This window comes from Schistocerca cancellata, chromosome 2 (assembly GCF_023864275.1).
Source record: "Schistocerca cancellata isolate TAMUIC-IGC-003103 chromosome 2, iqSchCanc2.1, whole genome shotgun sequence".
Classification (NCBI taxonomy): Eukaryota; Metazoa; Arthropoda; class Insecta; order Orthoptera; family Acrididae; genus Schistocerca; species Schistocerca cancellata.
In genome coordinates this window covers 840349585-840634662 of record NC_064627.1, presented here as the reverse complement: position 1 = coordinate 840634662, position 285078 = coordinate 840349585, and the positions used below count along the sequence as shown (strand labels likewise).

General features: G+C 41.4%; 1 protein-coding gene across 4 annotated transcripts; it reads left to right on the top strand.

The window, feature by feature from the left end:
- Window positions 1-42125: 42125 nt before the first annotated feature.
- On the top strand, window positions 42126-204209 carry LOC126162755 (sodium-independent sulfate anion transporter-like). 4 transcript variants are annotated; one of them, XM_049919436.1, is made up of 12 exons: window positions 42126-42254; window positions 142315-142535; window positions 149343-149538; window positions 154198-154418; window positions 159706-159856; window positions 170089-170253; window positions 170438-170599; window positions 175016-175156; window positions 181146-181291; window positions 186737-186910; window positions 193786-193939; window positions 201530-204209. In XM_049919436.1, the coding sequence occupies exons 2-12, from the start codon at window positions 142356-142358 to the stop codon at window positions 201715-201717; spliced, it is 1878 nt and encodes a 625-aa protein (XP_049775393.1). In that variant the 5' UTR covers window positions 42126-42254; window positions 142315-142355; the 3' UTR covers window positions 201718-204209. The 4 variants fall into 4 exon arrangements, with proteins under 4 accessions (XP_049775393.1, XP_049775392.1, XP_049775394.1 ...); XM_049919435.1 differs by lacking the exon at window positions 42126-42254 and adding an exon at window positions 127888-128144; XM_049919437.1 differs by lacking the exon at window positions 42126-42254 and adding an exon at window positions 132813-132881.
- Window positions 204210-285078: the final 80869 nt, after the last annotated feature.

Here is a 285078-nt window from a genome sequence, read left to right as displayed (position 1 = left end):
TCAGAGACGGAGCACATATTCGGTCTGAATCATATCGGTATTTACGGTCTACGTTAAGCGATTAAGGGAAACTACAGAAACTATAAATCTGAATTACTGAACGAGAATCTGATCCGCTTCCGTCCAGAATGCGAATCTATTGCTCATAAGTATTGTATTTCATATGAGGAAGCAGAAGATACAAATGTGAAGAACCTGGAAGGCCTAAAAGAGAAACATTATGATGAGACACACATTACACGCGAAAGGTAGCTATGGCCAGTGCCTACTATCTATTATTGCGCGTAATGTTGGCGTGACCCTGGTGTACGGGGGAATATAAAACGCAAAGAAATAAAAAATAAAATAGCCTAAACATGAGGTGTACTGTTACTGACGCAGTGTGGCGATTGACAGTCTGCTGAATCGAAGGTATTACCAGAAATAATGCGACGCGTTCTTCGTACCGGTACTCCTCTCATAATGGAGATTAGATATCGTATAGACGTGGGGCATGTTGGACATTTTAACAACCCCAATTATCGAGAATGGGACGGTGAAATCGTTAAGACCGCAAACAATTCGGCAAACATATGCGTAATGCGGACCTGAGACTGTACCGAGAACCAAAATACAAGGACGATCCAAAATACACATGTCTTCATCAGAAACTGCTGTTCATTTTACTTATAAAACATGCTACATGCCACATCAGAAAACCCTTTGCTTTACCTACGCATTACTCGCCGAAAATAATGGGCTGCGAATTATCTCCAACGGAAAGGGATAACGCTTTGGTCCACCTGTGAATCTTAAGGAAGCAGCTATTCGGACTGGCACTGATGGACAGAGTTCTTGGATGTATTTCTGAGGGACATCGTACCAAATTCAGTCCAACTATCGCGTTAGATCGCCAAAATCCTGAGTTTGTCGGAAGGCCCTGTCCATAATACCCCAAACGTTCTCAGTTGGGGAGAGACGTGGTGATCTTTGTGGCCAAGGTACGGTTTGCCAAGCATGAACACAAGGAGTAGAAATTCTCACTGAGTGCGGGCAGGCATTATTTTGCTGAAATTAAGCCCATGATGGCTTGCCATGAAGGGGAAAACGGGGATTAGAATATTGTCAAAAAAATGTTCAAATTTGTGATAAATCTTATGAGACTTAAAGACTTAACTGCTAAGGTCATCAGTCCCTAAGCTTACACACTACTTAACCTAATTTTCCTAAGGACAAACACAGACACCCATGCCCGAGGGAGGACTCGAACCTCCGCCGGGACCAGCCGCCCAGTCATGGACTGCAGCGCCTTAGACTGCTTTTTTTTTGTAATCTCATTTTGTTCGTTATAGTTCGTTGTAATTGTTCGTGGCAGACGTCCCCTGACGCCCATTGAAGTTCATTAATGACCCAGTCACTCAGTTTTTTTTTTTTTTTTTTTTTTATTACAGAGGGCAGCTAACCCTCTGACCGAACACGCTGAGCTACCGTGCCGGCGGACCGCTCGGCTAATCCCACGCGGCAGAATATGGTTGACGTACCGCTATACTGTAAGGGTGCCGTGGATAGCAACCAAAAGGGTGCTTCTATGAAAAAAAGTGGCACCCCTGATGATCACTGCTGTTTCTCTGGCCATATGCCGAGCGGCAACCAGGTTGGTATTTCACCACGGTCCAGGGCGTCTCCAGACACCTATTCGCTGGTCATCGGGGCTCAGTGCGAAGCGGGACTCACCACTGCAGACCATTTTACTCCTGTCGACGGGATTTCAGGCCGCTAACGTGTCTGGAGAAGTCCCAGACAGTGGTGGGTTACCATCCTGACTGTCTCCCACCATACGACCCGACAACCAGGAGTGATGATCGGGGATGTCATTTCTTTTCATAGCAGGACCACTTTGGTTGTGGCTAGTACATCTTTTTTTGTCTTAGGGTGCACGTAAGTTACTGAAGAATTTTTGTTACATCAAGTTATTCATGATGATTACACTCGAAAACTTTGACTTGTTTTTTATTTCCTTTATTGTAAGTACACTACTGGTCATTAAAATTGCTACACCAAGAAGAAATGCAGATGATAAACGGGTATTCATTGGACAATTATACTAGAACTGACATGTGATTACATTTTCACTCAATTTGGGTGCATAGATCCTGAGAAATCAGTACCCAGAACAACCACCTCTGGCCGTAACAACGGCCTTGATACGCCTGGGCATTGAGTCAAACAGAGCTTGGATGACGTGTACAGGTACAGCTGCCCATGCAGCTTCAACACGATACCACAGTTCATCAAGATTAGTGACTCGCGTACTGTGACGAAAAAATGACGTTTTGCCAGTCGTGCACCCAGGTTCGTCGTTGAGTACACCATCGCAGGCACTCCTGTCTGTGATGCAGCGTCAAGGGTAACCGCAGCCATGGTCTCCGAGCTGATTGTCCATGCTGCTGCAAACGTCGTCGAACTGTTCGTGCAGATGGTTGTTGTCTTGCAAACGTCCCCGTCTGTCGACTCAGGGATCGAGACGTGGCTGCACGATCCGCTACAGCCATGCGGATAAGATGCCTGTCATCTCGACTGCTAGTGATACGAGGCCGTTGGGATCCAGCACGGCGTTCCGAACTACCCTTGTGAACCCACCGATTCCACATTCTGCTAACAGTGATTGGATCTCGAACAACGCGAGCAGCAATGTGGCGATACGATAAACCGCAATCGCGATAGGCTAGAATACGACCTTTATCAAAGTGGGAAACATGATGGTACGCATTTCTCCTCCTTACACGAGGCATCACAACAACGTTTCATCAGGTAACGCCGGTCAACTGCTGTTTGTGCATGAGAAATCGGTTGGAAACTTTCCTCATGTCAGCACGTTGTAGGTGTCGCCACCGGCGTCAACCTTGTGTGAATGCTCTGAAAAGCTAATCATTTGCATATCGCAGCATCTTCTTCCTGCCTGTTAAATTTCGCGTCTGTAGCACGTCATCTTCGTAGTGTAGCAGTTTTAATGGCCAGTAGTGTAGCTCTTAGATTATCATTCCCTATACGTGTACACTTTGTTTTTATCGGCCAGACATGACTCCATATTTCTACCAGAAAGTTAGCAAATAATAACTTGTTACTTTACAGCGTCTACATTCTCATCACGTAAAGTACACATGACCGAATTTCACAACGTCCGGCTCCTGGCCTTAAAGTTATCACTTATTTCCGTTTATCTTCCGCGCTGGAGATTGTGTAGCAGCCATTATTACCTTGAGGGCTCGCTATTGACCTGACTGTTTTCTTCGACTGCAACCTTCACCTGATTTTGATCTACACGTATCTGTATCATCGTTGTTTTCCTTGCTCAGTACGAATGTAGTTAAAGCTAAATAAACAAAATGGGGTTTTTTGGGAACTCTGTTACTGACACACATCCGTCGTATGCTTTCCAAATTACCCACACTGAGCGAGGTGTCGTAGAGCTTTAATAAATTGAAATCGCTTTCGAAAGGAGTGTAGCTCAAACCGTACGATCGTTTAAAACTATGTTTCTTGTGCTGTCCTCAGATCTACGAAGTCAACGACTAACTGGTTCCTTTGAACAAACCAGACCGTATTTCCTTCGACATTCGTGTCAAAACCATGGTTGTGTTACTTCTCTAAAGACAGTCTCTTCAGCAGATCAATAAACCCGAAACCCTCGCAATGCGGTATCAAAGGGGGAGGGGACTTGGGGTATTTTAAGTCCATCTTTTGAAATTATTTTATCATATATCATATAAAGAAACTGATTCACCTGCCTAATATCGTGTAGATCCCCCGCGAGCACGTTGAAGTGCCGCAACACGACGTGGCGTGGATTCGACTAATGCCTGAAGTAGTGCTGGAGCGAACTGTCATGAATCCTTCAGGGCGGTCCATAAATCCGTAAGAGTACGAGGGAGTGGAGATCTCTTCTGAACAGCGTGTTTCAAGACATCCCAGATATGCTCAATATTGTTCGCGTCTGGGGAGTTTGGTGGTCAGCGAAGTGTTTAAACTCAGCAGAGTGTTCCTGGAGTCACTCTGTAGCAGTTCTGGACTTGTGGGGTGTCGCATTGTCCTGCTGGAATTGCCCAAGTCTGTCGGTATGCACAATGGACATGAATGGATGCAGGTGATCAAACAAGTCGCTTACGTAACGTCACCTGTCAGAGTCGTATCTAGACGTATCAGGGGTCCCATATCACTCCAACTGCACATGCCCCACACCATTACAGAGCCTCCATCAGCTTGACAGTCCCCTGCTGACAAGCATGGTTCATAGATTCGTGAGTTTTTTTCCATGCCCGTACACGTCCATCCGCTCGATACAATTTGAAACGAGACTCGTCCGACCAGGCAACATATTTCCAGTCATCAACAGTCGAATGTCGGTGTTGACGGGCCCAGGCGAGGAGTAAAGTTTGTTGCCCGAGAGGTACTAGGAGCTTCAGTCCTGAACCGCGCTGCTGCTACGATCGCAGGTTCGAATCCTGCTTCGGGCATGGATGTGTGTGATATCCTTAAGTTAGTTAGATTTAAGTAGTTCTAAGTCTAGGGGACTGATGACCTCAGATGTTAAGTCCCATAGTGCTTACAGCCATTTTAGAAAAAGCTTTAAATGTTGCCCGATCATTCTCTTGAGTTTGGCTGGGCTCTAATACCGTCTATTTATTGACTATGTAGTGTGGCATTTCATACTGGGTGAAACGACAGCATGAAGAAACTGGGTCAGATTCAGTTTAGATGTAGTGCTTAAGAGCTATGAGTTCTACCCCTACGGACTCCTCTTAAGTGATGCCCATGAAATGCCCTTACGTGTCGGAAGGCAGCTGCTGGCTGACAGATTTTTGCTCAATAGTATGTCCGTTTCAGATCATCCTTTGCGCTCCACATTGGAGACTCTGACTTCATTTACCGGAATTTTCTTCATAGCTTCTCCCCTGCCCCCACCCCCTTCCCCACCGCCCATCACTGGTCACATGGGATTACCTGTGAACAAAATTCCACAGCACGAGTTCGTTCCCTGTATACATGCGCAATAACTCAGTTCTCTACCATGAAGTGCCCCGACTAGTAGCAAATTTACCCAGAGCCTTTTATGATAAAATCTCAACACTACTTTCTCGTTCACCGCGGAACTAATATTTGTTGCCACCCCCTCCCCTCCCCTCCCCTTCCATAGTACATACCCTGGGTACTTTCTTGAGCAAGCTTGACTACTAGCTTTTTCAATGACTTTCACATATTACACAATTTTTATTTTGAGTGGTAAAATTTTGTTTTCACGTTTACAGCACTGTCTTTATTACTTTTAATATCGATTGTCACTCCGATTACCTGATCAATCATTGTTTGTGTGTTTCGAGATCTAAGCTGCTAGGGAGCGGGTCACAAAGGAGGGACGTATCACCATTGCGAAAAAACATTACAGAACCAACGACTACTATACAGAGACTGTTCATAAACTTCGCGGGATCTTCGAACGTAATAATGCTCCCACAGCATTAACGGTGCTGCGGTTGATAAGGAAATTCGACGAAACCGGGTCAATTGCACCATAAAATCGCCCGGAGCGAAACATTGTTCTGGTGTAGCATAGTGTGGCTGCGAGCCCTCACAAGCCACTTCAACGTCGTCCTCAACAATTCTGAATTTCGACAGCCTCTTTACAAAGAATTTTGTAACAGGATCTTCATTAGTACCCATACAAGATTTGGTTGACGCAATATCTTAAACTCACAGATCATTTGAAACGGATAAATTTAGCCGAGTCGATTCTCACAAAACAAGAAGAGGACAACGATTTTGCAGAAAGGCCTAATCTTCAATGACGAGGCGCATTTTCATCTGTGTGGTTTCGTTAACAGACATAATTGCCGTATTTGGGGTCAAGAAAACTCTAGGGTGGTAAAGAGAGCAAGAAAACCCTAGGTGGGTCAAAGAAAGCCACATGCATCCACTGCGAATCAGTGTGGTGTGACCAGTGGGTTGGTGGTGTGATCGACCCCTTCTTTTGTGAAGATTTCAACGATAATGCAGTAACAGTTAACGGTGAGTTTTATCGTGAAATGGTCAGAAACAGCTTCTGGCTTGCTCTGGATGAAGTGGATACAGCCAACATGTGGTTCAGCAGGACGAGGCTACGTGTCACACATCCCGCGAGACGGTAACCCAACTGCACGAAAAATTTCCCGTCTGTGATCTCACTTCGGAGCGACTTAGAATAGCTTCTTATATCTTATGATCTTACTCCATGTGACTTCATTTTATACCGTCAGGTGAAGTCCAAAGTCTACAAGAATAAACCACAAACAGTTCTCCAACTTAAGGAAGAAATGGGAATGTGTGTGGGTGAAAATAAAAGAATTTTTTATTTCGACGCACTTTTGACTTAATTATTGCATTTTTAAAAACTGTGTAATATATGAAAAAACGGTCAAAATGGTCATCGGATGCTTTTATTGACCACTTGGGTCAGGATCTGTAGTTGTAGAGCGCTTCAGACATAACTTGCAGAATATCATTAGAATTTTTCCTGATCATGCAGTTGTAATAGGGGTGACTTCAACTTGCCAGGTAGAGATTGTGAGTGTTATGCCATCAAAACTGGTCCCAGAGACAGGAATTCGTGTGACTGTTCTGGATGTCTTGTCCGAAAATGACCTCGAGCAGATAGTTGGAGAACCAACTCGTGAGAGTAACGTCTTAGACCTCCTGGCTATAAACAGACCTGAACTTATCGAATCAATTAACGTAGAGGAAGGTATCAGTGATCACAAGGCTGTGACAGCATCTATGACAACGGGTCCTACAAGGAATGTTAAGAAAACTAGGAAGATATATTTGTTCAGCATTGGTGACAAGATGCAAATTTCAGAATATCTCAGCAGTCAGCATCAAATATTCGGTGATGACGACGAAGATGTGGAGAACAAATGGCAAATATTCGAAGGCATCGTTCAATATGCCCTAGACAAGTATGTTCCGAGTAAGGTTTTAAGGGTTGGGAAAGATCCACTATGGTTTAATAGCCGTGTCAGAAAAGCGCTACGTAAACAAAGAGGACTTGATCTCAGATTCAAGAGAAGTAAAAACTTAGCTGACAAACAAAAGCTGAACGAAGCGAAAATGAGCGTAAGGAGAGCAATGAGAGAAGCGTTCAATGATTCGGAAAGTAAGACGTTGTCACTCGATCTGAGTAAAAACAAAGAGATATTTTGATCGTATGTAAAATCAGTAAGTGGGACAAAATTATCTATTCATTCTCTCAGCGGCCACACGGGTTGTTTCACCACGGAAGATAGCAACACTGTCCCTCCTTTCAATCATCGTACGAACGTCGAAATGACAGATACTGAGATAACCGATTGCGGAATCGAAAAGCAGCTATAATCACTTAGTAGTAGAAAGGCGTCCGGACCAGGTGAGATACCTATCAAGATTCTATAAAGATTATACGAAAGAACTTGCTCCAGTTCTAGCAGTAATTTATCGTAGATCGCTCGAGAAACGAAAGGTACTTAACGACTGGAAAAAAAGCGCAGTTCATTCCCGTTCTTAAGAAAGGCCGCAAGACAGAGCCACACAATTATAGATCTATATCGTTGACCCCAATCTGTTGTAGGATTATGGAACATGTTTTATGCTCAAAAATTGTGTCGTTTTTGGAGAATGAACATCTCCTCTATAAAAATCAACCTGGATTTCGCAAACAGAGATCCTGGGAAACTCAGCTCGCTCTGTTTCTCCATGAGATCCATAGCGCAGTGGACAACGGGGCTCCGGTTGATGCCGTGTTCCTTATTTCAGAAAGGCATTTGACACAGTCCCGCATTGCCGTTTAATGAAAAAAACACGATCTTACGGAGTATCGGAGCAGACTTGCGATTGGATTCAAGACTTTCTTGCAGATAGAACTCATCACGCCACTCTTAACGGAACAAAATCGACAGATGTAAAGGTAATACCCGGAGTACCACAGGGAAGTGTGATAGGACCGTTGATGTTTACAATATATGTAAATGATCCAGTAGAAAGCATCGGATGCTCTTTAAGGCTATTCGCAGATAATGCAGTTGTCTATAACACAGTAGAAACGCCAGAAGATAGTAAGAATTTACAGAATGATTTGCAGAGAATTGATGAATGTTTCAGGCTCTGGCAATTGACCCTGAACGTAAATAAATGTAACATACTGCGCATAGGCCTACACAGGAAAAGAAATCCACTACTGTACAGCTACACTATTGATGACAAACAGCTGGAGACGTCTGCAGTAAAATATCTAGACGTAACTATCCAGAGCGACCTTAAGTGGAATGACCACATAATACAGATAGTGAGAAAAGCAGATACCAGACTCAGATTCATCGGAAGAATGTTAAGGAAATGTAACTCATCCACGAAAGAAGTGGCTTCTAAGGCGCTTGTTCGCCCGATTCTTGAGTACTGTTCACCTATCTGGGATCCTTATCAAATAGGACTGATGAAGGATATAGAGAAGATACAATGAAGAGCATCGCGTTTCGTCACGGGATCGTTTAGCTGGAGAGAGAGCGTTACGGAGATGCTAAACAAACTCCATTGGCAGACGTTACAAGAGAGGCGTTGTGCATCACAGAGAGATTTACTAGAGAAATTTTGGGACAGCACTTTTCAGTAAAAGTCGGACAACGTATTACTTGCCCCCACATACATCTCGCGCATTGACCACGAGGAGAAAATTCGAGAAACTAGAACCAATACAGAGGCTCACCAATACTCATTCTCCCCACGCACTATTTGCGAGTGGAACAGGGATGGAGGAATCAGGTAGTGGTACCGAAAGTACCCTCCGCCACACACCATTGGGTGGCTTCGGGAGTATGGTGAAGGTGATGTAGATGTAGATTCTATATGGCCCTTTTCCTTATTATCAAAACTGTGTTCGTATTGTGTGTCTTTGGTCTCCATAAAAGAATTCTTTAACTACAAATCGGGTGCATGGACGAATAGCATGTGACAAAGGAGCGCTAGTCGTCACTCACCGATACAGTACTATTCTGAGAGCATAACATACTGATGATGTTCTGTTTACAAGTATCTTTGCGTATTGATACCATTTCAGTTGACAATATTCATTCCTAGAAGTTTCGTTTTCGTTGAGCAGTCTGTAGAGGTATGGCAGAGTATTATACCTTGGTACACTCTTCAGCCTTCCGCCTCTAGCCAGACATGTAAAAGAAGTTTAACATGTTTTCTTATTCCAGAACAGCCCAATGACGTTTTGTGAGCTCCTCTCGGATACACAGACTTGTGTGAGGCCTTGCGTTGTTAAGAAGTTGGTTTGCATTTTTGTGGCGACAAACACACTGAAGTCGTTTCTTCAGTTTGCTGAGAGTAGCACACTACATTTCAATATTGATCGCTACACCAAGAGAAAGAACATCAAGCAGTATAACCCTTCATAAACCATGGGTAACAGAAGAAATATTTCAATTGATCGATGAAAGGAAGAAGTACAAAAATGTTCCGGGAAACTCAGGAATAGAGAAATACAAGTCGCTGAGGAATAAAATAAATAGGAAGTGCAGGGAAGTTAAGACGAAATGGCTGCAGGAAAAATGTGAAGACATCGAAAAAGAAATGATTGTCGGAAGGACAGACTCAGCATACAGGAAAGTCAAAACAACCTTCGGTGACACTAAAACCAAGGGTGATAACATTACGAGTGAACGGGAGTTCCACTGTTAAATGCAGAAGAGAGAGCGGATAGGTGGAAAGAATACATTGAAAGCCTCTATGAGGGGAAAGATTTGTATGATGTGATAGAAGAAGAGGCGATTTTGAAGAGATAGGGGATCCAGTATTAGAATCAGAATTTAAGAGAGCTTTGAGGACGTAAGATCAAATAAGGCAGAAGGTACAGATAATATTCCATAGAATTTTTAAAATCATTGGGGGGAGTGGCAACAAAACGGCTATTCACGTTGGTGTGTAGAATGTATGAGTCTGGCGACATACCATCTGACTTTCGGAAAAGCATCATCCACACAATTCTGAAGACGGAAAGAGCTGACAAGTGCGAGAATTATCGCACAATCAGCTTGACAGCTTATGTATTCAAGTTGCTTACAAGAATAATATACAGAAGAATGGAAAAGAAAACTGAAGATGCGCTACATGGCGATCAGTTTGGCTTTAGTAAAGATAAAGACACGAGAGAGGCAATTCTGACGTTGCGGTTAATAATGGAAGCAAGACTAAAGAAAAATCAAGACACGTTCATAGGATTTTGTCGACCTGGAAAAAGTGTTGGACAATGTAAAATAGTGCAAGATATTCGAAATTATGAGAAAAGTAGGGGGTAAGCTGTAGGGAGAGACGGGTCATATACAATATGTACAACAGCCAAGAGGGAATAATAAGTGCGGGCGATCAAGAACGAAGTGCTCGTATTGAAAAGGGTGTAAGACAACGATGTAGCCTTTCGCCCCTACTGTTCAATCTATACATCGAAGAAACAATGATCAAAATAAAAGAATGGTTCAGGAGTGGAATTAAAATTCAAGGTGAAAGGATATCGATGATACGATTCGCTGATGACCTTGCTATCCTGAGTGGAAATAGACCGAGCGAGGTGGCGCAGTGGTTAGCACACTGGACTCGCATTCGGGAGGACGACGCTTCAATCCCGTCTCCGGCCATCCTGATTTAGGTTTTCCGTGATTTCCCTAAATCGCTTCAGGCAAATGCCGGGATGGTTCCTTTGAAAGGGCATGGCCGCTTTCCTTCCCCATCCTTCCCTCACCCGAGCTTGCGCTCCGTCTCTAATGACCTTGTTGTCGACGGGACGTTAAACACTAATCTCCTCCTCCTCCTCCTCCCTCCTGAGTGGAAATGAAGAAGAATTCCATTATTTGCTGAACGGAATGAACAGTCTAATGAGTACAGAGTACGCATTGAGAGTAAATCGAAGAAAGACGAAGGTAATGAGATGTAGCAGAAATGAGAACAGCGAGATACTTAACATCAGAATTGATGGTCACGAAGTAAGGAATTCTGCTACCTAGGCAGTAAAATAACCAATGACGGACGGAGCAACGACGTCAAAAGCAGACTAGCAGTGGCAAAAAGGGCATTCCTAGCCAAGAGAAGTCTACTAATATCAAATATCGGCCTTAATTTGAGGAAGAAATTCCTGAGAATGTACGTCTAGAGTACAGCATTGTATGGTAGTGAAACATGGACTGTGGGAAAACCGGAACAGAAGAGAATCGAAGCATTCGAGATGTGGTGCTAGAGACGTGTGTTGAAAATTAGGTGGACTGATAAGGTAAGGAATGAGGAGGTTGTGAGCAGAGTCGGAGAGGAAAGGAATAGATGGAAAACACTGATAAGGACAAGGTGATAGGAAATCTGTTAAGACATGAGAGAATGACTTCCATGGTACTGGAGGGAGCTGTAGAGGGCAAAGACTGTAGAGGAAGACAGATTGGAATACATCCAACAAATAATTGAGGACGTAGGTTGTAAGTGCTACTCTGAGGTGAAAAGGTTAGCACAGGAGATAACTTCGTGGCGGGCCGCATCAAACCAGTCAGAAGAGTGATAACCACCCCCCCCCCCCAAAAAAATAAAAATTACCGTCTGAAGGCTTTGAACTTCTTCAGAGGAGGAGAGGCGGTGCGGCGCCACTCCTTGGATAGCTGATTTGTTTCCACTTCGAAGTGATGAACTCACGTTTCTTCGCCTGTGAGATGTCCGACAAAAAATTGTCATGATCAGCCTCGTAAGAGGCAAGCAAATCCGTACAGATGTTCCATCGTTGCTCTTTAAGGTCTTCTGGCAGGCGGCGAGGAACCTAGCGCAACTGAGTACCCCAAATGGTGGACGAGTGTGTCAGCACTACCAACAGAAGTCCAGTCGAGCATCGAAGTGTCACGCGGGAACTCTGACAGGTTCTAGCGACCTTGCGATGATGACAGATGCCTTGCCCAACGACTCACCGTGCTTTTGTTCACTGCCAGGTCTCCGTAGACATTCTGCAAGAGCCTATGAATATTTGCAACACAGTGTTTTTTTCCGGCAAAAGAAACTCAATGACAGGTCCCTGCTTGTAACGCATCTCCGTTACAGACACCATTTTGAAGGCTACGTGTAACGCCCCCACCTATCATAACTTTATGAAACTATAGGCACTGAAGTGGGATTATTTCATAATGTCTCTCAACAAATTCCGCATTTTTTCAACAGAAATTGACCAAGAAAACGTTTGTTGCATTACTCATTGAAAGCCCTTCGTATATTATACAGCATTTAGAAGCGTAGAATGTGAAGATTTGAAAATGCTATGCAAAACCCCATCTCATGTCTAACAACAACATAAACTGTAGAAAATTACAGAAATTCCTTACGGCGGTCTCTGGAGCGCATTCCTCACGTGATTTTAAAATCAGTTGCAAGACTGAAGTACCAACTAAAAAATATCACGTATTCCTCGATACACTGTCCTCTAGGTACAACACTCCCCCTTATTACTTACATTTAATTTAGCAATGTCAGTTTTCACTTTTCAAACTGAAATTAATGGCATTTTTTTGTTCAGTGTAAATTTATTGCGTATCAAACACTGTAAGCGTTCTAAAGAGTTACATTTGCTTTCTGTGCAAGGAATTTTGCTTTTTACTGGTGATTACAATGTTGCTTCTTAGTTTTCTTTTTATCCCTAAATATCATTGGATGTGCGCAAGATGTTCCTCACTAATCTTGTGATCAGATACAGTCTGCTTCTTTCTCTTTGTTAGAAGTATTATCTTACATTTTTCCACGTTCAACGAGAGTCCCATTCACAATACGAAGTGTAAATGTTGTCCAAGTTGTAACGCAGTGACTTTGCCAAGCACATAACGCACATGGTGAGACCACACTATCTGTTCAGACCAGTCCTCACCACAAAGGAAGTGGAACTAATGAAAATGATCCTTCAATTCTGATCACGGATTCGAGCTCCCAATAAAATTCCGAGTAAGCTGATACGGTTCTCAAACCGTTAGCTTAATTAACTGACAAGTCGTCAATCTTAATTAGTAATTAATACTACTAAACTAATTTTTCCAGGTCTGCAGACACTGCCGAGGTATTATCTATGTAGAGGATCATCGGTGGAGGGCGTACGATAATTTTGGCATTCCCTGTTTATTTAATGCAGAAAACGCCCATGACGGCGAGATCTACTGAGTCTGCCAGAAAAATGTATATACTCTTCGTCAGGCTCTATCGAGATATCGATATTGTCATTCGATTTGAGTTACGTGTGTGTTGTAGTATGGTCTTTGGCTCAACAGGCGTTAGTACTTTCATCTCGGTATTGAGCAAACAAGGTGGCTGGAGCACACTTCACATTCGAGCAACGAAAATGTATTGTGAAGTGGTTTTTCAAGTTTGATAATGCCGTTGAAGTGCAACGTCAGAGGAGGCGGGAGTTTGAGACAGAGCCGCCAACCCGCCTAACAATTAAACGCATCATTGACAAGTTTGAATTGCTGCAAAGTGGGAAGTTTACATTCCACGATTACTGCAAGTAATTAATGACGACGATCCTGATCTCCGAATGCAATTTTGCGAATGGGACCCTCTTTCTTTGCTACTACTGTCACTGGAGAAGTGTACTTGGAAATGCTACGCACATCAGTTTTGCCTGGTATACGTGCGCTTTATGGAGCTGATGAGGAGGTCTACCAACAGGACGGGGCGCCACCACACTACCACCTAGCCGTACGAGCTTTCCTGGATAATTTTCCAGGGCATTGGACTGGAGGAAGAGGGCCCATTGAGTTCCCTCCAAGGTCGCCAGATCTAACACCTATTGACTTTTACTTGTGGGGGAACTGAAAGATAATGTCTATCGACGTAAGTCACGGACGCCAGGAGATTACAGCGACATGTGCAGCAGCGATCTCCACTGTAACATTGACTGATGTAGTTGCGGCTACCGATCGTCGTTCTGTCATGTGTATAGCCGCCTACGGTGAATATTTTGAACATTTAAAGTAACCACGTGCTAAACTGAAGGTTGTACAACATGTGTGATCAATTATTAAATATAAAATAAAGGCATAAGTAATACTTTTCTTTCCTTAAAGTGTGGACATATTTTTCTGGCGTACTCGGTAGATTGTTTACTGCCCGTTATTTTGAATCGTCGCTGAAGCCACGCTGTGGAGGAAATACACGAAGTTTCCCATGTTCTGGGAATGAGCGACTGTTCGGACCACCCAATTTCAAGCAGAAACATAGCCGCTATAGTCGGCCAAAACAGCAGGAACGGTTGCACTTCCAACCTCTGTTACGTTGGATACAAGGATCTTTTTGTACACCATGGAGATGCACTGCAATTCGCCGACAGTCTTAAAATGGCCCAGGGAAATCTCTCCCTTTAGTGGCAGTTTCTGAAGGTGCCAACATGCGAGGTTTCTCGTGCAACAGTTACCGCCATTTAGTGGCAAGTGTTGTCTTCCATTACCTTGGGAGCAGCCTTGAGTTAGCCATTCGCTAGGTGCTCGATGTATTTAGAATTATGAAGCACCCCGTTATTAGGTTCAAATAGCTCTAAGAACTATGGGACTTAACATCTGAGGTCATCAGTCCCCTAAACTTAGAACTACTTAAACCTAACTAACCTAAGGACATCACACACATCCATGCCCGCAGCAGGATTTGAACCTTCGACCGCAGCAGCAGCGCGGTTCCGGACAGAAGCGCCTAGAACCGCTCGGTCACAAGGGCCGGCGCCGTTATTAGGACGGTAGCGTCTGTGCTGTCGTTACGTTTGCAACGCCAATACTGGCGCTGAGTGTCCACATATAGCATGGTAAGCTCTACTGTTCGATACCTGTTAACTGTAATCGCATTTTGACCCATGTCTAGCTTCTTATGTTATAATGATTCATGTTATTTCATTTTGTGCTCTCTCTAGGGACTCGTCTTTATTGTGAAGACGTTCTTGTTTAGTGAGCTTCTGTTCTTTTTACTTGCCCTACGGCAAGTCCATTGCTTACCCAGTGGCTGCTTTATTGTGAGTGATAGTTTAGTAAAATTGTGAAAGGGCTTCCTCTGATTTACGTAACCATTTATAAACAGATGCATTGCCAGACTTTAAATACTTTCATTGGTCTGTAGCTTCCGTGCGATCCCTTCTTATTGATCAGTTCATTACCAGGCGACGAAACATATGTTGTAGGAAACGAAGTCCGACGCCTGGGACAGAATATCAGCAGATGAATGATCTGCTAGGGAACAAGATAGCTGGTCCATCTACGAAGGCCATTTCTTTCATTTTTCGATAACATGTATTAATGCAGACACATACGAGGCGAGGCGACAGAGATCCCACCCGCAAATACAGCTATTCACCCAGCAACATACGGTAAAAAGTCTTTCTGCAGTTCCTTATGATCGTCCAACGACGATACTTTCATCCACATTCCTTCGTCATCAGCGAAAACTCTTAGTGTTTTTGACCACATCTGATGAATCGAAGGCGTATACTGAGAACGTTAGAAGTCGTACTACCTTTTCTTGGGCACACACGATGTCACTTTTCCTTATGTATAATATTCGTCGTCAAGTACAAGTTATTGAGTTCTTTTCCTCACTCCATACAAATACTGTAAAGTGGTATCTTGATTAATAGTCGACGATTTGGTACAGTGTAGTGTATCAAAAGCGTTGGACGGATTTCTCAAAGAACCTATTAATTCTACAGCTTTGAAGGAAAAAAACAACCCTCCCGCTTCATTCGTAAATGTTCATTGCAAGACACTGGCAAAACCAAGCACGACACTTCAAAAACCAACCACTGTTTCGTTCAAACCTGAAATTATGAGGTGTGGTCTCTCAGACCGAGCGAAAATTTTCGAACTCGCTCTCCAAGGTCAGTTGTGGCGGAACGCTTACGTACTCCCCCTGCTCTCCTGGAATAGCCAACCCTGCAACATTTTGCTGTCGGTTGCGTTATCGCCTTTTTTGTTTGCTGTTCAAAAATGGTCCAAATGGCTCTGAGCACTATGGGACTTAACATCCATGCCCGAGGCAGGATTCGAACCTGCGACCGTAGTAGTCGCGCGGTTCCGGACTGAGCGCCTGAACCGCTAGACCACCGCGGCCGTGTTTGCTGTTGACACGAGTTATCGACAAGTATTAGGGTCTTCAAGACCGTACCTCGTGAACTACGTGCGTTTTCTGCTTTACGGTACCATATGGTACAAAATAAGTTCGCAGGGACTTTCCCGAGTTTGATGAAATTGTTAGTCGATGGACGGAGGAAGGTGTCTGTGATACAGATCAAGAAATAGACGAAAAATTCGACAATTTTACAATAGCGAGTGATCACAGTTCTGTTGTCGAACAAGAGCATCACTCAGAGGGGAAAAAAATGGTTCAAATGGCTCTGAGCACTATGGGACTTAACATCTGTGGTCATCAGTTCCCTAGAACTTAGAACTACTTAAACCTAACTAACCTAAGGACATCACACACATCCATGCCCGAGGCAGGATTCGAACCTGCGACCGTAGCAGTCGCGCGGTTCCAGACTGAGCGCCTTAACCGCGAGACCACCGCGGCCGGCCTCAGAGGAAAAACTTCAGGACAATCGTGATGGGGATCTGTCTGTTTCTTCAACAAAATACTTAAAGTATTACCTACAATCAAATGTGTTCTGAGTGGTGATAAGAAAAATCCAGATTCCAGCAACGAATGTCAGTTTTGCAGACTCTCTTTGCGTACCTATCGAATTGAATTTTTATGCGTAAATTTAAAACCTGGAGATTAGTTTTATGTGTAAATTTACTTCTTACAGAGATAGCACAATTTTTCAGAATGTAAAATTCAGTTCTCTAACAGTCGATTTATGTATACTATTTAAAAAAGCACACAAAAGCATGTGATTTTGTGTGACAGACAGTAAAATACTACGGGCTTTATTTAATACAATAAAGCAAACAAGAAGCATTTAAACAACATTATAAAAATAAATATTATATAGCATAAATTAAAAATTCCCAATGATTTGTGCCTTAAATCTCAGTTTAAACATGGGGTCCCAGAGACTGTGTCTCGTTCGTATACGTTACAGAAAAGTCATCTCTTGAGTTTAGTGTTAAAATGAAAAAAAGAGTCGGCCCTTATGATCTAGCGGTGAAACGCGTGCTTCGGAGCAGAGGGAAGATGGGATCGAATCCCGGTTGGACCATGGAAGTTTCAATCTGCGTTTGATATAGTCTTCACCTCTCAAAGACGTGAGGATATATTTGGAACACAACCTATGAGCAGCTTAGAGACAGAAGTGATGACACTTTCTGGAGGACCTGACCATCATTGTGCAGGACAATGCTCAAACACGTACAGTGCAAGCTGTTACTGATTTGTTTGACTGATAGGGCTGCTAAGTGCTTATACCACCTACTGCACTCCCCTGACTTAAGCCCTCGTGAGTTCAATTCGATTTCTAAACTGAAGGAAACACTTCACAGCATTCGATTCAGAACTGCTACAAAATTCGCCAGGCAATAGACCGCGCCGCTCGAACTGTCAACACAACTGGCACTCCTAAGAGTATCCTACGACTTCTACATCGCTGGCAACGGGTTAAACACAATGCTGGTGACTACTTTGAAGGCCAGTCAAACTTTGAAACACGTATCTATTTTGTTCGAGCAGTAAATAAATAGTTGACAATATTAAAGTTCCAACCCTCGTATTAATCACAGTAGAATGATACATGAAGTCTAGCAAGTGACGAAGGCTTTTGGATTTTCAAGATTTGTGTAGTGTGCACGACAGAATAGGATCTTGTATTACTATGCAGGGAACAAACAGTAGGTGGAGAAAAAAAATAAAAAGAAAAGAAAAACCCCGATGACAGGCAGTTTCTATGCGAGTTGCCCATAACGAAACGCACCACATTTTTTTTTCACGCGGAAAACAATTCTACGAATGCGAAACGTTACGTATGTATTATTTGAAGTTTCCTGAGAGAGCGCGCCAAGTTTCCATCACTTCCGATAGATAGTGTAGCTGTAGAACAGTTTCCAAATGGCGTCTGTAGGTGATGTATGTTACAAGCAACGTACCGTCACTGAATTTCTCACTGCAGGGAAAGAAACTGTGTGGAATATTCACAAACGCTTGTGCAAAGTCTATGGAGCATCTGCTGGCGACAGAAGTACAGTTAGTCGCTGGACACGGAGGGTGAGGTCATCAGAAGGCAGTTCGGAGGAGCTAATCTAGCCCTCTCAGACTTTCACTTGCTTGGGCCATTAAAGGATGCCATGCGTGGAAGACATTTTGAGGACGATGAATAGGTAAAAAATGTCGTGTGACTAAGGCTTCCCGTCGGGTAGACCGATTTGACGCCACTTCGTCGACTTGCGCGTCGATGGGAGATTAAATGATGATTAGGACAACAGCACTCCCAGTCCCTGATCGTAGAAAATCTCCGGCCCAGCCGGGAATCGAATCCGGGTCCTTAGGATTGACATTCCGTCTTGCTGACCATGCAGCTACCGGGGGCGGACGATGAGGAGGTGATTCACGCAATGAAGCACGAGCTCCGCCACCACAAGGATTGGCACCGAGAGGGCATACACGCCCTTGTTTCGCGCTCGAGGAAAGCCTTAGAACGGGATGGAGATGACGTGGAAAACTAGTGTGCGTAGATAAAACATCAGTCTTTCGTGTGTGCAGTTTTCATTCTGTGCAATAAAAAATTGTTGAAGAAAAAAAATGTGCATTACTTTCTGGGCAACCCTCGTATATCCTGCTGATACGGCCGTGGCTGCCCAAGGGAGCACCTTCGAGGAAGTGGAGGAGAAATACTGAGGGATTAGTGTCGCCGAAACCACTTGGAATCAAACTCAGAAAAGAGTCGAGTCTGCAGTTTCCAAGTGAGGAATAAGGTAGCCAAAAGAAAATTCCATTTGAGTTGGAAAAGGCAAGAGCTAGAGCATTGCTACACTCCCAGATACTTAGGCGTGAAGCTGGACAGAACTCTGTCAATTAAACAGCACTGTTTGCATCAGTGCTAGGAAAAATGTCAATCGTAAACTGGGTTCCTGACACAGAAGTGCTTCGAACAAAAGCCATTGCACTCAGTTTGTCGGCCGCTGAATATGCCGCTCCTGTGTGGAAGAATTCGGTCCACGTGAAACACACTGATGTGGCCGTAAACGAGCCACACTGCATCGTATCAGGATGTTTGAGATCCACGCCGACAGAAAAGATGCGCCCTCTCATACGGATAGCTCGCCGCAGTATGCAGCGGTAAGTAGCTGCAGAGGTGGAGAGGAAGAAACAGATGGCAGATAATCGTCGTCCTCCACACGGCCAACAACCACCCAGGCGGCTTCGCTCAAGAAAGAGCTTCCTTTGGACGTCAGAGCCAATCTATGTCAGCGTTGAAGAGAGCAGCCTTCAGTTGTGAAAGGAGGCAGCACTAAATCCCGTCCTGGAGAACTTGCGGCAGGCAGCAACAAAAGTTCTCAACAGGTTAAGGATTAGGGTCTCAAACTGTAAGTATAACTTTGCCCGATGGGGCTACCTCGCTGGGGACGCGCTATAGACTGTGGGAATGTCCAAACGGGAGAACCACCTACTGACGTGCCCAAATCTTAGCACAACCTCTAGATTTACAGCTAATGATAAGGCAGTCTGTGTTAATGGGTACTCGGCAAAACATATTTAAGCTTCAGAGTTTATTACAGTTGACTTATACTAGATTTTTAATCGATGGTGTTCCGGACATGGAAATAAATAAACACACTGCCAACTGGAGCGCAGATACCGTTATCTGTTTTTTTTTCTGTTTTTGGGTGCCAGTCGTTTAAGAAGGCCAAAGGTGAAGGGATAACTGTCATATTCAGTAAAAGACACTAAATGTTACTTCATTATAGGAAACACCAAGGAAGAGAGACGAGTGACATATATGCGATATGCCCGTTTTCCGGAGTTGCATAGTGGTTGATTGAGGAGTTATCTAAAAGTTCGAAATACTGTGACAGTACCCAATAATACGGCAGTCATTATCAGGCAAGTCATTATCCTGCCCATATACTGTAATTATCTCCAACGTTCACCAAGTTTATACAACAAGTTAGCATTTCATGGGAAATTTAAAAAAATCAGCAATGAACGCTGAGAAACGTATCTACCAGTTTCAAGCCCATTATATTCGTTAAGAGACATTCACCTAGGGCATATGATATCAGGAGGAATACTATCTGCAAAGAGCCTTATCTCTCAGTTCTCAAAAACTCTCTTTTTTTTAATGAGCGAGGTGGCGCAGCAGTTATCGCACTGATCTCTCACTCGGGAATACTGGCCTTGAAATCCCCAAGTTAAACCGAGAAGTGTCCCCACAGCAGCTTTTGTAAAGGTACTGCATTGAAGGAGAGAAACACCATCACTGAGCATTTCAGCGTACCCATGAAGTACGTCCTTGAATTTGTTGTTTATGGATGTAATATTAATAACTTTCCATCGTGTACAAGAAAGATTACGGTTTATAGTCTTGTCGACTGCGACGTCATTAAAGACAGAGCGCCGCGCAGAGGAGCCGCGTTGTTTGAGGCGCTATGTCACGGATTGTGTCGTTCCTCCCGCCGGAGCTTCGAAGCTTCCCTCGGGCATGGGTGTGTGTGTGTGTTGTTCTTAGCACAAGTTAGTTTAAGTAGCGTGTAAGTCTAGGGAACGATGACCTCAGCAGTTTGGTCCCTTATGAATTCACACACATTTGAACAAAGACAGAGCACGGACTCAGATAGCACTAGGTTAGCGGAGGAGATAGGCCGTGTCCTTTTCTAAGTAACCGTTGCGGCATTTGCCTTAATCAATTTACGGAAAGGACAAAACCTAAATGTGGATAGCTGGACTGGGATTTGAACCGCCTTCCTCGTGAATGTGAGACCAATACCTTACCACCATGCCCTTGTGGGTGCACAAGGTATATACTGAAATTACCACTAAACCGCGAAGAAGAAATATAGTACATTAATCAAACAAGAGAAAAAGTTACCTTTAAAAATGGATGTAGCACAATAGACCAACGGTACTTAAAAGCAGGAAATGAAACTACAGAGCGGAAAAATGAGACTGATGGTTCAAATGGCTCTGAGCACTATGGGACTCAACTGCTGTGGTCGTAAGTCCCCTAAAACTTAGAACTACTTAAACCTAACTAACCTAAGGACAGCACACAACACCCAGCCATCACGAGGCAGAGAAAATCCCTGATCCCGCCGGGAATCGAACCCGGGAACCCTGGCGTGGGAAGCGAGAACGCTACCGCACGACCACGAGATGCGGGCAATGACACTGAATTACCCCTTTCGCCGGAAATAGTAGTTGGTCTTTTATTGCTCTGGAACATGTAATTTATTTATTGGTGTAAACTATCCAACAGTGATAACTTTATTTATTTAATGCGCCACAAGTATTGGACGCACAAGCCCTTCATCAGCGGCATGCTACGTATTGGATTCTTAGCACATGCCAAGGACGTTTCCCGATAACATCGGTATAATTATCTAATTATATGACACTTTTGATCAGCATATTAAGTGGGATATTGTGTGATTGTCAATAGTGTTGTGCTTTACATCCAACTTACACAATATTACACAGAATGTGTTTCGTCATCTCCAGCCGGTGTTCACAAAAAAAAAAGTGATAGCAGCAGAGTAAAAAGTAAACTGGAGTGCCTTTGTCCAACTGAACTAAAACGACACTCCGTCCGAACAGGCCTCAGAAAGCCCATCGATACCGTCCGATCGCCATGAGCCGTATGGCGTCCCCATATGCATTTGTCACGAAGATTTTTATATTTTTTACGAATTAATGAACTGAGTGACATTAATAAAAGAAACTCTGTATAATGTAATAACGAGTGAAAAAGAAAATCAATGATGGAATATAAGATTGTTAATTCTACGATATGTTACTTTGACGAAAACTAGTGACAATAGAGACTTGACATAATGTGCTGCGAAACAGTATATTTATATCTGTGACTGCGATGGGTCTGTCTCCTTGACTTTCTATCTATGACGCCCTTTCTCTGTCTCTGTCATTGTTATAAGATCGCTCTACGTCTTCCAAGTCCGTACGACTGTATAACATGTTATTCATTGTGAAATCGATTTTTAACTTAAACTGTTATTTAATGCTTTCATTTTGTGGTTGTTATCGCCCTGTGTCAAATAACGAAGCGTTTACAGCAATTCTAGCACGCTGGGCAGTCGGGACTACGTAGCATCGTAGGAACTACAAGATAGCCGACATCACGTGGAAAATTTGAATTTTAATACTTTTGTTTACAGATGCGCAACTACCTCGCAGCTAGTATAACATTTCCATTTCTCAGAAGACTGCGGACCTGGAGGAGATTTTATTTATATCGAACGAGTAAGTGTACAATAAATGATTGACATTTCAGGTGTACAATAAATGATTGATGTTTCAGTTGGCCTGGCTACGAACCAACAAAGACGTAATTTCAAGTCATGTTATAAACAAAAGGAGTGTGACTATGCTCTGTTAAACTATTATAGTGGGAAATATTTATAATTATAGTCATTTACAGTGACATAATTTATTTAGTGATGCTAAAATAGATACTTTACGTAAGCGTAGTTACGAACGCTTACAGTCACGAGATTTTTTTTTTCTTAGCCATTGCTTGTAACATCAATTACGATACGCAATCGCAGTAATTAGAAGCAACGCTCAATTCTTTATTATTAAAGTAAATGCGCTTAACAATTTTCCTGTAATTGTAAAGCTTAATAACCCCTTGACCGGAAGATAGTAGTTGGTCATTTATCGTTCTCGAACATATTTATTTATTGACGTAAACTGTTAAATAGTGATTATTTATTAAGGCTCTAGTATTGGGCGCACATGCCCATCATCAGCACCATGCTGCATACTGCTTTCTTAGCACATGACAAGGACATTTGCCAATAACATTGGTATAATTATCTAATTATACGACAGTTTCGTTCAGCATATTAATTTGGATATTAGGTGATTGTCAATGGCGCTGTGCTTTACATCCAACTTACACAATATTACACAGACTGTGTTTCTTTAACTCCAGTCGTTGGTCACAAAAAATTTGTGATCATCGACTGCATTTAAAGAAACAAAAATAAATAGTAGCAAAGTAAAAAATGAACTGGAGTGTCTTTGTCCAACTGAACTGAAACTACACTCCGTCCGAACAGGTCTCGGACGAGCCAACGGTACCATCCGACCGCCGTGTCATCCTCAGACGTTAGACGTCACTGGATGCGGATATAGAGGAGCATGTAGTAAGCACACCGCTCTCCCCGCCGTTGTCAGTTTCCGTGACCGGACCGTCAGTTACCAGTCAAGTAGCTCCTCAATTGACCTCACGAGGCTGGGTGGACCCTGCTTCCCAACAGTGCTCGACAGACCCGGACACTCACCCATTCAGTTACTAGCCAAGCCTGGCAGTGCTTAACTTGGGTGATCTGACAGGAACCTGTGATACCAGTGCGGCACGGCCGTTGGTGTCCAACTAAGCAGAGTGCTCAAAATCAAGCTTCCAATGTATCTGGAAAAAGAAGTTGATGCACATTATGTATGACTAGTTTTGAGTCATGAAAGTGTAGCATGTAGGGAAAAGAGGCGTAAACCAGTCAGAGCGGGAGCAGTGACAGTTGTCTGGTGTTTGCCCCTGAACAGTGCTGCTCCTGCCGTCAAATAGTCAGACTAGTTCTAATGTACACTATCAAAGTTTGTAAGTAGGCTGTTTAGGTTTTTATGTTGGCAACACCACGTAGAGCTCTGTATGAAAATCACTAACTGTGTTGTATGCAGTATGTGGCTGGTTGGACTCATTGTTGGAATATTCACTTGTGTAATGTTGGGCAGTTGGATGTGAATAGCACGTAGCGTTGGGCAGTTGGAGGTGAGCCGCCAGCAGTGGTGGATGAGGAAAGAGAGATGCCAGAGGTTTGAGAGGTTACTATAAGCGGACGATCTGGACGTCTGTCCGCCAGAAAAAGGAAGTTTGTAAAGATGGATGTCATGAATTAATAGATATATATATATACGATGACTTTTGAACATTATTAAGGTAAATACATTGTTTGTTCTCTATCAAAATCTTTCATTTGCTAACTATGCCTATCAGTAGTTAGTGCCTTCAGTAGTTAGAATCTTTTATTTAGCTGGCAGTATAGGCGCTCGCTGTATTGCAGTAGTTCGAGTAACGAAGATTTTTGTGAGGTAAGTAATTCATGAAAGGTATAGGTTATTGTTAGTCATGGCCATTCTTTTGTAGGGATTATTGAAAGTCAGATTGCATTGCGCCAAAAAATATTTTGTGTCAGTTTAATGATGATCGGAATAAGTAAAGAGATAACTGTCTGAGTACGTTCAGTTTTACTCAACTGTCTTTGTATCAAATAACGTAGAAGTTTACTAGCACAGTTATTCATAATTTTTCTAAGGGGACGTTTCAAGTTGTCAGCGAGTTTGACAGAACAAGTTTGCTCCGTCATTTTTTAGTAAAAACTTTTTGTGATTTTCAGTCGTCTGGCTTAAGGTAAGTTCAAATGGCTCTGAGCACTATGGGACTTAACATCTCAGATCATCAGTCCCCTATAACTCAAAATTACTTAAACCTAACTAACCTAATGACATCACACACATCCATGCCCGAGGCAGGATTCGAACCTGCGACCGTAGCGGTCGCGCGGTTCCAGACTGAAGCGCCTAGAACCACTCGGCCACCAACGGCCGGCGCTTAAGGTAAGTCATTTATATTATTCTTGTTATCTCACTTTTTATACACAGAATAATACTTTTATACCATATCAAGGTTTAAACAACGTCTTTTGATCTAGTTCCTTTAATTTCCGTCTTCACTGTGAACCAAATCTCTACAGCAGGCGTGCTCTTTCATGTTAGAGGAGCAGGCGCGGACATTTAAGCTTATGCTTAACAATAGTTCTAATACATGTGGATCCTAATTTGTTACAATGGAGTAATTTACTTGCAAATTAATTATCTTCAGCTTTGAGTTAACATCATTACATTTTTCGCAGAGAATTGTTGTTTGAGAATGACTTTTGCAGATAAAAATCATTACAAGAGCTGCATTTTATTGTCGTGGAGCTGTATTTTGTCCTACCATAAATTCCACATCTACCTTTTTTCTTCATTTGTTGCTCTTGTATACGCATCACTTGAACTTTGCAACGGCACAGATACATTCTAACATCAGGTGGTAAACTTGGTATCACAGATCTTTCGATAAGATGTGTTTCCAGGAGTTGAAAAGAAAGGTTCTTTAGAAAAATTCGACGCTGATGTTCCTCGTTCTTTTCATTTGCTTGAAATAATACCTATACATTGATACCAGCCCGTTCAACAATGCTTACTATACAGCCGTTGTCCATCACTTTGTCATTCGTGTTACTGAATATTTATTGCACATTTCGTCAACAGAATCAACCCCAGCCTTGGTTTTGTTATAACCCAGTATAATGTGAGGTTTCTTAGTGGTCTCTTCTACTTTTCATTCGTTGTGCATTGTGGAAATAAGTACAGCAGATTTGTTACGTTTAGGTCCACATGATACCATAGTAACGTCTTTTGGTATCCAGAAACTGCCAACCCGTTTTTTCTTTTCTTGTTGGCAGAAACTCAGGTGGTATTTCTTTTTTATACTTTCTTAGGGTTCCTATGCAAGCAATTTTGTTTTGCAGCAGAGGGGAAGAGAGAGAACCAATGGATAGCTAGTATGCCAGTTATCTGATGTCGCATATCTATTTATGACTTTTATCGGCTCTGGTAGTCTACACTAAATAGCAAATGGCATTTTAGAAAGACAAAACCATCCTCCTGGCTGTTTGTCACAATGCGCTTTTAGCAAACCAGTGTAGATTGGCAGCATCGCGCGGAGCAAATATTAGAACGTCACATTTAGCTAGTTTGCTGAGAATGTACTGCATAAAGCTGCAGAGACCTTAGAATGCTTCTAATTCTCGTCAGTTTATGGCAGTCATTCCTGTTCCGTCATTTGAACAAAGTTCCAATACATTGTTGTGGATTCCACCTTTGAGGTCAGTCAAACAAAGAATGCCTAATACTGCACAAACTACATTATGATCTGTAAACTAAGCGTTCCTGTCTCTAGACTAATTTTCTTCTTGCCTCTTTCCATGAATGTATACATTTGTAATAAGCACAACTTCATCTATCATATCAACACTGGTGATTTTATGGAACGATTCAACTTGCTCTACAATACCTTGTGTTACCATTTTAGGGCCTGGGAAGATATTGACGATATTTTTTGCTGGTACAAGTGAAGTCTTTTTATCTACATCAGTTTTCAACCATTTTGTTTGTTTGTCCCTACCACTGAATATATCGCCTTCATAATCAAAGGTAATCTCTCATCACATGAATTTCTGAGTCACTATCATGATCACTCGGTAATATTACTTCATCCTCTACATCAGAAAGCAAATCATCATTGTCTCCTCGGTCGTCGTCTTCCGTAAGCACCTCTAAAAGAGTCCGCTCTAATTCCTCCTTTTTAGGTCCTACAATCAGAAACACGAATTATTATTAGCAGGCAATGAAGTATAATAATGGATGTCTCTGAAATATATCGCTTTTTAGCACACCGATTCGTGTAAACTTACAACAATTTGAAATAGAACTTGCAAGGACAGGAGCCTGGTGTATACAGGACTCTGCTGCTGCAGTTCCAGGAAAAACTAATCGTTGCCCAGTACCTGTCGAGGCAGGGTGATAGCTCTTCTGAAACCTGGAAAGGAAGCAAATCATCCCAAGAATTTCAGACCAGTTAGCCTTTTGAGTCACCTTTATAAACTGTTCGAACGTATGATTCTGAATAGAATCCTACCAGTAATAGACCCTCTTCTCATATCCGAACAAGCAGGATTTCGACCAAACAGAAGCTGCACAGGGCAACGTTTGAACCTCACTCAGTTTGTAGAGGATGGTTTTGAAACCGTAACTGGCGTGGTCTTCGTGGATCTCACAGCAGCGTATGATACTGTCAATCATCGGTTACTCCATGCAAAACTATACAATATGATCAACAACGCCCACCTCGTTAGACTACTCAGTACCCTCCTCCAAAACCGCAGGTTTTTTGTTAAATTTCAAGGACAACGCAGTCGCTGGAAAGCGCAGAAAAATGGTGTATCTCAGGGAAGCGTCTTGACTCCACTTCTCTTCCACATCTATACCAACGACCAGCCATTGACCCCAGGTACAAGGAGATTCTTATATGCAGATGACCTAGCCCTTGCTACGCAGAGATCATGCTTTGAAAGAGTGGAAAGAAACCTGACAACAGCACTCAGAACACTGTCAAGCTACTACAATCGGAACCAACTCAGACCAAACCCTTCGAAGACACAAGTGTGTGCCTTTCATTTAAGGAACAAGGAAGCTAATCGTGAGCTACATATTCCATGGTCAGGTATCCAACTCCAGCATCATCACGCACCTAAATACTTGGGAGCCACTCTCGATAGAACTCTGACATTCAAAACTCACTGCAAGAACACCAAAATGAAAATCTCCGCTCGAAACAACCTAATTCGCAAACTAGCGGGGACACAGTGGGGATCACATCCACAAACTATTCGCTGTTCTACAATGGCACTGTGCTTTTCTACTGCTGAATATGCTTCTCCAGTCTGGTACAAGTCATCTCATGCCAAACAAGTAGACATTGCTCTCAGCGAAACCTGCAGGTTGATCACAGGCTGCTTAAGACCTACCCCAACAGATAAGCTCTACTGCCTGGCTGGAATAGCGCCACCATGGATACGCAGAACAGTGGCTGCCAACAAGGAGAGACTGTAAGTGGAACAGGACAGCGCCCATCCACTGCATGGACATAATCCACCACAGCAACGGCTGAGATCGCGAAAGAGCTTCCTGAGAACATCCGAGAAGCTCACCATTTCACCAGAGAAGGTAAGGCTGGAGTTATGGAAGAAGTCGACGCCTCACCTGCAGACGCCAGAAGCTGAAGAACTACCACCTGGACACAACGAGAGCTGGCTGGTGTGGAAATCTTTAAACAGACTACGATCAGGAGTTGGACGATCCAGAGACAACCTGAAGAGATGAGGCTTCATAACAGAAGATACGTCCTGTGATTGTGGACAAGAACAAACCACAAGCCACATGCTCCAGTGCCTTTTGTGCCCTACATGCTGCACGAAGATTGATCTCCTGCAAGCCACTCCAAGCGTCTTGGAGGTCGCAAAGTACTGGGCACATGTAATATAAATACCATTTGTCTATACACACACACACACACACACACACATATATATATATATATATATATATATATATATATATATATATATGTGTGTGTGTGTGTGTGTGTGTGTGTGTGTGTGTGTGTGTGTGTGTGTGTGTGTGTGTGTGTGTGTGTACATATTTGTTGATGTGTATGGCTACTGTAAATTTGTGTGTTTCTGATTCGAGAATAAAACCTGTCGAGGCTGCGCCGCCTGCTCTGGCCTAGCCGGCACGGTAGCTCAGCGTCTTCGGTCAGAGGGTTAGCTACCCTCTGTAACAAAAAAAAAACTAAGTGAACAGATCAACGGAGAACCTAAATGCCCCGAACAAATTCAACGAACAATATAGAACAAAATGAGATAAAAGAATAGCGGTTCTAGGTGCTTCAGTCCGGAACTGCACTGCTGCTACGGTCGTAGGTTTGAATCCTGCCTCGGCATGGATGTGTGTGATGTCCTTAGGTTAGTTGGGTTTAAGTATTTCTGAGTCTAGGGGACTGATGACCTCAGATGTTAAGTCCCATAGTGTTTAGAGCCATCTGAACTATTTTTGTAGAGGCTTCAACAACTAAACGTAAGCTAAACAATGACTACGAAGGTTTCAACAATTATATGGTTAAAAGCCTTCGCATTTTTTCCGGTAGAGGACAAAAGATGAGTCTGGTGTAAAAAATACACCAGCGCTTCCGATCTAGCATTGCCGTAATGGTGTCCGACTGGGAAAAGGGGTCAGATTACTCGACGGGAAAGGTGGCCAAGGTGTATTCGCCACTAAGAGTTAGTTACTTCCGTATATAGTATTACAGATCTGATTAACTTCTAAATCTTTTATATACAAAGCTATCTTCCGTAATTCCATCTCTCTGTGAAGATACTGAATTAATTGATTTATATTACCCTATGATACGGACTATAAAATGATACGGACTTCAAGACGCTCTTTAATGTTAAAAGTAACTTTTTAAAAAATTATGTTTTTACCATTTTTATTATTAGTCTGCAAAGCCAGCCTAAAAAGAAAAATTCTTGGTTTATAAAACAGAACTGACCTTTACAATCCCCGCAAATCGTCGTCTGAACTTTCTTCTTCGTTTTCTTCTTCTTCTTCCTCTTCGTCGTCATCGTTGTCCTCTTCATATATAAAATAGTCTTCACTGCCATCAAGAGCGCACTTCATGAAAGATTTGACAATAATGTCTTCCTTCACTCTAGATCACGACTGTTTTACCCACTGATACACTTGTTTGATTGTAGGTTTTTTTTTTAAAAAAAAAGCTCCCTTCGGCGTGAATTCATGTTGCAGTTCATACAACATCCGTTTGTTCCATTCCTCTCTCATATACGCTTTAAATCGTTTAAGACATCAAGAATTTGCAGTTGTGAAGCGAGTCCTCCCGCAGTAACAGCAAGTACTGTAATTTCCTGTCTCAGTTTTTCTTTCACATAATTTTTCAAATGACTACTAAACTGATGTAACATAACAACAGAACTCTTCTTCAGTAAAATACCTTTCCTTCTCTCCCACACTCTGTTAATCCGTAATTTCATACCGCCCACTTCCATCCAACTATTGTCATGTACATGAACAACGACACCTGGTGGTATTTCAAAATGTTTTGGCAATCATTTTGGGCTTGAAAATTGTCATTGAGTTAAGTTTAGTACCGTCAGTATAAGATGAAAGGACAATAGTGTAGTTCATTTTTTCATGTCCACTTGTTTTTGTAGCTACATTTTTAGTACCTTTCATGGCAACAGTTCTGTTACTCGTCATATCAAATGTAAGAGGAGTTTCGTCCATGTTCGCTATTTGGCTTAGTTCCACACCGGTTTCCTTTCGTTGTTGAATAATACAGCATTGGAAATATAATATTTTCTGTTCATCCTCTTAGGGCATTTTTTGAGATATTTTAGTTTTAGTTCGCATGTTAAGTCCATGACGCTTCAAATTATATAATCTTGTAGCACCCACCAACTCCACCCTTAAGGTCTGTTAAATTCCACTTTAGCGCTAACTTACGATCGCCGGCCGTTGTGGCCGAGCGGTTCTAGGCGTTTCAGTCTGCCACCGCGCGACCGCTACGATCGCAGGTTCGAATCCTGCCGCGGGCATGGATGTGTGTGATGTCCTTCGGTTAGTTAAGTTTATGTAGTTATAAGTTCTAGGGGACTGTTGACCTCAGATGTTAAGTCCCATAGTGCTCAGAGCCATTTGTACCATTTTTTTAAACTTACGATCGTGTATTTGAATCATTTTTGTATTAATTCCAGTGCCAATTTGCAAACATCTTGTTTGGGTCGTTTTGCATTCAGTTCTCTACTTGCACATTAAATCTTCCTCATTTTTTTCAGTTCTTCTTTACTATCCGGCCAATCGCGAATGGTTTTCTCTGTTGGTGGAGGGCCGAAACGCCACTCAGTTGCTGTGTTTCCATGTTCTTCTGCATATGTTATTTATTGCCCGCATGCATGGATACCTTTTACTTTTTTCTTTTAAGAAACTAGCTACTAACAAAAATATTGTACTGTTACCGATAGCAAAAATCACTTTCAATTCACGTTCACTGGCACCCTAGACTGCAATGACGCGTCATAGGCTAGACGTGTTCTTGGTTTGTTAGGGCAGGGCGGGAGGAAGGCAGTTTTAGCAAGCTTGTGAATACCCGCAACTCATGTTCGCCACATCGGTGTACTGCTGCTGCCAGTGTTGCCAGATCGAGATGGGTTTCTCGCGGCACCGAATATAAGGCAATTTTAAGACGCTGTAATTTTAAATCAAACTCTGGATGTTTTCATATTAATTTCGAGTATAAGACGCACATAAATTTTGGAGTCAATTTTTCGAAGGAAAAAAGTGCGTCTTTTAGTCCGTAAAATACGGTACCTAAAACCGTCTCTGTTCTGTTACAGTCGGCTTAATACAAAAATCCGATCGAAACGGTCTGCACCAGCCGCTTAGTTGATTCAGGTACCTACAGGGTGTGCGATAAGTCCCTGTACCACTGTAACCCCTGTTTACTGTAGTTCCACGTTATTATGCAGGTTGACAGCTATATTACTTCACATGTGTTGTTGGAATTGGTTGTTACAGTTAGCGTTTACATCTTGCCGCAGTTGAGTTTTAATATGTATCCATGGCAGATGTGAGCGGCCTTGTTGCACTACTGAGGAGAACGTAGTGACAAGTGTGTAGGTACAAAGAACGTGAACACAAAGGGCAGACAATGAGACAGATTAGCCGGCCGAAGTGGCCGTGCGGTTAAAGGCGCTGCAGTCTGGAACCGCAAGACCGCTACGGTCGCAGGTTTGAATCCTGCCTCGGGCATGGATGTTTGTGATGTCTTTAGGTTAGTTAGGTTTAACTAGTTCTAAGTTCTAGGGGACTAATGACCTCAGCAGTTGAGTCCCATAGTGCGCAGAGCCATTTGAACCATTTTTTGAGACAGATTACGGGAGCATTCCAGGAAAGATTGAATAAGGCTCCATCGCAAAAATTGGGAAAGACGTGCTTTTGCTTTCGGCAATGTTAAAGACAGGCCGCAGAGTGTAAGGAAGAAGACACGAGGAGAAAGATGTGCCGGAATCTCTGCTTCGATTGAACAATCTCCTATAAAGTCTACACATAAACGTGCTTCGTAACTCTTATACTGAGGACAACAGTGCGAGATCACATGAAAAAAGACCTTAAGGTCAGACTTTTCAGACCGACATTCGTAAACGAGTTATCGGATACAGACCGGAATGAAAGCGTTTTAGCATGCCGTGCTTTGTTAACTCAAGTTTCCAAATGCAGTGAACCGTGCCAAGGTTGTGTATTCAAATGAATATGCCATTTATCGCAGCTCACGTGCTAGAAATATTATCATTTGGGCCAAAGAGAATCCTCATTACACAATCGGGTTAGACAGAAACGCTCTTCATGTAATGGTGTGGGCAGAGATGTCATCGCAACATCTGGTTGGACCGAGTTTTTTGAAGGGTCTGTGAATGGTAGTAATTATTCGCACATTTACAAACATGGTTAATACCTCAGTTTGAAGAACTGGGTCTCATAGAACGCATATGCTAGCAGAAAGGAGCGCCTCCTCACTAACCTCTTGCAGTGTGCGAGTTCGCAAATGAACACTTTCCAGGACTTGATATGGCCACCAAGAAGTCCTGACCGCACCACACCTAACGACTCGTTATGGGGAGTCATGGCGTATGTATCTGCACGTCGTTGTGCTACAAAGAACTGCGCAATGCTGTTGAGGATGCATTTCGCACTATAACACCCGACATACTCAAAAATATGTCAATAAGAATACGGGGGCGGACAGAAATGTGGTTCCAGCATAATGGGTAACATATCGATATGTTGGACACTTAATATGTAAGTAAGTATTTGTGCTCAGACAAATCAAATAAATCAGCATTTGATACTAGGGGTACGGGGCTTCTTGCCCACCTTGTAGGCGCCAAGAAAATATGTCCGAAAGTCAGAACATCTAAAATGGAATGCTGTTGCGATGGCACTAGCCACATTACCACCATACTCCATGTGATCAAAAATATTCGGACACCCCTGAAAACATACGCTTATCATATTAGGTGCATTGTGGTGCCACCTACTGCCAGGTACTGTATATCAGCGACCTCAGTAGTCATTAGACATCGTGAGAGAGCAGAATGGGGCGCTCCGCGGAACTCACGGACTTCCAGCGTGGTCAGGTGATTGGGTGTCACTTGTGTCATACGTCTGTATGCGAGATTTCCACACTCCTAAACACCACTAGGTCCACATCTTCGACGTGATAGTGAAGTGGAAACGTGAAGGGACACGTGCAGCACAAAAGTGTACAGGCCGGCCTCGTCTGTCGACTGACCGAGACCGACGAAAGTTGAAGAGGGTCGTAATGTGTAATAGGCAGACATCTATCCAGACTATCACACAGGAATTTCAAACTGCATCAGGATCCACTGAAAGTAGTATGACAGGTAGGCGGGAGGTGAGAAAACATGGATTTCATGATCGAGCGGTTACTCATAAGCCACACATCACGCCGGTAAATGCCAAACGACGCCTCGCTTGGTGTAAGGAGCGTAGACATTGGACGATTGAACAGTGGAAAAACGTTGAGTGGAGCGACGATTCACGGTACACAATGTGGCGATCCGATGGCAGGATGTGAGTACGGCGAATGCCCGTGAACGTCATCTGCCAGCGTGTGTAGTGGCAACAGTAAAATTCGGAGGCGGTGGTGTTATGGTGTGGTCGTGTTTTTCATGGAAGGGGCTTGCACCCCTTGTTTTGCGTGGCACTATCACAACACAGGCCTACACTGATGTTTCCAGCACCTTTTTGCTTCCCACTGTTGAAGAGCAACTCGGGTATGGCGATTGCATCTTTCAACACGATCGAGCAGCTGTTCATAATGCACAGCCTGTGGTGGAGTGGTTACACGACAATAATATCCCTGTAGTGGACTGGTCTGCACAGAGTCCTGACCTGAATCCTATAGCGCACCTTTGGGATGTTTTGGAACGCCGACTTCGTGCCAGGCCTCACCGACCGACATCGATACCTCTCCTCAGTGCAGCACTCCGTGAAGAATGGGATGCCATTCCCCAAGAAACCTTCCAGCACATGATTGAATGTATGCCTGCGAGAGTGGAAGCTGTCATCAAGGCTAAAGGTGGGCCAACACCATTCCAGCATTACCGATGGAGGGCGCCACGAACTTTTAAGTCATTTTCAGCCAGGTGTCCGGATACTTTTGATCACATAGTGTTGGTATGTAAAAGTGGCCACAATGTAAGCCTTCAAAAAGATGCATGTAGTTGTTATATATTATTTTCTTATTAACTTAAATATTTAGTGTGATACTTTGTAACGTGTAGATTAAAAATGTGTGAGCGGCAAGGTTTTATGAATAACCATGGTGTGTTGGTAATTCAATTTCCCTTGGAGTGGCGACTTTACCCGACCTACCCACTACTTTTAATGCGGAAATCAGTGAAAAAGTGAGGGTTTCTCAGCGAACAACATGAACAAGCACATTGGGAATTTCTCGGCCAGAAAAGGAAACAAATTCATTTGGAGGCAGACTGGGATGGTAAACGTAAATATGGCCACAATGAAGGTGAACTGGAGGACAGCTGTGCGCACTCTCACACGGTCTCTGCCAGCTGAGTGAAGTGGAGTGGGGTAGGGGGAGGGGGGGGGGGGTGCCTGTAGTGTCAAAATTAACATCCAAATGACCGTTTGGGTTAGCAAGATGGGTCTGTGCTACAGGATGCTTATATTCCAGTCGATCAGAAGATGAGGATTTGCGACGCAAGAGGCGCAGAACCGTGGTTTAGCGTCACAGGAGGAGAAAATTTCGATTTATAAAAAATGGCTCTCAGCACTGTGGGACTTAACTTCTGAGGTCATCAGTCCCCTAGAACTCAGAACTACTTAAACCTAACTAACCTATGGACATCACACACATCCATGCCCGAGGCAGGATTCGAACCTGCGACCGTAGCGGTAGCGCGTTTCCAACTGTAGCGCCTAGAACCGCTCGGCCACCCCGGCCGGTCCGATTTATATTGCGCACAAATTATGTTTCTATCATTTTAGCTTCAAGGTAGCTGCTTCGACAGTAGGTAGTCTCTACGGTCAAAGGATAGCTGTGATATCTACGTGCTCTTTGTTTTTGTGTAATGGACGTTTTTTTAGCGCTATTGTTGATCATGGATCTTCACTTTCCGTACTCATCTTACTGGGTAAGGTACGTGATTTTCAAAATATTGCTTTTGGCAAACGGTCACTATTCCAATTAGTACTAGGGACGGAAAGTTGGCTGAAACCAGATGTAAACAGTAATGAAATTCTAAACTCAAATAGGAATGTATACCGCAGAGACAGGCTGGACAGTGAAGGGGGAGGCGTGTTTATAGCGATAAAAAGTGCAATAGTATCGAAGGAAATTGACGGAGATCCGAAATGTGAAATAATTTGGGTGAAGGTCACGATTAAAGCAGGCTAAAATAATGGTAATTGGATGTCTCTAGAGGCCCCCTGGCTCGGCAGCTGTTGTGGCAGAACACGTGAAGGAAAATTTGGGAAATATTTCGAGTAGATTTCCCGACCATGTTATAAATTTGGATGGAGATTTTAATTTACCAGATATAGACTTGGAGACTCAAACGTTTATAACGGGTGGCAGGGACAAAGAATCCAGTGAAATTTTTTTAAGTGCACTATCTGAAAACTACCTTGAGCAGGTAAACAGAGAACCGACTCGTGGCGATAACATATTAGACCTTCTGGCGACAAACACACCCGAACTATTTGAAACAGTTAACGCAGAACAGTGAATCAGCGATCATAAAGCGGTTACAGCATCGGTGATTTCAGCTGTAAATAGAAATATTAAAAAAGGTAGGAAGATTTTTCTGTTTAGCAAAAGTGACAAAAAGCATATTTCAGAGTACTTGACGGCTCAACACAAAAGTTTTATCTCAAGCACAGGTAGTGTTGAGGATCAGCGGACAAAGTTCAAAACCATCGTACAATATGTATTAGATGAGTATGTGCCAAGCAAGATCGTAAGAGATGGAAAAGAGCCACCGTGGTACAACATCCGAGTTGGAAAACTGCTACGGAAGCAAAGGGAACTTCACAGCAAACATAAACATAGCCAAAGCCTTGCAGACAAACAAAAATTACGCGAAGCGAAATGTAGTGTGAAGAGGGCTATGCGAGAGGCGTTTAACGAATTCGAAAGTAAAGTTCTATGTACTGACTCGGCAGGAAATCCTAAGAAATTTTGGTCTCATGTTAAAGCGGTAGGTGGGTCAAAACAAAATGTCCAAACACTCTGTGACCAAAATGGTACTGAAACAGAGGATGACAGACTAAAGGCCGAAATACTAAATGTCTTTTTCCAAAGCTGTTTCACAGAGGAAGACTGCGCTGTAGTTCCACTCTAGATTGTCGCACAGATGACAAAATGGTAGATATCGAAATAGATGACAGAGGGATAGAAAAACAATTAAAATAGCTCAAAAGAGGAAAGGCCGCTGGACCTGATGGGATACCAGTTCGATTTTACACAGAAACGCGAAGGAACTCGTCCCCCTTCTTGCAGCAGTGTACCGTAGGTCTCTACAAGAGCGCAGCTTTCCAAAAAATTGGAAAAGGGCACAGATCATCCCCATTTTCAAGAAGGGACGTCGAACAGGTGTGCAGAACTATAGACTTATATCTCTAACGTCGATCAGTTGTAGAATTTTTGAACACGTATTATGTTCGAGTGTAATGACTTTTCTGGAGACTAGAAATCTACTCTGTAGGAATCAGCATGGGATTCTAAAAAGACGATCGTGTGAAACCCAGCTCGCACTATTCGTCCACGAGACTCAGAGGACCATAGACACGGGTTCCCTGGTAGATGCCGTGTTTCTTGACTTCCGCAAGGCGTTTTATATATTTCCCCACAGTCGTTTAATGAACAAAGTAAGAGCATATGGACTATCAGACCATTTGTGTGATTGGATTGAAGACTTCCTAGATAAAAGAACGCAGCATGTCATTCTCAATGGAGAGAAGTCTTCCGAAGTAAGAGTGATTTCAGGTGTGTCGCAGGGGAGTGTCGTAGGACCGTTGCTGTTCACTATATATATAAATGACCTTGTGGATAACATCGGAAGTTCACTGAGGCTTTTTGCGGATGATGCTGTAGTGTATCGAGAGGTTGTAACAATGGAAAATTGTACTGAAATGCAGGAGGATCTGCAACGAATTGACGCATGGTGCAGGGAATGTCAATTGAATCTCAATGTAGACAAGTATAATGTGCTGCGAATACATAGAAAGAAAGATACTTTACCATTTAGCTACAATATAGCAGGTCAGCAACTGGAAGTGGGCATTAGGAGTGATTTAGAATGGAATGACCATACAAAATTAATCGTCAGTAAAGCAGATACCAGACTGATATTCATTGGAAGAATCCTAAGGAAATGCAGTCCGAAAACAAAGGAAGTAGGTTACAGTACACTTGTTCGCGCACTGTTTGAATACTGCTCACCGGTGTGCGATCCGTACCAATAGAGTTGACATAAGAGATAGAGAAGATGCAACGGAGAGCAGCGCGCTTCGTTGCAGCATCATTTAGTAATCGCGAAAGCGTTGCGGAGATGATAGATAAACTTCAGTGGAAGACTCTGCAAGAGAGACGCTCAGTAGCTCGGTACAGGCTTTTGTTGAAGTTTCAAGAACATACCTTCACCGAGGAGTCAAGCAGTATATTGCTCCCTCCCACGTATATCTCGCGAGGAGACCATGAGGATAAAATCAGAGAGATAAGAACGCACACAGAGGCATACCAATAATCTTTCTTTCCACGAACAATACGAGACTGGAATAGAAGGGAGAACCGATAGAGGTACTCAAGGTACCCTCCACCACACACCGTCAGGTGGCTTGCGGAGTATGGATGTAGATGTAGATATTTAGTTTAATTTTGTAAGTGAAGACTTTTTCATGCGTTAGCTCAGCAATGATTTTTGATCGTTCTTTGTTTCACTTTTGTTTAAGATAATTTCACATCATGCCAAAGGAATGTGTACTTACGGATAAACGCCAAGAAAAATATCCGAGCTTTTCGTCTTGGAAGAGTTCAATGGGAATCAGAATGTATTGTTTATTGCCAAGGGACCCATGTATCTATAGAAAATCATGGCGCCAGCGACCTGGAAGTGCACACGAAAACAGCAAAACATATGAAGTATGTTAGTGATGCAAGTTCGTCAGGTAAAGCGATTAATTTTTTTTTATAAAACCCCGTTCTGAACTGGACACAAAAGTAAGTGCTGCTGAAGGAACACTTGCTTACCATTCTGTGTTTCACAACAGCAGTTATAATCTATGGACTGTTGAGAGAAGTTTTCCATGACTCGTCCACATCATCAAAAATCTCGTGTAGATGTACTAAAACTGAAGCAATAGTGAATTCAGTCCTAGCACATCATTCAGTAGAATGCATCGTGATAGATCTGGAGTGCATTCCTTTTGCTGGTGTCTCGACAGATGCTAGCAACTATGGGAATATTAAAATGATCCCCATTATAGTTCATTACTTTGATCACAGGAATGGAGCACTGCAAATTTACCTTCTTAACATAGAAAGTGGACCAAATGAAACTGCTGAATCTATTTCAGCATTCATCACTGATGCGCTTAACAAGTTTCAAACTATGGCGCTTGGTGCTGACAATTCCAACACAATGTTCGGTGGTGTTAAAAGATGTGATGGAAATAACGTATTTGCTAACCTAAAGAGGACACTTAACAAGGTACTGGTTAGAGTGGGATCCTCAGCTCATGTCCTTAGTAACTGCATTCAGCACGGAACTGTCCTCCTTGAAATTAATTTACGGAGATTAATAATGGAAATATATTAGCGTTATTCAATGTATATTGTCTGTGCTGAGTCTCTAAAGAAATTTTCTGATTATGTCGAAACAGAGCACCAACAATTTCTCAGCCATAGCAAGACTCGATGGCTGTCACTATTTCCGGCTGTTCAGTTCTTCCAGAGATGTTTCCCGCCATGAAATCCTTCTTTCTGTCACAAAATAAGCCTCCAACAGTTGTTAAGAATTCTGTATGGATCCTATCAATGAGTTATCTATGGCATATCTTTAGTTGACATTTTTCGTAATTATACTGGTAACTTCGAAAAGGAAGAAAGCTCCCTCAGATTTCATGAATATACTGGTCCCTTCTTGGTGCTCTTCAAAACAGAAAAAAATGACAATTTTATATGAGCGTGAAAGAAAGATTATTTCAACGGACAATGATGGTCATGCTTCGAAAGTGAGGGATTTTAAGTGCCATGTTGTTATCCTTTATGAAGGATGTTTGGAGTACCTGAATATGTGGTTGGAACCATTTTGTGAATGTTCTTATTTTAAGTGGCTTGATTTTTCAGATATATTGTGGATTTCCGTGGAAGGATCAATCAAATTTTTGTTGAATAAAAATATTAAAACTGACAATGCAATATGCTTTCATCAGTTTTCAAGCTTAAACAAATTCCTAGTCGCATATAATGGAGAATCAGAACCATACCGTAAGAAATGGTGCAAGTATGTTGAGTCATGAAGCAGCGAGGAAACGTTTAAACAGCTTAACGAGCTGATTGAAACTGCACAGTTCTTCTTCACGTTGCCAGTCCATAATGCTTGTGTTGAGAGGTTGTTCTCCTTGACACAGGCACAGTGGGCAAATGAGAGGAACACAGTCACTATTGACACTGTGAAAGGGATTTCAGTGGTGAAATTTACATTTAGAAATTTGGATTGCAACAATTTGTTTAAATATTTGTGTCAAGGAAAGGAACTTTTAAAAAAGATTCATTCAGATGAAAAATATATGAGTTCAACAGTGTTGAAGGTGCGTAAGATGTGTGTAATATTTTTAGTTTTTGTTTCTTGTCTAATAAATTCAAGAAATAGAAAGTGTCCTCTTTTTTCATCCTAAAATATGGAAAATTTCCTCTTTTTGGCATTCTGAAATCTGGCAACCCTAGATGTGGAGGACAACAATTTAAGATTCACATTCTACGAGCACAGTTTGACGGGGTAGTGCAGAATTAGACACGTACGTTGTTGCGATTCATAGCTGGTAAGGCCCACATGCAGAAGTAAACAAACATCAGAATAACCTTCGACAGTATGTAGGTGAGTCCGACGTTGCACTCACCAGTGCAATAATTCCAGTCCCAACGATAATAATAATGGCGTGTGACGAGGACCTCACGTCGGACATATCGCTCGATATGGTATATGATGGAAATCACCAAAAGGCGATTCGTTATCAAAAACTTTAACAAAACATAGAAGCACAATAGCGTTGAACACCTCCAAGTAACGAGCAGACACAAACAAAAAGAGAGCAAAGTCAAAGATCGTAACATCAAGGATGAACGATAGTGTTCTAGTGGTCTATGGACGCCACATACTTTTTGCTTTAAATTACTTCTTTCACCTCCTGGAATACTGATAATTTGTTCCCAGTTAAAGTCAGGATGCTACACACGTAATTGTTCTGAGACTTCCGCTCCGGCTTCCATTTCTCCTGTTCTCTCATCCTCCAGTGTTTGAAAATACGTCATGCACTCTGCATCCATCTTAAATCCTACCAAGTTGCCGCGTATTTTCAATTGAGTTCAGATTGTATAGTGCTGACATGCTGTTGTAAACATACATAGCATTGCTAATCTTTATTGATAAAAAGTATCGTCCACGTTTCTAACCAGTTGCATCAGCAAGATGTTTTAGATTATAATTCCCTTCCTTAGATCTAATTATATAATAGATTTGGTTAACCCATGAAGTTTGCTTCACACGTTGAACAAAGTGGCACACTCGAATTCAGGGGGAACATGGGTACAAATCGCTGCCATGCACATTTAATATGTTTCTGAAATGGTTCAAACGGCTCTGAGCACTATGGACCTAACATCTGAGGTCATCAGCCCCCTAGAAGTGGGACTACTTAAACCTAACTAAACTAAAGACATCACACACATTCGTACCCGAGGCAGGATTCGAACCTGCGACTGTAGCAGCAGCGCGTGTCCGGACTGAAGCGGCTATAACCACTCGGTCACAACGGCCGGCAATATGTTTCTGAAGTTGCCTGAAAAAACTAAAGGTCAATGCCCCTACGCCTGCATTCAAAAGAACACGGTGCATCTCCTTTCCCTTGCCTGCCCTACTGTAACTTATGCGCTCTCTCTTATGATCCGCATGTTTGTCATAAGCATGGTCACTTCAAATCATCGACAGTTCATGGCTTCGTTCTCCAAGTTCCAAGTTTAATTACCTACTAGAAGTGAACTGGACGGTCTGCTGTAGAACTCTCGATTATTTTATTCTCCTAGATCCCGGCGATGCGAGATCGAGAAAAAAAAGAGATTCCTGTTAGGAAAATGTGCTACAGGATGTACAGCTCACGTACTTGCCTTACAAAAGAAGAAATCATCGTGAAGACCTTCGTCAGAATTTCTGAAATGTATATAATTGTATTGTTAAGCCTTCAGTATGTAGGTTACGGTATTTTTTTGGTGAAATTTCCCATTAATAAACTGAAGTAGTAACATTTTAGGTTCATTAGGAACTACGGTGTCCTTGTGGGGCTCTGCTTTAAATTACTTGGATAGAAGAAGCCGAAATTATCATTCCAGAAACCCAAAACATATGTGTCATGGGTTTATTCGCAATTTATGACGGTAGTTACGAGGAAGAAAAGGGAAAAAGAGGTCACCAGTCACAAGTCTTGCTCTACAGAAGCTTTTATGGCAATTTCATGTGTATATTATAGTAGTAACCTGTTCTCCAATGTAACGTTGATGGATATTATAGACAGACTGTTATGAAACAACAATACGCCTATGCAAAGAAAATTGGTATTAAAATTCACTAAGACCATTTAATTAGCTTTATCGGATACATCATTAACCTTCGAATAACCAAAAAATAACACAGTCTCGTTTTTCCCGATTTTGGAAACTCAGATTATACATTTGTGCAACTAAAATGTAGACGAGGTGCCCAACTGTAGCCAAGGTAATCAGCCGTGTGGTAAATTCGTCACTGAACGACCGGTACTACGAAGCGCATATCGAAGAGCGCGCGCGCCTTTTAGTTCACGTAACTGCCGCCAGATGATGTTAACGTACATATCGATATCATGCTGCTGGTCAGCCATTATCTTTGGTTTGTTGTCGTCTGCAGCTCACTGACAAGTTGCATCTGCGGATCGTATATGAGGATGTGTTTACGCGGACATAAGTTCAGTGTTGTGAGTGTTGTCGGCGACAACGTGAGGTGGAAGTGTTTGAAGTGGAAGTAACTGTGGTAAGTAACATGTGTACTTCAGAGGACGTGTGTTCGTGAGTACAGTATCCACCAAAAATTGTTTTTTTCAAGTACGTATATCCGCGTATTGTGATGCACTGCTGCTCTGGTAAGAGCCCATCGTTTATATTTCAGTTGCTATTTGTATCTGACAGCTGCCTCTTCACAGGAATAATGAATTAAGCTTTATAGAAAGTCACATACAATGTACAGGTCCCAAAAAGTTTAGTGCCAACGAAGCAGTATGTGTATTTGAAACTTAATATTTATGACCTCGCAGCGACGACGAAAACACTGCACATAAAGACTCACATCAATGTCCACAACTTCTATAAAGCTTTTCAGTAATTCGAGTATCTATGTGTTATGCACTGATGTTGTGGGAATGCTTTACACTTCGTTTGTTCGATTGATTTCTCATGCTTAAGTGTGTATACAAAGTTTGTGTAAATCATTTAAAGTCAGTTCCAGTTGTAGCTACCATACGATAGCAGCGTTATTACGAAAATGCGTAACTCCACTAACTGTAGTGTTAGTTGAATGCGTAGTATATTTGCTGTGGCTTATTCTGTATTTTCTCATAAAGCATCCATTTGGCATAGGATGCAGCCAAAATTTTTTTTTATAGAAAAGCTGTATGTAATCACAGACACCTTAAACAAACGATATAAGGTTCAGAGCCGTAAGGATCACTAGAAATGTTATTAATACTGTGAAAAATCAAAAAGGATTTATTAAAACGTAACCCTTAAATTGTAGGCGAAGGTGCCATTTATTACATCATTCAGTAGGAAACTTTTACCGCATTTCTCCCATTTTTACAACGTTATGGAACAGCCCTCTTCGAATATCAACATTTCAGTTGTATTGATACCAAAATTTTTCATTCATTTGGGAGTTAAACTTATGTACGTGTTACTTACAAATTAGGAGTGCACGCATAAAATAATGGTGTGGTACTCTTTCACAAAAACGAGTGCAGTTATTCCGTATCGTTTCACTCCAGCAGGATAAATAAGAATCGATTTCGTACATTCTGCCAAAGTTGCTTCGCCAGAATTTTTCATTACTTATTCGTATTTCATTATTTATATGTGTTCCAGGGCACCGTTCCTAAGGTATGCCATATGTATTTCGGTTATGTGATTGAGAAGATAGTTAGGGATCACGAGTGAGGTCACAAAAACCGGAAATGAAGCTGCTCTTTGGATCACGTAATTCATCCGACCTTCAAGACAGCACGCAGAGTTATCGCACAAGGAAGAGATACCAGGCAGCGCACGATCCGTCCGAAGTTTTGACGCCGGTGTGTAACGGGCGTTGCATCATGTATCCGTGGATTCAGAGTTAATGTTGAAAATATTCTTGCAGAGAATCAACAATGCAGGACTTCGATTAACTCATCCACCCGCGCACCTTTATTGGTGCACAAAACAAAATGTTCAAGCTGTACAGGGCAGAATGAGACCGTACACCAGTTTAGGCACAAGTCGTTTGGAACGACCTGAGTAAGTTTTGCGGGGCACGCCTCCCTTAACAATAAAGAGCAACGCAATTTCACCAAAATCCTGCGGGAGGAAATGGAATTACGCCTATGACAGGGCATATGAGGGGGAAAACTAGCCCGAGCTGAAACCCAGTCAGAATATTCTTTGTAGGCCCATGATCCTCTGCAGTCCACGCAAAATTTCAAAATGTATTTTTTTATTACTAAAATATCGACTGTTAACGACTTGCTCTTAAAATTTCATTACCCGGACGGTGTCGTGCTATGTGCCTTTCTTCGACTACACACCGTAAGTATCGTTATATTATCGTTAATGACAGCCATTGAGATATATACTACAAACAACCTATGCATACAGTTCGTTTTTAATACGATGCATGTACTACCACGCACTTACGTACGACTGTTTGTTGCATATATCTAAAATGATGCTATTGCCGGTGAAGATGGACAGGTCTTCCGACAACGGTTCAGCATAATAAAGGAGTAAGAACAATTCATATGCAGATGATGTCTACTGTTAGGTCACAAAAATGGAATTCATAAGCCAAGATAGTAACAGTAGGATATGAGTCTCGTTCCTTCTGCGTGCGAGTACACTGACAAACAATTAGCTGTGCTCAGAACTTCTGACGCAGAAAGCAGGAAGTCGAAAAATGTACTGGAGACGAAACATTTTGTTAGGCTCTAGTTTACCTGACGAGAGTGAGTACTTCCTTCCATTGTCGCTTGCAACTTCTTTGCCTGAACGGATTTCACCCTTTGTGTGTCAATGTCCAGTTTGTTAACAGTCGCACAATCCCTTGCAGGTGTTTAAGGTTCCAAGTTGCATTTTAAACAGAAAATTGCATTTCTTACGCTGTCTTGTTCTAGAATGGACATTTTACTGTGCGTACAAAAGGGAAGTTCTCGTCCCTAAATGAATGTAATATGAATTTTTCTCGACATATTCATAATCAAACATCATTCGTAACGTGTTTGTGTTATTCTTAAATAGGCCTAAATGCATTGTAAGGAATTACCGTATGTTCATCGTCAGATCGTGAGGAATTGCTATTATGAGGATATTTCTGTCATTATTTTTGAATATTATTATGTAGTGTATTTGTAACGCTGTAGAGAAGTCTTTCTCGTGTCACATTTGAGTCATGGTTACTTGCACTTAGTGAGTGAGGATTTCTGTTCCCGATGATGATGGCTTATGATCGAAACTGGTAGCAAAATAATGATTCATCTCGGTAAAAGTCAGTGTTTTCAAGATGACTTCTTTTAAATATTTAACAGCTGTGGAGCACCGCCTATCGAAAACGTATTTGAGTAACATTACCCTAGCCGTATTCAGGAATGGTCGGGCTCAAATCCCTCTCCGATCTTCAAAAGCACTTCAGTGTCCCATCCGTAGAGTGATTTCGCTACTGTCTGAAAGCTATACTCTTAATTTTCACTTCCTTAGTCCCCTTCCCGTAACCATCTGCCCTGTATAACACCCCTGTTCTAATCTAGAAGAACCGGATTTGTGTATCTTAGGGCTGCCATGCCAATCGAAGTTAGTTCAGAGACTGTCAAGATAATTTCTTGAACAAGACCACGGCCGATCCTTTCTCGATTTTCCCCGAAGTACGGAACAACGTGAGTGAATGAATAACTCAATGGGCTAGTATTATGGAGGAGCGGGATTCAATGCCTAATTTTCTGCTCCCTGGTTTCCCAATCCTCCGACTGTGTGCTCCGACTCTAACGACAACTTCTTCGACGGACATTAAGTCATGCTCTTGTTTTCCTTTCTTTTCCGCTGTCTGACGTTTGAAGTGGTTAGAAAAAAGAAACAGAAAGCTGTAGCATGTCGGAATTCTTTTTCGAATATCAGAGAGTTGTATGTACATGTCCGGATCGATAGTCGCCAGCGGATTAAAATTCTGTTGAACTGACAGTCAAAGACAGCTCTTGGTTGTTTCTGTATCAGTATCGTCCCAGACTTCTTTTTTAATGGTCTGATACGGACGCTAAGACTATCAGTACTATCTCCATAGTCTTCATTGGTTATAACAGTAGTTATTAGCGTACCATTTGTAATTATTTTTACAGTGCTAGAAATTGGTTTCATGCGCTCTGGAATATTTTGTTTGTGGCTACTAGGGGATGCACGGTCCTTAGCGCGAATGTAGTAAGCAACTGGCGATAACTTTAGCAGTTCATTGCTTATCTGGGCCCCTAGTACGTTCCAAGTAATTTACTTAAGCTGGCCTCGAAAACAGTTCTCTCTTCTGTCCCGCTCGACGGTAGACACTTTCGCGGCCTTCGATGTAGAAAGCGAGGGCCTTAGCTTCACTCGAAGGAAATAATCGATGGTCACACAGTGGAAACTCGTTACCTGCAGCGGAAGTCCATTTCCAAATACTGAAAAGTGACTATTTTGATAATGACCGAGGGAAGTAGCGCAGTAGTTCTTTGTTATCCGATTAACGAATGGGTTCCGAAGACGCTCCACTGACCTGCTCGTATAGCTTAAAATGCAATGCGCTAGCTGGCGAGACAGATATGTGACCCAGACCCGGAACGAATCCGTGCGACGGATTGACGACCATTGGTCTAGTACGCCGGTCAGCTTGGATGTGATTTTTAGGCATCTTTCCACGCTAGCTTACGCGAATGCTGGGTTGATCCTCGGTCTACGTTTCAGAAAATACGATACATAACCAGTTAAGATACGATAAGTGTGCAAAACTTGAGGACGAAAGTAGCTTCCGCATGATGTTTCACTCCAAGTAACATACTTCGATGAAGGTTGGAGCTTACACAGAAAGAACTGCAACAATATAATACAGAAGGTGACCGAAAGAAATATGCAATGAGGCAAACAGAAATGACACGTTTATTCAAAGACAACATTAACACTAAAGTCGTCGCGATTTGTGATGGTCACCTGCGCATTACGAAATGTGGGGCATTGTTCTTATTCGAGTGCAAGATCACCACGAGTGACAATGCATGCCCTGAAACCTACTGGCCACGACGTAGATAAGGAGTTCTTGTGGTGGCCGGCCGGGGTGGCCGAGCGGTTGTAGGCGCGTCAGTCTGGAACCGCGCGACCGCTACGGTCGCAGGTTCGAATCCTGCCTCGGGCATGGATGTGTGTTGTTTCCTTAGGTTAGCTAGGTTTAAGTAGTTCTAAGTCTAGGGGACTGATGACCTCAGATGTTGAGTCCCATAGTGCTCAGAGCCATTTTTTGAAGTTCTTGTGGTAGTGCATTCCATTTGATCACCAGCTCGGTTGACAACTACTGAATGGTCGTTGGTACATGTGGTCGTTCTGTAATACGTCTCCCCAACGCGTTCCCCGCGTGCTCGATGGGATTTAAGTCGGGGGATCGGACAGGCCATTCCTTTCACCGAATATCCTCTCATTCCAAGAGCTCCTACACCTGCACAGTTCGATGCGGTCACGCATTGTCATCCATAAAATTGGAGTCAGGGCCGAATGCACCACCGAAAAAGACGTTTATGGGGAAGAGTACAGTATCACAATAACTTTAAATTGGAGGTCTATACGACTACGCGTTGGTGTGTAGAATATATGAGTCTGGCGATATACCATCTGACTTTCGGAAAAGCATCATCCACACAATTCCGAAGACGGCAAGAGCTGACAAGTGCGAGAATTATCGCACAATCAGCTTAACAGCTCATGTATCGAAGCTGCTTACAAGAATAATATACAGAAGAATGGAAAAGAAAATTGAGAATGCGCTAGGTGACGATCAGTTTGGATTTAGGAAAAGTAAAGGGACGAGAGAGGCAATTCTGACGTTACGGCTAATAATGGAAGCAAGGCTAAAGAAAAATCAAGACACTTTGATAGGATTTGTCGACCTGGAAAAAGCGTTCGACAATATAAAATGGTGCAAGCTGTTCGAGATTCTGAAAAAAGTAGGGGTAAGCTATAGGGAGAGACGGGTCATATACAATATGTACAACAACCAAGAGGGAATATTAAGAGTGGACGATCAAGAACGAAGTGCTCGTATTAAGAAGGGTGTAAGACAAGGCTGTAGCCTTTCGCCCCTACTCTTCAATCTGTACATCGAGGAAGCAATGATGGAAATAAAAGAAAGGTTCAGGAGTGGAATTAAAATGCAAGGTGATAGGATATCAATGATACGATTCGCTGATGACATTGCTATCCTGAGTGAAAATGAAGAAGAATTAAATGATCTGCTGGACGGAATGAACAGTCTAATGAGTACACAGTATGGTTTGAGAGTAAATCGGAGAAAGACGAAGGTAATGAGAAGTAGTAGAAATGAGAACAGCGAGAAACTTAACATCAGGATTGATGGTCACGAAGTCAATGAAGTTAAGGAATTCTGCTACCTAGGCAGTAAAATAACCAATGACGGACGGAGCAAGGAGGACATCAAAAGCAGACTCGCTATGGCAAAAAAGGCATTTCTGGCCAAGAGAAGTCTACTAATGTCAAATACCGGCCTTAATTTGAGGAAGAAATTTCTGAGGATGTACGTCTGGAGTACAGCATTGTATGGTAGTGAAACATGGACTGTGGGAAAACCGGAACAGAAGAGAATCGAAGCATTTGAGATGTGGTGCTATAGACGAATGTTGAAAATTAGGTGGACTGATAAGGTAAGGAATGAGGAGGTTCTACGCAGAATCGGAGAGGAAAGGAATATGTGGAAAACACTGATAAGGAGAAGGGACAGGATGATAGGCCATCTGCTAAGACATGAGGGAATGACTTCCATGGTACTAGAGGGAGCTGTAGAGGGCAAAAGCTGTAGAGGAAGACAGATATTGGAATACGTCAAGCAAATAATTGAGGACGTAGGTTGCAAGTGCTACTCTGTGATGAAGAGGTTAACACAGGAAAGGAATTCGTGGCGGGCCGCATCAAACCAGTCAGTAGACTGATGACCCACAAAAAAAAAAAAGACTACGCAACATTATGCCTCTCCACACCAAGAGACCTGAACCTCCAAAAGGACTATATTCGACAGTGTTCTTAGGTGCATTACGCGTTCCCAATTTTCGTCCAGCATTCTCGAACATGATCATTTTGGTGGTCCTGGTGTTATGGTGTGGGGAGGCACAATGTTTCATGGGCATACAGACCTACAAATCTTTGAACACAGCACACCCACGCATTATTTCCCAATGCGCAGCTCTTTATGGGGGCATTCGGCCCTGACTTCAGATTTATGGATGACAATGCGCGACCGCATCGAACTGCGTATTGGAGGAGCTCTTTGAACGAGAGGATATTCGGCGACTGGAAGCTCGTTCACCCGATGTAAATCCCATCGAGTACGTCTGTGATGCTCTGGGGAGATGTATTGCACTATTTCCACATACCAACCAACCATCTAGAAATTGTCAACTGCGCTGCAGGAGGACTGGAACGCCCTACCGCAAGAACTCCTTACCAACCTTGTGGCTAGCATACGAGCACGTTGTGGAGTAGACACCCTACTAAGAACCATGTTCTGCCTTATGTAATGTCTGTGGGACCATCATAATTCCTGGTGACTTCAGTGTAATTATTATCCTTGAATAAAAGTTTTATTCTGTCCGTCTCGTTGCATATTTTTTTCAGCTGCATTCTGTATTACACTGTAGTAGTACTTTATAAGCATGGTCGAAGTTTCATCGAGCTATGTTACTTGGCAGTGACACATCATGCGATAATGGAGGAGAAAGGCGATCACGTACCTTTCTTTCCAAAGTAAACCACAAAGATTCAACAGTATTGATATCTGATGACTGTGGTGGCCAGAGAAGATGCAACAGTTCGTTCTGGTGCTGTGTAAACTGAGGCTGTATCGTCTTGGAGCACGGAATCACCAATGGTGAACAAACTCTGTACCGTAGGATGCTTCTGATCAGCCAGAATGGTCACATACCCTTGGCAATAATGCGATCTTACAGAGTAACCATGGGGCTGAAGGAATGTCACGATACAGCTACCGAAATTATCATCGTACCCCCACCATATTTCACTGTTAGGACTTAAACTTGGGCAGAAACTGGAATCAGTGGGCAACAAGACTCAACCTACACATGACGTTGTTCCATGCCCCAAAGTCCAGGTTTTATAGCTTTGCTACCACGTTTTCTATTACGGGCGCTTGAAGCATTCATGGAGAAGAAGTAAAAACTTTGAGGTTCGCCGATGACATTGTAATTCTGTCAGAGACAGCAAAGGACTTGGAAGAGCAGTTGAACGGAATGGACAGTGTCTTGAAAAGAGGATATAAGATGAACATCAACAAAAGCAAAACGAGGATAATGGAATGTAGTCAAATTAAGTCGGGTGATGCTGAGGGAATTAGATTAGGAAATGAGACACTTAAAGTAGTAAAGGAGTTTTGCTATTTAGGGAGTAAAATAACCGATGATGGTCGAAGTAGAGAGGATATAAAATGTAGACTGGCAATGGCAAGGAAAGCGTTTCTCAAGAAGAGAAATTTGTTAACATCGAATATAGATTTAGGTGTCAGGAAGTCGTTTCTGAAAGTATTTGTATGGAGTGTAGCCATGTATGGAAGTGAGACATGGACGAAACTAGTTTGGACAAGAAGAGAATAGAAGCTTTCGAAATATGGTGCTACAGAAGAATGCTGAAGATAAGGTGGGTAGATCACGTAACTAATGAGGAGGTATTGAATAGGATTGGGGAGAAGAGAAGTTTGTGGCACAACTTGACTAGAAGAAGGGATCGGTTGGTAGGACATGTTCTGAAGCATCGAGGGATCACAAATTTAGCATTGGAGGGCAGCGTGGAGGGTAAAAATCGCAGAGGGAGACCAAGAGATCAATACACTAAGCAGATTCAGAAGGATGTAGGTTGCAGTAGTTGCTGGGAGATGAAGAAGCTTGCACAGGATAGAGTAGCATGGAGAGCTGCATCAAACCAGTCTCAGGACTGAAGACCACAACAACGAAGCACTGTTGAGTGGTTTTGGGATTCCAGCTCGCCCTGCAGTTAGCAGCCTTTGGAGCTCTCTTGTTGTTTTGCTGCTGACAGGGTTCGCGAACGTGACATTGTCTTACAATAACTTGTCACAGCCCTCTTCAATGATTGTCTGTGACTATCAATCAGCACACGTTTTCGTCCGCGTTGTAACTTAGCGGACGATGTTTCTATGCTTTCCCTGTATGCGATGTCTCTTGAAACACAAGCCTCTTCGGCTCCCTTGATTACGGAATCACCCACCACACGAGCACCAAAACTTTGCGTACTGTAGTGTCCACTTCGATCTGACGTAATGCACTCACAATTCAGAATATTGCACCACGACTGCAAGATACGACCACCAGTGACACTCGCAACGTATTGAGCACATTGCTCAGATGCCATTCGTGGTCAAATACAACAGCGCAAACTGCAGGCTTGGGGCATCTGTATTAATGGTCAAGCATGCATTTCTCACGGTTTCCCCATATTTTTATTCATTCCCTATATATCATTACGGTGAAATCAGAAAAAAAATCGGTTGGTGTTGAGACACTGGGTGTTACATCTATCCATAATCTGTGCGCGTGATAGGGAAGGCAATTGTTGCTATCGTGCTGTACGAATATTCAAATGCTACACTCCACACGATAAATTGTGGCCTACTAGTGAGCCTTTAATAATGACACAGTCAAAGCGATCTTGCCCGTCTTCAGCGTGACACGGCTTTGGAAGCTCTTGTTCCCACCCATGCTGCTACTAACATTGTTATTAATAGTATAGAGCGTTCTAGCAGCAATGCAACGCCGTCTTTGTCCCTTCGCTGCTTTGCGGCAATTCTGTATTATTGTGTTATTATTAGCTCTTCATCTTAGCGTACGCAACTACGCATCATTCTTTTCCGTGGCTCAGAATGTTGATGATCCTGGATCTTTTAGTAGGAAAAAATGGCCATGCGATTGACAAGGCACGTGGCATTCTTAAATGGAAGCCCTTGAGCTAAGTCAGGGTCACTAGTTCTGATCTGTTACGTCATGGCAGTGTAAGAAGCACAATCTCTGCATATCTGTTCAGCCACTTGACTACGTTAAATTGTTATCTGTCGCACAATCTGAATGAAAGGTCAGTGTAGTGTGTTCTTGGCTTCGACAGGTAACGGCAAGTCGTCGACAAAAAGAAGAGAATTTCTCTGAGGAAGCTTGGACTTGTTACACGTAACTGAAGACATTCCAGACTCGATTCTAATTACGCAAGGGATTTAAATACTCTAATAAGGAGACTGCACCTATTCCTCATCACCGACTTCGTGCATATGTGTTGTATACGGGGGCTTGGCCTGAAATTAAAGTGGCAGAAGTCGGAGCTCCTGATCGCCAAGCGTTTGCGAAAAAAAAGGCATTTTCGACGCAGGTCCGACGAGACATGAGTCATTTATTGTAGCACAGTGTCCAGGTAGCACTTGGCGCGGCGAAAGGAGTATAGAACGGTAATCCGAGTGCCGTGGGGTCAAATCCCAACTTGGAAACTTATGTTCTCTTATTTCTTTTACTTTCAGTTTTTACGTTTCTAATACTGCAAACGATTTTCTTCTAGATGCGGCGGTGACTTATTTATTGCCAGCAGGTGGGATCCAATAAACTATGTACCATATGTGCCAAGTTTAGGCAGCTGCTCATATTGTATGTAATATCTCTGTTTTAAGATGTTCAGAACAAGCTGCGAGAGCGACGCTAAACTGCTACACAAAGAAGATGCACGGACACTGTATATTTTGCATATTTAATTTGTTCTCCAAGGGAACATTGCTGGCAGCTTCAGATCTTTGAGTTGATTTGGTCCACATAACAGCAAATTTTAAAACACACATCAAAACAAGTTTTGCAACACCTCGTTTCCGTGAGTTTCGGAACCTGTACAGAAAATTGGAATAGAGACTAGACTTAGAACTACTTAAACCGAACTAACCTAAGGACATCACTCACATCCATGCCCGAGGCAGGATTCGAACCTGCGACTGTAGCAGCAGCGCGGTTCCGTACTGAAGCGCCTAGAACCGCTCGGCCACAACGGCCGGCAAAGACCCTTCACTCCAGCCCACGCCACAAATGTTCTGAGGGATATACGGATCCTTGACCAGCCTGTCTGGTCCCCAAATTTGTCACTCATAGAGTAAAAAATGGTTCAAATGGCTCTGAGCACTATGGGACTTAGCATCTGAGGTCATCAGTCCCCTAGAACTCAGAACTACTTAAACCTAACTAACCTAAGGACATCACACACATCCATGCCCGAGGCAGGACTCGAACCTGCGACTGTAGCGGTCACGCGGTTCCAGACTGAAGCGCCTAGAACCGTTCGGCCACCTCGGCCGGCCTCATACAGTATGTTCGGGATACAGTGGGTAGGTGCGTACTTTCACACCTGCCTCCATCCAGTTTTCATCAACTGTGACGTTAAACGTAGTCTACTCACGTTAACGTGACCACTACCTATGTTCAGGCTGCAATGACCAGTAAAAGACAGCAGGTGGCAGCACTAACAGTGGAAGGTAAGAAAGCATGTCAGAGGGACGTGCGAACCAGTGCCGTCGGTGTCATAGGGAGGAAACAGAGCGGTTTATCTGACGTCCAAAAGTGCTTGATCATTGGGTATAGGTAAAAGGGTGGATGCATTTCCGAAATGGCTAAATTTGTAAACTGGCGCCGAGGCTACTGTGGAGCATCACGGGCTTTAAATGACACGGGTTAACGATGACTGCGGAGATGTGTTCGGGGAACAACACGGATGAGTCTAGGCCCTACCAGCTGACTCTTCAACAACAAATGTTGCTGCAGCTGGGCCTCCGCAGCAGACCCCTGGTTCGCGCACTCATGTTGGGTACAGTTTATCGGCTACGAAGACTGGAGTTTGCTCATTAATACCGCAGCTGGATGCCCACTGAATGACTGCAGCTGGCCTTTTCAGATGAATCAAGTTTTATGCTCCACGGGACACATGGTCGTTGCTGTGTACCGCCCTGCAACGGTTGCTGAAAGAGTCAGGTCGAAGGAGGGAGCGTATGGTGTGGGAATGTTTATGTGACATTCCCTGGGTTATCTCGTCATTCAGAAAGGCAGAATGGATCAATATAATCATGCGTCCATCCTTGTGGGTTCTGTGCGACCCTCGGTACAATGACATCTACCAGCAAGACAATGAAATGTGTCACATGGCTCGCAGTGAACACGTGTGGTTCTGATAGCACCAGGATGAATTTATCGTACTCCCATAGCTACCAGCTCCCCGGTTTTGAAGCCAATCGAGAATCAGTGGGATCACTTATATCGGCCAGTACGTGGCGGGGATCCTCAGCCGAGAAACCTAGTGAAGTTGGCCACGACACTGGAGTCGGCGTAGCTCCACATTCTAATCGTTACCTTTCAGAAGTTCATTGACTCTCTTCCTTCACGTCTCGCAGTCGTCTGCTCTGCAAGAGGTGGTTATTCAGTCTTTCCACAAGTGGTCATATTAATGTGCCTGGACAGTGTATGCTTCAGGTAAGACATCAAATTCCTCGAGATGACATTCAGAAGCTGTCATTTCCATGCCACACAGCAGTGTGTTCCTGCCTGTGGGGAGTCTGCATCTGCGTACATACTACGAAAGTCAGCGTATGGTGCATGGCGAAGGATACCTTGTACCACTACTAATGATTTTCGTACTTGTTCCACTCGCAAATGAAGCGACGGGAAAAACGACGTTCTGAATGCCTCAGTACGTGTCCTATTTTTATTATCTCGATTTCGTGGTCCGTACACGAAATGTACGTTGTCGACAGTATAATCGTTCTGCAGTCATCTGCAAATACTGGTTCCCTAACTTTTCTCAATAATGTTCCGCGAAGAGAACGTCATCTTTCATCCAGTGACTCCAAATTTGGGTCCACCAAACATCTCCGTAATACTTGTGTGTTGATCTGTAACAAATATGGTAGTACACCTCTGAATTGCTCTGATCTCTGATATCTGACCACGTGGGATCGCAAACTCTCGAGCAGTACTTAGGCAGGGCTGCACTAGTGTTCTATAAACTGTCTCCTTTATAGATGAGTTGCACTTTCCAAAGTCACAGTTTGTAGGCTACTAATGTTGATGATGAACATGACTTTTGAATAAAATGAAAGTTCAGTCATTTAATACCTTTTGTGTGGTCAACATCCGCTCTAAGGTTGATAAATGTCGGACTGGTGCTTCTTGGTACAACTTCATTCGCGTAGCGTTAGAGTCACATTGACGTGGACCGGTAAGCATCGGTAAGACGGTCGATGCTCCGCTTTGTGAGTCTTCCAGCGTTGCCTCGTAAGATCTTGTAGAGATATTCATGAAATTATTTACATTTATCTAACGGCCTAACGGTCCATAATGGTTGTGTCGTCGTCGGAACATTGTTCCTTCTTAATGCTGAGTTTTCATCCTTTCTGAGAAGTTTACTTATCTCAGGTCTAAGATATTTCTACGTTTCAAGGAGACAAGAAAATATTTTTTTTAAAGTAATGTATCATTAGTCCCTTTAAAAGTATCGGTATGTCGACGTATTTAGTCAGCTCTGTAAGATCTTTACACGACGCCACAACCTTTTATTGTTCGTGTCAACATCAGATTAACCATAGAGAGGCAGAACCATCATGTGTAATAGCGCTCTGTTTCATTTTCCATCATTTGTCATGACAGATTGTCTCAAATTCCGGCAGTTATTTATGTAACTGTTGCATCTACGCTCTGTACCAACGAGATAACGTTTTCATCTATGTGGGGCGGTTAATAAATATCGGTCGGTAAATGAACGATAGATGATAGTGCTCGCTTTAATGGGGACCGAAATAATAAATAGCGTGCGAAGAAGCTGCAACCATTTGACATGTAGTGTTGCTGAAGGAGGTTAAAAATTACGTGACGTTTAAAGTATGGAATGAACGGACACTAGGAAGAACGGTCTGGTAAAGTTTTCCGCGAAAATGATAAATACAAGAAGAGGCAGATCAGTGGGAAGTGTGATGTCCAGGAATATTTAACTAGACATTAGCAGGAGCAGTAGAAGACAAAATATTGTAGGACAGACGAAAGTAAGAAAATTACAGACTGGTTAACCGAGGGCGTTTGGTGTAGTAAGTAACTTACGTAGCGGTGAGTATACTTGTATGAGGTAGACAGAGATGTGAGACTCCACAAATCAGTTGAACAACCGAAAAGACAAATGTTCCGTGTTCAGAGATGAATAATGTCTAAATTATGGAAACTAAACCTGTAGCGCGTGACGGCTTATGGTGCGCCGCAGACCGACCTTGGCAACATCGAATCTTATCATTCTACGCGAACTTCAGTCGTCAAGGTTTCGTTGCCACCTCTCTTCGAGAGTGTACGTAAGCATACGATCGCTGTCAAGATATCTGCCGCGCAGTCAATGCTGCTTCATGTACAGCCAGCATGCATGAAACTGAGGTTCCCACTTCCGTAAAAAGTTTTATTTTCCATGGCAGTGACAGTTAATATTTGGATATACACAGCGAAAAAGAAGACATTACGTTGTTTTCGTAATACATTCTGCAATTACAAGGCTCCTGGAAGCCGTCTTTTTCGGAATATATTTCGTCCGACTCGCAATAGTCGAACGAGAATTTATCGGCCGGCAAACTTTGCTCTGAAGAATTTTTTCAAAAAGAATATACGTATTAAAAATATTATGTTCTCAAAACTATAAATCGCTGCGCTACGGCGTGGTTGTTGGAGGAAGGAATACATTGTCTAGTTTGTATTCATTGCCGCTCGATGTTCGTTGTCTTCTGTTTGCTTGTTTATCATCACATGCTGCAAGATTGCTACTCCGCAGCAGAAGTCATTTCGTCTTCTCGATTTTGCGGAGTGTAATTCCGTGCTTACGCTAGAAAGATGTTTCAGGTTGAGGTACCAAACTGATCCTCCGAATGGATGGAACATTCACAGATGGTATCCACGGTTTGTAGCCACAGGATGTGTATCTAAAGGAAAGAGTCCTCGCCGCCTTCGTGTATTCGATGAAAATGCTGCAGGAATACAAACCGCTTCCCAACGTAGTCCTAGAAAAATCAACCCGTCGTGCCAGTCGGGAGCTACAACTGCCTACAACAACGTTTTGGCGTGCATTGAGATGTCGAACGGTTATGAAGCGGTACAAGTTGGCAGCTCTACTGGCTCTATGTAGAGAGGTAAAATGCAAACGTGTAGCACAAACAAAGTTAACTCCTGCGTACAATAAAACAACCCGTCCTAACTTCAACTGTCTAAAGTACTTAAAACTTGAAGGCAATCTTTAAATTATTACACAACGGCTACAGCTAAATGAGCCACCAACTTTAAAGTATTGCTCAGAAAATATTGTTCCAACGGCTCAGGAAATTTGCAGGCCAGAAACAAAGTAGCACTGACTAATATAATGTAACTTAATTAATATACTATAACTTAATCGTAATAACACTCGACCATCACCCAGGTCAGAGCTACATAGCAACCTTTGGTAAATGGCAACACTTCCCTGCGTGCAAGGCAACGGATCACATATTACTTGGTGTTACACATTATTCTAAATACAGGTTAGAGTGCAGTGCGCTCTCAGTGAACACCACGTGGCAGATTGGAAACCCGGCTGATACAGACTGGTAGGCTTCCAATACGAAGCGCTTGAAAGAACTCAGTAAAGGCAGATACTCACCATTGTAAAACAGACCCAGTCCGTTCGAAGTAAGCTGGTCGAATACCTTAGCAGGAGCCACGGCGTGACAGGAGTGCAAGTTTGAATACACGGCGGCCCAGCTGCCGTGCTGTTCTCGCAGCGACTCCTACCAAGGCACACCACTGTAGAGGTAAATTCGCCCGCTCTTCCCGTGGCTAGCGTACGCTGCCGAAGAATTGACACCTGTTGACAGGAGACTGAGCCCTGTTGCTTACTGTCGAGTGTCAACTGCACTGCATACTGTACTGCCCTCTCCTGCATTAGGCCAAACCCGGAAGGACAGCTGACAGCTCTTGCCGAAAACAGTGCGCTCTCCCTGCTTGCATACCCATACTACCACCGCTCTAAGGACGGTATTACATTATCATATTTTTTTGTCAAAGTTTATATGTCAACTGTTTATGTCAAAGAAATTTGATAGTGTAATAGAGAACTTTGTCAAATCTCGCCTTTCGTCAAATAAATATGATCAAATCTAGAGCCTCGCAGTAGATTTGATCATAAAAGCCGTTCGTCTTCTGTTCACTGCAATGTGAAATGTAACCGTTTGGATCACTGGCTTCGCTACAGCTATTTGACGTCTGTAGTGTGTTTTCAAACAGGGTTGCAAAGTTGGGTTTCTGTGTTCCTTCGACTCTTTGTTATAATGACCTTGCTTCGACGGGTGGGGGTCGGGGGGGGGGGGGAGTGAGTAAGGGGCAGACTCCATGTTATTAATCGTATGTTGATGTGCAGGTGGGATATGCTGCGGGCGATTTCAAATCCCCGATTATAGCAACAGCTACCCCTTCTATATCTGAAAACGTCTAGGCAGCTTTTCAGCAAGCCGGAATATATGACGACACACTCAAAAATATATATTTTTTTCTTAGCTCTCCATTCTAGTTTGTCAATTTTTGAACTCTGGACTCCACAGGGTAAAAGTGCTTAATCTGTTTCGCATTTTTTAGTAATTTTGTAGTTGTTGGAACACTAATTCAGTTAATTAAATTATTCAAAAATAAAAATAGAGTTTAATGCCCACATAGAGCACTAAACATTTATTTATATTCGGATATTCCTCCTTCATTGCTTTATAAATAATTTCATGCGTTTCTGGAATTATTTTGGTTAATGTGCTTTGTGGTATTGGAGTGCTGTATAGTAAGCTAGAGTACCTCTCTCGTGTAGCAATAATATGTCATGGTGAACCTGTCTTCTGCTCATATAGCATTACTTTATTGACCAAATACTGAAATGCTTTCTTCCATTCGTAAGTAATTTGTGTTAAACGTGACGCCTTCCGCTTGCAGCTCTCGTAACAAATTTTGTTGAATACTTTTATTGTCTCGACGGAAAACGCCGGCTTCGCCGTAGTAGTTTCCTTTTTTTCCGTCGCTTCTCTTCCAAATGCACACACAATGCAATTGTGGTACAAGCGACTGCAGCATAAATAAGTTGTTGTCCGCCATCTTGAACTTTGACGAAAAATATGATAACTTAATACCCCTTTCTAGCGCCACTTCAGTGATCTTCGTCAAAGAAATTTGACGAATATTTGATCATATTTCTTTGTCAAAGAAATATTATAATACCGGCCTAAGAGGCTGTCGCCGGAGAGCTTTAGCCGCGCATGCGCGCCTCTGTGTCTGCGCTTCTTCCGCCTGCTCCCCTGGTGGCAAGACAACCGCCGAACATGCCAACGATCAAGCAAAGATCACTTACTCGCCACAAGGGTGATCGGTAATCGTCCACCTGGTTCATAAATGTTGCCGCAAGCTACGCTCAAGTTACCTGTGAAAACCCCATGAAAATTCGTCTAGTAGTTTTCGAGATTAATGTATTCAAACAGACACGACGGTTTTATTGCTTCATTATTAGTATACAATAGGTACACCTGATGATTAAAATGGTTGTATAGGAACATCATAATACCAAGTCAAGTTAAGTGACAACAAATACGTTATTAAGGATAAAAAGTGGACAGAGTGTTGTCCTGAAGTCATATTCCAATCCATCAATCTTCTGATTGTGTTGATGCGGTTCGCGAGGACTACTGTGCCGAACTCTTAGTGCCAGAGCAACGGTTACAGTTAAACTTACTCGATTATTTGATGGATTTTCCGCCCGAGATCTTAGCACATCTCCCATCAGCCTAGCCCTTCTCGTCAATGTTTCACACATCTTCTTTTCTTCACCGAATCTTTGGAGAACCTCCTCATTCCTTATCATTCCACCGGATTTGCAGTACCTTTCTGTAACACAATGTCTCAAACACTTTCGTTCTCTATCCCGGTTCTCACACCATCCACGATACACTTCCATACAACTCTGTGCTCAAAATGTATATACATTCTCCCTGAAATTGAGGCCTATGTCTGATATTGGTAGACCTATTTTAACGACATATACTCTCCTTGCTTGTGCTAGTCTGCATCTTATATCATCCTTGCTTTGTCAGTCAGATGAAGGTAACAGAATTCCTTCACTTCAGCTACTAAGAATCCGTACCATCTCTTATAATAAATGGAACAAATATTAACTTCTCTCCCTCAGCAAAGAGTTTGGGAGTAATAATAGATGAAAATCTAAATTGGACAGAGCACGTAACTGCAGTGTGCAAAAAAGCATCAGCATCCCTTCATGTCCTACAAAAATATAAAAAACTCTTCCCTTTCGATCTGAAAAAGAAATTAGTACAAACGCTTATATTTCCAATCATTGATTACAGCGATATTATCCTACAAGGCCTCTCTCAGGAAAACTCGCGACGTCTGGAGCTGGTCATGAACGCCTGTGTCCGATATATCTGTGACTTTCGACTTTTTGATCACATTTCACCAGCATATGCAAAATTGTCCTGGCTGCGTGCAGACAAACGCAGAGATTTCCATACTCTCTGTTTCATCTACTGCCTTATAAATGTACACTGTCCCTCATATCTCTCCTCGTCCTTAACGCTTATGTCTGAACAACATGACAGAAACACACGTTCCCGTCATAATAAAATCCTCTCTGTTCCACTGCATCGCTCAGTCGCCTTCTCCAAGTCCTTTACAGTAGCGGGAACCCGACTCTGGAATAACCTCCCTCGGTATGTTAGAGAACTTACAAACATGTCCAGCTTCAAAAAACAGTTAATGACGTATCTACTTAAGCAACAGTAATGCTTTCCTTTGTACACAAATGCACTTCATCTCATTACTTCCCTCTTTCCCCCTCCTTAAGTCTCCCTCCCCAAAAACTCACTATACTAGTAAACATCTACCTTACACACCAAGATATTAATGTACATCTGCACAAATCTTCATTACTATTGCCAATTTTTCTCATGTTTATCATTATTATTTAACTTTTTTTACTGTTACTATTATTAGTTTTATCATAATTTGTATGTATAGCACCTGTCGTAAAAATACTGCCAGTACTTACTTTATTAGGTCTTAGTCATTATTCTTTATTCGTATTGTGACTAGAGTAATCTAATTTTCTTATTTAAAGTATTGTCATCATGTAACTCTGATGTGTGAAATGCTGCATGTGTGAAACACTGGTCCGATGTAAGAGAGGGCCTGATGGCCCTAATCTGAACAGGTTAAATAAATAAATAAATAAATAAATAAGTGGTCTCCGATTTCCGGTTTTATCGGCATTAGTTTAGCCATAGAAGTATGCAATAGCTTTCTGTTATTACTGGTTCTCTTGAATCCCTTAAAACAGGACCGGCTAAGAATAAAGCTCGTGAGCCATACCCTGGCACGAATGCCATAGCGCTCCACCTAGCGGCACACCTTCCTCAGGGCCACAGCACGCTGCCTGAGCACGAGGAATTGGAACCTGCGAAAACGCCGCATTTAAATGGCAATGCTGCATCAGTTCATACGACTTTGTTTTATATTTTACATTTCTCAACAACACAGATCACAAAACAAACTGTCAGTATTATTTAGTTATTTTTGGTGCGTTGAAGACATACAAATTATATTGTCTGATCCAAATTGTCTGCATAAGGATAGATGCAGACAATTTCACAGTTTTTCCCATTCAGGTTGCCACGTGATTGTCTTATTTAATTGCAAAATAGAAAAAACGTCTTTTACACACATACATACATCGAAATAGAGTAGTATTTTTCAAATCTCATTATGGGGCGTTACCTGAGGAAAACAATGTAGACGTCACGGACAGTTTTTGCGTAAAAGGGTTTGTCCGTAAAACTGGAACTACACTATAGATCAGTCAGTTGCATCTGCACATATACAAGTACGCTTTCAGCTGAAACGGTAAAATAGGCTCGAAAACAGCTCGATTAGAGATGTAAAATTGGCGGTGTCCACAAAACGTTTAGAAAATTATCCTTATAGTTCTGTTAAGTCCACAATGTATTCGTCAAAAATCGCGTTTTCCTTAACGTCAGTGAGCTAAGGATACTAGACTGTGTTTGTCAGAATTTGTCCCTTCTACAATGCGATTTTGTTTTTTAAATGCAGCCGAATCGAATCAGAAATAACTGGTTCACGCTTTGCATTGCCTTGCTGTGGGCAGCGTGCAGCCAAGCACACGTAAAATGCGAGATCTGCAACCCATTCCAGGTGTTCTAAATTTCGTTCCTGCGCTCCTTTCTTCAGCATAAATTCAACAACAGCAGGTTTCAAATCGAGAAATCGTTCTAGGTACGCCTCAACGTACTTGCTAATAATATATTATATAATGTCTTCATACTCTTCGGTCAGTTCCATCGAAACCTGTTGCAACTGCCGGCCGCGGTGGTCTCGCGGTTCTAGGCGTGCAGTCCGGAACCGCGCGACTGCTACGGTCGCAGGTTCGAATCCTGCTCGGGCATGGATGTGTGTGATGTCCTTAGGTTAGTTAGGTTTAAGTAGTTCTAAGTTCTAGGGGACTGATGACCACAGCTGTTAAGTCCCATAGTGCTCAGAGCCATTTGAACCTGTTGCAACTATCAGTAGAATAGTGCGTGCTACTTCCTAAATTTTACCACCAATTTCTCCACGTGCTCCATGACTGCTGTATAGAACCATGAATTCTGTCTTTCGATTGTTGTAATGTTTTGCTGTTTCATTTTCAACTAAATCTAAATTCTTTCTGCATGGTATTGTAATGTCGTTCGATGGCAAATTTGCACTACCCGTCGATTATGTGACTACGTAATAGATATTGAGAATTCTCATCCCCTCTGTTTTGTGAATCCCATTCAGTTTTAAATGCTTGTGATTCTAGATCGCTAGATTGCCTCTTCTTGTGGAAACAGCCACTGGACCTGTGCACGGTCTTCGTACCACGAACAAATACTGAATGAATGGTAAACAACGCTGACACAAAATTCTGCCATCCTGAATAGACTTGTGCTGACCGAAAAATGCCACACCGCAGTACTAAACGACATGTGCACTGTTCTGGGTGCTTTCCGATAAGGACCAAGTTAAGCCGAGACTCGTCCTGCACGTTCGGCCGGCGTACGGTTCAAATGGCTCTGACCACTATGGGACTTAACATCTGAGGTCATCAGTCCCCTAGAACTTAGAACTACTTAAACCTAACTAACCTAAGGACATCACACACATCCATGCCCGAGGCAGGATTCGAACCTGCGACTGTAGCAGCAGCGCGGTTCCGGACTGAAGCGCCTAGAACCGCTCGGCCACAACGGCCGGCGCCGGTGTACGGTTTGGCCTTATAAAGTTAATAACAAGAAAAATATTCAACTACAGCTTCATTAAAGCTTTTGGTATTGCCTTATGCTGGAAACAGCGTGTCTAAGTTTATAGAATCTATATGCATCCGGAGTGAAGTCTGGCTGTTACTACTCTCCTTGCGTGTCACGCTGAACATGTTGCATACTTGACTTCAGTAGTTTTCAGTATTTCATCGTCACTGATATTTGAAAAAACTACACCGACAATTTGTCAGTCTAATTAGTAGTAGGCTAAGATTGCTATCGATTGGCTGGTTCGATTTCGCTGTGAATACTGACAATAAGCGCATTCTTTTAAGTCCTTAAGTGTAGTTGCCATATATTAGCCATCTTAGTGGTGAGTTGTTCCGCGAAGACGCAAAGCAACAGTGATAGAAGGAGACTTGCACTGTGTTGTTGTGATTGACTAGTATTAATCATTGTAATATCTATTAAATTTCTGCAGCCACCATTGAAAAGTATGAACAATTTGTCCCATTTTTTCATGTTAAGAATATAAAGTTACTTGCCGTGCATGGAATCTGGGTGGTGGTAAGTGATGCCGTGCAAGTTGCCTTGAATGAGCAACTTCCGGCTGTTGTCTTATCTTTGGCCTAAATAGACCACTGTGGACTAAATTTAAGTATTGGTTTTCATTATATTTTTCCTAATATTTTGAGTTTTGATAATCAGTAAAATCTATTTTTTCGATTTTTTTTTTACCTTCGAAGGCAACATTGCTACTTTTAGCGTCTTTGGTTTCGAATCATGTTATACAGTTTCAGATGCCAACAAAAACACTTAAAAATTGAAAAAAGTACAAAGTTTGTTGACATTTACTTAGACCTGTATAGTAACAGCTGTTACACAATATGCAACACATAGGAACTGTCTGTCCCAATGAAGTGAACTAGTCGTCTTCATTGGGCCGATGACTTATGTTTTTATTTTTCAAATATTTCATTAATAGTAAATATTATAACTTCTTTGTCTACTACATTGAAAAGCAAAAGATAATGTTCTAGTTACACTGGAAATCAAAGCAACTTTCCCCTAGCAGGCAATGAACTATATATCATTTAAATGATGACTTTATTATGTACCTCATTCACTTAACAGCTTGTGCGAAATTTTGGTTTCAGCGATGTGTGTTCTGGAAAATAGGTTTCGTTGATAAATTCTGTCATCGCTGCGTTCTCTCTCTCTCATCTGAACGCCATTTGTATTTATTCGAGAACTCTTTGCTTATAATGACGGATAAAACTTAAGCTCGCGCCACGTTTGAGGTTCGGGTAGAAATTAGTTTTCAGAATGCGTGAAATTTGCAGCCCAACACCATACCCGTCTAATCTGTGGGGTTCACTTGTTCACTGATTCGCAGCTGACCGTGAAAAACCCACCTGAAGGAGGAGGCAGGCGGCCACTGTAACAGAGCAACTGGTTGATAAGTTTTGAATGCCATTCATGATAAAAACTATACTTCCGTGAAGTGAAAGGAATTTATATCAAAAACGGGAACCGCTACGATGAAAATACAAAAAATGGTTCAAATGGTTCTGAGCACTATGGGACTTAACTTCTGAGGTCGTCAGTCCCCTAGAACTTAGAACTACTTAAACCTAACTAACCTAAGGATATCACACACATCCATGCTCGAGACAGGATTCGAACCTGCGACTGTAGCGTTCGCGCGGTTCCAAACTGTAGCGTCTAGAACCGCTCGGCCACCCCGGCCGGCGATGAAAATACAATTACGTAGAGAAGTAGTTACTGTATGTACACCCATATACAATAAAAGTGTCACCACTACTATTATTTTAACACTGCATTGAGTGAACCGCATGTTCAGCGATCCACTTAGTAAAATTTACTGCACGTACAGAGAACTGCGACGTTTTAATTTTAGTGTAGCACCTAAACACATCCGGCTAGTATCGGAAATACGAGGTGCATTCAAGTTCTAAGGCCTCAGATTTATTTATTTTTTTTTTTTTTTTTTGGCCTGGAAAGAAATAGAAACATGAGCATTGTTTTAAAATGAGGCCGCGTTCATTGTCAATACGTCCCAGAGATGGCAGCACCGTACGGCAGATGGAATTGTACCGCCAGCGGCGAGAATGAGAATTGTTTTAAATACTTAAAATGGCGACGTTTTCCTTACTTGAACAGCGTGCAATCATTCGTTTTCTGAATTTGCGTGGTGTGAAAACAATTGAAATTCATCGACAGTTGAAGGAGACATGTGGTGATGGAGTTATGGATGTGTCGAAAGTGCATTCGTGGGTGCGACAGTTTAAGGCCGGGGCCACACGAGCGGAATAGCTGCGGAACGTCAGACGCGCGGTAAATGACCGCACCGCTATGGCGCATGGGGCAGATGCAGCAGTTCACACGGGGCGGAACGTCTGCGGCTGCGGAATTTTGCCGCTTGCCAGCCGCATCGCCCATAGCGAGACGGAAAACCGCTGCGGCAAACGCAGCGCTATGGGCCATGAGAATCAATTGGGCATTTCACACGGGCGGTGCGACAGGTGTGCGGAGAAGGGCCAGCTGACAGCAGTCAGTGTTGAGAGCGGAGTAGAGTGGCCATTTGCAGCAGGCAGTTGCGTGCTCCGTTCCGTGTGACTACAAAGTGACTCCCACGATGTGCCCACTAGACATTGAGAAAATAGATATGGAGATTCTGAAAATGGAAATGGAAAAAAGGCCTTGTATTTGGGATGTAAGGGCCGAGGAATACAAAGACAGACATAAGAAGGATGCAGCATGGCATGAAATCTGCTGTGCATTATTCGATGATTTCGCAGATCATTCAAGCACAGAGAAAAAATCCGTTGGTAAGTTTTTCGTCCACCTTTAGAATAATGGATTTGGAATCCATTGGGAATATTCTTCCACTCCTCCTCTGTCGGCCGAGGCAGACACTTGTCACACAGGCAGCCCCAAATCGCACAGCACACTTTCCTCACTATGTCACTGGCTGTTGACTTGCCTATTCTGTATGTATAGTGCAGATCAACTAAGTGACAACCAGTAGCCAAATACCTAAAACCAAAGATATAAATGTATAAAAATTACGCTCAATATTTAGTCATTATTTAATTATGTTAAAGATTTTAAAGTTACGTTAAATAAGTAAGGAAAGTGAAGAAATCTGGTTCAGAAGCAGTAAGAATATTAAAATACGTGTACGCTGACCAGCTGGGGTTCTTGTCACCTTCATTTAAAGTTAATTGATGTTTCTTATCCTCAAAAGACAGATTTACATGTAACATTTCATTAATAAAGAAAAGAGAATTAAACTTGTTCGTTCGTTTATTGACCTAATAATTATCTTTTTTTTTTAAATTGAAATGAAAGTGTTGTTAAAACTAGTGATAGACATTACTGGGTTTCTTTAATTTTAGCTGAGATAATTTTTGGCTGAGACAGGATACTTACACATTAGAATTCACTTACCTTAAAGTTATAGCAAGCATTTCCATTGAAGGTATAGCGAGTCTCATGTTCGTGTCTTGCTTCTGTAAAGCGTTTCTAAGCGTGTGATGTAATTCATCGAAGCTTGAGAAAGACATTCGGAAATAGTTACAAAATTTCATTTCATCCTCTCGTAGATCGTTAAATATAACGTGAAACGCTCCTTGCAACAACCGACTGCTCACCACTGGATGCACCCAGTACTTTCGGTGTATTTTTCTCTTTTTCAGTATTTTTAACCCTACGTATGCCACTACTGCACAGTGCCGAGCATCCATCGCGACTACCAGATTAAACAAAAAAAAAAAAAATAGAAGGAGAGAACAATTCAGTCTATTTGCTTGGCCTCCTCGCGGCTACGAAGCGAACTATCATCATTCTAAGAACATTTCGCGCTGTACTAGAATGAAAAGTGTATTTTTTTCTCGTCTATATTGTCATTTAATCGCAAGGTAAACAGTTACCAGGTCGACTTTACTTACTTTCTTAAAATTGTGTTGATAATAGTTATTTAATGTTTCGTGAATGAAACAGTGTAGACAAGAAAAAATGACACCTAAAGCAAATCATAGACGACATGCGGAAAATAAACGCGGCACAACTCTGCATTGTGAGCGAGAATACCCTCGAGCGTGGCGCGCCGTAGGCAGCTGCGGTCAAGCGCCAATATACAGGGTGATTCAAAAAGAATACCACAACTTTAAAAATGTGTATTTAATGAAAGAAACATAATATAACCTTCTGTTATACATCATTACAAAGAGTATTTAAAAAGGTTTTTTTTCACTCAAAAACAAGTTCAGAGATGTTCAATATGGCCCCCGCCAGACACTCGAGCAATATCAACCCGATACTCCAACTCGTTCCACACTCTCTGTAGTATATCAGGCGTAACAGTTTGGATAGCTGCTGTTATTTCTCGTTTCAAATCATCAATGGTGGCTGGGAGAGGTGGCCGAAACACCATATCCTTAACATACCCCCATAAGAAAAAATCGCAGGGGGTAAGATCAGGGCTTCTTGGAGGCCAGTGATGAAGTGCTCTGTCACGGGCTGCCTGGCGGCCGATCCATCGCCTCGGGTAGTTGACGTTCGGGTGCTTGAACCAATTTCAGACGATAAGGTTTCATAACTAACCTTTTTCCTAGGACTCTCCATACAGTTGATTGTGGAATTTGCAGCTCTCTGCTAGCTCTGCGAGTCGATTTCCCTGGGCTGCGAACAAATGCTTGCTGGATGCGTGCTACATTTTCATCACTCGTTCTCGGCCGTCCAGAACTTTTCCCTTTGCACAAACACCCATTCTCTGTAAACAGTTTATACCAACGTTTAATACACCACCTATCAGGAGGTTTAACACCATACTTCGTTCGAAATGCACGCTGAACAACTGTCGTCGATTCTCTTCTGCCGTACTCAATAACACAAAAAGCTTTCTGTTGAGCGGTCGCCATCTTAGCATCAACTGACGCTGACGCCTAGTCAACAGCGCCTCAAGCGAACAAATGTACAACTAAATGAAACTTTATAGTTCCCTTAATTCGCCGACAGATAGTGCTTATCTCTGCCTTTTGTCGTTGCAGAGTTTTAAATTCCTAAAGTTGTGGTATTCTTTTTGAATCACCCTGTATATCACTCGATTACTCGAGACTGGAAAGAGATATGGCTCTCCTTCCAATGTTAAAAACAATTTCGATATCTTAGCTACAATTCGTACGCAGCATTATACGACCTCAAATGCACCAAACGCAAAGTAGCCAGCGACGACATTTTTTACTGCAAACTTTTCAAAATACGCGCTGTATTTTACTTAATTATGATGTATCACGATAACCATGGGCAGCAGCGAAAAGAAAACCAGTTCGTTATCAAGCTGTGATATCAGGCTATAACACGCGTAAAAATAAATTTTTTTCGTCGAATAGTTTCCTCACAATCGAATGAGAGAGATTGCGTAGCGCAGAACACAGACGAATTCCAAAACAGTGGTTTTTAATTTTTTACACGAAAAGTATAAGTTGTAATGAGAAACTAACTACATGGACGGATGTAGCTTTCCTTCGTTTACATGAAACAATTTTTTTCGAGACAAAATAGATGACTAGATATTTGGCTCTCCGCACGAACATTCCGCAGCTAGCCGCATGGGTACAGGACTCTGCGTCTAGCCGCAGGCCGTCGACCGTTGCGGAAACAATCCGCTCGTGTGGCCCCGGCCTAATGAAGGCAGAACATCGTGTGACAACAAACCGAAACAACCTCGGGCTCGCACAAGCCGGTCTGACGACATGATCGAGAAAATGGAGAGAATTGTTTTGGGGGATCGCCGAATGACTGTTGAACAGATCGCCTCCAGAGTTGGCATTTCTGTGGGTTCTGTGCACACAATCCTGCATGACGACCTGAAAATGCGAAGTGTCATCCAGGTGGGTGCCACGAATGCTGACGGACGACCACATGGCTGCCCGTGTGGCATGTTGCCAAGCGATGTTGACGCGCAACGACAGCACGAATGGGACTTTCTTTTCGTCGGTTGTGACACCGCCACCAAAAAAATTTCGGGTAACCGCCAGTGCTGAAAAAATGATGGTGTCCATGTTCTGGGACAGCGAGGGTGTAATCCTTACCCATTGCGTTCCAAAGGGCACTACGGTAACAGGTGCATCCTACGAAAATGTTTTGAAGAACAAATTCCTTCCTGCACTGCAACAAAAACGTCCGGGAAGGGCTGCGCGTGTGCTGTTTCACCAAGACAACGCACCCACACATCGAGCTAACGTTACGCAACAGTTTCTTCGTGATAACAACTTTGAAGTGATTCCTCATGCTCCCTACTCACCTGGCCTGGCTCCTAGTGACTTTTGGCTTTTTCCAACAATGAAAGACACTCTCTGTGGCCGTGCATTCACTAGCCGTGCTGTTATTGCCTCAGCGATTTTCCAGTGGTCAAAACAGACTCCTAAAGAAGCCTTCGCCGCTGCCATGGAATCATGGCGTCAGCGTTGTGAAAAATGTGTACGTCTGCAGGGCGATTACGTCGATAAGTAACGCCAGTTTCATCGATTTCGGGTGAGTAGTTAATTAGAAAATGAATCGGAGGCCTTAGAACTTGAATGCACCTCGTATGTCGAGGATTAGGAAGGATTTAAGTAAAAAGGGATTTAAAAAAGGTAAAACATTACATTGTTTGACGAGAGCGACAGTGCGTATAATGGAGGAACTTGAATTTACATGAAAACGTTTCCAGTCCACGAATTCTTAGTGTCATATCGAAGGTTATAATTCGACAGTGAATTATTAAAATGGTCTGTAGTGAGGGGCGTGACACATAGGCGTAGTGATTACAAAGAAGTGGGAGATTATCAGCGAAATTCACGTCAAGGCGGCTCTGTCATTCTGTATGCAGTCAAAGGAGATTTTCTGCCTTCCCAGATGTGAACAACATAGCGCTAGCGGTCATCGTAAATATCACACATCTTGCCTAAACATTGTACACATAGTTTGTGGTGCCAAAAACTGATTTTCACATTTTGAAGGCAATACAAATGAATCTAAGTCATTTGATTTTTGTAGGAGGAAGGCGAATTGCTCTTTCTTAAGTCACTTTTAATTATATATTGGTAAATTTGTGGCCGAACGAAAAGGTTACTTTCTTGTAATATGGGTCTACAACATCTATAATTTTTTTTAATGAAGCCATGTTTGCTTTTAGCTGTTACTGTTTTTATATAACTGTTGCAGTTCAAAAGAAAACTCTACTGCACCTATCGATATCTTAAAACTGCTAGACACATTTTCATATCTGTGGCAGTAAAACCTTGTTAGAGGATTGTCAGTAGATAATGCTTCGACAGTTGTTAGGTAGAACTTGCTTGATAGTGTGAAATGCTTCAGCCTGATGTGACGCAACGTGTACAGTTCCTACTTTCCCGAGGTAGAAAACGTGTCAGTTACTGTATCGTCAGGTAGCCACTGAGGCATGCAACACTACTGCCTGGTAACCGACCTGGGATGACTTGGAGAAGGGGTTGTCTCATTTGGACGGGCCACAGCCCACCTATCTCGCTTTCTGTGTCGATATCTGAAAAACTCTGATGGACCTACGTCGTCCAGGAACTGCTGAACCACTCGTTGGTATTAGCCCGCTCTGCGCAGTCATTTATTTTTTTTCTCTAATCTTGCTCAACTTTTTGTGTCATGGGAAGCTGGTCATTCGCTAGATTTGAGTGCAGATAGATTTTAATTTTTTTATTTTGTATAGACACATTTTCTGCCGGTAATCGAGAACTGCTTTGATTCGTTAAAAATGTTCTCGCTGTGAATCAGATTTTCTTTGTCGTTCTTCACCTTTTGTTTCATTCCTCTGTGTTGCGCAAATACTGTACGTTTAGGTACTGAACACTGAAAATCACTGATTCACTAAATATTACTGATATTTATTAGCTTCTCGTGGTTGGGGTTCGCAATCACGTAGAATTTGTAAAAGGGCATCACATTCGCCATTGACTGCAGAAATTATTTATTTCACAATTGCAATTTCGCCCTTACGGATTTTTAAGAATGACATGGGTTGAAACAAAATCTTTTGCAGTACCAGTTGACAATGGCCGTAAGCGAAAGTGATGCCCTTTAAAAAATTCCTGAGTTTCTTGCTTGATATTTACTTTTGAGTTTTCGCTTATTATTAACGTAATCGATCCGAGCTTCGACTTACATATATTGAGGGCGAAAACTTCTTTAACATTCAAGAACATTTTTGCTCACAAGCCCCTCTCCCGCCCTCGTATACTTTAGCCCGTTTCAGTTTTCACTGCAATTCGTGGTATATCCTGTATACAAATTTTGCACTCAGCTTGTCACCCTACGCGACCGGTCGGGCCTTAAATCTTCCTTGACAACATAGCCTCAGGAATTTCCAGTTCAAGAACAGTGGAGGCTATTCAGGAACATTCGAGGTCGTTCTATAGCGTCACATTTCCGATTACAGGGCATTGCAAAATGTTTAGAATGTTTGAAAGACTTCTTAGAATTTCTAGAAGACATTCCCGAAACTAGAACCGGTGGAAATGTTTTGTAACACCTAAAGAGAATCAGATGATGTCGATGTGTTCTGGATCGCGAAATGCATTATTTAACTGCTACAAAAGTGAAATTCAGTGATAATTGTGTATTTCTTTCTCTAAAATAATGGGTAATGTGCCCATATTTCGGGTAGGTGCCTAATTTCGAATAGCTGAATATAATCATGTGCTTGGTGTTGCAATCTGTAGCTGCTCCGACAACCTACTAGCGGAGGTCATTTTGATACTCCATTGAGAGTTTGGCGGTGGTGCTATCAACGTTTCGTTCTCAACAGCTGTTTTTGCATTGTGGCGAAGATGAACACTTATTACGGAGTTCAGTTGGAAGTGATTCCTCAAGCCAGATAAGACGTACTTTCCAAATACCGGTATTTCATGTGACATTGTGTTGTCCACCGTTAACGTAAAGGTTAGGTTGCATCGAAATAGTAGTAAGGGGTGGTCCCTAATACAGTGTAGTAATACACTGCTCTATTTCGGGTATCCGAAAATTGGCCTTGCGGAATATGGATGTAGGTGTAGAAACAGATGTCCTGAATTTTATTCCAGATGGCTCCTATCCAGTGTTGGACAAACAAAGACGTTGGGCCATTCATGGGTAGGGCATATTGTGCAGCCGCAACATCTGGAGTGGCTGAAAATGGTTTCAAAATTTGGCCACGTGCGAGGAGGACTCGCGCAATGAGGTTTCCGTACGAACTTAATTATGTATATAGATAGTTCATCCATTCCGGGAATCGAGAATTTCGGCCATTGTTGCCTGTTGTGGACATCGATACTGGCAAAATATCGGCCCGAGGGATTCCAAGATTTTCGAGAGCGTTTTAATTTCGATAATGTAAATGGGACATAAAGACATGCAGTAGGCACACGACCACTATTATAATGATCAGTAGTTCACCATTCAGACTGATTGGGTCGCAATGGTAAAAGTCAAGCATCAGGCAAGGAATGACTTCATTGCTCATATGACACGTTTCGGAATTCAGATATAGGGCGCCTTGCCTCGGTCCGTGCGGTTCCCCCCGTCGGAGGTTCGAGTCCTCCCTCGGGCATGGGTGTGTGTGTTGTCCATAGGGTAAGTTAGATTAAGTAGTGTGTAGGCTTAGGGACCGATGACCGCAGCAGTTTGGTCCCATAAGACCTTACCACAAATTTCCAATTCATGCATCATTAGATATCCAGGAGCTATTACTGCACGTAGATATGGCGCTTGCAGTTGTATGTGAAACGCGACATCTACGCACAGTAATCGCTCCTGGATATCGGATGATGGATTTAATCCGAAACGCGCCATATGAACAGTAAAGTCATTTCTTGGCTGATGTTTGACTTCACCATTGCGACCCACTCAGCCTGAATGCAGAACTACTGATGGTGAAACCTTGCTTCTTGCCAAATTTCATGATTCTATGTTAAGGGGAAGTGCCCTATAGCTTTTGACGAGTGAGTTTGCGAGTATTAAATTTTTTACATAAATCGCCGTATTTTTGGACTGCATTGACTTGGAAACTTCAATGCTTTACGCCACGAAGAAACCATAGACCTCAGTATATGACGAAAATTTCAACTTGATACGTCTAACCGCTCCTGAGAAAAAGGGTTTTTAACTGTCGGACAGGCCGACAGACGGACGGGCGGACAAGAAAGCGAACCTATAAGGATTCTGCTTTTACCGACTGAGGCATAAAAAACCATAAAAATGTGGGACCTGACCTTGTGATCCCATGGTTTTCTCCCATATGGATTTTCCTCCTCAGCAATCTGCAGCAAATGCTGATAGAGCGTCAGAAGCAACGGCAGGGCTATTGTCGACCACAGTTAACGGAATGGGAGAAACACTCGTTTCTGCTTTCGAATAAGCTTGCCTCCTCTATTTCCACCATCAAGCCCAACACAAAGAGCAGATAGAGCAGCATTATTGACGTCATCTACTTTCAAAAAGGATTTTGGAGCAGTTTCTTGCTAAAGAGGGCAAGAAAGCAAGTACCAAAACTACAGGAAATACACCATCTTCAACAAAACCTACTCCAGGAGCTTCATTCGATGCATCTGATAGACGTTCAACATCTTAGGCTACCAAAAGGAAGCTGTACGTGAGAAAGAGCCAGAGAGCCACGAAGCAGCAGGCTCATGGTGACGAAGACTCCGATTCAAGCGTAGATGAAACCGTATTGGAAGACTCATCATCTGAATATGAACAGGGCGGGAGTGAATAGACTGCGACCAAGTGTGGTCATCTGATACCTCTAAAGAGGCCTGGTTTAAGTGCACCGGTTGCTTTCACTGGTGTCATTGGCTTTGTGCAGGTGTCGACGATGATACTTGGACAGATTTTAAATGTGACCTCTGTATCAAAAAGCACAACAATTGACCTTTTTTCTTCTTGTGACAGAAGCGTCTGCGTAGTAACCGACAATTATGGAGTAATCTTTTTTCTTTAAATAAACATTTGCTGCGAATAAGGGCTATTCTACAAATTCATTAAATTACCAGTTCAAGTTGTAAATTTTTACTTTGCAACTTGGACTGATTTTTCGTTAAATTTTGGTGTTTATTTACAACCCGTAATTAGGAAACCCGAAATTAGAAACCATATTTCCCAGAGGTCAAAATTATACGTTTTAATTCTTTGTGCTGCTATTACAGAATGAGAAAATATTCGGAAGATTTTTGCGAGCTTAGTATATAAATATTCCCAAGTAATAGTATAGCACATTTACCGTAGTTTAAAGACTGCAGGCTTAGTGGTAATCTTCAATTTAAAAACGGCACCCGATAGTAGGGCACTTTTCCCTATTTGAAAAAGGTACTTCAAAAAGAACTCTGTTTGCCGTTGTTTTGCTTGCCTTTCAAATTCTGGCAGTTTTCCTTCCGAATGTAAGAGTTATTTCTTTAACAGCGTGCTTAAATTAATCTATGAAACTGACAGCGCTGTCTGATGATACTAGGAGTTAACTTTACACACTAGCAACGGTTGATCATATTGGATTCAACTCATAGAAATTTCAAAAATGTATAAAGTAAAGGACGTAACAGGTAAATTTGACAGCACATTGTGTAGAGAACACTGGAGAAGTATTTCAGTATTTAAAGCCCAGCAGAGCAGCTCGTTAGCCTAGTTTCAAATGAATAACGTATAAGGAAGTTTCATAACAGAGCGCTGTGCGCTGCAAAATGGAATATTCCTTTTCGAACCAATAACATGGGCCATGGTTAAGGCTGTTCTTTCTACGTCATATTCTTTTTACCAGAGCAAGATATCCAAGAGTTCCTCTGTCAGGAAAATGGAAGAGTTGTACTGGCGAACTGAATCTTTCAGGCTCTTTGAGTGGTATGCCTGGATAGCCAAGTGTTTGAAAGTATTTTTCGCGAATGGATAGCTAAATGTTTGAAAGTATTTTTCGCGAAAGCTAAGTGCCTATCTTCATTTCCCAAGCCTCCACATTTGTATTTGCCAAAGTTTTAATTCCATCTGGAAACCGTTCGATAGGCATCCTACAACTATAATTGTACACCATGAACCAGGTTAGCTGTTTAGTAGACAGAAATCTATATGCAGTAAAAGCCGTTACTACTTGTGAGTTTTTGAATTGTTCTTTTTTTAATATGGGAACAGCAGGAGAGGACGTAGCGCTGTGATAAGCAGAAATGAGACTGCGGAGGATTTCAGAAAACTGTTCTGGAGAACCCAAACTAATCATATATACACATCTGAAAACATTTACGACTACAAACTGTCGGCGACCCTGATGGTACTTCTTACATTAGGAGCAATATATTTTTTACAGGTATCAGTCTGCAAAGTAAATCGTCTCATAAATAGAAAATAGTTTAATTCGTAAAGAAACCTGTTAAAAATTGCAAACATCGTTTTAGATCAGTTTATAATTTAATGCACCGTAGTTATCCGAAAAAATCGAAAGTTTTCTTATAACACTCCCAAAAAGTTTCTGCAAAATTGTGAGACAGGATTTTACTATAAAAGTGTGTGTCAAAAAATAATCACATATTTTTTTTTATTTAATTGGCTAGTTGTTCTCAACGCTAAACACTTACAGAGCGCCAGCAAGATATCTAACGATAGTAATTTTGAACCGCTTTTCTTGGCCGGTTAGTACTTACAGTTTCATCCAGTAGCAATGAATGGTATTGGGCTATAAAGGTGGCCCATTCTCTTTCAAACATGAAATATCGGCAATTATATACTTACTACCGGTGCACATGGCCTATCAAATGTCGCACATTTCGAAACAATGCCCGTGCTGACGTAAATGTGGACCAAATGAAACGAATCACTTTTGCATGCTTGCTGTGCGTCACAGCCAAGTTTGTTTGCACCGTGTCACAGACAGCAGGCGTCTAGCTGACTGACTGTTTCCCTAAAAATCACGTCTTCTAACATAGCCCCCTGTCTGCCCCTAGACTTGCACATAAAGCATAAGCCCCTGTTATTATTAATTTCGAATTTAAAAATTTTACCACGTTAATTTTTAGTGAATTTAATCGTTTGAGTATATTCTTATAAATACCAGCCCGCTATACTGCTCTTTAAACGGCTGTTATTTTATAAATCACTCACGGTCAGTGGATTTCGGCGTACTGCCATCATGAGGTGCTCTGTAAATACGTGTACGTAAGTAAGTGATGGTCTTAATATAAAGATCTGCAGTTATGATCAGAAAAGTTATAATGCATTCGTTTGATGTTTTTACCTTACATGTAATATCGTTGGTGCCAAGTCGTGTATTTTTGTAGAATTATTAGTTTCTTCTTAGATGTACCAGGAGACGCCTATCTGGCTTTAGTCGGTTTTGATTTATGCCCTTTTTCAATTGACAGCTTGGATGATGGTGGATCAGCGATATAACATGTTTACATAGTTACCATTATAAATAGGTGATGTCTGGAAGTTCGGTTGTTTTTTATTATTTTTGTAGTTTTGGTCCTAATTATGATTTTGTCTGGAATTTGTTGCAGTTTTATTTGAGCTCATATCGGCTCATCGTGTGTGATATCTAAAATAAAAACTATTTTGCACTGCGAGTCCCAAAGAAAAGTTTGACTGTTTGTTACAATATAGTTAAAGAATTTTCGATAACTGTAAAAATGCATAGAAAATTAAGTAAGTAAAGCCGTTCTTTATCATTTGATTTTGACATTCATTTATTGTCTTGAAATTTTAGGAGCTTTTTTTTTTTTTTTTTTTTTTGAAATGTTACTTGAACAGTGTAGCCAGATTCATATAAAGTACGCATGGTGCAATGACATTATTTTTTAAAGTAAGCCTTTCAGTGTAATTTTCTGTTTTCGAAAGCGAATGCATACCCGAAACCTTTACAAGATGAGTCTGCGGGAAGCAAGAGGAAATGAAAAAACACATTGGAGTACCATTAGTACCGCCGACGATTCTCCTTCTGCCGATCAGAAATGGGAAACGAAGTGTTATTAACGATTGTGATATTCGAATACTCGACATTCATCATATACAACACCTTGTAAATAGAGAACTTTCCGGTTTTCGGATTTCTCGTCGACAGGACAAGCTAGATTATTTTCTGGTTCTACCATAACTGGAACATTCCTAGCTAGACATTAAGGTATTCGTAATATTTGCGTCGATAAACAAGACTTCTTTAAACTGAGAAACATACAGAATTCTCAAAATGAGATTTTCACTCTGTAGCGGAGTGTGCGCTGATATGAAACTTCCTGGTAGATTAAAATTGTGTGCTGGTCCGAGACTCGAACTCGGGACACAGTTTTAATCTGCTAGAAAGTTTCATACTGAATTCTCTCCTATACAAAAACCCCGTATTCCAAAAGAGCATACTCACTCGTTCTGGTCTTCTATACAATGCCTGACAAGAAGAAAAGCTCCTGGAAGGAGAGGAGGAAACGACATTAAACTTCATGGCTTGACAGGGCATGCGACGTTATGTGAGTTATTACAAAATAGAGTCCAATTTACAAAGCACATGGTATTATGAGCTCACTTATCAATATACGATGCACCCCTCTGGCCCGGATGCTGGCACTGATTCGGTTAGGAAAGCTGTCCTTTCCTGAGGCAAGCCGGCCCAGAGCTGCTGTAACTGGTACTTGATATTACGGATGATGATGATGATGTTTGGTTTGTGGGGCACTCAACGGCGCGGTCATCAGCGCCGATACGAAGTCTCAATTTTTTCACATTTTAATTTTTTTCACGGTCCAATCTAGATACTGTCACTAATGATGAGAATGATGATGAAATGGAGGACAACACAAACACTCAGTCCCCTGGCAGAGAAAATCCCCAACCCGGCCGGGAATCGAACCCAGTACCCCGTGATGCAGAGGTAGCAACGCTAGCCACTAGACCACGAGCTGCGGACGATATTCCGGATACTGGAACTGGGACGTAGTTAACGTTCCAGCTAATCTCACACGTATTCTATCGGGGACATATCTGGCGATCTTACTGGTCGCGGGAGTACCTTAACAGGACACAGACAGTACATGGAGACATGTGCCGCGCGTGTATCCGCACTGTCCTGTGGAAAAATCACACCACGATACTGTCGCATGAGATGTAACACATGGGGACGCACGACATCCTTGGCGTACCGTTGTGCCGTCAGTTTCCCCCTATCACTACCAGCCGTGGCATGATGTCATACCCGATGGCTCCACGCAACATGCCGGCATAAGTAACATCGCTGTGCTTCTCCAAAATATGGGTGTTCCTTCTAGGTCGCCGCCATACTCGCTCACGATGTAGTACAGAGTAGTACAGAACCGCGCTTCATCGCTGAACACACTGCGACGCCATCAGGAGTTCGTGCCTCCTGGTTACGGTATCACTCCAAACTTAGCAGCAACGGCAGTCTAACCGTGGGACAGTAATTCCGTTGTCCGGCTGCTGCTAGCCTCCGACCAACGGGATGGGATGACACAGATTGTCGCAGGGAGTCCCATTACTTGTTCCTGTATCGGCAGGCGCAGATGTGAAGGTGTGACGATGTGCGTGGTGCACAATACGGCGATCTTCCCTTGCTGTGGTCAGATGTGTTCGATCCGAACCTTGACGACGAGTATACTTGCCCTCCTTACCCTTGCAGTCCAACATCGGGTCACTGTCACTTCGAATGGCCACACGATTCGACCTACTGGCTAAAGGGAGACAGACCAAGGGACCCGTTTAAAACTCTGTCACATGTTGATAACGGTCTCCCGTACCAGCATGAGGCATCTCCGTGTCATTCACAGTGATAACTCGATATCTGACACTCTTCACGCCTCTTGTATACCATTCCAGGTCGGCAACAACGCTAAACACCCGTCATAAATAATGTCAACGCTTATCATTTACATACTCAACGAAGGTGTGTGCGTGTACAAAGCTATACTGACATCCGACAACGTCATTTGGGTGCTATGCTTCTTTTTGTCCTGCATTTATTTTTCGAACTTGTAGGTGGCAAAAGAGGTGGGATTGGGAGATGCGGACTCACAAATGTCATGTAAGCAGAGAATATGAGAGATATTTGGGAGCAGGAGAGAGGGTTTTCTCATTATGCCCGTTCCGTTGCATTGCCATAAGCAGTACAGAAATAAAGTCTCTGTGAATGCTGTAATTAGTCTTGTCATTGCGATCGCTACGAGGATATGCATCAGGAAGCGTTGTGTGAGATCTGTAGCTGTTTCATCTCAGTAACTCAAAGAGGTCAGGCAGATGTGAGGCATCACATTTGTTCGAAGAATCTCACAAATAGATTCGCGGTAGCATCGACATCAAAGCCTATTTCCACATTCATGATAAAAGAAGATACCCAGGAAGAACTGCTCGTAGCTGTTGCAGAAATAACAACAAATCGTTCAAATGACTCTTAGCACTATGGGACTTAACATCTGAGGTCATCAGTCCCCTAGAACTTAGAACTATTTAAACCTAACTCACCTAAGGACATCACACACATCCACGCCCGACGCAGGATTCGAACCTGCGACCGTAGCAGCAGCGCGGTTCCGGACTGAAGCGCCTAGAACCGCTTTGTTCGTTATACACTCCTGGAAATTGAAATAAGAACACCGTGAATTCATTGTCCCAGGGAGGGGAAACTTTATTGACATATTCCTGGGGTCAGATACATCACATGATCACACTGACAGAACCACAGGCACATAGACACAGGCAACAGAGCATGCACAATGTCGGCACTAGTACAGTGTATATCCACCTTTCGCAGCAATGCAGGCTGCTATTCTCCCATGGAGACGATCGTAGAGATGCTGGATGTAGTCCTGTGGAACGGCTTGCCATGCCATTTCCACCTGGCGCCTCAGTTGGACCAGCGTTCGTGCTGGACGTGCAGACCGCGTGAGACGACGCTTCATCCAGTCCCAAACATGCTCAATGGGGGACAGATCCGGAGATCTTGCTGGCCAGGGTAGTTGACTTACACCTTCTAGAGCACGTTGGGTGGCACGGGATACATGCGGACGTGCATTGTCCTGTTGGAACAGCAAGTTCCCTTGCCGGTCTAGGAATGGTAGAACAATGGGTTCGATGACGGTTTGGATGTACCGTGCACTATTCAGTGTCCCCTCGACGATCACCAGTGGTGTACGGCCAGTGTAGGAGATCGCTCCCCACACCATGATGCCGGGTGTTGGCCCTGTGTGCCTCGGTCGCATGCAGTCCTGATTGTGGCGCTCACCTGCACGGCGCCAAACACGCATACGACCATCATTGGCACCAAGGCAGAAGCGACTCTCATCGCTGAAGACGACACGTCTCCATTCGTCCCTCCATTCACGCCTGTCGCGACACCACTGGAGGCGGACTGCACGATGTTGGGGCGTGAGCGGAAGACGGCTTAACGGTGTGCGGGACCGTAGCCCAGCTTCATGGAGACGGTTGCGAATGGTCCTCGCCGATACCCCAGGAGCAACAGTGTCCCTAATTTGCTGGGAAGTGGCGGTGCGGTCCCCTACGGCACTGCGTAGGATCCTACAGTCTTGGCGTGCATCCGTGCGTCGCTGCGGTCCGGTCCCAGGTCGACGGGCACGTACACCTTCCGCCGACCACTGGCGACAACATCGATGTACTGTGGAGACCTCACGCCCCACGTGTTGAGCAATTCGGCGGTACGTCCACCCGGCCTCCCGCATGCCCACTATACGCCCTCGCTCAAAGTCCGTCAACTGCACATACGGTTCACGTCCACGCTGTCGCGGCATGCTACCAGTGTTAAAGACTGCGATGGAGCTCCGTATGCCACGGCAAACTGGCTGACACTGACGGCGGCGGTGCACAAATGCTGCGCAGCTAGCGCCATTCGACGGCCAACACCGCGGTTCCTGGTGTGTCCGCTGTGCCGTGCGTGTGATCATTGCTTGTACAGCCCTCTCGCAGTGTCCGGAGCAAGTATGGTGGGTCTGACACACCGGTGTCAATGTGTTCTTTTTTCCATTTCCAGGAGTGTAGTTCGTTGCAATTGTTCGTGTCGGACGTCCCCTGACGCCCATTGAAGTTCGTTATTGATCCATTCACTCAGTTTTTTTTTATTACAGAGGGCAGCTAACCCTCTGACCGAACACGCTGAGCTACCGTGCCGGCTGAACCGCTCGGCCACAACGGCCGGCAAATAACAACAGCTTATAAAGTTAAGCATCATCAGTCCTTCAGTTCTCTTTATTGTACCGTAAAACTGAGTGCCACAGTGTATCCTAACTCCGAAGTCGCTGTAAGCTACAGCGATCGTTAAACATATTCTCGCACCACACTCTATCTCCGAATGCATAAAACAATTGCAAGAAGTTTCATTTTACGGCATAGGCGCCGATGCACCGAACCACAAGGCTGAAAAGATGTTCCGTACATCTACATTTCTACTCTGCAAGCCACTCTACGGTGTGTGGCGGAGGGCACTTTACGTGCCACTGTCATTATCTCCCTTTCCTGTTCCAGTCGCGTATGGTTCGCGGGAAGAACGACTGTCTGAAAGCCTCTGTGCGCGCTCTAATCTCTCTAATTTTACATTCGTGATCTCCTCGAGAGGTATAAGTAGGGGGAAGCAATATATTCGATACCTCATCCAGAAACGCACCCTCTCGAAACCTGGACAGCAAACTACACCGCGATGCAGAGCGCCTCTCTTGCAGAGTCTGCCACTTGAGTTTGCTAAACATCTCCGTAACGCTATCACGGTTACCAAATAACCCTATGACGAAACGCGCCGCTCTTCTTTGGATCTTCTCTATCTCTTCTGTCAATCCGACCTGGTACGGATCCCACACTGATGAGCAACACTCAAGTATAGGTCGAACGAGTGTTTTGTAAGCCACTTCCTTTGTTGATGGACTACATTTTCTAAGGACTCTCCCAATGAATCTCAACCTGGCACCCGCCTTACCAACAATTAATTTTATATGATCATTTCCACTTCAAATCATTCCGTATGCATACTCCCAGATATTTTACAGAAGTAACTGCTACCAGTGTTTGTTCCGCTATCATATAATCATACAATAAAGGATCCTTCTTTCTATGTATTCGCAATACATTACATTTGTCTATGTTAAGGGTCAGTTGCCACTCCCTGCACCAAGTGCCTATCCGCTGCAGATCTTCCTGCATTTCGCTGCAATTTTCTAATGCTGCAACTTCTCTGTATACTACAGCATCATCCGCGAAAAGCCGAACGGAACTTCCGAACTATATTTGTGAAAAACAATGGTTCCATAACACTCCACTGTGGCACGCCAGAGGTTACTTTAATGTCTATAGACGTCTCTCTATTGAGAACAACATGATGTGTTCTGTTTACTAAAAACTCTTCAATCCAGCCACACAGCTGGTCTGATATTCCGTAGGCTTTTACTTTGTTTATCGGCGACAGTGCGGAACTGTATCGAACGCCTTCGGAAGTCAAGGAAAATGGCATCTACCTGGGAGTCTCTATCTAATATTTTCTGGGTCTCATGAACAAATAAAGCGAGTTAGGTCTCACACGATCGCTGTTTCCGGAATCCATGTTGATTCCTACAGAGTAGATTCTGGGTTTCCAGAAAGGACATGATACGCGAACAAAAAACATTTTCTAAAATTCTACAACAGATCGATGTCAGAGATATAGACCTTTAGTTGTTCAATACTTTACTGAAACTGACGGAATCCAACATAAGTTGTTGAATTTTGGTTCGCTGAGTAACGAAACATCGGAGACAATTGCAAAGTTTTGTGTAGATGTTTTCAGACAACAGCAAATTCCATTAAACAATTAATCGCTTTCTGTGGAGACAATACCAGCACCAGCTTCGGAGGGCTTCATCGACGCGGCCGGCAAAATGTTTTTCACCAAAGTAGCATTTCTTTTAATAAATGTCAAGTATTTGATTGGATGACGCTATCTGAAACACCAGATTGGGTGATGATTGAAGACACTATTATATACTGACTAAAATGTTGTGAAAATTTCAGGCAATAATAGTTTCAGAAGTACGTGAAGAGCTTTTTAGAAACCAAGCGTTACTTCGAAGAATGGAAGTCTAAACACTCCGTGGAAGTAAGGTGGATTTATTTTCTTAAGGGAACAGAAAATCCTGAACGAAAATGCCAACTGCTAAAATTATACATATATGTTTTCCATGCACATAACGCCACTGTGGAAAGAGTATTTTCGCTGATGTCGGCGCAGTGGATTGATGAAATAAATCGTCTGCTACCGCGGACTGTGGAATCAATCTTACAGTGGAGTTTAACTACAAGCTGACTTAACGTGACATTTTCTAAATACATAAAAGGATAAAAAGACTTGCTGAAAAAAGTGAAATCTTCCGAAAAAATATGATGTACCAACTACTTCTTCTGCAACAAGTTCCATGTAATTGTGTTCTAAATCAAAAATAATTACATTAAATAAACTTTTTACTTCATTTCTACACAACCATCTCAGAGTGTCCCGACAAGGTGCCAGCTAGCTGTGGCAGCCCTTGGTGTATGGGAAGGTGCCGTCGTTGACTGACAGTAGGAGCATACAGGCTGACTGAGACAAAATTTTTAGTCTGTGTGATGAGTGGCAGCTTGCCCTAAACGTAGAAAAATGTAAGCTAATGTAAATAAGTAGGAAAAACAATTCCGTAGTATTCGAATGTGGTGCTTGACACAGTCACGTCGATTAAGCATCTAGGCGCATCGTTGCAAAGCGATATGAAAGGAAACTAACACTAAGGTCAGCTGCAGGGAATGCGAAAGGTCAGCTTCCGTTTATTGGGAGAATTCTACGAAAGTGTAACTCATTTATAAAGGCGAGTGCTTACATAAGTTATTCGTACTTTCCTGAGTATTGCTCGAATGTTTTCGATCCTCAAGAAGTCTAATGGTGTAGTGTAGTGAAGCCCCTCCGCAACGAAAGTGGCATGGCGCGATGTAAAAGGTGGTTTTGGCGGTCGGACTGGGCGGCTCCTTGGTGGGAACGATACGTAGTAAGTGGCCAGCCTTAGCACGGTGCACTTCGACGGTGCCAAGAGAGGCAATTGGAAGGTGCTTTGCAAGGGATTTTTGTCTCGGATGTGACTCTGGCTATTGTTTGGTATTCTCGGCAAAAAGGAATGGCTCTAATATATTGAAAATTCGACGCCAAGAAGAGATTTTATAGAGCATTCGAACGTCAAGAACCGTGAGTACAGTTAGCCGCCATGTCGCTTGGCACCATAAACTTCGCCACGGCTTCATTAACTTCGTACATCCAGATATGTATAAGGGCATGGAGCAGTTAATTTGTGTGAGTGATTTTAATAATAATCCAAATGCTATAAATCTGTGTTCGGAACAATATATTCTATCCTGATCACGAACCTATACAGGGTACTCTCCTAAGTGTTACTAAAACCGAGTATCCTGTTTTAAGTGAACTATTTTTGCTTTCAAGTGTTACAAAGTGGTTTCTTTTTGTCAAATGTGAAAGAAGTAGCAGTGAAGCAGTGAAGTCAGATAGGATTTTGCTTAAGTACTCTCAGTTTATTGCAAAGCATAGTTTTGCAAGAATACAGTGCCAGATTGTGTAAATGTTATTTTCTAAAATACCTTTAGCACACTGGACTCGCATTCGGGAGGACGACGGTTCAATCCCGCGTCCGGCCATCCTGATTTAGGTTTTCCGTGATTACCCTAAATCACTCCAGGCAAATGCCGGGATGGTTCCTTTGAAAGGGCACGGCCGACTTCCTTCCCCGTCCTTCCCCAATCCGATGAGACCGATGACCTCGCTGTTTGGTCTCTTCCCTCAAACAATCCAATCCTAAAATACCTGCTTCACAGCTGATAGAAAAGGCAAATACGTTTTTTAGTTAATTGAGCTCAGTGTTGAATATTTTGTCGTGAAAAGTAAAATATAAACTATTCCAAGTGAAGTTAAGGATTAGCTTTGTTTGAATTAGTCTTTTCTGCTGAAATAATCATAGATTTTGACTAGTGACACTATACTGGTTTATGGGTCCCCATCATATTCTTCACATATTAGAAAGATAATTGGACTAATATTGCTGCTAAGGAAATCTGATATATATATATATATATATATATATATATATATATATAGGAATATAAACAGTATAATGATGATATTATTTATCTTTATTTTTGTTTTATATGTCAGTTTATATAGAAGCTTCTCATGTCGAAATTCAGTTCCGCACTTCATGGGGTAATATTTCAGTACTGGTTTAAGTAATGATCTTGAGCGTAGCTGTGATTAGTATGAGCTTGGTGCAAATTTGCTTTCTATGACTACTGGGCATTATTGGTAACTGCTGCTACACACAGCTCAGAGTGCCCTGTGTCAGTTTGTATCCTGTGTGCTATTCAGAGGGAAATATCAATGAAAGTAACTTCAACAACCAATACTCAATTTTCTTAAAGATGTATTTCCAAATTAATGTGCCCAATTGGGCTGGCGACCGTTCATTTTTTTCATTAAGATATGAATTTTACCACTTTCATTAACTCCGAAGGTTGAAGTCTGTTTAGTTTTTCCGTTAATTTCACCATATTCAAAATTATAGTCCGCTACCTTTATCCATTAGACACAAGCGCGGTCAAAATTTCAAAATCCTCTCAGAGGGTAACAGTAGCTTGTTTCATGGCAAGTTAGCGTTATACGTGACTTTTCCCAGGACAGGAATAGCAGGTTGGGTTGTTAGGGAAGAGTGACTTGTAACGAGAGGCTAGTGTTATACCCTTTTTTTTTAAAAAAAAATCACAATCCTCTTCAGTGACTGTCCGTCACGACCACTCAACAGGCTTTCGTCAGCGTTGTGCCTTAGCGGACAATATTACACCGCTTCCACTGCATGTGATATAAATCTTCGATACGGTGGCTCTCGTAACACGAAACACTAGGCTACCTTGTTTACGGAAGCACTGCCCACGTTCGAATTTACTTATTAGCGACATAATGCACTCACAGCTACACAGAACACTGTTCTGACCATAACTGACACTTGCATGGTGCTGAGGCCATTGTATAGGTGCCGTTCGAAGTCAGATACAACAGCGCCACCTGCAGGCTTGACTAGCACCTGCATTTATGTTCCAACACAGTGCTCCCACATTTTTGTCCACTCCCTGTATCTCAATTCACTGTTTTCTTTTCGTAGGAAGGTCGGTCGTTACTGCACTGTGCGTTTTTAGTGTCCCAGTCCTTGATCAGTTCAAATTCATCGACACTTTCAGTAGGCAGGATCCAGCAAACCAATGACCACTTCCGGCTCAGAGTTGGACTAGGAAAGACAGTGTCTTCTTTCCAGTTATTCACAGTGATGTGCCATTGAACCTCACCTATTATGAAGACAGTCGCTTGGCAGCGTGGTTAGCTACGTCGTAAAGAGTGGTGGAGAGCCACGGAACTGACTGAAAAGACAGTCAACAAGTCTGTAACTGGTCCCGGGAGCTGGCGCAAGGTGAGCTGGAACCAGTTCAGACACTAAGCTTGCAGCTACATCCCACTGCCTAGCTGCCAGAGACCGGTGTCATTCCGAGGACATACTCCGGAAATTCTGAAAACCTTTCTTAAGCCTTCATATGCGGCTCTGTGTCTACGGGTGTAGGACACGCGCCTCCCTAGATCAGGGATGGGACCCAGTCCTCCCGTTCAAGTCAGGTGGTCACATACGTACTTCTAACCGAAGCTGTAAAACGTTCTTCGCATTTTTCGTAAGTAACAAGGAAAAAGGCCGTGATTATCTTACTTGTCGAGGTCGAAGGAACGTGAGTCTCTGATGCTTAAATGTGAATTAATGATTTTTGTACCTGTTTGCTCAGCGTTACCCAGGGTGCATCAGTTGGAGGCGAACTGACTCTCACGCCAAAGCCGTTTCAATTTTACATTTTTTTTGTATTTTGGAATATATTTAAAAAAATTTCTCCCATTAGCCTACTATGTATGGCCATCTTTAAAAATGACTTTTTCATTTTAGTTTGTACTTGCAGGTTTTATTTTATCGGAAACTAATTTCACATATTGCATAATTGTAATTTTTCCAGATTTTAAGGTCGCCACTTGCTGCTTCGCGAATTTTAAAGTCTGACAAGACATTTCCTTTTTCTTCATTTCTGAGTAATGGTTGCAAACTTAGTATCGTAGTGAATACTGCCTCATAAAAGCTATATACACGTTGTGTGTCTCTCCTATGGGCCACCGGGCGCATTTTCTCTGGTGTTTAAACAGATATTTGCAAGTTCAGTTTTGGAATTTGTAGCTGGAGTCAGCCCCAACAAATGCAGCGCCCAGTTTCGACGGACAGCGTCAGTTTGTTTCCCGTTACAAAGAAAATTATTCTTAAATCGGAATTTTATGTGCCCATTCAACAGAACGGTCCCAAAGTAGTATAGTGAGATATTTGTTTTATCGTAAAGTATTAATAGGGACAGTAAAACATGGAGAATAAACAGTACTCTAGCAACGATTGAGCAGCTCTGCTGCGAGGCGTTAGCAATCAGACGATGCTGTCGCTGACGGATTACTGGTATAGCCGGTCGATGTGGCCGAGCGGTTCTAGGCGCTTCAGCCTGGAACCGCGCTGCTGCTCCGGTCGCAGGTTTGAATCCTGCCTTGGGCATGGATGTGTGTGATGTCCTTAGGTTAGTTAGGTTTAAGTAGTTCTAAGTCTAAGGAACTGATGACCTCGGATGTTAAGTCCCATAGCGCTCAGAGCCATTTGAAACATTTGAATACTGGTTATTCTTCGTGTTTTACTGTTCCTATTAATGCCTGTCGATAAAACGAATATTGCACTACATTAAATTGGGACCTATCAGTCAAACGGTTCCCGATTTAAAAATTAGTTTGTTTGTAATGGAACAAACCGACGCTTCCGTCGACACTGGGCGTCGTTTGTAAAATGTGATGAGTAGTAATTGTTTGGGCTGACTCCAGGTACACATTATAAAAACTAAATTGCTAATATCTGCAGAAATACCAGAGGAAATGTGCCTAAAGACCCATAGGAAAACATTGGTGATGCTGTCTATTGCAACTTAGTTATGCCCTCATGGATGGTGGAAGAATTGCGTTTTCGTCTATGTAGTCATGAAACGTTTGTAGTTTTACAGACACAGGAATCGCTAAGCCCTCAAGAAAACAGTCACCAACCATATCAGAATCCAGAAAACAAAGAATGGTGTATATTCTATAACATGGTCACAGAATAATGACTAAAAGGTATGATAGGGTATAAGTAAGGAATCATCGTAAAAGACTGACAGTACTTATATGTCATTTATAAAATAATAAATATGCCAAAAGGGCATTAGTCACAAAGATATTTAAGATAAAGAAAACTGTGATGGCGAGCCACTATCTTAAATATCTTTGTGACTAATGCCCTTTTGGCATATTTATTATTTTATAAATGACATATAAGTACTGTCAGTCTTTTACGATGATTCCGTACTTATACCCTATCATACGTTTTTAGTCATTATTCTGTGACCATGTTATAGAATATAGACCATTCTTTGTTTTAAATTCTGAAGAAGACACTCCTAGCAGTGTTGAAACCAGGTTAGTATGTTAAAAATAGTGGCCGAGGGCTGTTTCTCTTTCGATTGTAACTATTCACGGTCTCTGAACGCGCAGACATGTACAAAACTTTGTAAGACAGAAACATGGTGATTTCATTTCTGGATTAGTAGTCCTGTGCAAGTCTGTACGTTCGTATCTTTCGTCATCAGCTCTGCGCTGGAGGAAATTTACATCTTTCTAGTCTTACTTCTAGTCCAGACTCGATACAGCTTTCACAATGCTTTCTTTAAAGTCTGAAAACATTGTTGATGGAGATAATTTCAGATCTGGATTATCATATTTGTCAACAACTGTTGAAAAAACGCGAGCCTCTCCTGGGCTCGTGACCATATCGTTTGGACCCTAGGTGAGGAAAACCATGGCCTGGTCAGATGAGGCACAATTTCAGTTGGTAAGAGTGTGGACCAGACTCCACGAAGCCATGGACCGTAGTTATTAACAAGGCACTGTGGAAGTTAGTGGTTGCTTCCTAATGGTGTGGAGTGTGTTTACATGGAGCGGACTGGGTCCTGGGGTCGGGCTGAACGATCATTGGAAACGATTAAATTCGGCTACTTGAAGACCATTTGCAGCCATTGATGGACTTCATGTTCCCAAATAACAATGTCATGTCACCGGGCCACAATTGTTCACGACTGGTTTGAAGAACGTTGTGAACAGTTCGAGTGAATGAAACTTCCTGGCAGATTAAAACTGTGTGCCCGACCGAGACTCGAACTCGGGACCTTTGCCTTTCGCGGGCAAGTGCTCTACCATCTGAGCTACCGAAGCACGACTCACGCCCGGTACTCACAGCTTTACTTCTGCCAGTATCTCGTCTCCTACCTTCCAAAATCTCAATCTGGAGTTCGGGTGAATGATTTAACCACCCAGACGCGAAATGAATCCCATCGAAAATTTATGGGAAATAATCGATAGGTCAGCTGATGGACGATATCCTGCACCGGCAGTTATGGACGGCTATAGACGCCGCTTGGCTCAGTATTTCTGGTGCGGTCTTCCACGAAGCGTTGAGTCCATGCCACGTCGAGTTGCTACACTACGCTGGGCAAAAGGAGGTCCGACACGATATTAGGAGGTATCCCGTGACTTTTGTCACCTCAGTGTACGTGTGTAGTCTAATAGACGGCAACATCTGGGCCAAATCATATGAGGTTTTATGCGACTGACGGCATCGTGCTGAGTGAAGCGCTAGTTGCGATTTACCTTTCTTCTTTTGTACTCGAGCGAAGTGGTGAGACACTGTAATCATATTCAGGAGGGCGCCGGTTCAAATCCCAGTCTATCCATTCAGATTTAACTTTTCCTGATTTTCGTAAATCGTTGAAGAGCGAATACCGGATGGTTTCTTTGAAAGGACGCGGCTCATTTCTTCCACAACCTTCCACAATGGAGCTTATGTTCTGTCTCTAATGACCTCATCGACGGGATGCTAATTCTTAATATTCCTTCCTTGTCAGTAACACCCGGTCGCTGTAATGCTGTTTATCTTCGGATCCACGAATGCTAATTACTTGCCACACAGCTTACTTAGTCTCTAATGGCCTCTTAATCGACTCTGTGATACCATTAAAGGGAGTGGGAATGCCAGCGCAAAAAGGAAACAATCGTAAGTCTTGCGATGCGAAACATTGTGGGACAGTGGCCAAGCAAGAAAGGCACACTTCAGCCCGCAAGACAGAAAAGCAAGAGATAACGGTGCTTTCGAAATTACTTACACGAACGCAGATTGTGAAACTAAATTTTATCTGTCATATTTTGTAATATCTTGCAGCTGCTGCTCGACAAGTAAAGACAATGCTATATTTTTTACCTGTTTCGGAACTTCTTGCTAACTATAGAATCTAATTTTTGTATCTGTTTAGATTTCCGTGTAACAAATGCCCAGCTACTGATGGCAGCCAGTTAACAAAGAATGTTTTATTATTAAAAGAATAAAGAGATTAACTGGCACCTGTAGTCTTTCCATTAATTACAAAAACTTCTCGAAACTGTTTAACCGCAAGGAAACTGCTTTTTTTCAGTCAAAACAATGAAGTCTGACAGTATACACCTGACAGATTCTGTCTCTAAGGAATAACGTCCATCATGAAAACATTCTTTAAATGCCACGCCAAGCCTTGCGAAAGAGAAAAGTGACAGGGTGCCTCCTTTTTCAGTTTCGTTGAATACTTGATGTTCTTTCCTGGATTAGATTTGGCGTTGGTACTTTCTGAGGGGAGTTATCTGCTCATTGTGACGTTATGACCCAGAAGTTGCATCAGTTTTTATGATAACGAATACAAAACATCAAATGAATTTTTGAATCTACCTTTGAAGATGCAAACGAGCCCCCTATGAATACAATTTTGTAAGTTTCCAAATCGCCAACTTCTCTGGATATACTTAAGTTTTTGACATCGTCCTGTTTGTCAAGTGTTGCGAGCCTAAACCTTCTTTTGATAGCTTAGATTATATTACCGTTGCGCAGCTATTGAATGACTAAAAATGCTTTATGTAATGTTTGTAATTTTTTCACTTGCAGCTCCAGTAAAAACAAATGACGAAAACACCTTGCTGTTGGCAAGAAATCTGCTAGGAGAAGGAGATTTTCAGATAGTTTTACTATTGGTGTTTGCAATAGATATGACCAACTGTCAGAGTCTAGTGGAGAGGAATCTCTAGTAGCTGTAGATGTAGGAAGTATGCAGCAGGCTTCAGCAGTTACGGTGGCTAGGACAGTTGCAAAGTCTAAGAGAAAGAAGAAGGTTCTGCTGTTAGGTAGTTCTCATGGTAGAGGTGTAGGCCAGCAGTTGCAGGAAGTGTTGGCGAGTGAGTACCAGGTCACCAGCATTGTGAAGCCTAATGCAGGATTGGCTCAGGTGACTGTTAACATAGGGGGGTTATGTAGGGATTTTACTAAAGAGGATCAGGTAGTGATTGTGGGTGGGGCTGGTAATAGTATTGACAGGGATGGGGAGTATGACATAGATGGTGACCTGGAAAAGATAGCCACTCAGACTGGCAACACGAATGTGCATTTCGTGGAACTGTTTCAGCGTCACGATCGGCCTCATCTTAATACAGCCGTCAGGCGTAATAACATGAGACTTGCGGGTGCGCTGGTGACAGAAGGCGTGAGTCACATTTCAGTGGTGTCGGTGGAGTCTATCAGCAGGACGGGTTTCACTACACATGGCCTGCACCTCAACAGGTGTGGAAAGGTGAGGTTTGCAAAGCTTATAGGGGACAGCATAGGTGGGGGTGGTGGGAAAATTCCGGTAGTTGTGGGTGTTAGAGCTGTACCTTTTTTAGATTGAGGTCAGCTGATAGGTATTTCTGCTTAAGGGAACTCTCTCTAACAAAGAAACCACTTTCGACAAAGCTTAGGTATCCGATTAATGAGGGAATTAGTATATTTCATCAAAATATACAAGGTATTAGAGATAAAGTTAGTGAACTGCTTATAGATGTTGGCTCTGAAATTATTGGTATATCTGAACACTTCTTAAATTAGGAGATAATTCAGAGGCTTCCTTTGCCAGGATACAGGTTGGCTGGCAGCTTTTCTAGGAGTTCTTTGCGGTGTGGGGGAGTAGCCATGTATGTGAAAAACGGTATCCCATTTGAGTCAATTGATGTTTCAAAGTACTGCACTGAAAAGGTGTTTGAATGTTGTACAGGTGTGGTTAAATTTAGTGGAGCTAAACTTCTTACTGTTGTTATTTATAGATCCCCAGACTCCGATTTCACAACATTTTTGCTAAAGCTAGAGGAGGTTCTTGGTTCACTTTATAGGAAATACAAAAAGTTAGTTATATGTGGTGACTTCAGTATTAATTGTATAAGTGATTATGCAAGGAAGAGGATGCTGGTAGACCTCCTTAATTCATATACATCTTATGCAAACCGTATTCTTTCCAACGAGAGTGCAAGGGAACAGTAGAACAACCATAGACAATATTTTTGTTCATTCCTCATTACTAAAAGGGCATTCTGTTAGCAAAAAGGTGAATGGCCTTTCAGATCATGATGCACAAATTTTAACTCTAAAAGATTTTTGTGCTGCAACACATGTTAAATATAGTTATCAACTTGTTAGGAAAGCTGATCCAGTTGCTGTAGAGACCTTTGTAAACCTTATCAGGGAATAAGAGTGGCAATATGTTTATAGTGCTGATACAGTAGACGATAAATATAATGCTTTCCTCAAAATTTTTCTCGTGTTCTTTGAAAGTTGCTTTTCGTTAGAACGTTCAAAACAGGGTACTAGCACAAACAGGCAGCCTGGGTGGCTGACTAAAGGGATAAGAATATCTTGTAGAACAAAGTGGCAATTATATCAAAACGTTAGAAACAGTCACAATCTAAATGCAGCAGCCCATTACAAACAGTATTGTAAGGTGCTTAAAAAAGTTATTAGAAAGGCAAAAAGTATGTGGTATGCAGCTAGAATAGCTAAGTCTCAGGATAAAATTAAAACCATATGGTCAGTCGTAAAGGAAGTGGCTGGTCTGCAGAGACAGGTCGAGGATATAGAATCAGTGCGTAGTGGGAATGTCCGTGTTACTGATAAGTTGCATATATGTACAGTATTTAATAATTGCTTTCTGAATATAGCAGGTGAACTAAATAGAAACCTAGTCCCAACAGGGAATCATATAGCGCTCGTAGAAAAAAGTGTTCAGAGACTGTTACCTGAAATGCTCCTCCATGATACTGACAAGAGGGAGATTGAGTTAATAATTAAATCACTAAAGACCAAGAACTCTCATGGATATGACGGGGTATCTAGCAGAATACTGAAGTATTGTTCTATGTATGTTAGCCCAGTTCTTAGCCATATCTGTAACTTTTCCTTTAGGAGTGGTCGGTTTCCTGACCGATTAAAGTACTCGGTAGTGAAGCCACTTTATAAAAAGGGAGACAGGGATAATGTTGACAATTATAGACCTATTTCTATGCCATCGGTGTTTGCTAAAGTTCTCGAGAGGGTTGTGTATACGAGGTTACTGGAGCATTTAAATTCACATAATTTGCTGTCAAATGTACAGTTTGGTTTTAGAAATGGCTTAACAACTGAAAATGCTATATTCTCTTTTCTCTGTGAGGTTTTGGACGGATTAAATAAAAGGTTGCGAACGTTAGGTGTTTTCTTTGATCTAACGAAGGCTTTTGACTGTGATGACCACAAAATATTACTGCAGAAGTTGGACCATTATGGAGTAAGGGGAGTAGCTTACAATTGGTTCGCCTCTTACTTTAAGAACAGAAAGCAGAAGGTAATTCTCCGCAATATTGAGAGTGGTAGTGATGTTCAGTTCCAATGGGGCACTGTTAAGTGGGGCGTTCCCCAAGGGTCGGTGCTGGGGCCACAGCTGTTTCTTATTTATATAAATGATATGCCTTCTAGTATTACAGGTGATTCAAAAATATTTATGTTTGCTGATGACACCAGCTTGGTAGTGAAGGATCTTGTGTGTAATATTGAAACATTTTCAAATAATGTAGTTCATGAAATAAGTTCGTGGCTTGTGGAAAATAATTTGATGCTAAATCACAGTAAGACTCAGTTTTTAGTTTCTAACTCACAGTTCAACAAGAACTGATATTTTGATCAGACAGAATGGGCATATTATAAGCAAGATGGAACAGTTCAAGTTCGTACGCGTTCGGATAGATAGTAAGCTGTTGTGGAAAGCTCATGTTCAGGATCTTGTTCAGAAACTAAATGCTGCTTTATTTACCATTAGAACAGTATCATAAATAAGTGACATTTCAACACGAGAAGTAGTCTACTTAGCATATTTTCATACGCTTATGTCATATGGTATTATTTTTTGGGGTAATTCTTCTGATTCAAAAAGGGTACTTTTGGCTCAAAAACGGGCTGTTCGAGCTATGTGTGGTGTATGTTCGAGAACCTCTTGTCGACCCCTATTCAATAGTCTGGGAATTTTGACATTGCCCTCACAGTATATATTTTCTTTAATGTCGTTTGTTGTTAGCAATATTAGCTTATTCCCAAGAGTTAGCAGCTTTCACTCAGTTAATACTAGGCAGAAATCAAATCTGCATGTGGAATGCACTTCCTTGACTCTTGTGCAGAAAGGAGTGCAATATTCTGCTGCATCCATTTTCAATAAGCTACCACAAGAACTCAAAAATCTTAGCAGTAGCCCAAACACTTTTAAGTCTAAACTGAAAAGTTTCCTCATGGCTCACTCTTTCTATTCTGTCGAGGAGCTCCTGGAAGAGCTAAAAAATTAAGCAAATTCTAGTGTTACATTGTTGATTTTCTTTATTTAAACTTACGACTTGTCGCCTGAATATGTTTCTTATATTTAATTTTATCTGTTTCTACAATCGTGTTATTATTTCATGTTTTGACTCGTTCCATGACCATGGAGACTTCTCCATAATGTGGTCCCACGGAACAATAAATAAATAAATAAATAAAAAACCATCAATGGTTCGAATACCAAAAGATTGGCATCAGTTTGTCATGTTAAAATGGTTGCAGACGAAAATACTGTCTCAGTACGAGTGGTAAAGTTTCTATCAATCTCCCCATAATGCCGTCAGCTATACACTCCTCAGTTTCAGCCTCCTCGGAAATGGTGGCCTGGAACATACACTGAAGAGCCAAAGAAACTGGTACACCTGCCTAATATCGTGTAGGACCCCCGCGAGTACGCGAAAGTGCCGCAACATGGACTAGATATTGTCTGAAGTAGTGCTGGAGGAAACTGACACCATGAATCCTGCAGGTCTGTCCATAAACCCGTAAGAGTACGAGGGGGTGGCGATCTCTTCTGAACAGCAGGTTGGAAGGCATCCCATATATGCTCAATAATGTTCATGTCTGAGCAGTGTGCTGACCAGCGGAAGTGTTTAAACTGGGAAGAATGTTCCACGAGCCGCACCGACCATAACACCACGTGCAAACTCACTTAAATTTTGCCGGCCGTGGTGGCCAAGCGGTTAAAGGCGCTACAGTCTGGAACCGCGCGACCGCGCGACCGCTACGGTCGCAGGTTCGAATCCTGCCTCGGGCATGGATGTGTGTGATGTCCTTTGGTTAGGTTTAAGTAGTTCTAAGTTCTAGGGGACTGATGACCTTAGAAGTTAAGTCCCATAGTGCTCAGAGCCATTTGAACCATTTGAACTTAAATTTTGATAAACTGCCATGGTAACAGTAGTAACCGATCAACAACAGCACCAAACCCTTGTCTTATTTATGCATTGCCGACCGCAGCGTCGTATTTTGCCTGTGTTTTAATACGCATGCGCATACCAGTTTCTTTGGCGGTTCAGTGCAATTCTTTTGGTGTTTAATGATCACATGTGTTTTATTCAGTTCGTATTATAAGTAAATTAAGCCGAAGGCCAGTTTTTTACCTGATTCACCGCATGCTAATAGAAATAAGTCCTTCGGAGAGCAGGTTTTATATGCATGCAAATCACGTTTAAAATAGGTTTATTTAACAAGGTTGACATGGGGACAGAACAGCTAAAAACGTTTAAAAACAAACCACACTATAAAGCTGCCAAGATAAAAATTGCGTAAAATGTTTTCATTATGCGTGTAAAACGAAAGCATTTGATTTGATGAGTTAGAATCAGGAATCAGACTTTATCAAACGAATGTGTTTTGAATGTTGTTGGTGAACTCCTATCCTGTCGTTTATCTGAAATTAGTTGTTTGAATCCAGATGTTTTGACCTTCTGCTTCGACTGAGATAGCTCAGTTAATACCGAATGGTGGTTCTTTTTTTTTAAGTAAGAAAACGTATAGCAGTGCTTTTCTTCAGGGTTGGTAGGATTAACTTGTCGAAGCTGTCAATGACGCAGTCGATCATGTTGACTGCTAATAAGAAATGGTTCTAGTCTTGAATGAATGTTAATAATGTTATGCATAATTTCTAAATCTGAAACGGAAAACGAGAACTTGAGTCATGCGATGACTTTGGTATAAGTAACATAAGTCAAATAATATAAGTTAAATGATGGGTATAAAAAAAAGGACGTATAACTTCAAGCAGTTTTTTGCTATGGTCGAAAGTGTCCTTAAATTAGAACCAACTTTTAATACGCGAAAATTCAGGTAAAAAGAAAGAAAGCGCGTTCAGTCGGGAGCCATATGCTGTATTTCGTAGTGTGTTTACTGTCGCTAGTCGGTTGATAAACAGAATGGGGAATTCAGCAGAGTTACATCGCAGTGGATGGTTTCTTTTAGTTCTGTGATGGTAACAGAGGTACTCATGTGCAAAATTGACCCCCCCCCCCTTTTCTCTTATTTTAGTTTATATACTTAGAAGGGTAGAGCGCGTAACTATAGCCATTTTTAGCCATACAATTTTAAGAAAAAAACAGTGTAAATTATCTGAGCGACGTCTGTTTTGTAGATTCTTGATATGAACGTTCTTCTGCCGTCAACAACACAAACACGAAACTGTAACACACACGCATTCACGTCACCTGAACGAGACGGTTACTGTTAAAGAAACCTGACACGCAAGCCATCCAGGTGGCGTCAACTTCAAAAGCTTAAACAGTGAACTCAGTCACACGAGTAAATAAAGAATATTGTAATGAGAAACGACGCCCAGATAGTACTTCACACTGCACACTTATTCGTCGCACCTTAAATGTAGTTCACTGTTTAATGGTCGATGACTTTTCGTCACCAGAGGCTTACTTAATTTGTGAGAAAATTTCAGTAGGCTGAATTTTTGCACATGCAACAACTGAACAACGATAGGTTTAAAATACCAAGGAGTTTCATTGCAGCCTAAACTCCACTATAGGTGAATGTTTCACTGCGGAAACAACGCACTTTTATTCTGCACAGTAGCGTCTGTGTTGACGTGAGCACGCGTCGCTGTGTCAGTTAGGCTGTTAATCACACAACAGTTAAATCTCTGACATGCGTTCGTTAGTTTCTCGACTGCGTTGGTGGGTAGTTATGGAACTAGAGTACAGCGCGGCTCATAAAAGCACGTGTGGCCTGTAGTCTCTAACTTTACGACTACTGCAGCGGGCTTCTGTTCGTTATACCGTATTTTGTAATTGCAGTTTTGTCCTCATTCATTGGCCCTTTGGAAGTACATGGGTACTTTCTGCCTGGTTTTGTGAGTTATCATTTTGCCTGGTATACATAAATTTTGAGAAAACCTAATGCCTCTATATTGACAAATCTGCGTTAACAATGCTTGATAAAAATGACGTAGACTCAACCTATGTTAGTATACTGAAGATTATATACATCAGTCTTAGACATTCCGTTAGACTTCGTCAGGATAGTAGAACATTCACAATTAGAGGAGGAGGCAGAGAAGGAGACTCTATGTCAGCAAAACTATGCTCAGTAGTTTTCAAATCCAACTTGTGACAAATTCATTTTAGCCATCACCCATCCCAGACCATGAGTGTTCTTAAAACCCTTGTGCACAGGGCACATACGGTTCGGATGCAGACACTTTGCCTAATGAACTTGCACATTTGAGGACGGTGTTCAGAGGCAATGGGTACTCGACCCGTCAAATTAACAGGGCCTTCTCAACTAGAGCCAGGACCCAGGAAGTGGATAAAGAGGAGAACGCGCCAGCCAAGTCCCTAGTTTTTCTTCCCTTCGTTGGAAATATCTCCTTCAAGATAGCGAGGATTCTTAATAATTTTCGTGTGAAAGTGGTTTTTCGTCCGCCTTCTAAGATTTCGTATTTGCTGGGGTCGGTGAAGGATGATTTGTTACTGCGGAAGGCGGAATTTACAAAATACCGTGTCGATGTGGTATTGCCTATATAGGACAGACAACGCGTACAGTGGAAGAGCGTTGTACAGAACATCAACGGTGCACTCGTCTACTGCAACCCAGTAAGTCTGCAGTTGAGGAACATTGTATTTATAACGGCCATTCAATGGAGTACGACAAAACTTCGATTTTGGCCACAGCAACAACTTTTTGGGACTCCATTATCAAAGAATCCGTTGAAATACGCATTGCGGGAAATCTAATGAACCGTGACAGTGGTTACCAATTGAATAACGCATGGAATCCCGTCATCTCCGAAATTTGCTCTAGACGAAGACGCCAGAAGACTTCGATAGCTGCGGCCAGCGACAATATCGACAGCAGCTGAGTATTACAGTTCCACCAGCGAGGGCGCTGTTGCTGGGCGGTGTGGTCCTTCTGTCTTCGCGACTGCAACGCATGCGCGGCAGTACTATCAGCGCACTATATGTAAGGCGGAGCGGAGAACGTCTTCGTCAGCCCTTCTACCAGCAAACCCGCCACTCTCCCAATCCATTCACCGAGCGAGGTGGCGCAGTGGTTAGCACACTGGACTCGCATTCGGGAGGACGACGGTTCAATCCCGTGTCCACCCATACTGATTTAGGTTTTCCGTGATTTCCCTAAATCGTTTCAGGCAAATGCCGGGATGGTTCCTTTGAAAGGGCACGGCCGATTTCCTTCCCAATCCTTCCCTAACCCGAGCTTGCGCTCCGTCTCTAATGACCTCGTTGTCGACGGGACGTTAAACACTAACCACCACCACCCACTCTCCCAATCCATTAATCCTTTCCCTGGGCACCCGTGTCCACCGTCTGGCCACCACCCGATTGCCTGACGACACATTTTGTCGTTACAGCGACCTTCGTTAACAGTAACACACACTGAACTGCCTTTGACATCTTTTATTTAAAAGCACGCCTCAACCCATCAGTTTAAGGTATGTGAGGTCACATAAATGAAATATAAATATGTACTTTGTAGTAGAGGTAAGACGAAGGCTAGCAGAAATCCATGGGTAACACAAGAGATATTGAATTTAATTGATGAAAAGAGAAAATATAAAAACCCAGTAAGTGAAACAGGCAAAAACGAATACTAATTGATGAAAAGAGAAAATATAAAAACCCAGTAAGTGAAGCAGGCAAAAACGAATATAAATGTCTCAAAAATGAGATCGACCGGAAGTGCAGAAAGACTTAGCTGGGATGGCTGGACGACAAATGTAAGAATGTAGATGCATGTATCACTATGGAGAGGGAGATAGATACTGCCTACACGAAAATTGTAGAGACCTTTGCAGAAAAGAGAACCACCTATATGAATATCAAGAGCTCAGATGGAAAACCAGTCCTAAGCAAAGAACGGAAAGCAGAAAGTTGGAAAGAGTATATAGAGGGTCTAATACAAGGGCGATGTACTTGGGGGAATATTATGGAAATGGAAGAAGACGTAGATGAAGGTGATGTGGGAGATATGATACTGCGTGAAGAATTTTTGACAGAGCACTGAAAGACCTAAGTCGAAATAAGGCCCGGGCTAGACAAAATTCCATTAGAACTACTGATAGCCGTCTGGTGAGCAAGATGTATGAGACAGCCGTAATACTCTCACTTCAAGAAGAACATAATAATTACAAACCCAAAGAAATTAGGTGCTGGCAGGTGTGAAAACTAGAACTATCAGTGTAATAAGTCACGGTTGCAAAATACTAACACGAATTGTTTACAGATGAATGGAAAAACAGGATGAAGCCGATCTCGGGGAAGATCAGTTTGGATTCCGTAGAAATGTTGGAACACGCGAGGCAATGTTGACCCTACCACTTATCTTAGAAGATAGGTTAAAGAAAGGCAGACGTACGTTTCTAGCATTTGTAGAGATAGAGAAAGCGTTTGACAGTGTTGACGGGAATACTCTCTTTCAAACTCTGAAGGTGGCATGGGTGAAATACAGGGAGCGAAACGCCATTTACAATTTATACAGAAGCAGAGGTAGAGAAGGGAGTGAGACAGGTTACAACACTATCTCCAATGTTTATTCAATCTGTATATTGAGCAAGTAGTAAAGGAAACAAAAGAAAAATTAGGAGTAGGAATTAAAATCCATGGAGAAAAAATAAAAACTATGAGGTTTGCCGACGACATTGTAATTCTGTCAGCAAAGGACCTGGAAGAGCAGCTGAACGGAATGGACAGTGTCTTGAAAGGAGGGTGTAAGATGAACATCAACAAGAACAAAACGAGGATAATGGAGTGTAGTCGAATTAAATCACGTGATGCTGAGGAATCAGGAAATGAGACACTTAAAATAGTAAATGAGTTTCGCTATTTGGGAAGCAAAATAACTGATGATTGTTGAGTTAGAGAGGATATAAAATGTAGACGGCTATGGCAAGGAAAGCGTTTCTGAAGAAGAGATATTTGTTAACATCTAGTACAGACTGAAGTGTCAGGAAGTCTTTTCTGAAAGTATTTGTATGGAGTGTAGCCATTTATGGAAGTGAAACAAGGATGATAACTAGTTTAGACAAGAAGAGAATAGAAGCTCTCGAAATGTGGTGCTACAGAAGAATGCTGAAGATTTGATGGGTAGATCACGTAACTAATGACGAGGCACTGATTAGAATTGGGGAGAAGAGGAATTTGTGGCACAACTTGACCAGAAGAAGGGATCGGCTGGTAGGACACGTTCCGAGGCATCAAGGGATCACCAATTTAGTATTGGAGTGAAGCGTTAAAAATTGTAGAGGGAGACCAAGAGATGAATACACTAAGCAGGTTCAGAAGGATATAGGTTGCAGTAGTTATTCGGAGATGAAGAGTCTTGCAGAGAATAGAGTAGCATGGAGAGCTGCATCAAACCAGTCTCTGTATTGAAGACCACAGCAACAACAACAACAACAACAGTGGGAGTAAGCTGCTTGACAGGCAGCAATAGTTTTGTGTTAGTTTTCACTTAAGATTGTGTTCTTTGTTCGTTAAATTAATTGTAATGTGTATGAGTGTGGTATTAACAGTGTTTGAGCCCTTCATTTTACAATCTTATGAAAATGGTTCAAAAAATGGTTCAAATGGCTCTGAGCACTATGGAACTTAACACCTGAGGTCATCAGTCCCCTAGAACTTAGAACTACTTAAACCTAACTATCCTAAGGACAGCACACACATCCATGCTCGAGGCAGGATTCGAATCTGCGACCGTAGCGGTCACGTGGTTCCAGACTGAAGCGCCTAGACCGGCTCGACCACACCGGCCGGCCCTTATCAAAATAAAACTGTTTTTACGAAATTGAAAACAACTCCGAAATGACGTTTAAAACGTCTCTTCTTAAAAGAAATTCTGTACCGGCTCCAAAACTGGTGTTAGATTTTGTAAGTATATAATATTTCCGAAGGTACGGAGAATTTAATATTATGGCCAATACTTTTGTTAGTATTACTTTACCAGGTGCATATGAGTTACAGTTGTATGTGTGAAACACGTTCTTTTGTACTCTGGAATCAGTTGAACACAGTCGTTTAACTGAATTTCAGTACTGCATCAAAAATTCTTTCGTTTATAGTAGGCACAATTTCGGAATTAGACAAATAAATAGGCCTCCCATGAAAACTATTACCCTATTATGATCTTTAGTCGTTATAGTGTCTCACGTCGTGGTAGCGAAATATGGGGTGAGACTTTACCTGGTTTCAACATTCGAAATATGGACTTCTTAAATGAATCCTAATTTTTTTTGGTATCCGTGGAGTCAGTAAGCACTCAGTAATACAGTGCCGTTGTTATAAACATTTCTTATGTATAAAATAAATAGCATTTACGTAATATCAATTTAGGTTGGGGTCAAAGTGCCTGTTGCTATTGGTCGTGATCGACTTCGGTTTAACGATGGATAAGCGATTGTAAAATTATATCGAACTAGTTATTTTCGACGTCTGGTAACGAGACGGATTATCAATGTGAAAACCATTCAAAGTCTAAGGATTGCTCAATGCGCTATGGAAAGACGCATTATTCGGAATAGTAGGCAAAGGAAGATAAGCAAATGGATTAGGGAACAGAATGACGTAGAATTAGTAATTATGAAAATGAAATGGAATTCGACAGGATATGTGTAAAGTGAATGTATGGATCAAGGAAGATATTTGCCGGGTGGATTTCAAGACATAAGAAGAGCGTCGACTTAGTGAATTAGAAAACAGACAGGGACAACGTGATTCGTATAGCAGAAACAGTGTTATTAGCGGAGAAGCCTAGAAGAAGCATGCGGCAGATAACGACGCGTTAGCATTGTGTCATGGCGAGCTTTCAGGAATTTTTATCCTCCAACTGACATAAAATTCAAGAAATTCCATCTATAGTTATGGAGCATTGTGAATTCTGACGTGGTGCGGGAATACAAATTTATTGTGCATATGTCGTGTTTGTGGCCGTTTGTAGGGAATTAAATAGTAACCATCGGCGAAAAAATCTATTCTTGAAACACGCCTGATGGGATTTTGCCTCCTAGGGAAGTGTTGTTGTTGTGGTCTTCAGTCCTGAGACTGGTTTGATGCAGCTCTCCATGCTACTCTATCCTGTGTAAGCTTCTTCATCTCCCAGTACGAACTGCAACCTACATCCTTCTGAATCTGCTTCGTGTATTCATCTCTTGGTCTCCGTCCACGATTTTTACCCTCCATACTGCCCTCCAATGCTAAATTTGTGATCCCCTGATGCCTCAGAACATGTCCTACCAACCGGTCCCTTCTTCTAGTCAAGTTGTACCACAAACTCCTCTTCGCCCCAATTCTATTTAATACCTCCTCATTAGTTATATGATCTACCCATCTAATCTTCAGCATCCTTCTGTAGCACCACATTTCGAAGGCTTCTATTCTCTTCTTGTCCAAACTATTTATCGTCCATGCTTCACTTCCGTACACGGCTACACTCCATACAAATACTTTCAGAAATGACTTCCTGACACTTAAATCTATACTCGATGTTAACAAATTTCTCTTCTTCAGAAACGCTTTCCTTGCCATTGCTAGTCTACATTTTATATCCTCTCTACTTCGACCATCATCAGTTATTTTGCTCGCCAAATAGCAAAACTCCTTTACTACTTTAAGTGTCTCATTTCCTAATCTAATTCCCTTAGCATCACCCGACTTAATTCGACTACATTCCATTATCCTCGTTTTGCTTTTGTTGATGTTCATCTTATATCCTCCTTTCAAGACACTGTCCATTCCGTTCAACTGCTCTTCCAAGTCCTTTGCTGTCTCTGACCGAATTACAATGTCATCGGCAAACCTCAAAGTTTTTACTTCTTCTCAATGGGTTTTAATACCTACACCAAATTTTTCTTTTGTTTCCTTTACTGCTTGCTCAGTATACAGATTGAACAACATTGGGGAGAGGCTACAACCCTGTCTTACTCCCTTCCCAACCACTGCTTCCCTTTCATACCCCTCGACTCTTATAACTGCCATCTGGTTTCTGTACAAATTGTAAATAGCCTTTCGCTCCCTGTATTTTACCCCTGCCACCTTTAGAATGTGAAAGAGAGTATTCCAGTCAACATTGCCAAATCTTTCTCTAAGTCTACACATGCTAGAAACGTAGGTTTGTCTTTCCTTAATCTTTGTTCTAAGGTAAGTCGTAAGGTCAGTATTGCCTCATGTGTTCCAATATTTCTACGGAATCCAAACTGATCTTCCCTGAGGTCAGCTTCTACCACTTTTTACATTCGTCTGTAAAGAATTCGTGTTAGTATTTTGCAGCTGTGACTTATTAAACTGATAGTTCGGTAATTTTCACATCTGTCAACACCTGCTTTCTTTGGGATTGGAATTCTTGTATTCTTCTTGAAGTCTGAGGGTATTTCTCCTGTCTCATACATCTTGCTCACCAGATGGTAGAGTTTTGTCAGGATTGGCTCTCCCAAGGCCGTCAGTAGTTCTAATGGAATGTTGTACACTCGCGGGGTCTTGTTTCGACTCAGGTTTTTCAGAGCTCTGTCAAACTCTTCACGCAGTATCGCATCTCCCATTTCATCTTCATCTACATCCCCTTCCATTTCTATAATATTGTCCTCAAATACGTCGCCCTTGTATAGACCCTCTATATGCTCCTTCCACCTTTATGCTTTCCCTTCTTTGCTTAGAACTGGGTTTCCATCTGAGCTCTTGATATTCATACAAGTGGTTCTTTTTTCTCCAAAGGTCACTTTAATTTTCCTGTAGGCAGTATCTATCTTACCCCTAGTGAGATAAGCCTCTACATCCTTACATTTGTCCTCTAGCCATTCCTGCTTAGCCATTTTGCACTTCCTGTTGATCTCATTTTTGAGACGTTTGTATTCCTTTTTGCCTGTTTCATTTGCTGCATTTTTATATTTTCTCCTTTCATGAATTAAATTCAATATTTCTTCTGTTACCCAAGGATTTCTACTAGCCCTCGTCTTTTTACCTACTTGATCCTCTGCTGCCTTCACTACTTCATCCCTCAGTGCTACCAATTGTTCTTCTACTGTATTTCTTTCCCCCATTCCTGTCAGTTGCTCCCTTATGCTGTCCCTGAAACTCTGTACAACCTCTGGTTTAGTCAGTTTATCTAGGTCCCATCTCCTTAAATTCCCACCTTTTTGCAGTTTCTTCAGTTTTAATTTACAGTTCACAACCAGAGACCACATCTGCCCCTGGAAATGTCTTACAATTTAAAACCTGATTTCTAAATCTCTGTCTTACCATTATATAATCTATCTGATACCTACTAGTACCTGTGGAAGTACGGCTACATAATTTTGTCTGGACAAGGAGTTGATTGTTCGGTTGATTTGGCGGGAGGGGACCAAACAGCAAGGTCATCAGTCCCATAGTTTAGGGAAGGATGGCGAAAGAAGTCGGCCGTACCCTTTCTAAGGACCTATCCTGGTATTTGCGTGAAGAGATTTAGGGAAAACCTAAATTAGGATGGCCGGACGCAGGTTTGAACCGTCGTCCTCCCGAATGCGAGTCCATTGTGCTAACCACTGTGCCACCTCTCTCGGTAAACAAGTTCTCATGTGAGTTTAGTGGAGAGGTGCTGATACGAGGAGTGACGTTTGCGAAGTATGACATTACTGCAGCAGTGCATCCTGACTCAGACAATAGCAGCATTGGTGGCCTGCGGTAGCCTTGCGCTGTACGGATGGACTTCCACGTCTGCCAAATTGCGTCTTTTCGTTACATAACGGCTGGCACGCTGCTGTCTCCCATTGGGAATATCATTCTGTCGAGTGCAGTGGATTGAGAGAACCGCTCTAGAAGAGCAATACTTCCCCGGAAGTTCGAGATATCATAATACTCCCTCGACTCTTGTTGCTTTTTATTTGTGCTTAAAGTTGAGAAGCTCTAACCCCGATGCAGAACTATTCAGTGCGTTGAACACCACATCTGCGTACATCTACAGCTATACTCCGCAAACTAGCTTCGGTGTGTGGTGGAGAGTGCATTGTGTACCATTGTCACTTGCGCCTTTTCCTGTTCCGGTTGCGAATGAGTCGCAGGGAGGAGGATTGTTGGTAACCCTCCGTGTGAGCTCGAATCTCTCTAACCTTAACGTTCATGATCTACGAAAGTACGCTCTCGGAATTTTGACAGTAAAGCACAAGTGTCGCAGCACGCCTGTCTTGCAGTGTCTGCCACTGGAGTTGGCAGGGCAACTCCGCGACGCTTTCGCGCTTACTAAGTGCACCTGTAACGAAACTCTCTGCTCTTCTTTGGATCTTCTCAATTTTCTGTATAAACCCTCTCTGGTACGGATTCCAGTCCGACAAGCAATATTCAAGTATTCGTCGAACAAGTGTTATGGAAGGTACCACCTTTTTAGGGGGACTAACTTCATGAAGATTCTTCCAGTGAATTTGTCTGGCATTTACCTTTCATCTTTGTCCGCAAATACTATCAAATTTTGATTCTGGGCAATCAAGAGAACGAAAATCTCCTGTATAAAAATTAACATGGGATCCGCAAACAGAAGTCTTGCAGAACTCCGCTCGCTCTGTTCCTCCGTGCGAGAGCTGTAGACGACGACGCTCAGGTTGATGCCGTGTTCATTGATTTCAGGGAAGCGTTTGTGACGTGCAAAAAAGTGATGAACTGCGCAGAGTTCGGCAGTTGAACCAGAACGTAAATAAATCATGCATATTTCGTACACATAGGAAAAGAAAGCCACTACTTTAAAACTACACTGTTTCTGAGAAACTGCGGGAAACAATACCAGCCGTAACGTATCTAGGAGTAACTATCCAGAAAGACCCTAAATAGTCTGACTATATAAAACAAATAGCAGCATAAGCAGACGCTAGACTGAGATTCATAGGAAGAATTCTGAGGAAATGTAGCTCATCCACGAAGGAAGTGGATTATAAGGCGTTTGTTCCACCGATTCTTGAGTACTGTTCATCAGTATAGGATTCTTGTCAGGTAGGACTGATAGAGGACGTAGAGAAGATCCAGCCAAGAGGTGCGGGTTTCGTCACGGGATCGTTCAGTCGGCGCGAGATCGTTACCGAAATGCTCAACAATCTCCAGCGGTAGACGTCACAAGAGAGGCGTTGTGCATCACGGAGAAGTTTACTACTGAAATTTCGCGAGAGCGCTTTTCGGGAAAGAGTCGGACAACATACTACTTCTCCCACAATCACCTCGCGCAATGACCACGACGAGAAAGTTCGAGAAATTAGAGCCAATACAAAGGCTTACCGACATTATTTCCACGCACTATTTGCGAGTGGAACATGATAGGGAGGATCAGTTAGTGGTATCAGAATTACCCTCCGCCACCCACCATAAGGTGGCTCGCGGAGTATGATGTAAACGTAAAAAAGTAATATTTGTATAATAACCGTTAATTAAACATGACCACACCAGTTCAGTCCTGAAACGAACAGACAATCATGACTTTAGGTTCTTCAGAAAACTCCTACCTACCCGAAGTGAAAAGAACACGAATTTTGAGGCACAGAATGTTGTACACTTTTTACGGTTCCTGTCCATATGGAGGGGCTGTAGTCGTGTAGTGGGTAGTACGACTGTTGATATTTTTTAAATATCTGGATATCTGTCCATAAAATATCGACTGCATATTGTAAATATACTGCCGGTCTTAGAGCTGTATATTCAAGTATTGATTTATTATTAGATATTCTGTAGAGCACTTGCCCGCGAAAGGCAAATGTCCCGAGTTCGAGTCTCGGTCCAGCACACAGTTTTTATCTGCCAGGAAGTTTCAGATATTCTGTACATTAATAATCTAGCAGCTTGTTTATCCTCACTTAGAGCAACAATTGAACGGAAAACAATGCACATTCAAGCTTGACGATAACCAATTTAATAACAGTGGCACGATAAAAAATTTCCAATGGGTTCGTCCTTCGGTTTCGTTACATATCGGATTGGTCCGCAACACTTCATGTCTGCTTCCCTGTTTTTTTTTTTTCCCCCATTTCTTCGAACGCCAGCGACCCAGCAGTTGTCAAAATTGCGTGGTGAAGTTAAACGTTGCAGTTTCTATTGGATTACGTCAGCATTTCCCCTCATACGTCTCCGTCCACCGCAAAGATCAATCAGTCTTGTCATTTAGATTTTTTCATCTTTTTCTACAACTGTTTTTGAAGATTGCCGATGTGAAGAAATAGCACACTAGTTGCGTTAAAAATTGTTTTAAGTAGGTGCTATTTCTTCACTTCTGAGATTTTGCTAGTCCATTCACACCGCCACCCTCCATTGCAATTGGACTACTTCTTTGTGCCACCTATACTTGCTTCACACTCGAAGAGACAGAATGGACGTGATGAGAGCTCAAAAATGTAGTAAGACTTCTTCACACAGTTAAAGATGTGCTACTACAGTTTCAAAAGAAAAATTCAGATATATACCGAAAACTGCGAAAAAAGTATAATATAATATAAAAATATCGGCACTCGATACTGCCATTTCGATGTCGGTATGTCGGGAATAAAATTATCGCTTATAAAAGCCGATTTTTTTTTGGAAAAAGTATCGATTTATCGATATTTTATCAATAGGCCTAATGGGTAGATCCTTAGAGGTCCCAGGTTCAATCCTGGAGGACGGGGTATTTTTTTATCGTGGGTCCACCACCCCTCCCCTCCCCTCCCCTCCCTTCCTAATGCAGTGGCCTCCCTCTGCCGTCAGACTGATAGTCCGGTCACGGGCTTGCGCTACCTTTGCCTACCTGCCCACATGTCTACCATTTGCGGTGAGTCGACTGGGTTATTTCAATTAATTAAGCTGGGAAAATTAGGTTTTGCAAACAACTCAGTACCAGATTCCACTGTTTGGTAACATCTCGATGGCTAAAAGAGCCTCAGCTTTATGTAGACTTGAATCGGTATAAATTTTTATCATTGTGAGTTTATAGTCTCTCTACAATAGCTACAAAATATTCTCTTGAAGTGATTAATTGACTGTGCGTAATAGTGTCTTACCGCGTACTAAACTTCTTATTGCGTCCACGCGTCGTAATTTGGTTATTTAAATCGAAGTATGATGTGTAACCTTTTATCGAAAAAAAAAGAGATCGGAAATTGTTCAGATCACTGTCTGTTAACGCTAAAGTTCGAAAATGCTCATTTGTGAAAAACAACGTGTCGTCGCTAAGAGCGATAATTCACAGATGCAATTTGACTGTATGTCTCTGAATTAATTCCGTGTAAATTTATCTGGAAGCTGTAACCTGATAAATCTATTAAGATCGTTTTTTATAAAATAATTGCAGTCTCTCTTTGTAATTTTCCTTTCTCTAACCATCTTCAAAGAGATTTCTAAAACTGAATTACTTTTGACTGACGCTTCAGATGGGCTGTTTATCAATATTCTTAATATTCACGTAGATGTTTTGTGAATGACTTCTTCAACTCAAATAGCTTTAAAACTCATGATTCAAACCAACACCCTCCTTGTAGTTGGTATTTTTTAAATGAACTGCTTGCAAGCTTGTCTACTATTTATAGAATTTACGTAAACTGAATAATATTTTCCTTAATAATAGATAGGTTCGTTCAAGCAGCTACTAAAAAGTAACTTTCAAACTCTAAAAAGCAGGCATTACAGCGCATGCGCAGCTATCATGACGTAAAACCCATGTTTGGTGTTTGCTCTACTTAAACGCTTCTCGTCCCATTTCTGGTTGGATTCCCTCGCGCAGCGATAAATAAAAAAATGGTTCAAATGGCTCTGGGCACTATGGGACTTAACTGCTGAGGTCATCAGTCCCCTAGAACTTAGAACTACTGAAACCTAATTAACTTAAGGACATCACACACATCCATGCCCGAGGCAGGACTCGAACCTGCGACCGTAGTGGTGGCGCGGTTCCAGACTGTAGCGCCTAGAACCGCTCGGCCACTCCGGCCGGCTGTGATAAATCAACAGCTGATATGCGTAGCAGCAGCAATTGCGTGCCATGTGGAAGAGGTGTTGGAAGGTATTCAGGAACATCTGGGCTGATGGTCACTTTATAACGTCAACTTCTAAACCACTAACAAAGCAAGTCACTCTTTCTATGACATGTGCAAAGAACCAATGCAAATGTTACATCTGTCTGCCACGACTCTTAAACTTGTCGCTTCGCGGCCAGCAAACCACGAAAAGATCAGATTGTGCTGTAGTGAAAGCAGCTTCCCATTTCCCCCTGCCTGACACTTATAATGGCTCGAGTTCTTGAATTTTTCACCTAACTCTTCTGCCACAAGATGCCGCACACGCAAACGTTCCATAAATTCACTGTCGCTGTACTGCGGTACCACATTCTCGATATAATTTTCGTTGTTTGTCATTTGGTACGATGTAACACTTCCAACTCCTCGTCATTCGACAGAAAATCCGATGCCGACTCGCTGGAAATCTGGAATAAAAGGCAATTAAGTTTCATTTTCAGACAGTTGCTATTCTTTTGCACTTCTACAGGCAAAGACGATATTACATGAATATTTAAAATGGTTACCTTACATTTAGCGGTGAAACTTAAACACGAAATAATCTAACACGGGAACTGCAACAGTTTTCAACAGATTGAAGAACCCATCACTAACAAAACGTCACGTGGAGTCTACCGCCCCACGAACTCGAACAACTGTGTGCAGAAAAAATTTACTGGGTAGAGTCGGGCTGCTTGCTCTCACTGTTTTTACAGCAAACAGCCAGAGACGGGAGAAGGAGCGGCTTACACGCGATTTCAGCTCAGCGCATGCACATGAGCCCGCTGGCAGCTGCTTTAACGAATCTGATTATGTCGGTGAGGTACATCTACACAGGAGACGTGTGCAATACAAAACATGCAGCCCTGCGAGTCTTCCTGGCGCTAACTTCCGGCTTTATTCTTTTTTTTTTTTTTACTCGCACTGTCACTCATCGGTAGATCATCACTTCACCTCCTTTCAGGAACTTGTTCGTCCAACATGAAACAAACAAAACAAAAATTGTTATAATATTATTCGAGGCACAACATGCTATCTAACAGTTAATATTTCTGGGTTGCCTGAAATCGCTCAAGCAGAAAAATAGGGCGGTGATTTCTGGGTTGCCTGACGTCGCACAAGCGGAAAAATAAGGCGGTGCTTTGTATCAAAATCTGAAGCATTACACATCGCTACTCTGGTGTTCGCCTATCCAGTCATGGGGAATGCACATGGCGAAACGTTCAAAATCAATTCTGTTAGGCAACTTGGCCTGCAGTGACAACGCACCAGGTCACTACATGCTACAGTGTGATGTCAAGCATGCTACTTTGTCCTGCAAAGCATAAAAACATTCCCCTTCCCCTCCCGCCGGAGGTTCGAGTCTCCCTCGGGCATGGGTGTGTGTGTGTGTGTGTGTGTGTGTGTGTGTGTGTGTGTGTTGTTGTTAGCATAAGTTAGTTTACGTAGTGTGTAAGTTTAGGGACCGGTGACCAAAGCAGTTTGGTCCCTTAGGAATTCACACACATAAAAAAATTTCTTCTGACACCTAGGCAGTTTTATTATTAGTGTCAGTATACATGATTCAAGTGATAAGCATGTTGCACAAGCATCTAATACTGAATCGAATATATGACGACAATTGAAAATAGAGCGTGACTCGAACCCGCATTTCCTGCTCGTCGTGAGCGGTAGCAGTGATCAAGAGGCGGTCTGATCACGCGCCCAGATACAACCTTCGACCATAGATATTGGTAGACTGGTCATGACGTATATTTCGTGGCACCAACATCTCTACTGCTATACCACGTGACTATTGGCAAAACAATGGTGGTATCCTGTTGTGCTTATGGTTGTACCAAGCGTTTTGTGAAGGGAAGTAACATTGAATTTCACGTGTAAGTATTATTAGTATAATTTAGCGGCATTTCTTGAGTACTGATAAACTATTGTGTGTATCATATCCTTAGCCAGAACGCCACAGTTACGTAAATTGGCGGTTTGAAGTGCTGTGTGTGTTTCCAGGCGCACATTGCAGTCGTATATATTTCTGGAAATAAGCCACTTTTTCTCTTTCGTATAGGTTTCCAAAGGATGAAGGGCGCAGGCAGATGTGGATACAGGCAGTGAAACGAAAAGATTTCAGGCCTACTACGCACACACGCATCTGTTCGAAGCACTTTGAAGAAGATTATATATATATATATATATATATATATATATATATATACAAAGATGATGTGACTTACCAAACGAAAGCGCTGGCATGTCGATAGACACACAAACATACACACAAAATTCAAGCTTTCGCAACCAACGGTTGCTTCGTCACGAAAGAGGGAAAGAGAGGAAAAGACGAAAGGATGTGGGTTTTAAGGGAGAGGGTAAGGAGTCATTCCAATCCCGGGAGCGGAAAGACTTACCTTAGGGGGGGAAAAAAGGACAGGTATACACACACACACACACACACACACACACACACACATATCCATCCGCACATACACACACACACACACACACACACACACACACACACACACACACATATATATATATATATATATATATATATATATATATATATATATATAGAGTGTGTGTGTGTGTGTGTGTGTGAGAGAGAGAGAGAGAGATATTTATTACCAATAACCCTTCCCACTCCAAAAGCAATGGCAATTTGCATTGCTACTACATAAGAAGAAAGGATGATTTTTACTATCCTGGATTAAATCTGACTTTGGTACAAAAAGGGGTGAATTATGCTGATATTATTTTAAAGAACAATTTGCAAAAACATGTTAGGGGTTTGATTTCTCATCAGGGTTTAGTTTTATTTTGTACTTCCCAGTTACAAAACATACGAATATCAGAAACAAATACTGAATACCATTTGCAAAAAGGTAGTTGTATGGCCTATGTTAGTTTCCAGATAATAAGCTGTAATGTATGGGATAAATAATATGCTACTACAAAAATCTTTGGTCATTTACCAAAAAGCATTAAAAGCCTGACAGATAGCCAATCAGCATTTAAAATCAAACTAAAAGAATCTATGAATGACAGCTCCTACTCAGTAGACGATTTTTTAGGTATAAATAAGTGATTGGAAGAATTGTCATGTAATGATAGGTCTACCTTTCATTAAACTGACACATCATTGTGAAGTATCGTATTCATGATCTGTGGAACAAGTATTCATGTAAGTAGGTACTGATTTTGTAGATATCTTATTTGATACATTACGAAACAAACTGTTTAAACCAAAAAAGAGCTTTCAAATGAAACTGCTTTACGTTTTGTGGGTGAACGACACAATTGAGTTCGTTACATTCGATGTGAACACGTGTGTTTACGTCACAGGTTTCGTTGTTTATGCCGATTTATGAAGTCTATAACACCTTCTACAACCAAGGCACTAAAACATACACACGCAATATTTACATTTTATGCAGTGCATAACGCGTATTGTTAGTAGAGAATGCATCTCATAATTGGTAACACTGAAATATTCGCGGCGAATATATTGCCGAACATCGAAAGTGTTTCAGCAGTTCACAAAGTTCATTGTGAAGTAATGGCTGTAAAACTAAATTTGTACAGTGGTTACGCAATAATTTATCACTTCTAGCTGTGTTTACATAAGCTACATTTAATGTGGTGAAGTTAGCAGGAAATCCACTGAAAAATACTGGAAGTGAAATCAGGAATCAGAATGCTGACTTGAACTCCCGCCGACGTTCTGCCAACAGTCACGTGATTCTATGTTGCAGCCACGCCAGGTGTATAGCCGCTGCACTGCTTGCCCAGTCTATTAGTATCTATGGTCGAAGGATCCAACTGACTTTCATTGCTAATCTCTTTGGTAGGATTAGGAACAGTTCTTAACCAAATCCGTACCACCTGTGGTGCTGTTCTCACATATCAAACGGGGGAGCCCCAAGAATTACTTCATAGAAATCATAGGTGGAAACATCAGTGAGAAAGAAAGTTGGTCAGGGCTGTAGGAGGCTCGGAAGGAAAGAAGGAATATTAGAATTTAACAACAATCGACAACGAAGTTATTAGAGACGAAGTACAAGATCGGAATTAGGAAGCATGGGGAAAGAAACCGCCGGTGCCCTTTCAAAGGAACCATCCCGGCATTTATCGTATAAGTTTTAGGGAAATAACAGAAAACCTAAATATGGATTGCCGGACGGTTATTTGAACCGTCGGTCTGGAGAATGAGAGTCCATTGTACTATCGACTGCACTATCTCGCTCGGTAGTAAGGGTGAAGCCAACGAAACTTTCGTGAGAATGACTATAATTCTTGTATTTTAAGCGTATTGGATTTCGGTGAGACGTTTATGTGCACCATACACATGTGATGACTGTAACTTGTTTGCGAGACGAAGGACAGAGGGATGAGGGTGGGGGGAGGGGGGGGAGCGAAGCAACTCTATGTAGCAGCTGTGGCCCATTCGGGCCAACAAACATGCTGTCGCAGACGAACTGCCTCTCTGCGTTTGTTTTCGTGCACGGCAACTATTGTTCGCAGCTGCGAGACCTGGTCGGTTATTCAGATGTTTCTGTGCTTTGTCGGCCAAACTAATATGACGAGTATGTCTTTCACAAGCGCTGCTCAAAGTGCCTGCGCTTTGATCAAGCATCACATCGCATCACTGAGAGAGAGGGGCGCAGTCGTCACAGCACTGGACTTGCATTCCGAAGAAGTCGGATTCACATCTCTGTTGGGGCATCTATATTTTGATTGTCCGTAGTTTGTCTGAATTGAAGTCGAATGCCAAGATGTTTTCTTCGATATGGACAGGGACAGCTTCCTTCCCTTATCCTTGCGCAATCCGAGTCTGTCCTCCGTTCCCCCACTGCATTTTATATTTGCCACTCAATAGTTTTTTATTCGAGTAACATTCAGATCCTTGCTGTTTTCTGCTGTCTTAAGCTTATTGCGATTTAAGAGTGTTCTTCGCCAGACGCGTTTCGCTTTTATTTGCTGTGGTCATTCTGTAAACACGGCAACATAGTATGTTTCTTCATTTTGCTGTTCATAGATTAAGGGGAGCCGGAGGTGGTCAAATCCAAAAAATTACGATTTTTTTTTGCTACTGAAAATTAATTGGAACATTCCTCTTTAATGTAAACTTTGAATTATTGTTCTACTCGCCCTAGAGGTGGAGTTATTACCATTTTCCCCCACGCCTGCAGAGGAAATGGGCGACCGCTGAATGCATCTAACATCCTCTCGTGACTTCCTGGCGAACTGCTTGAGATTTTCTCGGCCTGTTACGCATACAGCGCCTTATGTTACGCATACAGCGAGTGTGCAAGGGTTGGCTACATTGTTTTCTGTGACAAATGAAGCGCTAAGAGCGCGGAACATCGTCTCTTTGCTGTTTACCGTTTCGAATTAGTTCAGTGTTGCGCCTGTTGTTGGTAGTATTATACTTCTTGTGTAAAGCGTTGTTCTGGTTACGATGCCACGTTTTAGTAACCGTGTATATAAGAAGAGGAAGAATGTAGGGAAAAGAAAATTAACACTAATACCAAGTTGCGATATTACAATTACTGAAACAGTGCGTTCTTCTGCTAAGCAACACATGGCCAGCCATAGCCCTGGGACATCTTCTAGCAAGAAGCTGACTGGTGGAAGTGACAGATTTCGTGAATATGTTAGTGACAGTGATGATATTAACGAAGTACTGAATATTGGATTATTATCTTCTGTGCTGAAAGAAAGTGTTCTGTGCAAAATGTGTTCAAGTGTAGGAGTGGGACTAGAGATAACAAAGCACTTTGGTTTAGCTTGTGAGATGAAGATAATCTGTGCATGTTGCAAGTATCAAGTGACTTTCTACAATTCACATGCCAGTCTCTTTGGTGAAAATAGACGATCTAGAGTGTTTGATGTGAATGTTCAACTTGTGTATGGTCTTCGATCCATTGGAAAAGGGTCTGCTGCTGGTAAACTGTTTTGTGGTATTATGAACTTGCCATCGCCTCCAAGCAAATTTGGGTACTACTGTGAACTGGTAGGATCCTCTGTTGAAGATGTGGCTTTGAAAACCATGAAGGAAGCAGTGGAGGAATCTGTAGAAATGAACGGTGGTTCTAGGGATTTGGTAGTGGCATTAGATGGTTCCTGGCGAAAGAGAGGTCATAAATCCCTGAATGGGGTTGTAACTGCTACTTGTGGTGATAGTGCAAAAGTGATAGATGTTGCAATATTATCAAAACATTGTAGGTGCAAAAATAAAATCAAAGGAGAGCACAGTGGAACCTGTGAGGCAAATTTTAGTGGATCAAGTGGAGCAATTGAAGTGGATGGAGTGAAACAAATTTTTGAACGTTCAGTTCCCAGATACAACATTAGGTACAAATACTACCTTGGGGATGGTGACTCCAAAGGTTTCAAGACTATAGAGGAACTGAAACCATATGGAAATGAATTTGTAGTTGAAAAGTTGGAATGCATTGGGCATGTGCAAAAGCGTATGGGTGCACGGCTTCGAAGGCTCAAACAAACTTTGGGTTCAAGTAAGCTCAGTGATGGAAAGACAATAGGAGGGAGAGGCAGGCTTACTGATGAGGTGATTGAACGTCTACAGACATACTATGGGCATGCTATAAGGCAAAATACTAGTAATGTTAGTGACATGCGAAAAGCAGTGTGGGCATTGTTCCTTCATATTGCCTCTACCAATGAATACCCTCAACACAGCCTGTGCCCAAAAGATTCCTGGTGCAAATATAATGCAAAAAAGGACTATGATCACAAATATGGTTTACCAGCAGCTGTGATAAATGCAATAAAACCAATTTTTCATGACTTAGCACAGCCAGAATTGTTACACAAATGTCTACATGGAAAGACGTGCAATCCTAATGAGAGCGTAAACAATTTGATTTGGAAAGTGATTCCTAAAAGGGTGTTTGTAAGCATAAAAACACTGCACTTTGGCATTTATGATGCAATAGCAACCTACAACCAAGGGAACAGTGTGAAGTTCTGAAGGCATTAGGATTTACAGCTGGGATGAACACTGTATGAGCACTAAGAAATATTGACAGAGAAAGGATAAGAGGAGCAGAAAGAAGAGAAAGGCATATGAAGTATGATGGAACAACAGGCCAGAAAAGAAGACAAAAGAGGAAGCTTTTGGAGGATGAAGAAGAAGACCCTGATAATCCATCCTATAGTGCAGGAATGTATTGAGAAACTTTATAGCCATTTCCCGTAAATTAGAATTTTTCGAATATAAGGAGCATTTTCTCAAAATCCACTCAAGCTAGAGAGATGAAATTTTTCTACAGCACTCATAGTGGTCCAACTTACATTGCAACACAGCCATTTGGCAATATGTTCAGTAGTTTCATTTCAGTTTAATTATAAAGCAATTATTTGTAAAAAAATTTGGGTCATTATTAAAAAAAATAATTGGAAGGAAACTAGAAAAGATACTCCAAAATCCCTCTGTCATAACTGCAATACTAAACCACTCTGTATGTAACAAAAAATTCAAATTTTTCTATTTGGTAGTTTATTCATAAATGTTCCTCAAACTTAGTGATTTTAACATGGGCAGCATAGGCACCTCCGGCTCCCCTTAAAAACAGTTTTTCTTTATAAATTTGGTGTACAGTTTACTTACGGTGATGTTAGTCTCTTTTACGTGTTTTGAAGCCCACCGATTTTTCCTTCATTTTAGCGGAGGCTGAAAAAAGAAAAAAATATTGTTTGCGCATTAACCTTTAGAGATTTTTTCAGCTTTGCGTACCCGCTTTTTCTTTTGGTGCACGTGTGCTTTTCTCGCTTCACTTTCGTAAAAATTCATAAAAGTTCATACAAATACTGCTGTAGTTTCACCAGTGTTTTTACAAGGTGTACAACTTTGCATACGCCGTTTGCCGATAGGTGGCGACAACGGTAAGTAGCGGTCGAAAGAAACAGATAGCAGATGTCAGGCAGTTAGCTTGGACCTCGGTCAACATAACCATATTCAGACATTAGTCTATTTATGTCCGCATCATAAAGTTGTTCTTGATTGAAAATGTCAGTTTACAAGCCCAATTCTCGTCATTTGCGGAAGGTGTTACCGTTTTGAATCAGTATGAAGAAAACAGCGGCTGAGTCTCATCGACGACTCTCAAGTACGTATGGGAAGGACGCTATTAGTGAAAGAACGTGTCGTGAGCGGTTTCAACGCTTCAAGAACGGTGATTTTAACGTCGTAGACCGGCATGGTGGTGGAAGAGAGAATGTTTTCGAAGATGCAGAGAAAACGGCTCTGAGCACTATGGGACTTAACATCTGACGACATCAGTCCCCTAGAACTTAGAACTACTTAAACCTAAATAACCTAAGCACATCACACACATCCATGCCCGAGGCAGGATTCGAACCTGCGAGCGTAGCGGTCTCGCGGTTCCAGACTGTAGCGCCTAGAACCGCTCGACCACCACGGCCGGCGAAAATGCAGAATTGGGGACATTGCTGAGTGAAGACTCGCGCCAAACTCAAGAAGAATTGGCAAGATTAGTGGGAGTGACACAGCAAGCCATTTCAAAACGTCTCAAGGCTATGGGCATGATTCAGAAGGAAGGAACTAGGGTCCCATGTGAGCTGAAACCAAGAGACGTTGAACAGCGTTTGTGTGTTGGTGAACAGTTGCCTCAGAGGCAAAAACGGAAGGGTTTTCTGCATCGCATTGTGACCGGGGACGAAGAATGGGTTCATTACGATAACCCTAAACGCAAAAAATCGTGGGGATATCCCGGCCATGCTTCCACGTCGACGGCCAAACCGTATATTCACGGCTCTGCATTTGGTGGGACCAGCTCGGCATTGTGTACTATAAGGTGTTAAAACCAAGCAGAGCATTAAAAGACAAACGGCCGCAATACAGCGAGAGGCATGATAGTGATTTTTCAGCACGACAACGCTCATCCCCAAGTTGCAAAAGAGGTCAAAACGTACTTGTAAACTTTAAAATAGGAAGACCTACCCCACCTACCGTATTCTCCAGACATTGCTCCCTCTGACTATCACCTGTTCAGATCAATGGCGCATGGCCTGGCTGACCAACACTTCCGATCTCATGAAGAAGTCACAAATTGGATCGATTCCTGGATAACTTCAGAAGATGACCAATTTTTTCGACGCGGGATTCGTACACTGCCCGAAAGATGGGAGAGTGTAGTGTCCGGCGATGGAAAATACTTTGAATGATACATGTGTAACCAGTTTGTTTCATTAAAACCTCAAATGCTGGGGGGAAAAATGGTTCAAATGGCTCTGAGCACTATGGGACTTAACATCTGATGTCATCAGTCCCCTAGAACTTAGGACTACTTAAACCTAACTAACCTAAGCACATCACACACATCCATGCCCGAGGCAGGATTCGAACCTGCGACCGTAGTAGTCGCGCGGTTCCGTGGGGAAAAAACAGCGGAAGCAAAGTTGTACACCTTGTATGAGTTCATTTGGTTTTAGTTTAGGGTGGGAGTACCGCCAGTACAATATAGTTTTAAATAAAAGTGATACGCAGCTGGTGAAAACACTCTTGAATTACAGTAAGCTTAAGACAGGCAAAAATAATAATAATTTGCGATATAACAGCTGCTGCGGAATATGGCCATACAAACACTCATACTGTTTGTTTTGTAGAAGTTAAATTTCCGTTTGTTGTCTACCTATGTCTACAGGGAACGAAGTGCCATCAGTAGATGTTGCAACGAGCACTCGCCTGAAGCGAATTAGATTAGTATAAATTATATATATTAAAACCGTTCAGAAATTATTATCCTGCAATGCAATGAATGTCGTGACAAAAATTTTTCCGAGACCTTGACTCGAGTGTTGCTTTTCTGCTTTTTACAAGCAGTCAAGTTAACCATTACGCTATCTGAGGATTAAAAAAAGTCTCCAGGTCGACACAAATTCTCTTTGTCGCTTATGGTTTATCTCATTACCTCCATACCGTTCCTCCTGCGTGCCATGTGACAGGGTCAACGAAGGCTATGGTTGTTTATGCTCTTTATGAAGTACCACTGGTCTGTGCCCGTCCAGACTTTAGAATGCGCTAGGGAATATCGTGAAGATGTGGGTTTGGGGTTGTGTGTGTGTTTTCAGTGTGCAAGCTTGTGTTTAATGAAAGGGTAATTCGTTCTCCCTTTGGTGCCTCTCCAACACACCGTGTGGGGGGAGGAGGAGTAGTGTTCTGCTCGTCTACAAAAATCCCTTAATATAAAAAAAGCGCAATAATGGTTAAATATGAGGAAACACAAGTTACTTCAAAAGGTCACGGGCGTTGTATGCATACCTAAAAGTCACCTACCTCTCGTACGAAAGTATGGGACGATCAAGTTGGTGAGCGCGAGTAGCAGTTTATCGCCGCGGAACTGAAGCAACGAAGTAAGTCACGGCCAGCGCCGCTGTAAGACACATGGAGCACAAACCACCGCTTGGGGCGCAAAGCTGAGAGCGGCGCCAGAAGCGCCACAACTGTAAGATTTCTATATAGGACGTATCTCAATTAACAGCTGCCGCTTGGGACGCCCAAGTACATGATTTCTATTTGTGAAAACTGATACGGATGAAAGTGTAAAAGGTAAAGCTGTGAGGGAGAGCGGGGGATGGCGGCAGCAAAGTCGCTTGTTGTGAGGAAAACGTTTCTCCAACTGTCGCTGGTTGCAGCCAATGAGCGAGAAGGGAGAGAAGTTGAACAATGTTCAGAAACAGCGATGTGACGATAATAATACAACAGTTAAAGCCAAGCGGCTGAGTTTGTTCGAAACGCACAGTTCGAGCGTACGCTGTGGCGTCCACTTAGTACATCGGCTAATCTTGTCCTCCTTGTGCACCGTATTCGTTATTTATTACTGCCATCGAGGAAGCTCATTTCGGAACTTTCATGTACTCGACTGTTTTTCAAGTGAATACGCATTTCGAATAGTTGGCAGTACCCAAAAGTCGCAGCGCTTAAGCGGATCATGACATTCCAAAACGGGACATTCCGCGATAATCGGCACATCTGTTAACACTACAAGTACCCTAGTAGCTCGACTTTTACTTTTATGTAGAATCTGAATATGGAAGACAGGATTTCAGTTTATATTGGTGTTCATGGCGGTTTTAAGGTTATGTACTTCAGTGAGTAAAAACGGAGTCCGTATGCTTATAGGATTACTCTGTTCGTCCCACTATTTTTCCGGGCGACTGTTAGTCCACTTTTGACCAGGAACGGGTAGAGGTTGTTGTTGTTGTTGTTGTTGTTGTCTTCAGTCCTGAGACTGGTTTGATGCAGCTCTCCATGCTAATCTATCCTGTGCAAGCTCCTTCATCTCCCAGTACCTACTGCAGCCTACATCCTTCTGAATCTGCTTAGTGTATTCATCTCTTGGTCTCCCTGATTTTTACCCTCCACGATGCCCTCCAATGCTAAATTTGTGATCCCTTGATGCCTCAGGACATGTTCTACCAACCGATCCCTTCTTGTAGTCAAGTTGTGCCGCAAACTTCTCTTCTCCCCAATCCTATTCAATACCTCCTCATTAGTTACGTGATCTACCCACCCAATCTTCAATATTCTTCTGTAGCACCACATTTCGAAAGCTTCTATTCTCTTCTTGTCCAAACTATTTATTGTCCATGTTTCACTTCCATACGCGGTTTCACTCCATACAAATACTTTCAGAAACGACTTCCTGACACTTGAATCTATACTCGATGTTAACAAATTTCTCTTCTTCAGAAACGCTTTCCTTGCCATTGCCAGTCTACATTTTATATCCTCTCTACCTCGACCATCATCAGTTATTTTGCTAGCCAAATAGCAAAACTTCTTTACTACTTTAAGTGTCTCATTTCCTAATCTAATTTCCTCAGCATCACCCGACTTAATTCGACTACATTCCATTATCCTCGTTTTACTTTTGTTGATGTTCATCTTATATCCTCCTTTCAAGACACTGTCCATTCCGTTCAACTGCTCTTCCAAGTCTCTTGCTGTCTCTGACAGAATTACAATGTCATCAGCGAACCTCGTAGTTTTTATTTCTTCTCCATGGATTTTAATACCTACTCCGAATTTTTCTTTTGTTTCCTTTACTGCTTGCTCAATATACAGATTGAATAACATCGGGGAGAGGCTACAACCCTGTCTTACTCCCTTCCCAACCACTGCTTCCCTTTCATACCCCTCGACTCTTATAACTGCCATCTGGTTTCTGTACAAATTGTAAATAGCCTTTCGCTTCCTGTATTTTACCCCTGCCACCTTTAGAATTTGAAAGAGAGTATTCCAGTCAATATTGTCAAAAGCTTTCTCTAAGTCTACAAATGCTAGAAACGTAAGTTTGTCTTTCCTTAATCTTTCTTCTAAGATAAGTCGTAAGGTCAGTATTGCCTCACGTGTTCCAACATTTCTACGGAATCCAAACTGATCTTCCCCGAGGTCAGCTTCTACCACTTTTTCCATTCGTCTGTAAAGAATTCGTGTTAGTATTTTGCAGCTGTGGCTTATTAAACTGATAGTTCGGTAATTTTCACATCTGTCAACATATGCTTTCTTTGGGATTGGAATTATTATATTCTTCTTGAAGTCTGAGGGTATTTCGCCTGTCTCGTACATCTTGCTCTCCAGATGGTAGAGTTTTGTCAGGACTGGCTCTCCCAAGGCCGTCAGTAGTTCTAATGGAATGTTGTCTACTCCCGGGGCTTGTATCGACTCAGGTCTTTCAGTGCTTTGTTAAACTCTTCACGCAGTATCGTATCTCCCATTTCGTCTTCATCTACATCCTCTTCCATTTCCATAATATTGTCCACAAGTACATCGCCCTTGTATAGACCCTCTATATACTCATTCCACCTTTTGCTTTCCCTTCTTTGCTTAGAACTGGGTTTCCATCTGAGCTCTTGATATTCATACAAGTGATTCTCTTTTCTCCAAAGGTCTCTTTAATTTTCCTGTAGGCTGTATCTATCTTACCCCTAGTGAGATAAGCCTCTACATCCTTACGTTTGTCCTCTAGCCATGCCTGCTTAGCCATTTTGCACTTCCTGTCGATGTCATTTTTGAGACGTTTGTATTCCTTTTTACCTGCTTCATTTACTGCATTTTTATATTTTCTCCTTTCATCATATAAATTCAATATTTCTTCTGTTACCCAAGGATTTTTTACCTACTTGATCCTCTGCTGCCTTCACTACTTCATCCCTCATAGCTACCCATTCGTCTTCTGCTGTATTTCTTTCCCCCATTCCTGTCAATTGTTCCCTTATGCTGTCCCTGAAACTCTGTACAACCTCTGGTTTAGTCAGTTTATCCAGGTCCCATCTCCTTAAATTCCCACCTTTTTGCAATTTCTTCAGTTTTAATCTACTGTTCATAACCAATAGATTGTGGTCAGAGTCCACATCTGCCCCTGGAAATGTCTTACAATTTAAAACCTTGTTCCTAAATCTCTGTCTTACCATTATATAATCTATCTGATACCTTTTAGTATCTCCAGGATTCTTCCATTTATACAACCTTCGTTTATGATTCTTGAACCAAGTGTTAGCTATGATTAAGTTGTGCTCTGTGCAAAATTCTGCCACACGGCTTCCTCAGTCATTTCTTGGCCCCAGTCCATATTCACCTATTATATTTCCTTCTCTCCCTTTTCCTACTGTCGAATTCCAGTCACCCATGACTATTAAATTTTCGCCTCCCTTCACAACCTGAATAATTTCTTTTATCTCATCATACATTTCTTCAATTTCTTCGTCATCTGCAGAGCTAGTTGGCATATAAACTTGTACTAGTGTAGTAGGCATGGGCTTCGTGTCTCTCTTGGCCACTATAATACGTTCACTATGCTGTTTGTAGTAGCTTACCCGCATTCCTATTTTCCTATTCATTATTAAACCTACTCCTGCATTACCCCTATTTGATTTTGTATTTATAACCCTGTATTCACCTGGTCAGAAGTCTTGTTCCTCCTGCCACCGCCGGCCGCGGTGGTCGTGCGGTTCTCGGCGCTCCAGTCCGGAGCCGCGCTGCTGCTACGGTCGCAGGTTCGAATCCTGCCTCGGTCATGGATGTGTGTGATGTCCTAAGGTTAGTTAGGTTTAATTAGTTCTAAGTTCTAGGGGACTGATGACCACAGCAGTTGAGTCCCATAGTGCTCAGAGCCATTTGAACCATTTGAACCTCCTGCCACCGAACTTCATTAATTCCCACTATCTGTAACTTTAACCTATCCATTTCCCGTTTTAAATTTTCTAACCTACCTGCCCGATTAAGGGATCTGACATTCCACGCTCCGATCCGTAGAATGCCAGTTTTCTTTCTCCTGATAACGACGTCCTCTTGAGTAGTTCCCGCCCGGAGATCCGAATGGGGGACTATTTTACCTCCGGAATATTTTACCCAAGAGGACACCATCATAATTTAACCAAACAGTAAAGCTGCATGCCGTCGGGAAAAATTACGGCTATAGTTTCATCTTGCTTTCAGCCGTTCGCAGTACTACAACAGCAAGGCCGTTTTGGTTAGTGTTACAAGGCCAGATCAGTCAATCATCCAGACTGTTGCCCCTGCAACTACTGAAAAGGCTGCTGCCCCTCTTCACGAACTACACGTTTGTCTGGCCTCTCAACAGATACCCCTCCGTTGTGGTTGCACCTAGGTACGGCTATCTGTATCGTTGAGGCACGCAAGCCTCCCCACCAACGGCAAGGTCCATGGTTCATGGGGAGAGGACGGGGTATAGAGGTATCGAGTTGAAATTTGTGTCAAATACCGAGGTCTCTGATCCCTTGGTACTGTAAATAATTAACTTTTTTAAGTCAATGCAATCAAAAGATACGACCAAGTATCTATGGTAGGCAGTGACAACCTCGTAACTCCTTTCCATAAAATTTTACGGGAGAAGCATTAACAGTTTATTAAAAAATACCAGGTGATCAAAAAGTCAGTATAAATTTGAAAACTTAATTAACCACGGAATAATGCAGATAGAGAGGTAAAAATTGACACACATGCTTGGAATGTCGTAGGGTTTATTTTAGAACCAAGTTCACAAATTGTCTGACAGATGGCGCTGGACAGCAAAACTTCAGTACTGCTACCGTGTCGGGTGAGAGGTACGCCGATATGTTACAGAATCGCATCATCCCCAGCCTGGCTGATAAACACCTGCTGGAAGGTGCGATGTTTATGCAGGATGGCGCTCCACCCCATATTGCTAGACGCTTGAAAGATCCCTTGCGCGCGTCGTTTGGTGATGATCATGTGCTCAGCCGCCACTTTCGTCATGGTTGGCCTCCCAGTTCCCCAGACCTCAGTCCGTGCGATTATTGGCTTTGAGGTTACCTGAAGTCGCAAGTGTATCGTGATCGACCGACATCTCTAGGGATGCTGAAAGACAACATCCGACGCCAATGCCTCACCATAACTCCGGACACCCTTTACAGTGCTGTTCACAACATTATTCCTCGACTACAGCTATTTTTGAGGAATGATGGTGGACATATTGAGCATTTCCTGTAAAGAACATCATGTTTGCTTTGTCTTACTTTGTTATGCTAATTATTGCTATTCTGATCAGGTGAAGCACCATCTGTCGGACATTTTTTGAACTTTTGTATTTTTTTTGGTTCTAATAAAACCCCACGTCATTCCAAGCATGTGTGTCAATTAGTACCTCTCTATCTACATTATTCCGTGATTTATTCAGTTTTCAAATTTATACTGACTTTTTGATCACCCTGTATATAAAATGATACAGATAAAGTCGCTACACGTGAATTATACACTAGAAGGCCAGTTACTAACAGGTTAGAGAGATCCAGGCACGGTAAAATCTCTCTTTGATAATGGAGTTAATGGTTGCTGGCGTTAACGGCTTTCACAGACAGATGGAGTTACGAGGTTTTCATGCAAATTATCTATTTGTCACATATTTTGATACTCGTCAGTTCATTTCCTCCTCTCTCTGTCCACCTCCTCCACTTCCTCTCTCTGCCCATCTCCTCCACTCCCCATTCCCTGCTCATCTCCTCCTGCCCCTGCTCTCTGTCAATCTCTTACTCCCCCCTTTCTGTCCATGTCCTCCTGCCCCCCTCCCCCCTGCTCTGTCCGTCGATCTGCTCCTCCCCCTCTCTTTATCAGTCTCCTCCTCTCCTTGTTCTGTCCATCTCCTCTTCTTCCTATCGGTGCCTATATGTCCTCCGTCTCCACTCCTGTCTGTCCATCTCCTCGTCCTCTCTTCTCTCTCCATATTATCACACTTACCCCAGTACAAGGCTGGTGACTCTTACCCCTACAGTACTTCTCTCCAGACTGTAAATATAACGTGTATATCAAATTTGGTTGAAATGGTCGCAGGTGTTTAGGATGAGCTTTATCTGCGGACACAAATGTCAAATATATTTCTTACATGCTTAACATACTTGAAGCGTATTTGTACGCATATTTCACTTCTGTGTCTAGCGAATTTCGCCCTGCACTTTCATTTTCACGCAGCTCAATGTTTTTGACGTCGTATATCCTGAACTATGTGCTGTACAGTGATATACAGCTACGTCCAGCGGTATATGTACCTACTGTCTGCGAAATGTATTATGAATAGAGTTGGTATAGAAAAAGTAATAAAGTAAAACATAACGCGTGCTGCGGCAGTTTTTCACGCATCTCATTATTTGAGATCATTCTCCTGAACTGTGTGTCGTACTGCGATATAAATTTGTCGGTACATTTTGTGATATATTTGGGTACCACATGCAAAATATGTTGTGAATTGAGTTGATAGTAACGAAGTAATGCATACGCCATGCCTGATGAGACAGTTTCACTGTATGTACAGAGAAAATTTAGTAAGCTATAGACCTTTTCCTTTCATCATTTTGTGTGTGTGTGTTGGGGGGGGGGGGGGGAGAGAGTCAGCGAGAAAAATTCTGGTAAGGGTTTGAAATTATAAATTATGTGAAACTTGTTGCCAGTCGCCAAATGATCTCATTATCAAATAGTAGATGCATAAACCTGGGTATTTTCGCCTGGTGACATCTCGTTGTTTATGACGTAATATCTTCACAACTATGTGTTGCACTCACTTTTTTTAGGCTAGGAACATTTACAGGCTTACGGAGATCAAATCACCAAAATTTCATGACAGTCGAATGAATGGTTTAGGAACGCTCAGAGAACAAACATACAAAGAAACATTCATTTTTATTCACGTAAATTGTTTGTAGGCACCCTCAGAGTGCAAGTCGTACGCGCACTTTTCCCATCCGATGCTCTCTCTCTCTCTCTCTCTCTCTCTCTGTCTGTCTATCTACCTATCTACCTCTTTTTTTCCAGGTCTCTGACAAGAAACTTCAAGGAATTATAATAAACGACAGTGGTAGCAATTATTTTATTTTTTATATGTCGGCTCTGCCATAGTTTTACAAAACTTTAAACCATTTTACTTTTTTCCATCACTCATTAGTGAGACAAGTGCGTCGTATTTCTTTTAAGAGTGAGAAATCAAGAGCCAGAATAGGCTCTTTCCCAATGCTGGAAGTGTCTCTGACCGTGTCACATGATATAGCTTTTGAGACATGCTCACACGCGCGTAAAAGATGACTTACATTCAAAATTTGTTGTTGCTTCGCTGCTGGTTCCCCCTCGACGACCTTCAAGCTGGATAAGATAAATTCGACACGCTCTGGTACCGCCTGGCTTCACTGCATCCATGTTTTGAAATGAGAAAACGTGATTACCCGGCGCCACAGTGTTTTGCTCGGGCGTCGCGCCTGCTTGCCAATAAGAAATGAACGCATTCCCTCAAGTGGACGGGCAAAAAACAAATTGTCCTTGGCTGGGCTGTACTGAGTCAGTTACATGGCTGTGTTGCCACTGGTTCTGACGGGATACGGTCGCGTGAGTTTTCCCGCTTTTCTACGACCTTTCGTATTCCCATTATGACATGCTCTGCGGAAAGTGAAATCTGCGTTGACGGCGGCTTCCCCGAACGTTCTCCGGAATAGCGTCCTTAACATTATTCCATGGTCGAATGCCGCTACTCCCTAGCGAAACTCTTTAATACGGAATCTTTGAGCGTAGGCGAACAGTTTCAAACAGCTAAGAAGTGTGCGTAGACGATGTAACGCGCTGGTATGGTGAGTAAGAAAACACGTTCAGTGTGTGCTGTGGGGGTATCCCCCTTATCTGTGTGCTTAAGCTGTGTCACCCGTTAAAGAAAACTGTTTTGCTGGTGTATAGTCTACTTGTTTGTCTCCGACGTAGCGTCAGACGACATGCTGAAATTTATGGCTCTTAAGACACGTAACTGTAGAGTAACCACGTTGCTCTTCTTGAGAACCATGAAATTTATTACAGTTAGGCAGGAAGACAAGTGCCTCAGACTCTGCGCGCGTGTTTGCTCGATTTGAATGTCCTTGATGCTTTTGAATAACGTATTCAGAATAGCGTATTACAGTGGGATCTTATAAACATGATACGGTTGCGTGAATTGACCGAAACCAAAATAACAATTTTGCCAGCAAACTACAGGTGCCGTTGAAACAAATACACTCTCAGCTTTACGCAAATGATTGTTGAGCTTACTTCATTTCAAATGCCTTCGGGCACTGGCCCGTACCGCCTAATACAAAATTCAGAAACATGAGAAGAGATAAAATTGAAATCATTTATACATATAGGGAACAACGCAGTAGAGGACATTGAACATTCTCGTTCAAGTTATCCCATAAACAAAGCTTTATGATAAACTAACGAAATCAAAGAATCACACAGGGGATACAAAGTTAACATTAAAAACCCTTTTTACAAAATCTCATGGACTTCTGAAAACATTAATAGGCTTGATAGGCTGAGAGAAGGTAGCATTATTCGGACATACAAGTATTCAACAATTTTGGGTTCTTCGATTAGTGTTTTCACCATTTAAAAAATATTTCACATTAAAAAAAATGCCGTATGTAATCTTCAGCGTTACAGTAATCGGCATACGGAGAATATGTTAACTTTCACAGGCCTTTCCTTTTCTTGGTAGCCATGTTTCCCAATTGTCGGTCAGTGATAAGTCTTCTTCTGCTTAAGATAAAAATTAAGAAGGTATGAAATAATTACTACTAGATAGTCCAATGCCGATTCTTGTGATGTTGCTGTCCTCATTACACAGCTTCGACCATCCTCCATTATATTAAATGCAATCCATCGATAGTAATCACTGTGCAAGAAGGACATTAGAGTGGACGTTCTTGGCAAGCTGCTCAGCTGTTACCCCCTTGTGGCGGTGTGGCCGTTATCCGCTGAAACTGACACAGTTACGGAGAATTCTCGATCTCGTAAGATGTCTTAGGATGTCCTGCGGTAGATAGTTTGCAATTTTTCCCGAAGCTGCTCTTGAAAGGGACAAAAGAGCGCTCGCTCATGGAATCGGTACCGATACCGGTACCGGAACCAGTACATGTCTAGATCTCTGTCGACTTGTAGATCTGTTACGTATAATATTGTTTGTAGCTGCAAACGACTTAGTCGTTAGGACGGACGTTTGTATGGAAAGGGAGGAGGAACAACCTTGGCCATCTCCCTCATCGTAGAACGCAGCTGCTGCAAGAGATGGCTCGTATTTTCAAATCATTGTTAAGCACTTTGTGCCAGCCGTTCCAAAAATAATGTAATTTAGACAAGATTGAGGCTTATAACTCGCGGATATCAACGCTTTATCAGCTTGATAATCATACTGAATAATGAACATGGACTGTCACTTGATTTGCACCACGTTTCCCTGTAAAGATGAAATGACATTGGAATTGCAATTTTTCGCACCCGTACCCGTAAGGACGATTGGAACTACGAGGGTGGTTTTATAAGGCTGGTAAAAAAACAAGAAAAATGTTTTTTCCGTAATTAATTTACCTTACTTCTCGACATAGTTTTCTTTGAGGGACACACACTTAGTCCTGCGATCCTCCAGCTTTTTCATCCCACTGGAAAAATAAGTTCTATTAAACTATGCAAAATACTCGTTGACTGAAACAGTCATTTCCTCATTTGATAAAAATTTCTTTGCAGCAAGCCAAAGGTTCAAGTTCGGGAACGGGAAGAAGTCACTTGGGGCTAAGTCTGGTAAATAGAGTGGATGAGGAACCAAGTCAAAGTCTAATTCTTGCATTTTCGCATTGTTATCGCTGATGTGCGTGATAGTGCTTTATCCTGATAAAGAGCTCTTTTTTTTGCGTGTCGTCTTGGTCATTTTTCAGCCACTGAAAGTTTCAAACCGTCCAACAATTAAGCGTAATAGGGTCCAGTTACGGTTCTGCCTTTTTCTAAGAAATATGAGGATTATTCCGTGGGAGTCCCAAAAAACAGTGGTCATCACCGTACCAGCTCGTAAAATGGCCTTTGCCGTCTAAGGCACTTTCACCAGCCTTTGTCCATTGTCTTGACTGCCGTTTCGACTCCAATATGTAATAATGGATACAGGTTTCATCAGCAGTCACAAATCGCTGCAAAACGTCTTGCTGATTGCGATTAAACATCGCTAGACATTGTGCTGAAATGTGCCGGATGCACTTTCGATCGACTGTGAGCAATTATGGCACCCACCTCGCAGACAGCTTCTTCTGCCAATTCTCCGTGGAGGATATTATGCGCTCGCTCACGGTCTCAATACAGTCACGAATTTTTCTTGGACGGTCTTGCACTACCATAGTCATGGATTTTGTCTATGGTTTCCTTTGTGGTGACCTCAGTTGGACGGTCATCCTCGTTGCTTGTCTGACCTCGTTTAAATTCATTAATTAAAAAGTAAATGGTCTGCACTGATAGTTCAGAGTCCGCGAGAACTTCGTCCATAGTTCAGCAAGAGCGCGAAACTGTTTTTTCTCCATTTTTAGTCGCAGACGGCACACTGACCAATTCAGACGGCTGTCAATAATGAACTGCACGCTGTACATTGCTTAAATTCTTTATACTATCCTTGGAATAATCAAGCTTACCAATGATCGAGCCGCAACAAAAATGTTCCATTCTTTCATGGAAGTTTACCAGAATTACCAAACCACCACCGTACAAGTGTACTGTTACCGTAACGAAAACTGTTCCTGAAACAGTCAACTTGTAGCTGCAATCAACACCTCTAAGCCAAGGTAAAGACTAAACTAAATGTAAGCATTTAAAGTTACACGGGGGGGGGGGGGGGGGGGTTATCATAAAAGCGAAAACTGACTCGAATAAAAATATGCAACATTAGAAGCAAAAAATTTCCAGTATCGTGGCTCCGCAAACAAGCCGTTTGCCAGATAATTGCGAATGTGTGTTGATGAGTGGTCACTGACTTCAGTGTGAAAATTTGCAGTACTCAGCAAACTTTCCAATTAAGTCCCTTCTAATTAGCCTCGAATTTCAACCATGCGCTGTGGTAGATGCGCGATGGGTACCGCCACATTTTACTTCTGATAGACGACGACATCTAGCGCGCCAATATGGTTCAACACGAATTGGTTGAACAAGATCTTTACCTTGGCCTCAAAGATCAGCTGACCTCAATCCCTTGGATTTTTCTTTGTGGGGTCATCTCAAAAGCAAAGTGTACAGAACTTCAGTTTATACATCTAAAGAATCGAAGCAGGGAGTTGCGCAGTTTTGTCCAACTTTTTGAAATAATCCGAGGTGTCTGAAAGAATTTGTAACTCATTGCAGAGACGAGTGCAACATTGAACCCAAGTAACTTGCAACGCCACTTTTAACAGATACGAGAGTACAGTAAACTATAGTATGTATCAGTGCTTAAGGAATGTTGTATTTCATGTTAAGATAGGCCACGGCTGAAATTTGAGCTCATTTAAGTGGGGCTTTAGATGAAAAATTGCGATTTCAAACGCATTTGTAGTCCCTAGAGCAAAATTTCACACTGAAGTCGGTGGCAGTTCGTAACCAAACATTCAGAGGTATCTCACAGACAGAGGAGCTATGTTTACTAGAGCGTTGTTACTTCTATGACCTGTCAGTTTTCACCACACATTATGGTACACCATGTGTAGATTATTACAGACTGAGTTCTTGAAGTGGCAGAAGACAAATTCGCATCACTCCTTCAGCACAGTCGTGGGACTTATATTCAGTAAATATCACAATCCATTACATACGAAACAAGGGTGTGCAAACCTTCCTCATAATACCTCACAGACATCTTCCCTGTCCTGTCTCATGATATTTCTAGTTAAAAACGGGAAGGCCGATACCTCCCTGAACCACTACTTTACACCAGAAACCATTAATAATCAATCAACTAGTATTGGTGGATAATACCCTTAGAAACTACCCAAACGCTTCTCTAATTTGGGACTTGATGTAACGAAGGTTGTTCACAGCTTATCAAGGTGTCACCAAATCTGAATTCGGCGGCATGTGCTTATCGGAAGATTAGGGGTATGAGACATACGTTCTGAGCTTTTCTGAATAATACATTGCGACACAGCAATTTTTCTCCGCCATTGAATTTGTTAGATGCCTCGTAGAGATTATCGTATGGTACGCTGAGTGGCATTGAGTATTCAAGCGGCATGATGCAACGTACTAGGAAAATCTGCCCCTAGTTAAAAAATAACAGGCCGTAATGGCTATCGTAATATGCTACGGTAACTACAACCAGTTCAGCACAGTCTGTACTGGTAATCGCGCGCGCGTTACGTGACCTTCATTCGTTCTGTTTTGTATAAAAGTTCTGACCTTATCACTTTAAACTCGAACGCATATGCTTTGATCCGAACATGTTGTTCTTCTCGCTCCATTTCTAAGATGGTCATGCGCTGGTCATCGTCGCTATAAACAGATTTATATTGAGCGAGTGACTAGTCAAGATCAAGAAGCTGCAAGGAATAAGCCTGGTGGGTGTATTTTCACAATTCCGTTGGATATATGTTAAATGTTTCTTCATAGTTTCTATCGTTCAGTAAGTTTTTCATTTAAATTTCACGTTTATACTATCATGAATTCTGCATAAATAATTGAATAAGTTATACTGCTACCTCCGACGAACTATTCTAACTTTCGGTCCACGGGTTAGCTAAACAGATACGCTGTTGTGATGAAAGATTTGGCGGGAAGGGCAGCATTTTAAATTTGTATCGAACTGTCCATCATACTATTGGGGGCAGAACTCAAAAATCAGTCCGGCCTCAGCTATATATTTTTAACAAACGATATTGTTGACAGCATATTCCCATGGTTAGTGATTAAACTTATAAATCTTTTTAGAGACACATTGAAGTCTTGACAATTTCTTTGACCCGGTGTAGAGCGAAATGTCTTTTCACGCAGAGCACAATTACAAATCACGACTAGCATACAAAGTTACTGAATAGTCGAATGCTTCATGTAATGGAAACCGAAATAGCAATGTAAATTGATTGATACATTTAATTCGAAGGTCCAGTTTCAGTCTTCAGTCGGTTACAGGATTTTTTCTGTCGCAACGTTTCTGTCATCTCGTATCTAAGATCGCCTTCTACCTAAGGTGAAAAAATGTGAAGTTGTGTCGTGATTGAGAGTGCATATAAAACTATAGCTCCCCCTATAACTGGCTGGCTAAGTCAGTTCAAAGATGTTAGGAAGGCACCTCCAGGAGGACCATGCCTCAATATTCAAACCAACTTCATGTTGAGGACAGCTTTAGGTACTTATATGTATATAAATACAGATGTCAGTTCTCACAGAAATACGCATAAAATCAAAAGTAGAGAAGTTTATGTCGGAGACCTTTAGTAGCTGACCTCTGTGTTGGTGGCTACTGAATTCGGATTCGGCATGCCACTTGTTCGAAGTCTTCAGAATAATACCGATTGAAGACAACTGAGCTGATAGGCAAAAGCAGATTTCGGAATTTCAGGGGTAGTAAAGTATAGCTCATATTAAAGTTTCCTTAATACTATGTAATGACGGCAGGCAGTTCATGTTAGTTTTAGTTTTCTTTCTGTTCGTAGAAAAATGACACCTAAAATGAACGTTGACAGCTTAATTAGGAGTAGGGAATGTGAAGATCAGTTGTCGATTGTTTTGTGTGTTAGATAGCCTAACATTTCACACTGATAAAAAAAAATGCTCTGAGCACTATGGGGCTTAACATCTGAGGCCATCAGTCCCCTAGAACTTAACTACTTAAACCTAACTAACCTAAGGACATCACAAACATCCATGCCCGAGGCAGGATTCGAACCTGCGACTGTACGGTCGCGCGGTTCCAGACTGAAGCGCCTAGAACCGCTTGGCCACTCCGGCCGGCTCACACTGCTCAGTTTACAACCGTAGCGGAAAGAAAATGTTTACCTTTGTTCAGGCGTCTGTTTAAACATTTCTATGGTACTGAATTCCAGGTTTATATCTTTGTTTCCCCGCACTCGTTTTAATCTCAGACGACAGCTAAGTCACTAATACCTCACTCAATACCTGTTCATAGTAGAGTGTTTTAATGCGTCACTTTTTGTGCTCAAAACGTTTCAAGCAGTCATAGAACAAGCTGAGAGTAGGAAAACAGCTGCATTTAAAACTGGTATTTCAGAAAGATGCTAGGAGTCAAGCTGACGGACAAATGAAAGATGTGCTATCGGTGAAAAATAAGCATCAATAAAGAGACGCTTTTTCATGAGTAAAATGGACAGGTTGGAACGAAGCGTTGTAAGACACACTGTACAACCAATTCTGCTATAGGGGTAGTAGCATCAATAGGTTTAGAATAATAAAGAAAATGGTAATACGCAAAAGAAAGTATTAATGATTTGAGTGCATTGCCACATCTCGCCCTTTTAGTTCAACCAACAATGTCAATAGCGGCTATGTTTTTCTCTTCGTGTGGCATCGTGGAATTTTACTTGGAGAATTAAACAGTTAAATGTCTCGTGTGATTGAACTTTAAATTAGTGCTTAAGATGTTTCATTGGTGATTATGCTATGGTCGAGCGAGCATCTTTATCACTCATTTTCAAGCTAAATACTTTAAATAACATAAGCTAGCGAATAGTACCGTTTCACACTAGCTATTTTGGCTCGTTAATGTTGTTTGATTGAAAAAGTCGGCAGAGATGTATATGTTGTATCTCGACGGATTCTTCAGATTTTGATCGATGAAGATCAAGGAACAAAAGAAAAATCGACAGTTCGCGCTTAATATTCAGACATGAGCATAAATAGAGATGGAATACATGAAAATACCTTACATGTGGCAAGGCCTGCTCTACGAGCCCCTTCGGTTTCTTTCAGTCGAGTGTTTTGGTTGTCCATTTTGAGCTCATGTTCATCGTAGCTGTGTGAATCCTCACTAACTCACTCTGGGTCTTCCTTTTCCTCTCGTTCCAACTGCTTTCATAGGAAGTGCTATTGTAGGTACCGGTAGTCCATTCTTCGACTTCTTGCCCATCTCTGCTGTAGCACTTCGACGACGTTACGGTGCTAGTACAACTCCCATAGTCCTCTATTTTTTCTCATCCTCCATTCCACGTTATTTTCGTGGATGACAGGTTCAAAATGTTTTCTTAGTAGTTTCGTCTCGAGTGTTAATAGTTTCTCTTCATTTTTATTTCTTGGAAGTTAAGAGGTATGACACACAGAGAATCATGTAAAAAGTTTTCAAGGAACTACAAATCATGACTCTACCAAGTATCTATATTTGTGAAAGTATATGTTTTATGAAGGCACACCAGGAACATTCTTTGTTAAACAGTCTAGTTCATAACTACAAGAGACGACTTTCATAGAGAAAGTCACACAAAAGCTATGTATCAAAAAAGTGTTCTTTATCAGCTAAAAATTTTATTTAGTGCACTACCAAAGCAAATTAAAAGTATACCAAAATTCCACATATTCAAAAAAGAACTTAAAAAAATGTAAATTAGCAAGAGTTTTTATAGTGTCAAAGAATACTTAAATCACCAGCATTCAATATACAGTTTAGCTTATTTCCTTCATCATAATGACCCAAAATGCTCATTGAAAACTAAATTGTATTCATTTCTTATTCTAATTTAGCATATTATGAATGTTGTTATGCGCATGGTTTCATGTTATATGTAATAATATTTTATTTATGAACATATAATGGTAAATCTTTTCATGTCCTATTTTCTATGTAAGACAATGTATGACAAATCCTATATCATTTTTGTAATGATGAGATACGAGGATGCTAAGTAAATGAATAAAATCCATATAGGCGAATTGAAGTTAGTACCAAGTATTTTTTCCTTCAGATATTGGTAAAACTGGTGTGCTCTGTTAACTGCTGCTAGATGAACATCTCTATTGTCTTTATGAAGAAAAAAAAAAAAAAACTGTAAGCACTTGAAGTCGTAAACTGACTTGAATGTGAATCTGTCTACTATTCATGTTACATTATTTCGGATTTTTTAAAATATGACCAGATTTTCTGTATTCCTTCCATTAACTCGTAACCCTGTTTTCTAGACCAGTTTGTCATAGGTTTGCACCATTCTGATTAATTCTGCTTGGGAGCTGCTTGTTTGCTACAGCCGGCCAGAGTGGCTGTGCTGTTTTAGGCGCTGCAGTCTGGAACCGAACGACCGCTACGGTCGCAGGTTCGAATCCTGCCTCGGGCATGGATGTGTGTGATGTCCTTAGGTTAGTTACGTTTAAGTAGTTCTAAGTTCTAGCGGACTGATGACCTCAGAAGTTAAGTCGCATAGTGCTCAGAGCCATTTTTGTTTGCTACATCATTCGTGTTGTAATATCCATTTCGTAACTCTGAAGTTATTAAATCGTTTTAAGTAAGTAGATGAAGTCATGTAAAAACCACTACCTTAGTCGGAAAAGCACGTGGTTGTTATCTGCTTTGTGAATATACTGATATACTTAAAAACGTTTATTGTTGTTAACAGGAGAGACGCTAGAAATGTGTATGTGTAGAGCAACTTTCATAATGTCGACACATTTTAAGGCAGCAGAGTTAACACTAGAAACACTAAGGATTTGTGATGACGTATCCCGGTAGGTGTGTTGAAGTATATTCCGGATAATCCTAAAGCACCAATTGAAAAAGTGCAAAATTAATAATTCTAAAAGTGTTGCCAGTTGCGTGATTGTAGATTCCACAGAAATGTCCCAAAAACTCTAATTATAAGACTTTGTCAATTGTTAACTTAATTTCAGACGTAGTTACATTTGGCCTACAGGATGGTTATGAATCGATTCGGCAACTGCAGCCCGTCGTCATTTCGTGCGCGCGCTCGTGTGTGTTGTAAAATTCATTGTTGAAAAAATCTTAGCTCTTCATGTGCATCACACCGCTGACAGTATGTTTCAAACTGGGTTGCTAGGTGTACGGTATTTCAGCCCTATGTTCGGTCCCGTAGTATGAGTGGTTTGATATTTTTAGAATTCCATTTATAGCACTAAATTATCGAAAGGATAATGGCGGTTCCCTGCAGCAATGCCTATGCGGAGAGAGTTTTCAGTCACATGAATCATTTATAAGATTAAAGATAACAAAACTTGTTGAAAGCTGTAAATAATCTAGTTCTTAATGTATACTAAGTTTTTTATTGTGTTCACTCTCAACTCAGCAAATCCTTTCCCAGGCAGTGTTCGGTAATTTTTGTAGCTTAATATAGCAATCCTAGTTTCAAATGACAGCTTTATTCGTTTTTTGGTAACGCTGGAAAACTTGATGTTTTATAGGACTATCAAGGGGATAGAATGGACAGACCGTAACACATAGCACAAGCCAGGTTTAGTTTCCAAATGAATAGTTGCGGACCGGACTTAAGGAACTCTAGAGGCTGCTTCTCTTTTATGGCGCAGTAAACTTACACAACGTGTTTGTTTATGCTGTATACAAACAAACAAAGAGGACACCAAGAATCCACCCACACATACATCTAGCAGAGCTGCCGTACAAGAACACGACACGTTACACATCTAAGGCTCTCCACACACGAAACGACTCAAAAGCAATTCGTTGCCGATGGAAATTGCTAACGGGTCGCCAGCGAATCACTTCCTGTGTAGTGAAATAGGGCCCCCTCGTTGCCAAGCGATCTGAGTAGCGTCGTGTCCTCATACACAGCTCTGTATATGTTTAGTCTGAAGATGAACGAGCAGTATTGTCAACATTAGCTTTGTACGGGGAGTCATAAAACATCCTATTTTAGACAAGCTCCCAGACCACTGAAGGAGAGATTTGACTGAGACAGCGGGATGTGAAGTGTTGAAATGACTTAATATTATATGTCTTTTACTTACATCTATTGTTTGAAATAAAATCAATTGAAGCAAATGTACAAAAAATTGTAAACATACCAACAGTGTTCTTTAGAGTGACTAGCAGTCTTTGTCATTCTGTAAAATTTCATCGTCAAATGGGAAAGAGCAGTGAAAAAAAAATGGTTCAAATGGCCCTGAGCACCATGGGACTTAACTCTTGAGGTCATCAGTCCCCTTGAACTTAGAACTACTTAAACCTAACTAACCTGAGGACATTACAAACATCCATGCCCAAGGCAGGATTCTAACCTGCGACCGTAGCGGTCGCGCGGTTCCAGACTGTAGCGCGTAGAACCGCTCGGCAGCAGTGAAAAGCCACAGATCTACATGTGTAAATACAGTGGTAATTACATACAAATGATTTAACGAGCGCAAACCACCATTATACATTTCAGTATATATAAATCCCAAGATATTTCGGTTTTCAAAATAAAATAACGTTATGTTATGACGGAAAGAACCAACTGCGCCAAATCAATTTGGCGCTGTTTACTCGTTCTGTAGAAAGCTATGAGTTTCGAATCCGTCTGTTATAACTCCTGGGCTGCTACATACAACCCTACAGTTTCTGTTTGTATGAATGTACGGGTGAATCCAGAATTTTCTTCGTTTGCATATTCGTGCGTAATAGTAATAGAGAACCATATCTTCCTCTGAGCTTGAGTTTGTGCTCGACATGTCGCGTGTAACAATAAGATGCTCGGGTGCGACAAACAGTGCTCACCTTCCTCAACAGTCTTACACGGCAACAGCAGTTTTGTCATTTCAGTGTTGGCCCATATGCAAACCAGCGTTGGCAACCAGTCGCCGATGTAGATAGCCTGCACGTTACGTTCCTTTTCAGTCGCTCCGTGTGCGGGCGTGCTGAAGACGTTGGTACGACCCAGATCTTAATATCTCCTTCGAGATTCTCTTACGAGGGATCAAAAACCGCAGTAATCACTGTTCCCGTAGCGTTCAGTTTGAAGCCGCGAGCCGAGCCAATAACAAGCTGACCTTGCCTTTTTAAGAGGTCACTGGCGATGCTGCTGCTTACAATCAAGGCGTAGGCCAGTACATCGTGGATCGCCACTTGCCTTTGCCCAGAGTAGTGTGCTACGAAAATTTCCTGTCATACTTATTTAACAAATAGACAAACGATAAAATGCTTTCAAGGTTTCATATCTGTTAGTTACCCACAAAACGGTTCGCTTTATCCTACATGCAGGTGGTATCTGTTTATGATCTTGTCTACAAAGTACTTAGAACTCAAAAAATCCCCCCAAAGCATTTGGAAAAAAAGTTTATTACGGTTAGATCATGCTTAAAAATTTGTCCTGGGGGGCGGTGGGGGAGGCAAGACTCCGAAAAGTTGGTCACTGAAATGAAATGTCATGTGGCTAGGACCTCCCATCGGGTAGACCGGTCACCTGGTGCAAGTCTTTTTAGTTGACGCCACTTCGGCGACTTGCGTGTTGTTGGGGATAAGATGATGATGATGATGATGATGATGATGATGATGAAGACATCACAACTCCCAATCCCTGAGTGCAGAAAATCTATGACCCAGCCAGGAATTGAACCCGGGCCTGGCATTCTGTTGTGCTGACCACTCAGCTGTCGAGGCGGACAGTTGGTCACTTTCAAGGTGTCTCATACCAGAAGGATCAAATTTTATAGATGTCACAAAAATACTTACTATAACCCAGAGAACTGATGGTTATCCATTCACTTTTAGAATTGTACCAGAATTCTGTTATGAATAAAGAGTCAAAGAGGGACTGCCCCCATCCTCTTCTGTGGATGCCTATGAATATATCACAGGCTAAGGATATAAGATACATATTTTTAGTTTGCTAACAGCAAGTTATTAGGCATAATATTCTTTTTCATGGTTTTATGCAAATTTGACGTGATCCATACAGTGTACATTGTATACCAATCCAAAAAACACACAATGTGTTAGATACTTTCACAGTGAGCTACTTGTTTATAAAATCCAAAGTCATGTACCAATTTTGGCAGTAATGGATAGTGGGTTACAAAAAGAAAAGCTGCAAATCAAGATGCTAGATAAAAATGTAGGGATATGTATCTGTAAATAACTGTAAGAAGTAAAGTATGAGAAACAAAAAGGATTGTTTTATATGGTATATTGGTATATATTGGAGTCAGTGGGCTTTCATATGTAGGGTTTAGGGGTAAAGTGCCCATATTTTTATTAGTGACTGAGGACAATGTACTGAACAACGTTACACCAGTATTTACTTCATTTGCAGACTAATAATTATAGCTGTTAGGAGTAGTAATTTTTTTTTTTACATTGGTTAGTACCTCCAAGTGTAGCTGGCAAGAGCAAGTCATTAATGCTTATTTTCCCCTGGGCAGCAGGACAGGTTTTGAAGTGTGGACGTATGGGCACAAAACAGTTAGTTTATACCAGGGGCTCCGAAACTTTTCCTCTAATGGAGCATTTTGAGAAACCTGGTACTTTGATGGAACACATTGTTTATTTTGAAGGTTAATAATATTTTATAAAATGAATAAAATTGTTCTATTTAGTGATTACATTAATTTTAAGTCATAAGTAATAACACAGAAATGACAATAAAATTTTAAAAATAATTAGTATCAATAAAATGTCAAAAAAAAGAAAAAACACACTTTGTTATTGATAGTCCTTCATGGAGCACTTATTCACTTCCTGTGGAACACCAGTGCCCTGCTGAACACAGTCTGGTCTATACTGACAGGCATCGTCCAATAAGTGGAGCAGTCAAGACTGTGCAGAAAACAGCTGGTAGTAAATTATGTGATGTGTTTTTGGGAAGACTGTTAGATGCAGAGAAAAAACAACAGTACATTGAAGTGGGTAACGTTGATCACAATATCTGCACTTATATCCCACCCTGTATAATCTTTGTACTCGAAGAGTGCGTACTGGGAACATATATGCAGCTTACTGTGATTTAGTTTTTGTTGCAATGTAAAGCATCTATAACAACCTGTCAATAGACGTGAATACTGACAGACAAGCTATGTAGGTTTCAAACTAAACTAATTTAAACTACTAATCTACATATTACCTTAATTTCTGAAATTATAAATAAGTATCATGTTATGAATATATTGATAAAATGTGAATGTTTATACTTATTTGTAGGTTGTGCGTTATTGTGCTTTTTTTGCTGGCTTTTGTTCCTCTTTGTATAGTATTATCTAAGGATGTTAGGAGGAAAACTTGTTGGATTAAAATACATAGGTCTTACCTGTTTACATTTAACTGTCTCACAAAGAAAAATGCTTTTCATGTTTTTGCAGTGCTAAATGTTTTTGAAAACATGTTTTTTTAAAATGGTTTATTTCATTTATGAGGTGTAGTTTGATGTAATGTGTCAGGAAATTTGCTTCCTGATGTAGTCTGTGAATTTAACTCTGCTCTGGTCAAATCTTGGAGTTGATCTTGTGACCACGATCTGGTAGCTTTCTGGGTAAATGTCAGGTACTAATTTTGATGGTGGGTTCGAACCTGGTGAACCTTCTAATTTCTTTTTGTGATAGAGTGTGTGATCATCTCTGCCACTGGGTTGTGCAGGAAGAAAAATGAGGGTTGTGTCCACACCAGACTTGATGTTAAGCTGTAAGTCTATATGAGGAGGAGGCAATTCAAAGATCAAGAAAAGAAAGAATGTAACCCACCTAACAGGCCATGTTTAACCACTGTAGTGGACAACTCAACCTTCAGTTTGATATCAGCTGAAAAATGACTTCTTAAGGAAAGAATATTTTTTTGTGGATCTTAATTTACCAAGACACAAAATACCATATCTCTCTTTGTTGTTATCTGTTTTTTTCACTTTTTTTATCTTCCTCTGTGTGTTTTCATTTTTGTTCTTCATCCATATTGTCTTTGGTACCTTATTTTCATGTCCTTTTGCATGTAACCTTGGCCTTTAAAAGTAACATTTCATAATAAAAGAACATCAGTTACTAAATACACTTTTTCACTGATTACAAATTAAGGCCATGTTGATGAAGGGGAAATTTTAAAAAATGAATTTTTTATTTCAGGTGATTTTGTCTCCATTCCAGTTTCTTATTTTTGAACAAGAATGCCAAATAAAATGCATTTAATGAAACGATTACTTCATCAACGTATGCCGATAACATCATGGCTGCCGCAGTACAATTCCGAGAAATTTATTAGTGATATTATTGCTGGAGTAACTGTAGGATTAACTGTGATGCCTCAGAGTTTGGCTTATGCTACACTGGCTGGCTTAGAACCACAGGTATGAATGAATATGGAATCTAAATATTTATGAATGTTGAGTCAATTAACTGCACCAAAAGAAAATTCAATTGAGAAAACTATTGAAATACAAAATGATAAAAGGATTGGTCAGTAGTTACTTAGGAGGCAAAATTCCAAGTGCTGTTAATAGATATGCTTTGAAGTAGGACAAGTTTTTAGGTGTTTGTATAGGTGGTGCTTGGAATTTTCTCTCTTGAAGGCAAGTACTGGTTAACCTTTCTGTCTCTCCATAACTTGACAATAGAAAGTCTCAGAGTGCAAACATAGCTGCAAAGGCAGAACACTGCTTACTTTTAAGACAAAGAGCTATATGGTAAATGAAGCAGCAAAAAGTAATGATGTAATTTTGTTACTGAACACTTTTTCTTGTCCTCTGGGCAGTACCTTTAAATTTATGTTTGCATATACACTAATGGGCCATGGCGTTAATGGTCAGTAATCCAGCCCAGGTATATACATACAATAAAGTCATTAGGTGGAGAAAGGTAAAAATTTAAAAGCAACGTGAATATGCCATATATATATATATATATATATATATACCTAAAAACAAAGATGATGTGACTTACCAAATGAAAGTGCTGGCAGGTCGACAGACACACAAACGAACACAAACATACACACAAAATTCAAGCTTTCGCAACAAACTGTTGCCTCATCAGGAAAGAGGGAAGGAGAGGGAAAGACGAAAGGATGTGGGTTTTAAGGGAGAGGGTAAGGAGTCATTCCAGTCCCGGGAGCGGAAAGACTTACCTTAGGGGGAAAATACCCGTCCTTTTTTCCCCCTAAGGTAAGTCTTTCCGCTCCCGGGACTGGAATGACTCCTTACCCTCTCCCTTAAAACCCACATCCTTTCGTCTTTCCCTCTCCTTCCCTCTTTCCTGATGAGGCAACAGTTTGTTGCGAAAGCTTGAATTTTGTGTGTATGTTTGTGTTCGTTTGTGTGTCTGTCGACCTGCCAGCACTTTCATTTGGTAAGTCACATCATCTTTGTTTTTAGGTATATTTTTCCTTCGTGGAATGTTTCCTTCTATTATAACAATAAATAAATAAATAAATAAATATATATATATATATATATATATATATATATATATATATATATATATGGTTATAATAGAAGGAAACATTCCACGAAGGAAAAATATATTTAAAAACAAAGATGATGTGACTTACCAAATGAAAGTGCTGGCAGGTCGACAGACACACAAACAAACACAAACATACACACAAAATCCAAGCTTTCGCAACCAACGGTTGCCTCGTCAGGAAAGAGGGAAGGAGAAGGAAAGACAAAAGGATATGGGTTTTAAGGGAGAGGGTAAGGAGTCATTCCAATCCCGGGAGCGGAAAGACTTACCTTAGGGGGAAAAAAGGACAGGTATACACTCGCACACACACACATATCCATCCACACATACACAGACACCTGTGTATGTGTATGTGTGGATGGATATGTGTGGATGGATATTTTTGTGTGTGCGAGTGTATACCTGTCCTTTTTTCCCCCTAAGGTAAGTCTTTCCGCTCCCGGGATTGGAATGACTCCTTACCCTCTCCCTTAAAACCCATATCCTTTTGTCTTTCCTTCTCCTTCCCTCTTTCCTGACGAGGCAACCGTTGGTTGCGAAAGCTTGGATTTTGTGTGTATGTTTGTGTTTGTTTGTGTGTCTGTCGACCTGCCAGCACTTTCATTTGGTAAGTCACATCATCTTTGTTTTTAAATATATATATATATATATATATATATATATATATATATATATATAGACACACACACACACACACACACAGGGTGTTTCAAAAATGACCGGTATATTTGAAACGGCAATACAAACTAAACGAGCAGCGATAGAAATACACCGTTTGTTGCAATATGCTTGGGACAACAGTACATTTTCAGGCAGACAAACTTTCGAAATTACAGTAGTTACAATTGTCAACAACAGATGGCGCTGCGGTCTGGGAAACTCTATAGTACGATATTTTCCACATATCCACCATGCGTAGCAATAATATGGCGTAGTCTCTGAATGAAATTACCCGACACCTTTGACAACGTGTCTGGCGGAATGGCTTCACATGCAGATGAGATGTACTGCTTCAGCTGTTCAATTGTTTCTGGATTCTGGCGGTACACCTGGTCTTTCAAGTGTCCCCACAGAAAGAAGTCACAGGGGTTCATGTCTGGCGAATAGGGAGGCCAATCCACGCCGCCTCCTGTATATTTCGGATAGCCCAAAGCAATCACACGATCATCGAAATATTCATTCAGGAAATTAAAGACGTCGGCCGTGCGATGTGGGCGGGCACCATCTTGCATAAACCACCAGGTGTTCACAGTGTCGTCTAAGGCAGTTTGTACCGCCACAAATTCACGAAGAATGTCCAGATAGCGTGATACAGTAATCGTTTCGGATCTGAAAAATGGGCCAATGATTCCTTTGGAAGAAATGGCGGCCCAGACCAGTACTTTTTGAGGATGCAGGGATGATGGGACTGCAACATGGGGCTTTTCGGTTCCCCATATGCGCCAGTTCTGTTTATTGACGAAGCCGTCCAGGTAAAAATAAGCTTCGTCAGTAAACCAAATGCTGCCCACATGCATATCGCCGTCATCAATCCTGTGCACTATATCGTTAGCGAATGTCTCTCGTGCAGCAATGGTAGCGGCGCTGAGGGGTTACCGCGTTTGAATTTTGTATGGATAGAGGTGTAAACTCTGGCGCATGAGACGATACGTGGACGTTGGCGTCATTTGGACTGCAGCTGCAACACGGCGAACGGAAACCCGAGGCCGCTGTTGGATCACCTGCTGCACTAGCTGCCCGTTGCCCTCTGTGGTTTCCGTACGCGGTCACCCTACCTTTCCAGCACATTCATCCGTCACGTTCCCAGTCCGTTGAAATTTTTCAAACAGATCCTTTATTGTATCGCTTTTCGGTCCTTTGGTTACATTAAACCTCCGTTGAAAACTTCGTCTTGTTGCAACAACACTGTGTTCTAGGCGGTGGAATTCCAACACCAGAAAAATCCTCTGTTCTAAGGAATAAACCATGTTGTCCACAGCACACGTGCACGTTGTGAACAGCACACGCTTACAGCAGAAAGACGACGTACAGAATGGCGCACCCACATACTGCGTTGTCTTCTATATCTTTCACATCACTTGCAGCACCATCTTTTGTTGAAAATTGTAACTACTGTAATTTCGAAAGTTTGTCCGCCTGAAAATGTACTGTTGTCCCAAGCATATTGCAACAAACGGTGTATTTCTATCGCTGCTCGTTTAGTTTTTATTGCCGTTTCAAATATACCGGTCATTTTTGAAACACCCTGTATATACACTTATCATCCATTCCATTATCTTATTGGAGAGTGATAGTCTGTGCTAGCCATAGCTTTTCAAGACATTTTTATTTCAATATTCACCGTGTTGAAGAGGACCTCTCCTTTATCAAATATCACTATTTTATATATGCATTCCATTTTCTCTGTTTGCAGTCACCAACATCTTACCCTTTGCTCTCTAAACTTTGAGTCCCACACGTCCTACTGTAATGTGTCTTCTTGTTTGTTTTTATGGATGTTACCCAACTATGGACTGTTAACATATCACAATCTGGATCCAAATCTACACCTGAGTATTCTTTAAATTCATGTGTTTGGTTTCTAAATCTTTGCGTGCGTGCGTGCGTGTGTGTGTGTGTGTGTGTGTGTAGTTCATTTGATAACTTACTGTGTTCCCTCGAATTTCCAGATTATACGTTTCGCTGAAGAGGGTGTTGATTAAAATCGTGTTTAATCTCCCATAGAGACATTCTTCTCATTCCCTTGCCCAAAATATGTCAATACTGTCTCCAGAGTTGGTAAAATGTCCATTTCCTTTAATACACATTATGAACACCTCAGTTTCCTCATTTGTTCTCTTAGTTTCTTAAATATAAAACAAAAATACTGCAATGACATTAACATGTATATTCTTGAATGAGATTTTCACTCTGCAGTGGAGTGTGCGCTGATATGAAACTTCCTGGCAGATTAAAACTGTGTGCCAGACCAACACTCGAACTCGGGACCTTTGCCTTTCGCGGGCAAGTGCTCTACCAACTGAGCTACCCAAGCATAACTCACGCCCCATCCTCACAACTTTACTTTTGCCAGTACCTCGTCTCCTACCTTCCAAACATTACAGAAGCTCTCCTGCGAACCTTGCAGAACTAGCACTCCTGAAAGAAAGGATATTACGGAGACATGGCTTAGCCGCAGCCTGGGGGATGTTTCCAGAATGAGATTTTCACTCTGCAGCAGAGTGTGTGAGGACGGGGTGCGAGTCGTGCTTGGGTAGCTCAGTTGGTAGAGCACTTGCCTGCAAAAGGCAAAGGTCCCGCGTTCGAGTCTTGGTCCAGCACACAGTTTTAATCTGCCAGGAAGTTTCATATCGGCGCACACTCCGCTGCAGAGTGAAAATCTCATTCTGGCAACATCCCTCAGGCTGTGGCTAAGCCATGTCTCCGCAATATCCTTTCTTTCAGGAGTGCTAGTTCTGCAAGGTTCGCAGAAGAGCTTCTGTAGAGTTTGGAAGGTAGGAGGCAAGGTACTGGCAGAAGTGAAGTTGTGAGGATGGGGCATGAGTTGTGCTTGGGTAGTTCAGTTGGTAGAGCACTTGCCTGCGAAAGGCAAAGGTCCCTAGTTCGAGTCTTGGCCCGGCACACAGTTTTAATCTGCCAGGAAGTTTCATGTATATTTTTGTAAGGTAGTTGGCATTGGTCATGTGTGATTTCTGGGAACATAAGTTACTAAACTTTGTTCACACAATAATGCCAAAATGCCATAAACTGCCAACTGATGTTACTATTATAAAGTACTTTATACCACTCTGACCAGGTGTTCTATTGCTGTTTCATGTTACTAATCTATATTACATATAACTTCAGTCTCTTCACCTGTCTCTGATTTTGCAGTTTCTCCACAATTTTAAAACCACTAATGTCCCATTTTCTGAGTCATCTTCTTATAACCCTCTTATGAGTAGTCTCTAACCACAGATTCAAATGTATTGCTAATTTACTTCCTGGGTTTTTATACAGAAAGCAATAATTTAATAAACTTAATGATCACTAACAAAACCACCACTAAACTAGATTATATACTGCCTGACAATTGCTAAGGAGCAAATACAGTTTAGGACAGTAATAATCGCAGACAGAGATGTATAAAATGAAATGCAAATCAAATGTAATAGAGGTGAAGTGGTATATTTATGGTGGAAAAATGGCACAGGTGTCATCACATGGGAAAGTAGGATAACAGAAATAAATAATGCTCATGTTCCAAACATAAAGATCAATATTGGAGTCTCAGTAAGGAATATGCCCTTCTCAGACTCTTTTACACATTTTGCATCTGTTATTCATGCTGGTTCCATTCTGATGACAAGTTCTTGGGGGCTATTATCTCACTCCTCTCTCAAGGAGTTTTCATTGCTTGTGTGGTTCAGGAAGGTCCAAGAGTATCCCATTCTATATGTCCAATATCTTCAATTTCCATTGTGTCCGACTCCTCATCAGTCGCATGTGGTCAGGAATTGTTGCCCATAAATGGAAAGTCGGAACCTACAGCACCACTAAACAGATGGATATGATCCAGAATAATTTCCCTGCAATACTGCTTTGCTGTAGTGGTACTTTGCACAAAGATGTGCAGCACTTTTTGGCCATTGTGCACAATGCCTACCCACACCATAATGCTTAGGCCATACCACTGACTTTCATGAACATCCAGTGACACTTAACATTTTTCTCTCTCTCTCTCCCTCCCTCCCTCCCTCCCTCCACATTAATTGAGGCCAGAATCACTTGCCACTGTGAAGTGGGATTTGTCAGAGGATGTCCCCCTGGACCACTGTTGTTGACCTCAAGCAACACACCTCCTACAGCAATGAATTCCTCATCGACAATGGCGTGGTTGAAATTGGGTGTATTTAACAGGCTTCAGAGTTCACAAACCAGCATGACTTAATTGCCATGATATGGTTCTGGCAAAGACATGTATACCAGTAACGGTTGCAAGGTCTGCAGTGATATGTCTCCCACTAGGGTCAAGTATTGACCTGTCTGCGAACACTGGTGTGTTTTTGTGTAGCATTTCACCTTCAGTGATCTTTTTATTGCAAGATGACACTTTTTGACACACCCACTAGTGTGGAAACAGTTGCGACACTTTGACCATCTTTGATCAGTCAACTGCTCATCCATGATTGTAAACACTCAAATGGTGTTTTACAGACATGTCGCCACACCACACGGAATGTGACACTAATTGGTTCCACAACAACCTTCGTCAAGGACCTAACTGCATGATATGTTGAATGCACACAGGATGCTTATGCACAGGCTTTGCTGCAGTTAAGATGTCCCCCCTCCACATGTCCTTTTACTATCATTGGTCAGATGTTCCGTAACAGTTGGTTCTTCTGTAGCAGTTGGCAGTTGTTCCTTAACAAGTGTCAGTTTTCTTAGCCGTTTTCAAGCAGTGTATTACTGAAAGAACAGGGTTTCCAAATTTTCTCTGTTTTCAGGGTGCCTCTAAATTTTTGTAAGAATTGAGATTTTTCATTGTTAGACAGTGATTAAAGATGTGTATAAAAATAACCTCCTTTGTAGAAAATGGAATTAATCATTCCAGTTCACCTATTATTTTCTTTGTTTATAGTAATTGAAATTTCAATCAAGATGTTATCCTGTAAAACTGGTAACATTAAATTTGTTGTTGTACTTTACAGTATGGTTTGTACTCAGCATTTGTAGGCTGTTTTGTATATGCTGTATTTGGAAGTGTAAAGGACATCACTATCGGGCCTACTGCTCTGATGGCACTGATGACCTATCAGCAGACATCAGACCTGAATGTTGATTTTGCCATCCTCTTATGTTTCTTTACTGGTTGTGTGCAGATGCTTATGAGTTTACTCCACTTAGGTAAGACTATTTTATTTGCTTGAAAAAAATAGGAAATTACTGTTTTTCTTGTTCCTTTTAGATTAATAATTTTTAATGTAAAGAAAATATTGTCTAATTATCAGTAAATAAGATTTACATTATCATATATCTAAGAAAGATGATATGTTGAATGTGGAGAACTTATGTAATGAATTACGTATTAAGAAAATTCTGTATCTTTATCTCATGAGTGATAAAGAGGAGAATTTTTTATAAACTATTTTCCATTATATGTAGAGGACTAAATCGTAATATTATGAAATAACAAATTCACAGTAGTGTATGGAGTGACACTGGGTATGAGTATCAACTCTTAGAAACCATCATGCTTTTTCTTGCACTAATCATTATTCTATATACTGCTTAGTGCCAAACCTGCCATCTTATTGTCATGATTTAAATATTTTGTGACCTAACTTGCTATAGGAAAATGCAAGAATAGCAGCCCCATGGCTAATTCTTTGCTGCATCCTTTCCAAGCTTCACTAATATCTTTCCTCTGATGTTCCACCCCGTATTCTTGTCAAATTCTGTTGAATGTCATATACAGATAGCATAGCCAGGTGCTGTTGAATATGCAACATGATCAAAATTGGCATTTTACTGTATGTTCCTGAATTGAAATCATTTAATTGTGACCATCCTATCTGCTGTAGACTGAACTATGTGGCTGCGAGATACTCATAACTAAAAGTCATGAAATCACATTTGTGCATATCATTGGAAATAGTATCAATCAGTTGATATGGGCCTTGGCGTTATGCGTAAGTTTATAAATGTCAAGTTTCAATTTACCCATTCCACAGTGGTTGTGGGACAGTCTGCAGCTGTGTCCATACAAGGTTATTTCATCTTGAGAATAAATATTGCTGTTACCAGTCAGTGTATGGAAAGGACAGATTGCTACTCACCATAAAGAAGAGATGCTGAGCCGCAAACAGGCACAACAGAAAGACCAGCCAAATGTCCTTCTCCTGAAGTAGGAAACACACACACATGACCATTCCTATTTAAGAAAAGGCCATTTGGCTGAAAGATCAAACATATAATAGTCTTTTTGTTGCGTCTCACTGCCACTTAACATCTCCACTATATGGTGAGTAGCAGTCTTTCATTTTTCATAATATTGCTGTTCATCATCATCATCTCAGCCTTTTCCCATGTCATGTGGAGTCAGCGTTGCTTTGCTGGATCCTTCTCTTCCATAAATGCCTATCTAGTGCTTCTTCTCTGAGCCATCCTTTCTCCCTTAGGTCCCCTGCTATCTTATCTTTCCATCTCAGTTTCTGTCTTCCTCTTCTCCTTCACCCTTCGATTTCTAGGTCTTCAATTCTTCTCTCCATGTAGTACTCGCCTCTTCTCTGCACATGTCCGTACCATCTTAGCCTACTTTCTTGGATCTTCTTCCCTATGGGCTCCACTTTCTCTGTTCCTCTGATGTACTCATTCCTTATTCTATACTTTCATGTCACCCCATTCATCCACCTTAACATTCTCATTTCTGCCACTTCCATCTTTTTGTCTTGGGATTTTGTAATTGACCAAGTTTCTGTGCTATATAGCATTGCAGGTCTCACCACAGACTTGTAAAGCTTTCCTTTCATTCTGCAGCTAACCTTATCACACAGTACTCTGCTGAGTTTCCTCCAGTTCATCCATCCACTATTTTTCGTGTGCTGTATTTCAGCCTCCAGTCCTCCATCACTCCGCATGTAAGAGCCTAGGTATTTCAATTTCTTGACCAGTGTCAGTTGTTCTCCTTGCAGGTTAATATATATTTCTTTGGCATCCTTTGCACACATATGCTCTGTTTTCACCCTGCTAATTCTCATTCCCCTTTCCTCTAGAGCTTTTCTCCACTGTTCAAGTTTGTCTTGAAGTGCCTCCTTTGCGGGTTCACAGATTACAACATAATCGGCAAACATCATGCTCCAAGGTGCCTCTTTTTTCACATCTTTGACTAATACCTCAATGACAAGGTCAAGGAGATATGGGCTGAGAGCAGATCCCTGATGTAGTCCTACTCTAACTGGAAATGCCTTTGTTGCACCTGCACTGCTCCCGACTTGTGTCATTGCACCTTCATACATGTCTTCTACCACCCTGATATATTTTTCTGGCAGGCATTTACTTCTCAGACATCTCAATATCTCTTGCCTCGGCACTCTGTTATATGCCTTCTCAAGATAGATAAAGGCCATATGCAGTTTGGCTTGTACTTCTCTGTGCCTCTCCATCAGTTGCCTTAGTGCAAATATTGCATCAGGTGTTCCTCTTCCCAGCATAAATCCAAACTGTTCCTCATGTACTTCAGTTCTAGATGCAACCTTTTCTCAATAATCCTTTCCCAGATCTTCATTGTGTGGGATATCAGTTTTACCCCTCTACAATTGCCACAGTTTTGGATATCCCCTTGCCCCTTATATACGGGAACCAGTATACTGCTTCTCCACGCATGCAGCATTCTTTCTCCTTTCCAGATCTTCTGCATTAGATCCCAGAGAATATCAGTTCCCTGTTCTCCCAGACTTTTCTATGCTTCTATTGGGATTTGGCCTGTCCTTAGGGCCTTCACACTTTTCATGTTCTTCATCGCGTGTTAGACTTCTTCTCTGCTTATGCTTTGGGTTCAATAAATGACAGGTTGTGAGAGCTGGATGAGCTGGGCCCTATAATTGTCAAATAAATCATATAGTAATTCTCATTTACCAAAGTTAACACCCAATTGTCAGTACAGTTGTGGAGTACTATTAAGGGATGATAACGGAGGCAAATGGCATGTCTTTACGATTGTTTTGTCCCTACCACATACTGTCTCATAGCAGCTAACCACATAATACTGCAGTTGTCAGTACCGCATTTAACACATGTACGTCTGTGTGTTATTTCTGCTTTACTCCAAAGCTTCACATGATTACATCAGTGAAAGAAGAAAACATACTTCAAACAACAGATGGGCAAAGTGGATGGCTGAACACTGGATGAATGTCCTTTAATCTGACTGTCTGATGTGTTTACACTAGTTCATGGATAGTCATAGGTGTATACATGTTTGGCATCAAACATTGAGACAACTGATCTGTTATACTTGGTGTCCAAAATATCAGTTTGTGATGTTAGGTAGTTGGGAACATGTTAGCAGTACAGGAATGCTAGATCGATCTCTCACTATCTCATTGCAGTAAGTATCCAATATTTTCACAAATAATGATGGCCACATTTAGAACAGTGCCTCTATTTGCTGCATTTTTTTTCCCTTGAGGAACTAGTTGTGCAGTCTCTGCCAGAAATAATGTACTGAAATTCTCTAAACTAATTTGTCTACCCTTTAGCTGTAATTTGAAAATTTCTGTACTTGGATGTTTTCTTAACAGATCCGGATATCTGGTTTTCCTGGCTGCTTCATGCAAAACTTTCTCACACTATACAGATTAGGGTATGTCCATTAATTAAGTGAGGTTTTTCCTTAAAATTTAGAACACCCCCCCCCCTCCCTTCCCCTTGCTGAGATTTGACAAGATGTGGTGGGACCCGCTCCCTCCCCCCTTACCCGAGGTTTACCCTATAATTTTTAAATAATTTATTTGATACATTCATGTTTTTGATTCATACCACTAAAAATACTTATTAGTTTGCTTGGAATTAACTTTATAAAACAAAATTTTATGTGTTATGATAATGAATATTTACTGCCCTTTGGCAGCTTTCAAGACAGTTAACTCAATTAAGCTTGTTATAATGCATTTTAATGTGGTTAACATTTTCACCTTTAATTTCACAGAATGAATGTAATTTGTAGATTTAGAAAGAGTATTAAACAGTATTTTTAGCATGTGATTAAAAAAATATTTTAAACACAGCACCCCAGAGTAGTATTCAGCTGAACAGACAGACAGAAAAAAAGACTCCGTGAAAGTAGTATTAATAATTTTGATAGTTCCCTAAAAAGTTGACCTTTTATATATATATTTTATACTTTACATGTCACTGAACCTTTATTGACTTTGCAGATGAAAGACAACATTTTGTGAAGTATAGGATTACGTAGCTTTTCAATCTCTTTATTTTAATGATCACTAAGAGAATTCTTGACAGCGACCTTCATCTTAGCTTCCTTCCACTTCTTGCTTGTGTGTTTGTTTTAATTCATTGACATTCCACTTAAAATGTGCATTGTAAAAGTTACGACACAAATTCATCTTGAACACAATAACATTGGGCTGTATATGTTTTAAAGAATATCATGACTGACTGACTGAAACACATAGTGATTTCAATCAGCATGGCAGTGAACTATCCAAATGAAATCTCTGACTTGTGCGGCACTTGTTTCAAGTTGGGGAAACCCCAGCATGTACACGTGTAAAACGTTCAGTTCAGTTCTGCAATAAAGATTAATGGGCACTTCAATACTGTCTATGCACAGGATTAATTTCATAAAACAAAATGTTATTGGTTATAATAATGTATATTCTTTGAATTAAAAAGCTAAAATGAGATATTCATTGTCCCTTGCCCCCCCAAGATTTTGCTGAACCCCCTCCCCATTTTGAACTCGTGTAATTAATGGACCTACTCTTAAGTATATCATCATTATTCTTGTTTTAAGTAAAATTAATTACCTCTTTTGTTTAACAGGTGTGCTGATAGACTTCATTTCAATCCCTGTAACAGTTGGATTTACATCTGCAACTTCAGTAATCATTGCATGCTCACAGTTAAAAGGTCTACTTGGTCTGAAGTTCAAAGCGTCAGGTTTCATTCCCACTATGAAAGCAGTAGCAATGCACATACATGAGACAAGGCTGTGGGACACAGTACTTGGTTTCACATGTATAGTCATCTTGTTAGGAATGAGAGTGAGTATAACTGGTCAGTAAATTGTAATAATTTGAATAAAAGAGCATACATCAACACACCTCGTACTCATAACAGTTATTCGTCTCTCCTTATGTTTTCTCCATTTTTGACAAGTTAATAGTTTATTAAAAAGAAGTAAGAAATTAAACTTCAATCCAGTATTGCCTGAACATGTCTTTTGGAATGAAGCTGGACACATGTTAATAATGTCGGATAACTACGTAAGTTGTGGCTACCATTGGTGCAAAAGGGAAGTGCTTGGAGCACGAGTTTCAGTACATTTAAATATTTGTTAAAGTGCTGCTGAATTGGTGAATTTATAGCAAAATGGGCCAGACTTAAAGAAACTATGCCCTGCAGAATAATTTGGGTATGAAAGTAGCTTTCTGCAATGCTAGCTTGAAGGATTGAGTTTCAACTAATCTGATGACATTGTAGATGGTTCACAATATAACTTCAGCTATTTTAATTCAAGTTATTTTCATTTCACTAATTTATTAATCATTGGCTGGGTGATGGGTGATGGGTGGTGATCGGAGCTTATGAGGAGGCTCCAGGTCGAGTGATTTCGTAATGATGGCTGGTGTTTTCCAACACCCATTGAGAGTGACTTCTAAAAGTCATCACAGGAAGTTGCACCTTATGGAAGCACTTTTAGTGGAACAAGAAATAGCGAGTGAAAATGCCTACATCATGCTCCTGATTTTGACTAGCTGAAAGGCCTAAATGTTGAATAATTTTGTGTAGCAGTTTGGACCTCGTGAAACTGAGGAGTTGGCCAGCAGTCCTCATGGGGTGCAGAAGTCAAGTGACCTCTCAGGTGGGTGTGGCATTTTTTTAGTGTATTTCAAAAGTTTGGGAAGCTGATTCTGTGTATTCAACTGAGTTATTTATTCCAGTGTGGACAGACATGGATTCTGGGTTGCTTCATTCCCGTTTTGTAAGTGAGTGTGCAGACATTCAGCAGCCAGAAATCTCAAATTAGTTTGTGCAGCCCAGTAGCTAGCTGGACAAGAACATGAGATAGACTAGGCAAGATATTCACTGAAACCAACAAATTTCATTTATTTCTGTGCAAATTTGACTGGTGTTTCTGTGCGATGTTTTCCCTGTTGACTTTAAACTGTGCTGTTTTGCTATCATGAAGTTCGTCAATGGAAATTGCTAGAATCGAGTTCTCTACATCTACATCTACATCCATACTCCGCAAGCGGAGGGTACCTTGAGTACATCTATCGGTTCTCTCTTCTATTCCAGTCTCGTATTGTTCATGGAAAGAAAGATTGTCGATATGCCTCTGTGTGGGCTCTAATCTCTCTGATTTTATCCTCATGGTCTCTTCGCGAGATATACGTAGGAGGGAGCAATATACTGCTTGATTCCTCGGTGAAAGTATGTTCTCGAAACTTCAACAAAAGCCCGTATTGAGCTACTGAGCGTCTCTCTTGCAGAGTCTTCCACTGGAGTTTACCTATCATCTTTGTAATGCTTTCATGATTACTAAATTATCCTGTAATGAAGCGTTCCGTTCTCCGTGGGATCTTCTCAATCTCTTCTATCAGCCCTGTCTGTTACGGATCCCACACCGGTGAGCAGTATTCAAGCAGTGGGCGAACAAGTGTACTGTAACCTACTTCCTTTGTTTTCGGACTGCATTTCCTTAGGATTCTTGCAATGAATCTCAGTCTGGCATCTGCTTTACTGACAATTAATTTTATATGGTTATTCCATTTTAAATCACTCCCCTTCAGTACTCTGAAATATGCTTTTTGTCACTTTTGCTAAACAGAAAAATCTTCCTACTTTTTTTAATATTTCTATTTACGGTTGAAATGACCGATGCTGTAACGGCTTTATGATCGCTGATTCACTGTTCTGCGTTAACTGTTTCAAATAGTTCGTGTTTGATTGTCATCAGGTGGTCTAATATGCTATCGCCATGAGTCACTTATCTGTTTAACTGCTCAAGGTAGTTTTCAGATAATGCACTTTAAAAAAATTTCACTGTATTCTTTGTCCCTGTCACCCGTTATAAACTTTTGACTTTCCCAGTCTATATCTGATAAATTAAAATCTCCATCCAAAACTATAACATGGTCAGGAAATCTATTGGAAATATTTTCCAAATTTTCCTTCAGGTGTTATGCCACAACAGCTGCTGAGCCATGCGGCCTATAGAGACATCCAATTATCTTGTTTGAGCCTACTTTAACTGTGACCTTCACCCAAATTATTTCACATTTCGGATCTCCATCAATTTCCTTTGATACTATTGCACTTTTTATCGCTATAAACACGCCTCCCCCTTCACTGTCCAGCTTGTCTCTGTGGTATACATTCCAATCTGAGTTTAGAATTTCATTACTGTTTACATCTGGTTTCAGCCAACTTTCCATCCCTAGTACTATGTGGGCATTGTGACCGTTTATTAATGAGAGCAGTTCTAGGACCTTTCTATAGATGCTCCTGCAGTTTACTATTACCACATTAATACTGTCATTCCCTGTTGCATTTTGCCTGTTGCTACCTTGTGCATCTCTGGAGGCATCTTGTCGGTCCTAAGGAGGGAATTCTCTAACCTAAAAAACCCACATGTGCCCTCCACACATACTCTGCTACCATTGTAGCCGCTTCCTGCATGTAGTGCACGCCTGACCTATTCAGGGGGACCCTACATTTCCTCACCCAATAACAGAGGTCGAGAAATTTGCACCCCAGATCTTTCCAGAATCATCTGAGCCTCTGATTTAAACCTTCCACTCAGCTCCAAACCAGAGGACTCGCGATCGGTTCTGGGAACGACACTACAAATAGGTAGCTCAGATTCCACCCCGCAAGCGAGGCTTTCTGCCTTCACCAACTCCACCAACTGCCTGTATGAACTGAGGATGATCTCTGAACCCAGACGGCAGGAGTCATTGGTGCCAACATGGACAACAATTTGCAGTCGGGTGCACCCAGTGCTCTCTGTCGCTGCCGGCAGGGCCTCCTCCACATCTTGGATGAGACCCCCGGCAAGAAGACAGAGTGAACACAGGCCTTCTTCCCCAACCTTTCCACTATTTCCCTAAGGGGCTCCATCACCCGCCTAGCATTGGAGCTCCCAATTACTAATAACACCCTCCCCGTGTGCCTGCTCGGATCTTGCTGAAGGAGTGGCCACATGTCCATTCACAGGCAGAGTGGGCGATGCCGCACAGCCAGTCTCCACATTGACCCTCCGCCTCATGCGACGCAAATGCCGTTGACCCCACCACTCCCCTTGGGGAGAGGGTGGCCCAACCGCGCCCGGTACCCGCGAATATGTCTTGACAGTAGGGACCATGGGTGAACCATGTAACACCTGGTGTGTACCATGTGACACACCAGACTTCCCACTGCCACTACACTCGGAGGCAGTAACCTGAAGACAGCTGACTGCGGCCATCAGCACTTTCAGCTGTTCGCGAACAGTGGCCAGCTCCTCCTGTGTCCATACACAGAAATCACACATCCTATCCATTCTAAGTAATCAACAATTTACTGTAGAGAGTTAAGTAATCAACTTTTAACTAGACTGCTAATTCACTAAAGCCAGCTGATAGCTGACTAAACTGTGATTACTAGACACTTCTTGTTGGAAACAATGAAAATAAGCACTAACTGTCTTTGGACTGTATTCAAAACAAACACGAAATCTATGGAACACTATTACTAGTACTTGAAAATTAAAGCTTCCTAAAAGCAAAAACACATGGAAAAAGAAGTGACAAGTAAGAAAAACACAGTTAATACTTGAATTTACATAGCTTGCTGCACAGAAGATGTGAAGCAGACGGCAGTTACGATGAGTTGGAGGTAGTGTCTTAAACAGCCACTAAAGAACACATTCCATTGCAGCGATTGGATCTCGGACTCTTCCTGAGAGTGGTTAGATATCTACAGAACTTTTAATTATTATCTCTGGTGAAGTGACATAATTAAATTCAGCAGTCTTATCTTTAGAAAAACAAACTAACATTTATTTGGTTAGGATATAGAGATTTACTAATTTTGCTTTGTGTATTAAAGAACTTAATGACTCTGGTTTTTTCAATAGGTCTTATCTGTATTGGTTACAGCCTGAGGAAGGTCATTTGCAAACAGTGGCTGAAACTGCAATTAGAGGTTGTAGCTCTGTACAATAATATCCATCCTGTGTTGTGTATTTACCATTATTGAGTCACCACTGCAGGGCAGTTTCTGCACAGAAGCTGTCGCCTGTGTTTTTTCACTTTACCATACAGCTGGTTTGAAAATGGACACATGTGTCTGAAACTAGTCACCACCAAGAAATTAAAAAAAAGAAAGAAAAAGATACAACTCAGTGCAACTTATGATGGAGCTACAACCATTTATTTCAATTATGAGACAAACTGTGCACCTGTTTTTCACCTGCCCGTGCTGCAAGTTCGTAAAGTGGCTGAAATGTTGGAGAATTTTATTTATTTGTATTCTTCGCTATGAAATATGAATTTATTGAGCGTGATGTGCGATCTGGGTGCCAATTCATTACATTTTGATTTTGTTTTGTTTACGAATAAAAATGCCTAGAAAATGGTGGAGTCATTCTGAATACACCACAATGGCTAAAAGCGTCTAGGGCTATGAGGTCTGCAGAATCCAGTTGAGATCATCAGGCAAGAATTGCTGTGCCTTGAGAACACCAGGCTTTAACTCACTCGTTGGAAACTCCTACCAAACATGAGGTGCAACATAAATCAGGTTAACAGTGTTGTGTATTATCTCATTCCTCAGAACCCATCGCTCACAGAGGAAACCACTGCATTTTTCAGCATGTTACACAGCTGCTTCACTGTGTCTTCTGTGTTATGAAGTAAATATGTTCTTGGTTTATGTCTCTAACTATGCTACTTCAAACACTGTATGCAAAGAAGTTTTACAAGTAAAAAAAAAATTCTATACGCACACAGTCGTGGTCACAGCTATAAATAAATACCTCTGCAATGCTGGGTTTCTTAGCTAGTAAACACACTGAACAGAAAATTCTAGTAATTTTTGGATGAGCTACTATTGTTTTCCATTGAGACTGCCCGTTGAATTCAAGCATGTTAGTAAGTGGAAGGAGTGAAACAAACAAGAATTATCCTAGGGAACATCAAAGGATGACTGAATAATGTGTGTAGAGCTCCAGCTAGATGATTGACTTTTCTCAGTTATGTTAATTTTATCATATTGCGGTTTGTTTTGTATTAGTTTAAGTATATTAACTAGAAAGAATCTCATGAAAGTTATATAAAATTTCAGAAACTGAAAGATGTGAAACCAGGGCCAGCATGGGCAAATAGATCTATGTGGCTTTTGTCTACTGCTCGCAATGCTTTAGTAGTTCTACTGTGTTCAGCACTAGCTTACATGTTGGTTTCTGATGATGGAACTGCACCTTTTCTGCTGACAGGTAAGTCATATTTTGTTATGCAACAATTTAAAGTACTTTACATATAACAGACTATAGCCTTTTAACTGTGTGGACTGTGATACCCTCATTCAAAAGCTAAAATAATATGGACTAGTGGATACAGCATATTCATGATTTTTATCTTATATCCATGATAGAAAGCAGAGTGTATTAGTTCCACATCAATCTGACAGAAATAAGCACTCAGAATTTGAAGCAACCAGGCAAGGTGTATTCTACGCTGAGTCCTTCATTATTTCTGGTATATACAAATGATCTTCTGCTTGAATTGTCACAAGATACAAATGTTGTCCGTATTACAGATAATGCAAGCATATGGGTGGGAAATAGTAATAATCTTGTTACTATAAAAGTAGCAAACAGTATATTTATTATATTTATCTTTCACATTTAAATCCACAAACTATACAGAGATTCTGTTTGAAGAATGAAATACAAGAAGCGGACAGTGTTAGCATTTTGGGAGTACGGGTATGGTAGCTTACAACCTTAATTTAAAAACCCACATCCTAGAATTACTGAACTGAGATATTTCATTTATACACTCCTGGAAATTGAAATAAGAACACCGTGAATTCATTGTCCCAGGAAGGGGAAACTTTATTGACACATTCCTGGGGTCAGATACATCACATGATCACACTGACAGAACCACAGGCACATAGACACAGGCAACAGAGCATGCACAATGTCGGCACTAGCACAGTGTATATCCACCTTTCGCAGCAATGCAGGCTGCTATTCTCCCATGGAGACGATCGTAGAGATGCTGGATGTAGTCCTGTGGAACGGCTTGCCATGCCATTTCCACCTGGCGCCTCAGTTGGACCAGCGTTCGTGCTGGACGTGCAGACCGCGTGAGACGACGCTTCATCCAGTCCCAAACATGCTCAATGGGGGACAGATCCGGAGATCTTGCTGGCCAGGGTAGTTGACTTACACCTTCTAGAGCACGTTGGGTGGCACGGGATACATGCGGACGTGCATTGTCCTGTTGGAACAGCAAGTTCCCTTGCCGGTCTAGGAATGGTAGAACGATGGGTTCGATGACGGTTTGGATGTACCGTGCACTATTCAGTGTCCCCTCGACGATCACCAGTGGTGTACGGCCAGTGTAGGAGATCGCTCCCCACACCATGATGCCGGGTGTTGGCCCTGTGTGCCTCGGTCTTCTGCAGTCCTGATTGTGGCGCTCACCTGCACGGCGCCAAACACGCATACGACCATCATTGGCACCAAGGCAGAAGCGACTCTCATCGCTGAAGACGACACGTCTCCATTCGTCCCTCCATTCACACCTGTCGCGACACCACTGGAGGCGGGCTGCACGATGTTGGGGCGTGAGCGGAAGACGGCCTAACGGTGTGCGGGACCGTAGCCCAGCTTCATGGAGACGGTTGCGAATGGTCCTCGCCGATACCCCAGGAGCAACAGTGTCCCTAATTTACTGGGAAGTGGCGGTGCGGTCCCCTATGGCACTGCGTAGGATCCTACGGTCTTGGCGTGCATCCGTGCGTCGCTGCGGTCCGGTCCCAGGTCGACGGGCACGTGCACCTTCCGCCGACCACTGGCGACAACATCGATGTACTGTGGAGACCTCACGCCCCACGTGTTGAGCAATTCGGCGGTACGTCCACCCGGCCTCCCGCATGCCCACTATACGCCCTCGCTCAAAGTCCGTCAACTGCACATACGGTTCACGTCCACGCTGTCGCGGCATGCTACCAGTCTTAAAGACTGCGATGGAGCTCCGTATGCCACGGCAAACTGACTGACACTGACGGCGGCGGTGCACAAATGCTGCGCAGCTAGCGCCATTCGACGGCCAACACCGCGGTTCCTGGTGTGTCCGCTGTGCCGTGCGTGTGATCATTGCTTGTACAGCCCTCTCGCAGTGTCCGGAGCAAGTATGGTGGGTCTGACACACCGGTGTCAATGTGTTCTTTTTTCCATTTCCAGGAGTGTATTTGCAGTGCATATGGTCACTGCCAGAAATGATTTAAAAATGAGAAAATTGATCACTGGTAGAGATGATTTAAAAATAAGAAAACTAGTTTATTCTGCATATTTCTATTCATAGGTTAGTTTCAGCTTTTTTTTGGGGGGGGGGGGGGGACTCAGCTTACAGGGATAGTATTTTTGGAAGACAGAATTGTATTCTGTAGATTATATCAGGGTAAAGTATGTTACATGTAATATTAAAACTGCAGTTGAATCACAGAAAACATGACACAAGGAAATGTCCTTTGGATATACAACAGAACAGTCTAATCCTTCTGTTTCATTTTTAATAGCAGTTCTGTCACTTGGCAAAAGCTTCAAATCACCAAATGTGCAAAAATAGTGCATTTTAATCTTAATACTTTTCATAGAATTTTTTGAAATGGGAAATAGTGTAATAAGAATTATGTTTGTTGAGGAAATGAGATGAAACACTGGTTCAGTATTTTATAACAGCAACAAAAGGCAATATTACATTTAGTATATACTTGTCACAAAATCTGTCATGTCCAGTGGCAATTGATACGAAACCACATTTTAGCAGTGAGGATAAACTCATAACTCATGAGATGACTGAGAGCATTCTGGTTGTTAAAAAACGTAACTAGTTTAGGTAGATCATGACAAAATGTTTGTCAGACCTTAGAGGCCATAAGTGATACTGGCATTCCGCCACAAATAAAATGTCAGTTGAAGTGCAGTATCAAACCACAAGTCATTACCGCTATGCAGTAATGGGTACTTTTAGCAAACTACAAAGCAATTTGACATGGAATAATGTCTCTTCGATGGCAAGTCAGTAAGAACGTCTTCTCAGTGATGTAGCTGAGGGAAGAATAGGAAATGAATATTAAATGACACTGAAGTCATTAAATGTGGAGCACTAACTCTTATTGTCCAATACTGCAGATGAGTCACTCAAGGCCATGACAGACCAGCCATCACAGCATCTGCTTGAAGCCATATGGTGTGGTGAATAGTGATTTATTTGTCTTGTAAAATACACTTAATAATAATTATATTAGGGTAGAGCAGACATGCCAAAAACTGGTAACATGATACACTTATGCAGAACTGTACTTAATGTACTGAAGCAGTAATCAATTTTTTTTAATCCTGAAAATGAACTATTAGATTTACACAATAAGGCTGATGATCAATGACATACTGCTTAAATTATCCGCTCATTCTCCGTCAGCTATCACTGAGAGTCAGAATATTGTGTAAATTCTTTTTCAATAGATTTAGCTTCATGTTTAGATTGTTATTCTCTTAGGCTACTGAAGAATGTAATTTATATCTAAAACCAAAGATGATGTAACTTACCAAATGAAAGCATTGGTATGTTGATAGACACATAAACAAACACAAACACACACACAAAATTCAAGCTTTCACAACCCATGGTTGCTTCATCAGGAAAGAGGGAAGGAGAGGGAAAGACAAAAGGATGTGGGTTTTAAGGGAGAGGGTACGGAGTCGTTCCAATCCCGGGAGTGGAAAGACTTACCTTAGGGGGAAAAAAGGACAGGTATACACTCGCGCACACACACACATATTCATCCGCACATATACAGACACAAGCAGAACGTAATTTCATATATTGTCTTTATTTTGTGTACTTTGTGGATGATTGAAATACTTTTTCATGAAAAAGTCGCGTTTTCAGTATAAAAGGATTTATTATCTCATAGATGTTTAGGGATGAAACTGAGTTTTAAATAACAAGTAATATGATGTCTCATACATTCACAGTAGTGATTTTAAGAGCTTTGGCAAGGTATTGTATTGGCATTTATGATTATATTTCCAAATCAGTTTTGTCTTGTTGGAAAATTCGCAACAAAACTCCACACAGTACACACATTCAGCAGGTGACACAGTGATGTAGTTGTGATATCTGTGTTATTATGTGACACTGTCGACAGTTACCTTACACAGTGTTAGTAGATACATTTCTGATATTGTGCTTTTTGGTTTCCTCAAGAGATACAGAACCCGTGAAAGACTGGAACATACATTTTAGTGTGCTGCTGTCAGATTAACTTGGTATCAATGAAAAAGCCCAGAAGCTTAGCAGCTGCTGTGTCATCCGGTGCTTCAGTATCAGTGAGACTGCATAATATCCTCTGTGTTTGTCTTCATTAATTTTCATCTTGTTCATGATAGATCAAGTCTTGGCCTCATCAATTAGGACTTGTGCTTGTTGAACAGGCTGAACTACAGTCTCCACTTCTGAGAACAAAGTTTATTATCTGCGAAATGCTAGGTGTGCTCACTGGAGCATATGTCATTAACAAAAATTAGGAATAACAGAGATTATTTCGTTCAAAATAAGTTAATAGCTGATCTTGCTGATCTTTTATTATGGACTTTGTTGCTTTAGATAGCAGTGGTATTATAGATATGAACCTGTAGCTTGACACTTGATGTCAATTACCATTTTTGTAAACTGGTACTGTGTGTTCTGCTTTCAGTGTGACTGGAAAGTACCAGCATAAAGGCACTTATTTACTACAACTGTCAGTGTTTGAGCAGTTTGATAGATTATATTTTTTAACATATTGCAGGAGATGCTGTAAATACTGGCTCCCTAAGTGTTTGTTTTTTAATAATTTTATTATGTCTTTTATATGCAATCTCTTCCACATTACCATGGTGCATTTATTTCCAAATTTCACAGCAACTGCAGGATCTGCTCCAAAGTCAGGAATTTCACCTACTCTGCGTAGCACTATTTTTATAAAATATTCATTTAATTCATCTGGTCTGCAAGAATTAGAAACAGAGGTGGGCTTTTGCTTGTTCATTAACCAACTCCCTTGCTGCTTTTCAAGGACTTTGAGCTCCTTCATTAAACATGGCATTGTTTTACTTCTTTGCTTTCTCTACTTCTTCTCTGTAAATCCTTTTGGACTGTAAATAATTGCAGTATAGTGTATCCTTAATGCTAATATTTTTAGCTTCTTTACTAGTTAGACAAATACTAACAAAGAGATAGAGGGGCTGGCCAGTACTTACCTCAGCTCAGTACAGCCGATAGATACACATAAAACAGAACCGAAAATTTACATTCCTAGCTTTCGGAACAAGTGTTCCTTCATCAGGGAGGAGAGAGGGGAAAGAAAGGGAAGAAGGGAAAGGAGATTCAGTTACTCACAACCAAGGCTATGAAGCAACAGGGAAAGGAAAATAGGGAGGGTAGCAAGGATGGAGGCATGGAGCCATGCCTGGGTTGTGAGTAACTGAATCTCCTTTCCCTTCTTCCCTTTCTTTCCCCTCTCTCCTCCCTGATGAAGGAACATTTGTTCCGAAAGCTAGGAATGTAAATTTTCGGTTCTGTTTTATGTGTATCTATCGGCTGTACTGAGCTGAAGTAAGTACTGGCCAGCCCCTCTATCTCTTTGTTAGTATTTGTTTCACATCTTTATATGAGATTTTCCATTAATCATTTAGATCACCTATATGGTCCACATCCTTCATTGTTTTGTCCCTTTTGTTAGCTATCTCTTACGTCTGTCATCTTAACACTTTCTCTTCTTCAGTGTTTTATATATACATAAATAAATATTTTCGTCACCAACTGTGCTAGTTTCATCTTCCTCCTATTATCTTGTTCCGTTTATAGTCCTCTTTTTATTTATTGATTTATTTATTCAACATTCCATAGTTTTAACGTTCGTTATTCGCTGTTTCCCAGTCAACAATCACTGCCAACAATCTCTTCCACACCTACCAGTATCATCCATTTCCGTCGATTTCTTGTTGCTGGCGATATTTTTGTGCCATTGGCTATCTTTCTCTGCCACAAGAAAATTTTTTGGGGCATTTCTGCGCCACCCGCGATCTTTTTTGCGGCAGTCGTGATCTTTTTTACAGCACGCGCGATCGCTTTTGCGGCATGCGCGATCGCTTTTGCGGCACGCGCGATCTTTTTTCGCCACTCGCTATCTCTGTTTTTGAGCAACGTGTGTTCTTTTCCCCTGATCTGGACATACTTGCTTGGTCTGGTCAAATTTTTCCGTTTTTTTTTTTTTTTTTTTTTTTTTTTTTTTTTTTTTTTTTTTTTTTTTTTTTTTTAGTGGTCTTCCTTTGGTATTGAACATTACCAACACAATTTCTTTCTTTCTCATCCTTCCCTCCCCGTTTTATTCCTTCTTATGATTACTATTTCAACTTTAGTTATTTAATTTCCCTACCCACCAGTTACCCACTATGTACCCTAATCCTATACCACATTATTTACATTCATTCCGGAAACATGCATTCACCGTAGCCAAACTGCAATCCCACATACTTTTCCTCCGGTCCTGCTTAACCTTTGGAATTATCCCTAAAGGGCTTACCTTAAAAGTTCCCATCTCCGGGTGCAATTCCTCCTTCCACCAGTCTCTCCTGGACTTCCAGAACCTTCAATCCTTAGCCCTTACCCAACTTGTCCTGAATCTCTACACTACTTCATGTAACCACCACTCCCAACAGCTCCTATCTCTCTTCGAAGTCCTTCACCTCTCAAACCCTTGCTTGGAGAACACATTCAGGAACATCATCCTAGAAGCCAGCTGCAAACTTGAGTTCCATGCCACACACCACCTGAAAAAACTATCCACAGTGCTAGTGCAACACCTAAGAAGTGGGGCCCTCTCCCTATCCCTCACAAACACCAACCACAACAGAACCTTCAACAAACCCCTCTCATAGCCAACAAACCTAGCCTAGCCACCCTACTCAATCTCCCCATCCCAGCACATACCCCACAAAGACCAAATCTCAACTATAACCACAGTCAAATGCCACATATCACTAGTCCCAATTCAGTCCTAAACCTCTCATCCAGATCCCTCTCTCCTCCAGAGACATCTGTTCTCTCAAAAGGCTTAACCTTTAGCCCCATGCCTAAATTCAACCACACTGCCCTGGTTAAAGATCTCCTCTCATTCACGCGGAACCTCAACTGGAAATATCACTTCACTACCCAAACACAGCCCCCAAATACTAGACCCAGTGTTGAACCCTGTCTAGAACAGTTCCGACTGCCTTCCCAAAGGGATCCTCCTCCCCTCCCCCAAAACCATCCCTTGCAGACATTTCAGGAATTCCTCACATCCAGTGTTGCCTCCCAGTCCTTCTTGAAGAACATCCCGACAACCCCCAACATCACCCCAGCTGAATCCCGTGCCATTAAGGAGCTGAAAATAGACCGCTCTATTGTCATCCTCCCGGCGGATAAAGGCTCCACAACTGTCGTACTTGACCGTGTGGAGTATGTTGCAGAAGGACTGCGTCAACTCTCCGACACCTCAACCTACAAAGCTGTTACCCAGGATCCCATTCCCTCCATCCAGACTGAGCTGCAAAAAATCCTAAAAATCCAAGGTCCCTCACAAGGCCTCACAACGGCTTCCATAGACTTACTCATTCCACCTGAGCCACGTACCCCTACCTTCTACCTATTACCCAAAATCCACAAAGAGAACCATCCTGGCCATCCCATTGTAGCAGGCTTCAAAGCCCCAACCGAACGTATCTCAGCTCTGGTAGACCAGCACCTCCAACCTATCACCCGCAGACTCCCATCATACATCAAAGACACAAACCACTTCCTAGAACGCATCAAATCCATTCCCACTCCTCTCCCACCTGAAACCTTTCTTGCCACCATAGATGCTACACCCCTTTACACAAACATCCCACATACCCATGGTCTCTCTGCCCTTGAGCACTACCTCTCCCAATGCCCACCCGAAGATCTTCCAAAAACCTCGTTCCTTATCACACTTACCAACTTCATCCTCACCCATAACTACTTCACTTTTGAAGGCCAGACGTACAAACAAATCAGGGGAACGGCCATGGGAACCAGGATGGCTCCGTCCTATGCCAACCTCTTCATGGACCGCATGGAGGAGGCTTTCCTGAAGACCCAACAGCTGCTTCCCCTGGCCTGGTATAGGTTTATAGATGACATCTTTGTGGTCTGGACTCATGGTGAAGAAACACTCCTTAATTTCCTCCATAACCTCAACTCCTTTTCGAATCTGAATTTCACCTGGTCCTTCTCCAAAACCCAAGCCACCTTCCTGGATGTTGACCTTCATCTTGTTGAAGCTCACATCCACACCTCTGTCCATATCAAACCCACAAACAAACAACAGTACCTTCACTTCGATAGCTGCCATCCATTCCACATCAAACGCTCCCTTCCCTACAGCCTAGGTATTCGTGGCAAACGCATCTGCTCCAGTGATGAATCCCTCAACAATTACACCAATAACCTGACCAGTGCTTTCCTCTCCCGCAAGTATCCTGCAGAGCTTGTCCACAAACAGATCTCCCGAGCAATACATTCCTCCCCGTCCAACAACAATGTTCCTACCCCCAGACCACACAGAAGCATCCCCCTTGTCACCCAATATTATCCTGGCCTCGAAAGCATCAACAAATTACTCCGCCAGGGATATGACTTTCTCAAGTCAACCTCTGAAATGAGATCATCCCTTGACAAAATTCTCCCCACACCACCCAGAGTTGCCTTTCGTCGCCCCCCTAACCTCCGTAACATCCTTGTTAAACCCTACAATAGTCCCAGACTATCTTCTCTACCCAGCGGTTCCTACCCCTGTAACCGACCCCGCTGCAAAACCTGCCCCATGCATCCCCCCACAACCACCTACTCCAGCCCCGCTACTGGTAAAACATACACAATTCAAGGCAGGGCCACGTGTGAAACTACACATGTCATTTATCAACTGACATGCCTGCACTGCACAGCCTTTTACATTGGCATGACAACAACTAAACTGGCTGAGTGCATGAACGGACACAGACGAACTGTCCGCCTAGGAGATGCCCAATACCCAGTAGCGGAGCATGCCCTCCAGCATAATTCTAGGGACCTAGGAACCTGCTACACCGTATGTGCCATTTGGCTTCTCCCACCCAACACCAGTCCCTCTGAACTGCGGAGATGGGAACTTGCACTCCAACACATCCTTTCATCCCGCCATCCCCCTGGACTGAACCTACGTTAAACAACCTCACTCCCATTTACACTTCAGTCTTCTCCTCTTTCCCTTTCCTCATTAGCCATTCACGCATCTTTTCATCCTACATAGTTGTGTTTATCTTTATACTATATACCTCTTTACTTCTTTATGCATCCTCTTTAGAACCATGCCTCCATCCTTGCTACCCTCCCTATTTTCCTTTCCCTGTTGCTTCATAGCCTGGGTTGTGAGTAACTGAATCTCCTTTCCCTTCTTCCCTTTCTTTCCCCTCTCTCCTCCCTGATGAAAGAACATTTGTTCCGAAAGCTAGGTATGTAAATTTTCGGTTCTGTTTTATGTGTATCTATCGGCTGTACTGAGCTGAGGTAAGTACTGGCCAGCCCCTCTATCTCTTTGTTAGTATTTGTTTCACATCTTTATATGAGATTTTCCATTAATCATTTACTAGTTAGACAATGCATTTTATTTTAGCTAGTGTAGTAGTATAATATCTCTTTACTTTGTCAGTTTTATGCATGTATTTTGATTTGGAAATTGGATATCTCTTGGGTTTTAGTGGAAAATTTTCATCAAATTGGGATTTTAAGGGTCTGGAAATGGAATTCAGTGAAAGCAGTATCTGCATTGTACCTTATTTCTTTGAATCATCTTGCTCAGGTTGTAAGCTCCCAGAGGTGTTTTCTTTTTTGTTTTCTTTCTTTAAAAAAAAAAAAAAGAAAGAAACCTCTGCCTTATGCAAAACACAATTTATTTCTTCTTATTCACCCAGACATAACAGAAACCTGTTGTGTCCTCCTCCTCTTTCTCCTCCAGTGTAAGAGTGGAGATGACATTATTCAGACAGTGCTATCACCAGATGTGAGATTGGTGTCACCACATTGAGCTGGAGCCCAGTAGATAGTCCTTTGCAAGATTACTTGCAAATTTCCCACAAGAAGAAAATAATGGGAAAAAATGTTTTTGTCCATAAATATCATATCAAAAAATTTGGTTATACAGTCGTATCATATCTGTTGCTGTTCAGGATATAAGCGCACATATTGATATAAAGCATCACAATTTTGCATTATTAGTGTTATGTTCTTTGAGATAACACTTGTATGTTAGCTGTTATTTTTATCACTTGTATTAACAGTTTAATCTACTTACACCATTTAAAACTTTTTATGCTTTATTTACATTTGTATTTTTACTGTGTTATAGGAACTGTGAGATCTGGTCTGCCAAACTTTGGGTTTCCTCCTTTCAGCACAACTATTGGAAATACAACATATTCATTTGGTGAGATGTGTGGACAGCTTGGCTCATCTATCTTTCTTGTGCCTGTTATTGGTGTCTTAGGAAATGTTGCCATTGCAAAAGCTTTTGGTAAGTATCCCATATTAATGTTTGCTGCTTAAAAGTCAGTATTTATTGTCAGCTGATCATTTGTTTATGAATTGAATTTGAATTTTCAGCTGCATTGGAAAAGAAAAAAAATGCATGCTATATAATTCACATTTCTAATATTTTATTTTTTAAGTGTGACAGTTTCATTTGCTTTTACTTCCAGCTAGTGGAGAATCTGTTGACGCAACACAGGAAATGTTGGCCCTTGGACTGTGCAACATCTTTGGTTCAATGGCATCATCTTTCCCTGTGAGTGGATCTTTTTCACGTAGTGCTGTGAACCATGCAAGTGGTGTTAAGACACAGTTGGGAGGCATTTATACTGGTTAGTGTATACATTTCTTTTCTTTGTGTTTTAATTAATTATACTTACACTACCTTATCATAGTTATAGGTCTGTAGTCAGGAAAGTTACAATAATTATATCAGTTCCACATGTTTTCTCTTGTTGTGGGACCATGTTAAAATCAACTCTAATCTAGTAAAGAAAATTTGATAGCTAAGTAATAGACTGTAAATGAATCTGGAAATAGTGGTTTGAGGGGAGGATATAGCAGTAGGGTAGGAGATGAGCAAAGTGGCTAGGAGGAAAAGGAATGAAGTGCATCATTCAGTAGTTGCTACTTCAGTACCACTACACACTGTATTGTTTGATGCCTAAGGTTGGTAGCAACAACACAAAATAGTGCCAACCTGAAGTCTTTAGATTCCTACTTATTCAAAACTTGAGTCCAGGTGCCAAGATAAGGTATGTGTGTTACACTTAATACTAGAAAGAAATGAATGTGGCAGATTTTTTTTCTTCCTTACTTTTTCTGTACTTACTCTAGTTTCTGTCCTGTCTTTTAATTTAACCCATGTTTCATTTCCTGCTGAACTATGAATTTTTCTTCTAGTTTGTTGCTCTCATCACTGATTTGGAAACAACTTGCTATTGATACCTCACTCACACATGACTGCCATCTCAAGCTGCTCTGACCAGAATGGAACCTAAATGGAAGCAGCAATCTGTAGGGGGTAGGGAAAGGGGTAGGGATAGCATGATACAGGTGTAGGAGAAGACGAGTTGACACAGCCTGGCAGAGCTTGCAGGGACTAGGTGACAGGACAAGGCTACCAGGTGGAGTGTTGGGAGATTGCAGGGAAGGGTGTGTGCAGGATGGAAAAGGATAGGAACAGAGAATGGGAAAACACTGGTGTGTTCTTTCGCAGAACAGCGCACAATAACTGGAGAGGACATGAATTGGGAGGAGGCAATAGGACAGAGGGGACAAAAACTGATGGATGGAGGGTGTGTTGACAGTAGATTACCATAGGTCAAGACTGGAATGATTTTGTGAGAAGTGTGTTGTGGGGTGAAATCTCATCTGCACAGTTCAGAAAAGCTGGTGGTAGAGGGGAACAATCCAGATGGCCCTTGTTGTGAAGCAGCCACTGCTGCATGGTGTGCCACAGCGTGGTCCACTTTGCTCTTAGCCACAGTTTGGCGATAGCCATTCAACTTAGTGGACAACTGGTTGGTAGTCACTTTCTGGCAAGAAAGGTTGTCAGTACCTACCAACTTGACCCATACACCACTGGACCATCATTTGAACATTCATCAACTTCTGAAAAACACAAAACATACAAGGTCTGCCTTAGTTGTCACCATGGTCAACAACTGCAGCTGACAATCACTATCTACAAATTACGGCTCGCAGGTATCCTGAGTAGAATGCCACATAATTGCATAGAGCCTTTTTTGAGAAAGCCGAGAAGGAGGGATGTGTTGGCTCAGTTCACAACTATCTCCATATTGTCAATTTGGCCTCTAGGTAACCATTATGAACAACAGTACAAACATCTCAGCACTATGGTGCTCAAGGAAGGTAGTTAAGGGAACACTTGAAATGGAATCTGGGTCAATTATGTTGGCTTCTCTTCACCGAACAGTGCAATACTTGTCTGATGGTCATGTCATGGTACCATTCCATCTGAGGCATGCAGTCCCATGACTGCAGCAGGGGTATGAGTCACTCATGTTTTTGGCTGGTATCATATTAGGATGTCGGACAGTTCACATTGATATTGGCAATAATTTGAGGGATGAGAAATATCGTCCAACACATTATACAATCACACGGTCAACAAATTGGTGATGGGTTCATTTTTAAAGATGATAGTGCTTGATCTTACTGCCCCTAAGTCAAGAACATTATTCCTCCAGTTGGCACGAATGAACTCAATGGAAGTGTCTGTTGTAGCTGCTGACATGAATCCACCTTGGGACCAGTTGAAACCTGCAACTGTTATCAATAGAAAACTCTTAGAAAGATCACCATCAAAGAAAGGGACAGGCTTGAGGAGCATTGTCTCAACCTTGTGGATAGCATACCAAGGATGATCCAATCATGTTACAATTCAGGGAGTGGAAAAACACAGTTGGAATATTAACCAGCAGCAGATTTCGATTTCAAATGTGCAAATAAGTGCACTTTCTGCTCTGCTACCACATCTACGTTCATACTCCACAATCATCTGTGAAGTACTTAGCAGAGAGCACATCCCATTGTATCAGTCATTAGGGCTTTTTTCCCATTCTATTAACACATGGAGCACAGGAAGAATGGCTGTTTAAATCTCTTTGTGCATGCTGTAAGTAATCGAATTTTGTTCTTTTACACTGTTTAGTTTCATAAAGCTATTTCTTTCATTCTCTGCTCCCCTTGAATCTATAAGACACACACTTTCACCTCTTATTTTGAGTATTATATAAATCACCGTAACTTTTTAATGCTGATGAAGCAGGAATACTTCTGTTTGCTGATGATATATACTTCATAGCCCAATAGAGGTGCAATAATGGACATTTCATTTATATTTTCACAAAATATGGAGTGATTATTAATAGACTGCATGCCACTTAACTTGGAAAACACACAGTTCATTCAGGTCTGTCCATGTCAAGATGTCTTCACCAATAATAGTAAAGCACAAAGTTAAAGAAATATGTAACATATAATGTTCAAAATTCCAGGATATACATATTGATCAGAATTTGAATTTGAAATGATAGATTATAAAATATGGAAAATCCGGGATGCAATAGCAACAATATGGAGGGTAAGTTGCTACTCACCGCATGGAGGAGGTGTTGAGTGGCAGACAGACATGGTCATTGTGCCTGTCTGCCAATCATGCCTCCTTTAAATGATATATTCTCAAAGGCTTAAGTTCAGAAACATATGCTTTATGTGCAACTGCTTATTTTGATGATCAAAAATTTAGCTTGTAATGCAAATTCTAAAGGTGGCAGGGGTAAAATACAGGGAGCAAAAGGCTATTGTACAGAAACCAGATGGCAGTTATAAGAGTCGAGGGACATCAAAGGGAAGCAGTGGTTGGGAAGGGAGTGAGACAAGGTTGTAGCCTCTCCCCGATGTTATTCAATCTGTACATTGAGCAAGCAGTGAAGGAAACAAAAGAAAAATTCGGAGTAGGTATTAAAATCCATGGAGAAGAAATAAAAACTACGAGGTTTGCTGATGACATTGTAATTCTGTCAGAGACAGCAAGGGACTTAGAAGAGCAGTTGAACGGAATGGACAGTGTCTTGAAAGGAGGATATAAGATGAACATCAATAAAAGCAAAACGAGGATGATGGAATGTAGTCTAATTAAGTCGGGTGATGCTAAGGGAATTAGATGAGGAAATGAAACACTTGAAGTAGTAAAGGAGTTTTGCTGTTTGGGGAGCAAAATAACTGATGATGGTCGAAGTAGAGAGGATATAAAATGTAGACTGGCAATGGGAAGGAAAGCGTTTCTGAAGAAGAAATTTGTTAACATCAAGTATAGATGTAAGAGTCAGGAAGTCATTGCCGAAAGTATTTGTATAGAGTGTAGCCATGTATGGAAGTGAAACATGGATGATAAATAGTTAAGACAAGAAGAGAATAGAAGCTTTCGAAATGTGGGGCTACAGAAGAATGCTGAAGATTAGATGGGTAGATCACATAACTAATAACTAAGGAGGTATTGAATAGAATTGGAGAGAAGAGAAAATTGTGGCACAACTTAACTAGAAGAAGGGATCGGTTGCTAGGGCATATTCTGAGGCATCAAGGGATCACCAATTTGGTATTGGAGGGCAGCATGGAGGGTAAAAATCATAGAGGGAGACCAAGAGATGAATACACTAAACAGATTCAGAAGGATGTAGGTTGCAATAGATACTGGGAGATGAAGAAGCTTGCACAGGATAGAGTAGCATGGAGAGCTGCATCAAACCAGTCTCTGGACTGAAGACCACAACAACAACAACAACAACAACAACAATGTAGACTCCCACATTTGTTAAAGTAAAATTAAATAATTTTTGGCAAATTTCATAATTAATACTAAAGTATTCATTCCACAACACATGACATTTGGATAAAAGCTGTTAATGTGTTTGTTGTAAAGTATTATGGTGAAATTGTGCAAAACTGATGACAGAAATTGTGACTATTCAGTAGCCAGCACATACATTGCTAAATAAAATTTATGAATAAAGGGAGGGTGCGAAAATTGGAATTGTTAAGACGCAATAAGTGTGAAATAGAGAGATAGCACTATATTAATGAAAATGTCTTAAGTCTCAGAGATTGAATGTTACAATTTTTTTCTGTCGAGCTTTGTGGGTGTTACTGAGTTAATTTTTATGCGTAGCTAGTTCAGTTTGTGTGACCTCTATCTGTAATTGTATTATGCTTTATTTCAGGTGCCCTGATTTTATTGGCACTTAGTCTGCTAACACCTTACTTCTATTACATTCCTAAGGCATCCTTGGCAGCTGTTATCATTTGTGCCGTGATCTTCATGATAGAGTATGAAGTGGTGAAACCAATGTGGAAATCAAGTAGTGAGTATTTGTGACTAGTTTGTATTCCAACTTTAATCACCCATAGAACCTCTATACATTATAACATTATACATTATTATACACGTTATAACAGATACCAACACTTAAGAGTATAACTTTAGACCTAATATCTGCCTTCTAATGAGTGATCTTATTTTACCGAAAATCATCCTGTGGATGTAATCCACATGCTGTTATTTGATTAAGGAGGATAAAGACTGTTCTCATTCTATCTAGTCTCCACTTGGATGAATTGTAGTTTTTATTTTGAAGGAACACCAGATTCATCTCCAGGTACTACAGTCCTGTGATCACTGTGATGTAGCACATTTGGATGATGTACTCCAGCATCATCTTGTATGGTAACTAGAGCATGAGAATCAAATTCTAAGTGGCTATTACCAAGACAATCAGCTGAAGCCAAATCAAGCAAAAACAGAGATTTGTGAGTTCCATCTTAGAAATAGACATGCAGCAAGGAAATTGCAAATGTTCTGGGAAGGTAAGCAATTAGAACACTGCTTCACCCCCAAATATCTTGGAGTAACTCTTGATTGAGCACTTACCTACAGAATACATTGCTTGAAAACCAAACGGAAGGTATCTGCAAGGAACAACATTCTCCGGAAATTATCGGGTACAACCTGGGGGATGCATCCTCGCATCTTAAGAACTTCTGCTGTAGCTCTGTTATTCAGCTGCAGAATATGCTTGCCCTGTGTGGTGCAGATCTAGTCATGCTAAACAAGTGTATATCGCATTGAATGAAACCTGCAGACTCTTTACGGGATGTTTGAGATCTACACCACTTGATAAAGATTATTGTCCAGCAGGCATCCCACCTCTAGATATCCGTTGTCAACGTGCATCTAGACTGTAAAAGTGAAAGGTATCAAATCTGAAGACCCACGCACCACACTGGTATCAGCCAGCAGTAACAAGGCTCAATGCAAGGAAAAGCTTTCTCCATTCAACTGAAAGCCTCACTGAACCACCTTCGAACTTCAGAGTCAACTCATGACGTTCCAGACACAGTCACCTTACGGGGTGGATGATCCCAACTGAAAGCCTCCTGTCAGGTCATTAAGAAAGTTGGTCAATATGGAAGACTCTCAACAGGCTGCGTTCTGGAGTTGGAAGAATGAAGACCAACTTGAAAAAGCGGGTATTTGCTTGCGACTCCACAGCATGTGAATGTGGTGAAGAACAGACAATGAGTCATCTTCTTGTCTGCAGCCTGTGACCAACATCATGCATGCCACAGAATGTCATTGATGCCACCAAGGAAGTATGCAAAGTTGCTGCATGCTGGTCATGCCGCATTTAATTGTAATTGTAATGCTTATGGTACCATGTTTTGGAACATTTTGCATAACTTGTAAGTTGTAGTGTGTGTTTCTGACATTATTAAATAAAATAAATATCGTGCAAATATCTCAGCTGAGTGGTGAATAGTAGGAGAATAGCTTGAAACATTCTCAGGTGTTGCATAGTATGGTACTGTCAAAAGTGTACAATATTTCTATGAGGCAGCTGCTCAGTTACACATGAAGATGATAAACAGGTGACTCATAGAAATACCATGTAGTTTAGACAGTATCAGCCAATGCAGTGCCTGAGAATCTTTCAAGCAATTATTACAGAAGAAAGCCTCAAATAGCTAAGAAAATAGCATCTACTCTTCATAATTCAGTATTTAACAGCTGACATCCACAATTTCCAACACTGTGGAAGTAACAATATTTTTATGATATTAATCAGATGTGCAGTCTCACAATATCCTTACAGAATTCTTTCTTGGTGTTGTGCAGTTAAAGGAAGTAAAATAGATTTTAATCAGGCATGGACAGTGAGAATGTTGTCTCCACACCTTTTAGATACCTCTTAGAAGATTTTTAAATTTTTATGATTTTGTTACTAGAAGTTAAAATCAGCATCTTGTTTGTGATGCACACAACCATAACTCAAGATACAGGTTCCTGTATTATGGTGTGAAGCTCTTCAACAGGCTCCCATTGCACATGAAGCAAGTAATTGAGCGGGAGCTCTAAAAGTTTGAAAGAAAATTATAAATATATCTTATTACCCATTCATTCTACAGATTATCTTATTATTCAAGTTAAAGATTCCTTTTACCTGCAGGTAAAATAAGTTTTTGTTTTTTCAACACATATATCTTCATTTTATTGATAATTGCCTTTATGATTGTGTGGATATTGAGCTAACAAGAAAGAAAAGAGAGAAAAAGTTCAAAACCAGACGACTGAGGAATTAGTAGTTTAAACATATACAGTTTATAGCAGTTCTCCAATACTTCTAACGGTTACTTGACTTTATTAATTATTATCTTGATTCATTGCACATCCCTGAGGGTTCATTCATTCATCCACCCATCATATACCATGGATAATGTGAAGGGAGGCCTTCAGGGATGTGGAATGAGTTAAGAAAAAAGAACAAGCAAACCATGTAAACTAAATTATACACTCTATTAAATATCAGTATAGAATCCATCTCCCACAAAAAGAACAAGCAAACCATGTAAACTAAATTATACACTCTATTAAATATCAGTATAGAATCCATCTCCCTCCTCACACCAGCAGCCTGTGAATGTTTTCCTTTTACCTACTGCACAAACTCAATCCCAAATGTCTCCCTACTGGTTTGTTCCAATGTGGCTGGGTATAATGCTCCATCAGAGTGAACCTCTGCCTTTGCTGACAAACATCTCCAAAAATAGTGTCCATAACGTCCCGTCCTGCGTTGAAGACACTGCTCACTTCCTTTGCTGCTTCTCCACGGTTCTTTCCCATCACCACCAGACTCTTCATTGGTCACTGTGGATGTGACACCCTTGTACATCAACATCCTCCATGCCTAAGCCATGCGGCCGGGGAACACTACCTTTCCTAATGTCCTCCTGATACCAAACCCACCACCTCTTTCCTAATCCTCCTAACCAACCACGTACTGACCCACAATTATTTCACTTTTTAAGGCCAAATCTATAAACAAATCCATGGCATCATCCTATATCAACAACAAATTTATGAGTCATCTGGAGGAATCCTCTGATAAACTCACCCATAAACCTCCCTCCCACCAATCTGGAGGAATACTTCCTATCCATTCAACACCTAAAACCCTTTGTCTGGTATGGATTTGTTGATGACATTTTTGTGATCTGGACTGGTCTTTACTCTTTCCTCCACAACCTCTTCAACTACTCAAAAATCTGCTTCACCTAGTCCTCCTGAAAGCCACCTTCCTATATGTTGGTCTCCACCTCTCAGATAGTTCTATAAAGATGTCTGTCTGCATCAAGTGCACCAACCACCAGCAGTAACTTCACTTACAGTTGCCACACTTTCAGTTCATCCATAAAGAAGTCTCTCTGACACCAGTAAACACGTCAAGCAGCCTCAGACAAGGATTCCTTCGATCACCCAGTATCACCTTAGCCTTGGAAAGCTCAGTCAGATCTTTCATCATGTCTTAGACTACCTCTCATTGTACCCTGAGATAAAGGATGTCCTACCCAAAATCCTACACATCTCACACAAAGTAGTGCTTTGCTGCTCACCCAACCTGTAGAATATCCCTGTTGATCCCTGTTCCAGTCCTGTACCCAACCCTGCACTCGATGTGTCAGTCCCACTTGATAGATTCAGGTGCAAGACCTGTCCTGTGCACACACTCACCACCTCCTACTGCAGTCCAGTCACAAGTACTTCTTACCCAATAAAAGGCAGGGCCATGTGTGAAAACAGCCATGTTATTTATCAGCCATGCTGAAATTACTGTACAGCATTGTATGTGGGCATGACAAGTAAACAACTGTCTAATTCCATGAGTGTCCACTGCCAAACTGCAGCAAACCACAGAACTGACCATAGTGTTGCTGAACATGTTGAACACTACAGTACTGGTGACTTCAACAGCTGCTTCACTGTACTGTCCATTTGGATACTCCCATACAACACAAGTTTCTCTGAACTACACAGATAGGAATGGTCTGTCTAGCATATTGACCTTTATCCCAATTCCTTGCCTTATATTTTCCCTTCTCATGTCTGTCCTTTCCACTCCCCCATCCAGATCACCTACTGCCTTCTCCGTCCTCTCTTCCTTCCCTGAATGTGGGCTTTCTCTCTCTCTCTCTCTCTCTCTCTCTCTCTTCCTTTCCCTCCCCCCCTCACTTTTTCCCCTCTTCATCCTCACCATCCTTTCCTTCCATCTTCCACCCTCTCTTCCCACCCCCTCTACCCATTTCTGTATCTCTTTTTTGCTCTATTCTGTTTACTCCATTCGTCTTGCTATGCAGACAATACGACATTGTATCCCCTCCTTACATCCTTCCCTACACTTCCCCACCTCCATCAGCCTATGCAGCTGTTTTCAATAATCAGTCATCAATAGTAAGTCTTGCCATGGCCATGGGTGTGTCTGTGGGACTGTGTTTGTGAATGTATGTGTTTTTATTACGAAAAACAGCAAGAGCTCGACAGCTAGTGTAGGTACTGTTTCCTGCTACATTTTTCTATGCAACACACATCAGTCCGCTATAGGTTAGTAGCTGCCTCTCCTTTATTTTTTATATTGTTCCAGCATTGCATTATTGTTATGAATGGACTGGTATGTGTTGCATAAAGCTTGACAGTTCACTAGTGAATCATAAATGTCTTGTGGACATGTCATCAAACATAGAAAATAAAGCAACTTTAGCAACAAATTCAAGACTGATAGATAAGTCTTCAGTTAAATTATGGTGATTAAGCATAATATACTGATAACTATGGATGAAGTTTCAGACAGTAGTCTGTGAGACCTTTATTAAAGATGCATCAACTGCTGAGCTATTTGCAAACTCATAGTCTTTTAGGAAAAATGAACAGGATCTTTTTGTACAAAATTTAATCTAGTAAAATTTTGCACTGGGATATGTTTTCAGTAGAGGCCATAGTTTTCAAGTTATTCAAGAAAAACGTACAAAATTTACCTTCAAATGCAACCCCCTCCCACACTCAGCTCCCATCAGTCAAAATTTCTAGTGTGTTGTTCATGGCACTCCCTCCTACCGCTGTACAAATGTTTGTGACTGTGCGAATTATTTCCCACATTCAACCTTTCTTGGTTATCATTGACTGGCTTTATTTCACCACCGGATTAGTTGAGCACTTACAAATTGTAAAACTGACACCTGTATAAATTTTACCGAACATTTTGGGAATTTTAATGGCATAAAATAAACAACTACATTGTTGTATTTGTAAGGCCAACTTATTACAAAAGTAAATGGTTAAGTTTAGATAAAATTGTCAATCTAATTAGTTTTAGCATAATGTTTACAAAAGTTATTTTTCTTTAAATACTCTCATGGGTACATTTAAATTAATATTGTTGATGAAATAGCGGACTATGCTGGTGGTGTGATAGCCCAACCAATAGAGACCTAAAGGTTGAATATCAAGAATAGTTAGTGTGGGTGGAAGTTTTTGTACAGTGGTGGGAGAGTGAGTGCCCCAAGCAACATGCTAGACATCCTGACTGGTGAGGGATGAGTGTGGGAGTGGAGGTGCATTTGAAGATCACTTTTGTACATTTTTCCTGAAAAACTCAAAAACAGTGGTCTACAGTGAAAACATATCCCAGTACAAAATTTAACTACATTAGATTTGATACCAAAAGGTTGTGTTCCTTTTTTCTATTGGGCTAATAGTTTGCATGAAGCTAATGAGATAATGTGAAACTCTTTTTGAAGGCCAGGTACAAAATTTTTGTGTATGCACAAAATGACTTTGGTATGTGAGCTGAATCACCTGGTATAATGTGATGTCTGTTTTAAATGAAATTTTGTATTTATGATGTCTTTCTTTCTATTATTTGGATAAATTATTATTAAAATAAGATGCTGCGATGTATATGTATAACTTAGCAGAACGACATTTTTGAGTGTGCTTAATGAAGTAAAATCTTGCTATTACAGGGAAAGATTTAGTACCAACATTTGTTACTTTTGTGGCATGCCTGGTGATTGGTGTGGAACTTGGTATACTGATAGGAGTTGCCATAAATATATTGTTCCTGTTGTACCCATCAGCCAGGCCAAGCATTACAGTGGAACGAGCAGTGGTAAATCACTTCTTTATTAACTATATTTTTGTTACATTTGTGCATATCTTTCTTGCTGAATTAACATATTTGTTGATTTCATATTTTGTGGACTACAAGGCACCACAAACCATAATACGCACCTTAATTTTTAAACAATTGAAAAAAATAACATTTTTACCTTTTTTATTATTAGACTGCAAAGTCAGACTAAAGAAAAAATTTTAATTTATAGAATCAAACTGACCTCTGAAATACCTGAAAAATCATGATCTGAACTTTCTTCTTCCTCTTCCTCTTCCTGTTCCTCTTTCTGTTCGTCAGTCATTGTTCATGGTCTTCACTGCCATCGAGATAATTGCTTATGCCGCAGTTCTTGGAAGATTTAACAATAATGTCTTCTCTCACTCTAGTCCATGACTGTTTTATCAACTGATACACTTGTTTGATAGTAGGTCGTTTTAAAGCTCCCTTCGGCTTGCATTTGTGTTTGGCTTAATCCATCATCCGTTTGTTCCATTTCTCTCTCATACACACTTTAAACGGTTTATTTTTCGAAACATCAAGAGGTTGCGATTGTGAAGTAAGTCATACCAGGATAACAGCAAGCTCTGTAGTTCCCTGTCTCAATTTCTCTTTCACAGAATTTTTCAAATGACTACTAAACTGATCTAGCACAAGAAGAGAACTCTTCTTTAGTAGAGCACCTTTCCTTCAGTTCCATACTCTGTTAATCCATAATATCATATCTGCCTCATCCATCCAGTTCTTGTCATGTTTGTTAACAACAATGACTGGCGATATTTCAGAAGGTTTTGGCGTTGTTTTGCACTTGAGAAATGATCATTGAATTAAGTTTAGTATTTTCAGCACAGCATGAAAGGACAACAGTGCAGTGCATTTTTTTTATGTCCACTTGTTTTTATAGTTACAGTTTTAGCACCTTTCATGACACAGTTCTGTTACTTGGCACATCAAATGTTGAAGGAATTTCATCCATATTTGCATTTGGCTTAGTTCCACACTGGTTTTCTTTCAGAACTGAATAATAAAGTAATAGAAAGATAGCATTTTCTCTTGGCACACTTGTGGCATTTTCTGAGATATTTTGATTTTGCTTTGCATGCTAAGTCCATGATCCTTCATAAACCTTTAGCACCACCCAACTTCACCATTAAAGTCTGTTAAGTTCCACTGTAGCAGTAGCTTAAAACCATGTATTTGAATCATTTTTGTATTAATTCCAATGCCAGTTTGACAGTGTCATTGAATCCATTTCAGTACATCATATTCCAGTTTTAGCCATTTTGAATTCAGCCCTGTATTTGCACAGTTTAATCTTCCTCATTTATTTCAGTTCTTTACTAGCCCACCAATCGCAAATGGTGTTTTCTGTAGGTGGAGGGCCAAAATGCAGCTCAGCTGTTCTGTTTCCATGTTCTTCTGCATATGCTTTTATTTTCAATTTATGGCCCATGTCATTTTTTTTTATTTTTGTAGCATTACAAAACTAGCTACTAACAGAAATAGTGTACTGTTACGATAACGCATATCACTTTAAATTCAAGTTCACTGGCACTACAGACTGCAAGGATGCATCATAGGCTAGACAGTGTTCTGGGTTTGAGATTGTGGGATGGGAAGGAGACAGTTTAAGCAAGCATGTGAATCTCCACAACTCATTCAGAATGAGATTTTCACTCTGCAGCGGAGTGTGCGCTGATATGAAACTTCCTGGCAGATTAAAACTGTGTGCCCAACCGAGACTTGAACTCGGGACCTTTGCCTTTCGTGGGCAAGTGCTCTACCAACTGAGCTACCGAAGCACGACTCGCGCCCGGTCTCACATTCTGGAAACATCCCCCAGGCTGTGGCTAAGCCATGTCTCCGCAATATCCTTTCTTTCAGGAGTGCTAGTTCTGCAAGGTTCGCAGGAGAGCTTCTGTAAAGTTTGGAAGGTAGGAGACGAGATACTGGCAGAAGTAAAGCTGTGAGACCGGGCGTGAGTCGTGCTTTGGTAGCTCAGTTGGTAGAGCACTTGCCTGCGAAAGGCAAAGGTCCCGAGTTCGAGTCTCGGTCGGGCACACAGTTTTAATCTGCCAGGAAGTTTCCCCACAACTCATGTTTGCCACACTGGGGCACTGCTGCTTCAGTTGAATGCAATGCTGCCAGGTAGAGGGAGGTTTCCCACGGCATCAGATATATGCCATTTTTAAGACTGGTGAGGATTTTAAATCTCACACTGGACATTTTTATATTAATAAAAGTATAAGACACACCTCAATTTTGGAGGCAATTTTTCGAAGTAAAAAGTGTGTCTTATATATAAAATATGATAAGTATGGAGTAATAATACAAGATTGTGCCACAAAGTGTTGACTTCCTAGTCCTATACACAGCCAGTCTTTGTACGTAGGGGTTGAGGCAATCTGAAGTGGGATCTGTGAGTAACTAGAAATGCCAAGGCCAGGAAACACACCAACAAACTACAAAGTCTCATGCACATCAATTACAAAGTGCATTTGAGAGTAATTATACATAATCCATTGAGTAATAGAGGCAGTGATATTCAAATATGAAGTGAAGTGTTTCTGTTACATGCCAGGTTATATGCAGCTACAAACAATAGGCTCCGCCCATGACATGTTATCCTACAGAATGGACAGCCACAATACTGCCTGAGTATCTACAGGCTCTGCCATGCATTCAGTGTTATGGCCATCCAGCTATGGTAATAACTCCATGTTGACATTGAGCTGTCTAACTTGTAAACAACAAATAACCAAGCTACCTATACTCAGTTCGGATGTGGAAGGATCGTGGTCACAAACTCGGATACAATGCAGTAAATAACACATATTTATTTAAACAGTAATTACAATAATCCAGTGGTTGTAGCAACATACAGTAAATCCTGGATTACTAAAAAACAAATTTATATTACATTGATTTACCTCTTACAGTTGATGCTGTGGCCTAACAACTGATTGGCACTTTATGGCCTCCTTGTCACTGCCTTTATTAATACATTGACAAAAAATGCTCAGGAGAAATTCAAAACATACATATTAAAGTAATTACACACATGGTGCTAACAAAGAAAGCCATCATTCACACTTCAATATTAAAGAGAAATAACAGTTAGTAAAAATCAGCCTTTCTCGGTGAGTATTGCCATAAAAAGGAACTTCAAAGCATAATCATTAGAAGAGTCCCATCCTTTTAAAGAAATTTAAGATGTTTACATAGCAAAATTTTTAGGAAATAAATTGCTCGGTGATTATTAACGTTATTAAAAAACTTCAAGTAACTGAACTTAGCAAAGACTAACATAGCCATATAAATCTCACAGCAGCTGAAAGAGCCCATATTTAAGGAAATTTAAAACAGTTATTGAGAAAAATTCTGAGGGAGCTTCCTACCCAAAAATCTTAGAGAACTTGTGTTATACACATAAAAGAAAGACATAATGGCTCTCATCCTTGGCTTATCACCCCAAATTCTGAATGGAAACCAATCAGAACAATTTAGCTGTTACCAAGTAAGTTCCTGTTGACCAAGGATGTGAACTAACACATAAATAACCTAAAATATTACACTGAACAAGCAGGTAAATCTCTAGACCAGTTTACTAAACAGCCAATCTCCTCCAGCGTGCAAAACCGAGAAAACCTATAGGTAGGTTTATCTATTACAGTCCCAGTTTGTCAAATGAGTGCAGCACTTCATCAACAAAATTTAAATATCTCTACAAATGGACACTATGGTCACCATTTCAAAACCAAAGTTTTGATCAATTTTTGACATCAAACTCCATCAGCCAATGTATCAGAAGCATCCACCTTAGGCAACTAGTTGATCAAGGGCCTGTGAACTCTGTCAGTTGCTCCAGTTGGCCACCCAAATAATATCAGTATCACCATGCCATATTCACCATCATACACTACGGCTGGCTTTTTACAAGTTGCATGGTCAACCAGGTACGGCAGCTGCTAGTCCATGAAACAGAGCTAAGTCAGAGAGCTCCACACTAGCTTTTGCCTCTAAAGTAGTCAACAAGCAAGCACTCTCTACCCAGAGCAGGGCTTGCTAGATTAGCCACTTGTCCACAAGTCACTCACTGACTCTCACTGCGTAAGCTCTTTCCTGAGCTGGGATGTGTCCTTTGTTAATCATCACTGCTGTGTCTCCTAGTGAGGTGCCGAGGTAACACTGCCTGAAGCAGTCTTCGCTAAATGATAGCGGACCGGTTCAAACTTCGTATTTCATTGGTGGTACTAAACAATCTGCAGTGCTCTCACTGTTGTCACTTGACTATGGTTAGGGTTCCATGTTTATGTTCTCTTATTCCAGCTGGGATACTAGACATATGAATCTTCTTTTCTTGTTTTATTTCATTTTTAAAGATAACCATTATTCACTACCGGATCCTCATTATCATTCATTATTTATTATTTCACCCTGAAGTGTCCATTATTAGTTTTTGACCAAATATGTTTGTAGTTTGTTAAAAACTGTGTATCCTTCTTGTTAATTACGCTTTACATTGTCTTCAGAAATGTGTATTTCTAATAATGTCGTATAAGGGTCAGTGCTGTAATGGTAATCACAGGACTGCCACATACATTGGAGATATATATAATTGAGTTTGAAATCAGTTGTGGGACCATAGCTATCCTTATTCATTGATGAGTGGGCCTAGTCACAGACCACACTGCAACCAGCGGATATACAAGATAGCAAATATATACATACAAAAATATATAATTTCTGCAATTATTATGGTGTATGTATGATTTTTTAGTTACTGTTGTAAACTTGTTTGAAGCACAGTATTCTTGAAAATGTTGGAACCTGTAATGGTACCTGCTTTTCCATTTTCCAGTGAGTAATGTTATTGCTGTATGGTATTTCCAATGAACTGAACAGCTAGTCTCTTATGAGGAAAATATAGTATCTGTCTCTGTCCTTGCTGCTTCAGTACTGCAGCCGGCCGTGGTGGCCATGTGGTTCTAGGCGCTTCGGACCGGAACCGCACAGCTGCTACGGTCGCAGGTTCGAATCCTGCCTTGGGCATGGATGTGCGTGATGTCCTTAGGTTAGTTAGGTTTAAGTAGTTCTAAGTTCTAGGGGACTGATGACCTCAGATGTTAAGTCCCATAGTGCTTAGAGCCATTTGAACCATATTTCAGTACTGCAGTATGAATAAGTATGATTGGTTGTGGTGGATATTGTAATTTCAGGCAGTGAATAATGGTTATTGCTAAGGACAGATCATCCTCATTTGTTATTTTCATGAGATAACAACCAAAATTGAGCTTATATGTTGTCAAACTGTGGACTTTATTGTTTTCACTGATTGTGATTTTTGCTGTTACATTGCAGAATGAAGTGAGTGACTATAGTGTCGAAGTCTCTGTGGGAATGCGGCGGGTGTTTATAATGGTGTTCCATTTGTTTTTTCAGACTAAGGCAGGGCAGGAATACTTGTTGGTGATACCAGGGAACAGTCTATACTTCCCTGCAGTAGACTTCATTCGCACAAGTGTAGGACGTGTTGCTGTACAAGAAGGGTCAAGTCATCTACCAGTCATTGTGGACTGTCGTTATGTATTGGGTGCAGACTTCACTGCAGCAAAGGTAGGTACAGTGATACTGTTGTTTGAAATATAGAGAATTATTAAAGCAAAAGGTGACAAGATTCCAGCTGTCATTTGAAATTGTATGGAAACAGATATACCATAATATGAGTAAAAGTGTAGACAAAAATCCTTCTAAAATACAATAAAAAGCTGTAAAGCCAAGAACAGTATACCAAAACAGAAATATCAGATGCCATCAGGAAAAGGAACATGTTCTTCAGACACATCCTCATAATGGACCAGGTGAGGTTCACACATCAGATAATACAGTTTCTTGTGAGCAAGAGAATCAATATATACTGGATCCAAGAGGTACAAAGGGCCCTAGTAGAAACTGGAATACAGGAAACAGAGATTTAGAACAGGAGGACTTTCAAATAAAAAAAATTTGACTGGCCAGGTTTGCAGGAAAGAATTATACACAGAGCAAAATCATCATGTAGAGAAGAGTGAAGATGATTGCAAAGTATGAAAGAATATTGGACAAGGATAACAACGAGAAGAAATAAAGCTGACCTGAATTGGCCTGATCCACTGATGGCACAAATGAGGAGGAGGAGGAGGCGGCACAGAAGAAGAAGCAGCATACATTTATATTTATCAGGAGTACACAAATCTTAGCAGTCTTATTCAAGTACCACTTATTTTATATCTAGATCATTACATCATGTAGCTTATAATGAATATATAGAAACAGGTGATAATTCTCAAATTGTGAGTTATGTTATTCAAGTAAAGGGGACACAAAAATATAACAGTTACTAGATTCACTTCTTCACAAGTTGGTTGCGATCTAAATTCCTTACAGATCTGATGATGGGAACTTAGACTTGCTGAAACTGGCCATAAAAAATAAAATTGTAAGTGGCAGTGTTTGCCATTAAAGTTTTTACTTCTGTATTGCAAACCAACTTTTGTCCACATTACATCACCTCCAAACAGCAAGCATAGAAAGCACAACAGCGCATTTTTTACTTCACAGCCACAAAGACAACTTCTCCTTCGCTACCATTCATAATTAAACCTACGAATTTACGTCTTGTTATTGCTTATGCCTGACTGAGATGTTACAGTATCAGTTGTTGAACGACGTCTTTCCTCTACTGTAACTTTATCATGGAGAGTCAGTTCTGAAAACATAATCTGTTGAAGTTCACTTACTGTCACAGAACTTATTTCTTCATTGTTGAAAGACCTTTGTTAAAGTTTTCTGTGAATTAAAAGAACTGAAATAAAGATGAATCAAATAAAATAGCTAAAAGTGGGGTAATAATATAATTCTACATGTCATTACATTCAAGATATGATAATGATTTGTAAGCACAACTCACACAGAGTAGAAACCGAAATGGCCTTCTTCCCAGCACACCCGCCAGGGCTTGCAGTACGGGAGTGACAGTGCTCTGTCTCCCTAACAGCATTGTGTCAGCTTCATGTCTGTGCATGCTCACAACAGCAGAACACCATGTTGCTGGAACCATGATGCACATAGCTCAGTAAAAAGATTTTGCATCTTTTTCATAAAATGGGAGATCGCTACTGACATTAAGCTTGAGGATTGTAGGCTGTAGAAATACAAAAAAAGAATTAAAGAAAAAATGTTAAATTTTGTTGATAATATGAAATGGAAACAGTGGGTGCTGCAGTTCTACTGCCTATATGTGAGCTGCCACTGGTCATATCTAACCGAAAGGAAGTTGTACTTAGTGATTCAACCAATGTAGTTTGGGGATAAATCTCATATGGGATTCTGCAAGGCCCAATCTAAGCTCCACTGTTGTTACTCATACATGTAGATGATCTTTGTCTAATATACAACAAGCAGAATTAGTTCTTTTTGCAGATAACACTAGTATTGTAGTTGATCCAAGCATACGAACAGCAACAGAAGAAATGGAAAACAATTTTCTTAACGGTGTCATTGAGTGGTTTCCCTCAAGTGGTCTCACTCTTAGCTTTAAAAAGATGCAATATAGTCAGTACTGCACATCTAGAGGTACAACTCCAATGATAAGCATAACACATGGTGAGGAAATAATAAATAGGGTGGAAAATCAAAGTTTTTATGTGTTCATATTGATGAGAATTTAAATAGAAAAAGCACAGCTTGGAACTCCTAACACAGCTTAGTTCAGCCACATTTTCACTTAGAATAATTGCAAATCTTGGGAAACATAAGTCAGTAAGTGGACGTATGTTGCATATTTTCATTCAATAGGTAACTTATTTTTCAGAAAGAAAGTCTTCATTCCTCAGAAATTTGCCGCAAGAATAATATGTGGTGCTCACTCAGGGTCATCTTGTAGACATCTGTTTCAGGAGTTGGGCATTCTGATTACTGCTTACAGTACATTTATTCCCTCATTAAGTTGATCATAGACAACCTACTGTAGTTCAAAAAGGAACCATGGTGCACATAATTACAATACCAAAAGGAAAAATGACATTCATTACTCCACATTAAGGTTTTCTTTAGCACAAAAACTGGTGCACAATGCCGCAACTAAAATTTTTGATAACAAACCCAGTCTTACACACCAAAGTAAAATTTGAAAACAAACTGAAAAAGTTTCTACTTAAAAACTCTTCTACCCCAAAGAAGAATTTCTGTGTGAAAAGATGGTGGTTAGGAGTTACTAACTCACATATTTGTACTTAATAATAGTAATAATAATGATAATAATAATAATAATAATAAGTCGAAACAACAATAAAAACTATCAACACAATCATACACAACAAAATAAATGAAAACACAACTATGGAAGAGTTACAACTACTGGTTTATATAGGAGCACTCACTACACTAAATATACACACTAGGCAGAGATCAGAACAAACCAACACACAGAAGAAACCCACAAAACCAGCATGGCAACACAGGTTACAGATCAGAATAGAAAAACTGAGAAAAGACATCGGACAGTTAACACAATTTATAAGAAATGAAATATCAGACAAAAAACGAAAAAGGTTAGGTAAAATCTCACAACAAGAAGCAATAGAGCAATTAGATGAAAAAAAGCAGAAATTGCAAGCATTGGCCAAACGACTTAGAAGATACAAAAAAAGTGAAAATAGAAGGAAACAAAACCAAACATTCAACACAAACCAAAAGAGATTTTACCAAACAATGGATAACACACACATTAAATTAGACAATCCACCAAACATAACAGACATGGAACACTTCTGGAGCAGCATATGGTTAAACCCGGTACAACATAACAGGCATGCACGGTGGATACAAGCAGAAACAAATGCCTGAAGTGATAATTTTGCAACATGAAGTCACCCGAGCAATTAATTCTACACACAATTGGAAAGCCCCTGGAAATGATAAAATAGCAAATTACTGGCTAAAGAAGTTCACCTCAACACATTCACATCTAACTAAATTATTTAACAGTTACATTGCAGACCCATACACATTCCCTGATACACTTGCACATGGAATAACCTATCTGAAACCTAAAGATCAAGCAGACACAGCAAACCCAGCTAAATATCGCCCCATAACATGCCTACCAACAATATACAAAATATTAACTTCAGTCATCACACAGAAATTAATGACACATACAACACAGAACAAAATTATAAATGAAGAACAAAAAGGCTGCTGCAAAGGAGCACGAGGATGTAAAGAGCAACTGATAATAGATACAGAGGTGACATATCAAGCTAAAACTAAACAAAGGTCCCTACACTACGCATACATTGATTATCAAAAAGCCTTTGATAGTGTACCCCACTCATGGTTACTACAGATTTTGGAAATATACAAATTAGATCCTAAATTGATACAGTTTCTAAACACAGTAATGAAAAATTGGAAAACCACACTTAATATCCAAACAAATTCAGATAACATCACATCACAGCCAATACAGATTAAGCGTGGAATATACCAAGGAGACTCATTAAGTCCTTTCTGGTTCTGTCTTGCTCTGAACCCACTATCCAACATGCTAAATAATACAAATTATGGATACAATATTACTGGAACATACCCACACAAAATCACACATTTGCTATACATGGATGATCTAAAACTACTGGCAGCAACAAATCAACAACTCAACCAATTACTAAAGATAACAGAAGTATTCAGCAATGATATAAATATGTCTTTTGGAACAGACAAATGTAAGAAAAATAGCATAGTCAAGGGCAAACACACTAAACAAGAAGATTACATATTGGATAACCACAGCGACTGCATAGAAGCGATGGAAAAAACAGATGCCTATAAATACCTAGGATACAGACAAAAAATAGGAATAGATAATACAAATATTAAAGAAGAACTAAAAGAAAAATATAAACAAAGACTAACAAAAATACTGAAAACAGAATTGACAGCAAGAAACAAGACAAAAGCTATAAATACTTATGCTATACCAGTATTGGCCTACTCATTTGGAGTAGTGAAATGGAGTGACACAGACCTAGAAGCACTCAATACACTTACACGATCACAATGCCACAAATATAGAATACATCACATACATTCAGCAACAGAAAGATTCACATTAAGCAGAAAGGAAGGTGGAAGGGGATTTATAGATATAAAAAACCTACATTATGGACAGGTAGACAATTTAAGAAAATTCTTTCTAGAACGAGCAGAAACTAGCAAAATACACAAAGCAATCACTCATATAAATACATCAGCTACACCATTGCAATTTCATAACCACTTCTACAACCCTTTAGATCACATAACATCAACAGATACAAAGAAAGTAAATTGGAAAAAGAAAACACTACACGGCAAGCACCCGTATCATCTAACACAGCCACACATAGATCAAGACGCATCCAACACATGGCTAAGAAACGGCAATATATACAGTGAGACGGAAGGATTCATGATCGCAATACAGGATCAAACAATAAACACCAGATATTACAGCAAGCATATTATTAAAGATCCCAATACCACAACAGATAAATGCAGACTTTGCAAACAACAAATAGAAACAGTAGATCACATAACAAGCGGATGTACAATACTAGCAAATACAGAATACCCCAGAAGACATGACAATGTAGCAAAAATAATACATCAACAACTTGCCATAAAACATAAACTAATAAAACAACACGTTCCCACATACAAGTATGCACCACAAAATGTACTGGAGAATGATGAATACAAATTATACTGGAACAGAACGATTATAACAGATAAAACAACAACACATAACAAACCTGACATCATACTCACCAATAAAAAGAAGAAATTAACACAACTAATTGAAATATCCATACCCAACACAACAAATATACAGAAGAAAACAGGAGAAAAAATTGAAAAATACATCCAACTGGCTGAGGAAGTCAAGGACATGTGGCATCAGGCTAAAGTCGACATTATCCCAATTATACTATCAACTACAGGAGTCATACCTCACAATATTCACCAGTACATCAATGCAATACAGCTACATCCAAACATATATATACAACTACAAAAATCTGTAATTATTGATACATGTTCAATTACCCGAAAGTTCCTAAATGCAATATAACATATACCATACAGTTACAAGGAAGTCACGCTTGACCGAGGTCCGCGTCACGTTCCATTTTTAACCAGACTTAAGTCTGAGAAAAAAAAGTCAAAAAGATAATAATAATAATAAAAGTAGCTTTATAAATGTCCAGCATGTAGCCATGTGTACAAAGTAATTAGTGATGTGAATATCAAATGGCTTGTTCCACATCATTATGACTTATCATGCAAGTGATCCATGGAACATGAACCAAACCAACAAGAAGAGAATTGAACCTTTTGAAATGTGGTACTGAAGAATGCTGAAGACTATATGGGTCGATCATATGACTAATGAAGAGGCATTGACTCAAATCAGGGAGAGAATAATTTTATGGAACAGCTTCAGTCAAAGAAGGTACTGGTTGATAGGGCACATCCTAAGGCATAAAGGTATCATAAATTTGGTAATGTGGGAAATGTGAGGTTTAAAAAGGTTAAAGACAGACCAAGGCTTTGTTGCAGTAAGGCGATTCAAATCGGTGTATGTTGCAGCAGGGGCCTGCCCAAGGTAGACCAGTGTTAAGAATTGGAGCAAATCAGTCTTTGGCCTGAAAAAAGTGTAATATTGATTAAATAAATATAAGAAAGAAGAAAGAGATAGTATTTTATGCTGGGAGTGTTATCAGAGCAAGTGGAATTTTCCCATGTAGCTATGTTTCAGATAACACCTTTTTGATTTGTTTCATACTGCAGATTGTAGAAATCTTTTGGTTTGTAGTCTTACAGCACCTACCACTGATTTCTGTGTGTCTCGAAAACATTTACTGAAATTTGAAGATTTGGAACTCATGAACATGGATGTAAGAGGTCAAATTGTGACAGAATATACTCATACAGCCAACATTAGTAATAGCCAATTTATTGATTAAACAATATTCTTTCCATTTTCTTGTACGTGTAGAAAGTGGGATAGTGGCAATCACCAACAAGAGGGACACTTCTATCAAAGTGAAGCCTGTATTTGCATCATTTGTGCATTGTTTTCTCTTTCAGACCTCTCTGATTTTTTAATCAGAATTATTTGACTATGTCTTCAGAAGCTCTGCAGTACTAATGTTGAAATATCCATTTGTAACTTTGTGTTAAAGCAGTATGCCATTACATAAACATAGCAGTTAGAATCATGCTTAATAGAGAATTTTGAGATTTTTTTCTGATTGTAAATTTCTGTTTGCTTGGATTATGATTCCTCTTTGTTGGTTGTAACTTCTGTTTTACTGTATGAATTTCTCAAGTCATTGTGAGCCGTTACAATTAAAATGGTTGACACAGATAGACTATCGTAAAGTGGGAAGTCTTTCATTTTTTAGGGAATAGCAGCACTCATAGAGGATTTCAACAAAAGAAAACAGCCAATATATTTTCTAAATCCACACCCTGATGTTGTATCGGTTTTTAAGGGAGCAAGTCTGGAAGAATTTGTTCACATTTGCAGTGCGGAAGAGCTTGAACAGAACTTGAAAGGTAAGAATGCATGTATTTCAGCATTTCCAATCATAACTGTTAGTAACGTAATTTCATGGACACTGTTTTATGCTTATGGCTTTTTATTCATCTGAGTAATTCAGTATTAAAATGAATTTTATATTAAATGTTTTATTTTTGGTACATACAAGGTATCCGTAGTTCAAGTTCTAGTTTCAAAATGTTGTAGAAAGAGAGCCGCTGCTCAGTGTAATATCAAATTTGAACAGCATATTATTGACACAGGGGAAACATCACTGAACAAAAAAAATTAACCATAGTTTGACCAACAGATGGCACTGTAAGTGTCAGACAGCTGTTCCTCAGTTTGTGTCAGACACACCCAACATGTTTCTGTGAAGGGTCACATGCTACTGGTAAAACTCTAACTCAATAATGGTGACTGTTCAACAGTAGCCCTGCAGGCATTCCAGATGCTCAAAGGTGTGAAAAAAGGTCTGCTAGGGGTCTGGAGAAAATGATTACAAAATTCAAAAAGTCAGGTTCTTTTGAAGTGCAGTGTGGCAGAGGTAGGAAAGCTGTTGATCCAACGTCTGTTGAAGATGTGGCCATAGAACTGCAGGAGGTATCTAGTGGTGGTATGCAAACATGCAGTGCACGGGAACTGCCCTACTGTTCTACATGCCTATGAGCATTATGCATAACATCCTACCAAACATCACACAGTGCTATACATACAAAATCACCCTGTTCATGGGTTGGTTCCAGCTGTCCTGCCAACAAGACAAACTTTCGGACTGAAATTTTGTGCTCGCATGGAAGTGGGCAATGAATCGTCATGGAACCTTCTGTGAACAGACGAGGTCCATCTCCATCTCCAAGGACATGTCAGAATGCAGAATATTGGCAACGGAAAATCCACACACATGTCGACCCATACCACTTCGTTCTGCAAGAGTAACTGTGTGCTGTAGGTTGACAGTATCGTTTACCATCAGGCTGTATTTTTTCAAGGAAATGAATCCAGGGGGTCCTGTTGTCTGTATCATCACTGGTAAATGCTATGAGAGTCTTTTGCACATGATCTTTCCAATGCTTCAACAGTATGGATGTGTGGTTAGGATCATTTTTATGCAAGCTAGTGCTCCTCCATACATTGTACAGTCAGTGAAGTGGCTGCTGCAGAGGCATTTAAGAAATGCTAGAATAATCAGTTGTCATTCACTGCAGTCTGGCTGAATATGTGTAACTTGTGGTTGTGGGGTTATCTGAGAGATGATGTGATCAGTGTTACAATTGTGAATGTAGCATGCATAACACAACGCCTGAGACACTGCAGTCTGCTGTGGAACATACTGTTTGTTGATTTCAATTTATGGTAGGAAATATGGACAGCATATTGAACATGTCTTGTGCCACTCTCACGACAATTAGAAACTGACGTTGTTTTGCTTTTCATCCGGTTTTTGGGCTCATGACAATAAAAAACCAATTTTTGTCATCTGATGTGGCATTCCTTTTCCATGGTGGATGGGCTTATGTAACCAACAGCGCCATAACTGTTGACTGCCAAACTTGTGCAGTAATGCAAACTGAACAGTACAAATGGTGCGATGTTCAACCCAAATCTAGTCATTGTATTGTGATTCATTTGTCATTTGCATGTGTTAAATAGCTTACAGCACCATCTATTGGTAAATATTTTTTCCCCCCATTATGTTTCCCCCTGCGTTAAAAATTTGTTGTTCAAATTCATTGTCGTTCTGAGCAATGGTTCACTTTCTACAGTGTATTGAAACTGAATTTTAATGATGGACAACCTGTACATGTAGAATCATTATAGACAGTTATGAGAAATTAAGTGCTGTCCCCATAAAAATAAAAAATAAAAATATTAAAATGTTGTACGTGATGTTTGTGCTTTTCTTCTTAACATAATAAATGTGATGTTCGAACGCACAGAAAATTTGATAATTTTTCATAATGAACTAAATGTCAGAACTAACAAATAAAATCACTCATCCAGATAACAAACATCCTAGAGCAGATGTTTATGGACCATTGTATCTGGGTATGATCTTTACCAAACTCAAAGCTTCATTCTGCTGCTATATTTTTCCTACTCTTTCGAACTCTATAGATCCCCATACTATTTCAAGTGGCATTCCTTGAGAAACAATATGATGGAACATGATTTACCATAGCTTAGAAATTGTTTCTAGGATGAAAGTTCTAGTCCTCTGTGGAGAATTGTTGTAGCGAAACTCCCTGGCAAGGGCCTCAAGTAAAATATTTGTGGAATCCTATTGCTATTAATGTTTAAATTCTTGTTGAGAATACCATTTCAATGCAGGCACTATTGGTTAGGCTTTACTGTGGTCATTTTTGATTTCAAATGAAAGAACAGATTTGCTGTTTTGAGCCACAATTTATTTTTTCCATCTCTGAAATATCCCATGGGAATAAATAACAGATAACATTAAACTTCAGACAATGGAAACTCCAGTTAGGAATATCAACAATGTAGGAAAAGACAAAACACACACACACACACACACACACACACACACACACACACACAAAAAAGCACATGCGACCACCAACTCCAGCACAGCCTGAGATGCTGAAATTGGTGACTGTGTGTGTGTGTGTGTGTGTGTGTTTGTGTGGTGTCTTCTTTATGGTAAGTAGCAATCTGTCTTGCCTTTATTGTGCAAGTACTCTACCGACTGAGCTATCCAATCACGACTTGCGACCCATCATCACAGCTTCTACTCTGCCAGTACCTTGTCTCCTACCTTCCAAACATCACAGAATCTCTTCTGTGAACCTTGCAGAACTAGCACTCCTGGAAGAAGAGATACTGCAGAGACATGGCTTAGCCACAACATGGGGCAGAGTGAAAAATCTCATTCTGGAGTAAACTTGATGTTTATATGGCAAGTACACAGTTTTAATCTGACCAGAAGTTTTACTGTATTACATTATGTAATCTGCTGTAGAGTTTGATTCATTCCAGAACTAAATTGCAACAGAGTTTTAGTTTTATGATCCCACATGTAGTAAGTAAATAGCCTCTAGTTACCTAGAGTTTATTAATATCATTCATTTTGAAACTGTGTTTTCGTTAATTTAAACCTACTGTTTTTAGAATGCCTTCTCTTCAACATACTCTGTCAATAATCAAATGATGAACTTGCAGTAGACAAATTTGCTTAATTTGGCACTCCATTTTTTAATAATATGGCTACTACCCATCATAAGCGTTTAGGAGTTTTGAGATTTATAAGATGATTGAGTAGCTGATGAGAGTTCCCATATGGTTGTAATAACAAAATGTAGAATATAAAGTAATGTTATACCCAAAATTCCTAAAAACATACCAACTGTGTAATGTATTAGAGCATTTCATGAGGAAATGTCTTTTGAATACCTTTCCTGAACAATGGATTTGTGATACCTTACTTCCAATCATTAAGTGCTTCATGATCATGATAGATATTAAATTATCTGAGTGCAACAAGAAATTAATTTTGTAGACATTGATTTTATGAAACCCAGCTTTTTTAAAACAAAGAGGGACAGGATGTCAAACCGGGCAACTGTAAGCAGGAGAGGCACCACAGGACATTTTAATTTCCACTGTCCTGAATATGGTTTGATGGGATCTATTACAAAATATACACGTTTCAATTCCACAGAGCGAAGTACAGTGACGTGCGATAAAAGAATGCTGTGTGAGGAGGCGAGGCACTGCACTTTGGCACATTTACGACCAAATAACATGTGTTACATTTCCTCAAACACATATGTTTTATCCATCAAACTCTTCAGAAAGACGTGTGCTACAAAATGATCATATTTTTGAAAATTCTATTTTTTTTTAAATTTTTGACGTCCTATCTCAAACGCTCTAGTGAGTGGCGAGGTATTGCCCCGGTTTGGAAATATCATAGATCCAGGGCTGATGCGCAGAGCATTCTGAGTTACAGTGGGGAATTGGGCAGTCTCCACGTGACCCGTGTTTACATTTTGTGATTTTGCTATTTCCTCTTCGTTTACTGCTCTCACGTCAAATGAAAACAAAACAGATTTCTGTGGCGGGGAGCTTTCAAATGAATTAAAATACATTCACATAACTACGGAAGGCTAAAATGTGTTACTAGTTGCAGATTTTATTTTATTTCTACCTTTCTGACAGTCAAGCATTAATTGCCTTGCAGAACAATGAAGTTATTTTTGTCGGTTTGCTAAAGAAATTTTCTTTTATTAATTTTTTCCGCTGAGGCAGAGAATATATTTGAAACGAAGTGTTTAATTCCACGCACTGTTCGCTGCATTTCAAGTGCACATTTTCAACTTCTAGCATGTATGGCATTATGCCATAATAAAGAACCAAACATGAGATAACAGAGTACTGGTACTCCAAGAAAATTTACATCCCGAAAACCACATTGAAAACTTGATATCAGGTCATGGCCTACTTCACTGGGAATCTGGACATACGAATGTGCACTCAAAATGTGCACATTTTAGTATGGGTCACGAAATTCCGATGCTATTGGGTATCCTCTGACGTCTTGTTTCTTTTATGACATAATGTAAGATCTTTTAATGTTTTACACGTACGAACATATGGGCTCCCTACGATATCGTAGCTGTGCAATCGCGTTGATGCCTGTCTTCTGGCACTCTCTGGCAACTGCAGAAACGAACCTATTTCTAACAGGTCACGGGAAAATATTCCGAATGGTGGTTTGAAAAGCGTTACCATCAAAGTACCATTCTGGCAGTTACTCTGGAACTATGTACGTTGAATTTCTTAAGTCACAGAATGTTTCACTCTCATTTAAAAATCAACTCTTTGATGGTGAGCCATTTGGATGAATTTTGAGCCCAGAAGATACGAAATTTATGTAGTTATTGAGAATTTTACTGGCACATTTGTGTGATATATCTTAAATTGTCATACGCGTATAAAAGACCGACATCATATGTGAAAGCTTAGCTTCTCTTGCAGCGTATTAATCTTGTAGACCAATATTACATGTGAAAGCTTAGCGTTTCGTGTAGCAACACTATGTATATTAATTTAAGCCATTAACTTTTTCTGTTTGTGTGTTCGTGCTACTTAACAGTGATGTTGCCATTGGTTGACTACATCATGTGTGCTAAGCTCTGAATAACCACTGTCATCGGCTGGTGAGATCACGTGACATGATCTATGACTGGCTTACAAAAGCGCATCGCAATCTCAATTCCAATGCTTCGGAAAGTAACATGTGGTGTTTGGTGGAATTCAAATTTATACTTTTGTAATACGAAAATGTGCAGCGTACATGTTGCTGCACATCAAAGATATTTCCGAAACGCGTTTTTTCCCTGTGTTTAATTTTTGATAGTGCTGGGAACTTCTACGCTCATGTATAAAACCATAATCATTCAAAGGACTGATAAGTTAGACAGTTCCGAGAGAAAATATACTGTCAGTTAACAAGGAAAAAGTATGTTTTCACCTGGGAAAAAAGTATATTTTTAACTAGGAAATCCGGGAATTTTTCTCCTTGTCCGCGTATACACCCTGGAATAATAAGTCATTAATGATACTTTTTTTATTAAGCTCATCACATGTAAATAGGAATAAGAGGAAAGAAGCAATTAGAAAAGTGCAAATCAGATATGCAAAAATGAGAAGGAATAGTTTTTTCTTTTAAATGACATGTGCAAGTGACAATGACTGCACTTACCTGCAGTTGAGGATAGTTTGCATAATATTGAAATAATATCTGTCCACTCTGTTCCAAAAAATTATGGTATACTGCAATGTATCAGAACATCAATGTTTTTCAGTCACACATACAATTGTTTTATTATGTTGGTGTAGAATGATATCACCCCTATCACATTCTCCTCCATGTAAAGCAATCACTACTTTATTGATGGTAGGTGTGTTGCAGCATCTGGCATGCTGTATAGTTGATGTTTTACTGTCTCTTATATGGACTGCATAATTATCTGCTGGCATGCTGTATAGTTTCTGTTTTTTAACAATTTTATCAGGGTGCTATTTTGGTGCAAAAAGTTTGCAAAGTATATAATATTGCCATTGAATTTGGAATGTTGTCATATATTGAATAATTTGTTGGCTTGAAAGGAAACTATATTTGTGAATGTGTTTTAGAATGTGCACAAAATCAGTGGAATCACCTGAAAGCAATGATAACAGAGGTTCAGGTGGTATGTAGAAAGTCAGAAGTTTAACTTTGCCATTTGTGGAGCACAGTACTGGTGTTACAACATAGAACTTTCACGTACCACAATGTGCACACACTTTATCCATGTAGCTGATGTCTACACTTGGATGCAAACTGTAGTTGTAATTGACACTGTATTGGAATGTAGCAAGAATTATGTCAACATGCTCTGTTTGTGAAGACCGAATAGCATGGAAAAGTTCTGCATCCACTCTAATTGTCCATTGCTGTGCTGATTCCAATGCACATGATCAGGTAGCTTGTAAATAATCAGCTAAATATCTGGCTATGCATTACCCTTCTTATTCCAAAGCGCGTGATTGAGCACCTTGCAAATGATCAGATAAATATCGTGCAGTGCGTTGGTCTTCCAGTTCTGATGTACGAGACTGAGCAACCCGTAAATGATCTGGTTTGTTACTTGCTTGCCAGACCTAGCTTCCTCGAGAAATACATAATTGCTTTCTCTTTTTTTCCTGTCTTGTAGACCTACCAATTGATGCATGTTTAGGAGGCATGATCATTTTCACAGCGAGAGTAGCAGCAACAGTGCAAAGTTTCAGCTTGGTCTGAACTAAATTATTTTGCTTACGGTGAAAATTGTTGTGTAGGCTACTCATATTTGTTAAACTGTTACACAGGACTACCATCATGTGAGAGCTTGCAGGAATCTCACCATATGGGAGACAAAAGATGAGACTTGCATTATTGTCTTTCTCACTGTCAGTTTAAATGGAAGACCAGTACACTGTTGCTGTAAAAGCTACACAGCTACAAACTGTCTCCAGACAATACTGATCATTTTGCAAAAAGATGAGCATACATCGGGCCATTACTTTTTGAGATCATACATTCTGGACAGACAGACAGACGTTCATTTTTTTCTGTATCAGGATATTCAAAGAGTTTTTAATACCACTGCAGGGCATTGCATGTTTCTGTTTTGCTTAGAACACTGTTCAGTGCAGCAACAGCTGCAATTACACTTCAAGGTGCCCCTCATATTCAGAAATATACATTTCTGTTTGGTTTGCTATGGGTACTGCAAAATCAAATAAATCATTTAGAACATATTTTTTCTATACAAGACAAAATCATCAGAAGATATGTGTAATCATGCTGCATGCTGTAGAACAGCGAACACTACTGTGTTGTAATGTAATTAACACTTAGATGAAATTCTTGCAAATCCCCTAATCCAATGAAAATTGAATACAGAAAATACCCTCTTAATAGGAGAATAAAATTAACGTGTTACATATGGCAACTATAGAACTGGAATTGACCTTGGATATGGTTTCCCATTTACTTCCATTAAATTGCTAAACAGTAGTTGATAAAATGTTTAATCCTTCGTATTGATTTTCTTTTCTAGTAAACAATGAAGAATTCACGGGAGAAGAAGTGAAAATGAATGGATTTGATCTTAAAGAGGTGTCCATAACGCAGGATGGGAATACTTACTTGCCATTACCCCGAACAGATGCTGTAGATGGCCGAAGACGCTTCAGCAACAGTGTACCACTGCTGACAGAACAAAACAGACAGTTTTATACAACATGAGACTGGAATGCCTAGTAAAACTACTTCACTAAAGCTGTCTCTCAAACATGGTGTAGATGCAGTCTGTAATTGCAGTGATTAATACTTTGCTTTGGAAAGGTGGTTTATCTCCTTATTTTCATCTGAAACATTGTTCAATACTATAATGTTATTACCATGGCATAATTTTGAGAGAAAAATGTGCCATTTCACTTAAAGGGAATCAGTGCTGATCTTTGACATTACTTTTACTTGAAAGCAACTTTATCTTTCAGCTTCTACAAAACTCATAAAACTTGTGTGGAACTCACTCACTGAAGTGAAAACATTTGAAAATGTTTCTTTTGTTTCATTTATAATTTCTTACAGCTAGAATGTTACGTTTGGAAGAATATATGAAGTGGATATCATTCTCAGAACTCATATCAATGTTGCTCAGAAAATATCATAAATGTTCAGCTGATTCCTCTCTCATGAGCTGAGGTGAACTCTTTTAAGTTAACCGAAAACATTCCGTCACGTCATCGCATAGTCAATACAGATATGGCTCTTTTCAGCATTGCTGACATGGTGATGACCATTTGTGGCAATATATATCATTGCATTCAATGCAGTTAATGCTATAGAAACCACAGGCCATCTTATTACAGAAATAACATTTACTACCACATTTATCCACCTGCTGACTACGGAATTGGCAAGTGCTTAAAAATTTTTGTCGACATTCTGCTCATTTTATTTCAATAGTCTATGCTGTGGCTTCTTTAACTCATTCCTGAATTGGTATTTATTCCAAAACACTATTTTATATTGATATTTTAATTCCTCCTCCCTGATTTTATTTGCTTCACTGCGCCCATCTGTTCTTTCTGCTGCTTGTGTCTTCATCTTCTTTTTTGCAACTTCGGGATCTTTGGAAATAACCATCCATATTCTTCCATAATCAGAACTCAGTCCTTACACATAACAAAATATTCAATGTCATGCCATGTTTCTTCATCACTAAATCCCCTTTCAGCATACATTTTTTGTAAAATTCTGACTTAACTCTTCCCAATCTTGGTATCGCAAACTTGACAAAGGCCCTACTTGATTTAGCATATGCCACTGTAAAATCACTTCATTCTCCAACAGAAAGTCTGTCCTTAACAGTTTCTGCTGCAGCAGGAGTTACACCATCACTACTGCCACTGCTGCCAGTATAGCAACAACTTTTGCTGATTTCTTTTGTAGTCATCCCACATAGAGGTGCTGAATCTGTATGGCACATTCAAATCATGGTAAACCACCACCAGCATGATTGTACCTCTGGCTCTGCCGATATTTTGTTGCAGCCATTTATGAGCTTGTATGAAAATAATCTATCATGATGTACCATTGTCTGCCCCCTGTACTGTGGCAAGTACTAAATTATGAAGTACTGCAGGCAGTTGAAAGTATAAGAGGGTGCCATTAGAGTGCCTGTTGGAATTTTGAAGTGTAGGTGAATCTTACAAAAGGGTCCAATATTCAGCTACATTTTCTGTAGCTACCTGAAGTGAGATATAAGTATGCTTAAAATAAAAGTAAGTGTGTGTGTTTTTTGTGACTATTGTGGTGTAGATTTTACTGTTGCAGTACTTGCTTCAGGCTGCATTATCCATTATTGTGTAGCATTCTGTTATTGATGTGTGTTCACTCCTTTTACTCTTAATAGCAGTTACAAAGCTCTGTAGACTTTGTCCCATTCAGAAAAAGTTGGACTAATGAGTGAATATTGATGTCAACTAATTATGGTTGAAAGAAAACATGAGAGGGTTTTTTAAATTTGTCTTATTTGTGATTGTATTCAAAGGAATGAAATGAGTAGATTTGTTTGGATATATGAAGCTTTTGTGGCTCTGTCTTAAAAATTTCTTGAAATTATTTATTTTTTCTTAATGCTAAGCTTCAAATGAAAATGTGTCTAAACAGACATACCTGTTTTGTTACTTTGTATTAATTTAAATCTAAGATTATTTAGTTTAATAATGAAATCTATGAATTTCATACTCTGAAAGACTTACCAAAGTTGGTATAAGGTTTGTAACCTGCTAGATTATAGTAGTATGAAATGTGTGTGTGTGTGTGTGTGTGTGTGTGTGTGTGTGTGTGTAGGAGGAGTATCAGTATCATTGTTGTTTCTGTTAATTAGTTTATTGTATGTTTCTTGTTATTCATGTATATGAAGCTTTATGTATGCATCGATTGTTGTATGGAAATTGAAAGTTTGGTTATGTTTTATAATGTGCTCTATATAATTTTCAGTACAATAATGTGAGAAGTACCAAAAATGGGAGAGGGAGAGGGAGAGAGAGAGAGAGAGAGAGAAAATTTCATTTACAAATATTAGTTGTTTCATATTTTTGTTACTTTCACTGCCTTACATTTTATCATCTGTTTTTTATACACAAGTTTGATTGTTAATTTTTGTGAGTTGTGTCTTGCTGTGCAAATTGTAAACAATTTTCAAGTGTGCAATAAAATACTTTTTCACTGACAAAAAATTATATCATTATACTATTGCCATGAAACCACTCGTATTTCCTATAGTCTTCAGTGAAATTTATTATTTAAATACTGTTCATCCACTTTCCACAGTCTTTGTTTATTTTAATACACTGAAATCTTTTATTTATACTGCATCAGTGGAAACTCCATAATGTCATCATCAACTGTTCCAAAAGATTGACAACATTCTTGTGACAGAGGGGGTGAAGCCTGTTTAGTCATGTAGGAATGGATATATGATGTTGTCGTTCACAATTAACTGAACCGAATAATTCAGTACCACATTGAGTACTCTGCTAATCTTGGGCAAACAGTTGGAGCTGTTAATATGTTAATGATTTTGATACTATAAACATTTTTCTGCGTCATAAATACAGATTTAGTCACACACACACACACACACACACACACACACACGTGTGCACAAACGCAACTTGCACACAACTGCAGTCTCAGGCAACTGAATGGGAGTGATGACTGGGCGGGGGTAAAGAGGAGGCTCATATCCCCACGCACGCGCGCACGTGTGTGTGTGTGTGTGTGTGTGTGTGTGTGTGTGTGTGTGTGGGCGCACGCGCGCGCATGCGTGCGTGTGCGTGTGAGACATCTGCTTTTGATGAAGGCGTTACTGGCTGAAAGCTTTATTTGTGAAAGTCTTTTTGTTGTGCCTATCTGCGAAACAGCATCTCCACTATATGGTGAGTAGCAACTTTCCTTTCCCTAATATTGTTACATTCCATCCTGGATTTTGCATTGTTTGATTAAAATAAAAATAAGTGAGACATAAAATATGTACTGAAGATAATTCTCATTTATCGTTCTGTCTCAGTTGCACTTCTTTTTATTAGATTACATGCTTGTCACTTTGGATCATCTTCAGATCTAAGCAGTTGCGTCAGCACCCATCTTTTCTACTCTCAGCCACATATCAGAGTAGTCAAGATGGACGGTGAAACCTGGCTATAATAACATTCAAAGGAATTTGAAAATTATGTTGTTATAAATGAGTATCGATGTAAACAAGATTTATATTTTCAGTCTGTTGTGGTGGGAACAAATTTAATGTTGTGTTGTTTTATTTTACATATAGTATTCACTTTTAAACTTAGATGAATACAGTACATACAGCAGTACATTGAGTACTCGCCAAACTTCATTACTTAAGAGTGAAGTAATCAGTCATTTCATTGCTGTCTGTTTGGCCAATACATATTTTCTAAATTATGTTCTATATTCATTATTTCATTTTCAATTTCTCCACTCACTCTGCTAGCTTCATAGGACGTATTCACACTTCCAGTGGCTTCTAAAGCATCACTCACAGTAGGGCTAGGCACTTATTTCTTTCTTCTTCCTCTTCTTCTTCACCTCCCGTGCTCACTTTATGGTCACTGTGGCCCTGATTCTTCACTTCATTTGTAATTTCATCTTCAGTTTGCACTTCAATTGTAACAGGGTCATCATCTCTTGTTGCATACATTTCATAGTCACTCTGATTGAGAATGTCACAATTGATTTCTGGCAGCAATCCAGAAAGCAGCAGATCATGTCACCAAATGTGTCTTTAGTTTTGGTAGCGTTTAGTCCTTCAGTTGTTATTCCTGCATGATTGAAACAGTATCCATTCTTTAGATAACTTTCCAACAACATGTTTTTCGCCCATTGTTGGATTGGTTCAGTATTCGTGCTGTTGACTTCACCTCTCGTTTTGCTGATGATTGAAATTTCATGAGAAGATCCCGTCGCAATGAAAAGCACCTTTGTTTTAATGATTGCCACTCCAATTCACATATCATGTCTGTGGCACTGTCTCCGCTATTTCATAATAATACAAAACAAGCTGCCCTTCTTTGTATTTTTTTGATGTCATCCGTCAGTCCTACCTGATGCGGATCCCACACCACACAGCAATACTCCAGAATAGGGCCGACAAGTGTGGTGTAAGCAGTCTCTTTAGTAGATCTTTTGCACCTTCTAAGTGTTCTGCCAATGAATCGCTGTCTTTGGTTTGCTCTACCCACAACTGTATCTATGTGATCGTTCCAATTTAGGTTATTTGTAATTGTAATCCCTAAGTATTTAGCTGAATTTACAGCCTTCAGATTTGTATGACTTATTGCATTATCAAAATTTAACAGATTTCTTTTAGTGCTCATGTGAATAACTTCACACTTTTCTTTATTCGAGGTCAGTTGCCACTTTGTGCACCATACAGATATCTTACCTAAATCATTTTGCAATTTGGTTTGATCATCTGATGACTTTACAAGATGGAAAATGACAGCATCGTGTGCAAACAGTCTAAGACAGCTGCACACATTGTCTCCTATGTCATTAATATAGATTAGGAACAATAGAGGGCCTATAACACTTCCTTGGGGAACACCAGATACTACTTCTGTTTTACCCAAAGACTTTCCGTCTATTACTGTGAACTGTGACCTTTCTGACAGGAAATCATGAATCCAGAACGCACAACTGAGGCGATATTCCATTGGCATGTAGCTTGATTAGAAGGTGCTTGTGAGGAACAGTGTTGAAAGCCTTCTGGAAATCTAAAAATATGGAATCAATTTGACAATAGCACTCATTATTTAATGATTATAAAGAGCTAGTTGTGTTTTGTAACAACAATATTTTCTTAATCTGTGCTGACTGTGTGTCAATAAGTCATTTTCTTCGCGGTACTTCATAATGTTTGAATACAGTATATGTTCCAAAACAATACTTCAAATCGACGTTAGTGATATGGGCCTGTAATTCAGTAGATTACTCCTACTTCCCTTTTTGGGTATTGGTGTGACTTGAGCAATTTTCCAGTCATTAGCTACAGACCTTTCTGTGAGCGAATGTTTGTATATAATTGCTAAATATGGAGCTATTGTATCAGCATACTCTGAGAGGAACCTGACTGGTATACAATCTGGACTGGAGGCCTTGGCTTTATTAAGTGATTTAAGCTGCTTTGTTACACCGAGGTTATCTACTTCTATGGTTCTCATCTTGGCATTTCTTGATTGGAATTCATGAATATTTACTTTGTCTTCTTTGGTGAAGAAGTTTCGGAAAACCATGTTTAATAATTCTGCTTTAGTGGCACTGTCATCAGTGACTTCACCACTGTTATCGCGCAGTGAAGGTACTGATTGCATCTTGCCACTGGTTTGCTTTATGTATGACCAGAATCTCGTTGGGTTTTCTGCCAGATTCCGAGACAGAATTTCATTGTGGAAATTATTAAAAGCATCTCACATTGAAGTACGCACTATGTTTTGAACTTCTGCAAAACTTTGCCAGTCTAAGAACTATCCATGAAGAGTTTTGGAAAACTCATTCTTGGCAACAACAAACGTCCTTTATAGTAAAATGTGTTTCAACTGCCGAACGTCTTCCCCTGGTCACCGAGTTGTCAGCGTGACTGAATGTCAATACTAAGGGCCCGGGTTCCCAGCTGGGTCAGAGATTTTCTCCACTTAGGGACTGGTTGTTGTGTTGTTCTAATCATCATCATTTCATCCCCATCAACACGCAAGTCGCCAAAGTGGCGTCAAATCGAAAGACTTGCACTCGGCGAATGGTCTACCCAACGGGAGGTCCTATTCAAATGACATTTATTTAAATGCCAAACCAAGACGTCAAAAACAAAACTGTAAGAAGTAAAAAACACAAAGTGCTGTCATTATCATGGATGATAATCGAGTGTGTAAGGAGTTTTTTCCTGAAGACATAACAATAAGCAATCGTTGGTTTACCACAGCTGCATTATACAAAACAAGAGTGGAGGGCGTATCTCCAGCTGCACCATGTGGTAAACATGCTCCTGGAAATAAAGATTGCCTCACTACCATAAGGAACCACATAGAAAGCTTTCCTCATTACACAAGTAACTATTCTCGTAAACATAATCCTCACAGGAAATATCTGTCGCCAGAGTTACCTGTCTCAAAAATGTATATGCTTTATACTAAGAAGTGTGAGGAAGTAAACATTTTGCTAGTGAAGGCCTGCATTTACCATAAAGTGTTCAATTTAGAATTTAATCTACATCCACATCTACATTTATACTCCGCAAGCCACCCAACGGTGTGTGGCGGAGGGCACTTTACGTGCCACTGTCATTACCTCCCTTTCCTGTTCCAGTCGCGTATGGTTCGCGGGAAGAACGACTGTCTGAAAGCCTCCGTGCGCGCTCTAATCTCTCTAATTTTACATTCGTGAACTGCTCGGGAGGTATAAGTAGGGGGAAGCAATATATTCGATACCTCATCCAGAAACGCACCCTCTCGAAACCTGGTGAGCAAGCTACACTGCGATGCAGAGCGCCTCTCTTGCAGAGTCTGCCACTTGAGTTTGTTAAACATCTGCGTAACGCTACCACAGATACCAAATAACCCTGTGACAAAACTTGCCGCTCTTCTTTGGATCTTCTCTATCTCCTCCGTCAACCCGATCTGGTACGGATCCCACACTGATGAGCAATACTCAAGTATAGGTCGAACGAGTGTTTTGTAAGCCACCTCCTTTGTTGATGGACTACATTTTCTAAGGACTCTCCCAATGAATCTCAACCTGGTACCCGCCTAATCTATCATTTTATAAGCTAAGGAATGACACCTGCAATAGTTGCGACTGATTAGAAAATTTACTCAAAGTAGAGGTAGATACCAGTAAAATTAACAATCTAAAGCTGGAGAAAGAGCTTCACCTAAGAAAAATTAAGCAAGCAAGAGCTGCTAAGAAAGGAGGTACACAGAAGTCAAAAGAAGGCTCAACAGATGTACTTACTTTCGACCTTGCGAACTCCAATGCTAATAACCAATGTTATTTACTACAAGAGACAGCTTTGGACATTTAATCTTGGAATACATGACTGTAGAACAGATCATGCTTTCATGTATATGTGGTCTGAAAATACTGCCTCACTTGGACCTTTAGAAATTGGTTCTTGCTTACTGAAGTACGTAAAATCATTGCCATCTGATATTAAACTTGTTATTGCCTACAGTGATAGTTGCAGTGGGCAAAACAGAAATCAAATAATTGCCTCATTTCAGCTGTATATTGTTGCTCACACTTCTATTGAAATTGTTGATCATAAGTTCCTCATGCCTGGACATAGTTATCTTGAAAATGATGCAGATTTTTCTCACATTGAGAGGAAGAAAGAGCAAACTCAGTTTATATTTGTGCCACAGGATTGGATGAAGCTTGTAGAAAAGGCCAGGGTGACAGTTCATGTGAAAGAAATAAAGCAAGACGATTTCCTATCTACAGAACCAATTGCAAAACTTCTCATTTACAGAAAAATAGACACTGAGAAGCAAAAGGTTACCTGGTTGACACTGATATAGATGCAATACAGGAAATCTGAACAAAAAGCTTTCTTCATTAAGGAGACATTGAATGAAGACATACAATTTTGAAAAGTAAATCTTGCATGTCCATATACGTCTGGAACAATACCTGAACAACTTCCACTACTTTGACATGGACCAGTACATTTAAAGCAAGCAAAAACTGATGGGTTAATTTCATTGTTACAGTTTATTTCTCCAGTGCATCACAACTTGTATAAGAGTCTAACACCGATTCAGAGCTCACCAGAAAACCAACCAAGACATTGTGGTTGCCCTTGTGGTCATCCTCGTGGTCATGGCAGAGGTCACAATAATCTTTCACATTTTCTACAGTACACTGCACAGCCAGATGATGAAGAATGCTACCGTGACAACTGTGATAATGATGCAGTGAATGAAAGCGAGTAATAGGAAAGAGTTTATTCTTTAAAGGCATCGTGATACAAGTGACATTTTATGAAGACATTTCGAAACCATAATGGAACAAGTGAACTTTATGGATATTTTAAACCATGACACCTTACACCAAGGACCTTCAGATACTTATCAAATATATATTCTTCAAGTGTAAAACTTTGTACAAATCTTTTGATTCATTTTGTACAAAGTGTGACTTTATATAAACACTGAAATGTCTAACGTCGTTTTTCTCACAATAAACTCTACGCTACTTATGCCGTTATGATTTTCACCCATTCATGTAAGAGGTACTCGGAGATAAATTTGTTGTGTGAAGCAAGGATGAGAAGTATGTTCCTTATCACGAATATGACCATAGAAATCATGGCATTAAGCCAAGTTGTCATTGCTTACAATGTCATCATAAGAAAGTTCAACTGTAATTAGATCTGAAGATGATGCAGAGTGATCAAAACATGTAATCTAATTAAAAAATGGGCACCCGAGATGAACAATAAATGAGAATTAATTTAACTACCTATACAGTTGCTGATTCTCTCAAGACAGTTATATTGACTCTGGTAAAATATATACAGGGTGTTTCAAAAATGACCAGTATATTTGAAACGGCAATAAAAACTAAACGAGCAGCGATAGAAATACACCGTTAGTTGCAATATGCTTGGGACAACAGTACATTTTCAGGCAGACAAACTTTCGAAATTACAGTAGTTACAATTGTCAACAACAGATGGCGCTGCGGTCTGGGAAACTCTATAGTACGATATTTTCCACATATCCACCATGCGTAGCAATAATATGGCGTAGTCTCTGAATGAAATTACCCGAAACCTTTGACAACGTGTCTGGCGGAATGGCTTCACATGCAGATGAGATGTACTGCTTCAGCTGTTCAATTGTTTCTGGATTCTGGCGGTACACCTGGTCTTTCAAGTGTCCCCACAGAAAGAAGTCACAGGGGTTCATGTCTGGCAAATAGGGAGGCCAATCCACGCCGCCTCCTGTATGTTTCGGATAGCCCAAAGCAATCACATGATCATCGAAATATTCATTCAGGAAATTAAAGACGTCGGCCGTGCGATGTGGCCGGGCACCATCTTGCATAAACCACGAGGTGTTCGCAGTGTCGTCTAAGGCAGTTTGTACTGCCACAAATTCACGAAGAATGTCCAGATAGCGTGATGCAGTAATCGTTTCGGATCTGAAAAATGGGCGAATGATTCCTTTGGAAGAAATGGCGGCCCAGACCAGTACTTTTTGAGGATGCAGGGACGATGGGACTGCAACATGGGGCTTTTCGGTTCCCCATATGCGCCAGTTCTGTTTATTGACGAAGCCGTCCTGGTAAAAATAAGCTTCGTCAGTAAACCAAATGCTGCCCACATGCATATCGCCGTCATCAATCCTGTGCACTATATCGTTAGCGAATGTCTCTCGTGCAGCAATGGTAGCGGCGCTGAGGGGTTGCCGCGTTTGAATTTTGTATGGATAGAGGTGTAAACTCTGGTGCATGAGACGATACGTGGACGTTGGCGTCATTTGGACCGCAGCTGCAACACGGCGAACGGAAACCCGAGGCTGCTGTTGGATCACCTGCTGCACTAGCTGCCCGTTGCCCTCTGTGGTTGCCGTACGCGGTCGCCATACCTTTCCAGCACGTTCATCTGTCACGTTCCCAGTCCGTTGAAATTTTTCAAACAGATCCTTTATTGTATCGCTTTTCGGTCCTTTGGTTACATTAAACCTCCGTTGAAAACTTCGTCTTGTTGCAACAACACTGTGTTCTAGGCGGTGGAATTCCAACACCAGAAAAATCCTCTGTTCTAAGGAATAAACCATGTTGTCCACAGCACACTTGCACGTTGTGAACAGCACACGCTTACAGCAGAAAGACGACGTACAGACTGCGTTGTCTTCTATATCTTTCACATCACTTGCAGCGCCATCTGTTGTTGAAAATTGTAACTACTGTAATTTCGAAAGTTTGTCCGCGTGAAAATGTACTGTTGTCCCAAGCATATTGCAACAAACGGTGTATTTCTATCGCTGCTCGTTTAGTTTTTATTGCCGTTTCAAATATACCGGTCATTTTTGAAACACCCTGTACATATATAATAAGAAGAAATGATAATGAGAGCATGTTTTTATCACTAGTGTTCAGTGAAAATAGTATCGGATGAGAGGATCCAAATACCCAGTATGGTGTAGCAGACACCCAAGTCTCTTTAAATCATGCTTTTGAGTATGTTTAGCAGTTGGCTACTGGGTGTCCCCAAAGTGGACAGTTCTTCTGTGCTTATTCATGAGCTCAGAGAATGAAGGGGTTGGCATTCCTATTAAAAAACACTGCAGTGGACACCAGTCAGTTAATAAACAACATGAGAAGTTGCTCTGCCATTAATATTGTAGGATTTTCAGTGGTGGATCTGAAGTAGGTGGTAGGTAATAAGGGTGCATGGGGCAGGTTCTATTGCAGGAATGATTGCAGGGTTAGGAAACTTGGGATAAGGATAATCATTTGGGATTGTCATACAGGTTGAGTAGGATGTTATGGAGGTTAGAAGGAAGTTGGTGGTGTGGGGAAGATATCAGGATACAGGTTCTTATTTTGAGGCTATAACTTGAGAAAGCCATAGCCTTGGTGCAGTAATGTGTCGAGGCATTTAAGGTCTCAGTGGTACTGGGTAATAAGGGTGGGTGGGGGGGGGGGGGTAATGCTGAGTTTTTAGAAAGTGGGAGCTGTATCAGTCAGAGGATGAAAAGAGGATTCTTCCCAGGAGATTTGTTCGTAATTAAGGTTTGTGTGGTAGGTGTGGGATAGGAAGACCTGGGAGAGGTTGTTGATGTAGGTGTTTAGGGATTCTGTCATGGAACAACTACATTTCTTGTGGGTACCTAAGGTGTAGGGAAAGGAATGTTTACTGTGGAAGGGGAAGAAGCCGTCAGAATGTATATAAAAGTGGCATCTGTTCTTTCAGACCTATCAAAAAGAACAGACACCAGTTTGACCCAACAGCCACTATTAATTAAGATACAAAGGGATTACAGATATTGGCTACAAGTGAGGACTGATTTAAATCAATATAGAAAGTCAAAAATTTGTGACAGACCCAAATTCTCAGCTTACCCACATGCTACTAATGTAGTGAGCTTACCCACATGCTGCTAACGTAGTGTTCCTTGCCAATTATCCTCATTTTGCTGATTCCTGTAAGGGTTCAAACCTGGTGTGCAACTACACTGAAGATATCATTAGCTGTCTTCACTTTAATTCTATATATATGTGGTGTCTGTTCTTTTGGACATGTCTGAAGTACAGATTTTCAACTTTCCACATTGATTTAAATCTGTGGTTTCCAATCTTTATTAGTTACCCCTGACTGCAGTCAGACATTAGCTAGTACTCCTCCCCCCCCCCCCTACACACACACACACACACACACACACACACACACACACACACACATTATCACTAACTTTAGCATCTAACTAAACTGTAGACTGAAAAAACTTTTCTTGGAACACCTTTACTTTTAAAATGATGAAAGATGAATGATATTTATACTTATCCTGCATTATTCCTCTCCATTATGACACTTGTTTGACCTGCATACTGCAACCCAAATTAAAATCAAACAGATTCAAGTGCGTGCACCATACTTACTGTTTGTAAATCACTTACATCTGAATTAACAGAAATTGGATGACTTCCAGCTGTTAATACTTTGCGTCTAACCACTCTAATAACAATAATACTAACAATAAAAATAATAACACTGTGTACAGCACTACAGAAGCCATTAAATAGTTACTGCAATGTAATGCTGTCAATTAATTCATTCATCTGTCTCAAAGCGAGTAATTTGAATCAATTTCTGGATTACTGCTGTTACTATCTAGAACTTGAAGAAGACATTTTCTTGAGATATTTAGCACCCCTCGGAAAATTTCATTTTACACCTCAGAAGGTAAGTACCCCAGATGATTTAAATCAGTGCCCACCCTCAACCAGTGTCTGTAATTCTTTTGTGTTTTAATGTCAAATTGTATGTATTGTTGCTTATTTGTGGGTTTTATATGGGGCTGAGGTTTAGATGTGAGCTTCAGTGAGGTGGAGGTTACAATCAAGGAAGGTAGCTTTGGACTTGAAAGAGGGTCAGGAGAATCAGAGTTGGGAAATGTAGGTATGCTGTTGCAGGAAATGGTTTAGTTCTCCTTTATCATAAGCCCAGACCACAAAGATGTCACGATGAATCTGTACCAAGCCTCCTGGGTCTTGAGGAATGCCACTTCCCTGCTGCCCATGAAAAAGTGAGCATAGGTTTCAGGTGGTTGATGGAAAAGGTAGTGCTTTAGGTTGAAAAGGCCATGCATGTGATAAGGAGGATTCTAGGTGCAAGAGGTCTGGGTATGGATTTGAGATGCTCGGGGAAGTGACTGGTGCTTTTATTTAAGTAGGATGTGGGACGGGGGTTGTGGTATGTAGATCACAAGAAGCAATGCATTTTTATTGAAGCAGTTAGGAGTCCTTGTAAAGGTCATAAGGTTTTAAATAATGTCTGCAGCTCAGTCTGGATGGAAGGCATGGAGTTGTTAGGAACAGTTTTATAAATTGGGAACACAGAGCGACCAATGGTAGAACATTTGTAAAATGTAAACGTTCATGGCCAGAAATGTCACACTTAATAAAATATTCTGGCCTGTTATGGCTTGGTAGAATGGGTTTTCTATTAAAACCCATCATTTTATCCCCATCTGTGTAGGACATTTTCAAGGGCGATTGTAGCTTCTTTGAATGTAAGATTCACACCGTGGCTTGCTATTGACTGCGGCAAAGTTCAATTTCCGTGTGCTCCTTCACAGTGGTGTGATGCCACATGCTGTGAATACACAGAGGCAGTTGGCCATTGTTGGTTGCTGTCCTCCACTGTTGCTGTTACCCAATAGTGGAAGACTTGTATACACCTTCAGCACTAGGATCCAGACGTCATTAAATTTCACATTCTCCACCATCTTATTGAAATTGCTGGGGTGTTTAACAGTGTCTGTAGCCTCTCTGTGTAGCCCTTCATGGTATCCAGTTGTGGTTACCAGTACTTGAGTCCTAGGCATGCAATTTGATTAGAAACCACTTGCAAGGAACAGTGTCAGAAACCTCCTCAAAATCTAAAAACATGGAATCATTCTAACATCCCCTGTCAATAGCTCTTATTACTTAGTGAGAATAAAGAGTTAATTGTGTTTCACAAGAATGATATTTTCTAAATCTGTGCTCACTATTTGTCCATAAATCCTTTACTTCAAGGTGATACATAATGTCTGAACGCAATATATATTCAAACACCCTACTGCACATTGACATTAATGATATGGGTCTGTAATTCAGTGGATTATTCCTATTTATTTTCTTGGGTACTGGTGTGACCTGTGCAACTTTCCAGTCTTCAGGTATTAACCTTTTGATGAGTGAATGTTTGTATATGATTGTTAAGTATGGACCAATTGTATCTGTATATCCTGAAAGGAACCTAACTGATATACAATTTGGACCAGAGGTCTTGCCTTTACGTGATTTAAGATAGTTTACTGAACCAAGGGTACGTACTTCTAAGTTACTCATGCTGAAATTTCATCTTGATTTGAATTCTGGAATATTTACTTTATTTTCTTTTAGCGTTCAGTGGCACTGTCATCAATAACATTACCATTGCTATCACGCAGGAAAGGTATTGATTGTGTCTTGTCAGTGTTGTACTTAACATACAACCAGAATGTCTGTGGGTTTTCTGCCAGGTTTTGAGACAGTGTTTCATTGTGGAAACTTTTAAAAGCATCTAGCATTGAAGATCACCCTAAATTTTGAGCTTCTGTAAAACTTTGCCAATCTTGCAGATTTTATGTTCTTTTACATTTGATGTGCTTTTCCCATTGCTTCTGACACAGTGTTCGTGCTTGTTTTCTGTATCATTCTGCATCAACACCATCTCTTATTAATTTGGTACATCTCTCTCTCAGTTGCTGTGAATGTACATCTCTCTCTCAGTTGCCATGAATACCATTTCTCTGAGTTTAAACCACATCTAATCTACACTTACACAGCCAGATTGAAAGGATTGAAGACTGTCTCATAGGCAGGTGTCAAGCAAATTTTTTAAATAGGCATGTTTTGCATGTATTTATTGTGGATTTGGATGTTACAGTATTCAGTCATGCTACAATGACCTGTGGTCACTAATGCCTGTATCCATCATGATACTCTCTGTTTTATTGGGTTATTTGTTGCCAACAGGTAAAGTATTATTTTGCAACCATTTACACTTTGAGTGGGCTCCTGAACTAATGATTCAAAATGGTTTCCTGAGAAAGCAGTCAGTATGATTTTGGATGGCTTTTATACCTACTGCTGACTTTTCACCAACATGTTGTTGGTGACTGAAATCACCACCAACTGTAATTTTTTGAATTGGACACTTATTTGTAATGAGACAGAAGGTATCTTTGAACTGTTCAGTAGCTGTATCATCTCAGCTGGGGGATCAGTAAAAGGAATCAGTTAATAATTCATTCCAATTATCAAGTATAGCTTCTGTCCATACTAACTGTAGGAGCTGTCTCCTTCAGTTCCAGGTCAAGGTAAACAGTAATAAACACTCCACCACCAACTGTATATGATCTGTCCTTTCTGAATAACAGTAGGTCATCTGCAAAAATTTCTACTGAACTCAATCCAGCCTTTGTCAGCTTTCCATACCTATAACAATTTGAGTTTCAGTGCTTCCTATTAGCACTAGGAGCTGTGTTTCTTTCCCAACACATGTATGACACTTTACAAATACAATACTGATTGTTGCTGGGTCTACTTTCCCATGTTTGTCTTACACTCTTTTAGACTGTTGTCCTTTCCTTAATTTCACGTGACCCTCTAATCTAAAAACTGCTCATTCCCCTGCAGCACCCAATATCCATGTAGCCGATTCCTGTCTGTAATGTATCTGTGAACTACTAAACAGAACCTGGAAACCCACCACCCGATTGTGAGGAATCTGCAGCCACATGATCACAGAACTGACTGAGACCCTCCATTTGGCTCTGTGCCAAAGGTCCACAGTCAATCTTGCCAATGATGCTACAGATGGTGAGCTCCACTGTTACCTTGCAAGCAAGACTGGTAATCTTCAGCTAGCCACCCAAACCCAGAAAGAATCTCTTCTGATTCAAAGCAACACACACCATTGATACAGACATGAGCCACCACCTGCAGTTATCAGCATCATAAGCTCTTCATGGTATGCCCTGAAACAGAGCAAGCGGCTGCATCTGACTCAGGATGTTCATCATACACAGTCAGTGACTGAAATCTTTTCATCAGACAGGCTAGGGATGCCCTTTAATCGGTTCTGAGCAAAGTTTTATGTTCACTCTGTCGGATGTAGGTTGAGATTGAGTGATGAAGTGATATTTCTAGTTAAGGTTATGGGTGAATGAGAGAGCTTTGACCAGGGCAGTGTGGTTGAATTGAGTGTAGGACTCAAGGCTATGCCTTTGAAAAGAAGAGATGTCTTGGGATCAGAGCGGGATGTGGATGAGAAGTTTAGGACGGAATGGGAACTAGGGTTGTGAGGTATTTGATTAGGTTATGGTTATGGTTGTACTCTGGGGGAGGGATGAATTGATGGGATTGAGGAGTTAAGAGGGTTGGTGTGGGGAGGGGGGGGGGGAGGATGAAATTTTTGAGTTATTTGACCGACCGACTGGACAGCTTCTTTAGGTGGTATAAGGCATTTTATTCAAGCTTTTGGCATGCTTCAAGGAGAATTACACAGAGTGTGGTAAGCCACCCAGACATATAAAGAGAGGTATTTCCACATTACTGTATATACAGGAAATTCTAGGAAAAACAAGGGTGTAAAATTACTGGCTAATGTTTATGCATGAATAACTATATTCTGATACCAGTTTCTAAAAGGAAAGGGGGTCCCAACATAAGGGCCAGTTTAATGCCCAAGCTGCACAAGCTACCACTTGATATGCCAAGCTGAGAGGGATGTCAGTCACACTACAACTGTTGATATTTCTATACAGAGTGCATATCACAATTATTAGTAGAGTAAACTGACACAGTTGGAAGTATAAAAGGGAAAAGAGATGAGGGGTAGGGCCACAGCTGATAAAGTCACTTGCGCGGAAAAAGTATTCTCAAACTGGCCCTGCCAATATTGTTATAATAGAATTATAAAATATGAATAAGAAGGAATTCAGCTTTCTGCCCTTGTGAGTGGCACCAGTGGTGAATTGACAGAGCTGGCTTACATTTCTTAGCTGAGTATAGACAACTGAAATTTAGTGTGACATTTGCAGTGTTGATGGTCATGAAGTTGTAGTGAGAGAGAATGGACATGGTGAAACCTGGTTGAAGCTGACTCCCTATTCCATTTGAATAGCATTAAAGGGCTACTGAACTTAAGATCCACATCTGTCATAGTTCACTATCAGCCAAGTGTGCCCGTACCCAGGGCATGTGCTGTCCCCCCTCTCCTCACCCTCTAGCTCTAAAAGAAACAAAAAAATATAGTGTGGTCTTTTTTTAAGAAAATGAATTATATGTCAGTATTAGGTTGGTTTTTACAAGGTTAGAACTGGAATTTTTTTATGGCTGCTTAGAAGCTGGTATTGATCTACCAAAATGCATTAAAATTATTTCATAAACCCACATCTACCCTGCACCCCCCTCCCCCTTTTCCATCAACAATGTCATATACTCTTACTCCACTGGACACTGTGGAAATATTTAGCATTTAACTCAGATTCCTGATGCAAATTTTGATGATCAGGATGTTTACACCTCCACCGTATCTTTCTTGGTAATCATGTAACAGAGAAGAAAATTTTTCCATTATGAACATGAACCGTATGCTGTCAGGTTGAGCATAATAGCAGTAGTTGGAGATGTGAGCTACAAAGATGGTGTACAGGCATATTAGGACCTCTATTGCAAGTTGATATATGGCTTTCTTTGCAGGAAACCTCCACAAAAGACAAACTGAGAGGCTGTTAAGATGTTGTGGAAAAAAGAAAAGGTCACATTCTACAGTAATTCACTTTCTCAATGACTTTCTAAAGATACTGGATGTAGTGAAACTGGATAGTAATTAGAGGTAATTTCCTGTCTCCATTTTTATTGACAAGAATACTTAAGTATGTTAGGAAATATATCTCAAGTAATTAAGTGGTTTCAAAGATAACTTATGAGTGAGCCATTTAAGTCAGCATAAGATTTTAATATCACAATAGCCAGGAAAATACTGTAACACCTCTGTAATTGGGTGAAGGGGTATTTTTTTTTTAACAACTGTTATCTAGGAACTCAATTTCATTATCCTCAATATTTGTCGATAAAGAATGTAAATTGTTATGAGACATATTACTCAATGTTGTTTATGTTTCTGTTATACAGCTTTTTTATTTTTTTTTATTTTTATTTTTTTTTGTAAGATCCAAGCCTAATTAGTCAACATGTTCTACTGCTAGATTTGACAATTAGTATCATATAACCATTTAATATTGATTTTACACCTACAATCCTGCAGGTAATTGGGTCTAAAAGCAAGCTGTCAATAGCTGTCAAGTTTTACCTGTAATTCCCATTGGGAACATTAGTGTTGGAAATAATTCAAAACTGGAATAAAACAATCTAGATGTCCAGAATCAGAGTAGTCTCACAGAAAATCGTCTTTAAAGTTCTCACAAACAGTGAGTCTCCAGCTAAATCTGCATAGCTTTATTAATGGTCAAACTGCTCATTGAAACTTATGATATTTCCTGCTCAGGCCTTCATGTGTCTACAGATCCATTATTGCAACACATAAAAATATTTACTGACCTTTAGAATCTGGGACTTGCGGCCATTGTTCTTGTATATATAGCCACACATCCTTTTCTTGTAGTGATTCAATAATTGTGTGACATTAGATTGCATCTGTACAGGTGTATCAGTTAAATTTTTAGTTATTGCTGAGTGATGTTGTGATCCACATAACACATCTGCTAATGATCCACTTGCCTTCTCATATTCTCCGGTTGATGTTGAAATGCCCTCCATTTTATTCATGAGACATTATTTGTTTTGATGGAACTTGCATTTTATACTTACTGATGCAACATGGTGGAACGTATACAAGTCCTAGTCAAGTGCTCCATAAACTGCAGCTATTTAGAGTCAATTAAGTGTATATCATGTGGTGAACACGTGCTAAAAGGTGTTAGATTAAGCTTGGAAGCTCACAGGTGGTATCATACACAGTGTTTAGCCCAGGTGTTCTTGAAAAGTAAAATATGTAACTGTGAACCTAACTGTAATGATCATGAAGCAGCAATGGAAATGTACTGTTTAGGACGTGAAGAAAACATGTTAGAAGTACTGGAACAGGACATCACAGCAGTAAGGGCATATATCAGCAAGTTGGAACACATGGCATGGTGTTTACCAAAACATGCTTCAGAATCAAAATGTAGGAACAATTACCAGTGCATAAGGCGGAAAGAAACATTCTCTCCCTGATCTTTCAGTGAATCAGTGCTTGCTAACTTGTAGAAACAGATATGGGTGCAAGAGTTTATAGACAGTGGATCTATAGATGTTGTACAGCAGTATGCATCAAAAAGTAATATGTTTAGTGATCACTTACACACCATACACTGTAATCCCGCATCGAATACAAGCAGGAATGCAAGCAAAATTTCTCTTCAAACAACTGTGCGGGAAAATAATACCATAAACTAAACAAAGCAGGCGGTCATGAATTGTAAAGAAACAGAAACTGTGTTATATGCAGACAGCCATGGCAGGGAAATTAACTGAAACCTTACACAACCAGTATGAGCTGAAAGTTATAGGTTTCATAAAACTAGGTGCACGTATGCAAGAAATCATGAAAAACTGTAGATCTATAAACAAAAATAGTCCCACTCAAAACCAATGCATTGTAATCATCAGTGGTGCAAATGATGTGTATAGAAATGAATTAAAAGAAGCAACTTGCAGTTTGAGTCTTATACTGAATCAGATATGGAATCAATCTGTAGGCATCCCACACAGGCATGACCTAATTGTTTCATCCTGTATAAACAAAGAAATTCAGAAAGGAAACAGGATATACAAAAAATTTTGCAGATCAACCATAAATGCTTTATTTTTCGCCACAGATGACTTAGAAAGAGCTCATTTCACAAAACGTGGGATGCACCTAAACAAAAAGGACAAAATATATTTCAGCCAAAAAAAATCAATGATTTTCTAAAAACTGCAAGTAGTGCGACTATGAGACCAAGTCCTCTACTGCCAGGAGGATCAGCCTCAGAACCTGCAGCAGCAGAAATTAAATTACAAACAGAAGCAGAAACAGCAGCAGCAGTTGTGCCTGACACAAAAGCAACAGTAGAATCAGGAAAAGCCACAGTAACAGAAGAGCCAACAGGGACAGCAGATACAATAGCACCAGCAGCAGGAGGAACAAAAACAGTGGTTGAGAAAATGATAACAGTAGCAGTACCTTCATCAACATTATCAGGAACACAGCATTAACAACAGTAGCAGCACCTGCAGAAATAGCATGATCACTAAAGGACACCAGCCCATTACAGCCCATCACAGTGGGGACCACGGCTTCAGACAACAAGTCAATGAGGGAAATATCAAGAGAATGAGAACTCCATTCACAGCCAGGATTTTCTGTGAGGACACAAGACCTCACAGGTAAATACAAAAATATGTACTTGGTTATTTTTCATCAAAATGTGCAATCATTAATTAGTAAAATAAGTGAAATTTGAATCCTCTTAATTCGGGAGGACGACGGTTCAATCCCGTCTCCGGCCATCCTGATTTAGGTTTTCCGTGATTTCCCTAAATCGTTTCAGGCAAATGCCGGGATGGTTCCTTTGAAAGGGCACGGCCGATTTCCTTCCCCATCCTTCCCTAACCCGAGCTTGCGCTCCGTCTCTAATGACCTCGTTGTCGACGGGACGTTAAACACTAACCACCACCACCTGAATCCTCTTAGAAAATGAACTAAAAACTAACTGATTATTATGTGTCGCAGAACATTGGCTTGATGAGGGCTGGTATGTTGTGTCCCTATCTAACTTGAGGTAGGTGTTTATTTATGTACAAAAATTCTTGAACATGGTGTCAATTGTATATTTGTAAGAAATAATAGAAACATTGTAAATATAAAAATTCCTGTTGAAAAAATGAAGAAAAAAAAGATATGGTACTATCTGGAGGTGAGGTAGTGAACACTACACTATCAATTATTCGTTTGTACAGAGCTCCAACTGATGACATAAATACTTTCCAAAAAAATTTGCAATATTCACTGAACAAACTGACACAAAGAAACAGAAGAGTTATTGTATGTGGTGATTTTAATATTGACTTTGCAGTGGATGCCAGAGAAAAGAATGAATTACTGAAGCTATTGCAAACTTTTAACATGAGATCTACTATAGAAGCAGCTTCTATAGTAGATTTCATCTACCACCAATGATCAGATATGAACTATAAAACATAAAAAAAAAAACACGGACTTTGGCGATCACTCAGCCCAAAAACTCTGAGTATGGAAACTGAGCTGCAATTTAAGGTCACTTGCTAGTGTATCTGGTTCAAAAATTCGATTTTTTTCCATCTTAAATTAATATTTAGAGTTTTTATGAAAAACATGGTAGTTAAATGAATCGATTCAGACATCGGGAACATCTTTCAAAATGGTTCAAATGGCTCTAAGCACTATGGGGCTTAACATTGGAGGTCATCAGTCGCCTAGACTTAGAATTAAACCTAACTAACCTAAGGACATCACACACATCCATGCCCGAGGCAGGATTCGAACCTGAGACCATAGCGGTCGCACGGTTCCAGACTGTAGCGCCTAGAACCGCTCGGCCACTCCGGCCGGCTTGTTTTCCTTTGTTTGTTTGTTTGTGTGTGTGTGTGTGTGTGTGTGTGTGTGTGTGTGTGTGTGTGTGTGTGTGAGACAGAAGCTAAAATATTTGGGTACCCAGAGAGACATTTCTATAAAGTATGGTCAAAACACTGTAACGGAATGTGTTTCCATAATTGGTGAATTGAGTGCTTTATGTTCACTTCTAAATGTTGCGGCCACATGTAGTAAGCATTGCTTCACGCAGTGGAGAATGACAAAACAGAGGCAGCCGGCGACCAAGGCGTTGCGAAGTAAGCGCGGCACAGATAGCCTTGCTGACAGAAGCAGTCTACCAACCAGCTGACGCAAGGACGCACACAGACCAAGCGCCGAGCGAAGCCTGGAGAGTGATGAGTAAGGGGAAGCGAGGCCAGCACGCTAAGTTACGCTGCAATACACTGCGGGAGTAATAACAAAATGCTACCACCGAGGGCAAAAAACGACCTCCTGCCGGATATAAATAGTGGAGCGCAGGCAGCAACAGACAGAAGCCATCAGGAAGCAGTTCAGATCGGAGGACGGACGTGGTCCGTGTCCTAATGTTCAGTTTTCGTAGGTGACGATTCCGGAAGTCTGTTCCAGCTCGCAGGAGTCATCCGTTCACCGCCAGATGTCAACTTCAGCTGTGGAGGTTGGCCCGGGTTTGGTCGGCACCATGTCCAGCAGGACCGGCCACAGCGCGCTCTTGGTCACAGGCGCCGCCGGCGACTGACGCCCGGACTTCACGGCAACCTAGCCCCACGGCGCATGGTTCGTCCATGACGGGACCTCGCGGACATCGCGACTTACTGCTTCCCAGCCGCCGGTGCAGCAGGCGTCGTCAGCTGACCTCACGGCGACAAGCTCATCTCAACCACAGGGCTTCCTGGCTTCAGCGGAGCACTGGTGACCTGAGGCTCAGAGTGCGACCAGTGGCGCGTGTTGCGCACATTGTCGGAGAATCTACACAGCAGCAGCCAGGCGGAGGGATCCGCAGGGCTGGGCAGCAACGACGAGGGACAAATTGTAAAGAAAGTTCACTAAATAATTATAAGACTCCACACCGTCTCAGTCTTTGGCGCAGCCACTGCGTCTGCTGCTTACAAGTACTGCAGAGTCGTAATAAGTGGTGTCAGGCGCACCCACGCCACGACCTTGACTAGCACCGTACGGAGCAACCGAGAAACACCGAATAGGGTGAGTCCAGCAACTGCCTTCTCTCTATGTTTTCTGTGTAGCTAGACATGTCGAGGGTAACGTTAAGGGATGTGAGAATGTCATTTGAAAGGCCTAGCAGCCCTGTAGACTTATCGCAGTTTCGTGGGAATGATCGTCACGTTAACTTAGTACCATCTAAATGTGTAGTGTGTGGATTAGCAGGTCACGTCGCTCCTTGCGATAAATTTGTACCAAGCACTTGTGATGTGTGTGGCTTCTATGGTCATGTAACGGGGCAATGTGGGAAGTCTAGATGGCTTGCCATTAGACGTGCTAGGAATTAACTTGCTTCTGGGTAACACAATTTTATTTTTGTGACATGAAGTATACCACACGGAAAATGCCAGAGACACGTGCAACCCGGACAAGGGACGCCATAGTCGCATTGACAGAGCAAGTTAAGAAAGTGATTGAAGAAAATAAGTTGCAAAAGCAGCACTTGCAGTGGATGGAGCAACAATTGTTGCAAAATACTCAATCAGGCTCGGAAGCGATAGCGTAGAATGCAAGGGTACTGTCTTTTCCGGTGTGGCAGATTGTTCAGCGGCTAATTTGATACCTGCCTTCTCGGATAAAACATCAGAGGATGTGAATGTTTTCATTGGTGACGTACGTAGTACAGCTACACTCTGTGGCTGGTCGGATGAAATGTGTTTGCAAATGGCGAAGTTACGGTTAGTAGGTGACGCAAAGACTTATGTGGCATACCACGAAGGGTTAAAGGATGCTACTACGTTCGCAGAGTTGGCTGAGGAATTATTTCAAAGGTTTAGGAAACAAAACAGTGCCAGATTTTTTAGAGAAAAATTGGTGAGGATGATGCAAAAAACGGTTGAAACGGTAGAAGAATTTTCAGACAGAACTAGGAGAACGAATGCGCACACGTATGAGTTAACGCAAGATGCAAGTGCAAATGAAGTCCTATTGAAAGAAGCAGAGAATAGAGCTTTAGACGCATTTTTGCGAGGGGTCTCACCGGATTTTTCACGCCGGATACGGATGGAAAATCCATGTGACTTAGAAGCAGCATTACGCATAGCTACACATTTGCAGGAAGTGGATAGCGCCACTAGAAGTCGCAATGACAAGAAAATTTTTTCGTCTTCCAAAGAGTGTTACCGTTGTGAGAAGCAAGGTCATTTTAAGGGACAATGTCGGGAACCGCAGTGTTTCAATTGTCCGAAAATAGGGCATAAGGCACAGCAGTGTAAAGCCAAGAAACGGGTTAAGATACAGCAGGTAAAAAACTGTTAAACGAAATAGGGAGTGTTCCTGCCGTCGGGAGGTATTCCCAGTGAAAAGAGGTATTCAGAGAGTGCACGAAGAGGCGGATTGTAGTTTGATGGTTTGGATAAAAGATAAGTGGCGAAGAGTTTTAGTGGATACTGGAGCGCATGTATCAGTTGTCAGTGTGGACCTCGTGGGCAAGAAAGGATTGGAAGATCCAAGATACAGATTGCGCGCAGTAGGTGTTAAAATATTAGATGCACTAGGGACAGCACAGCTCAAGTTTAAGATAGCGAACGCGTGGTTCCGGGAGCAAATGGAGGTGTTGTCAACCGTGGGACAGGGATTTTCAGCGATACTTGGGTTGGACTTCCTGATTAAACATCACGCCAAAATTGACCTTTCGCAACATACGGTGGAACTCGATGGGAACTTGTTCTCATTGGGTACAGCCGTTGCAAATGTTTCAAAGTCGCAAGGTGCACCGATAACTAAGGTGATACCAACTAAACTGCGTACAAGTGCATTAAAGGTGATTTCATGTAACAAAGAACGAACAGGTACAGGGAAATTGATCTGGGTACCGGTGGATGTCGATGTGCCACGGCAGGGATTATTCTTGGTAGAGCCACTACCGAATAATGAGGTTTTAGACGAAAAGCATTGCTTTATTCGTAGGAGTGTATCACGGGCAACGGACATAAACGGGCAGTTTATGGTTCCGGTGAGTTTAGATAACTTCGGGCGGGATGATGTCGACCTGCCGAAGGGATTAGTAATAGCCACAGTAGAGTTAATGGATGAAGAGGACATCGATATTTCGATGATGTGATGTAAAGCACACCGTCAGCACGTCTGCACTTCGTGACAAGGTAAATCATTTGAGAGGAAATGATCGTTCGGGTATGGAAGCGTTATTACTAAAGTATAAAGCATTGTTTGAAGCACAGGGTTCGTTACCTGCTACACCGATAGCATAGCATCGTATTCCGACAGGAAATCGCGCTCCGGTGTATCGTAAGCGATACAGACTACCGAAACAATTACAACCAATAGTAGAGCATTTAATAGAGCAACAACTGGAAGATGGGATAATCCAGCAGAGTAATAGTCCTTGGTCTAGTAACGTAGTCCTAGTTCCGAAGAAGACACCGGACGGGTCGAAAAAATTTCGCTTTTGTTGCGATTACAGCCATTTGAATGAACGGACAGTGGCGGACGTATATCCGATTCCGAATATCACAGAAACGTAGCCAACCTAGGGCAGTGTAAATTTTTCTCCACTGTGGATTTGCGAAGCGGTTATCACCAGATTGAAGTATGTCCGGAGGACAGGCCAAAAACAGCATTTACGACTCATTGTGGTCACTTCGAGTATAAAAGAATGCCGTTTGGACTAAAAAACGCTCCAGCAACATTTCAGAGGTTGTTGGATGGAGTCCTTCGCGGGATGAAACCGAAAAAATGCATGGTGTATCTGGATGACATTATAGTTTTTTCAAGAGATATAGAGCAACATGTGGAACGGTTAGAGGAGGTGTTTAAAAGATTAGAGGCAGCATGGCTAACATTAAGTTTGGACAAATACCATTTTGCGCAAGCACAAGTAAATTATCTCAGGCATGTTATCAGTCAGGACGGGATACGGACAGATCCTCGTCTCATTTCTGCAGTAAGAAATTTTCCGGTCCGCAAACGGTTAAACAATTGCAATCGTACATTGGTCTTGCGAGCTACTATCGAAAATACGTACAGGGGTTCGCAGAAATAGCGAGGCCACTTACTAAGCTGCTAAGAAAAGGTGTTACCTTCCAGTGGACGTCACGGTGCGAGAAAGCATTTCAAGAGTTGAAACGGATACTGACATCAGATCCAGTTTTGAAGTTTCCAGACTTTTCGAAGGAGTTTATATTACAATGTGAGGCGTCTAATCACGTTCTTGGGGCTGTACTTGGGCAAGAAATTGATGGCAAAGAACATCCGATTGCGTTCGCGTCTCGTCAACTTAACAAGGCGGAACGAAATTACTCCAAGACGGGGAACGAATTGTTAGCGGTAATATACGGGATTTCGTACTTTCGATGTTACCTGTACGGTAGAAGGTTTAAGGTTGTGACGGATCATTCAGCTCTGAAATGGTTATTAGATCTGAAAGACCCAGCGAGTAAGCTAGTGAGATGGGCGCTGAAACTCAGTGAGTTCGATTATGAGGGAATACACAAACCAGGTGTGGAACATGCCAATGCTGACGCATTGAGCAGGAAAGTGGCAGTATTACAAGTAACAGGGGTGACTGAAGATGAGTGGAAAAGGGCACAAGCCGTGGATAGTGATTGCCAATTGTTCAGAAAGCAACCGCAGTTCCTAGTACAGGACAGGTTACTTTGCAGGTCGACAAAATGCGGCCCGCGCGTCGTCGTACCAGCAGCGTTAAGATCCGAAGTTTTGCAACAGGCGCATGACCATTTTCTTTCAGGACATGGCGGGAGAAGAGCTGCGGATAGGCGGATAGCGGAGAAGGACACGACGTCAAGACGTGGACGAGTACGTCACGAATTGTGTGCCATGCTCACAGCGTGCGGACTTGAGCTATCAAAAGATTCAGCTTCAAAGATTACCAGAGGCAGACAGACCTTTCCAACAAATTGGAATTGATGTGCAGCAAGGAATAAGTATGTGTTAACAGTGATTGACCACTTTTCTAAGTATTTAGTCATGGTCGCATTACCAGATCAGAAGGCAAGTACGGTGGCACAAGCTTTAGTTAATAATTGGTTACTCAGGTATGGGATACCTCAGTCCTTAATCTCGGACTAAGATACTAATTTCACGTCTGATCTGATGAAGCAACTGTGTAAGTTACTGAGGGTAAAGAAACTACGGACTAGTCCATTCCACCCGCAAGCAAACGGACGAATGAAGAGAGTGCATCGCACAATCGCTAAGATGTTGAGTCACTATGTAAATAGTCATCACACCGACTGGGATGTGTACTTGCAATTCGTAACCAGTGCATATAATAGTAAGGTACATACGCCGACAGGATTGTCGCCGTACGAAGTGGTGTATGGGCGGAAGATGCCATCACCTTTTTACATGCTTCGTCCAAGGCTGGGAGCGGAGGGCGAGCATGTTAGGCAATTTGCGAAAACCATTAAGGAAGTGTGGCAGAGAGTTAGACGAGCTAACACGAAAGCGTTGGAACGACAAGAACGGATGGGAGGTACAACGAGGAAGTTGCCACAGTACAGAGTAGGCCAATGGGTGCTACTAGCTAATCCGTATGTTCCAGAAGGGAGAACCAAGAAGTTCACAAACAAGTTCCAGGGACCGTACCAAGTAGTAGAAATGACATCACCTGTCAATGTAAAATTACAATTGCCTACCAAGACAACGGTGGTTCACGTTAGTAGAGTTAAGCCGTTCCAGGGGGTAGTAGTGCGACCGAACCGCTGAATCTTTCCATCAGTAAATGGGGTATGTTCTCCACTGACTCGGTTGTTTTAACCCCCTCCACTGACGGAATGACCCACTTCCCAATTCCGTATGTATAAAACCAATACGGACTTGTAGCTGTCACGCCTTTGCGCTTACTGCTACGTATTTTAACTGTAAATAGCTCAGTCCCAATGGTAAGAGGCAGTAGTGAATTCACGTAGTTAATATTTGAATCCAGCACAGCTGCCACAAGCTCAGCTCACTTTTACTCCACTCCTACCCTCGCCATTGCACCACATTAACTAGGTGCTACGTGGACCTTGCTAAATTCACTTGCGTATACATTTTTGACCGTTACTCGCCAGTATTTACCTAATGATTAGTACACTCCTAACCGAACTATTTCCCTAAGAGCTGTGATGATTGAACGGGTTCGATCCACGGCCTACAGTGCCCTACAGTTCACACGGTAACACTGCCTACCTGACCCACTTAACTTGGTAGTGAGCTTATGTATCCCATCACCACTGCTAGCAGCAGTGGATAATCCTGTCAGCACGACGAGAGCAGCAGACTTACCGTCGAATCCTCCTGAAAATACTTATAACTACGGTCGCCAGCTCTGAAGGAGCAAAAGAATAAATCAATTTTTGGGCTCGTTTCAAAGTGAAATGGCTTGAGTTGAATTTAAACTTAATTCTGAATATTACTATTTCTGATCATTCTAGATGATTCTACAAAGCAAATACTCTCTCAATTTCTGTGAGTTGGCTTGGTAATTACTACCAAGACAGGTTATGCAACTTCGGTTAACAAAATTCTATCCTTCAACTTATTTAATGATTTTGGATATTACTCTTTGGACCATTGATACAGAATTAGTTAAGTGACTTTATTTGAAAGGTTGCTCAGAAAAATTTAAGTAACTATAAATAGGCGACTCATTCTGGTGTGACCGTTGCTCTTTTCGACATTCTTATACGCTAAAGTATTCTACAACCAAAAGAATTGTAAATGAAAGAGGCGATGGTGGCCTCAGTCTGATTTCACTATACTATGTTTGAGGTTACTACACTTTACAATGAACAACATGTGTCGTAATTTTACTCATTACTATATTCTGTCCTCTGCACTTGCATAAAAGAAAACTGGTATTCTCCTTTTACATGTATACAAAGTTCGACTTAACAATTGCAAGCAGTCTTGCCTTGGGTAGACGTGTCGGTGCTGGTGGTGAGATGCATGTGGCTAACGCAGCTCTTCACGCCTCATGCCCTTAATGGCGGCTGGAACTACGAGCTGTAGCACTCGTATAAGCTACTGCACGTCTGCCATAAAATCTGGGCGCAGGAACTCTTACAATCAGCCCCAGTGGCATAAAGGCGGCTTCAACAACCATTCGCCGCGTTTTACTCCACAAACGGCGACGATATTCGCCTCTTCGCTGTTGCACAATCACTTTTGCGTGAGCACAGTTACGCACGTCCGATCACGTCAACACTCCCCAGGCCATTCCATTGTTCAGTCCCTGTGTCTCCAGCTACCCCTAGCTACGCTCGTATCACCAAGAGTGGGGGTGTTCCCCTACCACCTTTTTACCGAAATCATTTAGTATTTAAGAATATTTATATTTACTACCCTGGAGTCCATACCAGTCATAATAATTTACTACTAGCGCTTTACAACATTAAATTATACAGTAATAACTTATAATTACCAAGAAAAAGAATACATTTGACTCCGAGAGCTTAGTGCATTGTCTGACAGGCAGCGCTAATTCCCAGTTTCGCCAATAGATGGCATCAGGGTGCACTCCCTGGCAGTCTCACACAAGCGCGCCCGTTTCCGACGCGCGGGCTCCAAATTACTGTCAGCCCACCATCATTTCAGTTCCGTTACAGTAGATCCGTGTATATGTACTTCTCCCTCTGGCAGAAAGCGAAAAGAAGCGCCAGAAGCAGACAGTAAACCGGGTATTAGGTATAAGTTGCGTTCGAGGGATGTGTAGTTAGCAGTAATTATCATGTTTGTATTATTTTGTGCACGGGCTAGGGTTTTTTTTTTTTTGGTATTAAGGGATAGTGATTGGAGTTTTTTTCTTTCCTCTCCATTCTGTAGGTGACGCAGGATGGGGTACAAGTGGATAGTATGGGGCGTAGTCCTCTGGCAGCTTACACAAGCTGGCCAGGGACAGGATATGCCTTTGCGAAGTGGGGTGTTGTTCGGGAAGCAACCGAATCTGGTCCTCACGAGTCACGAGTGGACGCTTCGGCTGGCACTCAATATCTTGCAGGTAAGGAACGAGATGCAGCAGCTACAGGAGGTGGTATCGAGTGTGGAAACGGTTGCATCTAAGAACGGAATATTACGGGACGTGCAAGAAGAGTACGAGGCTTTGGATAGGTCATGTAAAGAAATAAGGGAACAACTGCGCCAAGTCGTGAGCATGATTCTAGGGAGGAGAAAGAGAGTAAAGAGGGGTTGGTTGAATGCAAGTGGGAAGTTGCTGAAAACAATTTTTTGGAACAGCGGATAGAGACGATATTGAGGGTTTGAACAATTCTTTAACAGTTATTCACGACAGGGAGGAAAGCATAGAGAAGTTAGTGGATATACACACAACAGAGATACAGGGATTAGGTACAGCGTTGTTGAATGTGACACGCGTGGTGCGTGGGATGGCTACAGGGTTACGAGCATTTATAGAACAAACACAGAAATTATTGAATACGGATCTGGAACAGGTACAAACGCGATTGGATATAGTGGAAAGGAAGCTGGAAGTGGCTAAATTGCTGTGGGAAATGGTTAACAGCATTGGTGATGCACGAGTGAGGATGGATGAATTGCAAGAGGCAGTACATCACGCATTGCACGGGCAGGTGAGTGTGACGTTGATGTCACCAGAAAAATTCATACGGAGTCTGAAGCAGGCAGAGGGAGAGTTTCCAGATGGGGTAGAGCACGTAGTGCCGGTAATTGAAGCGAGTATGTCACTTTTTTATCATATGTCTAGGATTAAGGTAACAACGGATCTAGTTAAAATGTATATAGAGATTAGATTTCCAGGAACTAGTGTGGGGAGACAGTATCACTGTTACACAGTGCATCCTTATCTGGTCAGATGGGAGCACATGGGGAAGGGCGTACAGTTCAGGACACAGGAGGTTTTATTAATTTCTAAGGAGGGGGATACTCATGCTACTATGTCGAGTTTAGAGTTGAGTATATGTCTAACGGAGTCAGTTTCCATTTGTCCATCACGGGTTGTTTTCACGGGCAAGGGGCCGTGTGAGATCCAGTTATTTAGGGCAGAAGCAGAAGCTTCGGAGTGTCGGAGAATAATAGTGAAGCCTACGCCACATTTTCAGCAAGTTGGGAGGTATTGGTTGTATTCAGTATTCGCTACGGAGTAGATATCAGCCAAGTGTCATGACAATGGGAATTGGACAGCAACCACCGAGATGGAATTATGGGATAGTGGTTTGCTAATCAATGGGACAAATTGTAAAATAGTAGGGGATCGTTTCAGCTTACCAGCGACAGTCATGGGAGTCACCAAGGTTACAGATACTCATCTGCCGTTGTACTGGCCAGATGCGTCATTCAGCATCGCTCCAGGAGAAAATTTGACGTATATTAACAACACCTTGGATGCTACACTATTGCAAACGATAGATAAACTAGTAGATTCGGAGAAAGGTTTGAGAATATTTGAGAAGTACACACAGTTACTTCTTGAAAGTCTTGGTCAGGTGAGTGCTGTGTCAATGAAGAAAACAGTAGAAGAAACTGTTTTATGCCATGAAGGTGCCACTGATATAGCTGCAGCCTTTGATGGGACATGGCAGAAGCATGGTCACCTATCATTGAATGGTGTTGTCACTGCAACATCCCTATGAAATGGAAAGGTGATTGACATAGAATGTATGACAAAGTACTGCCATGGTTGCAAAGGAAATAGCCAGGATCATGTTTGTGTTCAGAATTTTTCTGGATACAGTGGTGGAATATAATCAGAGGGAGTTCTCAGAATATTTCAGAGGTCAGAAGAGAATTATGGTGTGTGGTATGTGAAGTACCTTGGAGATGGAGACTCCAAAGGGTTTACAAATGTGTTGGAAAATATGCCTTATGGAAGAACTGTAAAAATTGATAAGTTAGAGTATGTTGGTCACGTCCAAAAGGGGATGGGCACACGTTTACATAAGTTAATAAAAGATATGAAGAGGAAACAGCTCAGTGATGGCAAACCAATTTGTGGTCGGGGTCTACTCACTAAGGAAGAGGTGGATAAACTGCAGCCCTATTACGGTTTAGCTATAAGAAGGAATTGAGACACTATTGAAGCCATGAAGAAAGCAGTATGGGCTGCCTTTTTCCATAAAGCTTCTACAGATGACCATTCACAGCATGCTCTTGGCGACAGTGGTGTAGACACATGGTATGGATGCAAAAAAGCAATAGCAAATGGTGAGACTTATGCAGAACATCACTCCCTGCCGTTTGAGGTATTGGAAGCAATTAAGCCCATATACAGGGACCTAAGTGACACTTAACTATTGTCACGGTGCTTACATGGAAAGACACAAAATGTTAATGAATGTTTCAACCATATGATATGGGAATGCCTGCCTAAACTGTTTGTTGGTTTCAATACCATGAGATTAGGTGTATTAGATGCAGTTATTTGCTTTAATGATGGGGCAGTTAGCAGGTGTGATGTTTTAGAGTTGTTGGGACTAGCTCCTGGTTTCAATATGAGACAAGCACTGATGGCAATTGATTCCTTGAGAGTGTCCAAAGGTGAAAAATGGGTTCTTGAGGCAACTAAAGAGGCCAGAATAGCAAAGAGGAGCAAGAAAAGGAAGAGAGAAGATGAGGAAAGCACAAACCAAGAATATTATGCAACTGGAGGGTTTTCTGAACAGCAGAGGTGAGTAACAGATGAAGTGTATCTTTAAACTGAATTTCCCAAGAATCAAATTTTCTGACATGTTTATTTTATGCAAAAAGAAGAAAAAAAAACAACTATTTCAGCTAGGGGTCTGAAGTTTTCTGTGATATTTCAGGCTACCATTTGGAGAAAAGTAGACTACAGACACCAACTTACTATCACCAGGAGGAAAAATATATTCTTATTAATTATAAAAAATTACCTTAAATTTGATTGTCTAATTTATGTATTTGTAGTATAAAAACTATTGATTGAAATCATTTGATTGTAGTCTACATTTTAGATAACAATTACATAAATGTGTGCACAAAGTTTTAACTATCTAAGAAAAGTAGTTAATAAGTCTATAGACTTCAAACTTAGACTGGCAGGAAAAATTTTAAATTACTGACCGACATAAATGTTTATATAATAAAGTTTATATCAAAGTTATTCTGATTATTAATATACCAAAATCTTCATCCTTAAAACACTTTCATTATCCTAAAATTTCTTTGTATTCAGAGTTCACATTATGAGGTTAGATGATCATAAACTTTATGAAAATTCTTACTGTTTTTCCAGCCATTCACTGGCAAGTTACCTTAAACACTACCTACAAACCACCAGTAGAAACTACAGTAATGAAAATATAAATCACTTTCTCCATTACTTGAGCAAAAAAAACTGGAAAGAGATTTATAACTGCAAACACAAAGATGGAAAATTTAACAGCTTTATTAGCAATTTTTTCTACTATTTTGCATTGTGCTTCCCTCTGACAGAGGAAGATTAGATTAGATTAGATTAGATTAATCCTAGTTCCATGGATCATGAATACGATATTTCGTAATGATGTGGAACGAGTCGAATTTTCCAATACATGACATAATTAGGTTAATTTAACAACATACTTAAGTTAATATAACAACTTTATTCTTTTGTGTGTTTTTTATTTTTCTTTATTTTTTATTTTTATTTTTATTTTTTATTTTTTTTATTTTTCAATTTTTTTTCTTAATTTATATCTAAAAATTCCTCTATGGAGTAGAAGGAGTTGTCATTCAGAAATTCTTTTAATTTCTTCTTAAATACTTGTTGGTTATCTGTCAGACTTTTGATACTATTTGGTAAGTGACCGAAGACTTTAATGCCAGTATAATTCACCCCTTTCTGTGCCAAAGTTAGATTTAATCTTCAATAGTGAAGATCGTCCTTTCTCCTAGTATTGTAGTTATGCACACTGCTATTACTTTTGAATTGGGTTTGGTTGTTAGTCACAAATTTCATAAGAGAGTATATATACTGAGAAGCTACTGTGAATATCCCTAGATCCTTAAATAAATGTCTGCAGGATGATCTTGGGTGGACTCCAGCTATTATTCTGATTACACGCTTTTGTGCAATAAATACTTTATTCCTCAGTGATGAATTACCCCAAAATATGATGCCATATGAAAGCAATGAGTGAAAATAGGCGTAGTAAGCTAATTTACTAAGATGTTTATCACCAAAATTTGCAATGACTCTTATTGCATAAGTAGCTGAACTCAAACGTTTCAGCAGATCATCAATGTGTTTCTTCCAGTTTAATCTCTCATCAATGGACATACCTAAAAATTTGGAATATTCTACCTTAGCTATATGCTTCTGATTAAGGTCTATATTTATTAATGGCGTCACACCATTCACTGTACGGAACTGTATGTACTGTGTCTTATCAAAATTCAGTGAGAGTCCGTTTACAAGGAACCACTTAGTAATTTTCTGAAAGACAGTATTGACAATTTCATCAGATAATTCTTGTTTCTCAGGTGTGATTACTATACTTGTATCATCAGCAAAGAGAACTAACTTTGCCTCTTTATGAATATAGAATGGCAAGTCATTAATATATAATAAGAACAATAAAGGACCCAAGACTGACCCTTGTGGAACCCCATTCTTGATAGTTCCCCAGTTTGAGGAATGTGCTGATCTTTGCATGTTACGAGAACTACTTATTTCAACTTTCTGCACTCTTCCAGTTAGGTACGAATTAAACCATTTGTGCACTGTCCCACTCATGCCACAATACTTGAGCTTGACTAGCAGAATTTCATGATTTACACAATCAAAAGCCTTTGAGAGATCACAAAAAATCCCAATGGGTGGTTTTCGGTTATTCAGATCATTCAAAATTTGACTGGTGAAAGCATATATGGCATTTTCTGTTGAAAAACCTTTCTGGAAACCAAACTGACATTTTGTTAGTACTTCATTTTTACAGATATGTGAAGCTACTCTTGAATACATTACTTTCTCAAAAACTTTGGATAAAGCTGTTAGAAGGGAGATTGGATGGTAATTGTTGACATCAGATCTATCCCCCTTTTTATGCAAAGGTATAACAATAGCATATTTCAGTCTATCAGGGAAAATGCCCTGTTCCAGAGAGCTATTACACAGGTGGCTGAGAATCTTACTTATCTGTTGAGAACAAGCTTTTAGTATTTTGCTGGAAATGCCATCAATTCCATGTGAGTTTTTGCTTTTAAGCAAGTTTATTATTTTCTTAATTTCAGAGGGAGAAGGGGGTGAGATTTCAATTGTATCAAATTGCATAGGTATGGCCTCTTCCATTAACAGCCTAGCATCTTCTAATGAACACCTGGATCCTACTATATCCACAACATTTAGAAAATGATCATTAAAAATATTTTCAACTTCTGACTTTTTGTTCGTAAAGCTTTCATTCAATTTGATGGTAATACTGTCTTCCTCTGCTCTTGGTTGACCTGTTTCTCTTTTAATAATATTCCAAATTGTTTTAATTTTATTATCAGAGTTGCTGATTTCAGACATGATACACATACTCCTGGATTTTTTAATAACTTTTCTTAATATAACACAGTAGTTTTTATAATTTTTGATAGTTTCTGGGTCACTACTCTTTCTTGCTGTCAGATACATTTCCCTTTTCCGGTTACAAGATATTTTTATACCCTTAGTAAGCCATGGTTTGTTACAAGGTTTCTTACGAGTATATTTAACTATTTTCTTGGGGAAGCAGTTTTCAAATGCATTTACAAAAATGTCATGAAATAAATTATATTTTAAATTGGCATCAGGTTCACGGTACACCTCATCCCAGTCTAACTGCTGTAGGCTTTCCCTGAAATTTGCAATTGTTAAATCATTGACTGAACGTACTACTTTGGAGGACTGTTTAGTATTGCTGAATGGAGCTATGTCATATATTGTAACTAGCTGTGCACCATGATCAGAAAGACCATTCTCAACAGGCTGAGCATTTATCTGGTTAAACTTATCTTGGTCTACAAAGAAGTTATCTATCAGTGAGCTGCTATCCTTTACCACCCGAGTAGGAAAATCAATAACGGGTGTCAAATTGAAAGAACCGAGTAATACTTCAAGGTCACTTTTCCTATTACCCTCTTTCAGAGAATCTACATTGAAGTCCCCACAAATAATAAAATACACAAGGAAAACAAAAAATAAATGGATCACTTCAGGGATGCTGGTATTCTCAAACAAAAAAAGGTTATTACACAGATTGTCCAAACAACTCACGTCAGCAGAATGCGATACTTACTTCAAAACCTATAAAAAGATGTTCAAAAATGTTGTCAAACAGGAAAAATAATGGCATATGACACATGTATAAAAAATTCCACCAATAAGATGAAAGCCATATGGAATATTGTAAGGAAGGAAACTGCAGCAGAGCAGACAGATTCCCATAATGTTAACTGCCTAGTGGAGAAGTCAACTGTGATAACTGAACCTACAAAAACAGCAAATAAATTTAATTCCTACTTTACACAAATAGCTGAACATCTTATAAATCAAAATTTACAGTTTATTCCCAGAAGTCAGTCCAGATGTACTAATAATAATAAATCTATTTTTCTATACCTCACCAATGAAAAGGAAATAGTTGCTGTAATCAAAGAACTGAAGCCAAAATTCTTTGTTGGTACAATTTCCCTAACTACATCTAGAAGAAATGTGCTGCCCTCATAGCCAGGCCACTTGTCGACATCTGTAACTAATCTCTATCAGTAGGTGTGCTCCCAGAAAAATTGAAGATAGGTAAAGTAAAACCACTGTTCAAGAAAGGGATAAAAACAGAAGTATCAAACTATAGGCCTATTTCACTACTATATGGTTTTTTCAAATAATTGAAAATCTCTTATAAAAGACTAATCAATTTCATAGAAAAGCAATGAAGCTCACACAATACTAGGTACAGAAAGCTGGTTGAAACCTGAAATTGATAGCAGCGAGATTTTTTGGGGAAAATTTAAGTGTACATCGAAAGGATAGGCAAATGGGAAGTGGAGGTGGTGTATTTGTTGCAGTACACCAGAAATTCAGTATCACCAAGATAGAAATCAGAGCTTTATATGAGATTGTTTGGGCAAGAATCAGTATTAGGGGTGGGCATAAATTGATAATTGGATTCTTCTATTGCACACCAGACTCATCTCTTGATGTAACCGAACACTTCTATGTAAGTTCCTCGATCATACTGTAATCATCCATGGAGACTGTAATCATCCAATAATCAACAGGGAGAATTACAGCTTTGTTATTGGTGGGCGAGATAAGACATCCTGCGAAACTTTACCAATGCATTCTCTGAAAACTACCTAGAACAGATAGTTAGGAACCCCACTCGTGATGGAATTATATTGGATTTATGGCAACAAACAGACCCGACCTCTTTGATGATGTCCACGTCGAAACTGGTATCAATGACCATGATGCAGTTGTGACAAAAATGATTACCAAATTACAAAGGACAACTAACACAAGCAGAAAGATATATATGTTCACTAAAGTAGAGAAAAAAATCATTAGTGTCATATCTCAATGAAACTTTCAGCACAGGTCAGGAGCATGTAAAGTAACTCTAGCTCAAGTTTAAAAGAGTAGTTGACCATGCACTGGATAGATATGTACCCAATAAAACAGTTGATAATGAGAAGGAACCTCTACGGATACAGTCAGTGAAAAGAAACTTCTAAAGAAACAGAGATTACTGCATAATAGGTGTAAAACGACGTGCTGAGTGAAACGTGTTTGGCTGTTAAGTGAGCAATGCGTGATGCCTTCTTTAACTACTGCAGCAGAATATTGTCAAGCGATCTTTCAGAGACACCAAAGAAATTCTGGTCGTTTGTAAGGACTGTTTGTGGCACCAAAGTTACTGCCCAGTCCCTAGCGAACGAGACAGGAACTGAGGGTAGCAAAGCAAAAGCTGAAATGCTGAACCCCGTTTTCCAACGTTCCTTTACAAAGGAAGCCTCACGAGAATTGCCATAATTTAATCCTCGTACCACTGAAAAGATATTTTTGCAAATCTTAAATGATATTTGTATGTGCACAGAATGTTTATTGATCTGTGTAAATAATAATGTAAATAACTGTATTTTATTCTGGTCAGTGGTGGTTAGGGAAATGCTAGAGACGTGTATCAAAGAGTAAAATCGCACTGTGTATCAGCGTCTCTGGACGCGAGTAATGTGGAGTCAGAATGCCAGCGCTGCACGAACAGTTGACTGCGGACTGTGTTGTGATCCAGAGCTCGAGTTGCGTATTAAGTCAGCGTAAGGAGAAGCTTAATTAGCGCCGCGATAGCAACTGACGAGCGTGGGCAGATGACAAGGCAGCTCGATTCACGATCCTGCTCAGCTAGTGGTCATTGCTAAATAAATGTGTGCTCGCAAATTTTTCTGGAGCCTCTGCAGCATTGTCGACGACGGCTACGGCTTCATCTCTTCAACAACGGACGACTGTAAGACTGTTCCACTAATTTAACGGTTTTTAGAGATGTAACAGTAATACCCAGTGATATTGGCGAACTTTTAGTTTTAATAATATTTACTGCAAGAACTTAGAAACTTCAACCTTACAGTTATGGTATCACAAGTCATTCTTATCACGTAGGTCCCATGTTAATTCGTGTTATTAAAACAATGAGTGTAATTTATTTGAAAAGAAAAAAATACATCAAAATTAATTTTAGTGCCGATTGCCTGAAAGTCCTTGCATTTCAAACTAAGGATTTTATTTCAGAGAAAACAATTATTCATATTTGCTAATTTTACGCAAACTTGTTACGCTGTTTTGTGTGTTAGCCTGGTTCGTATTTCGGCGATGCAATTGTATTGATTTCAGTTGTAGTTATTAAATAGTTCTAAAATCAACTGTAGTTTTCTTTCGCATTTCACTGCCAACTCCCAAGTTAGCAAAAGTGAGTAAACGCTACTGTACGGTTAAGCAACTATTTAGCATAACAGTAAGCAGTTAGCCAGTGTGAGATTTATTTATTCGAAATTCAATTAGTTGTGCTTAATAAGTAGTGTAATAATAACTAAAATATTCTCTCATTATTATTTCGTGAGATGTTTTATTACTGCAAACGTGTGTGTAGCCTTCTGTTGCCCCACATTTTCAAATTATTCCTTACTAATTGATGTTCGTAATTTTAAGTACTTAGTGAACAGACAGTGCCGAGTTGGGTTGGCGACTGTTTTTCTTTTATTCCAAAAGTATTAATTAAGTTTATCGTTTTGTATCCCGAGTACATTGGTACCCCTTTTCGTTGGAACAGTACGTGAATGATTACAATTTTTTAAATAATTGAACTAAACTTAACTGAGAGTAGGCGGAATAAGTTGTCCTCAGAGATAACTTGCTATAAACCTCCCCCTCGCTAATCGGTGTTAGATTTTCGTTTGGAATCGATAGCCTTGCCAAATTTTACTTTCTGTTAGGCACAGGCAAAGACGATGAAACATATTTTTGCGAAAGCCAGTTATGTGAAGGAGGACGATACAAACATCTCTACAAAAAATGAGGTAAATCAATCTCGTTAGTCTAGTAACCGGCATTAGATACGGACTGTACTATCCCGTACATTCACTGAACTGTCTGCTGATTACTTATAACCATAAATGCAGATTTTTGTCTGTCCAAATTTCAGTGTTTGTGAGTTCCCAATGCCGTCTTGAGTAAATATGCGCCGGCCGAAGTGGCCGTGCGGTTAAAGGCGCTGCAGTCTGGAACCGCAAGACCGCTACGGTCGCAGGTTCGAATCCTGCCTCGGGCATGGATGTTTGTGATGTCCTTAGGTTAGTTAGGTTTAACTAGTTCTAAGTTCTAGGGGACTAATGACCTCAGCAGTTGAGTCCCATAGTGCTCAGAGCCATTTGAACCATTTTTTTAGTAAATGTGCTTTCAACAATGAATAGCACCAAAGTTAGGAATTGTGGCTGAGTAAGCACTACTTTGTCATTACAAACTGCACTCGTTACGGGTAGTCCTAAACAATCTGCAGATGATGTGAGTGTAGCTGTAGTTGGAAGACGACATGCTTACACCACATGGCTAATGCTGACCGATGATCCCTCTTGAAGCATGTCAACACATCTTCCTCAGAGGCCGCAGCTTGAACCAAGTGCGGGGTCATTGGCATCTGTTTTTGTCATATAATACTGGACAGAAAGGCAGAATAATTGATACTATACTCAGAAGGATTATAGTATGTACAGTAGGTTCCTTAATACCCCAAAATTCAAATCAAGATGTAACACGTGTAGAAAACACACTCTGCTTTAAATACATACTACAGACGGGGAAGTACTCCAGGCAGAAAATTCGGCACCTGCTTGCAACTTTTTGATTACATCTATTCTTTTTCCAGTCGTTAAAACGTCAACTGAACCGTTTTGTTCAGAAATCTTTGTTCAGCTCTGCTATTGCCGTATGAGTAGCTTATTATAAAAGATGGGCTTCTATCATTTGCAAAAAATTCAGATCAACATAATTTTTTTTTTTTTTTACAGACTGTGAAGCTTATATACTTCCATGCTGCTTTAGGCAAAGCGCCCAACACCAACTGAACTACATGAATTATCTTTGAAAATACAGATATCCGCCTTTGAAACCAAAATGCGTACATGTCCACTTTTGATGTGAACTTGCTAGAAGGAGTCAGTTTTTGCTAGATTGCTATGAATCTTTTACATGAGTATCAATTGTGAAATTGTAGGTTTTTGGACATAAAGTAAATGAGATTAAGTTTCATATTCTTTTATATTATTAAAAAAATAAAAAAACTACAATAATCGTAATATGCTTTTGAGAGCTTTCAGTGATGTTTTACTTGTTCTGCTCATTTACAGGATTTTAATAGTAGCGAAACTCATTTGTATTTTAAAATTATTAAATTATGAAGATATTGCCAGAGGAACCTGAAATTTTAATTTATATATGGAAATCTAAATCCAAAGATTGGTGAACTGATCACAAATAGACATTAAAATGAGATCAATGCCAAAATTATTCTGCTCTGTTTCACATTCACATTGATCATCAGCCATATCTGAGTCACAATTTGATCTCTGTAGTTCATTTTTGTACCACTTAAGAGTAGGAAAATTCTTCGAGTTTCCATCAAATGTTTACCTAGTAATGTACACTACTGGCCATTAAAATTGCTACATCAAGAAGAAATGCAGATGATAAACGGGTATTCATTGGACAAATATATTATACTAGAACTGATATGTGATTTCATTTTCACACAACTTGGGTACATAGATCCTGAGAAATGAGTACCCAGAACAACCACCTCTGGCCGTAATAACGGCCTTGATACGTCTGGGCATTGAGTCAAACAGAGCTTGGATGGCGTGTACAGGTACAGCTGCCCATGCAGCATCAAAACGATACCACAGTTCATCAAGAGTAGTGAATGGCGTATTGTGACGAGCCAGTTGCTCGGCCTCCATTGACCAGACGTTTTCAATTGGTGAGAGATCTGGAGAATGTGCTGGCCAGCGCAGCAGTCGAACATTTTCTGTATCCAGAAAGGCCCGTACAGGACCTGCAACATGCGGTCGTGCATTATCCTGCTGAAATTTAGGGTTTCGCAGGGACCGAATGAAGGGTAGAGCCACGGGTCGTACCACATCATAAATGTAACGTCCACTGTTCAAAGTGCCGTCAATGCGAACAAGAGGTGACCGAGACGTGTAACCAATGGCACCCCATACCATCACGCCGGGTGATACGCCAGTATGGCGATGACGAATACACGCTTCCAATGTGCGTTCACCGCGATGTCGCCAAACACGGATACGACCATCATGATGCTGTAAACGGAACCTGGATTCATACGAAAAAATGACGTTTTGCCAATCGTGCACCCAGGTTCGTCGTTGAGTACACCATCGCAGGCGCTCCTGTCTGTGATGCAGCGTCAAGGGTAACCGCAGCCATGGTCTCAGAGTTGATAGTCCATGCTGCTGCCAACGTCGTTGAACTGTTCGTGCAGATGGTTGTCTTGCAAACGTCCCCATCTGTTGACTCAGGGATCGAGACGTGGCTGCAGGATCCGTTACAGCCATGCGGATAAGATGCCTGTCATCTCGACTGCTAGTGATACGAGGCCATTTGGATCCAGCACTGCGTTCCGTATTACCCTCCTGAACCCACCGATTCCATATTCTGCTAAAGGTAATTGGATCTCGACCAATGCGAGCAGCAGTGTCGCGATACGATAAACCGCAATCGCGATAGGCTACAATCCGACCTTTATCGAAGTCGGAAACGTGATGGTACGCATTTCTCCTCCTTACACGAAGCATCACAACAACGCTTCACCAGGCAACGCCGTCTACTGCTGTTTGTGTATGAGAAATCGGTTGGAAACTTTCCCCATGTCAGCACGTTGTAGGTGTCGCCACCGGCACCATACTTGTGTGAATGCTCTGAAAAGCTAATCATTTCCATATCACAACATCTTCTACCTGTCGGTCAAATTTCGCGTCTGTAGCACGTCATCTTCGTGGTGTAGCAATTTTAATGACTAGTAGTGTATCAACGTCTCAAATTTTTTTTTGCCTTGAGTGATACATTAATGAGAATGTCCTAAGAATTTATCCCTTCCAGTTCGCTGCTGACTTTAGAAATTAGTCGCTGTGCTCCCATATCTATGTCGTAAGCAAGTTCTCCTTTGACTATCAGTTTGACTTTGTTTTCCAAAATATTATGCTCTTGCTAGCTGAAAGTTTGAAATGGAGCTGTCGTGCTTTTATATGCTGCTTGGCTTGTACTTTCTAATACTGAGATACCCTGATGTACCTTCACTTATGACGAGCGCGATTTCAGAGAGCATACAGTTAGTTCACGGGCTCGCTTATAGGGTCGGCCCTCTTTCTCTGGTGGGCCCCCAAAGAAACTGCATTATTTAAGGTCGGTATTACACTATCATATTTCTTTGACAAAGAAATATGATCAAATAGTCGTCAAATTTCTTTGACAAAGATTTTTGACTTTGCGCTATAAAGGGGTATTACACTGTCGTCACATTTTTCGTCAAAATTCAGATGGCGGATAACAGCTTGTTATTATACGCTGCAGTTACTAGTACCACACTTGCACTGTGTGTGTATTTGGAAGAAAAGCGGCGGAAAAAAGGAAAACTATTTGGATAAAGCCATAGGTATTACGTCTAGATAGTAAAAGCATTCAGCAAAATTTGATACGAGAGCTGCAAGTGGAGGACATCTACTTTTATATGAGAAATGTTATACCTGAGAAATGTTATACCTGCAGAAGACAGACAAAGCATGACACTGAGATTTCTTGATACAAGAGAGACCTACCCTAATTTACAACACAGCAGTCGAATATCACATTGCACGTTAACCAAAATAATTCCAGAAACGTGTGAAACGATTTATAAAGCACTGAAGCGGGAATATGTAAAGGTAAATAAATGTTTAGTACACTATATGGGCAATAAGAACTATCTTTATTTTCGAATAATTTAATTAATCGGATGTGTTCCAACAACTGCAAAATTAATAAAAAGTAAGAAATAGATGAAGCACATTTTAACTTGTGGCTTCCAGATTTCAAGAACATACGAAGTTGAATGGAAAGCTGAGAAAGAATTTTTTATTTTTGAGTGTGGCCACATCTTCTATTCCGGCCTGCTGAAAAGCTGACTGGATGTTTCCAGATGTAGAGGTTGGCTGTAGCTGTGATCGTGGACACATGTCGCCTGCAGCATATACCACCTGCCCATCAACATACAATTAATGGCATGCACTGTGCCCCTTGCTCACCCCTTCATCCTAGTCGAATCAAGTCTGAGTCGAAGGAACACACCATCTTTGAAGCCAGGTTTAGAAACACATTAATAACAATAATGTTGTGTGACGACGGCCTTCCGTCGGGTAGATCGTTCGCCTGGTGCAAGTCTTTCGATTTGACACCACTTCGGCGACTTGCGCGTCGATGGGGATGAAATGATGATGATTAAGACAACACAACACCCAGTTCCTGAGCGGAGAAAATCTCCGACCCAGCCGGGAATCGAACCCGGGCCCTTAGTATTGACATTCTGTCACGCTGACCACTTTTTTTTTTTGAACCTATTAATTGATATATGGAAAAATACAAACGAAAAGAACAACATCCGCTAGGTTTCTTGGAGATTCGAACCCGGGTTCTCCAAGTCGTAGCCAGTTACCTTGGCCGTTTTTTTTATTTTTTTTATTTTTATTTTTATTTTACTTTTTTTTTTAAATTGTAAATGATGGAAAAAGGCGTCTTGCAGTTACGACAAACAAAATTAGAATGGACATCCATATCAACAACAGAACAAGAGTTCCTTCTAAACTATGAAATAGAATTTGAAACCAATAGTGTGATGATAGATAATAAAGAAAGAAAAATGTAACCAAATCCCGCACGCCATTCCATGTGCATGGCCCATCTGCATACAGATTCCATGTTCCAAATTGGTACAACATTTCTCAGCGTGTGGTGCCCCATGAAGGCGATCATCATCTGCCCGGTACTCCCCAACTGTGAGGGGGTTTATCGAAGACACTGCGCAAATAGTTCGCAAATAGTTGTTGGTATCGGGGTGTACACTCAAGTGTGCTATGACTGTTCTGGAGAAATTGCCAGTAATCAAGCACCATCTTCTCATCATCTTGAAAGAGGTAGTATATGGACATGCCTTTAAACCATGTGAGAGCATGAGTCTTCGCAGGTGGGAAATAAGTATCCTCTGGACAAAGGAGGAGCCGTGGCTCAATTGTGCGAGGCGCGATACGTAGGTAGCAGGCGAGGATCTTCTGCACTAGCAGTCATACCTCTAACGCCGATCCACATGTTAAACGGTATTCGTCAGTATCCACGAGGTGGCAATGTGGACAAAGGGGGGAATCCGCCATCCCAATAGCGTGCAGCCTTTGTCGTGTTACAACCTTCCCGTTCACCACCTGGTACCACGCGGCTCGTACCCGCGTGGGGAGGAACGACTTCTGGACCGCTCTCCACAATGCAGGCCATAGGGTCGTAGGGCTCTTCCTCTCAATCACATTGCGAGGGGTGGACCTTAGCAGCAGTCTGTAAAAGTCTCTCGCCTTGGGAGTGCGAGTGTTGGGAAGATCTGGGTGCACGTAACTATACTCAAGAATAAATGCCGAGAGGTGCGAGAGTGAGGGTGTAATGTGTGCAACCGTGACAGGTGGCATAAGAGACGCCGGCAGCAATTCCTCTAACAGACGACCCGTAAGGGAAGCATCTTGGTGGGTCCACAATTTCATCATTGTGCACAAGTATAATGCTGTAGCCCTCGCTCGTACATTTATAAGTCCCAGTCCGCCATCAAGCGGAGGGAGGGTGAGTGTTTCGTAGCGGACTTTGAATAGGTGTCCGGCGGTAAGGTAATATCCAAACGCTGCTTGCAGTCTGTGTGCCATCGCTGTCGATATCGGTAGGACCTGGGCCATGTGGATCATCTTAGTCGCCACGGTGAAGGTTGAGGTATTCCACACGCTGTAGGAGGTCCATCCGTCGAAGTAAGTTCCGGCGAACTTCTGTGCGTATTGCCTGTAGTAATCGTGCATAGTTCATGGCAGCCGTGCGGCGCACATCCTGTGTAAATGTTATGCCCAAGAACCGGATCTTGTTAACTAGTGGGAGTGGGGCTAAAGCGTCCTCCTGTAGACCTCTCCCAATGGGCATCGCTGCCGACTTGGCCACATTCATGCGGCTGCCCGCTGCCAAACCATAGCGATTGACCCATTGTATCACCGAGCGTACCTCGTCATCAGATCGGACAAGTAATAGAAGGTCATCAGCATATATTCTGCACTGAAAGGTATGATCCCTCAATGAAATGCCCGAGAGCCTGTTTTTCAACTCTCCGACAAGTGGTTCGAGTGCGATCGCGTAAAGAATCATGGAGAGTGGGCATCCTTGGCGAACTGACCGTCGGATCGGAAAGAGACCCGCAATCCGTCCAGTCACCAGTACACGGGATGCAGCTCCACGGAAAAGGCGCTGAAAGATGTCGATAAAGTCAGGCGGGAAGCCCATGCGGGCCATTGCGGACAGAAGGGACTTGTGGCGAACTCTGTCGAAGGCGTGGTCGAAATCAATGGAGATCAGAGCAGCTCGAAGGCGACAGGATGTGGCGATGGCTATTAAATCCCTGCATTCACTGGTTGCCGTTTGCATGTTGGTCACTCCGCCCTGTGTCGTTTGCTCCATTGAGAGGAGCAGGGGCAGAACCTTCTTTATGCGGCTGGCGAGTAATCGGGCGAAGATTTTATAGTCCGAGTTAAGCATTGTAATGGGCCTGTAGTTCTCGACCGTCCGACCTCTGGAAGGCTTGTGTATCGGTATAAGGAGACCTTCCACGAATGCAGGTGGCACGTGGGAACCAGGGGTCATCAGTTCTTGGTACATGATGATCCATCGGGGCATCATGAGATCGCGGAAAGTACGATAAAACTCGAGCGGCAGTCCGTCTGGCCCGGGAGATTTGTTGAGTGCTCCCTTGTTAAGCGCGTCCTCGATGTCGTCTCGTGTAATTCCACCTAAAAGCGTCGCCGCTGCTGCATTGTCGAGGGTGTGCGACACATGCTGCAGTATGTCGTAATCGTCCACTTCCTCGTCCTCTGTATTCACCTCGTCGTAAAACCGGCGATAGTGATCTGCGAAGGCTTCTGTAACCGCCGCCTGAGTCGTTACGACCCTACCACCTGGCAATACGAGGTCAGTGATCAGCTGCTGTCGGCGTCGGCGGCTGTCGAGCACGATGTGATGCATAGACGGGTTTTCTCCTTCCACTCGGTCTTGACGTCGCGATCGCACTACGACCCCCTCCAAACGTTTCCTCGTAAGAGACAATATTTTACCTTTAATTCGGCGGCTTTCCATTTGTCGGTTTGGAGATGGTGGTTGGCTGTCGAGAAGCGAAGCATCGTGTAATAAAAGTCCAATGTGTGACGATGCCAAGCTGCGGTATCTTTTCCGAATTGAGTTAGCACACGCCGAAAAGCTGGTTTTGCACAGTCCACCCACCATGCTAGAGTCGATGGGTATCGGGGAAGACGACGTTCGCAATCCAGCCATGTGTTGGCGATAATCTGACGGCATTCCGGGGCTTGAAGATGTGCCACATTCAGCTTCCAGGGTCCTCGGCTGCGCCATATCCGCTGCTGTTGTAGAGTGAGTGTGCATATGAAAGCGCTATGATCGGAGAAGGCAAGCGGCCAACGTTCGGCGTCCAATACTCCCGGTGCTAGAGCTCGTGAGACATAAATGCGGTCTAGGCGACTGGCTGAGTGACTAGTAAGGTATGTCGGCCCGGGACGGTCACCGTGCACTGTCTCCCACGTGTCGGTGAGAAGCAGGTCTCGAACCAGGAGCCGAAGTTCTTGACAAGTCGAGAAATGTGGGACTTGGTCTTTGGGGTGGAGCACACAGTTAAAATCGCCGCCGAAGATATATTGCTCGAAGCTGCTGATAAAGAGGGGGGCTATATCCTCCGAGTAGAACAGCGATCGTTCGCGGCGTTGGTCAGTTCCCGATGGAGCGTAAATGTTAATGATGCGCGTGCCCAGTGCTGTGATCGCCAGCCCCCTTCCTGACGGAAGGTAAGTCACTTCTTCGATGGCAATTCCGTCGCGCACTAGTATTGCCGTACCGCTGCCATTCCGGTCCGCCGGTGACACATATGTCACATAACCGTAGAAAACGGGGAGGGCCGCTATATATACTTCTTGCAACAGGGCAATGTCAACATCCGAAGAACGAAGCATCTCACGCAGCAACTGGATCTTCACTGCCGTTCGTATCGTGTTGATGTTAAGCGTGGCGATACGATAAGCTTGTTGACGAACCGCAGGTGTTAACTTATTCATTAAGACTGGAATTACCTATGACGCTTCTGACTGTATTGACACCTCCGCATCCCCCCAAACCTCACCTGCAGGCCGTTCTAGAGAGCCGGCGCCAATGCCGTGGGCCCTGTTGGCGTAACTTGCATGGTTCCGTCGTCGTCGTGGTCATCCGCCCACGTCGGGGAACTGAAAGCAAGATCGGCTTCCCTAGCGTCCTTAGGACACGGCGTTGGTGCTTGCACTCCAGAAGGTGGTGGGCAGCATCTGTCCTGCATCTCGGCATCCGATTGTGCCACTGTAGATATATGTGGTTGGTCCTCATTATCGTTCGATGGTGCCACACTGCAGCAAATGGCGGCTGCCTCTGTGGTAGCGTCGTCATTGAAGGTGGAATCGTCATCCTCTGGAGGCGGTGTCGCATCCCGTTCGGAAGTTGCTCTACGCCTCCGCTTCCGTCGCTTCGGAGAGCGTTGCTTCCTGGTGTGTTCTTCTGCGTCAGACGATGGCAAAGATTCACGACGTTCCGGCACAAAGGCAGCCGTAGGCACAATAAGCGAATCGACGGCCATGCTATCTTCCTGTATGTTGTTATCCGTCGACGGAGGCGGCGGCATCGGAGTTGAATCCGTAGCTTGTGGAACGGGTGTGGCGTCATCGCCCTGTATTGGAGCATGGAGCCGCGACACAGCAGTGGATGTCGGCTGTCGTGGTGAAGTGGTAGCTGTCGTGAGGGCTGCTGCATAAGTCACAGGAAGCAGCGTCGGCTGCGATGGCGGGTCCGCTTCAGCCGGCGGCAGTTGCGTGATTCGACGTTGCATACATTCTGATCTGAGGTGTCCCTCCTTCCCACAACCAGAGCAGGTCTTCGGTTGCCCATCGTAGATGACGATGGCACGGCAGCCACCGATAGTCAGATATGAAGGTACATGTCGTTTAAGTTCGATTCGGACCTGGCGGACGCCGTTCAGCACAGGATATGTCTGGAATTGCGTCCATTTTTCCGCAATATGATCATGGACCGTGCCGTAGGGGCGCAGCGCTGTCACGACGTCCTCCGCCGGTAGTTCGAAAGGAAGTTCGAAAATTCTGATCGTGCGAAGTCCCATGCCAGAGTAATCGACGTGCACAGTCCCCACATTGCCATCAGCATGGCAGAAACGGAGGCCCTGTTTCGTGTCCCGAAGGATCCGTTCACATGTTGCGTCGTTGATGATCTTGACATATACGATACTACTCACAATGGACAAGTGAATGCCGAGAATGTCGCTCGCCGGGATTTTAACTTCTTCTCGTAGAAATCGTTCGACTTCGAGTGCTTTAGGCCGTGCAAATTCGTTGCGGAACGTAAATTTGAGCGTCGAATTTCTGTATTGGTGCGCCATAGTGATCTATATGCTGAGTACGGCACGCGCGAAACGGCCGATACTATGTAAACAACACGAGCGCTCGCTCCGCGGCAGGAACACAAACAGCGCGTCCTCACCGCAGCACAGCCAAAGGCCAACTGTGAACCACTCAGCTACCGGGGCGCACAGAAACACATTACAGAAACGTCAAACAGTTGTAGCGACTCCAGCGCTCCAAGCGGTTACATTTCACATTGCATTGAACAGACGACGAACGACTTTTATGGTCAAATCTACGGCGAGGCTTCTTTGACATAAACAGTTGGCATATCATCTTTGACAAATAAATATGGCAATGTAATACCGGCCTATGCGACCGCAAGCTAATGCTTGGTCTATTCTTTACGCTGTATTACTGTCTTCTAGTCAATGCGTTCTGTGTTATGTACAACCTGTATCTTAACGTGTTGCCCTGTAAAGTACTATGTTCCATACATCGTATTTGTTCTTGCTATAACAAACTTGGCGACGAGTGAGGGTTACATTTTCTCCGCACGTTAGTGTTAGCGCTAAGTCACCCGACAAACATGTCGATGGAAGAAACACTCCAACGTCTCATTGCCCAGCACCAAGCTTTCGCGGAACAACAACAGGCTCTCGCCACAGCTCTTTGTCAAGTGGCGTGTCCGTGACAGGTTACTCTGCCGTCAGTGCAACCGTGGCTCTTTCTGGCATATGATGAACTGAGCACCATAAACCTATGTAGGGTTTTCTTTCTTTTCTGGCTTTCGCCGCGCGTGTATCAGTTGTTGTGCCTTTGCAAGAACCGACCAGTTTATCATTTGATGAAATGTGCAAGCTTCTCTCAACCTATTATTGTGACAGAACGCATGCCACTGCGATGCGTGAAGAATTTTACCACTGTCAGAAACGCCCGAACCAATCTTACTTCACCCGTCTTTGTAAATTTGTCATTAGTACCCATCACGAATCCTACGCTGATATTATGGTGCGTGATTTTATTATTATTCTTCTGGCCTCGGATAGGGAAGACCGCGAAAAAGCACTTCAGTGTGAGAATCCAACGCTTACGGTGTGATCAATATAGCACAGACCTTTGAAGAGTCATATGCCACAGGCGATGAGATTGCTGCGCGGGGGGATGCATCGGAAGTCACTCAGTCAACCCCTGTGAGGCACGATGCAAGTGTTCAGGATGACTGGGAAGCTGTTGCAGCAGCAGTAGTACAACCTTTAACTCAGCGTCACATGGGGCAGCATGGATTACTGTCACAGAAGCAACGGTCCGCGTCACAACAGCGGCCGCGTGCCCCCTTCCGTCTTGCTCGTACTGATTCGTCAAATACGGGCGCGCTTTGTGCCCTAAGCTTTGGGCGGCTTGCAACGAATGTCGAAAGAAAAGCCACATTGCACAGGTGTGTCTTCAAACGTGGCAGACACAGTAGTTCCAATGGACATAAACTGTATCTCTACAATGACTGTTTTCCCGAAAAAACAGCGAGAGAGGTGGCGCAGTGGTTAGCACACTGGACTCAATTTGGGAAGATGACAGTTCAATCCCGCGTCCGGCCATCCTGACTTAGATTTTCCGTGATTTCCCTAAGCCACTCCAAGGAAATGCCGGGATGGTTCCTTTGAAAGGACACGGAGTAATATATAAAATGAATATGAATATGGTTGCTTTGTTAAAATGTTTATGCTTATCTTTATGCTTATCTTATTTTTCTTGCCGATCTGACTTCGCTGACCTAGTTGAAGCTGTAGGTGGGGGAGGACTCCGGGGACACCTGCGCTTGTGATCACGAAAATCCTCTTCAATAAATAAAATGTTTGATACGGTTTTTTAAGATTATATAATTCACTCACACATACAGGGTGTTACAAAAAGGTACGGCCAAACTTTCAGGAAACATTCCTCACACACAAAGAAAGAAAATATGTTATGTGGACACGTGTCCGGAAACGCTTACTTTCCATGTTAGAGCTCATTTTATTACTTCTCTTCAAATCACATTAATCACGGAATGGAAACACTCAGCAACACAACGTACCAGCGTGACTTCAAACACTTTTTTACAGGAAATGTTCAAAATGTCCTCCGTTAGCGAGGATACATGCATCCACCCTCCGTCGCATGGTATCCCTGATGCGCTGATGCAGCCCTGGAAAATGGCGTATTGTATCACAGCCGTCCACAATACGAGCACGAAGAGTCTCTACATTTGGTACCGGGGTTGCGTAGACAAGAGCTTTCAAATGCCCCCATAAATGAAAGTCAAGAGGGTTGAGGTCAGGAGAGCGTGGAGGCCATGGAATTGGTCCGCCTCTACCAATCCATCGGTCACCGGATCTGTTGTCGAGAACCGTACGAACACTTCGACTAAAATGTGCAAGAGCTCCATCGTGCATGAACCACATGTTTTGTCGTACTTGTAAAGGCACATGTTCTAGCAGCACAGGTAGAGTATCCTGTATGAAATCATGATAACGTGCTCCATTGAGCGTAGGTGGAAGAACATGGGGCCCAATCAAGACGTCACCAACAATGCCTGTCCAAACGTTCACAGAAAATCTGTGTCCCTAAGACGCTGATCAATTGCTTCGAACGTCTTCCTGTCGGGACACCTTCGTTCTGGAAATCTGTCTCGATACAAATGTACCGCGCCACGGCTATTGCCCAGTGCTAATCCATATATCAAATGAGCATCTGCCAACTCCGCATTTGTAAACATTGCACTGACTGCAAAACCACGTTCGTGATGAACACTAACCTGTTGATGCTACGTACTGATGTGCTTGATGCTAGTACTGTAGAGCAATGAGTCGCATGTCAACACAAGCACCGAAGTCAACATTACCTTCCTTCGATTGGGCCAATTGGCGGTGAATCGAGGAAGTACAGTACATACTGACGAAACTAAAATGAGCTCTAACATGGAAATTAAGCGTTTCCGGACACATGTCCACATAACATCTTTTCTTTATTTGTGTGTGAGGAGTGTTTCCTGAAAGTTTGGCCGTACCTTTTTGTAACACCCTCTATAATAAATACATCGAGACGCAATACTTCATCTCTAAAATCGCACATCCTCATCGTCCTTCTACATGCGAGAGAGTCAGTAAGAGTCTGTCTAAAACAAGAAGCTGTACAACAAATTGAATGAGAAAATGTTTTCGTTTGTCTGCGCCTTACTGCGCATTCACAATTAACGTCTTTGCCAACCCTCAGGTAACTGGGTGTTTCAATATTTTGTTTTTTAATAAATCTTAATTTTAAGGCATTCTGGGGGCCTTCATAATGTACTTATACAATTGCCCCCACACTGTACGTTGACATATTGTGGAAACGTACAGTGTTTTTTTACTTAAATTTGCCGATCGGGGTCGATGCCCTTTATTGTCGGTTTTTTTTTTTTTTTAAATGGACGTGTCAGCTTATCCTATGTATGTTAAAGATCTTCAAGAAATTAAAATATCATATACATAATATGTGAGTCCATTACATATTTACATTTAGCGCGCTAACAATAATGTCCAGTTTGCTTCATTCTCGCTGCCGGGTTTGGCGCTGGCGCACTGGCTGATTTGGCGGCAAGAACTAGTTGCCAACGGTCAACATGCTATGTGCTATCGTTGCATTTGCGTGTACTCGTTTTCTTGCATGTCACATAGAGTGTCACACTTTCACCTGAGTGCCACGTACTGAAGAATTGCTGTGGCGTTTGTCTTCATTCAGGGTGCAGTGAGTGTGTGCTTATTGTTCAAAATCCGACGCTGTGGCAGAAGATCTCCATTTTTACGGCCCGGGCGTCATTACCACGCGTCATACTCGCATTTTCAGCGAAGAGAACCCTGACCAGCAGCATCCGTCGATGAGGTGAGTACCTGCTCGAACAACTATAGTTCACTTGTCAGTGTAGCAAGCGCTGTGAGCCACGATACTCTGAAGTTATTTCGTTGCACACGCGTGTTCATGTCACTACACTTGACCGTGCACTTGAAAGACGCATAAATCGTATAAACTGCTTGTCTTTGAAGTTCATTTCTTCATATAGAGTTTGGTTTCCAATGAAAATTCATGCGAGCATTCAGTTACAACAATATACATAACATGATAACTTATACCTACGGCTGACATTCCATCCATTGCTTATACAGGGTGGGTCACCTAACGTTACCGCTGGATATATTTCGTAAACCACATCAAATACTGACGAACCGATTCCACAGACCGAACGTGAGGAGAGGGGCTAGTGTAATTGTTTAATACAAACCATACAAAAATGCACGGAAGTATGTTTTTTAACACAAACCTACGTTTTTTAAAAACGGAACCACGTTAGTTTTGTTAGCACATCTGAACATATAAACAAATACATAATCAGTGCCGTTTGTTGCATTGTAAAATGTTAATTACATCCGGAGATATTGTAACCTAAAGTTGACGCTTGAAACCTCCGACGTTCAGTTGCGTGTTGTAACAAACACGGGCCACGGTCGGCGAGCAGCATCTGCAGGGACATGTTTACGATGACGACCGTGTTTACGAGTGTGGGTGTAGTGCACTGTTGTGGTTTGGTCTAGCTGTCGCAGTGTTCGCATGTAGCGCTTGCTGCTATTGTTATTCTGCATTCGTCTCCGCACGCAGACCGACTGTAGTACACCGTGTTACCAGACGTCTGTGATAGTGTAGTGTTGTAGGAACTGTGACCATGGTGTATTCGAACTCTGAAAAGGCGGAGATGATACTCATCTATGGCGAGTGTCGACGAAATGCAGCTGAAGTTTGCAGGGTGTATGCAGAACGGTACCCGGACAGAGAGCATCCAACGTGCCGCACATTGCAAAACGTCTACCGCCAACTGTATGCAACAGGTATGGTCGTAGCACGCAAACGGGTCCGTAACAGGCCCGTCACAGGAGAAGCGGGTGCAGTTGGTGTGTTAGCTGCTGTTGCCATGAACCCACACATGAGTACACGGGACATTGCGAGAGCCGGTGGACTGAGTCATAGTAGTGTCATGCGCATACTGCATCGTCACCGCTTTCACCCGTTTCATGTGTCGCTACATCAGCAATTATATCATGATGAATTTAATCATCGAGTGCAATTCTGTCAATGGGCATTAACAGAGAATGCGTTACAGTTCTACCTGTTTACCGATGAAGTGGGTTTCACAAACCACGGGGCAGTGAATCTACGGAACATGCATTACTGGTCTTTGGACAATCCTCGCTGGCTCAGACAGGTAGGCAGAGCGACAGCGACCGTGGACTGTAAATGTATGGTGCGGAATCATTGGCGACCACCTCATTGGTCCTCACTTCATTGCAGGGGCCCAAACAGCTGCAACATACATCGCGTTTTTACAGAATGGTCTGCCAACGTTGCTCGAAAATGTCCCACTGGAAACGCGTCGACGTATGTGGTATCAGCATGATGGTGCACCTGCATATTCCGCAATTAACACTAGGCTGACCCTTGATAGGATGTTCGACGGGCGTTTCATAGGACGTGGAGGACGCATAAATTGGCCAGCCCGTTCTCCTGATCTTACACCTCTGGACTTATTTCTGTGGGGTACGTTAAAGGAGAATGTATACCGTGATGTGCCTATAAACCCAGAGGATATGAAACAACGTATTGTGGCAGCCTGCGGCGACATTACACCAGATGTACTGCGGCGTGTACGACATTCATTACGCCAGAGATTGCAACTGTGTGCAGCAAATGATGGCCACCACATTGGACATCTATTGGCCTGACATGTCGGGACACACTCTATTCCACTCCGTAATTGAAAACGGAAACCACGTGTGTACGTGTACCTCACCCCTCATGGTAATGTACATGTGCGTCAGTGAAAAAGACCAATAAAAAGGTGTTAGCATGTGGACGTAATGTGCTGTTCCAGTCTCTTCTGTACCTAAGGTCCATCACCGTTCCCTTTGGATCCCTACGTAATTCGGTGCTCTCCGATACACACGATCGAACAGCGGAGGAGTGGTACTCAAGCGTCAACTTTAGGTTACAATATCTCCGGATGTAATTAACATTTTATAATGCAACAAACGGCGCTGATTACGATTTGTTTATATGTTCAGATGTGCTAACAAAACTAACGGGGTTCCATTTAAAAAAACGTAGGTTTGTGTTAAAAAACATACTTCCGTGCATTTTTTTATGGTTTGTATTAACCAATTACACTAGCCCCTCTCCTCACGTTCGGTCTGTAGAATCGATTCGTCAGTATTTGATGCGGTTTACGAAATATATCCAGCGGTAATGTTAGGTGACTCACCCTGTATTACGAACACAAATTTCTTAAATTTTAAAACGTTATAAAATTTTCATTAACTGGGTTCTGTTACTACAGTTTGTTAGCTTCAACTTAATCTTAGTTCACATCACATATGCAAATTAATTACATATATTTTGATGACACAATACAAGCATATGATACATTTTTGCTTCATTTTTTGTCGCTTATGGGAGCTCATTCCTTTCTTGGGTACAGGAGGGAGAAAAACATTTGAAATAGGACTAAAACATTGGGCATTGCTGGTCTAACTACGCTTGGCCCCGCCTCTTTTGTTTGGAAGGGAAAAAAGGAAATACTCAGCTACTAGTTTAAGGATTTATGAGGAAATGTTACTCGTACAATCATGGACTAGTTGCTAAGGGACATTTGCTTCATTGAAATAATGTGTACCGACTAATCATTGACGAAGTGTCAGGTTGTTTCTTCTTGTGCTAGGGCTATTTACTTCAATCCACCTGTAGCTTAGTGTGGAATCTGATGTTTTAACCATCATATACTTATCTTTCTCAAATACCTGGAAATGTTATTATTCAAGCTTTCATGTTACACGATAAAAAATTAATTGGTTTTTGTAAAATCTCATGCTTACATATTTATGTGTACTCTGCAGCGAATACGTACTGATAATTGTCACGGAGACACACTGCTAAGATGCGTATTTAGTTTTTCATTTGCCTTATGACCTTTGTATAAATATCCTTATAAATAAATTGTTTACTCGAATTGCGGCCCGTTTCTTCATTTGGTCATTGCATACATTCGCAGATATTTCCACACTTTGTTTAAATTCATAGACTTTCGTTTATTCTGTTACCCATTATGATCAATCACTCCGCAAAGAAAAATTATGTGACATTTCTTACGTTATTTTGTCTTTAGCCCTTAGCTTACACGTCTCGTATAGTTTTTCATAATGCTTCCCGTTGGTTGTAAATATGTTATATATAGCTTAGTATTTAATTAAATCTCTATGTACCTATATCAATAGGTTTCTTAGATCTTATACAATAGATATATTTGCGTAGTATTTCAGTTTACTTTGTATTTAAGTTAAGCACTCATCGCATACCTATTTTGGTTGCGCCTTAAGCCAGTCTGTCGCACACGCGCACAGGTCGATGCTCCTCTCCTGCTACTGACGTCAGCGGGTATTGTTGAGCGCGCTACAGCTGAGCCATAAGCTAATTTCGTTTATACTTTCGCTTCGAAGGAAGCGGTGTGTTATATCTCATTGCTGATTATTTTTATGCCTATATGTACAAATGAAAAGAATTTCTTATGCCTGTACACATTACTAAATACACTTCAGAAGAAAAATTACACTTAGAATTATGTACACTATGTACAGTTATCTTACGATAAAAAAAAAGTGTTACCACGCTTCGTCATCTATAAGGGGTTTCATATCTTTGTGAGGCTAGAGGGCCTTGTCACTTCCTGTTTTTTCATAGGCTAATCTGTACGTCCCAGGATATGGTATTTTGGAAATTACATGTGGTCCTGAATAGAGTAATTGCCATTTCTTATTCAGTTTGCCAAATTTTGTCGATTGAGGGTGAGTCCGTAAGAGGATTCGTTGCCCTTCAAAAAATTGTGTAATACGTTTCAGTTTCTTATTATAAATTTTCCTTTTATATAATGATGGCTTGTTTGATTTTGTCTTGTAGTGTCATTTCCGTAGTGGGCATCTTTGGTATGGGCAGCTCCCACTCATTCGTTTGTTTTGTCCAGAACATCAACTCATTAGCTGTGAAACCTGTTGAAGAATGTGGAATGTTATTGACAACTTGCATGAAAGGAGTTATGTATTCTACCCATCGGGTGTGTTTGTGAGGGGTGAATTTCCTAATAAACAGGTTGAATTCTTTAACGACTCTTTCTACTGGGCTTACTTCTGGGTGAAAAAGGCTTACTAACATGTGCTTTATGCCCTGTGAGGTCATAAAATGTTTTCACTTTTGTCCAACGAAATATGAAGCATTATCAGTTAGTAGTACCATTGGCTTACCTACTCTTCTCAAATAGTCTCCCTTAATTCTCTTTCTCATATTTGTGGCTGTTGCATTTTTAATGGCATGCATTTTGATATATTTCGAGAAAATATCGTTTTGTGCTACAACGTATCTTACTCCTCCTCTACTTCTTGGATATGGACCAGCTATATCCAGGGATACTATATCTAGAGGGTTTCTTGTGAGTATTAGGACAGGTGTAGCTCAGTATATTTTGACACATTGGACTGTTTTGACTTTTGACATATTGCATACCTTCTTAATGCCTGAAGGACTCGCCTTTTCAATAGCAAAGTGTTGCAATTTTTGCAGTACATTTGCTCACGCCATATTGTCCCCATATTTCATGTGTTTGTCTTATAAATTCGTCGATATAATCTTCAGATTTTTCATGTTTCCTATGAAACAAAACACCCTTGTACTCCTGATACCATTTACTTACCTTTCCACCTTCATCTTGCTTAAGGTGTTGCATAACCTTGCTCCATCTGCGATCTTGCTGTTGTACAATTTTCATTTGCTTACAAAACTAGTGGTAATCAGACTGTTGTGCCGTACATTGCATTAATAACGTTCTAATTTCTGCGTCTGCTCTCTTAATTCGCCAAATTCCTCTAAACCTTGTGGTAACCTGGACAACGCATCCGCAATAACATTCTGACTTCCTTTAATATAAATGATCACGAAATGAATTCTTGTAAATATAGACACCGCCTGGATAATCGACGGTGTAATAGTTTACTTGTTACGAGACATGACAATGACTGATGGTCACAATAAAATTTGGTATTCTTACCCCACAAAAAATATTCAAACTTCTTAAATGTCCATATTACAGCGAAACTTTCTAATTCTGACAGAGAGTAAGATCTTTCTGCTTCTGATAATGTGCGACTAGCAAAACTCATGACCTTAGGTACTTCCTTAGCTTCTTCTTTTGGCATTTGGAACAAGCATGCCCCCAGCCCTTGAGATGAGGCATCAGTGCATAGACAAAAATCCTTGGACATATCAGGGTGGCTAAGAATGTTTGCCTAGACAAATGCCTGATTAAAGTTATTAAAGTCCTCTTGGCACTAATCATCTCATAACCAAAGCCAATTTTTTCGTAACAAGTTGACCAATGCGTCACTGTTCGTCAGTTGTCGTGGTAAGAATTTACGAAAAAACGAAGCTAGTCCTAAAAAGGCTTTTAGTTGTTTTTTATTCCTTGGAGCTGGACAATTGCGTATGGCATCAAGTTTTTTTAGCTCAGGAAGTATACCTTGTTCTGACACACGTCCTAAAAATGTGACTTGCTTCTTACCAAAACCAGACTTTTTTAAACTGGCTGTTACTCCGTAATTTGCAAATCGTTGAAGCATCTGTTCAATGAGCCTGATATGTTCTAACCAAGTAGGTGTGGCTATTAGTAGGTCGTCTACATAGACAGTGGCTTTGCTAAGCAATTCTGGTCCTAAAACCTTGTCCAATACAGATATAAACACTCCTGCGCTAATGTTCAGTCCAAAAGGTAGAACACAGAATTCCTAACTTCTGCCCCCACAAACAAATGCAGAATATTTTCGACTTTCTTCGTGGAGCTTTATTTGCCAGAAGGACATTTTGAGATCGAGTATACTGAAATATTTTGTATTATAAAACTTTAGAAACTGTTTGTCCAAGTTGCCTGGTCTTATGCATATTTTTACTATAATCTTATAGATACCCCTAGCATCGAGAACTGGGCAACGGCCTTGCCATAGTGGATACACCGGTTCCTGTGAAATAATGAAGTTGGTGACCATCCGGGCCGCAATGTGCTGTTGCCATTTATCGGGGTGCACTCAGCCTCGTGATGCCAATTGAGGAGCTACTCGACCGAATAGTAGCGGCTCCAGTCAAAGAAAACCATCATAACGACCGGGAGAGCGGTGTGCTGACCACACGCCCGTCGTATCTGCAGCCTCATATTTAGTCATATGATTGATCTCTTCCATTACTGCATCTCGTTTTCCGCATGGAACAGGATATGACATTACGCAAAATGTCTCATGTGGATAGACTTCAAATTTATATTCATAGTCTTTGATTACTCCTGGTTCCTTACTGGAAACATTGGCATACTTGAATAAAAAGTTAGAAAGTTCTTCTCGTTGAATCTCATTTAGTACCTGTGGTTCAAATGGTTCAAATTGCTCTGAGCACTATGGGACTCAACTTCTGAGGTCATTAGTCCCCTAGAACGTGGAACTACTTAAACCTAACTAACCTAAGGACATCACACATATCCATGCCCGAGGCAGGATTCGAACCAGCGACCGTAGCGGTCTCGCGGTTCCAGACTGCAGCGTCTAGTACCGCACGGCCACTTCAGCCGGCTAGTACCTGTGATTCACTTAGCTTCTGCTTTACCATTTCGTAACTAACCTCAGCGTTCGCATTTTGTTCAGTATCAAATTTGTTTGTGAAATACACAGCTGGAAAGGAATATTGTACTACGACATTTGTTTTTCTTACTTTCATCAGGTATTTTGACTGAATCAATAGAAAAGATCAGATCCTTTACATAAAAGTGCCATTTATCATTACCTGTGTCAATCTGTGTTTTGTACGTTCTGAACGTGTTCATGCCAAGAAGACAATTAACAGTAAGTTTGTCAATTAAAATAAAGTTGCACTGCACTGTAAAATGTTCAATTTGTACTGGAATAAGTCCCTGATGCTTATCCAGTTTAGTCTTACTTCCTGTAGCAGTTTGCACCTTGCAGTTTTGTACAGGAAATGTTGGGAATTTGCCTCTCTTCTTCAATTCACAAAAAAATGCAAACGACATTAGGTTGGTAGTTGAACCTGTATCTAAAATTAACTGTGTGTCAATGTTAAATATTTTCACCTTAATGATTGCTTGTACTTGTTCTTCCTTGACTTTATGTACTATATCTAACTCATGCTGATACAAATGATCCTTGCTGTCACCTCGTTTGTCAAATCTTTTGAAACATGTTTGTAGTACTGCCTTGCCCCCACTCCCTGAGAGGTCAATAGTCTGGGGCTTAACTACGACTTGTTGGAGTTTTCCGACTGCGTATGTGACTTAGTTCATTACCTGGAGAAATTTCAGAGAGTTGCACTGTGTGTGTACTTCGCCAGTTTGTGTCGTTAGCTGCTGTGTCGTTATTTTGCTGCCCAAAGGCCGGCTGCGGTACAGCGTAAAGGTCGGGACACACATGTCAGGACCGTGTCCGTGCCGAGACTAGAGATGGGCAAAACTGTTCTTTTCAGAGATTGGATCAGAACTGTTCACTCCCTGAAATGAATTAGCTCTTTTTCATGACTCACCACTCATTTACAATATAAAATAAATGGAAGGCACATTGCCCTTTTAACTTGGTTTATTCCAGTACTATACCTGTATTTTGATCTTATTTGATCCTATTTTGAAGTAACACAGATAATGAGTAAGAATTTTGTATTGTTGAAATTTCCACGATATGACAAAGTTTTTGATTATTGATTTATTTTGCACTATCGTGGTTTTTTGGGTGATCGGAAAATGTTGTAACTTGAGATTTACATTAACAATATATTTGGCTATAACGTATTAAAATTTCATTAACCTCATACAAATACATCGCAAGCCATATATTTTTAAAGTGAACGTTTCCTTTCGAAGACGCCTAAAATCGCAAAATCCGTACCAGAGTAAGAAAAAAAATATATAAATTTGACTGTAAAACTAAAGTGCTGCATATAGCCTTACGCAGAATAAAACAAGGAAAATATTGGTGTATCACATTTTGCGATACATTTATCGGTTCGCTCGTAATTAAAGCGTAAATTCGAGTGTCTATAATAAAAATCCTATAGTAAGAGGAGTCATCAGGAACCTAATCTAATCAGTTTAAACAAATAAAAATAAAATAAAAACAATTGATGTATACATAACATAATAATGTAATATACATAGCGGCATTACTACGAAGAACAATATCCAGTGGGGACGAACTCCGATGCAGAGGCGCTGAGTCGAGCAGGTCGAGCCGCGAGCTGTATTACTGCGTGAGCTGAGACCGCAGAGACCACAGTGACACCTGAGTCGCTTTGCTCGACGCTCTGGCTAGAGTCGAGACGGTGGGGCGAGCGTTGAGCGGGCGAGTTCCGAGGGAGGGGGTAGCGGTGAACTCACCCGCTCCGAGACAAATAGTTCGTTCCCTTGCGAGCGGGTTTTTGCAAGTAGTTCCTATGTTATCTGCTAGGTGGCTCTCTGTCCTGTTGCTCGCATCAACTGCCCAGAGGGCAGGACGTGCGACTGAAACGATCGCCGACAGAGTGCGATGCGAAGTTACGCTGCGCCAGACACTGCGCGGCAGACGACGCACAGAGACGCCACGGCATATGTGAAACACAAAATCCAATGGGGCACTGCACAATGCAGGCAGCCAAGGTAGAAGCAGGGCAGAGGCCGGCGCTGGCTGTGTTGTGTGGCGTGCACTGTGCTGTGACCAGCAGAGGCGCTGCTGATATGCTCCGTCTCTCTCTCTCTCTCTCTCTCTCTCTCTCTCTGCCGTGGGAAACGTTTGGAGCTACCGTTCTTTTTTTCTGAATCACTGATTGTTCACTCCTTTGAAAGATTGAACTCTATGAATTAGTTCAAGAGCGGATCCCCCATCTCTAGCCGAGACACGTCCGAGTATCGGCCGTCACCCGGACTACGAAATACAACATTAAAACAAATGTAGCGGGCCCCACTTGACCGGGCCGTGCACGGGGAACGTCAACGGGCTGGGGCCGGGCCGGGCGGGATTCGCCGTGTTTAAATTTTCACGTGACGGACACGGCCTGACGGTGGAGTTGTTTGTGAGCTGTGCAACTGCGCAAAACTGTTCTGTGTACAAAACATGGATGTGGAACGACTAATAGAGGAAGTTCGTAAGTTTCCTGTTCTTTACGATCAGGGAAGTGAAAACTACAGGAATATCGAGTACAAAGACAGAGTTTGGAAGACAATTGCAACAGATCTACAAGCCAAAAGTAAGATAAAAACTATACAAGTTTTAATACCCGAAAGATATTTATTTACATTTTATTTTACAAACAGATGTTTGGTTTATGTCATCGTTATATCGCCAAGGCGACATGTTCTTGCCATTCCACAGTCTCTTGTGGAGAGTTCAGGAATTTTTTGAGTTGTTCTCGTACAGCAAATGCAGCATCTGTTGATCTCCCACGAATTCGAGGCAGGTATCGAAGATTTAATGAACTTCCGGATCGCTCAGCAGTTTCCTTTTGATCCATCCTCTGTTCAGGCACCCTATAACCTTCAATTTTTCGAATAAAGTTGTACAGTACACACGCAGCCGTCACAATCATTGTAAGGTTATTAGGATCTCCCTGAAGGATTCTTCTAAATATTCGAAATTTCTGTTGCAATATACCGAATGCATTTTCGGATATTCTTCTTGCCCGACTCAAACGATAATTAAATATAGCCTTGTCATTTGTTAAGTTCCTGCCAGGATATGGTCGCATCAAGTATGTTTTGAGAGGGAAAGCTTCATCGCCTACAATTACCATTGGAAGTTCAACATCAGTTCCGGGTAAAGTTTTACTCTTTGGGACGCTAAGCGTATTGTTTTCCAATGACTTTCCAAGATTTGAATTTACTAGAATGCCTCCATCAGAGTTTTTTCCGTACGCTCCCACGTCTATTCCAGTAAAATTATAACATGGGTCAACCAGAGCAAGAAGCACAATTGAATATGTTTTTTTTGTAATTCCAATAGAGACTTCCTGAGTTGTTTGGAGCCTGTATTGTTACGTGCTTTCCATCTAAAGATCCAATGCAGTTTGGAAGCTGCCATTTTGTCCAAAGCTCCTCAGCTATAGCATTCCAGTTTTCTTCATTCGGCACAGGCATCACCTCTTCTAACAATAAATCGATAACTGCTCTAGAGGTGTTATGGACGATAGCTACAACTGTGGATTTTCCCAACCTGTAGCTGAAGGAAATAGTTTTAAAGGAATCTCCTGTAGCAAGGAACCTGAAAAAATTGAACTGTATAAGATGAGAAATACTGTATAATCTATAAAATATTTGCAGCATTTTAAACATTGTAATATAAATACGCGATTTAAAATATTTTTGCTACAGGTGGAATAGAGGAATGCAAAAAAAAAAAAAAAAAAAAAAAAAATGGGCATCTGTTCGTGACCAACTAAGGAAGACCGTGCAGAAAAGGAACTGTTTCAGGACAAGCTGCTGTTCATCAACATAAATACAAGTATGAAGATCTCTTAACGTTCCTGCTACCTTACATGGTAGAACGAGAAAAAGTTTCCAATGTTCCTTACACGCAAGGCAATAATGAGCATAAACAAGAATCAAAGACAGATTCCCAAGAGGAGCAGTCTATTCTTGAAAACGAAAAAGAGTATACACAAGAAGACATTGCAGATGAAGAATGGATCATTAAAACACAGGGTAGTGAAACAGAGAATTTGATAGAGCGCACTCGGCATTCCCAGACGCCCTCAGCTCATTCGTCCGTCACTTCAAAGAAGAACACGTTTATGAAACCACCACTGAAACGAAAATTTCAGCGTGAGGTTAAACCACAAGAATCTGCATCAAGCCAGCTCATGGCTTACATTTTGGCAGAAAAAAAGCTGAAAAACAGAGAGATATACAAAACCCAGTTGATGCTTTTTTGGCTGGTATAGCACCAGCCCTAAAATCGTTGCATCCACTACTTTTTCATAAAGATAAAAGTAGGATTTTTTCAATTGTACAAGACTTTGAACTGAAGCAACTCATGAATGACGTATCAGTCCATCAATTCACTCCATCATCCTCCAATTCCTCAGCAAAATCTGTTTCAACACCATATCCTTCACCTGTGGAAAACGAGTCAACAGAACCTACACAGCAGCTTTTGGATCTGCAAAGGGATTCGCACAATTCGTATATAAATAACCAAAAGCCATCATCCTCCAAGTTCCCCTGCATCCTCATCAGCTTCAGAAACTAATTCACTGAATAGTCCTCATTTGTTTTTCTTAGGGTAGTAGAAATTTAACTGTATTATTTACTAACTTATGTATTTATCTTTCAATTACTAAAGTAATAAAATAAAAATGCTGTCCTTAAAACTTATTATTTATTTGTGGTCTCTGTACTTTTATTTGTGGTCTGTGTACTTTTCTTTAACCTACCGTAAAAAAACAGCCAGTCGTTCTTTGGGTGAAACATACTCTCCAGAACATGTCGTTTTTTCTCAGCCTTGGTTTAAGGCATGGCATTGTTGCCGCGCGTCGGCCACTGCTGCGGCTGACGGTTTCTATTCATGTTCGGCATAGGGCATTGTGATGGTGAACTGTAATTCGCTCGTGCGTTGAAATTACCCCTGTTGTTTTGAAAATTTCTTTTAAATCGTTTGTTTTTTCCGTTCCCGTTACCGTACTCCGTACCTCTGGGTATGTAATTTTGCTGTTATGTGTACCAACCTTGCTGTGTGTTTAAATCACGTTTTACTGACTGATTTACATAATTATGTTGTTGTTGTGCCTGATTTTCTGTTGCTCTATGGAGTACAGGTCTTTCCTCGTAGATTAAGTCGATAAAATCGCGCACTGACAGAAAATATTCAGTGTCGTGCTCGGGCGTTGTGACTAATTTTTCTCTAATGTGTGATGGTAAACGACTTTTCAAAATTTTCGACACGTCTACCTGTGATATTTGGTTCGTCCAGTAGCGTGTCTTGTTCAGGTATTTTTCAAAGTATCCAAGTAGACTACCGTATTTGCCATTGAATTGTGCAGGGTTGAAAACCTCATGTCTGAGATTTTCTTGCACTGCCTCAGACCAGTATTTGTCGAGGAAAGCTCGTCCAAATTGGGTATAACTGCTGCAACGTTCGGCCACTTCAGCTGCCCATAATAGCACGTCGCCTTGCGTATATCCCACGACAAATCTGATTTTCTGTGCTTCCGTCCAGTTACGTGGAAATACATGACGAAAAGCACTAATAAATATTACGGGATTCATTCTTTTACCTTCGGTAGTAAATGTAGGAAATTGTCGATGTCTCAGCAAACCTTCGTCTGCAAAAGTAGTTGACAGACCTGTGGCATTTTCGATCGTATTTGTGTTGTTATTGTAGTTACCTGTAATTCCGGCTGGTAATTGTTCAGGTACTGGAGTTGTGGGTATGTTTACATTTTGCAATCTACAACTGTCACTGTTGCCTGCTGTGGGACTCGTGACAATTTGTGAAAAGATACCAACAGGTTGTGGTTTGTTCACTGTAGCCTGTGTATTATTTACATTCATATTTCAAGATCCGGTAATATTCTCTTCTAAAAGATTGCGGATCGTATTTTCCGCGGGTTTTAGGTTAATGCTTACCTTGTTCACGATTTCATTTCCCTTTTTCCGAATAGCCTTTTCTGCTACATATGTGTATAACTTACAATCGGTTACTAATTTCTCTGCAATGGTGTTACCCTTACCTAGCGTACCTGCTTCCGCTTGACTAATGATATCACTCAGATTTTCACTAATCTTCTCTCTCTCCTTCTTAGCACATGCTAAGTCAACTTCTAATGTTGCTACCCTTAAAGTAAGCTCTTCTACAGCTAGAGGTACACCTTCACAGTCTTTATTTATTTTGTTAACGACAGTGGTTACCTTTTTTACTGTCGAACACAACTGATTTTGTGTAACCTCAATGTTTGTGTTTGGGTCTGTGATTTTCCTTATCTGTTGCTCTACTCGATCGTGATGGTCATTAAAAGAATCTACCTTCTGTTTTAACTCCGTAATGTTACTGTTAACTTCAGAAAGTACTTCATGACTTACCTGTGTTTTCATATCATTCATTTTTTCGTCTATTTCAGTGCGAAAATTTTTGGCTAAGTCATCGAATTTCTGCGAGACCGTGTCTTGCAGATCCATGAATACTTGCTTTTGCTCTTGATTCATTGCATTTAGATCTTGTGTAACAGTGTTTTGTTGCTGTTTTACCATGTTCATATCTTGTGTCAAATTTTTGAAATTGGTATTGATTCTATCTAATTTCGTGTTCATGTTAGATAGTAACTGCCATAGCAGTGCGTTAGTTGTACTACTGTGGTTGCTGTCAGCTGTACTTCCCAAGTTAATGTTTGTGTTGTGACCAAGTAGTGTTTGTAACGTGTTGTCAGGATTCATATTTAGATCGCTCTCCGTCGTTTCATCCATGAGCGGTATGTCGCCTTGGGACATGCGTGACATTTGCCTCGTCAATTGTAAACATTGTGCGTCAAGGTTACTCTGTTGTGGAGCGTCGCTGTCATTTGTCACTCCTGCGAGACTCATCTCTGATATACTTAAACTTTCTGCAGTAGGAATGCATGTCGCCTGAACTTCAATTGTTCGATCTCGCAATTCTACGCCATCTTGGCTGATTGCGTTTTCGCTACCGCTATCAACAAGGGGCATATATTTTTCGGCCATTTTATATGAATTCGCAAAAAATGGAAATTTCACAAAATGTTAAAAATTTCACACACTAATTGTTACACTTGATAAATGTAAATTACGTAATGTCAAAGCCTGTTTTACGTCTGTTATGATTCTCAAACTATTGTGCAACAAATCTTTATGTTTTACTGACAATGTGTAACACACTGAAAAATTTCTGTAAATTGTTCGCCATTAAAATTCAAGAAAGGAAATAACGAGGAAAACGTTTCTATCTTCATCAAAAGAGGTGCTACCAATAGGGTTGCCATACGCCACGGATTTCACGGACAGTCCGCGATTTTAGGGTAAATGAAAACGTCCGGGCCGAAAAGGCAAATGTCCGCGATATTTGCTGGATTTGAAGTCAACTTCCGGTAATTTCAAAAATTGCTGTCACAGAAGCATCAATATGTTATCTATTTGCCTTCACATTATATAAAATCCAAAGAGAACAGAACAGCTTTCGAGATATGGAAACAATGGGCAGTCAGCTTCAGGCTTACGGTACATGCTCTTCGATTTGCGAGATTGCGAGTTGTCGATACAGTGGGCGGTCAGTCATCTCTGGCAATGAAGAGTACTTTCCTCTTTGATTAGCTTGTTGAATGTTCGCATGGTTTGTTGTGCTTGCGATTTCGTTGTGTTATATTGTATTAAATAGTTGTTATTATTTGCCTGGTGGTTTAATAATGTCGGCTAGACGGAAGGTTAAGTACAGGGAGGAATATACTGAACAGTTTCCAAGTATAAAGCGAGGAAGAACTGAATACGAAGCTTTCTGCAAAATTTGCGGGTGAGTAACATTACGATTATACACAGACCCATTGAAATCGTTGTTTTCCTAGAAAAATTATTCTATTATACGTTTTTCCTCTTCACAGTTCCTACATTTCAATCAGTAATGGAGGTAGACGTGATATTAACGACCACGTGCAATCGAAAAAGCATAAGACGGCAGTGGGTTCATCATCTTCCAAACAGCTCACCAGCTTTTTCAAAACACAGACAGATGGTAATAAAGTAGCTGCAGCAGTAGCTGCATTTGCATTTCACTGTGTCAAGCACCATCATTCATACAACTCAAGTTCTTGCACATAAAAAATTATCTCTCACGTTTTTAGTGACTCGAAAGTTGCAGTAAACTTCTCCAACGGCAAAACTAAAACAGAAGCCATCGTTAATAAAGTGATATCACCGTTCATTGAAGACGGAACAAGGAACAGTCTATCGAAGGCCAATTATGTTAGTATTAGCACTGATGCTAGCAACCACAAGTATTTGAAAATATTTCCTGTTCTTGTGCAGATTTTTGATTATGACGAAGGTGTCCAAAGTAGATTGTTGAATTTAAATGAATGTGACAGTGAGGATTCTAGTACAATAACTGAGTGTGTATACAGTGCCATTTTACAACATGGGCTTAGTGATAAGGTATCTGCTTTTGGTGGAGATAACACAAATACTAACTTTGGGGGTGTTGCGAGAAAAGGAGAAAACAAGATGTACAAGAAACTTCAGAAGAAACTGAATAGGGAAATTTTAGGAGTAGGTTGTCCAGCTCATATTTTGCATAATGCAATTCATACTGGTGGAGATGTCTTCTCTTATGATATTGAGAGCATTATCATAAAGGTTTTTAATTATTTCTCCATATATACTGTTCGTGTAGCATCACTATAAGAATGTTCAGAATTTGTTGATGTGACACATAAGGACCTACTTAGACATGTAACAACCAGGTGGCTCACCATGTTTCCTGCTATAGAGAGGTTCATCCACATGCTTAAGGCACTTAAGTCTTACTTTCTTTCACTTGATACATGTCCTTCCCTTCTCAAGAAATTCTTTTCTGATTCTGTTGGTGAAATATATCTGCTCTTCTTGTATGCACAAATGAATCCTTTCCAGAGGGCAGTTAGCAGCATTGAGAGGGAAGACATATCAGCGAATGAGGTAAGACTGGAGCTAGAAAATATACTGCAAATTTTAGGAGAGAGAAAACAGTGTGTTTTCGTTACGTCTAAAGTTAAAGAATTAATGTCTGACCTCACACAATATCAGCAGTCTACATTTCTAGGGGAAGTCTCTCTTTTCTATCAAACTGTTATTGATTACTTGATAAAATGGAGTTAGCTCTTGTCTGATATTAAACATTTTGACTGGATTTTTCTAAAGACTGTACCTTCATGGGAAAATGTTGAAAAGACATTCAAGTGGATGCATGAAAACACAAGCTGTAAATTGAATGAGTCCCTTCTCTTTGACCAAGTACTGAAATTAAAGTGTGTTTTGGGGGAGGTCAAAGATGAAAGTTTTGAGAATATGATGTCACATAAGAAAAGGGTGTTCTTCATTCATAATTGTATTTCTAGTGAGCAGTATTCAGAGTTGCTGAAAATTGTGGAATTTTATTTCTCCATTCCCAGTCATAACGCCAATGTAGAGAGAGTCTTTTTCCTCATGAATTCGTGGACAGAAGAAAGGAATAGGTTAACAGTAAAATCAGTTAAGGCAATGATGCAAATACAGTACAATATGAAAAATGTAAGTTGCAGTGAATTTCATAAACTGATTGAGAACCAGATTAAGTTCCTTTCATCTATTCAAGGTTCTGAGAAATACGATTGGTATAAGAAAAGCTCAAATGATGACAATAGAACTTCTTGTACTGAATAATGTAACGCATATTCTTATTTTTTGTAATAAATGCTTTCTTAATGAAGCAGTCCTTCCTAAACTCTGGATCATTAATTAAATGCACATTTTCCTTAGCTTATGGGCATGAGGACTCCTTATTCCTCTTATTTCCTTCAATCGGCTGCGGTGACTGTAAGTTTTGTCCTGGTTTTGGATTCCAAGATTATGGCAACCCTAGCTACCAAGCATAACCATGCAAGCAACTTGCATAGCTATCCTACCTTTGCTGCATCGAACAAAACAGCTTACTATGGTAAATTTTACGTGACCCAGCTCAAATCCTTATTCTTTTCAAAATTTTTCTCCTCAACTTTTACCTTTTTGCCTTAATTGCTGCCCATTGTGATTCATGCAAACAGAAAATACAGGCAATTAGTTTTTATAATTCATAAGAACGTCATAGAAATTTCTTAGTATAACAATAGTTAACAAACACTATCCACGACCAGTGCCCAGAAGTCCTGTCACGGTCGCCAGTTGTAATATATATAAAAAAATGTTTCAAAAATTATTTTTCTTGGCGATCGGACTTCGCTGACCTACTATAGTTGAAGCTGCAGGTGGCAGAGGACTCCAGGTACACCGGCGCTTGTCGTGATCATGAAAACCCTCTTCAGTTCAATAAATAAAATGCTTGATACGGTTTTTCAACATTATATAATTCACTCACTCATATAATACATCGAGATCGCAATACTTCATCTCTAAAACCACACATCCTCATCATCCTTCTACATACGAGAGAGTCTGTAAGAGTCTGTCTAAAACAAAAAACTGTACAACAAATTGAATGAGAAAATGTTTTCGTTTGTCTGCGTCTTACCGCGTATTCATAACTAATGTCTTTGCCAACCGTGTGGTTACTCGGTGTTCCAATTTTTGTTTTTTAATAAATCTTAATTTTATGGCATCCTGGGGGCCTTCATCATGTACTTATACAACGGCCAACTTCCTTCCCCGTCCTCCCTTAACCAATGAGACCAATGAACTCGCTGTTTGGTCTCTTCCCCCAAAACAACCCAACCCCAATCCCCTGAACAAATTATTTATAGACCTGCTGTGTGTTTAATAAACCGCTAAAAATGCAAGCGTGCATGGGAGCTGCAGGGACTTTAGTAAATGCACAAACGTTTGTGGACTTGGGCTCCCCTCCCCTCACACAGGTTTCAGAAAGTTGGTTGGCTACAATAAATATCAGATTCCGAACCTAGGTCAGTTCTCCGCTCTGGTATTTTACAAATCTGTTGTTCGCCCACTCATCTTCCTTGTTGTGGGTCATTCCCATACCGCAGACCTGTTCGGGTTAGATGTGTTTCATGATTTCTGTTTCTCCATTCCCGATGAGGTAATATACCTGTCGCCTTGCGCGACTCTGTCAAGGGCGAATTAAACCGTTTGACGTCCCTCGATGTCATTTGACCTATTCCTTCCAGTGAATGTGCTACACCACTGGTCATCGTTAAGAAGCCGTCAGGTAAAAAATAAAATGTTAAAATGTGTGTGAAATCTAATAAGACTTAACTGCTAAGGTCATCATCCCTAAGCTGACACATTACCTAACCTAAATTATCCTAAGGACAAACACACACACACCCATGCCCGAGGGAGGACTTGAACCTCCGCCGGGACCAACCGCACAGTCCATGACTGCAGCGCCCTAGACCGCTCGGCTAATCCCGCGCGGCCCGACAGGTAAGCTTCGCCTCTGTAGCGACTTCAGTGTCACGATTAATGCACAACCCGTGATAGATACATACTCTTAGGCGCCTTCTCGTTGTCAATACGCATTTCGGACTATACCGTACCGATATCAACGCTTGCCTTTTGGCGTCGTTAGTGCGCCCGCAATTTTTCAGCGTTTTTTACAACAGCTGACAGCCTCAGTACCTGGCAGCATCAATTGCCTCGATGATATCGTTGTTTCGGGTTCTTCCACCGAAGACAGCACTAGCAACATCTGAGTCCGCAGCTCGTGGTCGTGCGGTAACGTTCTCGCTTCCCGCGCCCGGGTTCCCGGGTTCGATTCCCGGCGGGGTCAGGGATTTTCTCTGCTTCGTGATGACTGGGTGTTGTGTGATGTCCTTAGGTTAGTTAGGTTTAAGTAGTTCTAAGTTCTAGGGGACTGATGACCATAGATGTTAAGTCCCATAGTGCTCAGAGCCATTTGAACCAAGCGACATCTGATCGTTGTTTTCTGTTTTGCAGTCTGTGGGTCTCAAGTGCAATCTTGCCAAATATCAATTTTTTCAGCTGCCCATCGAGTACCTAGATTCTCAGATTTCTCGCACTGGGTCAAGCCGTTGCGTCATCACGTTGACGCAGTTGTGGCTTTGCTATGGCTGGCCTTAGTTAAGGAACTGCGGGTGTTTCTAGGTAAAGTTGCACGCTACCATAAGTTTTTACAGCACACATCCACTGTTGCTCAGCCATTGCATGCGCTTTTGCGCAAAAATGTGCCTTTTTCTGGTGCCTAGCTTGTTACCGACCATTCGCTTTGCTTGAATCTAAGCTTGAATCTGCAATGTACCTGGCCACTTTTCAACTGGGTCAGCATCTCGTGTTGGCTACAGATGCCTCTCAGTACAGTCTTCGTGTGGTGTCAGTGCACAAAAATGTGGACAGGTCTGAACGGCCCATTGGTTACACTTCTAAGATTTAACTTCCCCTCAGCAGCGGTATTCTCAGATTGAAAAGGAGGCTCTAAGGGTTTGCGTTCACCCTCAAGAAATTTCACGTCTTCGTCTATGGTTCTGACTTCCATTTAATCACGAATCATAAGCTACTGGTTGCCCTTTTTAACCCTTCATCTTCTGTGCCGGACAAGGCAGCGCATCATTTGCAGCGGTGGGCTCTCTTCCCCTCATGTTATCGTTATGCGACGGCGCAACATTCCAACGCTGATGTCTTATCCCGCCTTCTGACCAGGGTGACGGCCGAGGTGGCCGAGCGGTTCTAGGCCCTACAGTCTGGAACCGCGCGACCGGTACAGTCGCAGGTTCGAATCCTGCCTCGGGCATGGCTGTGTGTGATGTCCTTAGGTTAGTTAGGTTTAAGTAGTTCTAAGTTTTAGGGGACTGATGACCTCAGAAGTTAAATCCCATAGTGCTCAGAGCCATTTGACCAGAGTGGACCCTGTTTTCAACCAGGGTGAGTTGCTTTGTTTCTAATTAGATATGGAGAACCAGAATGGTCAATGGTTTTCCCATCACTAGTGCCATGATAGCATTAGCCATTGCCACGGATCCTATACTTAGTCGGGTGCTCTCTTTTATGCAGCACCATTGGTTGGAAAAATCTCCGGAATTTGCCTCAGATCCCTAGTGTAATTACTTCTCCCTCGAGCACCGCCTTTCTGTGTTTTATGATGATTTTGCTGAGCCCTTCCTAAATCAGTAGTGGCTCATTGTAGTGGACACCTATTCCGAGTTTCCCTAGATGGCACATTGTCTGTCCACTTCTGCAGTGGCCACTATTTTAGCCCTGTCTAAGATTTTTGCAACGGCGGGAATACATACACTATTACCAATAACGGCCCCCAGTTTGTTTCTGGAGAATCTGCATCTTTTTTTCAGGCTAGTACTGTTCACCATCTCACAGCTCTCCCATTTCATCCTCAATGTAATAGGCCGAATGCATGGTTCGGAAGTTCAAAACTCGGATGCAGAAGTATGTAAGTGGCAGGTCCCCCGAACCTGCTTTAGAGAGTTTTTTGAGTTTATACCATTTCACTCGAGTGGGAGACAACAGCCCGGTAGAGCTGCTACATGGATGCCAACCCAGAAACAACAGACATTCCCTTCACGTGCTGCATCCGATACTGCATCTGCTGGCATCACTGGCTCCGCAATGGTTCTTTCTGGGTGCGCCTGCCTGGACTCGTGGTTTCGGCCACCGGCCAAACTGGATTCCTGCTGTCATAAGGGCGTCTCCGGAGCTGCCACCTTTGCATCACTTGCGCTCCTGTTAGGTGGATGTCTCCCCACTTCGACCAACTGCAGCTGCGCACGGTGGAGCCTGTTTCAGAGGGGCCCACTGCCTCACCCGCACCCCGCCAACATTGGCTCCTATTCCTGTGTAGCAGACAGTCCAGTTCATGACGCACAGGGGGTTGCTGTCTGGCAGATTGCTCTGTGGGCTTCCTGATTCCGCCTGCCCTCCTTGACTGTTGTGCCAATGCAGCTCCTGCTACAGCTGACACTGCAGCCGCCATCGCCGTTACCTCCGTTGCTGTTTCCTGTGAGGCCGTCATCTCTTAATGCCCCTGCTGACGCCTTCGTCGCCGACCGCTGATCTCGAAGAGGATGGTCATATGGAGACACCATTCGCGGTCCTGCCCTACAGCCTCTCACGAGTGGGGAAATGGCACACCAACCCAGCCCCAGCCCCTCAACACTTCCGCCCCTACCATCCGGTGCCTGGCTGCCACATGCAGCAGCAGCAGCCGTTGTTGGGTGACGAAATGGATGTCAGTGCCGCCATTAGCGTTTCCCATGACTCGTAGTCTCAGTGCCTTGTGAGATCAGTATTTTTTTCCCACAATACCAGTGCTTTTTGGTACCATTCATTTTTCTGTGCCTAGTGTTTATGTATGTGTATGTACACTACTGGCCATTAAAATTGCTACACCACGAAGATGATGTGTTACACACGCGAAATTTAACCGACAGGAAGAAGATGCTGTGATATGCAACTGATTAGCTTTTCAGATCATTCACACAAGGTTGGCGCCGGTGTCGACATCTAAAACGTGCTGACATGAGGAAAGTTTCCAACCGATTTCTCATACACAAACAGCAGTTGACGGCGTTGCCTGGTGAAACGTAGTTGTGATGCCTCGTGTAAGGAGGAGAAATGCGTACCATCACGTTTCTGACTTTGATAAAAGTCGGATTGTAGCCTATCGCGATTGCGGTTTATCGTATCGCCACATTGCTACTCTCGTTGGTCTAGATCCAATGACGGTTAGCAGGATATGGAATCGATGGGTGCAGGAGGGTAATACGGAACGCCGTGCTGGATCCCAACGGCCTCGTATCACTAGCAGTTGAGATGACAGCCATCTTATCCGGATGGCTAAGACGGATCGTGCAACCACGTCTCGATCCCTGAGTCAACAGATGGGGACATTTGCAAGACAACAACCATCTGCACAAACATTTCGACGGCGTTTGCAGCAGCACGGACCATCAGCTCGGAGACCATGGCTGCGGTTACCCTTGACGCTGCATCACAGACAGGAGCGCCTGTGTACTCAACGACGAACCTGGGTACACGAATGGCAAAACGTCATTTTTTCGGATGAATCCAGGTTCCGTTTACAGCATCATGATGGTCGTATCCGTGTTTGGCGACATCGCGGAGAACGTACATTGGAAGCGTGTATTCGTCATCGCCATACTGGCGTATCACCCGGCGTGATGGTATGGGGTGCCATTGGTTATACGTCTCGGTCACCTCTTGATCGCATTGACGGCACTTTGAACAGTGGACGTTACATTTATGATGTGTTACGACCCGTGGCTCTACCCTTCATTCGGTCCCTGCGAAACCCTACATTTCAGCAGGATAATGCACGACCGCATGTTGCAGGTCCTGTACGGGCCTTTCTGGATACAGAAAATGTTCGACTGCTGCCCTGGCCGGCACATTCTCCAGATTTCTCACAAACTGAAAACGTCTGGTCATTGGTGGCCGAGCAACTGGCTCGTCACAATTCGCCAGTCACTACTCTTGATGAACTGTTGTATCGTGTTGAATCTGCATGGGCAGCATGTACACGCGCTCCAAGCTCTGTCTGACTCAATGCCCAGGCGTATCAAGGCCGTTATTACGGCCAGAGGTGGTTGTTTCGGGTACTGATTTCTCAGGATGTATGCACCCAAATTGCGTGAAAATGTAATCACATGTCCGTTGTAGTATAACATATTTTTCCAATGAATAACCGTTTATCGTCTGTATTTGTTCTTGGTGTAGCAATTTTAATGGCCAGTAGTGGAGGTATGTGGTTTTCCCACCCTCTAGAAGGGGGGAGTGGTGTACCTCCACTAATGACATACGTTATTTCAGAGAGCGCATATCCATACAATTCACAGGCCAGCATATGGAAGCCATCTCTGTCGGCCCTTACCACACTCTGGTGAGCCTCCAAAGAAACAAAATTATTTAACTGACTGCTAACGAGTACGCAACCTATTCTTTATGCTGTATTACTGTTGTCCAGTCAGTGTATGCAGTGCTACACACAACTCTGTCTTACGTGTTGCTTTATTGAGTACTGTGTTACATACACCGTGTTTGTCCTTTCTGTAACATACCCAATCCCTTCCAATCAGTTTTAGAGTTCCATACTTCTCAGAACTTTGTGATATTCAGCTTTAGTAATGATGGTATCTTTTTTTCTAAGTTCTGGTTTTATTAGGCTGAACACAGTACCTAAAGGTAGGAAAGAGTGGCCAGTAAATGGGAAGTCTATTTAAATATTCACTACTTTTGCTGGTGTGCAACTGGCCAGGGAATTGTTCAGCAACATATTGATATTCCTGTTTTGCGCTGCACATACATCCACCACCAGGCAGATGTGTCACAGCCTGAGAGATAAACAGCTTGCAACCAACTGAAACAGTGGAAGCCACATCATTTGTGGATTTAGTGCCGTCACCTTCATTAAACTGTATATTAATACATTAGCAGAGTTTAGGCAATCACTTGGCAAGCCTTGAACAACTGAAAGGCTGTAGAATAAAGCTTTCTGGAGTAGCAAAAAATTTGGTCTGTTATCTTACGTGGAACAAGATTCTTTTGACCGTCAAAGCTCAAGAGGAAAAGGCCTGTTGGTTTTCTAGGCAAGTGCTGAAAAAAAAAAACTTGTGCTTGTTGCTCATGTAGCTCCAATTTAATCTTCAATCCCGACTTCGCAGTCTGATTTTGTTCCATTACGATTCTGTTTCCAGTTCAATACACTTGATACACTAATCTACACTTCAGTAAGAAAATCCTGTGTTAAACTGTGTATAGAACTCTTCTCCAAAAAAAGGCTTGAGTAATTTTTTTTATATGTAGTCTCTTTCTGCATTGAATTGTCACCATAATTTACTGATGCTGAGATATGTTGGCAGATAAACACAGAATGTATTTATCTCTTGAAGAGTGCAATTCACAGGCATTTAGACGGAAAATCAAGGTCTTCACGGCTTCTCTAAGTGGGCCAAATACGATATCCTTGTGATTTCCACCTTGGGTTTCTACTGGGACATGGGAGTTGCCTTGCTTCAAGTTTTTGAACATCCCTACGGTCCTGTGTTTGGTTATTGGTGTCAATAACTTGAGGAATGTTTGATGACAGACATCCAGATTGTTACCTCATCGTTTGACAATACTCTGTTTGAAAGTGGTTCCCCAGGGGGCTCATGGTTCTTTCGTAAGTTTGTGTGTGGTGCACATGGGGCCCATTCTTCCTTCCCTGACTGCATTTCCTTCACTCTGCAACTCCCTCCCTCTCCTCACTACTTCCCTGTTGCCTCCTCCTTCCCCTCTCTCGATGTTCTGATTTATGTCGACCTGGCTATCCACCTGGTTCGCAGTATTGCTTGCAATTTTGTTCCTCCTGTCTGTTCTCTTTCATTCTTTTTGGCGTTTAGGTCCCCGCTCGAGGTTTGACCTCCACTTCTAAATTTTCTGTTTTTGGTGTGAGCCATTTGGGGAAGAACTCCCTCACTAGCGTCTACGATGTGGGTTCCTCTCCCCCCTTCCTTCCTCTCTTCCTTCCCCGCCATAGCCCCTCACCACCCTTCTAGGTCACCAGCACATGTAGCTAGTCTGTATGATGAGGCTGTTATGTACCCATCTGGCTGAGCCCCCTTGACAACACAGGGATCACACTACTGATACCTGCGCTGTTCCCTCACCATGTTTGCCAAGAAATGGTTGCTTGTCTTCTTGGAACATTGGAACTCCCAGCAATGGCCACTGTGCCAGGCGGCCCTTCCTGTGGCTGGTGGCGCCCATAGGGAAAGCCCAAGTGTGGAGTTGGTGGTATTGGGGCTTATGCTTGCTGCATGAAGCGTATCAAGCTGCAACCATTTGGCTGTTCTGAAATGGCTGTCTCATTGAATGGTAAAAGATTATTGAATGCTACTTCATATTACCCAGCAGCCTTTCCTTTCCTGCTACACTGTGGGAGGAGGGCCAGGCTTGCTGTCTTGGGATGAAACACTTTCCCCACTATGTCTTCTGTACTAGGACAGATGGGGACACATTCACTGTCACAAAACCATTGTTTTTGTAGAGAATATAGAGGGCAAATTTGGTGAAATGGAATATTTCAATAAGACACTGTCGGACTCCCTGTTGATCAAAGCTTCTTCTGCCGCCAAACCTGCACCTCTTTGTGCTCATGATCGTCTTGGCAATGTCCCAGTGTCTATTACTCCTCACAAATCTCTGAGAATGGTCCAGGGAGTGATTTTTCATAGGGACCTCATCCTGCAAACTGATAAGGAATTCTGGGCTAATCTGGAATAACGTGGCATTCATTTTGTTCGACATGTACAGAAGGGTCGCAAAGACAACTGCACTGATACTGGCGCCTTCGTTCTCGCTTTCGAGGGGTATATCCTCACAGAGAAGGTCAATGTTACATGCTACAGATGTGATGTGTAGCCATACATCCCACCACCCATGACGTGCTTTCAGTGCTCGCATTTTGGGGATATCTCTTTCCGCTCTAGGGCAGACCCTGTATGTGGTGACTGTAGACACCCACTCCATGAGTGAAGCCCCTGAGTTCCACCTGAAAGTGTATCAACTGTCATGACTGCCACTACCCTCGCTCGCCAGATTGCCTAGCTTACAAGAGAGAAAGGAAGATCCAAGAGTACAAGTCCCTGGATCACCTATCCTATGCTGGGACTCGCCGAAAATATGAGAGACTCTATCCAGTGTCACTTTCTTCAAATTTTGCCTCTGTTATATCTTTTCCCCCTTTTACCTCTTCCTTACCCAAGCCCCATCTCCCTTTCCTCTTCCCCTCCCCCTCCCACATCCACTCTTCTGGGAGCTGCTCCCCTCCCTGGCACCTGGTGATGGGGTTCCCTTGTGGAACCCCTCTCCCCAGCTACTACTACAACTCGACCACGAGACGCACCATCTGTGCACCCCAGGGTTGCCCATCTTGCAGACGACTGTACTCCCTCTGTGCCCTGTCCTCTTCAACCTCCGAAAGAGAAGAAGATGAAACTTAAATCCCAAGACAAGGCCCCCCTACAGTGCCCCCAGAAGTGCCATCTCTGCCCTCACAACCTGGCATCTTATTTATGGATATTATCCCATCCTCATCAATGTTGACCACTGACCGAGTTACATGACCTCCTCTCAGCTTCTTTATGTCTAACCTGGACTCTCGCCGCTCGATAATCCAATGGAATTGCGAGGGATACTATCGTCACCTACAGGAAATACAAGGTCTTGTTTTCTCCTATTCAGCGCTCTGTCTTGCTCTTCAAGAAATGCAATTCTGTGATGACCACTCTCTAAACGTTTCATGGTTATCAGGTATTCTGTCGGAACCATACTGGCCCCAGGGTAGCATCTGGAGGGCTCTCCCCTTGGTTTCCTCCAATGTCATTCGTGACTGGATCCCCCTTTGTACTAACATGGAAAAAATAGTGGTTGGAGTGCAAAGGACTCTGGCAATCACTGTTTGCAATGTCTACCTCCCTCCAGATAGGCCACTTCCTTATCTTTTAAGCTGAACAGTCTACCTTAATACAGAAACTCCTGCTCCTGTTTCTCCTCCTCTGCGATTTCAATGCCCATCACCCCCTGCGGGGGAGTGCCACTTTTATGGGTAGGGATCTCCTAATTGACCAACTTATTACAGACTTGGATTTGTGTCTTCTCAATGATGGTTCCCCTATCCACTTCATTGCCACTCATGGCACCTTCACTGCTATTGATATCATGATCTCCTCCCCTACTCTCAAGGCATCCCTATATTGGTCACCCCATGATGAACTTTGTGACACCTTCTGGTGATTCTATCATTCCCCTGTCGTAGCCAGGCAGATAGGCCCCGACGTTGGGCATTCCACAGGGCCATTTGGCCTTTATATACATCTGCTGTGCATTGCATTGAGGCGGTCGTGTAGGGCGTCTTTGCCACTATCCTTCATCCTGTTGACACTGCTGTACCCCTATCCACAGGTCCCCCTCTTCGTCGACTGGTACTGTGGTGGACCAAGGCCGTAGCAGTCACTGTCCCGGACCACCTTCAGGCTCTGTAGCGATTTCAACGACATCCTTCACAGACCAACCTCCTCATTTTTAAGTGCCTTCATGCTAAGGCTTATTAAGCAGAGTTAAAAGCAATGCTGGGATCGCTATGTTTTCTTCCTGGGGATGTATGCCTCTTCATCACAGGTTTGGTCCAAGCTCTGTTGCCTTGTGGGTTGCCAGCAGAAGTCAACTGTCTCGGATCTTAACCTCCAAGGTGCTCTGTGCGCTGATCCATTGGTAATTGCAGAACACCTCATGACACACTTTGCGACATTAGTGTCCTCTTCCTATCACGCTACCTTTCTCTGGCAGAAACACTGAGTTGAACAGACTCCCCTGTGTTTCAACCTGCACGACGCTGAATCCTACAATGAACTCTTCACTGGATGGGAATTCTTGCAAGCTCTTACCTCTTCACATGACAGGGCCCCAGGCCCGGTTTCCATCCACAACCAGAGGCAACATCTATTCAGGATCTTCAACCACACTTGGCTGATGGGTGCTGTCCTTATTGCAATGGCGAGACAGTAAAGTTATCCCCATTCTTAAGCCCCCTGGAAGAACCCAACGTCTCTCGACAGCTACCACCTGATTAGCCTCATGAACGTACTTTGTGAACTACTAGAGAGGATGGTTAGCTTCTGATTATGCTGGATACTTGAATCTCGGGGATTTTTGTCCCCATATCAGTGTGGCTTCCGGGAAGAACGGTCTCTAACAGACCATTTACTCAGATTGGAAACAGCAATCCGACAGGCTTTTACTAACTGCTGGCACCTTGTCATGGTCTTCTTTGGCCTACATTAGTCATATGGCATGTCTTGGCGCCAGCACATTTTAGTTACCCTCCATGACTGGGGCTTTCACGGCCCGCTTCCGATTTTTAACCGTAAGTTTCTATCCCACTGGCTCTTCCGGGGTCGAGTTGGCACTTCACTCAGTGCCCCTCGGATTCAGGAGAACGTTATCCCACAGGATTCTGTGTTAAGTGTCACGCTCTTCCTCATAGCCATCATGGGCTTGTAACCTCTGTTGGGCCTGTGGTTATCCCAGTATTCTATGTTGACGATTTTTGCATCTGGTGTAGTTCCTGTTTGGTAGCATCTGCTGAGTGCCGGCCCCAAGGCGCCTTCCGACGGTTCTCTGAATGGGTCATCTCCCATGGCTTCCAGTTTTTTCCCTCAAAAACGCGGGTTATGTGTTTTTGTCATCAACCCATAGTACACCCCGATCCAGAACTTTATTTAGGCAACATGCTCCTTGATGTTGTAGCACATTCCGTTTCTTGGAACTTATGTTTGCTGATGTGACTGCCCCATATTCGCCACCTAAAGGCTACATGCATGCGAAAGCTTTATGCTCTCTGCCGGCTTGTCCACACATCTTGGGGTGCATACAGTATTACTCTTCTCTGTCTTTACTGTGCTCTGGTCTTGTCCAGACTAGATTACAGTAGTCAGATTTATGGCTCAGCGGCTCCTTCCACTCTGAAAATACTAGACTCTGTTCACTACTGTGGGGTGCATCTAGTTACTGGTGGATTTCGCACTAGTCCTGTTGACAGTCTCCTCACAGAAGCAGGGATTCCCTCTCTACAAATACGACGGAGCCAACTCCTGGTTTCTTGAGCAATCGGCATTCGCCAACTCCCTGAGCTTCCCGTGTACCCTGTCATATTTGCAAATGAGGCATGTGTCCCTCTTGATAACTGCCCACAGGTGCGTTGCCAGTTGGAATGCATGTCACTGCCCTCTGTCAGGATCTCTGTCTCTACTCACTGGAATCCACCTGGGTATCCCCCCCCCCCCCACCTCATTGGATAACACTTAGACCACGGATTAGGACTGATCTGTGTCAGGGTCCTAAGTTTTCTGTCACCCCCATGGTTTTCCAGTGAGTTGTACATTCCATCCTTGCAAAGTTCTAGGGTACCAAAATCTTCTACACTGATGGTTCCATGATGATAGATGAAGTGGAATACACTTTCATGTCTCCTGCTAGCTTAGAACACTATTTTTTGCTGGGATCATGTAGTGTGTTCACAGCAGAGCTCCTAGCCATTCTTAGAGTCTTCCATTTTGTTTCTAAGGCCTCCATGCACAGTTTTTTTAATATGTACTGACGCAATGAGCAGCCTGCAGACTATTGACCGATGCTACTCTCATCACCCTTTGGTCTCTGCTATCCGTGCCCTTCTCTCTGCTCTTGGCTGTGCCCCCTGCTCAGTTGTCTTTCTCTGGCTCCCAAGTCATGTGGGCATCCCAGAGAATGGACTGGCTGACCACTTGGCTAGAGAAGCAGATACTTACCCCTCATTCCCTTTCATGATTACAGCTGCAGATGTGCTGATCTGCATCAAATCTCTCTTTCCCCAAAAGTGGAATGAAATCTGGTGCACTACTACTCTCAGTAATAAACACCGCACCGTCAAGGAGTCTACTGCAGTTTGCCACTCTTCCTTCTGCTCCTCTTCACAGGAGTCCAATGTCTTATGTCATCTAACCATTGGTCATACCAGGCTCACTAATTGTTTTCTCTTGTGTAACGAACCACCCCCACAATGTGGTTGTGGGTCCAGACTGATGCTATCACATATATTTGTGGAATGTTTTCTTCTTTTTGCCCTTCATACTAAGTATAGTCTACCAGATTCCTTAAATTTTATATTAGCGCACGATTCATGGATGATTGAACTGAAAGTGCTTTTTATTTTCAGATATACGGTTTTGCTTTACTTCTAGACCAGAGACAGGGTAGTTGTGGCTTTTCTGCATGTTTTCTTGATCTGTGTCCCATGACCACTCCCCTTTGCAAAGATAGGTCTTTTATCCCTCTGTTTTCTCAGTTCTTAGATTCGATCTACATTTTTATACCTTCTACTGGTGTGTTTTAACTTCTTCATTTTATAGTTTGTCTCCTCTCCACTTGTAATGGACTGTCTCTCTTCCATGTGTAACCTTGGAATTGCGGGACTGATGACCTCGCTGTTTAGTCCCATAAATTCCTCAATTAATCAATCATTATTTGAAAGTGGAGCACTTGTTTCTTTTTCCTCTTAGGGTTGGGTGTTTCAGCATAAAATATTTGAGAGTGAATGCATCTTGCTTACTCTTTTCAGGGATGGAGTAAAATGCATCATTGTAACAAGGGTTCCCATATGATAATTTGTGGGGGGTACCTAGACCTGGGGCTATGGAGTATTTTTAATATTTTGTAAGACAAACGGAAAGTTTTAAGTAGCCGTAAAAAATTTCTGTTTCCAAATATGTTAAACATCTGCATAATACCGACTTTTACATCATTTTTTTTAAGAAAACGCCTGATTGCACTACTTTTTTTTCCTTTCCCTGAGAGCTTGGGTGGGGGGGAGGGGGCAGGGGGGCTTCAGCCTCCACTTGCCCCTGGGTATGGGCGCCCTTGTCATGGAAGTCTTTAATGTCAGACGTCACTAGTGATGAACACTGGCAACCAACTCTGTGGTTACACGTCGAATCCTCAGGGATCCTGTTGGTGGAATTTCTTGGATTTTCCAACCAATGAAACTACTATTATTATTGTGTATTGTCATGTAAGGATAGTAGGCAATTTAACAGTTGAAGGAATTATAGAAAAATGGATACAGAACCATAAACAAATAACAGTAAACATCTATGTTTCTATGTTAATATATTAACTATAATGTTATACTGACAGCACTGAGCTTGGAAACAGGTTTCCATTGTTGATCCAAGTGTTGCATTTTAATATTTATTTTTAGTCTATTTTAGTGTGAGTATTTAAACATTGAATCTTCACCGCTTCCCCCAAGCCCCTTTAGCCAACAATCCAACCCAAGACCACTGATTTTATTACCAGGATAGTAGAGGCAATCAGTGATGATTAAGAATTGGCCCATATCTTGGTAATATGGCCC

Bases quoted from the DNA above. Each gene is read 5' to 3' on its own strand.
- LOC126162755 (XM_049919436.1), top strand. From the start codon at position 142,356: ATGCCAAATAAAATGCATTTAATGAAACGATTACTTCATCAACGTATG. The intron at 142,536-149,342 runs GTATGAATGAAT...TGTACTTTACAG, and splicing joins TGGCTGGCTTAGAACCACAG to TATGGTTTGTACTCAGCATT. The intron at 149,539-154,197 runs GTAAGACTATTT...TTTGTTTAACAG, and splicing joins TATGAGTTTACTCCACTTAG to GTGTGCTGATAGACTTCATT.